At 43.3% G+C, this 219,319-nt stretch overlaps 6 protein-coding genes and 1 pseudogene across 11 annotated transcripts; 3 read left to right on the top strand and 4 right to left on the bottom strand.

Annotated features, from left to right (window-relative positions):
- The first annotated feature begins 3,804 nt into the window (after positions 1 to 3,804).
- On the top strand, positions 3,805 to 60,987 carry TRIM71 (tripartite motif containing 71). Its single transcript, XM_077304793.1, has 4 exons — positions 3,805 to 6,349; positions 44,477 to 44,644; positions 50,930 to 51,064; positions 52,272 to 60,987. Exons 1-4 carry the CDS (start codon positions 5,435 to 5,437, stop codon positions 53,721 to 53,723), a joined length of 2,670 nt encoding a protein of 889 aa, XP_077160908.1. The 5' UTR covers positions 3,805 to 5,434; the 3' UTR covers positions 53,724 to 60,987.
- On the bottom strand, positions 56,146 to 56,650 carry LOC143821148 (small ribosomal subunit protein eS12-like; annotated as a pseudogene).
- A 3,207-nt stretch (positions 60,988 to 64,194) lies between the features above and the next one.
- On the bottom strand, positions 64,195 to 94,219 carry CNOT10 (CCR4-NOT transcription complex subunit 10). Of its 4 annotated transcripts, none has more exons than XM_077302764.1 (19): positions 93,996 to 94,219; positions 93,035 to 93,129; positions 91,297 to 91,458; positions 89,547 to 89,697; positions 88,821 to 88,963; positions 88,365 to 88,451; positions 86,962 to 87,045; positions 85,789 to 85,906; positions 83,140 to 83,289; positions 80,155 to 80,357; positions 78,561 to 78,682; positions 77,661 to 77,837; positions 76,711 to 76,791; positions 70,415 to 70,528; positions 69,539 to 69,669; positions 69,001 to 69,036; positions 66,977 to 67,104; positions 65,630 to 65,705; positions 64,195 to 64,691 (listed from the first exon to the last, which is right to left on the bottom strand). In XM_077302764.1, exons 1-19 carry the CDS (start codon positions 94,015 to 94,017, stop codon positions 64,537 to 64,539), a joined length of 2,235 nt encoding a protein of 744 aa, XP_077158879.1. In that variant the 5' UTR covers positions 94,018 to 94,219; the 3' UTR covers positions 64,195 to 64,536. The 4 variants fall into 4 exon arrangements, with proteins under 4 accessions (XP_077158879.1, XP_077158880.1, XP_077158882.1 ...); XM_077302765.1 differs by having other exon boundaries at positions 76,711 to 76,788; XM_077302767.1 differs by having other exon boundaries at positions 83,152 to 83,289.
- Positions 94,220 to 109,516: 15,297 nt separating this feature from the next.
- DYNC1LI1 (dynein cytoplasmic 1 light intermediate chain 1) lies at positions 109,517 to 138,699 on the top strand. The gene is made up of 13 exons (XM_077304764.1): positions 109,517 to 109,893; positions 110,344 to 110,417; positions 120,021 to 120,137; positions 124,592 to 124,822; positions 127,871 to 128,040; positions 128,850 to 128,943; positions 129,945 to 130,080; positions 130,414 to 130,525; positions 133,204 to 133,263; positions 133,372 to 133,416; positions 135,101 to 135,221; positions 135,795 to 135,959; positions 138,067 to 138,699. Exons 1-13 carry the CDS (start codon positions 109,727 to 109,729, stop codon positions 138,177 to 138,179), a joined length of 1,605 nt encoding a protein of 534 aa, XP_077160879.1. The 5' UTR covers positions 109,517 to 109,726; the 3' UTR covers positions 138,180 to 138,699.
- Positions 138,700 to 142,142: 3,443 nt separating this feature from the next.
- Positions 142,143 to 160,489, top strand: CMTM6 (CKLF like MARVEL transmembrane domain containing 6). 2 transcript variants are annotated; one of them, XM_077304765.1, is made up of 5 exons: positions 142,143 to 142,188; positions 147,411 to 147,592; positions 157,938 to 158,114; positions 158,927 to 159,025; positions 160,025 to 160,489. In XM_077304765.1, the coding sequence occupies exons 1-5, from the start codon at positions 142,158 to 142,160 to the stop codon at positions 160,172 to 160,174; spliced, it is 639 nt and encodes a 212-aa protein (XP_077160880.1). In that variant the 5' UTR covers positions 142,143 to 142,157; the 3' UTR covers positions 160,175 to 160,489. The 2 variants fall into 2 exon arrangements, with proteins under 2 accessions (XP_077160880.1, XP_077160881.1); XM_077304766.1 differs by lacking the exon at positions 142,143 to 142,188 and adding an exon at positions 144,477 to 144,501.
- Positions 160,490 to 170,370: 9,881 nt separating this feature from the next.
- CMTM7 (CKLF like MARVEL transmembrane domain containing 7) lies at positions 170,371 to 182,587 on the bottom strand. The gene is made up of 5 exons (XM_077303287.1): positions 182,302 to 182,587; positions 176,411 to 176,584; positions 174,347 to 174,445; positions 173,185 to 173,266; positions 170,371 to 171,108 (listed from the first exon to the last, which is right to left on the bottom strand). Exons 1-5 carry the CDS (start codon positions 182,440 to 182,442, stop codon positions 171,095 to 171,097), a joined length of 510 nt encoding a protein of 169 aa, XP_077159402.1. The 5' UTR covers positions 182,443 to 182,587; the 3' UTR covers positions 170,371 to 171,094.
- A 3,306-nt stretch (positions 182,588 to 185,893) lies between these two features.
- On the bottom strand, positions 185,894 to 218,542 carry CMTM8 (CKLF like MARVEL transmembrane domain containing 8). Of its 2 annotated transcripts, none has more exons than XM_077303186.1 (4): positions 217,846 to 218,542; positions 191,867 to 192,040; positions 190,034 to 190,095; positions 185,894 to 188,414 (listed from the first exon to the last, which is right to left on the bottom strand). In XM_077303186.1, the coding sequence occupies exons 1-4, from the start codon at positions 218,074 to 218,076 to the stop codon at positions 188,396 to 188,398; spliced, it is 486 nt and encodes a 161-aa protein (XP_077159301.1). In that variant the 5' UTR covers positions 218,077 to 218,542; the 3' UTR covers positions 185,894 to 188,395. The 2 variants fall into 2 exon arrangements, with proteins under 2 accessions (XP_077159301.1, XP_077159300.1); XM_077303185.1 differs by having other exon boundaries at positions 190,034 to 190,150; positions 217,846 to 218,533.
- Positions 218,543 to 219,319: the final 777 nt, after the last annotated feature.

Raw genomic sequence — 219,319 nt, 5'->3', positions numbered from 1 at the left:
ATGAGTGTATGCATAGTTCATAGACATATGTGCACCTTGCTCTGACTTGACCTGCAGCCAGAATGCTCACATTGTAGAAGCTATAGACTGTATCATTAAAAATATTTGAAATATTTGAAATTATGTTGTTTTAGTGTTGTTGGTGCCCACGTTGCTTTGGCTGTTGTTTGAGAAGCAGGACTAAAGATAACAAAATTTATATCCGACTGACATCCCTGTTCAACAAATGAAGCAACTGACTCAAACCAGAATCACGTACTAAATGGAGTGTAGCACCAGGGTGTTTAAAATAACAAAATAATTTTATTGAAGAGAAACATCATTGTACAGAAAGAGAACAGAGATTGGCCCAAAATCACCCAGCTGGCTGCATGAGGAGGAGTGGGGAATCAAATCATTAGAAGCTGCCACTCTTAATCACTACACCAGGGGTGGCCAAGCTGTAGCTTTCAGAAGTCCACGGACTACCATTCCCATGAGCCCCTGCCAACATGCACTTACAAACAGAACTATTACTGATGCTCTCTAAGATCGTTGATACACTGAAGGTTTCATACTGGGCTGTAGGCTGGAGTCTTCGTTGTGGCAGGTTGCCCCACCTCTTCCTACACTCTCATGGGGGAGCATTTGGACCGGTGCACCTCATCCGCCCCCGATTTGTGCTCCTGCACGGGAGGTGGGGCAGTGAAGCTCCCAGTGTGCAAACGGTCTAAGACAATCATTTCCCTACCAAGGCTTTCCCAGAGCTCCCCAAGGGCTCCCTGTCCTTTCCCCTATATTCTAGATGCCTACTCCTGCCTCAAACCACCTTTCTTTCCCCCCCCCCCCCCCGCTTCTCCTAGGGTGTGACAGGGAGGTGTGGCCAACTGGCCACTTCCAGCCCTGTTTTCAGGGGATCCTCCATGGTCAAAAGAGGATGCTCTGGGATAACAGGGGGAGAGAGAGGATGGGGAGAGAAGGGAGAGACTGTATGAAAGAACCAATTTCCTCCTTTGGGTTAGGATATCTTCAGGAGAAAAAATGTAGTCAAGGTTAATTAAAAAAAATAAACATAGTACACAAACATCCAGGTTTCTATTGTCTGAGGAAGCACACGATAGCTCACGCCTCAAATAAATCTTTGCTGGCCTTAAAGGTGCCATTGGACTCAAATGTTATTATCCAATTTCCTAGTAATGTTTGAAGGGCAATAGATCTGATGATGTTGGAATGTTTAAAAACATACCCAAATTAGAGAATCCCTGCTAGTTACAAATCTGCTATCAGGGACAGATAGACAGGGCTGAGAGCTAATTCCTAATGCCAATTTGCTCCTGTGAATAAATATTTGTGGAACTGTAGGCACAGATCAGGACTGCTGAAGCCGTCTAGATAGCGGTTTGTGAGGTGGGATAAACAATCTGGAATTGGCAACCCAGCACAAAGCTAGCACACCTAAATCCATCTAACTCAATAAGATTTTAGCACTCCAAAAGCAGCCCTAATTTCAAAGTGATGTCTATGTTTACAGTGTAGACCCTGTTTCTTTAAAATGATGTTTCTATTACCAGCATGGGCAAGTTTTAGATCTTAATAAACAAAATATTATTTCCTTGATTTAACAAAGGAGGAAACGATTAACTTGTTAGTACCAAGCTGACATGGCAGGGCAAAGGATACATTTATAAGGACCTAGCCGTCAGCTAACACAACAATCAATGGGGCATGAACATAATCAGGTTTTTAATTCTTGTGCAACATTCTTCTTTCCTCCTTTGCAATCAAATGCCCAATTTGGTTCTTGTTGATGCAGCTGCTTTACAGTTTGTATGTTTAAGATGGCACTGGATGTCATATCTGTGGTTATTTAATACAGGAGCAACCCAGTAACTTGAACTCTGCTCTTTGTACAGGTTACAGGAACATCTCAAAGCGTGCTTTCAAAATAATAGTGAATGCTGATTTTGCACATGGCTTTATGCAGTCTACAAGGGCATGTTTAAATCTTGGGAATATGTTAATAAAAATTCAATTTTGTAATTTTATACAGAGGGTGGCAAAGCGGATAGGTCTGCAAACCCACCCTTTTTACATCAGTGCATTTTTGTGCCAAGAAGGAAGGAGCCATTTACACTTTGAACACCACGGGGGTTTTAGTATTTTCCCCTTGACTTAACTGTATGGAACAGCTGCATATCTTTAGTAAGATGGAGAACTCAGATCTCAGGTCTGAACACTCTGTATCCCCAATAAGCCCTAACAGTAAGCTATCTAAATCAGGGGTAGTCAACCTGTGGTGCTCCAGATGTCCATGGACTACAATTCCCATGAGACCCTGCCAGCAAATGCTGGCAGGGTCTCATGGGAATTGTAGTCCATGGACATCTGGAGCACCACAGGTTGATTATCCCTGAATGTTTTCAGCAGTAGGACGATCAGCAAGGGCAGACTACAGCAGGCAAGTCTTCTCCTCCTAAAATATTACTTACCAGACATCTGCAGTTGCCTTTCTGTTTCTTCACTTATCAAAATTGCAATATTTTTATGAAAAGATAAATTTTAATATTTGCGAACCGGCCTCCAACAAATTGTTTCTTCTCTTAAAAGTTATGTTGCTACTTTGTGTTCGGAAATCCTACCTCATCCTCAAATATTCTGAGGCTTTCCTAGTAGGATTGCAACATTTAGTTGATTAACTAAAAAAAATAGGGATGACAGAGATGCCCTTGATCCATCAGGCTGTAGATTTTAAAAAATTAAAAATGTGAGGGGCAGGTCAGGAGGCATTCCTCTCTGGGTCAGCCCCACCCGCCTGGCAAGGGGGATACCTCTTCAATGGGGATGCCTTGCTGCATGGATTGTCTTCAGACTGTATGGAAATCCATACCCGCTTGATCAATTAAAATGTATGCTTTGGGGAAACACAGCCCTAATTTGCAGAACAACAAGGCTTGCAGAAGCCTCCTGGAGTTGCCAGAGGGGAAGCACATGTTTGAAACACCATCTCATATTGAGTCGAGATTCAAATGAATAGCCGTGTTGGTCTGAAGTAGCACAATAAAATCAGAGTCCAGGAGCACCTTTAAGACCAACCAAGATTTATTCAAGGCGTGAGCTTTCGAGTGCAAGCACTCTTCCTCATGTAAGGAGCTCATAGTCTGAAGAAGAGTGCTTGCATTCAAAAGCTCACGCCCTGAATAAATCTTGGTTGGTCTTAAAGGTGCTACTGGACTCTGATTTTATCATATTGAATCTGTTATCCCTTTTGTATTGTTTCTTCCCTGCACGAACAATTGTATCTAGTTGCAACATATTGCAGCACAGCTCAGAACACATTTTGTGGAGGCAACACTGAAACATCTCCCCCACGCCCGCAGTTCAATTAAAAAAAACAAAATAATAAAAGAACCAGAAAGCTTTTAAAGAGCAACCCTCTATACAGGAACTGGGCGTGAGGTCCTTCTGCGTCCCTGGGCAGGGTGAGTTTTCGTTATCTCCGACAACATTACAATTAATCCTGGAGGAATTCAAGGGCACATGAATCTCACTTCTTAGAATTTAACCCTTCCAAAGCACTAATTATTTTTCACTTAAAAAAAAACCCAACGGGGGAAAAAAAATCAAGATTAGATGAATCGATACCCTCCTCCCCCTCTGCTTGATTGCTAAAAGCTTTAGTGCTCCAACCTACCGGGGCGAGGGAGCCGCAAGGGCAGCAGGAAGAGGGTTAATGTATCCTGTTTGCCTTTTAGACTCCCCCCCCCCTTCTTCCCCTTCCCCGCTCCCCTCCCGTCCCCACCCCCTCTGCGCTCAGGCGGAAGTGAGTCCGCTGCTCGGCAGATTAAAAGGATTCCGCGCGGCGGATCAGTTTCAAGAAGAGGCATCCACAAAAGAGGCGGCCGAGGAATGCCCACATATTGGAGCGCCACGGGGGGGGAAATGACGCTCGCCCAAAACCGACGCGAGGGGGAGAGTTAACGGGCTCCTTCCTAGCCAGCCGCATCCCGGGGAGAGCAACGCGGGCGAGAAGCCGCCCAGGCTCCAGCGCCATGGCCCCGGGGCACCCAAGCGCGGTTGGCTTTCTGGCCGGGGATCTCGGCGCTGCTGCTGCTGCTGCCGCTGCGTAATTCGAACCCAACGCCGGCTTGAAACAAACAAGCAAAATTGCGCGCGCCGGTGGCGTCTTGAAGATAGTGGGAGTATAAATCCGGGGTGTTTCCTCCCACTTTTCTCTTCCCCCCCTGCTTTTTTTTTTGGTTTAACAAAGATTATTGCAAAGGACATTTTTTTTTTAAAGAACAAGTTTGCAGAGCACCGGCCGGAGGCGACATGACAAAGGAAAGGCGATCCCGGTGACGGCCGGAGCTCGGCGAAGCGGCGAGAGGAGCCGGCTTGGGGGGGGGGGGGGAAGAGAGGAGAGGGGGCCGCTGGGAGAGCCTCGCGCGGCACTTCCAATTTGCGCGAGCGAATCTAATCCGCCTCCCATGAATAATTCAAGGCGGCCGGCGGGGACCTGCCGCGGCTGCTCTTCTCCCCGGCGGCTCCTCTCGCCGCCCTGAGCGCGGCTGCGCCCGCCCGAGAGCCACGCCAGACCCACCGACCGACCGACCGCGTGCGCGCCGCCCTGGGCGCTGCTGGGCAGCCTCGCCGAGGAAGAGCGGCCGGAGAATCCAGCGCCGGAGGCCGGGTGGGCCAGGAGACGCGCGGGAGCCCCCCGCTCCATTCAGACGCTCAGCCCCCCCCCCTTTCCCTCCCTCCCTGGGAGGCTCGCCGGTCCCTCGGCTCGTCTGCCTCTCCGCTTCCCGCTCCTCAGACATGCGGTGGAGGAGCCGGCGGGGGCGGATTGGTGCCGGAGGAACCTGCCTGGGCCACTTGCGCGGCTGCCGGAGCCTCTGGGACTGCCGCGGGAGACAGCGCTGAGCCCCCGGGCCCCGCTTCCCCCCGCCCCCTCGCTCGCGCCTTCGAGTTCCTTCCAGGAGCCGCACTTGGCCGTCCCTCCCCCGCCCCACTCCCGCCGCCGCCGCCGCCGCCGCCGCCGCCGCCGCCGCCGCCCGAGGAGAGCTGACTGGCCGCGCAAGAGGAGCGGCCGGCGCCCTTTTCTGCTCAGGGACGCCCGCCGCCGCCGAGGTGCTAAGCCGGGCACGGGCCGGCTCAGGTAGGGGGCGCTTTTGTGGGGGGCGGCCAATCGGGAGAGCGGCTCGGAGGGCGGAGCGGGCCGGCCGGCCAGGGGGCGCCAAGCGGCTCCCAGCGCCCCGCCTGGGCCACGCCACGCCGAGAGGCCCCCAGGAGCAGCAGCAGCTGCAGGCGGCGAGCCGCGCGCCTCCTTGATGCCACCCACCAGGCCTCGGCGCGCGGGTCGCCAGCGCCAGCCCATGCGGCCGCCCTGCTAGGTGGGAGCGCGCGCTGCGCCGCCGGCGCCCCTCCCCTCCGCTCCCCCTCCCTTCCCCCCTTCCCAATGGCTTCATTCCCCGAGTCGGATTTCCAGATCTGCCCGCTGTGCAAGGAGATGTGCGGCTCGCCGGCGCCCATCTCCTCCAACTCGTCCACCTCGTCGTCTTCCTCGCAGACGTCCAACTCGTCCGGAGGCGGCGGAGGAGGGGGCGGCGGCGGCGGGGGCTCGTCGTCGTCGTCTTCCTCCTCGTGCGCCCCGTCGAGGCGCCTGCACGTCCTGCCTTGCCTGCACGCCTTCTGCCGCCAGTGCCTGGAGGCGCAGCGCCACCCGGCCGCGGGGGACTCGCTCAAGCTGCGCTGCCCCATCTGCGACCAGAAGGTGGTGATCTCGGAGCCGTCGGGCATGGACGCGCTGCCCTCCTCCAACTTCCTCCTCAGCAACCTGCTCGACGTGGTCGTCGTGGCCGCCGCCGCCGAGGACCAGAAGAACAACGGGCGGCCCGGCGGGCCGGGAGGAGGCGGCGGCGGCAGCAACAGCAGCACCAACAACCGGCACCACAACCCGCGCCAGCAGCAAGCGCAGCAGCAGCAGCAACAGCATCGCTCCGCGGCCGGCGGCTCGTCGCCCGGGTCTGCCGCCGGCTCGGCGCCGTCGGGCGGCGGGGGAGGCGGCGGCGGCTCCTCGCTGCTGCTCCGGCGGCCGCACAGCCGGCAGGGCGAGCCCCGCTGCAGCTCGTGCGACGAAGGCAACGCCGTGAGCTCCCGCTGCCTCGACTGCCAGGAGCACCTGTGCGACAACTGCGTGCGCGCCCACCAGCGCGTCCGCCTCACCAAGGACCACTTCATCGAGCGCTTCGGCGCCGCTCCGCCCGCCTCCGTGGGGCCGGGCTCTGTCGGCCAGCCCTACTCCGCCGCGCCTTACAACATCCTCTCGGTTTTCCCGGACAGGGTCAACTACTGCCAGCAGCACGACGACGAGGTGAGCCCCCCTCCCGCTTGGGCCCGCCGGGCAGGGGCTGGGGGAGGAAGGAAGGAAACCAGCGCTGGCCAGTTCCTTAACACACCCCCTCCCCCCCCCGTGGATTTCGGGTTGGCCGGTAGTAAAGGGCAGGGGGCTCCGGTGGGATGTTGAGAGGCCCGGATCGGGACACGAGTTAGGAGGAGCCTCGGAGTGTCTGCAAATAGGTTCAGGGGCTAAGGCTAGGCTACAACTGGCCTCATTCGGGGGACACTTTCCAAGTGCTTTTGCAGCTGGATTTTCCTATGTGAAATAGGACAGTCTGCTTCTAAAGTTCATTGAACGGGGATTACCCAACGTGTGCAGAAGGAGCCCTGCATACCAAGCCTGTCTCAGGTCAATTTCTGACGGTCCGTTTAGGTGTGTGAAAATGGGAAACCTTTGCGGAGGGGTGCAAAAGAAGCAGTTAGTCTGGGAGTTCTCACAAGTGTCTTGTCAAGTTGTCTCCTGCACCACCTTTATTTGCTGATTTTGAGGAATGTAACCATCCTTCTAGATGGGTGGCTGATCTGATGAAGTGTGCAGCGTCTCCAAAGCTTAATACTCAGAGTTAAGTTTCCTTGGTCTTAAAGGTGCCACTGGACTTTGTTCTTAACCGTGCATGTGAGACTCACTTTGGATCTGTTACTTGCATTGCTGTTTCATGGATCTGAGGCAAGAGTCAGCTCATTTAAATGGCTCCTTCATCTTCCTTGAGTATCGTTTACCATCAGTAGTATGCAGTGAGGGAAAATCCCTGGTTTGTTAATTGTGCGTAACATTGAGCCCTAATTCTATAGATTATTAAAATTCTAAAGTAAGCCATAAATGTTTGGGGAGAGAGTTGTCCCTGTATCACTCTTTGCATCTATAATGTAACTTTAAGAGGATAATTAAATGGTAATCAGGAAGTTTAGTTGCATCTGATCTTCTAAAATGTTCACAAGGTTTTCACATGTATGCCCCATGACCCTGTGTTAGTATACGAGGGATGCTGGAGTATTGCTTTCAACCCTTCACATATATAGCTTATCTCCCACATACAGTCCTCATTTTGCCCTGGAGCTTTGTTGGTTCCATGTCTCCTGACATTGGATCACATCCTTTTTACAGAGCTGTCATGTTCTCTTCCTGCCCCTCATGCACACCCTGTTTACAGAGGTTACCATTCTCCCCCCAACATCTGGCAGTCCAGATTCCCTTTTAAAGAGTTTAACTCTTCAACTTTCTTCCTTTGCCGACTCATACAGATTGCTATTTCCCAGTTTCTTGCATGCTTAGTTCACATGGAGCTGTCCATGCTTAGAGTAAATCTCCTTTAATGCTCTGTACAGCAGTAGACCTTTGCATATGCTGTAGGGTCAGGTAGCATTATTGGAACTGTAAACTGGCAAACTTGGGGCTTCACTTGAGTGTACTTTGTTCCACTTAGTACTTTGAAAAGCAGGTCTTTGCTGTGGGGATGTAGTTCACAGAAAAAGTTTTGAGTAAGAAATTGACACACATGTCTTACCCCTTCCCTCTTTTCTGTGACTTCCTTTTGAGAAGTCTGGCAGCTTGGTTCTTTCAGCGATACAGAAGCCCTACCAGAGGGGTACAGGCAGATTCTTAAATTCCTTGAATTTACAGTGCAATCCTAAGAATTTCTTTGTGGGAATACGCTCATGGATTCAATAGGGTTCTATGTAGTCTTTTTCTGGATTGCACTGCACAATGGATTGCTCCTTCTCTCTGTTTACTGCTTTGCTTGCTGTTGGTTTTTGTAGTGGAAATGTTCAATCCCCCACCGTGGAAAGAGCATAAGATTACTGTTTCCCAGCTCATGAGACTTTGAAGAATCACAAGACTAGTTTTGACAAAGGAGTGTGACAAGTAATACAAGAGTTAAGATTCTAGGAGCTTTTATTGAGCCTGGGACATGGGACACGTGAGTTCTTCTGAGCAAACAGATTTCTTCTAGCCCGTGATGCCACACACACACACATACCTCCTATGAGTGGACAAAATCTTTAACTGCTTTTAAGGATTTTGGAAAAGAAACCTGTAAGTAGTATTAAATTTGTCTAGGAAGCCATGAGAATGAGGGCTCTTGTGGTGAGCTTCTGTAAGCTTGCCTGGTTTGATGTGGCATTAAAAAAAACCAACAAATTGTCAAATTGTTACAATATGGCAAAGACTGGATATTGTAATCTTTCTGGCAGATTTGGCAGGGAAGAAAATAAAATAGGGCCATGGGCCAGTGGTGCTGGTACAGCTGGAAACAGTGGTTGGAGAAAAGAAATGTGAAAACAAATAAGTCACTGATACCCTCCTGCCTATCCTGAAACAGGGGAGAGCTGTTCCAGATAGACTTTACGTTCAAATGCATTCTAAAAATATATATAGGAAGGGATAAGGTTATTGACATTCCTTTATCCTGATGGTGAAAAGCATTTGTGGATCTGAAAGTGAGGAAACTTGTTTTGGAAAGGGGGAGAATTTTTTGTCAGAGGATAAAACAGAGCAAAATCCAAACTTCTAGAAGTGATTATTTGAAGTAAGAGCTGGACAATGAATATCCTAGCATTTTAAATTCTGGGAATTTTAAATACGAGAAATGGAGAGCAGTGCTAGGAGTTGCTGGAGCAGCACGGATACCTTAATGAGCAAACAGCTTCTAAGGAAGGAAGGAACGGACTAGCCATCGGACAAATGTAAAGAAAATAATGTAGTGACTAACCATTACCTTACTGCTTTAAAACTGTAGCTTTGCACTGTAGGTTAATGAAACTGAATTGATGCCAATCGTAATCTATAAACAAAATGCTGCTGCACATTGGAACTTATATTTTCGTGCAAATATTTTTTCCTAATTTTAAAGGAATTCAGTTTGCGTAAATTAGTTTTTAACCGCTATATTTAACATTAGTCACACGGCTATTAGAAGACTGTTAAGAATTTTCAGAGAAATAATGCTTAGGTGCAACCGCATGGGATGAAATTCAACTTGCGCGCCAGCATTCCTTTTGGCAGTTTGCATAATGCCATAGTGGAATTTTCCATTTAGCCTCATTGTTACAGAGGAGAGCTTACTCCCTAGTTTTTTTAAAAAATAAGTTGGTTCTGACTACTTTTGAGATAAGATCATGTCTGAGAACTGAATGGGAAAAGGAGGCCCTTGAATATTACCATGTAAATAGACCGTTTAAATTTAAAAAGAGATTGTATTTTAGGAAGTCCTTGGCAGATCACCATGTAATAAAGCATTCAGACCAAGAAACTGGCAATGTTTTTAAGTTTTTTTTTTTGTATGCTTGTTGAGGAAGGCATAAAAGGATGCTTGCATGTGAAAAATAAAAGGAATATTTAAAAAGACATTTCAGGCATGGTTTGAGGAAATGCAAAAACAACCTCATTAGTACTTGGGTCTCCCACAGAGCTCTCTAGAATTTAACAAATGCTCCTGCCTATTTGTGAACACTTGAAGTACAATTGAAACTCTAAAGACAAAATTAAGAATGCAAAGGCATGGGGTTAGAATATTTCTCTTGATGGTGTCAATAAGCATCCATTTATCTAGTTACTTTCATTTACAATCATTAAGACTTGCCTTTCAAGAAACTATAAATTCTTTATTATGGCATCTTGGGTATGTCTACCTGTCTTACAACGACTACAGTTAAGTATTTAATACAGAGCTGAGACTACAAATGACAGAAGTCTTGTGTGATGGCTGAAAACTTTAAAATGGTCTCATCTTTTAGCTGTGTCATACTTTCAAGTGGCTAGCCGTGGTGGTCCGAAGCTGTAGAACAAATTTAGAGTCCAGTGGCACCTTTAAGACCAACCAAGTTGCTTAACTTGGTTAGTCTCAGAGGTGCTGCTGGACTTCAAATTTGTTCTGTGTTATACTTGTTTTACAAAACGGCATTGACAGCAAACATCCTGTCTGTACTCTGGAATCCTCAAATTATTGCAGGTTCAAAAAATGTCCTTTGTTCATTTGTCACTGAGGGCTGATGTACCTCCATTTAGCAAGTGTTTCAGAACATCACCAACCCCACTTCATCAACGATCTTTAAAAGAGGTTTTGTGTTACAGTGGGGAAGAAGAAGAAGAAATGTAGTTTGCCTTGTATCACATATTGAGGAGGGGAGAATAAGTGTGATGTTCTAGTTCTTCTTGTCATTCAAGGTTTTCAACTGAAAAAGATATATCTGTCCTGTCTATTGCTCACACAGCCTGGTGAAGACCAAGGCTCATAACTATCTTGTGCAGCGCACTGTGCAATAGGCAATTTTTTCATGTAGCTGCAGGCAATATTTTGGGGATAACTGCAGTGGCATAGAGAATAATTGACTTTTTCTGAATGGTAAGCCCTTTATGAAGATGGCTGCCACATAGTTCACCTCAAAATGGCCACCACTAATGAAGGTTTTCAGAAACCACAATAGTTGTATGTGTTAAACCTCAACTACTGTAAAAACATTCACTCAGAACAGCAATAAAAAGGGAGAGGTATTTTATGCCAGTTTTCATAGGATGATATCCGTTATCTTTTTCTGAGATCTGCTTCTAAGCATCAAGATATAAGTAATCAATGTGTCAGAAAGGAAATGGAAATACACTTGTTTCATTGTATCAAATAAACAACAGTATGGCAGGTCGATTTGAGTTGAGTTGAAAGTGATCAGGAAAATAATGTCCCGGCTACTTCCGCAATTTCGTGCTGTAATGTACTGGATTGTGTCACAAAATCCGGATGTAAAAAGAGCAGCACTGTCAAACATGATGGGTCAGACTGCGACCTAACTTAAACCTTTGAATTAATCTCCCACTGTTGAATGACTCTTCCATTTTAAAGAGATGCTTTAAGAGAAGCTTGAAGAATTCCAGATTCTTTTTCAGTCTGGCACCTATAACCATGATGCTGCTGTTTGAAGAACTAGAACCACTATGGAAAAGTATCTTTGTATTTCTCATGGCTTTTAAAATGAACATGTGCCTCTTTTTATCCTTTATGTCCTTTGTCAGTTTTTTGTGGGGGGTGGGGCGCTGCCACACTTTTAATCTCACGGGGTTTGTTCATATGTAAGTTTGGGTTTTGGTGCTTCTGTTTCTTAGCTGTTTTCTTGTAGGATGGGGAGATACCAAAAATATCCTTAAAGTTTGTAAGGATTAAGTATACGTATGTGTAAACTAGCTGTATCAATTGCCATAGGGAAGTTAAATGGGAAAACAGAGAGAGGGGTTGTGAGAGAAGGGAACATTTGTTTGCTTAAGTAATGTCTTCATGTAGTCCAGCTGTTTTTAGACTATGTGTGCTCATAGTAAAGGATTTAAAACCCTTCAAAAACTTTTCATCCAGATCTTAGGAAACTTTGTATCTTCGTAGAACAGTGTTTCTGGCTAAAATATCTGAGATGCTATTCACAATGATTTCTGTTCCTTCTCACCCATGCAATTTCCACTCCCTTCCCTGTCATGGAAATAAGAATTTTTTACACACTTCTTGTGAACACATTGGGTGATGGAGACACAGTCTTAAAGCATCTCCAAGCGTTAAACTGTGTGTGTGCTCCAGAGTCAAATTACATGAAGAATTGTGGGTAAAATGGGATGGGATTTGGATTTTGTATACACTTATAAAAATTAAGAGCAATAAAAAAATCCCTCCCCCCCTACAATTCCACCAGCGTATGTCCTGTAGTTCTAGTGCTACATTCTTAAATTTTGTTAAAAATTAATGCATGTGTATTGTAAAGATACTCGCCAGCAGTGTTGCCATTTGGTTCTTTTAAACAACTCACCAAAACCATGACACTGGGATAATAGGAACTGTTTACCTAAAAGACTTAAGTATCTCTGTGAGAATGTTTGAACAACAGACTGCATGGTGCCAGCTATCATAATAAGCTGCTCCAATGTCCGCCCCCCTCACCAAGCCTCAGCCAGCGAAAAAGTGACAGTTGGCTCTATATGCTCTAAAATTAGGAAAGTTAAACATTACTCTTGGCTCCAAATATTCTTGAACATAAAGACGAGAAGAAGAATTCAGATTAGCAGCTAAAGGGGCTTCTAGAGGCAGGATGACACTCAAGATAGTCTCTTGCTAATAAGAGGTTGAAGCCAGTTTTGACATTCAGATTATAAGGCCAGCATTTAAGCAAATTTGAACCCAGTTTAGTTTCCCCTGATCATTGCACTGTGGTTGGTCCTGCCAGTGAGTACCCCTCCCCACCCAGTTTTTTTTATTTATTTTTTTTGCTTGTTTGCCTGGGGTGGGTCTCCTGCTGTGAGCCCAAGTGACCTTCCTACTTTGAGTGCCATTAGACAAGCTACCTTTGTGTTTCCTTATGAAGGGCTAAAGCCATGTTAGTATGTGGGGGGAGGGGGGGCGATGACTCCAATGAACGAAGCAAGATAACTTCTTCAACAAAGAACCAGAAGAAAGCTTGAGGATATCTTTGGAATCTCTTATCTTCTTGGGCTTTCCCATCCATTTTGTTAGGGTTACTGTGCTTAAAAAAAAAAAAAATAGAGAGTTCACCTTGGGAGCAAAGGTGCCTGAAGGAATATTCAAATGATTTTGTCATGCATCAGGGTGGCTGGCGTCCTGAAGCCATTTTGGGTGTTACAGAGTCCTGGTTCTTAGAGATTTTGATTGCAGCAGGAGGAGAAAAGGGCAAATCACTGCATGATTGACCCTTGTCTTAAATTTACCAGTAAAGAGATGGCTGTGACAGTGCCGTAATTCTGAGATGAGAAAGGGAAATGGAGTATATGAAGGAGGGAATCTATTTGCATGGCTGTCTCTGTCCCATATAAGAACTAGCTTTGCTCACTGAAAAAGGCAGAACAAGTCTGAGATGGTTGCATAAGAAGCAATCAGTTCAAAATGTGTGTGAGTGTTTGGAGCAAAGGATCTGATCCTGCAGCTTGTTTCACTTCATCAAAGATGTTATTTCAGATGTGTCTTCAAGATGTTTCCTTTCCTATCTGGTTTATGCCTATTTTTGAGGAAAGTGTGTCTTTGGACTACCAATAGATACTTTTAGAAAGAATTAAAAAAATAATGGGGATTTGTGTTGTGGTCTTTTTTGTAAATGAGAAACAGACTGTGTGTGTGTGTGTTTCGAAACAATGAAAACACTCCTGTAGCTTTACTTCCTGGAATGTGTATATTCTTGCTCTGACAGAGCTGTGTGACCTTTTAAACTTATGAGTGGGCTGAATTGAGCATCTTGAAATGGCACCTCTTTTCACATGTGCTAACCACACTAAAACAAGTGTTGTGATGGTTTGGCTTGGATCTTGCCAACTGTATTTAAAAAAAAATTAATCATGGAATCTGGAGCATGTTTTAAGCAGATTAATAGCTACCTTAATGTTGCTTTTGTGCTCTGCCCCTTCAGGGCAAAAAGAAATCTGAACAATCTAACAATAAAGAGGATGTGTTTGGTTCTTGGGTTGTTGTTGTTTTTATTTGAAAGAATATTTTAGGAATTCAAACAATGAAAAATTGCACGTTGGTTCTGTTTGGTGTTTTGCATCTAAATGTCTGTTAACTGTGTATCAAATGAAAACCAGGAAGTTGCATTTCCTTAGGAACCAAAATAGTGGCAGTGATGAATACCAGTGGTTGTCAAATGCAGCCCATTATGTTGCTCCTGTGAATTTTGAAGCAAAGTTGGGGTGGAGGGGGGTATCTCTTTATAGTGAGGAAAGAAAAATTGATATTACCCACATGTACTTGTTTGTAACTCCAGTGAAACATTAGATTCTAATGTAAACTTGTCTAAATCTAAATTTGTACACCTTGGTTAGAGCTTATCTCTTTCCATCTCTAATGGCTTCTCATGTGATTTTAGTAGCTGCTCATTGGGAAACCCTATGAATTTTCCCTCTGGATGAGGAACTAGAAGCATCAGTGCTTTTAAAAGTTCAGAGCAAAGCATTGCAGAATGTAGTTATTTCTTTAAAAAAATATTCCTGCTGTAGCTGTACCTACTGAGCTAAAATGAAGCCAAGTTTTAGCAGTTGTGTGTTAGCAATTACAACCATACAACCCAGTAACATACAGCTATTCTAGTACCACAAAGGATTCTTGCTTTGTAGAAGCAGTTCAGGAAACACGTGGTATTTTGTGCCAGGTAACCTTTATAGACCTTGACATATTTGCTTGCTTTAGTCTAGGCGTATCAAAATACAGTTTAGTTCCACACTAATTTGCGGTGCAGTAGGATATAAGCGGCCAGTGCTCCATGACTTCCCCCTCTTCTGAAATCTAAAAGCAAGCAGGGCTTGCTTAGAATCTCCATGGCTTGTTGGGATGGGAAGATACTGTAGAGACAGGTGCGGTGATTTTACCTTCCTATTTAGAAGCCTGACTGTAGCAACGCAAGAGATGGGTACTTTGGAGGCAGTGTTTCCACTTGGGCTGCTGCTCATAAACTCGATGGTTAAAGAGAAAAACTGAGCTGTGCTGCACCATTTCCTAATTTGGATCCTTTTCTGCTCTACATCACGACTGCCGATTAACTTGAAGTTTCTCTGAGCATCAGCCTTATCTTGGAATGGTGATGAGTAATAGACATGGGCTTTGGTGTGTTGGCTAAAAGGCTTCCTGACCTCCACTTGAGCATGCTTCTGGCTCTCACTTCCTAAGCAAGGTTATTTACAAATGTATTACGTACGTTTGGAATTCGGCATATTCTCGCCTAGTTGTCTAGTGCAGGGGTAGTCAACCTGTGGTCTTCCAGATATCCATGGACTACAATTACCATGCTCTGATGGAGGATATTGTTGCATTTAGTGAATATTCCATGGGTTGGATGGAATAAAAGAAGCTTATTTGATTTAAGTGGAAACTTGAAGCCCTGACTCCTCTTATTCTTATTTTTCTTAAAGGCATCTAAACTAGAAACTCATCTCTTTCTAAGCTTCGGCAAGCAAATGGGAGACAATGAAGGTGTAATAAAATAGCCTGGAAAGCCCTTGAACGGGCTTCATGGAAAGAGATACCACCTTTCTTTTCAAGTGATCCTTGTATCTTCTCACACGTTCCTATGAAGCAGATGTTGATCTTGCTTACACTATACTTAAAAGACAGTTGTCCTTCTATAAATTTACTGGGTATAATCTCACCTCATCTTCCCTTTCTGTTGGTGTTGTTAAAGAAACAAATTGATATCCTAATGAGAATTATTGATTGCTCGTAGACTTGAGTTTTGCTGATATTCTTGGGTGATGACTCAGCAGCCTAGGAGTGTCACACTCTTTTGAATATGTAGTGTAAAAAAAATTAGTGCTAAACTCAGATACTGCTCAGCCAGTTTTTGAGTTTTAATTATTCTTTATACCAGTTTCTAGTTCGGAACAATAGCACCTTTAAGACCAACAAAGATTTATTCAAGGCATGAGCTTTCTAGTGCATGTACGACTGGTTTTAAGGTGCTATTGGACTCTGATTTTGTTCTACTTCAGACCAATACAGCTACCCATTTGAATTTAGTTTGGAACAGTTGTGTTTCCTTTTCATCATGCTGCCAGTGGAATTGAAACCAGCCTGGCCATGCATCTTGTGAAGCTGCTAAGAGAACTTAAAAAAAAGCATGCCTACAGGAGAGCATGAGAAGCACAGAATGATTGGAAGAACGAAGTTTATGGGTTCCCTACTACTGGGAGAGGCAGTTCTTTAAGTATATGGGTGTTAAAGGTCAACTAACACTATGAACTGAATTTGTAAGGACCTATTTGTATTGGAAACTAATGTAACAATGTCAGGATATTTATTTAAAACCTTTTTTATGCAGCTTTTTTGCCCAAGTAGGATTCCCAGGGCAGAGGACACCAAACATTGGACCATTTCAACATTAGAATTATTTATACAATAATGTAGTAAAAACATAGGTAAAGGTATCCCCTGTGCAAGCACCGGGTCATGTCTGACCCTTGGGGTGACGCCCTCTAGCGTTTTCATGGCAGACTCAATATGGGGTGGTTTGCCAGTGCCTTCCCCAGTCATTAACATTTACCCCCCAGCAAGCCGGGTACTCATTTTACCGACCTCGGAAGGACGGAAGGCTGAGTCAACCTTGAGGCGGCTGCTGGGATTGAACTCCCAGCCTCATGGGCAGAGCTTTCAGACCAAAAAACAGAGAGAAGTTAATGGGGGGGGGGGGTTCCGAATGGGACACACACAAAAGTCTTCACCTGCTGATGGAAGTCAATAGTAGAGGAAGACAGACAAATCTTCCCTGGGAGGGGAATTCTAAATTTTTGTTGCCATGACCAAGAAAAAGCCCTTTTTTGGGTTGTCACTTATCTAGCCTCAAATAGTGGAGCACCCCAGCAAGGGCCTTTAAGAAGACTGGATTGGATTAGGTTCATTTGGAAGAAACTTGTCTTTAAGGTATGCTGAATAAAGGGCTAAAGGGCCCAAAAACAAACTGGGAGCTAGTATAGGGTAACAAGAAATATTTTCTCTGCGACTTACTCCAGTCAATATTCTGGCCACAGCATTCTGTACAAACTGTAGCTGCTGGGTGATCTTTGCATAATCTTATGTATAAGAAGCAAGTTCTTCATGACTCTGTCCCCTCTTAACATCTAAAAGCAAGCAGTGCTGCTCAGTGCATGCATGACTGTGATATGAGCTTTCCCCACTTCTGGGAAGGGCTGCAGTTGGTATCCCAGCCAAAGCTGATGAAAGGTACCCGTGGCCACCACTGCCATCTTGTTTATTCAACAGGCAGCTGCTAAGAGAAATGAGAGGCCCTGGAGCACCTCCAAGCTATGAACTGGCCCCTTTATGGAGACTGCAACCCCCTCTAGAATATAAGATGACCATCTCCTTGGTTGTCCCCCCCCCCCATTATTCCAGTTTTATTGGGATTAGGTATCAACTAGGCATAATGTGTGAGTAGTGGCTCTCTCCAGATAGCACATGCACTTTCTCATTGTGTACCAGTTGAAGCTTCTGTATTGTCTTCAAGCGTAGGCCTGTGTAGAATTAGAGCAAACCAGCATTGCGGATACTGCAACAGTTTTGTTAGGTCTGAACATTTTCTCTTTTGCCAGCTTGTTTTTGTAATAAGAGGGCAGGATACAACAACCCACACTAAGTCTTAACTGCCCCTAGCAAATAAACATAAACCTTTTAAGGGTGGGCAACATAACACAAGACCATCAGCCTTCCCAGTCAGCATATGACAAACTCTTGTGTTCACCAGAAGGTCAAAAGATGTAAAGAAGTGGTGAGACTGACCTGGAGCCCTCATGGTGGTTATCTGCACAGAATTAATCTTTTCCTTTGATACCCTGTTCTCTTTCTTACACATTGGATTGATCACTATTGTTAGCATTCCTGCTTGCCTTTCTTTTGTAAGGAGACAGTTGCAAAGTTGATCTAGGAAGTCATGTTTTCTCCTCTGAATATTACTGCTCCGTGGCCCATTAGCCACCAACCCGTTAATATGTTTGATCTGTATCTCAAGATTCCTCTGTTAGTTTTCATACTGGATATTTCTCCAGTTGTCTGAATCCTTCAGTTTTCAGTATTTGGAAGATTTCCTGTTTACAGAAGCATGTACTGGTATTGTTTGGCAGTATTTGCAAAGGTAGCCCATATCAAAAGCAGAATGCCTTAGAGATGAAATTCAGTAGCAGAGGAAGTGTTTCATATGTGATGATTTTTCCTGTATGAAGTTCAGTCTCCAATGGAGACTGTGTGGCGGGGTAGTCAAACTGCGGCCCTCCAGATGTCCAATGCTGGCAGGGGCTCATGGGAATTGTAGTCCATGGACACCTGGAGGGCCGCAGTTTGACTACCCCTGGTGTGGAGTATCCTTGAAGGAGTTTTAAACACAATGTGTTCCAGCTTGATCTCTTTTGGGTTACGTTCAGAGAATGTGTTAATATATATTTCCTTAGGCTCTTTTGTATCTCCTCCTGTTGCACAAAATAGAGCAAATATCACAAGAATCCTCATTTAATGTCTCTGACTGTTGCTTTTGATTTGAAGAAGCACATTGTGAACCACAGGTGTACATAGGAGTGTTTAAGGTGCCACCAGACCTCTTTTCTACATTGACAGTGTTCTTTTATGTCTGTTTTTCTGTAGCTTAAAAATGAGACCCCAATGTACAATAGATGTAATCCTATAAATGTGTCATCTTTATGCATTTAGTGTTCTCAGCTATTTGATGCCTGGATACTTACTGTACACCTTTCAGGCCTTAGTTGAAAATAGAGCAAGGGAAAGGCCAGATTGCCACCAGAAAGATTGCATGGGCCACCTCTTGCAAAATCAAAGGTCAACACCACGCCTTAGTGGCAGCTGGGAAACTAATGATTTAATGCCGCTTTGACCTTTGACTTCCTAGTCTGTTTGAATCTGACCCAATGTTTTAATTTCCTAGTACTGCTGGGCTTTTGGCTTTTGTCTTTTTCCAGATGTAGCTTGCATTTTGAGGTTTGTTACTAAATTAAAGATACTCCCTCTCCTGCGTCATGTCAGTAAAACCTTTAAGCTTGAAAAGAGAATACACAGCTTAGATTTGATACTTTGATGGTCATTGATTCTTAAATTGGTTAATTACTAATGATAATAAATAATAACCTAATGTGATGCATTGAGTAAAGCTCATAAAAGGAGTAGTTGATTCATATAATACAACTATTTCTAGATAACCTGTCATAATCTACTTTTATAATTTAGTTTTCTTTTTTACCCAGTATGAAATTTGCAACCAAAATATCCCTACATCCCATTTGAAATACTCAGACTTTAAATCAATTTCTGTATTAAAAGGGGCTCTTCTAGTAAAGGAAATACAGAAATTTGTTTAATAGAGGACGGATTTTAAATCTAACATATGGCAGTTTGCATATGCAAATACACACACAGGAATTTTGACAATTTTGATTCTTATGAACTCTATATCTGAAATCATTTTTATACATTATCAGGAGCTTCACATTTTGCAATACTTATGCCACCAATCAGGTCCACCAATTTTAATATTATAATATATATGTGTGTGTGCTTATCTATTAATTTATTGGACCACTGATGAAGACCCTTTAAGGTCAAAATGCATTTGATCTACGGTCATATAATGTACCCATATAATGAGTACCCAGCTTGCTGGGGGGTAAACGGTCATGACTGGGGAAGGCACTGGCAAACCACCCCGTATTGAGTCTGCCATGAAAACGCTGGAGGGCGTCACCCCAAGGGTCAGACATGACTCGGTGCTTGCACAGGGGATACCTTTACCTTTACCTTTACCATATAATGTACAACCATTAAGATTGTATGTGCACTATTGCACAGATTTCTTGGTTTATGCAATATTGTTTCTTGCTCTGAGATGGAGGCAGGACTAAAATTTTTATATTTTAAGGCTGTTCTTAATCTCCTTAACTGTACACTAAATAATAAATATTTGTATTCTAATGTTAATATTTTTTTGTGTTCAACCTTCGGGTTCCTGACTTGTTTTCTCAGATTGGGTTTTTGTTAGCTTTTTGTTTAGCATCTTGTCAGTGTGTGGATTTAAACACGTGTACAGAGTAAAAGTATATATCTGCTTCAGAAGAGCTGACGGCAAAGGGTAGGCTGAAAAAATAATTATATTATCATTCTTTTCAACATAGCCTGTGCCTGAGCAGGGTAAATTCTCTTTCTTGACATTACATACTATAAAAGATATTTTTGTCTGGGAAGGAGTACTGAATTTAAACATGGATACTTTATTTAGGAGCCTCTTGTGGCGCAGAGTGGTAAGGCAGCAGACATGCAGTCTGAAAGCTCTGCCCACCAGGCTGGGAGTTCAATCCCAGCAGCTGGCTCAAGGTTGACTCAGCCTTCCATCCTTCCAAGGTCGGTAAAATGAGTACTCAGCTTGCTTGCAGGGGGGGTAAACAGTAATGACTGGGGAAGGCACTGGCAAACCACCCCGTATTGAGTCTGCCATGAAAACGCTGGAGGGCGTCACCCCAAGGGTCAGACATGACCCGGTGCTTGCACAGGGGATACCTTTACCTTACTTTATTTAGGCAGCTGCTATGCCACCTGTTCAGGTGACTCACATTTAAAACCATTACTATAAAGTTAGCAGCCTTTATAATCAAACCTACAAAATATCCACAAAGATCAATCAACATGCATAGCTGTTTGTCTGTTGCAGTAGACAGACGCACTCTTCCAGGGATTTAAGTGAGCAGCAGCTCACAAAGGATAATACTCTGCCACAAATTTTCTTAGTCTTTAAGATGCTCCTGAACTCTTGCTTTTCTAGTCTAGAATATCCATAAAGCAGGCTAAAAGCACAACTGAAGCACCTAAAAGAGAAAAACTCTTAGTATAAAAGCCCTGGGGGAAAATAATCTTCTGCCCCCGATGTCTAGAAGCCAGGTAAAGGGAAAGCAGTTCAAAGATATGGTGTCATTCTTGAAAATGTGCCATCTCTTGTTGCTACCCTCTCCTTTGCACTTGTGGGTGGGAGGTGTCCTTCAAGTACCCCTGCCCCAAGCCTTTTAGGCTTGGTCACTCTCCCAGTATTACACCACATACTTTGTCCCCAGAGAGGTCTAAATGGGACCACTTGACCAAATTATCTGACAGGCCATCTTTATCTCCAGATTTAGCAGTTTCTCCTTTGTTTTACCTTGTTATGTTGTGTTTGCTTTTAGAGAAGATTGCATCATTACTTTGGGTTGTTAGACATGGACAGACTTTGAAACAATGCTAGTAATCTTGCAGTTGAGTGGGGAAAAGATTTATTGCACAGTTTTCTTTACCTGCAGGTGTTCTATCCTCAAGAGTCTGACATCTTTTGCTTCTTGCTGAAGTTTGTGGGTGCATCTAATATTGAGGGGAAATTGAGTGAGAGAAGATAATCCCAACTTCCTTTCTGTATTTCATCTTCCTGTTCTGGTGTTTCAACATTTGCTTCCCAACTACACTCAGAGACTGAATCTATGCAGGCCAGGAGAAAAAATCCAAAAAGAAAACAAAAGTAGCAAGTAAAGGTGTAGAATGTAGGGTCTCTGGGGCAATTGCATGGTGAGGTATGCAACACCAAATTCCACAGCTTCTGGGTAGGTGAGTATGTCAGCCCTGATCAAAAAAAAGCTTTCATTATTTTATTGTATACAACTTTACCAACACAAATCTCTCAGCTAGGAGAGTTGTGACTCGCCTCACAACCCACTCCCTCCTGTCATGTTAGCATAACTGGTCCACTGTTAACTTTAGATTTGTAATGTACAGCAGTGGTCCCCAACCTGCGGGCCGCGGCCCGGTGCCGGGCCGCAAAGGCCATGACACCGGGCCGCGGCTCCCTCTCCCCGCCCCGCCCCCGCAGTAAAAAACTTCCCAGGCCGCAAGCTTGCGGCCCGGGAAGCTTCTTACTGCGGGAGGCGGGGAGAGGGAATCAGGGCCGTGCCGCGCCTGTGCGGGCCACGCCCGCTCGGCCCGATCCGCGGGCGCGGCCCGCGGGCGCGGCCCGATCCGTGGGCGCGGCCCGGGCGCGGCTCGCGGGCGCGGCTCGGGCACGGCCCGATCCGCGGGCATGGCCCGCACGGGCGCGGTCCGCGGGGGCGCGGCCCGATGCCCTGCCGGTCCCCAGCCTCGGAAAGGTTGGGGACCACTGATGTACAGTATTTTTTTTTAATCAGCTGGTCTTTTATACACACCGCTCCTTAATCCTGTACCAGAGATCGCATCAACTACAGATTAAGACCCCTTTTTAAAAAGTTCTTACAGAATAGAGTGCTTAGTAGGCTATATAGAATGAAGATAACAGAGTCACATATAACAAATGACTATTTAATTTGTAAGCTTGATCTAGACCAGGGGTATGACTACCCCTGATCTAGACTGCCTTTCCACTCTTGCTTGGTAGCTGACATAGTTCTGAAGTTGGGAGGTATGTTATACTTGTAATGGTTATAATGCTGATTCTTTCAGTATGTCAGATTTAAAGATCATTAACAACTTTCACAATTCACCTCATTGAGGAAGAACATCTAAACTCTGCCTGTAAAAAAATTGTACACTATATAAGTAGAGTTGTTTTTTTTTATACTGCATTTCATTACCCAAAGGAGTCTTAAAGTAGCTTATAATCACCTTCTCTTCCTCTCCCCGCAAAAGACATCGTGTAAGTTAGGTGGGGTTAAGAAAGCTCTAACAGAACTGCTCTAACAGGACTGTGACTAGCCGAAGGTCACCCAGCTGGCTGCATATGGAGGAGTGGGGGGTTAAACCCAGCTCTCCAGCTTAGAAGCTGCTGCTCTTAACCCAAACACCAAACTGACTTAATCCTGCTGGTTTCCTGCCTAATCCCTTCTCCCTTCAAAACCCAACAGTTTCGCTTGGAGCCTGTTGACAGTTAAACTTCCGTCGGTCTCCCCTCCTTTCAGCATCCCATTCAGGCTGTTTGAATCCAATTGGCCTTTGCTGATGGGGAAGAAAAGAGGGCAGGATCTTCTCTTGTCCCTCACAGTGAGGACCTCTCCAACAAATGAAAGAGAATTTTCCACGTAACTCAGGGATATTTTTCCGTCTGTTGTTTCTTTGAATAAATACGATATAGAATATCAAGAGATGCAGCTGCGCTGTTCCATGTAAAAAGCTGGACCTTTTTGGCAGTGATATGTGATATCACTGATATGCTTTCATATCACTATGCAATATGCTTTCAAGCCAATGTCTGGATCCAGTTCATTCTTTATCACCTTTTGACCTGGCAGCTAATTCTGTGAAGACCCTGTATTGAAATGTGAAGACTGAATGTGAATGCAGAAGTCAGGGGGAGGGGGGATTGACAAAGAGAAAAAAGTTGTTTCTTGCTCTGAGGTAGAAGCATCTTGACATGAGTGATTGCTATCTGTCCATCAAGGAAGCAGGACTAAAGTTCTTCTAGACTTCCTGTCTCCTGGTGGAGTCATTCACTTTCCTCAATTTGTTTCCTGTGTTAAGGAGATCAGACTTTTGGTGGAAAATGTTCAGCAAGGCCCCTACAACTCAGCATGAGGCAGCCAATACCTTTTCAGCCTTTTTATACCTACTTCTCATTTCTTGAATCTATACTTCAGTTCCTCCTAGTCCTAGAAGAAGCCTAGTCTTGTTCTTCCCTGTTGGAAGGAGGACATAGAGGACATAGGTGTAGCCTCCGATGGCTTGATTTCCAAGGAGGGTGGGGGGCCCTTTATCTCCCCAAAAGCAGAGAAAGGAATTACTTTCTGGCCCAGTCGAGCAGAGGATGGGCCGACAGCAGATGAACAAAGGCAGCCAAAGGAGCATACTGCACAATTTGACTGTGCCTCAGAACAGGGGGTAGTCAACCTGTGGTCCTCCAGATGTTCATGGACTACAATTCTCATGAGCCCCTGCCAGCAAACGCTGGCAGGGGCTCATGGGAATTGTGGACCATGGACATCTGGAGGATCACAGGTTGACTACCCCTGCCTCAGAGGATGCATAGCCACCAGTTAAGCTCAGCACTCATGGCTGTAGCAGAGCAGTCAGGGAGATGGAGCAACCCTTCGGATCGATGTAGAGGCTCTTCTTCTTCCTTCTAGTCCCTACTTTCTGAATGTCCCCCTAAGATAGCAAGCTGGCTTCGCCATGTGATGTTGGAGGAAGTTTGGTCCCTGCAAGAAGAATGTGCATCTTCTCCAAGAGGGAACTGGAATATAGAGGCCATTCTGGACATACTGTGCCTTTTCTCCTGTGCTGTGGCATTAGCAATAGTGGCATGTAGAAGCCTGTGGCTCAGAGCACAGCAAGCGGATTACCATTGCAAGGCAGTATCATGAGTGGGTTGGGTTCTGTGCACACAAGCTGTCCCATTGCTTCCTCAGGTGACTTGTTGATGCTCCCTCCCTAGTCCCAAGCATAGTTCCACAGTGTTCTCTTTCACTAGTCTTGAGAGATATCTTAGGTATCCTCTTTGAGTCTTTGGCCTCTTGCTCACTGGCAATGCTGACAGCAGTCACATCAGGTCCCCTTTAAGCTATTAATTTTTGCATTGCTGTCAAAATGAATTCCTGACCTACAGAGCAAGTTTATTAAACTACGGTTGGAAAAGTTCTGGATAAGATGATGCTTATTTAATCTGCCTCCATGATGGCACTGTAAATATGAGCAAAGTTGTGGTTCGGGAATGTATTGGGAAATGTGGTCCTGAAGATAATGCTGTTCTAGGCCATGAAGAACCATCATTTTCTATTGGATCTAGAAAAAAATACGCGGACAATACAGTAACAGTAGTCCATCTTCATGATTATTGTAGTAGCTAGATTGGCTGCTTGAAGACAAGACAACAAATTCTGTACTAAATGCACTTACAGGTCCTGCAATAAGCTGTGCTTCCATTAAAACATATGCTACACACACTACAGCTTGGTGTAGTGGTTAGGAATGTAGACTTCTAATCTGTCATGCCGAGTTCAATTCTGCATTCCCTCACATGCAGCCAGCTGGATGACCTTGGGCTCACCAGGGCACTGATAAAACTATTCTGACCAAGCAGTGATATCAGGGCTCTCTTAGCCTCACCCGCCTCACAGGGTGTCTGTTGTGGGGAGAGGAAAGGGAAGGTGATTGTAAGCCGCTTTGAGACTCCTTCGGGTAGAGAAAAGCAGCATATAAGAACCAATTCTCCTCCTCCTCCTCCTCCTCGCCAAAGGACCGAGAAGCGATAAAAGAACATCCTGTCAATAATGGGGAGTGTGGTGGTCTCTGAAACTTTGGTCTGAGTGGTTTAGACAAAGATGTAAAGTGACCTCAACGTATTGATGGCATCCTATTTTGAAGCCACAGATTACCTCCCCCAAATGGGAACAGTCCTATTTTGTTTGTTCCATTTCCCCAATTACTACCCTCTGAATATGGTTGCCAAGAAAAGATTTAGAGCACTCCATTAAACCTCCTCTTAATCCAACACTGCAATAATGTTGAGTGACTGACCGTGCTGAAGACTGCCAAGAAGTCTAACAGCAATAGAAGGATAGCATAGACCATATCCTTGTTTTAAAGGAGATTGTCCCTATCTAAAGCCAGAATGAATAGGGTCAAGGACAAATGTGCCATACATGGAAGCTTGAAGTTGCTCTGCTACTACTGTGGCAATTTGCATGTTTGATAGTGGTTTACAATCCAGAGTAAAGTTTTTTCAGTGAAGGTTGAATAATTGCCTCTTCTAATGACCTGTGCAAACCAACCCCCACAACCCATGGTTCGATGAAGTTAATATCAATGACCATGAATGGTTTCCTCACTTTTCACTGGTATGCTTTTCCTAGTTAAGTTGGGCAATTCCTGGGATAGCAGAAAGGGCCTTCACAACCCCAAGAATTTTGTCAGCATCCTTGGGCATGCTGTATCAGAGCTATCCATAAATGGACCAGATGGTGCTCAGATTCCTATGAAGTCATTTTTTTACACTACTGGTATCTAATTCAAAAAAGGCCTGAGAAACTTTATCAGGAAACATCTATATGCAAATGTCTCAGCTAGTAGCCAGTTCGTTTATTAGATGTTGCTTCTAAAAAATAGCCACCATGGGTTTGATAGTGCTTACACTAAGTTGGGCAGGGGAAGGCAGCAGAGTATAGCCTGATCTTGTTAGATCTCAAAAACTATGTAGGATCAATACTTGGATGGAAGACCACCAAAGAAGACTCTCAAGAGGCAGGCAATGGTAAACCACCTCTGCTTCTCAATTGCCTTGAAAGCTCCTTGGGATTTGATGCTGTGACTTGATGGTGCTTATGTAATGTAAATAATTGTTCCTTCTTCCCGATTTAAATAGGAGGCTTAATGGTCAGGCTTGTGATCTAATAACTTCCTTTATGACTTGAAATAATACTTTCTCTTATGTGGAAACAGTTTAAAGGAGATTCTGGCTTATCTTAAATTAAAACTTGCAGAAATATTTAGTTATTATTTGATTTATATACCGCTGCTCTCTAAGACTTGTGGCGGTTTACAATAAAATGATAAAACAATACCCATAAAATCCCCCATACAAAAGAGATGGCCCATCAGTGGAGTTGACTCCCCTTTAATTCCCCCCCTCCAGCTATAGCAGTGTTTGCAGCCAGAGCTTGGTACTGAGGGAGTGATTAATACAAGGGAGGCCCTATATTTCTCTGGCTGTGGCTGCTGTTACAGAGAATGAAGATCCATTCCGCATGACTTAAATATAAGAGAAGTCTTACCTTTGGCAAACGCTACAAATTCAAGGTTCTGCATGACGTCACACACAATCTGCAACTCTCCGGCAAAAATCACTTTGTTGTAGCGCTTTTCAGGAAATCGGGAAAAGTGGATTCAGCGAAAGACATGTGCATTCTCAATGTAGTGGTAGAAAGAAAGTCCCTCCCCCGCTCTTGCCTCCGAACTTGCGGAGAAGCAATCGCCATTCCCCCCCCCCCCTTAGACTGGGGAAAGCAACAAACAAGTGAGGCTTCTCAGGTGCTTCTGCGGAAGTGAAGCGAACTTCCGGAGAAGTGAGCACCCAAGAGTCAGCGCTTATGCCTCAGCAGCAGAAAGACCTGTGGTCCGAACAGCTCTTGTGGAGCTCCACATGAGCTCACATGGAGCGGTGCTGCCCGGCAGGCAAGGTGACAGGCGAGAAGGAGCCCTAGAGTGGGGCTGGGCAGTGGCGGCGAGTCCCTGAAGACAGCAGCAGCAGCCCCCAAGGAAGACGGGTGCCCCGCCCCACCCCCTTCGCAAGCCTCCCCAACTACTGGAGTGTCAATCGCCCTGCAGGTCTTTCCGATGCAACAATTGAACACAGATTTGTTGCAACGGGTGTGTTTGGTTTTTTAAAAAAACAGTTCTTAAAGGGAAAGGGGCTTTTTGGGAGCATGAACACAACAGCCCATTGGCTGTTCCGTTTGATTGATGGCCAGGGGCAGGAAGAAGCACAGAAAAAAATCGCTTCCTTTGTTGCAATTCTAGCGAGACCGGAAACCTGTGAGGAATGAATGAAATGCTACTGGGACTTCTATATTCCACTAAAAAAAAAAAGGTATGCAGAATTACGGAATTCCACTATTTAATATAGCGTTTCTGCATTCTGTGAACAATTGGCAACATTGGTCTTTGTGCGGAATGGCCCTAAATCTCTCCTGAAGTAAAATCATGCTGCTCATAATGTTCTGATTTCTTTGCTGTATTTTCTACTCTTAGTGCTATCCTAAGCAAAGTTGATGTCAGTGACCTTAGAAGACTTGTCATTCTGCTTGGAATGGCACTGAATGTCTGGCTTGATAGGAAGCCTCAATACATACTGTACATTCATTCATATCTGTTTCTTTGGTAATGTGGTAATACTGTGACAGTTTCTAGTTAGGGTTATGCTGGAGGGAGTGACTAGCCCATAGTTGTCCAGTGAGCTTCACAGCCTAAATCGGTATCAAACTTTGTTGTCTCTGCATCAAATCTAACCTTCTAAGCACTAGAGCATACATGTATATAAATAGTTCTTGTCTTTGCACAGTGAACATGGAGAATGTACAATATTATACGGAAGTGTATAGCTGAAAGGGCTACTTTTTTGCATAGTGTTGGGAAAAATTTTAAAAAATTAACTGCTACTCTTATTCATGGCTAGGCAATTGGGAGTGGGTACAATGCTCAAGGTTTTCCCCTCCCTACTTGTTGGCAGTGTTACATTGGGTATAGTGCCCAATGTAGCTATGTTTGTGAGAGGAAGGGAAATTTTGCACAGTAGATGGGAGGATGTAAGCATTATATTGCAGTGGGCAAAAAGGTTCAAGGAGCACAATGTAAAAATACTTGAAGTTGTTCAAAGCCTGCTCTAAAGGCTTTGAAGGTGTATTTCCTTTGATGTTGGACAACAAAGGGATCTCCACTCAAAAAGGGACAAAGAAATATTGTACTTTGTCCCCCTGCAAATTCTATAAAAGCAAGAAAAAAATTAAGCATTTTAATGGGAAAACATCAGGAATAATATAACCTTAAAAACACATTGCATACTTAAATTTTTATTAATTTAATTTATAGCTAATCTTTCCTGCTGAGAGTCATGGTGAATCACATATATAAAATGTAATTGGACAGCATAAGACATCAATAAACAATACAGTAAAAGCAGGTATAGAAAAGTTAGGCAAACAATGAAAAAAGACAAGATATATCACAGACAGTATTGAAAATTAAATGACTAAAAGCAGAAAATGAAGAAAGAGCAAGATATAATACATAAAATTAATATTGGAATAGACAACCTGTTCTTTTTGTAAAAAGCATCCACCCAAGCCATTCCTTTATATGGCAAAGCCCCCTTTATATGAAAGTGCCCCCTGAACAATTCTGTTTTATACATTCATCAGAGTGACAGAAATATGGGAAGCTTCCTGGCCACTTTGAACAGGCCAATCCACAATGAAATTACAATACAAAAAAAGAAAGGCTCACAATGAACAATCAACAGAAAAGAAAGGGAACCTTTCTAAGGCAATATGTTGGTAATATATACAACTAGCAGTAGAGCCCGCTGTCAAAAAAATACAGTGGGCCCTAGGGGAGGGTTTGCTTCCCCCCCCATGTAGCAAAACGCTCCCCAGGCCCCAGGGCTTGGGGAGCGTTTTAAAACCTCCATGCCCCCTTAAAACGCTCCCCAAGCCCCGGGGAAGGTGATCCGCAGCTCCTGGAGCCGCGGATCGCCTTCCCCGGGGCTTGGGGAGCGTTTTAAGGGGGCATGGAGGTTTTAAAACGCTCCCCAAGCCACGGCGCCGCGGAGCGGTTTAAAGATGAGTCAATACAATTTCTTTTACATCTTTTATATATATCAGAAGGAACAACCGTAACGGCTTCTAGATCAATTCCTTTTTCATCGCCTTCTTCAGTGGTTGAAACCTCCAAAAACAGGATTCCCCTCAGTACCCTAGAGAGCCTATGGCTGATTGATACTAAAATATTAACAACTAGTAGCTTAAGCCCGTTGTAGGCAGAAATACAACGGGCACTAGAACTCCCCTCCCCCCCATCCACCCACCCACCCGAGGCTCTCTGGAGCCTTCTGCCGGCGGGCGGAGCGGGCTCGCAGCGTCTACAACGCTGCGAGGCCGCTCCGCCGGCCGAGAGAAGGTTTCCCGGCCCACCCCCCAGCCGAGGCTCTCACCAGCCGCCCCGCCATTTTCCGAGCGAGTGAAGCAGGCAATGGGGAGCCGCGCTTTGCGCGGCTCCCCATTGTCTGCTTGGGGCGGGATTGACACTCGGAGGGGCCAATCGGGCGGGATTGACACTCGGCCCCTCCAAGTTTTTATCCCGGACCGGTCCCGCCCTAACTCCTCCCCACTACCCCTTACTCTTTTATTCAGTCCGTGGCGCCCGTGGCGCCACGGGCTGTGTACAGATGGTAATATAAGGAAAGGCGATAGGATTTTGCCACCTTTGATACTACAAACTGGTTTTAGAGGATTGGAGGTTTCAACTGCTGATGAAGCCAATGAAAATGGAATTGATCGAGAAGCTGTTATGGTTGTTCCTTCTGATATATAAAAGATGTAAAAGAAATTGTATTGACTCATTGTATATATTACAAACATATTGCCTTAGAAAGGTTCCCTTTCTTTTCTGTTGACAGGCCATCCCACAAGCTGAATGGATGGGTGGAGCATTAATTTACACTACTTAAATAATAATGTACATTCCTATTGATAACATTTCTTCCTATTAATAAAATTTCATGCCGATAAAGTAATAAAACAAGATGGGGCCACAGCTAGGACAACTGGCTTTCCCAGAAAAAATAGCTTTATAATAAGTACGTGAAATTATAACATGGCAAAGTTCATTCCTGTTTCAAAACCCGGCTTCCCAGAGAACTTGGACCTCTCTGGCAGGGCCGGAAGAGAGGGGTGGCAGCAGAAAGAAGCCAGGGCACAGTAGCCATGAGCACAAGACCCTACCCTATGCCTTATGCGGCAGAGTCTAACGTACAAAATGGGACTGTCCACCTAAAGTGTATAGGGAAATTAACATCACTCCTTCTTGTATCTTTTATATGGGTCAATTGACCAAATAAACACACTGACTGACACCTTCTTGAAAGTATTGGGGATGGGGTTTATTGGTGCCTGTTGACCACCACTGTCTGCAAATTCCCAGTCACTGCCTATGTGGTTTATAATGGCAAAAAGATTTTGGAATGAAAGCTTGGACTTCTGTGCTGCCATGTCTAGCACAGGATACCATGTTTGTGTGTGGACTTGGCAGAGTGTACACTGATGTTTGTTCCCTTGTGGCACATGGATATGTTGGTTGAAGAAATTACATGTTTAATGGGGGGGTGGGACACGAAAGGGTGGTCATGGTAGGTAAGTGTCCCATTCAAATCAGTAAGAGTTCTCTTGTTGGAGTTGATTGAGAATTGCTCCCATGACTCAATTCAAATGAGCTCAGACTTGATTTTTTGCTGGCCTCATATGCTTGTTGTCTTTGTGCAATGGGTGGGTCTTGCCTTCTGATCTTGGGTGCCTTAAAAAATTAAGGTGGTTTTCTTCATTTATATTGTTTTTCTCCCAGTGGGGATCCAAAGCAGTTTACCTGTCTCTCTCCTCTATTTTCCCTCACAACAGTACAGTGAGGTTGGTTAATCTAAGAGTGCGTGCTTGGCCCAGGGTCACTTGGTGAACTTACATAGCAGAGTGGGGGATTCAAAACTGGTTCTTCCAGATCCTAGTTCAACATGTTTGAGAAAGCTGGAATTCAGTTGGCTTCTAAGGCAGGAGTTCCCAACCTTTTCATGCTGAGGGCATCTTTGGAATTCTGATGAAGAGCGGTGGGCACAACCACAAAAATGGCAGCCACAGGAGGCAGAGCCTACCACCGAATGTCAGGGAGCAGAGTACTCATAACTCTAATAGTAACTCTTAAAAAACATTTCAGGCTTAAGCTGCCTTTAACAGGATTCCTTTTAAAATGCTGTGAAGATCCTTGTGTGATGAACACTGTTGCTGAAGCAACTGCTCAGCCAATCAGATCGCCACTGGTCCTATTGAACCAAACCTTCACCGGGCTTCACCCACTTTCTAGAATCACTTGGCAGATGCTAGGAAAGGGTGCCCCATGGGCATCACATGAGGAATCTTTGCTCCCTGCAAACCTAAAGCTTTCTATCAGATTTCAGATAGTATAAGTAAGTTTAGCATTTAATTCAGACCAGATTTTGCAAAGTAAAAAAAGAAACTATATAAATATAATCGTAAGACACAGTACACTTAAAACATGCCATTAAAATTATCTTCCTGAAGAACTACATGTTTTAATGGCAGTGGCATGAAACTTGGCAACCTGAGAGCTCTCATCACTTCATAACCTCATTGTCCAATCTGTAGCCATGCATCCTGGGAACCCTTTAACTACTGGGTCAATCAATTTGCCTTGGATAGCATCCTAAACTGAGCAATAGAAGAGTATGTGTTCTCTAGTTTCACTCTGGCCAATACCACAAAAACAGTATCTCTGTAAGAAGGGAGGAGTCTTGTAAAGACCCTCTAATAGGCATAGCTGAGCATCTAGCAAGGGCAAACAACTACTAAGGGAGACAAATAAGTGGCAGGGGCCAGTATAAAGCTAGATTTGAATGTTGGAGTTTTACACAAATATGATTGACGCTGAATGTCCTTTATTTGCTGCTTGATTGCATTTCCATTTCCAGATGCACCACAGGTTGTTGTTATACAGCAGGAGAGTTAAGGAGAAATACCCTGAGAAATTTAGATGGGTCCCTTTCAAGTTTAGTGATGTCTGAGATCAGAGCACCCAAAAATGCACCAGAAACTGGAGGCCACTCCCGGATAGGATAGTGTGAGTTGCGTCCTCTTGTTTCCAACTTCTACTCCAAGAAAGCCTGGATTTATATTTGGTATTATTTATTCTAATGGGTATAGATGGCAAGTTCAATTGATAAGACATTTTTACCCTGTGATTTTTTTCCATTTCAGACACATTAGTTACCAGTGACATATCTTTTTTCCTTCCCACTTTCATCTTCCAAAGATAAGGACTAGAATTTCACGTTTGGACATCAGTTCTGTAGAACACATTCTTCCACTAGGCCAGGGTAGCAGAGTAACTGAATGTAAAGAGATTACCTTTTACCAACAGCATTTACATGTTAAAGGAAGAAACATTTTATGCATGCATACCATGTGCAAGGTTAGATTACCACACAGTTTGGATTTCGTGCTGCAGTAACATTCTAAAAAATTAGGTTAAGTACATTCTGTTATAGAGGTTCAAAATAACTGCAGCTACCTTTGGAGCAAGGTGACTTCTAAAACATTACACTGTCATAATGTGTAGTACTATCAGGTTTGACAACCTCCACCTTACATATTGTAAAACAGGATACCTTACAATTGGCCAGGTATACAGGAGAAGAGTATCACTGCATATCAGTTATAATCAGTCCGTAAGGGAACTGAAGGATTACTACTCAAAAGGAGAGAGAATAAACTGAGAGCACAAGTTCTACCAGTGCAGTCACATCCTATGCTAAACAACATGAGAGATGGTGAAATCGTGAAATGTTACCAAAGAAATGCAACCTGTTTATTTTTTTCTCCCTTGCTATAATCATTATAGAAGTCTTGTGCAAAAATGAAATAAAATCTGCAGTGAGGCCATCGCTAAAATGAATCTTCATGTACTAATTGGGGAAGAAGCCACATGATAAAAAACGTAATAAATTCCAAGTAAGCTTTATTCTATCTCACTTGTTCTGGATATAAGATAAAATATTGGGACAAAATGGATATTTTCCCAGGTGGGGGGATTAGTTACTTCATTTTTACAACACTTTTCTCCCCAGTGGAGACTCAAGCAGGCTGATAGCCTTCTTTCCTCTGTTGTACCCTCTCAAGAAACCTGTGAGTTCAGTTAAGCTGACCATGTGCGTGACTGGCCCAAGGTCACCCAACCAACTTTCATGGCAGAGTGAAGATCTGAACCTGGCTCTCCCAGATCCTGGTCTGACTGTTAACAAACTCCATCAAGCATCATGATGGAGTCAGAACTAGCCACATATGTGCATGCCATGCCTTCTTACTAGATTACAGAGCTTCTCAAGAGCTTGCTTGCATGCAAACTGAGAAAAGGCGAAAAGAACTTAACTAGAGGAAGCTGATGTGGCCAGGGGATGAATTCTGTGGCAAAGCTTTTGCTTTCAATTCACACTTGTGTAGAAGAACCTCTTTAGCTGTGCTTCTACTTGTGAAGGAAGGGAAGGATTTGGTGGGTGAGCCCATATGTGACCCTTAGGTCTTTCCAGTGTCAAGATATTATCAACATTTGTTGCATAAAAATCTGCTGCTGTCCCTGATCTCTGCTGAGAGGCAAGTAGAACCTGCTAGGAAATGGGAAGCAACAAGCCTTTGTACTGAGGCTTGCTACAGGGCAACATGAGATGATGTATTGATGGAGCAATTAAAAATTCTCATTCATTTGAATGGTTAATGTTCTTGCTTAATTATTTTAAATGTTCCTAGATGTCTCAAGATACGTTTTTATTTTTGCTGTTCTTGTACATCTGCACCTTCTTAAAGGTGAATTCCTTTTTTGATACTCTTACTACTTACATCAGGGGTAGTCAAACTGCGGCCCTCCAGATGTCCGTGGACTGCAATTCCCAGGAGCCTCTGCCAGCGAATGCCGCAGTTTGACTACCCTTGACTTACATAGTTGAAATTGGCAGGTACTTCCCTTTCTCTTACTGGAAGATCGACTCCCCTGACTCAGTGCTGTTTGTAGGAGGACTGTTTAAACAAGCTAGTTCTTTTGCTCTTGGAAACTGAGTAATCCAGAGATTTCACAAGTGTGCCACAGAAATGCTGTATTACATCAGAGAAGGTGTTGCTTCACAATATTAGTTGTAGCAGTTCAGATGGAACATTCCATCTAAGTATGGTCTGTTTCTAACTAACTTGACTGTTGCAGTCCACAAGTACATGAGATCCTTTATGTCAGGGGTAGTCAACCTGTGGTCCTCCAGATGTCCATGGACTACAATTCCCATGAGCCCCTGCCAGCATTTGCTGGCAGGGGCTCATGGGAATTGTAGTCCATGGACATCTGGAGGACCACAGGTTGACTACCCCTGCTTTATGTGACTACAGTGCAGTGGTCTGGGCCAGAACACTTTCTGATACTTTTTCCATGGAAAAATTTCCACCTTACATATCTAAACACAGTCTAAGTTGTCAGGGCTGTTATGATGCGGATCAGTTATGCTAGATGGGCCAAATGCAGGATTTGACCCATGGACAAACCCCAGTGGTTGCACATGGTCCAGCCTTGAACATGGTATATTTGCCTTTTGTCACAGACATGATTTAAATTTTGCTAACACCAGTTAAACATTTAAATTTGTTTAATTTTGAACTGGAAATTTCTCCCAGAAGACTACATCAGTGCTATAAGTCACCCCCTTAGCATTAACAGCTATTCTGGGCAGCTTTGGGCTGGACACACACACAGCTGGGCGCACACACTCAGCTGAACCTACCTTTTAGGGCTATTGTGTAGATAAAATGGCGGAGGGGGGATGATGTGGGCAGATTTGGGTCTCCACTTGGGAGAATGGTGTGGGGGTTACTTGGTATTTTGTGATCTATTGGCAAAGTAGGTTTTTGACTATATAATTTCTTCAGATGAGACTGTGCAAACTGGCAGTTATCTCTTTTTAACTGTATAGGTTTGCCGAAATTGGAAGACAGTTTGAAATCTTTTTTGGCAGTTAAGATGCCTACCATTGTCACATGTTAATCAGCACAGGTCTTCTGGGGTTCCTAAGCTAAATACTAAACTTGGAATGGTCTGCTAAAAATTCACACGCTGGTGTCAGTTTTTAAAAAATTGAAGGGCCAATATGTTTTTTTCAAGTGATCTTAAAAACTGACCGTGATCTTGCTTTAATTTTCAGTCACTGTGAATACCTTTGACAACTTGCCTTCAGTATCACTGTATACTAGATACTTTTTGGATAGACACCTTGTGTTAGTAGACATTTCTTGTGTTCTAAATACCTGTGGCCTTAATCTAGTTCTTTGTGGTTGCCACAAACAACACAAAAGAGAAAATACATAAAATTCAGCAATAATAAAGTACTTCTTACTTCTCTCCCCCACCCAATGTGCAGCTTCAGGGTCATGTCTGCCAGTAATAATAAAACTCACTATTTCCCATTCTTGATCCTAGTACTTTGAGTAAGAAGTCAGGACTCTTTTTCTCTTGCATCCATACATGAATAATGAGCTAAAGAACGGCATGCAAGTTTGAAACTTCCCAGAGAATCTAAGCTGCCTTTGCACCACTGCTTTCACTGGAAGCTGGGACACTGAAAAATCCACATTCCATTGCTTTTGTTAGCAGAGCTTGGCATTTTGGGCTATCTGGAGAGGGGAGGCAGGTGGGTGGGGCGTGTAGGGAAGCTGCCTAATGGGGAGGGGGAGGGGGACTCTGGTACAGGAATTGTCCGGTTGGGTCAGAGTTTAACTTTAGCATCCATTCATCAGATGTTGGTTGATTGCTATGGAATCTCAAGGGACATTTAACTGAAACCTCTGCCCATCCCCCACAACACTCTGAAAAGCAGATGGAGGGGGGGGGAGCGTGACGCCCAGGAATTCTTAGTGCTGTAAAATGTTTGTGTTTGTGTGTGTGTTTTTACAGTGCACTGTAAAGGCCCTTTCCTAGAACAATCAGGTTTATGACCTTGCTCTGGTAGCCCTTAGCCTGCTGTGGCTATAAAAGATAAATAGCCTTGCTAAGTGAGATGCCTCACTGGCTTCTGGAAATGAAGCCGGTTCCTGTTGTTCTCTTCCGCATCCTTCAGACTGTATACTACTGATTCAGGAAACACTTCCTGTTTTCAAGGAAATTATCCATTAGCTTTCAATTAATGTCTTTTTCTGTAATGCAAATTGCTGCGAGGCATGTTTGCTTCCTCCTCCGTATATCTTTTCTGCTGTTCAGCTTCTCTTCTGAAGAAATCATACTGTATCGATTCTTCTGGAGAGGATTTAAAAAGAGAATGAAACCTCATCACAGTGGGTTACAAGTGTTGTCTTCTATCATATCTGCACGTGTAACTGCCTTTTTTTCTGTGAAATATCTCTTGGGGACGATTAGGTACTAGGTTGATTTAACTTGAAGCTCCTGAACAAAAATAACACTAGCTTTAAAGATGCCCATTTGAAAGCCTTTGTTCTCTCTTGTATTTCCTAACTTGAAAAACAGTATTAAAGAGGAAGTTGACTATATATGTGATGTATTAACCAGTTGCCTGTATATTTGTAATCTATGAAACTTCATTAATGAGATGAGACTCCCTGATAGTCCATGACAAATCTGCAAACTGTTGAGGAAGGCCTGGAGTAGTCAGAGATTTGTTTTTTTTAACAGGGGGTGTATGGTGGGGGCACGACACGGTGGTCTTCAGCGGTCAGATAGCTGAGACTCCATAAACCTCAGTTCTTTTGCGTGCAACCTCTATCTTTATATTCTCTTGCTCAAAATGTTCTGCTGCAGTTCCTAAACAATTTCCTCGTTTTGTAGCCGAAACAAAGCACTAAATGTGGAGGTTTATTTAACTGCAGCACAGTACTGCAACATTTTAGATGGGTGGCATTGGTAGAACTGATGCAGTGTCATCAGTTGATGTTTTTATAACAGTAATTTTGGAAAGCAGGGTTAATTTATGCCGTGTATTTAATGGATTGCCCGGTAAAGGCTAACCTGCTCATTACTTGGGAATAGTGAACTCTCCGGTTGGAAAAGCAACTATGTTGAGTTCATTGGCCAAAGAAGTGTAGTTCTATTTTTCTGGCAGCAGTCCCCCTCAGCTCCTAAAACTCCATTCTCAAAGGCTACCCTCTTATACCCATTTGGTTCAGAGTTTTCTAAATATTGGTAATCTGGTTTCTTGAGATCCTGTTGCCAAGTTTTTTGCCCCAGGGTGAACACAGGGCATGAGCACTATTGCTTAAGATAACTCGTTTTGTTAAGTGGTTGGGGTTTATTATTATTATTATTATTATTATTATTATTATTATTATTATTATTATTATTATTATTATTTAATTTTTAATTTTAATAAGTGCTGTCAAGACACAGCCAATTTATGTTGTTCATGAGGTTTGAAGACCAGAAATGGGTATCAGTGGTTTGTCATTGCTTTCTTCTGACTGAGCAGTAATATCACAGGGTGTCTGTTGTGGGGAGAGGAAAGAGAAGGAGACTGTAAGCTGCTTTGAGACTCCTTCTGGTAGAGAAAAGTGGTAGAGAAGTGGTAGACTCCTTCTGGTAGAGAAAAGAACCAACTCTTCTCCTTCACTGTACAGGAGCCCTAGTCTTTCTTTGTGGTCTCCCATCCAAATACTGATCTTGGCCAATCCTACTTAGCTTTGGAACTTTGAATGAGCTGGGCTGTTTAGGCTCCTACAATTGGTGGGGCAGAGAGCCAGTAAACAAGAGCTGCATTTCATATTGTCCTCTGCCTACCTTGAATGTTCCAAGTGGCATTCAGTTGGAAATAGCTTTTTTAGAAGCAGCCTGTTCATAACTTACTTCAAGCATGTCTCCCTTTAGGAACCCCTTTTTCTAAAATGCAGTTTTACCATCTGCCTAGCAGCTTCCTTTTAGCAACTGGCTAGCTTGTACTACCCCCATGCTTGTGGGAAAGGGCGACTGAAAGAAAGTGGTGTACAATCTTTGGAGTGTGTGCAATAGTTCTTGAAAGAACAAGGGATGGTGGTACAAATCCACCAGTGCTCGGCTCAATCCCTGTAAGGCAAGGGGGAGAAGAGATTTGAAATATGGCAAAAAGGAAGGGGAGAAAAATCCCTTCACCAACAGTCCCCCCTCCCCAACTGCTTCTCCTTCTTCTTCCTGGTAAGGGTCAACAATTCCCCACTGTGAGGAATTAGGCTTGGGGATAAGTGGCCTTGGGAAGGCCGGAAAGCATGGATGAAGAAAGGGTTCAACCCTAACCATCCACCTTTCTTTAAGCCTTTTAAACTGGTTTGGTGGGGTTAGGGGGTGACTTGATCCATAATGCATGAGCTTTTTTATTGGTCTATTATAGGATTATTGAATTATGAAAGCAGGAGGGGCACTACTGTGCTGCTACTACGTAATTAACGAGTGTTTCAGAATTAAGACAGGGGAACCCAACTTGCTTTGGCTGTCTCAAGGTCAAATTAAAGACACAGTTTGGCTGTGTCCCTGTGCCTGACAGCTACTTTTATGCCTGTGGACCACCCAGCTTGGATCAGTGATGCTTGGTAAGGGACAGAAGGAGCTCCTGTCTTTTGCTTGATTGTCCCACTCCCTTTCTAAGCAATGCAGGGAAAGCAGTTTTTATATTGAAACCATGTGGTGGTAAAAGGACCACCCTCTTTGTGTGGTCCTGATCCAAATATCACTTTAATATTACTTTAAAAGATACTACTAGAGTGTTCTGTTTCAGTATTGCAAATGTCTCAACTGTTAGGATTTCTAGTTTTCAATGAGAAAAACCAATCCTGCGTTTGCAAACTTTGTAATGTCTGAGGATGGCAGGAGTTGAAGAGCTGGTGTTTTTTTATACTGCGCTTTTCACTTTCCAAAGTGGCTTACAAATATCTTTCCCTTCCTCTCCTCACAACAGATGCCCTGTGAAATAGGTAGGGCTGAGAGAGCCCTAACAGAACTGCTTTGTGAGAACAGTCCTAAGAGAATCCAGTTCTCCAGATTAAAGTCCACCACACTTTGCCAGCCTGGTTTCAACAGTTTGTCCAGCTACTATGGTAGCAATAAATGCAACATGTTTTCACCAGGAAAGCAAGGCCAAATGCTAATGTTCAAGTGGGGAAATGAAAATTAGTGAATGAAAAATTGAAAAGCCCTGTTAAATCAATTTTTTATTTTCCTACCACACTGTTGGCATTTGGTCTTGACTTATTTTTATCTTTGTGATTGGGGAAGTCCTCTTGTTTTCCTCTTCACACCATATCTTCCTCGGTCTCAGTGTACGGGCTAAGCAGTGTGCACACACCGTTGGGTACCGTGCTCTAAGGCCAGGGCTTCCTGGAAGGAAGCTGTACTTCTCTTGGTTGACTCAAGCAGAGATCAGCTGGACGGGTGCATTGGCTGTTCACTGGCAGAATATGCACCATCCAGGCTCAGAAAAGCTGTAGGTAAACTGCCCAGGGATCTGTTCCACTAGTGGATCTTTCTCCTAGAAAACTGAGCCATCCGTGATGCAAAAGGCTCATAGTTGAAGAGGCTTCTGGGGAAAATGCTGCTGATAGTAGCGTGGATCTGTGGGATGGATAGGTAGGGATGTGCACACACACACACACACAATTGTACCATTCTGGATTCTGACAGAATCATTTCGGCCGAATCTAATTTGCACAAATACCCCTTCACCTTTTCGGGAGTTTTTTGTGCACATGTTTTCCCCCCTTCCCAGACAGCGAAGAGTGAGAAAGTGGGGGATGGGAGGAGATTCATTTAACCAGACCATTTGAATGCAGGGAATAATTGGTTCAGCTCAAATGAGCTGAAAAAGTACCTGAATCAGCATAGATTTTCAGATTGTATTGATTCAGATTTCTAGAGGGAAGGCCACTTGTAGGGTTTTGCACTTGGAACCCATCTACCGTTTTGTAGGCCTTCATGGGACTCTACCCCCACACTCCTTGCCCACTGTAGAACATTGTCAATTACAGTTTTTTTTCTGGTAATTGATCAACAATGTGGGTTGATGAATATTTGGCTATAGGCCCCAAAATAATTTGTACTCCTTGTGTGACTAGTTAGCCCTGGTTAATAGACAGTGATCACCAGCCTGGCTCTTTAGGGGGGGGGGATGTACTTTGTGGGGTATAGTTAAGTGGTCCTTCAGGCACACTGGGCCTGGACTGCAAGTGGCCTTAAAGGTTAATACCAATACCTTAAACCGGAGCTGGAATTCAACTGGGAGCTAGTGCAGTTGTCTCAAGGCCATTTGAATATGAGCCCTACACAGTGTCCTCATTCATGAGCAGTGTTCCCCAACGTTTTTATCACTGGGGACCAGTCAACACTTGACAATTTTAGTGAGGCCTGGGGGGTAGTCTTTTGCCGAGGGACATCACCGCTGTCTGAGCCCCTGCTCCACTTGCTTTCCCGCCGGCACCCCTGACTTCCCGCCACGCCGAGGGGGAGCCCCAACCACTGGAGATAACTGAGGCAGACCACTGCCCCTGAGGCAGTAGCCGGGAGGAGGATGAGGAGGAGCCGTGGTCCAGTACCAACTGATCTACAGACCGGTCCCGGTCCCTGGACCGGGGGTTGGGGACCACTGTTCATGAGGACTTTAGCCACTGCATTCTGGACTAGTTGCAACTTCCAGATCAAATTCAAGGGAAGGTCCATGCAGAGCGAGTTACAGAAATCTAACCTGGAGGTGACCGTCACATGGATCACTGTGGCCAGGAGTTCCGGGCTCAGGTGGGGTGCTGTAGCTTCCCCTAACAAAGATGGAAAAATGCCAGTCAAGCAACCTTCATGACCTATGCCTCCATTGAAAGGGAGATGTCAGAGATCATACCAAACTTCCTAGCATACTGTGCAGTAGTCAGTTGCATACCATCTAGGCAGGGCAATTGTTCTTCCTCACCTGGCCCTTTCCCACTCAGCCACAGAACCTCCATTTTGGAGGGGTGGAGTTTCAGGTGACTTTGTCTGAGCCAGCAGACCTAGTTCAGGATGTTCTCATTCCTTTCTTCCATTGTCAGTCTGGAGTTGATGGCTGTTTTTCAAATGTGTAGCATTATTTACTGATGGGTTAAGCTTCCCACAAAGAAAGACCCTGGGCTTCCATTGCAAATATCATGGGATGTGTTCCTCACCTGGGCCAGGATATTCCCAGGCCTCTCAGTTGTTGGCCCTGGAACTTCCACAATCATCCTGGACCTTGAGGCCAGTTATGAGTCTCTTAGCTTTATTCCCTGATGAGTTTTGTCTGCCATAAAAGGACAGACGGGTTGGTTCTTTTATTATTACAGAAGATTCATAGCACCAGGAAGCAAAGAGATTAGTTTTGATATTTGGTTTGGATCAGGGTCATATGCAGGGGTGCTGGGTGGGATATTTGTCCAGAGTCCCATCCATAGTGGCTCTCGCCAGCCCTGCTTGGACTATGAAATGGATAAACAGAAAGAAATTTCCAAGCTGGCAATGGCATCGCCAGCTTGGAAATTTCTTTCTATTCATCTTCGGCTGACGGGTCATCTCTGCTTGGACTATGAAATGGGGCAGTTTTCCCTCTGGATGACCGAAAATACCCTTTTGCAAAACATCTGAATAGCTGTTGTTTGAACTATACCTCTCTCTTCTGTGAGCAACATAGAATAGATGGGTTTGGTTCAAGAAAGAACTCCTCCAGATGGTGTTAGTACCACTCTTGGATGTCCCATTGCTGAGTTATAGTAATTGAGTTACAGGAATTGATAGCTCTGACAGCTGTATTGTTTCCAAGAGGTAAGAAAGATGAACTAGAAATTGTAAAAATGCAACAAGATCCGCATATTGCATGTAATGAAGATCCATTCCAACACTATAGTTTGGGACACTTCTGGAAATTTGGGTGTGAAGCTTGGGTAGGGCAGAATCTGGGGAGAGGAGGGGCCTCTGTGGGGTCTAATGACAGAGCCTCCAAAATAGCCACTTCCTCCAGGAGAGGTTATTTCCTCTGTGGTCTGGAGAGGTTAGAATTTCATGGACTTTCCAGGTACCACCTGGAGGTTGGCAACCATAAGTGTAGGATATTTAGTTAATGTGTGAATAGGTGGTGTCTCAGATATAAGGATGAATAAATTGTACACATTGTGCCCAGTACTACTAGCTTTGAAATGCTGGCCCCCCTAGCTCCATGCAATAAAAATAAGTGGGGGGGAGGGATGATACTTGATCCCGTTTCTGCTTTATTTGCATGGAAAGGAGGAGGAACAAATGCAAAGGACAAAGTGATTCTTTCTCCTGGAAGTTTGAGGGAAGTCATTAATAGATGGGACTTATATCAGTTTATCTCTTGTCAATCCCCCATCACCACCACATACTGACCTATGTACCTCTGTGGTGGGTAATAAATCCAAATAAATAAATAGTTCTTGGGCACATGAGATGTGTATTTATCATCAGTGTGGGAATGATCTCATAGCTTGGTTCAGATGAATCCTCCAAGCCATGCCGCATATTTGAAGGGGTTGCAGGCCCTTGCTCTCCCTTTTCTCTTTTGTACCAACTGTAGAGAATTTACCCAATTTTCACAAACCATGGAGAATTCATCCCATTCCCTTCCCTCCTACTGTCCTTGTCCCAAATGACTTCTGTAGGAAGTCAATATCTTGACTTCCTACAGGATTTGCAGGATTTCAATATCTTGGTCTCTTGACACATTACCACTTTTCTGAGCTGAGAGGGAAGAAAAGAACTGAATAAGTCTATGAAGACTCTCCGGCAGTCTTTGAGTCTGACTCGAAAAACCAGTTTGGCACTCAAGATCTTTCTTTTGAAGGGAAAAAAATAATTTTAAAAATTCCTTACAATTTTTGTTTTAAAACTTTTTGGAATGTTGAGTGAAATGTTGAAAATCTCTTGCAATTGCATATAGCAATGGACTGGAGGCTTTCTTTAACAATCTGCTAATTGTTTTTGATTACTTCTTCCTCTCCTTTTGTGGCCTGAGTGACTGACGGACTCCTACACTGTGCCTTGTATTCTTGCAGAAAGTAGCATCTGGATCTGCATGACAGGGCTGCTCTCTGACCTCTTGACCTAGCTTTGCTTCTGGCATTAACTGTTTCAGGGGGTTAATAGCAGGTTTAGCTGGAAACGGAACCCTAGCTCGTATTGACGCCATTTTCTCTTCAGATGGCCCCTTTGATGAGGGAGGGCTGATACTTTTAACAAACAGGAGAATTGTGATATTCCTGTGACTTAGTGACTGGCCTACATGCCTGAGGTTTTTGCTTGAGTACTTCATAATTATTAAAATGACTGGTAAAAATGTTTCTTTTGACGATTACTTTTTACATTCTGGTATAAATGCAACTGGTTGATGTCCCTGCCCCCCCCCCCAAAAAAAAAGAAAAAAAAGAAAAAAGAAGAGTTAACAATGTTTTCTTCCTGGTGGTTAAGGAAAGTGTGGACTTCACTTGTAAATTTCAGTGCAGTAGAAATGAATGAATTTATTGAATTATATTCACTCACACAAATCTACTCTTGTCTGGTAATACACTTGAGCAAGTGGAGATTCTTTGAAGGAAATACTTCTGCTTTGGCTTCATGTCAAAAGAAGCATTGTCTTAAAATTGAGACTGGCATTTTCTCCTCAGCCCCATACCTTGAGATGGTTGGCTGTTAACTCGCATTGATTTGAATTCTTCTAGTGATTTTACAGCAGTTGATTATAAAATAGTTGGGCATGAAATCTGAATAGAATTCTTAAAACGTAGCCTTCTAAATTTTGAGTACAGTGTGTAGTAAGGTTTTTGGTAAATGTTAGTTTCTAATTGTTTTTATGGGGTATTGTTATTGCTTTTACTTATAAGCCACCTTGGGTTGACTTTGACGGGAGAGGCGGGATATAAATAAGTAAATAAAATAAAGCTGTTTCGACTGAGCTGTAATATCAGGCCGCTGTCAGTCTCACCTCCCTCACAGGGTGTCTGTTGTGGGGAGAGGAAAGGGAAGGCGATTGTAAGCCGCTTTAAGACTCCTTTGGGTAGAGAAAAGCGGCATATAAGAACCAACTCTTCTTTTGTTGGAAGAGCTGATACATAAAAGGTGTGTTTGCCTTTGAAATGCATTCTATTAATATTTGTGGATTAAAAGAAGAATTTGTGACCTCTGGGTATCCAGTGATCCCCTGCTTCCAAGCCTATCTACCTCAGAAGATAATCATAGGCTTTTACTGATAGTTCCCAAAAAGATTTTACATGTGGAAACTGTAAAAGTATTATACAGAGCTGGGGATATTTTTAATGCTTGTCACGGAATCCATTGCAGTTATTTAAATACTATTTGACCTTCCCTCTTGTTTAAAGGTGCTGCATTTCTACTGTGACACTTGTTCTGTCCCCATCTGTCGGGAATGCACCATGGGACGGCATGTGGGTCACAGCTTTATCTACCTCCAAGATGCCCTGCAAGATTCCAGAACGCTTACCATTCAGCTACTCGCAGATGCTCAACAAGGGCGCCAGGCCATTCAGGTAAGCATGCAATTAGCCTGTGGGTCCTGTACATACTATGGCTGTTGTAGATTATCAGCTGTAGCTACTGCCTAAATTTCCTGCCACAGTTGGTGGGATTGTGCAACAACTGCTCCCTGTTCCCAGCTACAGTAGCAGTATAGGTCAGGGGTAGTCAACCTGTGGTCCTCCAGATGTCCATGGACTACAGTTCCCATGAGTCCCTGCCAGTGGTTGCTGGCAGGGGCTCATGGGAATTGTAGTCCATGGACATCTGGAGGACCACAGGTTGACTACCCCTGGTATAGGTGACCTGGAATTTATGGGATGAAGAAACAGAAAGGAGAGGTAAGGAGATACTTTGGAAAGCTTGGAGGCTATTTAAAACTACAGTGCCGGAAGCTCAGCTACAATGTATGCCACAGGTTAGGAAAGGTACAAATAGGTCTTTAGAAAAGGCCGGAATGGTCAACTAACAAGGTCATGAAAACAGTAAAAGGTAAGATGGATTCTTTTAAGTGATGAAAGGCTTGTCTGACTGAGGTAAATAAACGGCTTTGGCAAATTAAATGCAAGTCGGTAATCTGAGTGACGTAAGGGAACTATGAGGGGCATATTGCAAAACACTTAGACCAGCACTAAACATTTATTTAAATACATTAGAAGCAGAGAACCAGTCAGGGAGGCAGTGAGGGCCCTTGGATGAAGAAGAGGTAAAAGGATTACTTAAAGATAGTAGAGGAATGGCAGAGAAGTGGAATGCATTTTGTGCCTCTGTCTTTACTGTGCAGGGAAAGAGGTGCTTGCCCACTCTAGACCCAACGATTCCAGGAGGGGTCTTGAAGGCCCCGATTTGGGTTGAGAGATGAGAGGGGAGGTCCTATGACTGATGGACAAATTAAAAACTTGACACATCACCAGGCCCAGCTGGCATACACCCAAGAGTTCTGAAAGGACTCAAATGTGAACTTGTGGATCTCTTGACAAAAATATGCAATCTGTCACTAAAATCTGCCTCCTTTCCTGAGAACTGGAAAGTTGCTAGTGCAATCCTTGTCTTTTAAAAACGCTCCAGAGGAGAGCCAGGAAATTACAGGCCAATTAGTCCAACGTCAGTACCAGGTAGGTTGGTGGAATCTGTAATTAAAGATAGGATTAGAAGGCACACTAATGAACCATTGAGGAAGAACCAGCATGGATTCTGTAAGGGTAGAACTTGTCTCACTAACCTTTTAGTGTTCTTCGAGGGGTGAACAAGCGTGGACAAAGGTGATCCAGAAAATGCTGTTTACCTAGACTTCTAGAAAGCTTCTGATAAAATTCCTCATCCAGGGCTCCTAAGTAAACTCAGAAATCATGGGATAAGAGGACAAGTCCTCTTCTGGATTAAAGGCTGGTTAATTAGCAGGAAACAAAGTATAATGGGGCAGTTTTTGCACTGGAAGGTGGGAAGCAGTAGGGTACTGGGGACTTGTTCATTAATGATTTGGTGTTGGGAGTAAGCAGTGAAGTGGGGACCTGTCGAGGCTAGGCGAGTAGACATCAATGTGGCAAATGAGGTTCTATGTGGGCAAGTGAAAATTAATGCACATGGAAACAAAAAATCCTAACTATAAATATAGGTACGAAGGAGAGATTATTTTTATGCCCTGCTTTTCACTACCCAAAGGAGTCCCAAAACGGCTTACAAATTCCCTTCCTCTTCCCACAACAGACACCCTGTGAGGTAGATGGGGCAGAGAGAGTTCTAACAGAACTGCTCTGTGAGAACAGCTCAAAGAAAACTGTGACTAGTCCAAGGTCACCAAACTGGCCGCCTGTGGAGGAGTGGAGAATCTAAACTGGTTATCTGGATTAGAGGCTGCTGCTCTTTAACTACTACACCATGTTGGCTTTAACCACTGTACAATATTGATGGAACCTGAGCTGGCTTTAACTACTACACAACAACAATGGGGTCTGAACTGGCAGTAACTGACCAGGAAAGAGATCTTGGAGTAGTGGTAAATAACTCATTGAAGATGTTTGCTCAGTGTGTGGACCACAATTTAAAAAGGCAAATGCTATGCTAGAGATTATTAGGAAGGAGATTGAAAAATCAGCGAGCATCATAATACCCTTGTAGAAATCTATGGTGCAGCCTCATTTGGAATGCTGTATACAGTTCTGGTCACTGCACCTTCAAGAAGATATTGTGGCAAAGGAAAACTTGACAATCATTGGACACCTACCATGAAGGGCCTTTCTCTAAGGACTGGACATCTTAGATGGGTGATTCCCACCATTCACTTACGGGCAAGAACAACTTTTTGTGGGTGTAACCCTTTCCTCAGTTCCAGTAACTCTGCAGTCTGTAACTTCAAGAAAACTACAACTATAATATCTATAGGAAAAATCAACAATGTAATGATATACTACGTAATTCAAATTGGAATGAAGAATTGAGACAGAAGTATGCCAATCATGATGATGATGGTGGTGATGATGATGATGATGTGGGAGGGTCAAGAAGTCCTCCTGTCTTCAGAGGAGAAGGATGTTTCATGGTAAGTGTTCAGTGGTCATTCTCCCTCTGAGGCAGAGGACATCTTGAATGGGACATCCCATAACAGTACCCTATAATAACAGGTGAGTTATGGTTCAGGTTCTTCCCTTCAGGAGATCAGCCAGTTTGCTGTTATTTCTGGCTAAAAGGATCTCTGAACTAGTACAACATAATCACAAATCTTTGAAGTATGTGATGAAGGAATAAAGAATTTTTCAGTGGACCGCATCCATCCATCCAAATTCATAATTTTCTGTGGGCAGATGCCATTTAACTAGTGGAATAGATCTATCTTACAATGAAAGAGAGCTTTATAGAGATTTTATATTATTATTATTATATCAGCTGTGGCACTCTGATTTTTCTGTCAGGCTGTAATTTGATGTGGTCATTTGCTATTGAGCTTGAAAGGCATTTCCTTTCAGGATTATGAACATTGTCCTATTGACAGCTTGAAACACTATATATATCAAAGAATTCTGAAACTGAAATAAATTTCTCTTTTCCCTTCTGTCTCCTTCTGAATAGCTCCACCTGCTGGCACAAGAGTTTATTTTAAATATCAAATGTAGATCAGGAAACTAAGCCAGCGAATCATCCAGGACCAACTAGTGCCCATTAAAGAAAAGAAACAACATATGGGGCAGGAGATCTTTCCCCTAATTACAGATCTGTATTCTCAGAGAATACATTTTTCAGGTGGTACAGGTTTATTCCAACATCACTTGAAAGAGTAGTCCTAAAATGTATATAAAGCAAGCCAGATTTCACTAATTGTACACAAAATTATGTAGGGATTTAAATATCATTAGTTTCTAAAACAAAAGCCATATAATGAGTTTGAATCAACTTAGCTACATGGAGTAAACATCAGTTACTCTTTCAATTTCCTGTTATAGGAAACTCCTAGAGTTAGATCCAGGCAATTCTGCCTGCGGTTAAACAAAAGTGAGGAGGAGAGTCGGGTAGAAGGAACTACACATATTGGACACTGAAGGCCAGGGTGTAAGTTTCTCAAGATGAGCCCTACTTTCTTGCACACTTTTAAAATACTAGTCTCCTTAGATGAACAGGAAGATTCCTGGCCATGAAGCAATTAAAAATATACCCCGCTATTGCCTTCCCTTCCTCTCCCCAGAGCTCACACACTGTGAGGTAGGTAGAGAGCTGTGAGAGAAACTACTCTGTGAGAACAGCTCTAACAGGACTCTGACTAGCCCAAGGTCACCCAGCTGGCTGCATGTGGAGGAGTGGGGAATTGAATCTGACTCACCAGATTAGAAGCTGCCGCTCTTAACCACCACACCAAGCTGACTCCACTCCTCCACATGCAGCCTGTGGCAGCCCTCCTGAGGTAGTTGTTAAAGTGTTGGGGGGGGGGAGTGGGTTTTGTGCTTATTTTATGGGATGGACATGTACACAGCTATGCTTCATGCCACTTCTGGGATTTCTCAAAGCCTGAAGAATGTTTTGGGTTTTTAATGGTAAAAAATTGAGGAAGGCTGTCCTAGACTGACACTCCTATCATCCAGTGCTGGTTTTCTGTTGGCCCTGGACAAGTGGTGGGCTGCATTAATAGTTCCTTAATTCCACTCTGTATGAAAATGATTGGAAAATACAGTTTGGTGTAGTGGTTAGGAGTGCAGACTAATGTGGCGAGCCGGGTTCGATTCTGAGCTCCCCCACATGCAGCCAGCTGGGTGACCTTGGGCTTGACAGGGTACTGTTAAGCTGTTCTGACCGAGTAGTGATATCAGAGCTCTCTCAGCCTCATCCACCTCACAGGGTGTCTGCTGGGGGGAGAGGAAGGGGAAGTCAATTGTAAGCTGCTTTGAGCCTCCTTCGGGTAGAGAAAAGTGGCATATAAGAACCAACTCTTCTTCTACATGTTAATTCTGTGGGGAGATAAGTGTTCAAAATAGACTTATGGGAAGTGACCTGTATCTTGTCTTGTTACATACCATTAAGTGGAATGCAAGTTTTGGCTTATATCTAATCTTTAACTACATTTCAGTTGATGACCATGAGCTAACAAGGGCAAACTGCGTGTCTAACCCTAAAACACAAAAAAGTTTGTTTCTAATGATACCTTTGAGACACAACGTAGAAGATTAAAAAAAGGAAACTGTCGAAAGAGATTGGCTGTGGATGAATGGGTCACTAATCTTTCCCGATTTGTATAAACTTTTAATAACTGTCACCTGGTGTCAGTTCAGACTCCCAGAATCACAGTGATCCTCAGCATGGTGCCTTGTGGGTGCCCACTAAGACCTTTCCTGACACCCTCTTGTTTTGTACCCCAAAACCAGGGGTAGTCAAACTACGGCCCTTCAGATGTCATTGGACTACAATTCCCATGAGCCTCTGCCAGCAGATGCTGGCAGGGACTCATGGGAATTGTAGTCCGGTGACATCTGGAGGGCCACAGTTTGACTACCCCTGCCCAAAACAAAGAGCTTGTCCTAGCTATTCTCTACCTCATTGGAACAGGAAGAGTGGTTCAGAAGATCCCAGGAAGAATCCCCTTTGGGTCTGGAGAGAGTGCAGAAAAGACTATGGCATCAAATCAAGAAGCTTGGCTTGTAGTTCTGTAATAACTATCATCTCATTAGAAAGCCTCTTGTGGCGCAGGTGGTTTTCTTGGTCTGCCAAGAAAACACTAGAGGGCGTCACCCCAAGGGTCAGACATGACTCGGTGCTTGCACAGGGGGATACCTTTACCTTTATCGTTTCTGTTTCACCTGCCTTTTTAAAGCAAGTCTTCATGGAAGCTGCATGTGTAGGTGGCAAGGGGAGACTTACACTCATCTCCCTGCAATAGTCAGCATGCCTGTAAAGGCTGCATGTACAATCTGGAAGAGAGGCTGGCTGCTGCAGAGCAAGCCAAAAGTACCTGCCTCCTACCCAGCACAGGCAACCAAAAACAGGGCCAAACCAGGTGACGTGAAGTAGACCTATGATGAAGGACACGAGATTTCTCCATGTAAGAGATTGATGAGGGTCACATTCCAGAGATCTCCCAACTTCTCAGAATTGCTCAACAGCTACACAGTTCTTAATGATATAAATGCCCTCTCTCTTGTTTGCGTGTGCTCTGTTCTTTACAAAATTGGAGCATGCAGGTGAAGCGGGTATCTCTTTCTATGTGTTGCTCCTGTGTTTGAAATATTCTTTCTACCTGGTTCTGACATTAGAAGTCAACAGCTGTGCGTGAAAAATGCTGAGATCAACCAAACGCAGCAATGTCTAGTCAGGAGAGATTGTAGAGTTTAGCTTCCCTCGCCTGCATGTTTGGGTCAGTCTAAAATTATGTTTGCTTCCCCCACACCTCCAACATTCCACCTGAGGATCCTGGGAGAAAAAGGATATTCATTTTTTAAATTTATTTATACTCACACTGCAGCGTTATTGCACCTCCCTATGGCTGCTCCGCAACTGAGAATTTGAAATGTCTGTACAATCACCTGTACTATTTTTTTATCTGGTTGCAATTGCAATTGGGCAGGGAAATTCCCTTTGATGCAGGGCACAGTCCCTGAGACGTTTATCCCCATTTATTTGGGAAAAGAGGAAGTTACTGGCAGAAAAGTGTTTTCCCATGGGAACGAAAACTGACGATATAATAAAGAACTTGAGCATGTAGAATAAACATAGAGTCTTCCTGCGCTGCAGTTTTGGAATAACTGGTTGCATGAGGAATGACCTGTGCGCTGATTTTTAACGACTTTGATGAAGCAATCTTCTCTTCCTTCCCCTTGCAGCTGAGTATTGAGCAAGCTCAAGCAGTAGCAGAGCAAGTTGAGATGAAGGCAAAGATGGTACAATCTGAAGTAAAGGCTGTGACCTCTAGGCACAAGAAGGCCCTGGAAGAAAGGGAGTGTGAGCTGCTGTGGAAGGTAATGTTTAATTACTGTGTGATGTTTACTTGCTGCTCCACATATAGGCTTATCCCTTTGCCTGATCTGGCAGGCAATCTCCTGCTTCCACCAGAAGCAAGAATGAAGGTTGGGAAGCAAGGTCTTGATGCCACTTCCAATTTGGCCCAGAAGTAATGTCAGGTCACTCTAGGAATTTTCAAAATCTTATCATTTTTACCACAGAGACTGGGGAATTAGATGCCATGACATCACATCCGGCTGCAACCAAACTGATGCTGCAACTTCTCTTTGCACCACTCTTCAGTCACTGAAGCAAAGAGACTGGTTGGCAGTCTTAACCAAATATTAATGGCTGTATGATAGGGGAGCAGCTTATTTGACCTACAGGCTAAAGCTATCTATCCACTGTACTATCTTGTCATGGTGAACATGTTGCCCATATGAGCATAATACAAATAAGGAAATTTCCATTGAGTAGCAATGTCTCCGTCTGAGTTTTTAAGTCTAAGTTTAAGTTTAAGTTTTTAAATAGATTGTTCACAGAGCTGTGAACGGTTGAATAAAATAAGAGTTTAGATACGATAAGTTTTTACATCAGTGAGGTGAGGAAAAATAGTTCCATTCTTTAAAATATTTCAGTTTAAGAACTTCGGTTACAGAAAAATTAAAAGCTCACGGCCAGCAATCTGTTTCTTCCCTAGCTTGGAACAAAAGAGGTCTTCTGTCAATTGAGTTGCATTGGTCAAGGCAGAACAAGGTTTGAGGCCCTTTAAGATCAACAAAGTGTTATTCAAGGTATAAGCTTTTGTGTGATTGCTCACTTCTTCAGATACCAGCTGTGCATGCACAGGAAAGCTGGGTCTTAAAGGACTCAAACCTTGTTCTGCTGCTTCAGGCCAACGTAGTTACTGGGGTTGGCCGCTTCGGTGCCCGAAGCGTCTGGTCTCTCCCGGCACAGCAAGCACCGCGGTGAGGGGAGGCGTGGGCGTCAGCATGTGTAGTCCCACCGGTGTGCTGACGTCAGCACCCCCCCCCCCCCCGCGGCACGGTGCTTGCTGCGCCAGGAGAGACCGGCTGCTTTGGGCACCAAAGCGCCCAATCCTAATGGCTACACACCTGAATCTATTGGTCAAGGCCAGCCTCATCTGACCTAGCAGCAAAATAACACTTCTATTGCATTTTAGTCCGTAGCTTATGAACACGTGTGTTTTAATCTTCATTTTAGGTGGAAAAAATCCGCCAAGTGAAAGCCAAGTCTCTCTACCTTCAGGTTGAAAAGCTACGTCAGAACTTGAACAAGTTAGACAACACCATCAGTGCAGTTCAGCAGGTCCTAGAGGAAGGCCGAAACATGGATATCCTCTTGGCTCGCGACCGTATGCTCGCTCAGGTACAGGAGCTGAAGAACATCCGAGGCTTCCTGCAGCCTCAGGAGGATGACAGGGTCATGTTCACTCCTCCGGATCAGGCACTGTACATGGCCATCAAATCTATGGGGTTTGTCAGCAGTGGGGCTTTCGCTCCTCTGACCAAAGCCACAGGGGAAGGTCTCAAACGTGCACTGCAAGGCAAAGTGGCCTCTTTCACAGTGATCGGTTATGACCATGATGGGGAACCTCGGCTTTCCGGGGGAGACATGCTCTCGATCGTGGTAATGGGGCCGGATGGAAATCTTTTTGGAGCAGACATTTGCGACCAGCAGAATGGAACCTATCTTGTCAACTACAGGCCTCAGCTGGAAGGGGAACACCTGATATCTGTCATGATGTGCAACCAGCATATAGAAAACAGCCCGTTCAAAGTCATGGTCAAATCTGGGCGCAGTTACGTTGGCATTGGACTGCCAGGGCTTTGCTTCGGTAGCGAGGGGGACAGTGACGGCAAGCTGTGCCGTCCCTGGGGCGTTAGTGTAGACAAAGAAGGCTATATCATTGTTGCCGATCGCAGCAACAACCGCATCCAGGTCTTTAAGCCTTGCGGTGCTTTCCACCACAAGTTTGGCACCTTGGGATCGAGGCCTGGCCAGTTTGATCGGCCAGCTGGCGTTGCCTGTGACTCCTCCCGGAGGATCGTTGTTGCAGACAAAGACAATCATCGCATCCAGATCTTCACTTTTGATGGCCAGTTCATTCTGAAGTTTGGGGAGAAAGGAACCAAGAACGGTCAGTTTAATTACCCGTGGGACGTGGCGGTAAACTCAGAAGGCAAAATCCTGGTGTCTGACACGAGGAATCATCGGATCCAGTTGTTTGGCCCTGAGGGAGTGTTTCTGAATAAATACGGTTTTGAAGGAGCGCTCTGGAAGCACTTTGATTCCCCGAGGGGCGTAACGTTCAATCACGAAGGCCATCTGGTAGTGACAGATTTCAACAATCACCGTCTCCTGGTCATCCACCCAGACTGCCAGTCAGCCCGCTTCCTTGGCTCCGAAGGTACAAGCAACGGCCAGTTTCTGCGACCGCAGGGTGTGGCCGTCGATCAGGAAGGCCGTATCATTGTGGCAGATTCCAGGAATCACCGTGTGCAGATATTTGAGCCGAATGGTAGCTTCTTATGCAAATTTGGCACTCAGGGAAGTGGCTTTGGTCAGATGGACCGTCCTTCAGGTATTGCAGTCACCCCAGATGGCATGGTTGTTGTGGTTGACTTTGGAAACAATCGAATTCTCATCTTCTGATCTGTTTATCTGTACTAGGAAGAAACTGTCTCAGGGAAAAAAAAAGAATCCTTTTAAGAGAACGCAGAATTACAACGCTAGTTCAAACCTACCTCATCTTTAATTTTTTTATAGATGAATGTACTTCCCCTTTTTTATCTGCAGGGAGTGAGCCTGTGATGTTAAGCTTTCTTATCTACCTCATTATCTTTGTGTTCTTTACCTCCACAATATACACAGTACAGTTATAAAACTACCCTTTTTCCCTGGATGGGGCATCATGCACAAACATGTTCTCTGTGCACATTTAGGTGGTTTGTGTAGTAAATTCTGTAGATTCTGCCAGAAGAGCCATGCGCTCATCGTTAAAAAGAAGAAAGTAGCTTTAGATACTTTTAACTTCGTGTTTTGATGATACTGTGTGGGGGGGGGTGAGGGAGGGTGAAGGGTTGTGTTTTTAGATGCTGCTGCAGCAGAGAACTCTTTCCTTGTTCTCCTTTTTTTATACCTCAGTGCGTTTGACTTACTGTTCAACATAGTGTCTCATTTCTGGAAGATGTCGATTTCTCTTGTTTGCAGAAGTGGAATGGGATTCACCAGGAAAAGCTTAGGGTCGTCTTTATTTTGTTTTTGGGTTTTTTTTTTTTAATTTTAGTGTTTTGTTATTTTGCATGTATATTTTTTGAACAAATGCAGTAACTCCACAACACAAACAAACCTGATAAGAAAATGCACAAATGTTTTAATATGCTTAACTTCTTAGTTTCGTGGTTGGGGGCCCCCTAATCGAAAGGGTCGTGTGGTCAGTGTTGCTCGTGCATGAAGGCCCTTGAGATTCCCGTTTTTTTGGGAAGCAGACCCTTTCCTCTATGCTAGACAAACTGCTCCCAAAACTTGAGAAATTGAGAAGTGACCTGATGCAGCGTGGGGGGCTGCTGCTGATATGATGGGCAGGAGAGGAAAGCCCAGAAGGACTCTGATGCACAAATGCAAGCCCAGGCTCGCATCAAAAGGAGCTCTTTGGACTGCAGCACTGCTGTTGTTGATTGTCAAGACTGAATTTTTGTTTTAGAGCTTCTTTTTCTTCCCCCAAAGCCCTTAAAAAAATTTTCCCTTTCTCCTCCCCTTCCTTGCCATGTATGTATATCTAGTGAACAAGGCTAACTGTTGTATTTGCAATGCATGTTGAGAGGCAATGAGCCAAACAGTTGGGCTTAATGTTCCATTTCTTCTGAAGAAGCAAAATTGTTTTTGAGCCTTGCATTTAAGAATTAACTTCTTTTTTTTAAATGTAGCTTTATCAACAGAAGTGTGTAATCTTTCAGAGACAAGTAACAGGAAGCACAAATTTGGAAATTCAGGGTGTGTTTCACAAGTCCCAGATGAAGGAAAATGGATTGTATTGGCTCATCTAATGGAGTTGGCTTCCTGCTTCTGTCAGTCTTTCTCCTCTCCCCTTCCTCTTTGAATGGAACATCTGTCTAGAACCTTCATATTTCCAGAGCACCCTTGTGGCTTTCTCTGGTCGACTGGAGGTTATGGGTGGAACGAAAGCCACCAAAACTCTACCTCATTTGCTCTAGCACCAAAGAATGTCTCGTAAAATGAGGGTGCAAGCTTCTTGAAACCAAAACAAGTGAGTGTCTTTTTTAAAAGTCAGCCACAGCATTTAGCACTGAAGAAATAAAGTGTTGTTACACTTCTGCAAGAAGCTCCATATTTTATACCAAAATATAGGAATGTGATTCCTTTCGAGTCTTTGATCTCTCCGATAGACATCCTGCCATCTTGCTTCCTTGCATACTTGCTTGGGAGTAAGTCCCCTTGAACTCTGTAAGAACTTACTCCTGAGTAGGTGTGTGATAGATTGCAACTTGTGGTGCTGGGATCCAACACAAGCTTACTTTGAGAAGAGATTCACATGTGCTGCACTGCCTTCTCTCGATCCTTACTGGAAGTCCAACAGAGTAGCAATCAGCTTTCATCCTTGGTGTTGTCTTCTGTTTCCGCTTCCATTAAGTGGATGTTTTGAAGCTTTAAATGTGAAGTCTGAAATGCCCGCTTAACTAATTTGGTTGGAGCTAGTATAATCAGGATTTGTTCCAGTTGCACTTTTCACATTTTCTTACAGAGTTAATTTATAGTAATTAAGAAACTTGAGTTCTGTCATGTAGTTGTCCTCTAGCCAGTAGAGAGCAGAGAACTTGCAACCCAATGAATTCATAGGACATAAGGAGGAGCAGACAGGTGAGATTCTGAATGTTCTTTAAGCTTTTCAGTTTTAAATCAACTTACTCAAGACTGTTTTTGTCCAGCCAACTCCTCTTCACATACAGATATTTCCAGGTTCTTGTAGAGTCAGTATGGCAGAACTTATTTTTCAAATAAAAAACCCTCAGACCTAATTTACATTAGACAATTTTTTTTCCAGGCTCAAAGTATTTTATTTGCACTTGAAGTACTCTTTGGCCTGAGATCCTTTGCCATAGTCTTCTACAACCACACAACTGCAGCCCACAACTTTACAGGATTTTTTTTTACCAACCCACTCACCCAGTTTCTTGTTGTCATCAACCTTTATTAAATTGATCTGGTGTTCGGCACAAAGTACTTCAGGAAGCTTGACATATACATGGGTTCATCACAGTGTGACACAAGAACACAAAGGTGGGCTTGGTATTTGTCTAAGGCTTTGGCACCATCACAAATTCCACAGGCTAAACCAGAGGTAGTCAAATTGCGGCCCTCCAGATGTCCATGGACTAGAATTCCCATGAGCCCCTGCCAGCATTTGGGCTTCATGAGAATTGTAGTCTATGGACATCTGGAGGGCCACAGTTTGACTACCCCTGGGCTAAACCATCATGGAGAAGTGCAGTCTTAAGCACCTCTTGAAGGGCGGTGTTAACATTCATTGCACCTCCAGCAGCAATGCCTTTTTGGGTCATGGTTGGTGGTGATTCTGCTGCCCAAGGTTGCTAACAGCCTCCACGAGCCAACCCTGGGAAAAAGTTCATCAGACAACATTTTGGTGTAGCCTCTAATAAATGATGCACACCTGAAAGTAGAGTCCTCCAACTCATTTTTCGCCCCTTATGCATGGTTACTCTTGGTGGTAGGCTGGATATAGATAAACATATTTCAACATCATGAGGCTGTTCATGTTCAAAGTAGCTTCTCTGATCGAAGAAAAAAGGGTGGGTCATACAGTAAGATTCTCTTGAGGTGATCCTGTAGTCACAACTTGACATTCTTCGTTACAAAGAATATATTTTATGAGCCTGCTCCATTCTACTCAAAAGGGAAGGTTTTGTCCTGTGCCAGATACCACAATGCTTGCTGGAAGTAGATTGAGTTTGGGAAAGGGGCAGGGTCCTATAGACTCCATGCAGTTCCTGTGTACCACTGGAGACAAGAGTATTCCATTCCTCCTTGATGCTTAGTAGGCGATCCTCTTGTAACATTGGAAGGCACGCTAGGTTCTCCAAGTTGGAGCATTTTGCTTGTGACTTGGTAAGGAGAAATAAGGTCCGATTTTCATTTCTAACTACCAAAGATGGTTAAAAAGCTTTAATTTTAGAGTTGATAGGCCCTCTTGTGGGTATTGTAAGGCAGATGCTTGGCTGCCTCTTCTATTGATGTCACCCTTCTCATTTTCTGACAGGCTTGTCTAAAAACAAATTATTTCTAGTATGTTGTTGTTGAATAAAAAATCCCCTTTGTGCCATTCCAGCCTTTCGTGTAGTGGGAAGCCACTGGTGGTGGAATTCTCTGGAGTTCCACGACTTTCTTCCTGTATTTGCTATACAAGCTTGGAGAAGCCAGAAATCTCCGTACTTGTTTGGAAGGAATGTGGGGCTTGTTTTTTTTTTTCTTCCATAGCTATGCTGTTAACCTCTATCTGCTGTTTTTTGGCATAAAGCAAAAACCAAAAAGATAACTTGATACATATTTTCAGCTTTCGTATCATAAGGTTTTAAATGCTGCTGTTTGGCTATCCGGAATGACTCCTGTACAGTTATAGCTATGAGTTGTGCAAAAAAATGCTTGATCCCATTTGTGGTCTTTATGTGGCTTCTGATTAGAGATTTTTTTTAATGAAACTATGAATCTAAGCTGTGTGATAATGCAGGGGAAATGTAATGCCAACACATTATTTCCCTTAGAGGCTTGGTTTTCATTGGATCTAGGAGTCATGTTCAGGATTCAAGTCTTCAAGTTTGCATGTTTGAGAGGCTTCAGTGGGTTACTGAACAAAATCAAACCTACCAAAAGTATGTCAGCAGAGGTCTGTAGACGAGCTGCTAACTTCTGCTTATTTTTCTTAAGCCGTCTAATATAGTCTTCTAAGCTAGTAAACCCGATTTAGGAAAAAGGTGAGGTCACTCTACCATTTTCTAAACCTGGGGGAGACTGATGGTTGTGCACTAAACACTTGCAAAGAAATCTGAGCTGTGTCATAAACTGTTTCTTTTTTGCTCTGCCCCAAATGTTCTCCATCAAAGTCACATTGTTTTTTCAGTTGTATAAACCCAGTCTTGTTGCTACCAAATCCCACCCCCTCCCCTTATATATATTGCTGAAGGCCCAAGAGGATGCTAAATAGCAGCACCTTCATGTTATAAACCTGGAGTATAACTTCTTTTGGGGGAAACCTTCAAGGATTTATTGTGGCGGGGACCTGAAATATCCTTTAAATAATCTTGAAATGAATTGGATTTGAGAAGAAGGAAGGCACTTCCTTCGTGGCGTTCTGCTGGAATTGGGTGAGATTGGTGCTGTCTCTTTTAGTTAGTTAAGCCAAAATTAATTTATTGAAGAGAGGTTTCTGCTTGATTTAGCCATATCTGATTTCTTTTGAAGATCAGAAGATTTCCTGTGTTGAGTTCTGGTTTAAATTAAAAAGTGCCAAAGCATTTTGTGTTTCGTTTTTTTTTAAAGTGAGTATATCCAAATAGTGCCAAAAGGTAATAGGGTATTTCTTAAAATTAAAAATAAGTTTAGACACACAGAATTTGGAGCTGTGTTTAAAAGTAAAAGTAAAAACACTGGTCCTTGCGTTAGACAAACACTGTTTCTGATCCTAGAGTCCTTGAAAAACCAGCAGAACACAGTTTGCTGTGGTACAGGATGTTTGAACAAAGTCTATGTAAAGTTCTACCTCACTTTGGAGAAGAAGCAAAACATCTACCTCAAATTTAGCATGGAAGTAATAGAAGAAAGCGGTTTTGCAACATGAGGAGAAAAGGGATTGACTATAAGTAGCAAAATATGGTGTGTCTGTCCCCAGTAGATACACAACTTAAATATATTTAAACTTAATGACTTTACATGTGGCTGCCTTTCTTTAGAAATACTTGGCTGGCCATACTAAAAGTGTAAATAAGAATTTTTTTTTTGGAAATCTCAGGCAAATCTACTGATAATTCTTCATGAACCTGATGTTCTATGAGAATGATACCATTTTCATATCTTTCGGTATTATTGGCTGACATGGTGAAACATATTCTTCATTAGCTGCAGTGTTCTTAGGACCACAGGTCTCTTCTCTTCAAGAGAAAAGTAATAGATTTTGTTCTCAAAAGAGTTTTTAAGAATTGGGTGGGGGCAGAGAGGGACCCAGCATGCTTCGGGTCCAAACTCTCCTTTCCTGGTGAGACTTCATCGCAGGATACAATATTCTCCCCCCTTTTTTAAAAAGACGGAAGGGATTTGGAACGAGTTATTTTCTGTTGGTTGGGGCACAACTGGCAGTATGAGAATGTTTCTCTCAAGGCTGCTTAAATGGGGCTATTTAAGGGATTTCCTTCCATCTATTGCTTCCCGTTTGCAGTATAGCTCAAAAAGAAGCACACAGTTGCAGTCCTGGGGGGAGAGGAGAATCCTAATCCTTCCGGTGTTCCTCAGTCTCACTTTTCAAGCCGTGAGTTGGAGAAAACAGGTACAGAAACCTGCTAGCGATGATCATGTGTTGAGTTTGGCAGGCATTGCCGGTGGTGGATGTACCTTTCTTGTGTATATATAAAGCGATCTTACGGGTTAACAAGCCAAAGATTGGCTGTCATTGATGGGGAGGGGGAGGGCTCCTTCCATCATTGTTAAACTTTAAACAGTACATTGTCCTTCAGGAAGATTTTGTTTTTTAAAAAAAGCTTTGTGTACCTGTAAGGTCTTAGACCTCTTCCATGATTGTATCAATTTACAAACTCAGGTTGCCTTTTTATTTTGTTTGTGAAGCTCCTTTTGTCAGGGCTTTGGTAACTGAATGTTAACTGTACGTAGTAGAGTAGATGGCTTTCTGTAAGCCGGCAAACTAGTAAATTTCTTGGTAGCTTTCTAGAATACTTCTCAGTCGATGTAGCCTTCTTTCCCAGGGAGAGATCTTGTTTTTAGTCCCTTCCCCTTAAGCCAGATTTTTTAACAATAGTCAACGTCACGTGTGCTTCATCACCCAGACTGTTAGAGGTGACTTTTCTTAACTGTAAATGATACTCCTTGTGCTGTGCCTCACCTGTTGTATATCTGCATAGGGTGATTTTGTACTTATTAAAGTACCAGTGGTTCAACATGCCTTTTTAAAAAAAAGCATTCCCTGTTTCTTTTTTCTGTGCCTCAACACTAATTGCATGGTCTAAGACCAAAAGGGAAACATGTCCAAAAATCAGCATGGAAAAAAATTAACTCTTGCAGACAACCACACACATACAGAGAGAGAGAATTGGTTGTTCTATCCAAATTATTTGAGCAAGGTTTTTGTTGTTGTTGCTGCATTTTGAAAGTACTTCAACATACCACTTCAGGATTCTTCCTGAAAGGGCTCCTCTCGAACCGGTCGTGTTCTTACCATTCCCTCCTTGAGTCTGGCACTCGGCTTTTTTGGGGTGTGTGGTGTCCATTAGGGAGCAGAGTTTAAGTCTTGCAAGAAAAGCAATATTCTGATCCGTATAGTTGAGAGAGAACCAAATTTCCCCGCTTCAATTTGAAGCCTCTTTTTTAAAAGCTGTTGTTCTGAACTCTTTAATTGTTGCAGGTGGCAGAGTAAAGCAGGACAGGTGAGGCACAAGCTGTGTTCAAAGAGGCTTAAAATGTTAGTTTTGTGTGTTCAATGGAGGCTTCTGAATGTATCTTTGTGGTCCATGGGGAAAGGCTGAAGGAGGTAGCAAGGAGACGATGTATCAGCTACTGGCAGCCTTAAAACAAAGTCATTGTCTCTCTGGACTTTAAAATGTTTCTATGCAGTTCATTTTTTATTTTTGTTTAATCAAATAAATGTGAGTTTCACTTCCCCTGTGGCCTGTGTCTTCTCTGTAAATGGCAGTTCCTTTCTTAGCAGATATAGCACAAGCACGGTCCGTCCCCCCCTGCCCTCCAAGGTGTGTGCTTCACTTTCCTCTTGGGGTGGCTATGAGGCTAGATGCAGAAACGGACACCAACCAATGACTGGGTGACAAGCATGAAACACCTATGTGGCTGGCTTATACAGAATCAGATCATGGGTACATCAAGGCCAGCACTGTCTGCTCAGGCAGGCAGTACCTGTATCCTTTATAGCTGGAGATGCTGGGGGCTGAACCTGGAACCTTCCACATGCAGAGCTGGTGCTCTTCAAGTCCCAACCTCCCCCCATGTGAGTGTTCAGGAGAATGTGCTGCATGGCAGGATGTGCAGCAGGGAACGGAGTTGTAGGACTAGGGAAGCTCGCTGTTCAAGATTGGAAGCTGAGGCTATGAACTCTAGCAAAGTTGGGATGGGACTGCAGCCTCGTCAGGAGATTGGTGCCATGCCAGACAAAGCGAGCAATACATTCACACACCAGTCAAGCAGAAGGGTGTCATCCACCAGGGCTGGGAGCCTGCACTTTCCCTCCACTTGGACAGCATGGTCATCCAAGGCTCAAGCACTTGGTTCATTCTAAGACCCTAAGGAAGCAAAGTATAAAGCCAGAGATTTTCAGCCGGAGTTCCAAGAAACGCTGGGATCACAGGAGAACTCCCCAGGGGCTAACACATCCTTTCCCAGAAGTTTGGGTGGCCACTGGCATCACTGGAGCACACTTCCCGTTGCTCTACAGGCAATGGTAAATGAATGGAATAGTAAATGATCAAGTGGTTGGCTGGCTCCTGCATCTTACTTCCTACTTCTCTGAGGGGACATGCCACCACTCCTGGGGTTCCTTGGAGCCTGAAAAATATCTCAGGGGTTCCTTCATGATCAAAAGGCTGCTCTGAGCTATCTAGATGTGTGTGAGAACTACAGCACATCTGGCTTGAGTGTCCTAGTGAGAGTGGTGGTGACCATTACACCTGAAAGAAGCGGAATCTGCTCTAGGCCTTCCTGGATTGCTTCCTTGGCAAACTGTCCTCATCCTAAAGGGGCGTGAATTGGAATGAGTCTGAGCCTTCCGCTGGAACGTGGAAAGTAGTGCCGAATGTGTCTTTTTGGAAATTCAGTCTTTGGAACAGAGAAAGCAATGCTGTTGCTCCGAGGTAATGTTGGCCATGGTTTGGATTTGAGGACTGAACAGCTTTAATTTCTTCAAACGTGTGCTCGTAGGAAGTGCTGGTGGTGGCCCATAGGCAGATGACCTGTCCTGGAAGCCTGAGAAACTGCTTTGCCCTTCCGGGTTCATAACCATTTTACAGGCAACCCTTATTAATTCTGATGCATCTTGACAAATTTACAGCCTTTTAATTTAAAGCTACATAACAAGCTGCTTACAAAAAGGAGACTTCGCCTTTTGCTGTTAAAGTGGTGACATTAACATTTTAGAGCTGAAGGTCACAGCTTCCAGGTGTAAAAACACATCGGTTTTAAGTACAGCACTACAAGCCAGATTTTTATGCTTATACTTTCAGAGTACTGTAAGGACATCTCTAGGAATGGTGTCCTCACAAGCCTCCAAAAGCTAATGAGCTTTCAAATCACAACTTTAATAGATTAGTAAACTTTAATTGAGAGGTGGTTGAGGTGCCAGCAATCTCATATAAGTACCCCCCAATTTAGAATGCTGACACTAAGCTGGATGCTATGTACCCCCATAGAATGAAGTTAATGCTAACGCGTAGAGTGTTTTGCTGAAGGTAGTACTGCTTACTAAAGACTGCACCTCATTGCTCTACACTCTGAATATCAAAGTTATACTTGCATTTGGTATACCAATATGGGCAGCCGTGTTTGGCTGGCGCAGTAGAAAAGAGCAGTTCTGCAGATGTGACATATTGGTTCATACCCTGCTATGAACTTTTTTAGTCTTTAAGGACTGGACTCTTATTCTTTCCTACTGTTTGTTTGATTGCTATGCTTTTGCTGTTTTCATTCCAGAAATATCTAGGTGAATTAATTTACAGAAGAGTTATGCCCAATACATCTGTACAGCTGCAAATGAAGAGCTGGTTTTTTAATACCTTGCTTTTCACTACTCAAAGGAGTCAAAAATGGTTTACAAACACCTTTCCCCACAACAGACACCCTGTGAGGTAAGTGGGGCTGAGGGAGCTATAAGAGAACAGCTCTAAGAGAACTAACTAATCAAGGTCACTCAGCTGACTGCATGTGGAGGAGTGGGGAATCCAACCGCTAGTTCTCCAGATTCTGCTGCTGTTAACTACACCAGGGGTAGTCAACCTGTGGTCTTCCAGATGTTCATAGACTACAATTCCTATCAACCCCTGCCAGCAAATGCTGGCAGGGGATCATGGGAATTGTAGTCTATGAACATCTGGAGGACCACAAGTTTGACTACCCCTGAACTACACCATGTTGGCTCTCAATGGAGAACTTGAGCAAGTTAATTATTCACCACCTGCTTCCATCTGGTAAATGAATTCTTCACCACATGTTCATAACAACTTCCTCAAGAATTCTGAATAGCTATGCAAACTATTGTCTAAAGAAAGAGGGCATGGCCTCTGAAGAATGCTATTGCCAAGTGAAAGCAGCTTTCCCCTTGTATCAATCAATATGTCAAGTTCTCAACATAGGCCCCTATGCAGATACATAAACCAGAGAGAAGATGCCATGAAGAGCCCAGGATTGCAAGGAAAAAAATCTGAAATCGCCAATGAAAGAGCTGAACATTACTTGGAGGACAGAAGATGGCTGAGATGTGTGAAGGAGATAAAGTATGGAAAGGTGAGTTTGCCGGGAGAAAGTCAAGGAGAAGTAGTGTGGGGAGGGGTATACAGGGGAACTGTGGTCCTGCCTACAAGCCCTTGTAGTCTCAGCAGCTGGGACCGAAGGGGGAAGGAAAGATAAAAGCAGGAAAAGGCTATGGGAGATTAGAAAAAAACAGCAGTATGTCTGAACTGTTAAGCTAAGAACCATTACTAAAATAAACAATAAAATGGTTATACCGATGATACAACATCCTGTTATGAAGATACAAAGGGGCTGTTTCCAGGAACAAATACATTAACTCTTCCAAAAAACATCCACTTATGAGGTTTCAGTCCCACTAAAATAATGGGAATAGAGTTAAGAGGACTCTCCAGCCTTCTTTTAAACCAATTTTATTTTAATTAAAAATTCAAACAAGCACACTTCAGTATGTGCAGGTACCAGAACAGTAGCTTCTTTATTACAAAATTCCAAATAGGGTTGTGTGCTCTGGCGCACTTTGGCTATCTGTGAAGCCCGAAGCGGCCAGCTCTGCAGCATGGAGGGGGAGGGGCAGCGGCGCGCCACTTGGCACCAGCTGGCGCACTGCCGGCACTCCTCTCCTCTCCTCCGTGCCATGGTGCTGGCCGCTTCAGGCTTCAGTGATCGCCGAGGCGCACTGGAGCGCACAACCCTAATTCCAAATGGTCCTTCAGATAGCCAGTTGTGCAGTAGAGCTTCACTTCCTCTGAACAGCAGCAAATGCCGGCATTTGAATGGGCTGAACCAGGTGGGCAGGCTGAAATACAGGCTTCTTTCGCAGCTCAGACAGCATCTTCACGGAAGGGAGCAGCTGGTTCCTTTTGATGATCTGTAGTGCCAACTGAGTATTGCCTACAAAACAAGTTTAGTTTGATATTTTGTGCCTCATCAGCTGTGGTGACATTAGTACTGTACAGGAAGCTTTGCAGCAGGGTGAACCATGATTCAATCCCCCCCTCCCCCTTTCACTGCTTAAGTGAAGAGAGTAAAAGACATGCAACATGCAGATCAAAGTCCACGACTGCAAACCCCTCTCCTGAGTGAGCCATCTATGTGCTTAACCACTGACGTCTGGGATGGGGATATTTCCACAAGTCAGCAAATGTTTTGTACCATTTCAGGCTAGACACTTTTGTACAAAATGGAAAGGTTTCAGAATTTAAGCAAGATGCAAACTTGGGATGGCTGAACTCCCCGCCAGTAACATCCACTCAAAGCGCACCAGATTCGACAAAGAGATGGGAAAACGGGAAGGACCAAGGACCAGCTTCTAGAAATAATCCTAGACAGCTAAGCCCAATGGCCAAAACTCTACAGCTTGCCTAATAAAAACCTTTGATGACCAGCCCCGCTCCCCACAATCAGAAGTCCCCTCCGGAGAAGGCCGGATGAAGAACCGCCTACCCCCAAACTCTCTTCCCACATGCCCCTGCTTGACCTCAAATCCTCTGACATACCTAACACTCCCCATGCTGCCTGCTAGATTTCCCAGCCCTTTCACTGCATCAACTGATTTCGATCTAGTCTAGGATGCCTGTGCTGCTGCTTGAAAGGGAATGGAGAGGGGCTGGTGGTGAGGCCTTGCAGTATCACCCCTTTGTCCTAGGCACTGGCTGCCCAGCCCTTACATCTTGGCTCATTCACATACTGGGGGCCTCAATGAGCCTGACAACTCTGCTTTAACAGGAAGTTCTGTCAAGGACTAGCTATGCACCAATATGATATGCATAGTCGGTGCTTGGCGCACTGTGAAGAGGATGTGGGGTTGTGCTTCTGCCAATGTTACTTACCGTTCTGAAGTTCAAGGTATACAGCCAGTAAGATAGCCTCTGGTGGTATTTCCTTAGGATGAATCAGCGAGGCTGCCTGGATACCAACAGGAAGGAAGGAAGAGGAGCTAAGTGCATTTAATGTACAATTCAAGAAAGGAAAAATGCATACCAGTTGGCAGGAGACCACCACATAAAATTTAGCAGTTTGCCAGTCCAGGGTGGGATTGTCAATGCACATTCAACACAAAACTGAATATCACTCTCATTTCCTCTACTATATGCCCTCTTGCCTGAAGTTTTGATATTTTATTTTGGCACAGCTCTTCTGCAGTTTATAGTGTGAATGCTGCTTCCACCTCAAATGCTAGAGAGAATGGTTCTATTGGCTGGTATAGTGTGCAAACCCATTAAAGTGAATGCCAGTATGTATGTCCCAACAGTACAACAGCTTTTAGAAGAAAGGAAAAATGAAACCTCAGGTAAGTCTCTGAAAGGCTGTCACTTAGAGGAGAGCAGGGAGCAGTTCCTGCTGGCAGCAGAGGAGAGGACTCACAGTAATGGGTTTAAATTACTGGTGGAATGGCACCAGATGAATATTAGGGATTTGTTTTACAGGAAGTAGTTCAGCTGTGGAATCACCAGCTTAGGAAGGTGAGCTGCCCCTCACTGGCAGTCTTTAAGCAGCGGCTGGATGCTTTAGATTTATTCTGCATTGAGCCGGGGGGGGGGGGGGTTGATAGATGACTTCCCTGGCCCTTTGGAACAGCCCCATTCATAGCATCTCAAATGTAAAGTGTCTATCCAGAGATGAAAGAACAGAGACTGTGAAATGAGGCAAGATGCGGGTCCCAATTCTGGAGAAGTTGAAAAGAAAAGGGAGCCTAGATCAAAGCCAGGATCTAGATCAAGTAGATCAAGTAAGAAAGGGAGCTGAGGTTTTGTTCAGATTTTGCTGGAGCTGCATCTTCAGAAGAGAATCAAGTTTGTAGAACAGAACTAGAGAGATCTTGAATGTCAACTCTTTAAGGGTGACAAGAATGGGCTACATTAACTAGAGCTAGTTTGGTGTAGTGGTTAGGAGTGTGGACTTCTAATCTGGCATGCCGGGTTTGATTCTGCACTTCCCCACATGCAGCCAGCTGGGTGACCCTGGGCTCATTGCAACACTAATGAAACTGTTCTCACCAAGCAGTGATATCAGGGCTCTCTCAGCCACACCCGCCTCACAGGGTGTCTGTTGTTGGGAGAGGAAAGGGAAGGCGACTGTAAGCCGCTTTGAGCCTCCTTCGGGTAGAGAAAAGCGGCATATAAGAACCAACTCTTCTTCTTCTAGCTTCCCTAGCAAATTTGCCACAGAATTCTTACCTGGTGCAGACACTTGCGAGCTTTGTCGTACTCGCTTCTTAAGCAGTACGCACTTCCGAGGTTGAACAGCATCATGGTGCGTGCAGAAGTGACTGAACTGGGGTAACACTGGGGGGTTTGCTTGCCAGCTGGGGAAAAAGAAAATATACAATTAATGGTTTGTTAAAACAAATAATCAAACGCTAAAGATCAACCAGCATCTAGACTAAGCCCAGGAAAATCCTTAACCTTTTGGTTCTTAAATCAATCCATTTTGGGCAGGCTTCCATTCCCCCAACACACACACATATTCTTTTGTTTTAAACCCAAAAAGATGCCAGGATGTACCAAGAATTACTTGGTGCTTTACACGGTAGTCAGGTATACAAGCACTTCCAAACATTTACAGAAGGAACAAGCTGGAAGGCCTGAATGGCTGCAGCTCCCTAGTGCAAGCCTGTAAGGTCCTTTTTAATCTGCCTCCTTTTCCTCGGTCATCAGACTGCCATCACTAAAGCAAACCATTTGTTGCGATGTCCAAACTATAGTTTTTCCCTCTTTCTTCTAAGAGAACAAACTAAAATTCAGAGTTAACAACAAAACCAAGGATTTCTGTCTTCTGCCCCTCCCTACACTTGTACATGTAAGGATGAACCTTATGTGTTGGTTCCAGCAGACATGAAGGGAATACAAATACATCCTTCAAGCTACATGGGCTTTATATCTCAAGAGATGCTCTAAGCGATATTTGAAATGTCACATGTACCCCTGCAAATTTACGATTACTTTTTAAAGTTTAAACTTCATTCATTCCAGGAAGTTCACATCGGCTTTTAGACAAAATAGTATAAATGTGGTTGATATATACAAGACGGAAAAACATCCAACACTTTAGGAAGAGGTAGATGTTTTCAATTAAGTATTTAATATCAGGTTCAGATGAAAACAGCAACATTGTCACTGCATATAGGAATTAGTTGTGGCTTGGAATTAGTAGCAGTAGTTTGGATTTTTAGTGCAGCCAAGATATATTTGGCAACTGCCTGAGAGATGTGATTTTCATTTCCAGATGGGGGATTAAGTGGTAGTCCTCCGAGCAGTGGGGAAAGATTACAAGAAGAGGAGTCATCAGAGAAGCTCTTGAACTGCCATAGAATTTGCATTAGATGAAGAAGCGTGTCAGGGTTTCAGGCACCTTGAGACCCTGTGCACAAATCCTTTAAACACATGGCATGTTTAAAAAGTTTTCCCAAAATATCAGCAATTGGCAACACATTAAACAAGCCAGGGAGAGGAGGCAGTGATAAGAGGGAACAATAAGAAAACAGAATTATTTCCAGCACATGGTCTTGAAGGGGATCAAGTAGAGCAAATCTGTTTGGCACCTGATAGATGGCGGCTCCAGTCTAATAATTCAAGCTGTTTTTAAATCAGAGTACAAGCTCTATCGAAGCCAAGAGAACTTTTCCAGCTTTACATATTTAGACACCCTCCCCGCTGAGATTGAGATACAACCCCCAGGGTTGTTTAACCTGCCCAATTGCAGCTACTCTGGGAGTACATCAGGGATGTGGGTCCACGCCACACATTTTTAACCTTTATCTGTATGAACTTCCATAGAAACTTATTGCAGTTGAACTACAGGACCCTAAAAGGGCAAGTCATCCAGTCCCTATTCTTTATGCTGCTGCAATGGGCATGAGGCAAATTCTAAAAATCCTTTTCACTTCACTGTGTCACTAATTTTGCCACACAAGTCACCTTAAACCTTTCTCACAATATTGAACAGTTGAATGACACAGACACTCAAAGACACGCAAATCAGCCACTGCTAGAATTGTTGATTCTATGAAATGAGCTTCTTAAGGGCAGCTACATTGATGGATCATGGTCTCATACAGAGGGCATCTGAACCTGCCTTGCATTTTGAGCAGTTTATTCCTAGGTGACCTTGGGGTCCCCTTTTCTATTTTTCATCCTATCCCTCCCCCCCCCACACACACACACACACTCAGATGCTAGCTGGCCAACAGCAGGATACTTACAGGATTCCATGGCTTCATTTTCACCCTTGTCAGATCCTGCAGGAAGAACCAGCCCAGAAAACACCATGAGCATAACTTGACAAGCAATAATGAGCAGTTTCATCTGTTGAAGCAAGGGGATTTTTACCACCACCTTGGTAGCATTTTAACCATCCAGTTTTTTAAAGCGAACATAAGCTAAATAAGCCAATGGAATTTTAATTGCAAATGCAGCCAGTGGATGTCATTTATATCAAACGTTGGTACTGCAGTTATGACTTAATCCAAATGTTTGAAAGCCTAGATTTTGACTTATGTAAAACTGAATGACAGCGTATTACAACCTAACTAGAAATTCCAGTCTTTAGACATTAATACTTGCAAACACCATAGTAATAAATAATGACAAACTATCCTAGGCTACTTTGTTTCCACAAAACGTACAGATCACAGGAAAGGTGGAAGAAAGGGTTCTATGTCCTTTATAGCAATGCATTAAAATGTAGAACAGTGACAAGAGAAGGCACAACCGGTTCTAATCAAGCATGGACTCATTAACCTTGATCCTGTTCATTTGAAGAGATCCCCAGGGACACATCTGTGACATTCTCCGGGTTCAAGTGAGTAATAGCATCAGAGATTCGGTCTAGAGAGATGAGAGCCTCTGCGGCATACAAATGGCCAAGGAACCTACAACGGCAAGAGCCCCATGGTTACAAGGGTCAATTTGGCAACAAGTCACATCAAAGAAGCTACTGCAGAGAACACTTCTCTGCAGGGCTGCCACATTGCACCGGGGGGGGGGGGGGAGCAACACAAAGCAGCAGTTTCCTTGCTTAAACAGGGAGGTTATTAATTTAACATTCCTCACCGTGGCCTCACCATAGAGCAATCTGTGCCTGCAGAATCAAGGGCGTAGACAGAAGCTGCAATGCTGAGATCATTTCACCAAATATAATGCTACGCATCACTCTGAGCCTCCTTCAAAGCCCAATACAAGTATGAAGTCATTCTTCAATTTCCCCATCAGCAAGCCTAGGTACTGCTTTACTGTTAAAGAGGGGGAGGGGGAGAACAGAGGCGGCTTCCTCCTTCCCAGAGGGGTCCTCCTGGTACTGCTTAAGCTCTCATTTTGATCTAGGTTTTGATCTCTTCCTTTGCAGTTACGATAAGGAATGACTGGGAAATTAAAATGACAGTGGTCAGCATGGTGCTGACTTTAGGCTGTCGCTTCCTTTTCTATGCTGCTCTTTACATTTTTACTGCTCTATGCTTTTTATCTTTATAACCCACCTCATGAACTTTTTAAAGTTAGGACATAAATCTCGCACACACGCAACTGATGGCTTAGCTGGCGTTGCATCTGCCTGCATTACACGCCGAAAGGCAGTGTGCTGGGAACACGGTCAACAGTAAGGGGGCATCAAAGGCTTACTTAAGAGACCCGGACAGTTTTGGCTGCTCGAGAAGTTTCTCTGCATGATTCAAGGCCATGAGGTTGTCTCCTAGAGCCAGAGCCACATAAGCGCTGCAAGCAAGTATAGAACACCTGGAGAGGAAGAGAAAAGAGCAAAAAGGTGGGGATTTCGGCAAGTGTCACAAGCCACAGGCACTTCCATGCATGGATATAAAGAAAACCCATGCCAGAAAATGAAACCAGGCTGGGGAGGGAGGGAGGGAGAGGGCAGGAACTATGTACTGTATTATTTCTTTTTGCTATATCGTTTATGCCTGTCAAAGATGAACAAATCAACTTTTCATCATTCCTATTTTTAGAATTTATATTCACTCTTCTAACAGGGAAGCTCACAAACTCCACAGCTAAAATGGATATACTTCAGTGCAGGGGTAGTCAACCTGTGGTCCTCCAGATGTCAATGAACTACAATTCCCATGAGCCCCTGCCAGCAAATGCTGGCAGGAGCTCATGGGAATTGTAGTCCATGGACATCTGGAGGACCACAGGTTGACTACCCCTGCTTTAGTGCACACAGCAAATAATCCAGCAACAGAAAACATTACGACCCGACAAAGAGAGCAACAAAGATCTAAACAGGATCAGTCTGAGAAAGCCTGATGGAAGAGCGGCATTTTACGAGCCTGAAAGACTGGCCGGAAAGGAGGCTACTCCAGAGGGAAGGAGTCGGTCACCCAAATGGCCTGTGTGCAGTAATGATCCACTTGCCAGAAAGGGGGCACCAGTAGAAGTCTGCTGGCAAGGTGATAGTTTATTTCAGGTGAGGCAGACCTTCAAAGCCTTTCGGTATCTTAAAAACTTGGAAGGTGAGAATCAACACCTTGAGCTGAATTCAAAGCAGCTCTTTCCTCACCTTCCCCTTCAATCATCAACTTCCTGAACACCCACGAAATGGTGCTAGCAGGGATCACAGGACCCTGCTGAGCAAATGGACACACAGTCTGTGGCTGTAGTCAGGAGGGGAAGGGGCGAAACTGCCCCTCCTCCCTCTTCAAGTCAGCAGGACGTCCAAAGAGTACAGCCCGGGGAAAGTTGTTTCAGGCATTAATTGTAGCTTCAAGCCCCCTTCCTGGGCAAGCCTACCTAACCAACTTAACAACCCAGTTGCCAAGGTTACAGAGTCAAAGGTCAGCACAGCCAGGTCATCAGGAGGGAGAAGAATGCAAGAAACAGTTTTGCACACAGCAGCTCAGAAAGAAGGTTCTCTCCTTAATTCAAACTGTCTGTGAAACGGGTAATATTGTATGCAGTATTATGAAAGAAATAGGGGTGTGTTAAGTCAGGCTTCCACAACCAGGGGTCCCTGAAACCCTGGGGTTTTTTGATGGCCCTGGAAGTGTTTCCTGAATGGGTGAGAGTGAATTAATTTAAATATATTTTTAGGTTTTAACTTCTTAGTTATCTTTACTGATATGGGTGCTACTAAACGCAGAAGAGAGGCAGGGGGACATTCTCCCCCAGCTTCAAAACAGCTAATATATTTTTATATTTGCTAAACTTTTATCTGGTGATAGGGCCATCTATGGTCACGTTGACTCATCTCCCATTCCTAAATTGGCCAATGATGGACCTGGAGGGTTGTGGGAAAGGGGGGGGGAGCCCAGGTGGGCGTGTCCACAGCCATGCTTCCGAACCATACTTTGCACAATTGCACCACTTCTGGGGTTTCTCAAAGCCTGAGGAATGTTTTGTGGGTTTCTCAATGGTAAAAAAAAGGTTGAGGAGGACTGCATTAAGCCAAGGGCACTTTGTCTGTATTACTGCTTGAATCTGAAGAGCAAGACAGAGGATCTAGACATTGGCAAAGCGTTGTTTTATGAGTGCATGCAGCAAGACCTCTGCAAAATGCTCTCTGGACACTGGTAGCAAAGGGCCCTTAAAAAAAAAAAAAGCAGGGGGGGGAGAGAGCAGAAGTTGGTCTTAAGCATCTTGCCCTGAAACCTGAGCCACACATTCCACAGCTTCAAACAAAAGGCCAGGATCAGGATGTCAGTATTAGGTCAGGATTTTACAGCTTGTAATTCTGGTGCCGCCCACTGCCTCCCCCAGCACGCCACACTCTGGGAAGTCTCCCACTTCACAAGGCAGACTGCCTCCGCTTTGGGGCATGAAGCTTCGACTGACTTCCTGCGAGAGCAGATTTAACCGCTTTTGCGTGGAGGAGGAAGGCTGAGGGGATCCTCTTGGACAGACCTGGTGCTGGGGGAGCCGCAGGAGACGAACATTAAACTGTGTAGCCAGTAGGTGGGCTATTACTGCCCCAGCCTTCTGGCAACTGTCAAGCCCACTCTTTGGTTCAGCAGTAAGCCATGTTAATTCATGGCAGGGCCTGGGGTTCCTTTCTTCCTCTCCTCCCAGGAGGCGCACGCTTTAATAATTATACACGAGCAGGATAAGAAACCCTCTCCACAGCTCCCTCCCCATTTCCTCTGTGCCATGCCCAGATGTCACATCAAATCTCAGCATAATCAAAAGCTTGGCAAGGAATGCCCGGCTGTCCCCCAAGCCCCCAAAATATATGATTTCCACCCACCCCCACCCCCGTCAATGGCTGCCACTGCAGAGAGAAACAGGGCATTATTTCATGTGAAGGAATTCAGACTGCTGCTTTCTTGCCTACACAAGGAAAATGCTGCTTATCAAAATGCACTGAGGCTCGTCAACTTGGGACTGATACAAAAACCATCAGGCTCATGCTAGTTTGCTTATGAGCTGCTGCACTTGTAAGCAAAATTATTTTCCAAGGGTTTTACGTTTGCAGAGCCAGAGTACCACTCACTATACCAATAAGTAGAAGAAACTGAAAAGGCAAGTCTGGAAAGTGTACAGTGTGTTCACTTAAATGTTGGTTCTTAGTAGATGCAGAATCTTCACTGGACAATACAGGCCTTGGGTATGTTATCAGGAAGACAACCATGCTGACTACTGCTTTATCAAGTGGTTAGATATTTCCATTTCAGAAAACACATGGACAATGAAAAAAATCAGTAATCTGAACACCAAAGTAGCTTTTTTTCCCCCTGTCCACAATAACGGTGGCAATTGTCAGATCTGCCCAGCCCAGCAATCAAAAATGTCTGGTTGGTTCTGGCCGTTCATTCTGGCTAGCAAAAAGCTCTCAGCGAAAGTGGATTGTCTATCACAAAAAGATTGGGATGTATTTAGTCTGTTGATATTCCCCAAACATGAACTTACCGCCTCAGTCCTCAACAACTGAATTTCCAGATCCTCTAATCTATGAGTGACCTGTAGCAATATTGACGTCTCATCATGTTCAATCAGAAGAGATAAATCTTGTACCATTATTGCTATTTTCTGTTGGACTGAGGCTAACCAGTTGAACACGAAGGGATCTTCCAATAAATTAGAAAGCAGACTCCCCTGGCAGGTCTTAAAGTACAACCCAAGCCAGTACTTGAAGGTTACTTCCATTTGGATTGGGCGCTTCGGCTGCGGAAGCAGCTGTTCATGCCCAAAGCAGCCAGAGTTGCGGCAGGGGGGTGGGGAGGGGCGGAGCGGGCTTGCCAATTGGCGCACACAGGTGCAGACCTGCCGTGGCATTGGCTGCTTCGGGCACAAACAGCTGCTTCGGCGGCCAAAGTGCCCAACCCTACTTTCATGCTCTTGCTGCAATCAAGTGCTGGCCAAGTTGTCCAACCTGGGTTGTATTGGCTACATAGTTAGGCACTCTGAGCAGTGATCACATGAAAGAAGCTTGTCATTTTTCTAGATCTTCAATATACTGCCTCAGTCCACACAGGGACCCCATAGAGGAGAGGACAAACTTTGTCCCCCTACCCACATCCTCACAGACTGACTTTAATGATTACAAAGATCTTTAGTTACCATGAGCTTCTTTGCGCCCTCAAAATGCCTTTGCATAGGAATAAACTTGCCTTTTGTTTTTTAAGCTAGCGTTCGGAATCAGCTGACCTGTTGTGTGATGACTGGACCACAAGATCTGTCAGCGCAAAGATCATTTACTGGCCCCCAGCTATTCAGCTAGAGCAGCCTTTCCCAACATTCTTCAGGCTTTGAGAAAAACTAGAAGTGGTGTGATCGTGCAGTATATGGTCGGGAAACCTAGCAGTGTACACACCCAACCTGGGATCCCTCCCCTTCCCACCCCCTCCAGGGCCATCATTGGCCACTGGTGGGGTCAACATGACCATATATGGTCATATCACCCAATAAATGTTTAACCAATGTTTATATATATATAATAATTAACTCCCACACATTCTGGAAACCCTTCCAGGGCTATCAAGAAACCCAGGTTTGAGAAAGCCTGAACTGGAGGATCAATTAAGCTTACACCACATGGAAAGCTAACCAAACTTAATCACTGACAACTATTCATAAATATACTACTTAAGCCAAATCACAACTCCAAGCTAACTGGAACTCCCCCTGCCACCACAGACTACAATGAAGCTCTAGATATAGTAATATGAAATTTAAAAGCAAGATTTTCACAAGGCTTTGAAAATAAACTGAGATTTTCCTCAGAAATACTTTCCATCCACAATTAGAAGCAACACCAATGGCGACAAAAATATGCCCCCTTGCTATTTTACTGGTATGGAACCTATGAGGAATCTCTTCTGTCCAAAGGATTTTCATCAGCAAACGTTACTTCTTGCCTCTCCACCGCCCTAGCTGGAGATGATTCCTAAAATATTGCTCCGAGGGAAGTCCCCTCCACCCCCAATAAAAGAACAAGGAGAGAATCAACTAAAATCTACCTTCATTGGCAGAAATTTTCCACAGGATTCAACCCACTAGGTTTAAGAGAGTATATTAAAACTTATTTCCTTTAATGTTACATGTATCACCCCCCACCATCTATATGCAACATTTAAGGAAATCAGTTCTAATATAACTAAAGGAGTGTATATCTGCACATACCTAGCCTACCTGTTCCTGCTGGTACCCAGAGTTGACCTCAAACTTCTCATGTCTGTTTGTTAACTCTTGTATTTGTATGCTTATTTATTGCAAATTACAGATCTTGATTACTGCATTAATCCAGTCTCAATTATTATCACCCATCCTTATGCATCATCATTCCAATCAGCCTTTTCTGGCAATTAAACCCCGCTTTTCTTTCTACCTATAGATAATGCTTGAGGACCATCAACTTCTATGGAAATGTTCAGTCTCCGGAAAGTATAGGATGGAGTCCACTGATCGAGTTGATCAGTGGGGAAGAGAATGAAGATTGCAACATTAACCTCCTTCCAGGATTTTGAAGCACTGGTGCTCTAGCTATTCTGCCAGAAAGCCTTACTGCCCACTAAACCAACAATACATTTTTGGACCAGCATTCCATTTACAGCCACCAACAAGCTGCAACTAAACACAAACCTGCTTTGCCCAGATACTGTCCACTGGCATACAAGGGTGGATAATCTAGTTCCAAGGCCTTAACGTAACGCTGGTGTGCAATGCGAAGTAATGCCATGCATAACTTGAAACTTCATTTCTCTCTAGTTTTTAACAAATGAACACTGAAGAATTAAGAACTATTTTCTATATTGCTTCAATTTTCGATAATCAAGGATTCAAAAAAATAATAATAACGGATAGTAAAAATAGGTTTTAACCACTTGGAGTGAGACTTACAGGAGCTAAACTAATGTTTTTCTTCCATCATGCTGATTCCTACTCTAAAGAGTACAATAATTCTGGTTGTAATGACAAGATTTTCTTGACAAGCTGTCAGGTTTCATCAATAGAGAACAACAGATGACTGAGAAAGATTATATCCCTTTTACAGCAAGGGACACAACGCCATAAATGCAAGCTAGTTCTCACAGCCTTTGAATTTCACATCCACTTTAAACCAAAACCTTCCATTTATGGAATTACAGTCATGTGCAATGACTAAAATTCCAGTCAAAGAGGAACACACAGCCTGTTCCTTAAACAGAGGACTACAAAAGCAGCCTCCCGCACACAGATTGCATTGTGATACACCCAGGTCTATATTAGCATCCAAGGGCAAACATGTCCTATTACGGAGGGGGTAAATTAGGATGCCTATTTCTCCACCTCAAATCAAACAGAAGCACATACTGATGCAGCCATTTCCACACATAAATATGGACTTGTGTCAGAAAAATACATTATGCCTGTCACCCCTTAGGGATGAAAGAATCCTATTATGTTATAGGAAAGCTTCACATGTGCAGAAATAATTATAAACCAAGGCAAAAAGAACACCACGTTTTAATTCTGGATTTGGAGCCTACCTTAAATTTTCCAGCTCCTGTTTCCTGAGTGGAGAGGATGGTGGCGCAGGGACAAATTTGTCTCCTTCATGGTTCTTACTGCTGAAATGAAAACAAGACAGCAGGAACAGTGATGTCCCAAGTTGGGCAGGAGGGGTATCAGCAATGAGATATTAACTTCTACTAAAACAAGGAACAGCCATGTGTTTAGCATGCTGAAAAGGAGAATGGAAAAGGAAACAGATAAATATTTAGGACTATACAAAAGTGGGGGATACCATAAAAAGCAGTACTAAAGTCGCCTGCTGTTGCATAGTTAAATAAAAACAGCTTCTTCAGTAGGTTATAGAAAGAGTCATTTGGTAGGCTACATTTCTTAGCAATGTCTTTTATCCGATTTGCCATTACAAAAAAACAAAACTAGAACCACTTTTATTCTGAAATGGACAAACAGGAATTGTTTCGAATAGGGCAAGTTCTTAATTCTAGAATGTCATGAAAATCAGAGGAACAGCCAAATCAGTTTTGTGGACTCCAATTTGGTCAAGAAACTACCACCCCCCAGGGAGCATTTCATGAACTCCTTTGTCATTTTGGGCTTTGGGTTGCTCATTTTGTCTCCCAACCTACATAGATTTAGCAGTATCTTCATTCCATGTAATGTATGGGTGGGTGTCAAAAGCAAAATTTTAAACTAAGTTGCTACCAACAGGGAAAATTTAACAACCACAACAGAACAAAGAATCTCTGTCTGTCATACAGCAGGACTGTGTTCAGACACATAACATAATGATGAGTACATCTCTCAAGGGTAAAATTCAGCATCTTCCTTCAATAGCTCTTCTGCTTACTAACAGTTTCTTTCTACTATCTCAACTTTCTCCATTCTTAAGCTATATGAGCATTGCTATGACCAAAGTCACCATGGGCAAAAGAGGCTGGTAAAGCAAAGGCCTCCTTGTTGCTCTTACCTGCATGTTTCACTGTTCTCATTGTTCTCATTGTTCCCTCCCAACTGGTTACCAACTTTAGATCCATTTTCCTGCTTCGGCTCCTGTTGATCTTCAGGAAGCAGCAGCAAGGCATTTCTCAAACAAATTGCTGCAAACTCCATGCTGGCTACTGGTATAGCTGAAGATTGACCGTCACTTTAAAAGAGAAAAAAAGCTTACTGTGTACTGTACTAAGAGTATAGAAAGTTTTTAGAACTGGAAGCAAAAAACAGCAGCTTATTTATTAGAAATATCTTACTATTTGAAGTTGTACTTGCACAAGAAATGTACAAAGGCAAATTAATAGAGAAACCTCAGAAGATGCTGATGCATACTGAGTCCTGTCAGACTGCCAAGCAATGGCAGCATCAATCAAACATATGTGCCAAGTTGCGCAAAGGCATGGCACATTAACAGAGCTATCAAAATGAGGACCCTTAAGTTCTGCAAGCAAAATAGTATCATTAGATCTTGAGAGCCCAATTCTTTACAAAAAATTGGGACAATTTTTGAGGGGCAATCCCCTCCCCCAACACATTACTTAAGTGATGATTCAGTGGGATCCTAAATTCAAGTTCCCTTCCAACTCCAAAGCAAAAAAGAATTCTCAAGCGGACAAAATTTGAAATACCGTAAACATATAAAAAAGGCCCTCTTGCCAGGCATATTAGATTTCTTTTCTTATTGCCTCCTCCATTTGGAAAAACCATTATATATCAAAGCATGTGTATTAACATGATCAGTGCTAAATCAACGGTTGGTCAGCAGGGTATAAAAATAACTTGCTTTAATACGGTAGATAAGGGCTTTTTCTATCCAGCCATAATCCCTTCCCCCTTCTGAAGAACAGCAACAAAAATTCTACCAAGTAGTACTTACTTATAAACAATGTTCTGTACCGACTGGGATGCTAAGACTATTTTACGGTGATATCCTTGGCCAACAATAGACTGTACAATGCCCTTTTTGCTTGGGAGGCCTTTTGTCTCTTGTTCCGAACTCTAGAAGAAAAAAATATATCAAGAGTCATGCTTACTGCATAAAGACTGGGATTTTCAATGCCTGTTCACATATATTCCTTCCATTATATACTGTAGAACTCTTTGGGGGAGAGACCTTACTTTGGATGCAATAGATCCTTCCAATATGTTAATATTCAACAGCCGAAGAGTAAGTCATTTTCTCAGACACAAAAATTCTGGGTTCAAACGCAGGCGTTCACTGCGTGCAGACAATTCATTGCTGACAGTGATCTCCTATGCAATTCACAACATGGTCAAAGATGGAACAGACCATGCCCTTAAGCAACCTGAAACCACACTTCTTTGCCATTTCTGCACTCACAGGGATACCTACAAATGGAGATGGGCACATTATACACACTTCATACACTTTTCCTTTCTCCCCTAGTTAATCCTGAGAGCCAGCTTGGTATAATGGTTAGGAGTGCGGACTTCTAATCTGGCAAGCTGGATTTGATTCCCTGCTCCTCTCCCACATGCAACCTGCTGGGTGATCCTGGGCTCGCCACAGCACTGATAAAGCTGTTCTGACCGAACAGGAATATCAGGGCTCTTTCAGCCTCACCCACCTCACAGGGTGTCTGTTGTGGGGAGAGGAAAGGGAAGGCGACTGTAAGCCGCTATGAGAGTCCTTCAGGTAGAGAAAAACAGTTCTTGTATAAGAACCAACTCTTGTCTCTCTCTCTCTTCAACCCCAGGTGCTTGCTTTCGCGGACACAGCACAATTGGCCCAAACATTCCCAATGAGTTTCAGGGCCAAGAGGTAAACCAAATGTTTAGTATTAGCCTGAAACATTAAATACACTCCTCAGATCTCAAAGAACCCTATTTGCAAGAAAGAAAGAAATGCTTAATATCCGATCTATACCCTATGAATCTGCCATCCTATCAGGCTCTTACAGGAAAACCAGATGGTGCCCATTTTGTTACTAACCCTGCTGCTCTGTGTTACCTTAATTGACCTGGGTACACTAAGCCAAAATAAAAATTCTACACATTAAGCAACTATTCAGTTGGTCACACTAGACTACAAACACAGACTCTTTGCCTGAGTAGTACAAATGTTACTCCTGAATTGTTTATCTGCCCACTTTTGGCTACAGCCTCAACTCCCATCAGGCATTAACACAGGGATGTTCCAATCATTACATACAGAGCCTGTATGAAAAGCAGTAGAAACCTCAAGTCACAGGTTGCTTCATAGGCCATGCTGGGGATGGGGAGTGTTAAAGGATACGTAAATCGCCTAATGTTTACCAGCCATTCACACTTTTCATTCCACTTTACCCTTTTAATAATCACTCAGTGGATTTTAAAACATTTTTCCGCAGTAAGAAACAACATAGCCGGCTGTCTACATGAGCAGCAAATGGACGTAGGATTGTAGGACCCAACCTGTGCAACCCCTTCCTTTCCCCTAGCACTGCACTCATTACTCCCTCGTGCCTTACTCCTTTATTGGCAGCTATGCAGCATTCTGCTATTCTCAGCCAGAGGCGAGGATTCGAGTGATAAACTTGCACGGCTTCGATCAGGCATTCGAAAGCAGCTAGCGGCCTCCCAATGTGTAACAGCTGAATGCCACAGTTGTACAGCAGCTCATAGCGTTTGTTGGTCAGTAAGGTGCACATGGGCCGCCCAGAAAATTTTTTGCCTGTGAAAGAGGATCAGATATCAACTTCAATAGAAAGATGAACAAGGGCAGATTAAATGGACAGATTAAATTAACTAGTATCCAAAGCCAAACCACTTTGGAGATCAGACACACTTTTAACAACTGTCAACATTAAGTGCTTTACACCAAGGGTAGTCAACCTGTGGTCCTCCAGATGTCCATAGACTACAATTGGCGGGGGCTCATGGGAATTGTATTCCATGGACATCTGGAGGACCACAGGTTGACTATCCCTGCTTTACACTGTTTGGCAATACAGCCATCCCAAGAAGATATGGTTCATTCATTTCCAGGACAAGAATTAGTATGGATGGTCACATATTTTAGGTAGGCTTTTGTTAACTGACAATTTCCCTTCCCTCTTCCATCATAATAGCAACTCTTAATGCATTCAGCAACTCTTAATCAAATATGAATGTAGTAATTAGGACTGCTGGAAAAGGTAATTTGGACAAAGCCCCAAGCTCCTGGGGAACTGCTGAAGCCTCTGGATGCAATTTCAAAGTATTTCTCTGCTCTACTGTAGTGCATGTGTCTGCTGCTGCTGACAGAATCTCCCATGGGAGGGGGTAAGGAGGGTGACACCTCCTTACCCTTCTTGTCAGGAAGGAGGAATTGATCCTGCATCAGTCTTCACTGATTTTGAGGTAGACACACCTTTGCCTTACATAAGCATTTAAATGGGGAGAATGTCAGATGTAATATACTAAAAGGTAAAGGTAAAGGTATCCCCTGTGCAAGCACCGGGTCATGTCTGACCCTTGGGGTGACGCCCTCTAGTGTTTTCTTGGCAGACTCAATACGGGGTGGTTTGCCAGTGCCTTCCCCAGTCATTACCGTTTACCCCCCAGCAAGCTGGGCACTCATTTTACCGACCTCGGAAGGATCGAAGGCTGAGTCAACCTTGAGCCGGCTGCTGGGATCGAACTCCCAGCCTCATGGGAGACAACATTTCTGCTGCCTTACCACTCTGTGCCACAAGACGCTCTACTTTTATAATATACTAAAACGCTACTTAAAAACAAACAAACTCATTTCTATATTTATTTAAAATAAATGTGAGCAAAGAGTGTTCAAGCAACTCTCCTCCTTTTAATGGTGCACAGGTTTGAGGCAGATGTGGCTTTTTCAAGTATTCTCCAGGGGAGATGTTTCTATTCACATGTGAAATGGAGAAATAATGGGAAATTGCAGCAGCCACATCTAGGAGAAGAAAAATTCTGTCAGGATAGAATCTTAGAAAAAGTCCATGGTTCCTCTTTTTAGATATGGAATACTGGTGAACATAAGAGCCCTGTTCAATTAGACCAATGGTCCATCTAGTCCAGCATCTTATCTCACACAGTGGCCATCCAATTCTTCTGGAGGGCCAACAACAGGGCATAGAGGCCAAGGTCCTCCCCTTAAGTGGCCTCCTGGTTCTAGGATTCAGCAGTTTAGTGTCTCTGAATGAGGAGGTTCACCAGTCGCCATGGTTAGTAGTAACTGATAGATTTGTGAAGGATCAGTGTATCTAATCTCCCTTTAAAGCTGTTCATTAATGTGGCTATTTCTATAATCTCTGGTAGTAAATCTTACATTTTAATCACTCTTTAAACCACTTTTATGAATAATTTCTTATTAAGATGAGCTGGCTGTAGAAAAATGTACTAACTTGCAGATTCTAATTTATCTTTGAGACGGATGGAAGCAGGGATTAATTTATTTACATTAATTCACACACATTAACATGATTTGCTCTTTGTATGGGGTATACATTAAAACCATAATATCATATGCACTATATATTTGTTTCTATTTCAAATTACAGTTTAAGATTGCTATTAAGGGTTGACTGTCTGTCCAAGTAAGATACTTCTGTGCAGTGACTGGACTTTGGCATCAACATGTATATGGAGCATATATCTGTCACTTATACAACAAGCACACAAATTATTACTACTACTACTACTACTACTACTACGACACCCTCCCCGAAGGCTCAGGGCAGTCTACATGAAACGGGAACAATACAATTAACTCAGTTTATAGTTATGTAACAACAACAAGATAATGATAGTAATAAACATGTAGAACAGCAGAATACTAGAAACGTTTATTAACTCATACTGAGGCCCAGTGGTTTGGGCAGATCTGTAATGATTGTTGTAGGGAGGCTTGGGGGGGGGGGCAGTGGGAAGCAATGGTTCGGATCAACCTCAACCAAATGCCTGGTGGAAGAGCTCCTTTTTGCAGGCCCTGCAGAACTGAACTGTTCCAAGTTCTGTCAGAGGTCATACTCCTCTTTCTTTCTTCTCCTAGAATTGCAGCTCCAATAACAGATGGGGAAGGAAGGGCGATTCGCCCCTTTTCTCCTCACTCCTACCTGTGTGCCTTTTTGTGCACACATTTCCTGCAAGTTCAGGAATCACTTTCCTGGTTTATTTATGTGTTTAAAACACTTGAGGGAGGGTATGTATGGAAAATCCAACCTTCCTATCTGAATGAAATGAAAGCAATGCATAATCAATTCCTTTCAAATATTGAGACTCTACTCGGCATACAAACATTTCAGACAAACTACTCTTCAGTTAGACTGGGAGGGGGGTGGGAGATGCAACTGAGAATCCACTGCATGTTAGAAGTACATCACAATTAATCAGGGGGCCTGGCTTTGACAGGGAGGTGGAAGCAATTTCTCACTTTTCATTCATTCATTCTTGCAGCCCATAAATCCAGTCACTGGCCCAGATGGCAAGTTTTTTTCATTGCCCGACTATACCTGGGTCTGTACCTCCTGTTCCAAGCTGCATACAGGCATTATCGTTTTCCTGTAAGGCCTTTTTAAAGTAGAAAATTCCTAAGTTGTGTTTCCCCATGGCAAAATGGATGCAACCAAGATTATTCCAGAACATGCACCGTAAACATTCACCTAAAAAGAGTTAAAAGGAAAAAAGGTTTTGGGATAGGGTTTATCACTGATAGGTATTTGACTAGCCATTTCCAGAGTGTGCAATAGGTAAGCATTATCACAAACTTGTCATCCATAACTCTGAAATTAGATAGCTAACTTTCATCACTCATTTTAATATGACTAATTAGTACTTGATTGTTAGTCTCAGGAGTTATTTCCGTGTTTGCTATTTCTTCCTTTTGCTTTATCAGATATATCAAAAGACTTCTGAAAAATCATGAATACAGATATGGAGAGAGAGAGAGAGAGAGAGAGAATCTGGAGCAACAAAGAAAGGAATCCAACGGTATCTAGAGTGCATATTGTCATCTACCAGAGTCATCTAATCTTTAGTTACCAAGCTTTAGTGTGGAATAATCCTCCTTCTTTCAGATTTCTCTTTCAAAACACTAAGTCAAGAACTTGTGGGCAAAATTTGGAGCTTTGAGAAAAAGCAGGTACCATCATGAACTAACTGCTATGGGAGTTGGGATCAATCATAAAACAGCTCCAACTGGGGAACCATTACAAATTGCTAAGAAGCTCTAAGCTGAGCATCACCCTATGAAGGATGAACACTATTTCACTCACAAAGTGTCTTCCTTAAGTTCTTTAACTAAATTAGTGATAAATGTTTGCAGATTATATCCTGCATCGTGCTTTTAAAAAGCACAGTATTTTGCCTCCTTTAAACACATTAATCTAAAGTCTTCCTAGGTGCATCATGCATTTGCAATGTGATGACAGATGGTTTTTGTAAGAAAAAAAATTATTACATGACACCGTCTGCCCAGCATTGTATAAACTAAATGCAAGTTAATCCTGTTACATGCTGTGAAAAAGATTAACTAGCTTCAGTTGTAGGGAGTGCATTACCAATATAAATTGTGTATGTAAGAAGATCATTAACTATAGAGGCAGAACAGCAGCTGCCAGTCAAACTAAAAAACAGGACTTGGTATTTTAACTAAACCTTCCCAGGACAGAAACACAGAAAATATGAAAATTCAGTGAAACAAGACACCATCCCTTCTCAATAAGTAATTGGAGCCAATCCCTAACACAATTAAATTCACTGAGAACTTTTATGTTGGCAAGGTTATGTGTTCTATCTTCAGCATTACTAACTGGGAGATATAATATTCCTTATTTGGACAGAATCAATCCCTGTGGGCAAACTGTATGGAATCTAGTGGGTAGCCATGTTGGTCTGAAGTATTGAATCTGTATTACATGCTTTATTGCATTGCCTGCTTTATGAGGACATTCAGGTAAAATTTTTATCTTCATTTTTAACAGAAAAACTAGATCTTCTGACCAGATTAAAGTATTGTTTTTAATGAATAGTCAGAATCCTAGCTTGATTGAGAAGGCAGCAATATGTTTACAATTTGCCATAAGGTTGTGAGAGCTGAAACTGCAAACGTAATATTTGTCCACCTTGAATCTCCATAAACTGCATATAATATTTGTACTAAATGTACTGTTATAATATGTCAATAAATGGGATGTTGTAAAATTAAATTCTCTGTAGTTAGCCAAAATTTAACATTTGTACAACATGTAAAAATATAAGCTGTTCTCATCAGAAAGCAGTGCTACAAGGGGGCACATTTCAGAACAGGCTTTCAATAGTCTTAAATTTACTAGTACAATGCATAGAGATCTTGGTTTTCAAACAGTATTCAGAATTAAGAAGAAAATGGAAAGAAACTTGCAACTATAAAGAGGATTGGGTGTAATGGTTTTAAAACGTAATTTAGTCATATATGATACGATATGATAACATTTATTGTATATAGCCAAAGGCCATTACAAAGTACAATTAAAACAATATGATACAAATACAAATAAAATAATTATTTCTCCAATATTGCGTACATAAAATTGTAAACATGGGCTACTGAGTTACAATAAGAGGGGGGAAATAGTGTATCAAGGTGGAGACTCCTGTAAAAATGCTTTGGCTCAGATTTTCCTGGCAGCCAGAGTGAAAAGTGCCACCCTATATGAAATATAGGGGTTGGCATCTGATAACAGATAGGTGACTTTGTCAAAATCAGAAATAGGGTATGAGTTTGATAATAACTTGGCACGGAATTTGCCCCTGGGTTCACAGAGTACAGGGGACAAGCCAAAACATAGTGGGGCAGGTCCTCTACGGATGGATTTCCACATATACATAGGTGTTGGGTTGTGGGTATTTGGAGATATTGCCCAGAGAGCATGGCTGGTGGCATCACTTCAAACCGCAAAGATCTTAGGGCCATTCTAAGATTGCGTGTTGTTATGTTTACTAAATATGATGCTCTAGAGTGGTCTTTAAAAAAAATTAGTCATATAGGTTTTGAATTGTTACCCACCTTGCACAGGCAGAAAGGCGAGACACAGATTTTGTACATAAAACATTTCATACTGATGCAAGGAAAATAAAAACATTGCACGGAGTTCTGTTTGTAAGCATGAAATTTATTTTACCTGTCTTCATAAATCCTGGATGTTCAGCAATGTTTGAGCTGTTCAACAGCTTTACTGCCTTCCGATAATTGCCTCGTAAATACTCGAAGTTGCTTTTCAGAAACAGAGAAGGGGCAGACTGGGAAGGGAACAAAATCCAATCACTGATATTTTGAAGGAAGGAGCTGGAAGCATAGTTTATTGCTTCAGTTACTAAATGGGAGACGCAGGGGACTGCCTATGACATGACACCACATCTGTCAACCAGAAAGCCACCAGAGAGTACATTCCATCTTGGAAGGAGTTTTCACTGTAGTCCGAAGGACAACTGATACAAACAGAGGGTGATAAAATGAACAGACTAGCTACGCAGGCATCAAAGGAGAAAAACTCTACCAAGGCAGCAAGAATTCAAAAACACACAAAAGCAGCTGGAAAATAATACAGAATGTGGACCAGGAGCAGTACCCAGGGTCCTAAAGGATGCAAGCTCATAAGGGACTTTGCAAAACTGCTCATATAGCACTATCAGACCTCTATGGAGTACTAAGACTAATTTTAAGTGTGACATTTTGGTGGCAAAACAATCTATTGATTGAAATTGATGATGATTTTCTCCTAAGCCTGCTATCACATGCCAACATTCTGTTTCCTGGAAAGAGTCAGTAGTTAGAAGCCCCTACCTTCCATCTCTCACCTGGATCGAGTGCCAACTGAAAGCTGTCTTCCTCTTACATACCTGCTGTCAATAATGGTTCCAGCAGGTGAGCACCCTTCCCTTTATATGTGTACAGTGAAACCTCATGGAAAACCCCTTCTACTTTTCAACTGATTTCAACAGATTTTAATCTCTGTAAGCAGTTTCAAAAGCTTTTTCTTTTTGAGGGGGTGGGTGAAAAGGTTTAAGTTATAACAAATCAGTCAAGCTACCATGAAGCAGGTTAAGTTATAACAAATCAGTCAAGCTACCTGGAAGCATCAAGAACAATAGCAGGCTAAATGAGTAAGAAGAGCAGCACAACAATCCAGAGTGACGGACATAAAGCAATGGCCCATTTTGAACAGATAGCCCTGCCTAAATTAATTATAGCCTCAACGCAAAGCTCTGTCTTTTTAAATGCTATAATGGATCAGTTATAGGTTTGCATTGCTCAATAATTCCCTTTTCCAATGTTGACCGTTTAGGGTACTTACATTACCAGCAGTATTCATAACTGACTTGATCTCTCTCTTGCATGCTTTCAGAGATTTCATCTGAATATAGGCTCGTACCTTGTACTGTTGAAAATGGAAAAGCAGTCTTAATCATACTGTATTAAAGGCATCCTTGCTACTTTTAAATCATGTTGCTTTGGATACCATACTTGGAAAATAATATATTGAAATTTTGCTTAATTGGCGAGGTTTAATTCAACAGTGTTTCAGCTCTTCTGAACCAGTCATTTAACAACTGTTCAAAACCTTTAAATGAAAGACTCCAAGAAACATATTATAAGCAATGTCAGTAATTAAAATCATACTGTGTGTGTGCAAGGGGGGAGGGCACATGTGTACAAAAATGCTGTCAAGTTGAAGTGACTTACAGTGTCCCTGTAGAGCAGGGGTAGTCAAACTGCGGCCCTCCAGATGTCCATGGACTACAATTCCATGTAGTCCATGGGCATCTGGAGGGTCGCAGTTTGACTATCCCTGCTGTAGAGTTTTCAAAGCAAGTGACATTCAGACTAGGGTTGGGCGCTTCAGCATCCGATACGGCCATTCGCGCCCGAAGCAGCCAGCACCGCAACACTGGCTGCTTCGGGCGTGAACGGCCACTTCGGACATCGAAGTGCCCAACCCTAATTCAGAGGTTGTTCACCATTGCCGCCTTCTTCATGGCAACTTGGGAATTTCTTGGTGGTTTCCCATCCAAATACTAACTAGGGCTGATCCTGCTTCGTTCCTGAGATCTGATTAGACCAGGCTAGTCTGGGCCATCCAGGTCACTGCTAAAATGTCACTTGCACTTTCTAAAAGGCCTCACTGGAAGAGGCTGTTCAGGGCAACTGGCTGGTCACTGTCTGTAACAGGATGCTGGACTATGTGACTATATGAACTCCAGGTCTGATCCTACAGGGCCCTTCTTAAGATCATGTGAGTACCCACTTCAAGCATTGTGACATAATCATTTCTTACTAGTTTCTTACCAATCTGAGGAGTCTAAAGAAGTACAAAGGATGACATTTACAAAGTGTACAAGTAAAATACTCAAGTTAAACATGCAAGCTGACAGCATTTCATCCATGTTGTAACTTTTATATATAGTATGATGATGAGAAGCCCTGAGGCAAATGGGACCATACACAGAGATGGGTGAATAGAAGCTGCAATAACAGCGGCTAGGAAAAGTATGGCCAGGCATCAGTGGCAACTGAAAGGTCAACCTAGTCCAAACGCACTAAATCTACAGCAAGAATTGTGAAGATAAATGATTCATGTTTGTGAACTGGTCTCAGGGCAATTAAAAAAATGCAAAATAGCAAGCAGCATCTTTCAAAATTACACCCATGTTTAAGTAGAACATATTTAGGAGTGAAACAGCCCAGATCGGGTCCTACCTGATGTATTTTAGATTTAGCAGCCTCTGTTAGGGTTCCACTTTCAGCTTTGTGATTGGAAGCTTCTTTACCAGTGTTATTACCTGTCTGATCACAAATTGAAAGGTGAAACAACTGTCAGTTTGCAAAGCCAACTAATTCATATTACAGAAGAATACCCCATAACTCTTGAAAGTGTAACCTTTATAGTGTTACTGAAGTGTTACTGAAGAAAATGAATAAATTTCCCATGTCACTTACAGCTTCTTGGTTAATATTCCAAAGCCAAATTATTCATTTATGCCCCAGATGACTCAAGGTGGTTTACAGAACGAAGACGCACCATGTACAAGAATAAAACCACCCAACAAAATGAAGATGACATCAATTCCATCATAATTTCAACCAGGAGTCTAACATTAAGCATTACAAGGACTTTTAAATTATGACTTATATACTGCCTTCTGCCAGACCCACCTCGTTTTTCCCATTTTTGTTATTGCCTCCTTGTGAAATCATTTTTTCCAGTACAGCAAGCAGATGCAAGGCTTTCTCAGCTTGCCAAGTCAGCAGGTACAAGTCAACAAGCAGGAAACACACTGCCTGAGCAAACTTTTCTTCTACACACAAAAAAAGACATGAATACACAATAAAACCATTCCAAAAGGGTTATAGAATTCTACCACAAAGCAAACTTTTGACAAACCCAAAACAGCAATTACAGATTATGAAAAGTACTCAGTCCAATGAAATACCACTTGTACAACTGCTTAAAATTATACATTAAATCCTGCACATTTCTGATCTCTTTATGGATACAGGAGTGTGTAAATGCAAAGCGGTTGCTTACTCATTTGCATATTTGCTTCTGTGATTGAGCCATTTTATTTACATCTTTACAGCTAAGCAGATGGTTCTATATCTGTTATTATACAGCTTCTCATTTAGGAACTGGCCAAGCCTGCAAGCTGCTGGATTTTACCATTAGAACATTAAAACAGCTAAAGTTTAACAGCTAAATTAAGATATATTAAGTGCTTCTTGTGGCATTAATACATTTAACAAATCTAATTACGATCAGCAGGAATAACTGAATCACTATGTTGCTTGCCAGCTATTAAAGTTAAATTAAAGTATTCAGTCTGCTCAGTCATTGAGGAAAAAAACCTCATACCAGGAACCTCTCTCTTTCTGCCAACGTACCAAAAGGCTCTATGAACTGGTAAAGTTTCTCTCCAACAATTATAGCTTCAGTGTATTGCCGAAGATGATACAAAATAACAGCCTGGTTGTAGTAGAGCATGCTATTTTCAACATCATCTAAGCCATCCATTTCCTCAACGGCTGAGTGAACCTGCAAGTACAACACAGCTCCATTGGATCCAATCTGCTAGCGTTGATAACAACTGAAAACAACTCTTGGCTAGTGATCTAAACTGGCATACATAAATATTCATTACTAAGGTCTGATAAAGGATTTCATAATGTACCAATACACAAAGACAATTTACTAGACAAAGGATTCATATTAATATAAAGTTAAACACATAAAAATAACATCTTTAGATTTAAAGAGATCATCCCAATGCGCAACTAGTTTGCTGATGTCCCTTCTTGGGAAGTGAGACATGATACACAACAGCCTCCTATACACACATACAGAGGTGACAAGTGTCCTGCCAGTAAGTCAAGTGACAAGCTTTGCTGCCCCTGGATCACCAACAAATGAAGTGGAAGCATCACTTAGGGACCACCAATTGTGACTTCCTACACATCTCTTAGGTCACAAAATAATTCAGTAATACATTTCATAACATGGCAAGATGTCTGAGCACAAACAACTACTCCTGTAAAGGTGCTCTTCTCTTATTTCAAGTGGGCTAATTCTCCATTTGTCACATGTAGAGACTTTTAATAAAATGAATAAACAAGACTCTACAGAAATGATAAAATGTTACTAACACAAAGTGTGACTGGAAGTGTGCACAGGTCTGCATCCTTCAATAATTTCATATTCCTATCACATTTAATTTTATCAAGCCCATCTATGAGGCAAAACAGAATGAAGAATAAGTCACATGCAACAGAAAGTCATTGTTTTTGTTTCTGCAGGGCATATAGAGCTGTCTCAACTCACTTAGCCACCCCTGAATTGGTGGCATATACTCACCATTGTTGCCCAGCTCCCATGATGGCCCAACCTTGGGGCCAAGAAAGAGGTGTGAGAGGGACCTTGCTCATGTACCACCGCTCACCTTCAAGGCAAACTGCAGAGGACCTCTCCAGCCAATCCAGCATGGGCAAGAATATAAGCAGAGGAACACACTCCTTCCTCAGTTATGCTGCTGGGCCTCAGAAAATCTTTGCAGCCCACTGGAGGTGGACAGCAGCAGTAAAGGAAGAGCCTAGCATTACCTCCCCATTTGTGCCATTCCAGCTCCAAGGGGCTACGGAGAGTCTCTCACATAGCACCCCAAGTGGCTGCTTTGATAAACAGACGACTGAGAATTAAGCCATCTTCCCCACTACCATCTACCACCCCCACAGAGACTCACAGCTTGCTTACAAAGATTTTTGCATAAAAAATTCAAAGAATAACAGACGTCCCTATAAAGTCTAGCTGACCAACAACATTTTTGTTCGTTTTGGAAAAACTGTTACCTCTGAGAAGTCTCTCTATAGAATAGGACCTGTTGTGCCATTGCACGGTTGCATTGTTGTACTGTTATATTATTGTTATACTGTTTACTATACTGTTATACAGTTACAACCACTGTTATTATTGTATGATTATTAATGAAGACTGTTTCATGTATTGTTTATAAGTTTAATGTAAACCACCCTGAGCCTCCAGGGAGGGCGGTATAGAAATACAATACAATACAATACATAAATAAAAGAGTGCATCTGAAGAAAGAAAAATACCAACACAAGGCAAAGTTTTATAATATACCTGGTTTTTCAGCTGGTTTAGTGTCTGTTTCAAGTTATCTGTTGTTGTCTGATTACTTTTACAGAACTCTGCAACTGCCATGTTCAAAACTATTTTGTAATCATCTTTGTTTATTTCTTGCAGGCAGCTAAGGTGCTGCAGGCATGCCTCATAATTTCCAGCCTGTAAATAACACAATCAAAAACATAAGATTTGAGACAAAATACTTTATTAAACCTAGAATTTCAAAACACTTGCAACTAATTTGGGCAAAGTGGATTTGCTCATATTTTCCCCCCTTCCTAAAATGGTAAGCAAGTTCTTCTAAGCAGTCAGCCTGAACGATATTGAAGTTACAAAAAAGAACTGCTATCTTAGAAAGCTCAATAGATCTGAACTTCTCATGTTAGATTTCACGAGTGGTGGTGGCGGTGACTTCTGTACAGATTTGAGAGACATTCATAGTGACATTTTTTTGTCAAAAGCAGTTTTACATTCTTATAGTGAAGTCTCTTTACAGGTTAGTTTAACTGAACTCAAGATGGAAATGTGTATACGAGAATGACTTATATTGGCAAGAATAAGCATTTCTTCAGTTCTCTTACCTGTAATATGGGGACACTATAGTGAACTAACTCACAATACTGCATGAGATGAAATCATTACAAGAAGACATTTTTTGGGCAATCACTAGAGAATTAGCATAGTTTAAAGCTAGAAGCATTATTCCACTTTTATACAGACCGCATACTTCCCTGCCATAAAAGGAAGCTCAATAAGCCTCAGGGGGAAAAATCCATAGTAAGTACACATCAGTAACATAGTAGACAGTAATAAACATTAACATAAGTACAGTAAATGATTATTGGCCCTTTGAACTGTGGCCAGAAATAAGTCAGAAGCAAGCACCAAGTCTCACTTGTTTCATTACTACTCCCAATAGGTTACATTCTCCATTGACTGTGTCTCACGAGAAGGCTCATGTAATGCCTGCTGCAACAGCAAGTTCTGAGATTATAAAAATTAGTGCAATTGGGTCCTTATCCTCTAGAAAGGGGCACAGTCAGTAAATAAGAGAGCTCATAAACATCACAACTGAGCTTCCATAAGCAAAGACACAAGAGTGCCTCAACAATGAATCTCTTAAGTCAATGATGTCAAGTGCATTGTGAAGTAACTGATCATTCCATTTGCCCTATTTAGGCCACCATATTGTGTTCTTGCAACCTTACCTAAGATGTTTAGTTTAGAGCAGTGGTTCTCAACCTGGGGAATTGGGCCCCCTTTGGGGGTCGAACGACCCTTTCACAGGGGTCGTGGCAGGGCAAGCAGCTTGGCTGTGGGGGGTGCTGCCACTGTTGCTGCTCCTCCTGCAGGTGCCCACGCTCGGCCGCCAGCACTCCAGCAGTGCCTCCAGCACTGCACAGTCTTTGAGAGTGCAGCTCGGCAGGACAAGAGGCAGAACTGAACTGAGAAACCCAGGAAAAAACCAATTTATATACAACCATGAACAATGGATCTTCACGCCATTGGTCGGTTTAATTTCTGTGAAAGAACACTTGCATAATTTTATGGTTGGGAGTCACCACAACATGAGGAACTATATCAAAGGGTCACGGCATTAGGAAGGTTGAGAACCATTGGTTTAGAGGGAGTGCAGAAGTTCTAAATCTTATGGCAAAACATGCCAGCATGGATATAATGGTTCTATTATGCTAATTTTTAAAATAATTATTTACTACCTCAAAAATCACCTTACCATAAAAGCTTGCAGTGCACTATTTGATAGCTCCTTCTCTTGGTCAGTGATCCCAGAAGCAGAACCTGTACCTTCATGTTTCTCTGCTCCCTGATCTACAAGAGGAGTGTTAAAAACAACAGTTATTTCCAACCATGTTTTCAAGCCATTCAAAGAAAAAATGTTGCTCATGTTGCATTCTTCTTAACCATCCATGTCAAATACAGCAATTCTATGGTTTGGGAGTTTCTTTTTTATGGCATTACAGACTACAACAACAACAACAAGCCTTTAATAGCATATAACATTACAGACTAAAGGCAGAATGAATAATTCAGGAAGCAATTTAAGTGAGAAGGGGGAGATTTACTTCATACAGTAGGGAGCACATGAGACAATTAGGTCTCACTCTAAATCATACTGTGTACCAATACCTAATGGGCACAGAATGATTCTGCTTTAGTTGCTACATGCACATGATTAAAACAGCAGCAGCCTGGTTAAAGGTACACAAGTTCAACATTTAGTGCCACCAGCGTCAGAACCGAATGCCACACTTACAAATAAGCTTTTAAACATTTAAATAGACGGCAGGGGAGAAGAGAAGCCAAAAAGTCTGCCCTCTTGACTATCACCTTTCATTCAAAAGATTTCCACCCCGCCTTCCCACTAGCTGAGCTTCAAGGTAACTCCTTAAAAATAAATAAAAGTACGAACACCACCAGCACCAGTTGCAAACGTCTAGATTCCCGCTCAAAAATGCCCTGAGAATCCCCAGGCAATCCTTTGCTGGGACGCGCGCCGTCTTTTCCAAAGCCACGCGGAGGAACAAGCGCTTCCGTCCAATGGGAGGGAAAAGAAATTGAAAGGCGCTTAACACGCGTATCGTTCCGCCGCTACCTCAAAGAATCCCCCTCCCCACTCCTCTCGTCCCGCGGGGAGAGAGAAGACAGGGAGACGGAGAAGCCTGTGGGGGGCTCACCGCCTCCTTTGTCGGCTGCCATTTGCGCCACGGGACCCGGCGGAAGCGCGCACGCGGAATAAGGATGCCCTCCAGGGAGCCCGGCGCCCGGCCTCCGTCGCCTCAACAACGGCCCTGCCTCAGAAACGCCGCAGCGGGTCTTGCGGGGAGCGGCTAATTTTCACCCCACGGCTTCTGACAGCGACCACGTTTGCTTCCGGGTTCAAAAGGAAGGGAAACCTCTGTCTTTCTCTCCCCGGAAGGCCTTCCCCTTTCGCGTCACGCTAGGCCGAGTAGTGGGCGGAGCGAGGCTCGTTTATCAAAGCTGAGGGGCGGAGCCACGGCGGGAGAAGAAGATGCCGAGGCGCCTGACGGATGACGCTAGGGTGGCTCTCCTGATGTCCATGGACTACAATTCCCATGTTCCTCTGCTCCCAGGGGGAAATATATATAGAGAGATGAATTGTGCTTTCTTTGATGGGATCTGGGGAGAAATGTTCAGGGGATCCCAAGGGAAGTCTTGGAAAATATCTGATTGCTTAACTTGCAAAAGTATTTGCTGGTATTCTGAAGGTGGCTGATAAGATATTCTATAGTGGGTCAGGGATTAATGAAAAGAATGTGAATGTTTCTCAGTGGCTGCGGGGGGTCCTCTTAACAGGCAATGGTCTCAGGTGGCAGCTGGAATTTTGAAGACCGGGAGAGGTGTGACTTTCCTGGTTGAAGCATCTGTGAGGTACCATGGGAATTTGTCTCCGTTTGTGTTCTTTTTTTCATACTGGTATATAGAATACAGCAGCACCATAACTGCACTCCTAAGCAAAGTTCCACCCATCTGAGTCCATTAACTCTGCTTAAGCCTTAAGCGGAGCTAATGGACTCAGATGGGTAGAACTTTGTTTAGGAGTGCCTTAAGGCTGTACTGTTAGTCTCCAGAACCAGTTTAAAAACATGGCAGTGCTTTCTCTGGAAAGTATTATCTTCCCCCTGGAAAGGTAAGGACAAGTACCAATATCTTATTAAACAAGATCTTGCCACTAGGTGGTGGTATGTGGCAATTTAGTATCTAATGTAACAAAACATTTTCCATTTATTTGTTTATTAGATTTTTATACTGCTTTCCCATAGGGCTCAGGGTGGTTTACATAAAATGTTTCAGGGAGCTCATTCTACCAGATGGGGGCCAGGACAGAGAAGGCTCTGGCCCTTGTTGAGGTTCTTCTCAAATAGATGCCTGATTAATGAAATGGATCTAAATGTAAGCCTTACTTGCAGCCAATGAAATAAATGTATCTAACTCTGCAACCTAAAAAAAAACTTTAACTTTTTAAGTCTTTCAAATCTGAAGCTGGGGTAGGCTGTTTATTTTCCCCCCTTAAAAAAAATACTATTCACAATATAGGCTGAGATTTTTTAAAATAACAGTCATGCCACTTGGCGTGATAGCATTGGAAACATATAAAAGTTGCCATTCTGAAAGATAGGAGAAGCCTTGTTTCCTGATTTATTTTACCCTAAGGGCAAAACACAACCTCTGTATAATTAAGTGTTTGACATATTTTTAATAACAAGTCCAAACATCATATAGATGTTGAGAAAGCAATAAAACTTTTACTTCTTTGATGACTTCCTTAGTCTGCCTGTTGTGTTAGGTTAGGGTTTCTACCAGGCCCAGACTGGCCATTTAATTTACAGGGAAAGTTCCTAAAAACTTGGGAGCAGAACCTGAGGAGGGCATAATCTGGGGAAGAGAGAGAGTATAGCAGGTATATGACTCCACAGAGTCCAACTCTCCAAAGCTGCATCCTAAACAAAATTAATCCAAAATTAAGTGGAGGAAATAATCCGTGGCTTTGCTGCTGAGGAAATCTCTCTGAAACAAGGATTGACTGGAACCTTGTTCCAGCATCAGGTTTCAGCATTGCTTAAAGGAGACATCCTTGTCCATGGATTATTTCCTTTGCTATTTTCTCCAGAGGAACTGTAGTCTGGAGATCAGCTGTAATTCTGAGAAAAGATCAGGCCCCACCTGGGGGATGGCAACCCTAATGGGCAGCTAGGAACAAGCCCAGCCAAGTCCCATTCACATCACAAGACTCCTTAGCGTGGACCATCTGACAGCATCAAGGATCAGTGTGAAGTTAGCAGTTGCTGCCTCATGTACCACCACAGGAGGACACAGTGGCTGAACCAACACACCCTGTCTGAGCTGAGTGGCTTTCAGAGAGTTGATTTGCACCGCCACAAGAGCCTTCAGCTTGTCTTACCATAGGGCTGTTGTAACTTCATGTTCTGCCATGGAGTTTATCACGTGCCCCTAGGCAGTTCTTTTTGCTCAAGTGGCCAAGTGGTTACTTGGACTGTTGTGATGAGGAAAGGATGCTAATATACCTCCAGAGCTCAGCTTCCTCCCAGCACCTGGCATTGTGGGAGAAGGTGGTGAGTGTGGCTTGCACCTTTTCTTATCTCCTGGCCTGTACCACCAATGGCTGGCAGCTTCTTGCTTGGGGTGGCAGGATAACATCAGCTGGCCTTGATGAGTCTTTCCTACCAGAGCCCAGTCAAAAAAAGGTGAACATTTGGTTTGTTGTGTATATGGCAATTAAATCGGTCCCCTGTGAATTATGCTATTATTTAAATTTGCCCAGAATTCAGTGTAGACAATCACTTTTTTATTATTATTATTATTTTGGGCAACACTGGGCAAATGCAACCCATGAGCCTACTAATATGTCAAACAATAATTCTTTATTTGCTCTAGTGATGGGAAACAATACTATGTGCTTAATTCTCCTCTAGGTTTGCCAGTCTCATGGGGCTTGGAGCTCTGCTAGAATTACAACTGATTTTCAGACGAAAGGGATTAGTTGCCATGGAGAAAATGAAGCTGCAGGGATAGCCCAACTATGGTTCTCCCTACACTCATACTAAATTGTAGTCCATGGACATCTGGAGAGCTACAGTACGGCCGCCCCTGCTCTATGGTCTCAGACCTCTGTGGAGCTCCTTCCCCTGGCCAGGCTTCACCTCCAAATCTACAGACACTTCCCAACCCAGAGTTAGCAACCCTATTCTCCCCATTAAAATCAATATAACATCAAAACTCTTGGCTAGGTTGTGCCTGATATGCCCATGTTAGTATAAATATTTTAGAACCTCTCAGTTACTTCTCCACTTGTTTGGTAGCTGGCCTGGGGTGCCAAAAGCCCTGGGACAAGCTCTGTTTACAGCTTCTTTCCATTTAATAACCAACCCCTTAAACTGGTCTTATAGAGTTAAGGAGCACTTGGTTTTATGCCAAGATTCAACCATAGAATCTCTTCTGAATGTCGTTTCACAATGCCAACCTAAGCAGGGTTCCTTTTCTATATCTTTCAAAGTCAGAGGCCTTAGACTGGCGTCATGCTGCTTAGAACAGCACTGCCCATCATGGAAGGCCACCAAACATGTGTATTTCCCCTTACTTCCAGTAACCATAGCAAATCCAAACACTTCTGAGATGGAAAACAAGATTTTTCAGCACAGGGCATTCAGGCAAACTAAATCCTTCTCATTTTTAAAATATTAATGCCTGAACACCAGGACATAGATATAAGTAGGCTAAATGTGGTTAAAGCATGATAGAAGCTGGGCTTAAATTAACAAGCAATGTAAGTGATAAATAGAGGCCTGCTGTAGCTGATAAGGCAGTCCTCAAACAAAAAGTCCTAAGCACGTTGTTATTCTCCGTTGCAGAAAGCGAGATCTTTGCTCTACCAGATTTACCTGAGTGACTGCGCATTTACATGAATATTACCCTGATCTTTTACTGCCTCCTCGCCTTGACCCTCGGTGCTTGTAAGAGATAATCACAGAAAGGCATTTAACGAGTCCTTTTCCTTGTCTTAAGTCTGTCATCACAATAAAAAAACATGATGGAGAAAAGGAAGACAAAAGCGTCTGGCTTGACAGGTTCCCAGAGCCAGAAATATAGCCCTGCAGAACTGTGCTTGAACCTTCATTTATAACTGAGCTGTTTGGCAGCTTCGGTTGTCTGCTTTTAGGAGGTTGTTTGTACTCTGTGGCCATTGACAGCTTGAATTATGCCTTTTTGAGGGACTGGGATTTTGCCCTCTCATTACGGAAGAAGAGGAGAACTGTATTGAAATGGTAGGTTCAAATGAGTAGCCGTGTTGGTCTGAAGTAGCATAATAAAATCAGAGTCCAGTAGCACCTTTAAGACCAACAAAGATTTATTCAAGGCGTGAGCTTTCGAGTGCAAGCACTCTGTCGGACTAAGAACCGACTGTGACACAGTTTACTAATGTAACTGGATTAACTTTTGCTTATATATTCCTACTGTTATGATGGTCAGTTTTTAGTCCGACAAAGAGTGCTTGCACTCGAAAGCTTACGCCTTGAATAAATCTTTGTTGGTCTTAAAGGTGCTACTGGACTCTGATTTTATTGTATTGAAATGGATGTAAGTGATGATGTAAATGTGTAGGATCCCGGCCTGGCTATAAGAAGAAATGCCTCTGTTTCCCCCCCTTTGTTCAGTTGGTGTCCCGCAATCTCTTGCAAGAGCGTAAAGCACAAAGCTGCTTTCAGACAATATTGCTGTGCTGCCGGCTTGACTTCACAGGCCTTGCTTCAGTTAATTTGCTTTGTGAGGTGGTCAGATGTTTATGTCTTCCTTCCCCTCCTTTCTGTAATACACTGGAAGTAACAAATGTGGAATTTTGCCTTCTATTATATCCCATATACAGGCATGTAAATACATGCAATAAGACCCAGCAGAGTTAATTACCGGTTTATAATTGCTTTATATTTATTTAATTTAAATTTTGTACTGAAGACTTAATTTGCCTGACAGCGCGTAAAGCCAAAATATCAGATTAAGCATTTGTAAACACACATTTGCAAGGAATGTGATTGTGGAATATTTATTCATTTGAGGAGATTTCTGTGCCATCTCATCAGCGTCCTGCTCGAGACCACTTAAAACAAGACATTGCCAATATAAAAACAAGCCGTTAAAATAAATCTAGGCGTGTAATCAGCATTAAAGCATCCATCAAATAGACCTCAGATCAGAGCAGACCATTTAAAAAGCTGAAAATTAAGCCCCTAATGAATGAGGCAGAACACAGCCAAATAAGGCTTGGGTGTTAGGTGCGTGCATGTCGAATTCATGCAACTCTGCCCGCAAATCCACCTTCTTCAGTAGTTTGGCCAGATTTTACCTGCTTGGAAAACTGAGAGGAAGAGGAAAGCTGTGTTGGAGAAACTGTGACATTTTATCTGTAAGAAAGCCCCTACCTGCCCCCTTCCTTTAGAAAAAAACAACTTAAACTGTGCAATCATAAGAGTTACTCCCTTCTAAAACCAGTTGATTTCCGAGGGTGTCATACTGCTTTGGCTTACACTGATAATCAGCAGGCCATTGATGAAGGTGCTCCCAGTGAAAACAGCCTTGTGAGAAAAGATAAGGAAGTGAAGGCGGGATGAAGTTTAGAAATACAGGCAGGAGATGGGGGGCACTCTTGAGCAGGGCCAGGAAGGTGCCACAACACAGTGGGAGATCGGGGAGCACAAAGTAATCAAGCAAACCTCAAAAGGGGGCAAGAACTACAGGTCACGAACTAGGGGTTCATGAGACAAGGTAGGAAGAAATAGAACATGGAAGAGAGACACAGTCAGAGAAGGAAAGTAGAGGTAGACGGTCATCCATCCAATCCAGTCAACTACATATAGCCCATCTTTATGACTGTCTTCCATACCTTTCCACAACCTGGTCAACATTTAATCCATATTATTTATTTACATTATATATCCTGCAGTTTTCTTAAGTGAAACATATCAGGCAATTTGCAGACAGTGACTATAAAGGATCACAAAAAAAACAATACCACAATAAAACAATCAATTAACTGATTGTGATGGCCCTTGGCTAACATTCCAATCCTGGAATAGCCAGAAAGCACTTTACCACCAATCTTTAGCACAAAGCTTTCACGCTAGGCTTCTTCAGCTGATCCTATTGAGCTCAACTGGATCGACAGAGAAACTATTAAAATTTATAATGTACATTTTTCATGTAAAAGTGTAGAAATAAAGGCTCTCATTCAGTGACTGCAAACTTCTCTTGGTTTAATTCCACCATGATTAGCTATTAAGCTATGAATACCTGCAAATCCTTTAATGGATTAACTGTATCTGCCTGATAAGCTTTCAGAAGTTGTTAAAAATAACTAGTGGCTGATTCTACTGACACACTTTCAAAATCAGCCTGCTCTGCATTTTTTTTTAATTGTGTGTTTTTTTTAATCTTTTGGACCATTACATGGCATCTCCTTCACATTCTCTGGAACAGGCTAGAAAAACAAACCCAATTCAAACAATTTGCCTTTTAACTTTTCCATCCACCAGGCAGCACAAGAAACGAGTGTGTGACTAAGAAACCTTCCATGTATGTTCCTAATGCAGATACATTTCTGAGTCCACAAACATTTCTGAGTCCACGAACTCTCCACACTGTGATTCTCTCATCTGAGTTATGACATGTGATTAATTAGCTGCAAATACAGCTGGAAATATAATAAATACCTATTTGGTGTCAAGGATAAGCAAAAAAAGGGATCTAATTATGTATACATTTTTAAAATAGAAAACAATACCCAAAGCATTCTGCCTAGTCAAAATTCTGTTTCTTTAGTTTGATTTTTCCCTATAGAATAATTGTCTTCTCTTTCATAGAGAGATGAGTTGAGAAATGTGACCTTTGAGCTCAGAGTTGTAAACTTTCTTGTCCTGTGAAGATTGGTTCCTGCCTTAACAGGGGGAACATAGGGACAGGAATCCCCAAACGGGAGAAAAGAACTGAGTCACTTTCATAGAGGGTATGCTGTTACTCTGGCAGAGAATCCAAAAAGGGGGTGGGGAAGTGAACCACAATCTAGAATTAGCTACAGCAAAGGCACAACAAATACAGGCTTCCAAAGATGAGTACCAAACAGGTTGGGATATGGAATAACTATGGAATAAAAGGTGCTCATTTTTCAAGGACGGGGATAACAGAACTAATTTTGAAAGGTGAAGTAACAATGAGAAAAAGGAGCGGACTAAAGTAGGGAAACAGTTTTTAACAGTTCTTAAAATGGATGGGTAATGCCTGCTCCAAGAATATGTTGTGTCTTTTGGTGCAGTTTTATTGCAATTTGCTGACCATAAACATGCAAACCCTAATTGACAGGAACAATCAGAAGCAAAGAAAATCTAATATTTCCACCTTATTCAGCATTTTTGCAGATTCTTCAGTCACTTCCTCCTTTATAGTCAACCTACTGTTTGTTGAGTAATCCCCTCTACATGCTGTTTGTCCCTTTACACTACAGCGTTCTGAAGCAGACGTCAGGTTTCTCGGCCTCTGACTTCAGTGATGTCCAAGTCACTTGCTTGGTCCTTAGCATGCTTAGAATAAGGGAGGGCAAGGACCAAGAGGTATGTGAATGTGCCTATTTGTGGAAAGCCATGGCATCACTAAATGTTGTTGTGTTACCATTTGGACTTGGTATGCAAATGTATAATGTTGTAAGAAATTACCTGACAATCAGTCATCATATAGGACATATCATATATTCTAATAGCCCATTGTGGCCTAATATATATAGATATTTAAATCTGGCATAAATCGGGTACTTCTGCAAACCTGGGAGACACCCCCAGGTTTGCAGAAAAATCTGAAATAATTTCAAAATTACGTTGGGATGGTTTATATCCCCCCTAAAAACAAAATTGTCCTCTTTGTATGCCTGACAGAGTCACTGTTCGTGGTGGTGGTTGGGAAATACAGCGGGTCTGGCAGTGTTCTTGTTGGGGGTGATGGCAGAGACCTCTGGTGGACCCAGCAGCAGTGCCGATGATGGTGGGGAAATAGGAAGCTACGGCAGGCACAGTGTTAGCAAAGGGGAGAAGAAATTTAAAAGGGAAGATCCCCTCCCATTGGGTGTAGTAGTGGTTAAGCGCGGGAGCCTCTAATCTGGAGAACTAGGTTCGATTCCCCACATGCAGCCAGCTGGGTGACCTTGGGCCAGCATTGTTCTCTCAGCCTCACAGAGTGACTGTTGTGGTGAGAGGAAGAGTAGGTGATTATAAGCCACTTTGAGAGTCCTTCAAGTAGTAAAAAGCAGGGATTAAAAATGCTCTTCTCATCATAATTCCGCATTTATAGTAATCTAATAGCCTGTTCTTGATTTGCATCTTCGTGTGGGAATAACTAAATATTGATAGTACATGGTTTTTAAGTGGCCAGTGGATACTGCATACAAATCTGGTAACATAATTCCGTTATTTGCATAGGAATACACATAATTAGAAATCTCTTTATTGGATATATATTCCCTTAAGGAAGTGGAAGCTACTCTGCTGGTAATGATTGGTTTTGAAATGAGGTTATGTGATAGGAAAATTCTGCCTGTGGTGGGCTGATTCGTGAGGGTCATCATTTGATGTCACAGTCAGTGAATAGTAAACACCTAACTGTTTATATGAGGACATTATGACTTAATAGAAAGCCACACACACAAATACAGCCCCACATAATGTTTATAATATGTTTTATTCAAAATGGGGTTCTCCTTTATTCATCCCCTAAGTAAGATTCTTAAACTTTTGTGATGTCTACATGAGCCTTTGTTTGGTGTCAGTAAAGAAGCTTTACTCAGATTCTATGATTAAATAGGAGGAAAAATGAAAGGCCCTAGAATGAATCAACTCATTAAGATGAATTCTACTAGGGTGAAGGTCAGACGGCTTGTGCGGAGAAGGGTGGTCCTATAAACACAATACATCAAATCAAAGAGACTGAAGATTGGTAGTTGTGAGGATATATTGGGACAAAGTTGTCAGTAATTGTTTAACCTAAACTGACTTTAAAAGAATAGTGGTTATTCTACAGGATGATTAAGTTAATTAGTCTCTTGTCCAATTCCCATCTATACTACTACATGGTATTTGTAAATGCAGGTTCCACAATTCTCAGCCCAGACATCTTGTGTGGTCATTAATGATGTTTTCCTTCTCTTTCACTAGCAGAAAAACTGATTAGATTCAACCCAATATAGTCAATAGCATGGCTATTATCTATTGCATCCATACAAGAAGAAATTAAACATGAACTCATGGATCTTAATTTCAGCAGTTGTGTCCACAGTTATGTTTGTAGTGTGAATCTGGAAGTGTGAGGTGCTTCAAGGGAGAGGGGAGACTTCCCTGTACCTAAGTGGAACCCTCACAGTACCTGTCTCATGGTGAGTCTGTCAGCAATATCAGCAGGAGATAAGTGCAAAGCTGGAACATTAGCAAGTAAGGACCGCAGATAGTGCATCTGATCTTTGAATTAAAAAATGTGTGTACATGCTCTAAATAGGCTTAATGTCTTTGTGGTACAAGAAGATTCACCCTTAGTACCTACTGCTGCAAATGGGACTCTATCTACCATTGCGAGATGTGTTCGTGTCCCTTCGGTTTGATTCACATTAAAGCTGCTAGAAATCAGACTTATTTGGACTGTATTTTCCCCATCACTAAATGACTACAGCCACTCACCACATACATAGCTGAAGCATCTGGGATAATGGCTACCCTGCAGATTTGAGCTCAGCAGCTTTCATTTTATAAAATAAACATGATCAAAATCAGGACTGGGCATCTTCTGAAGAGCTCTCTGCTCTACTTTTCTAGCTTCAGTTTCTATTTATCCTATTTTTATCCTGCTGTTCCTTCAAGACACTCAGAGCAGTAGTTCCCTCTACCTTGAGTACTTTATCTTCAGAACAGCCCTGGGAATAGGTTAGGAAAATCCAGTGAATTTCATGACTTGTTACATCCCAGGCCTTTTGCACCCAAGGCTCACAATTTGTTTCTGAATGTGGAAGTAAAACTACAGTGCTAATTGGCATTAGTAATCAGTCTTAGGGGGGTTGAGCACATGTTTTGCAGGGATCTCAGAGGCATTTGACTTACAGCTGGTTGAGCTAGAAAAAAATGGATTAGACAGACCAAGTCTTTCACTGCATCTCTGTAGAATTATGTGGAGGAATACAGCAGCACAAGAAGCCAAATCAAGAGTCCTGAATGTTATAGGTTGGGATGGGGTTGCTGAAAATGGGGTTAGAGACCTCTAGTTTTTTCCCCCTTCTCATTCCCCCTTCCCAATTCTGTTGGGAGAACGAATAACTATTCTAATGATCTTGTGGCATATATATACTAAGTACAGGAAAATTAATAAACTGTGTATACTTACTCTCCTTCAATATTGCTTTCCCTACCTCCTCAGCAGTAATAGATATACAGAACATTCTGAGTAGTATGCATATTTTTGTATCTGTCAGAAGAATGCTACAGAGATTGCTTTCAAGAATGACCCCCTGCTAATCCCTGAGAGTTTGAGTTGGTTCTCAAAATTGGCATTAGATAGCCCAGGGAAGCCTAGGCAGTGCCAACTCTGGCTAGTATTTGGATGAGAGACCTCCAAGGATTTAGGTGGTAGTTTCTCCAACAAACACTATGGGTCATGATGCAGAGGTAGGCAATGACAAGCCACCTTCTAATGACCCTTGTCTGGCTGCCAGACAAATCCCTGAATCTCCTGGATACACTACACACACGCCATATACAATAAATAAATCTGCAAATGACCAAGCATTTCTCCTTTTAGTGAGAATGTTTTGTATGTACTGAAAGCTGAAGCATTCATGGCAATCTGTGATTATTTCAAGGCAGTGACCATCTGAGCAATGGTATGACAGCACATATAAATAGCTGGGAAGGCTCAGAAATGTTCACAGGCCCTGGAAAAATTTCCACTGCAAGAGGGCAAAGCAACAAGACTAATAGGAGGGGGGGGGCACGAGAAAATGGGTTGTGCCTTCAGCAAAATGAATGAAATCTGGCAGATCTGTCAGCAGCAATACATTTTCAGGAAGGACTAATGGTTTGTAAAGATACTGAGGAGTCAAGAAACAGCATTACTCTGCGCTTCTTCTCTTTCCTATCGAGACTCACTGTTCATTATTATCACATGTTCTTTCCTAACATTTCTGTCAACTTATTTCAGGCAAGAATGCATTTTTAGATCCCCATTCCCCACATACACTTCGCTTTCCTGTATGATTTGTTTGTTTATATTTAATGTTGCTTCTTGCAGTAACCCTTTCAAATACATTTTTAATTTTTTCAAGGGCAGCATGGATAGAGGTTTAACTCATGCAATGCAAATAAGGCTTGTTAAAATTCACAAAAATTGTAGACTTTGTATATCTCAGGGTGACCAAGGGAAGCGTTCTGAGATTAAACAGGAAGGTCACTATGATTCAATTAAGGAATCATAATGATTTACTTTCTTTTTAGCTTGCCTAATTTTTGAGGGCTCATGGTAGGGAACAGTTTGAAAACAACATACATAGTAAACATACTAATCTATGTGCAAATCATGGCACTTGTTGTGCCACATGGTCAAGGTTAAGAGCAGCAGCCCCTCATCTGGACAATCAGGTTTGATTTCCTACTCCTCCACATGCAGCCAGTTGGGTAAGCCTGGACTAGTCATAGTTCTCTTAGGGCTGTCCTTGCAGAACAGTTCTCTTAGAGTTCTTTCAGCCCTACTCACATCACAGGGTATCTTCTGTGAGGAGAATAAGAGAAAGGTGTTTATAAGCTGCTTTGGGAGTAAAAAGTAGGTTATTAGAAACCAGCTCTTATTTTTTTTTCTTGCAGCTCAAGCCTTGCTTCTTTCTGCCTTTATAACACATTTGACAGCCATACTGGCCAGCAAACTGAATGCTGAATTGGCCTTCCCACAGCCCCCAGGCAGACTTTCTGCTTTTTTGCATTTTAAAGTACAAGATGTGCTTTAATACATTCATAATGCAACCCTATGCAGAGTTACTTGCATCTAAATCAGTTGGATTGCACTGTTGCAGTGTATCCCCTTCATTCTAAATAGGGGAGTCAATTTATAAAACATTTAAAATGGCTTCAGGGAGCAGTGGGGGTTTGTAGTAGACTAGCCAATCTTGTACAGCTGGCTTCATCTGTCAACACAAAGAAACAATGCCCCTAGCACAATCAGGGAGAGATGATTATATCTCCAACTAAAATATAGTGAATGTATTTCCACAGTGGAATCAGTGCTCAAGTTATCTATATATGTAGATAGATACTTAATTTTAATATATATATTCCAGGTTAGACACAAAAGAACTTGCACACGCCCAGCCATAAGCTTCCTGAATTAATAAGGTTTTACACTGCTTTCAGAAGAGATTAAGATCTACTATGCACATGACAGTTTTGTAGCCCTGATATCACTTCAATATCGGAAAAGCATAATACACTGTTGCATGGTATTTTTCAGTGTGTACATGTCATTTTGTTAAAAAAGATACAAAATGTATATTTGTTAGATGAGATTTTGTGCATGCATGTCCCTCTACTTAAGTGGTAACTTTGAAGGGGGGAAAAACTTGCAGGGAGCAGGCTTTAGTGAACAGGTTTTGGGGCTTGCTATAGGGCGTTCCAAACCTAAAGGCAGTGAAGGCTCTCTTTTCAAGATACTGTGGTTTATCACTGAGGACTGAACTAGCCCAATGAGAACAACTGTTTGCTTCCACTTTCTGGTAACTTATGCTAGGGGAAGGACCAGTGGGGGTTTATCCATGTAGCACATGCTATGAACAGCACATTTCCAGGAACACTGCATGGATCCACCCCATGGATGAGTTTGGCCAGGTGCCATACCCAGAGCTATGAGTCACTAGTCGTGACCCTACACAGCTGTGACTCATGGCTTGGCCCACTTGGCCCACCAGCTGCCCCTTGGCACGCCCACTAACTTCCTGTCTGCACTGGCTGTGCAACACAAGTAACATTAGCCAGCTGCCTGGAAGCAGTGACGAAATGGCTCAAGCAGAGTCGTTTGAAGCTCAATCCTTCAAATACAGGGGTCCTATGGCTGCGCAGAAAGGGAACATATGAGGAAGCACATCTGCCCTCCCTGGATTGTGTGCAGCTATCAGTGTCTCACTCTGCCAGGAACCTGGGTTTGATCCTGGATGCTTTCCTCTCAATGGAAGTTCAGGTTACGAGAGTAGTGCAGCTGGCATTCTACCACCTTTGTCAAGCCAAACTACTAGCGTCCTACTTGGCCCTGGAACACCTAGCCACAATGACCCATGCAATGGTCACCTCTAGACTGAGCTTCTGCAACTCACTCTACGCTAGCCTGCCCTTAACCTTGATCCAGAAACTACAGCTGGTCCAAAATGTAGCGGCCAGGGTCCTCAGAGCAACACCATGGAGGTCCCACATCCAGCCCACCCTCCAACAACTGTAATGGCTATCAGTCAAATTCTGGATCAGGCTAAAGGTTGTGGTAATCACCTTCAAGGCCATACACTGTCAGGGACCGCCTTTCTTCCTACACCCCTCAAAGAGCTTTGTGCTCTGCCACCTCCAACTGGCTAGTGATTCCTGGCCCAAAAGGAGCCCTCCTGACCTCAACCAGGGCCAGAGCCTTCTCTGTCCTGGCCACCTGGTGGAATGAGCTCCCGGAAGAGAACGAAAACAGTTCCACAGGGCCTACAAAATGGAGCTCTTCCGCCAGGCATTTGGTTGAGGCAAACCAGAACCAGCAATACCCACTGGGCCCCTGAATCTCCCTTCCAAGGAACTGGGAACCATGGACCTGTTTGTTATCCTGTTAGTTACTCTCTGTTATTATTACCATTGCTGTATCTCAATTTGACATACAGTTCGATGTATTGTTCTTTTATGTTCTGTGTGAACTGCCCTCAGCCTCAGGGGAGGGCGGTCTACAAATGTAATAATAAACAAAAATAAACAAAGAATAAACAATGCCAGTTGTACTCTGCTAGGCCCCCGCCAATCTGAAAACAATCTGGAAAAAAATCCTTACATTTGGCTTGGGAAGGGCAATGATTTGTTATGGCAATAGACATCTGGACCTGTGGCATGGGCAATGATAGATGGTACCTCTAATATAATCTCAAGTCATTTTACAACTTGCCAACTGCTCCATTTGGAATGTTCTGACACTTTGAAACTTATTTTCCATCAGTACTACTGCTTGCCCCTTGTGTTATGCAAAGCACACTCTTACTTCAGTTAAAACAAAGCCATCCTAATCAAAATATGGCCATGGCCAGCAATAGTAGCCCCACTTCTATTATAAGGGAACAGCTGTTTTTGCTGGATATGAACATTAGTGATGTGGCACAAGAAGACAGCTACACCTCCACTTTAAAGGTCCGGAAAATACCAGAGGCAATAGCAATTACAAGTGACCCATAAAAAGAGGTCAAGGATAGGCTGCTCATATGCCTGAAGATCAGCATCTGCCTCAAGACAAATGATTACCATACTGTAGGACATTTCTGGAAAGGTTTCCTTTCAACAATAGGTCACAAAAGGCAGAACTTGTTTGTTTTAGATCAGTAGTTCTCAACCTTCCTAATGCTGCGACCCTTTAATACAGTTCCTCATGTTGTAACCCCCAACCATAAAATTATGCAAGGGTTCTTTCACAGAAATTAAACAAAAACTGACCAATGGCGTGAAGATGCATTGTTTGTGATTGTATATAAATTGTTTTGTTCCCCAGGGTTTCTCCAGGGTTCTGCCTCTTGTCCCACCATGCCGATCTCGCTGTTTTCCGCTGCTCCAGACAGACGAATGTTCTATCTCAATCTGCCTCGCAAGGCTGTTGTGTGGATGCCCCAAGCTGCTTGCCCTGCTGCCACCCCTGTGAAAGGGTTGTTCAATCCCCAAAGGGGTCACGACCCCACTGTTTTAGAAGCTGACTTCTAGGATTCCACCAACTATTTTCATACTGGTTTATGGGAAGGCATCCAGGAGAGGATATCTGGGGTGGCGGCAGGATGACAGTCCACCCAACCTAGCTGGCAGTGCCCTAGTTCTAAAATGGATACCATGTCAGTGGTGGCACAGCTGCTATTAGAGGGGCAGTTTCTGCCTTTAGTACTTTTAAAATGTCTCGCCTTCTTCTTAGGAGCACAGAGCACATCCCGGTTCGCTTTCCTCATTTTATCCTCACAACCACCCTGCGAAGTAGGTGGAAGAAGTTCCAGGGCAGGGTGACGATTTGAAACCGGTGCCCATCCCGCACGTGCTGGATAATGCGCTTTCCGTGCACAGTGATTCTCCAACGTGCGCACAACGGGCCCGGGGCCCCCACAGGGCTGAGTCGCATAGTCCGACCACTGCTCTGCACAGCCGCTGCACAACTTGCGCTCTCTCTCTGTCTTGCCGGGCAGCGAATCGGCTAATAACGCAATACAGGCGGAGGCTGCCTCAGAGAGAGCCAATTCCGGCTTCTCCCGCCGGCAACAAAGCCGCCCGAAGGCCGGGCAGAGGCGGCGGCGCCAGCGTGTGTGTTTGTGACCGAGGCGCCAACCGACCCTTCCCTCTTTGTTTTCGTCACCCACCGACCCCCAGCAGGGAGGGGCCGGGGCGGGCGGGCGGCGCAGCGACCACAAGCGGGCAGGGGGCTCTCGGCGAGCGTGACCGGCGGGCCCCTCCTCCGCCCTCCAGGGCCCACATCCGGGTCCCAGGCAACGCGGCCGGTTTCCTCTCCCGTCGCGCCACAGCGGCGCTGTGCCGGGCTGGGGAGGGGCGGGGAGGGGAGCGGAGCCCGAGGCGTGGAGCGCGCCCGCCCGCGCGCACAGGCGAAGATGGCGGCGGTGGTGGGAGGGAGAGCCGGCTCCTTCGGGTCCTCTCCGTCGCCGGGGCTGGGCTCGGGCTACGGGGGGGCCACCTTCAACGCGACCAACAGCAGCAGCAGCGGCGGGTCCGACCAGCGAGCCGGCGGCGGCGACGACGACGACGGGCAGAACCTCTGGTGTGGGAGCCCCGCTCTTCCCCCCCTCCCCCCTCCATCTCCGTGGGTGCTGAGAGGGAGACCGTTACTCCCCCCGAGCCCCGCCCTCGCTGCGGGCCAGGTGCGCTCCTCGCGCCCGCCTCACCTGCCGCCGGCCCCTTTGGAGGTCCAGGGGGAACCGCACCGAACGCCAGCCGCCCCTCGTTCCGGGCCGCTTCCTCCCCCTGCAGGGAGGACATTTCATCTTTTGTCTCACCTCCCCAAAACCCATCCCCGGCCATGCTCATCAGCACCTTTTGGGGGTGGCGTTGCAGAAGGCCCGGGGTTCCTTCCCTGGCCGGTCAGATCAACAATACTACCCTGGCCTCCTGGATCCTCCTAAATTATTCCGTCAGGTGGATTGACAGGTGTCTCCCTTGCTACAGACCTGGCCTTCTTCACTGGCCTCTCTTTTTTCGTTTTCTTTGGCAGGTCCTGCATCCTCAGTGAGGTGTCCACTCGCTCCCGATCTAAATTGCCTTCGGGGAAAAATGTCTTGTTGTTGGGTAAGTGGACGATGGGTCTCAGCTTGCCATCTCTCTTTTACTTATTCATTAGAGGGCTGAGCCTCTTGGCTCTGTTGTTGAGCATAGACAGAGGGAGTGTGTGGAATGCCATGTTGTATTTTGTACGTTGTACAGAAGGGAGGGGTAATGGATCATTGCAGTGGTTCATTGAGTGCTTCCTTTCCCCGCTCCTGCAGGGATCTGATTGGGAGCCAGCAGGTTCTCCCGTGCTGAATGAAAAATGCAGTGTTGGTGCTTTGTTAAAATTCACCTTTTATTCTCCCAACACAAACATGAGGCTGGCAGCCTAGGAGGATGAGCTTGTGTCCTCATGCATAAGAGCTGTTGAGAGAGCATTGCTGTCACAAATGTGTAGCAGCACCAATGTGCTAGCTTTCATAATGCTTTGCTGCCCCCCATCTATTGTATTCTGATTGTTACTCTATAGAAGAGATGCTGTTATATGAATGTCGTGAGATGACACCTGAATTTCAGTCTGCTGTGATGTATCTGCCTGAGCAGACCCCCCCCCCCCGTCTGATGAACAGCAGGTGCAGTCTGAATCTCCTCTGGAATGGTATTTATTGAGAAGTGCATTGGAGAAAATATGCTGATTTTTCCAGGAATATTCCTAACAACATGTGGATATTGTTGGGAGTAGAGCCCCAGCAGGCCTGTCTCATGACTTTCTCACTTTAGGTGTTTTCTTGCAAGTTAATATGCTAGCAGTTAGGCACAGTAGTGGCTGATTCAAGCAGCTTCTGACCCAGGTGAATTTTTTCTTTCGATGGGAGTGGCCTTGGGTTTTGCCACTTTGGAATTATTGTGTTAGGATTTTCCTATCACATATTATTGCTGTCTGCCATATCAGGTAGCAGGCTGCTTTCACTTCCTGGAGATCTGTTGATGAGTAAGTGCCCCAGACTGCTGCTTGACACAGCAGTCTGAGCCACATTATTACTTACTATATGCTGTTTAGTGTGCAGGAGATGCAGGTAAGTCAAGTGAAGCATGGCAACTTGCAGGGGGAATTAGTATCTCCATGTAATGAGGGGGGATCTGAGAGAGAGTTGGGACAGACAATGTTTTAACAGGAAATTATTCACTCAATTGAGGTAGGCGCCCATGATTCTGTAAAATGCAAATAATTATTAAAGAAGGAAAGGATCAGAGAATTAGTAGCCATTTATAAAGTTACAAACATACAGTGCTTGAGCTCTACTACAAGTAAATTGGGAGAGATTTTTGGCAGAGTGATGAATTTTCCATAAAAAAAAAAATTATAAATTGTCTTGGTGGGTTTCATTAGTACTTTGACTTCAGTAGTCCTGCCTAGATGTTTCTGGGATGGCATGATGGGAGCTTCTTTAGCATCTTGGCGGGAACTATATTCTTGGCTGTCATGATTCATAACCAATAATAGATCTAACCTCTTGGCCTGGACTTTTTTTTTAAGCTATCTGTGTTATCCTTCCATCATTCTGTGGCAATGAATTCCATATCTCAACTGTGTGGGAGCCAGTCAGTTTCACTGTGCTGCTTGTTCTAAGCAAGATAATTTCTACTTACTTACATCTTCATCTTCACTGGATATATTTATTTTGCTGTTCTTATAGCATCCTTGTTGCTTTTTCTGTATACCACTCCTTGGCTGTCTGTAGTCTATAGCGTGACTGGGTGGATTAAAAATACAGTGTGAGAGTAGCATGAAGATCTAACAAACTCTGATCTTGCCTGTTGAAAGGCTGGTGCAGTCAAAGCATTCTATCTCCATAATAATTGGTAATAGTTTGATAACAGGTCATAGCACTGCCTTCCCTGACATCTTTATGAAAGGGGACAAGGATTTGAAAGCTATCTAAGAATTGTTCTCTTGCTTTGCATTGGTGCCATTCATACTTAGTTGGATTTAAGGGAAAATGAGTGAATTATATCTCAGAGAGGAGAGGCCAAGGGAGGTGAATGGAATCCCACAGTCCATTGCCAGTTCTTGGCTATGACATAGAACATTTCATATGCTGCAATGATGAGCTATTCTGCTTCTTGTTGCTCAGTATCTTGCCCTGACTGAGGTTACAGTTCCATTTCTGGCCCCGGAATACCTGGCCACAGTAATCCATGCGATGGTCACCTCCAGGCTAGATTTCTGTAACTCTACACTGGCCTACCCTTAGTTTTGACCAGGAAGTTACAACTAGTGCAAAATATGGCAGTTGTGGTCCTCACTAGGACATCTTGGAGGGCCCATATTCAGCCAGTGCTGAAGCAGCTGCATTGGCTGCCGATGGTATTCCAGATCAAGTTCAAGGTTTTGGTTATGACCTTTAAGTCACTTTGAGATCTGGGTCCAACATATCTGAGGGACCTCTTGTCTCCCTGTGCCCCCCACAGGGCTCTTTGCCCTGTCAATACTGATAGACTGGTGATCCCCAGCCCATGTGAAGTGTGCCTGGCCTCAACAAGGGACATGGCCTTTTTGGTCCTACCCCCTGCCTGGTGGAATGAGTTCCCAGAAGACCCAAGGATCCTGTGGGAACTATCACAGTTCCACAGGGCTTGTAAGGCAGAGCTCTTCTACCAGGGCCTTTTTTCAAGACTAGAGCTGGAAGATCTTGGGCCCCCATCCCCTCCTTCTTCTGATGTTTGTTTAATCAGACACTGGACATCTTCTTCCCCCTTGTTGTATCAGCCTGTGAGGGAGGAGATGGGGGATCCAAAGTCTGCCACTAGAGGGAGAGTTCTGTAATTGTATTTCTGCTGCTATCTGTTGGATGTTATTGTAAATTGGGGTTTTTATGGTTTTATGTTTTTTAACTATAACCCGCTGCAAGCCAGCCATGGCCAGGAACGGCGCGAAACAAACAAATGAACAAACAAATCCTGTAAGTGTAAGGCTCATCTGCAATTAACCTTTTGGGAGTAAAAAGAACTATCTTGGCAGCTTCATTTGTCTTATATTACCTGGCAATTCTGAGGTTTTTTTCAGTGAGTATAGCTCAGTAATGCCAATAGGTACTTCTTCTGCTGCTTTCATTTAATATATTTGTCTTTATTTTATATGTTCCTTTGACTTCTTTCTGTGTGTTTGTTTCATTTAAATGTCTTAAGAAAAAAATTGTTCGTTCTGAATTAATTTGCTGCATAGTCCACTCCTGCTAGCCCCTTTAGAGACACTGTTAATAGTAGCCTGTGAAGTTGATTTTCCAGGAACCTAAGCATATCTGAAGTATAGAACTCCCAGTGTACATGTGCTCCAGAGTCTTCAAAGCAGCTACATGAACTTTGCAATGTGTGAATCAGCCCTGACTGGATAAAAAGCCATTTAGAAATATATATAACTCAGGTTTATAGATTTTTAAAAATCTGTGTTCAAGACTGAATGATGTAATGCAATGGTTCCTGAAACATATACCACTTCTGAAGATACTTTAAAAGTACATGCACAGAAAGGTAAAAAATGGCTGAGTAGTTAATTTTTTACTGTCTGAAAAGAGAAACAAGTCTGAAATATCGAACAATGAAGCTTTGCCAGGTTTATGTCTATTGTTTTCCCCTCTGCTCATCTTATTGGAGGCTTTTAATGAAGTCACATAAGATTGCAAAGAAACTTGTACCACGGGAAGGCAATTGTATCAATTAAACTTGATAGTGGCATTCCAGTGTGCTATGTTGCCTCAAAGTGATGTAACATGTGCAGTTGTGCAGACTGTATAACCCCATCTAAGGTTGTTTATTTATTGTAAATAACATTGTTTTATTGTAAATAACACTAATGGCAATATGCCTTTTTAAAACTGGCTCTTTGGTTCTCTGGATGTTCTTTATACACATACATACACACAGTTTACACAATTATTTAGATAGTCCTCTCTTTTTTTTCTTGATAGGTTTTCTACTGAGTTTGAGGTGACAACTCTGCTGACAGCTTGGCTTAATTGTAATTGAGGAATCTGAAAAAGAATTTTCAATACTGTTTTGATTAATTTTGTCTCATGTTGCTTCAGCATAATCACATGCAAACCTCTGCGCCATTAAGTACTTGGACTACTTAACATGTGTTTACTATTGCTGGGTTCTGTGGACAACAGATATTTTTCTTCCTTGTCAGAGGCATTAATATTTCTCCTAGTGGGCTGTATTTAGAAGGACGAGGTGGAGGATCTTATATGCCGCTTTTCTCTATCAGAAGGAATCTCAACGCGGCTTACAATCACCTTCCCTTTCCTCTCCCCGCAACAGTCACTCTGCGAGGGAGGTGAGGCTGAGAGAGTCCTGATATTACTGCTGGGTCAGAACAGTTTTATCAGTGCTGTGGCTAGCCCAAAGTTATGCAGCTGGCTGCTTGTGGAGGAAGAGCAGGGAGTCAAACCAAGATTGCCAGATTAGAAGTCGGCACTCTTAACCACTACACCAAGCTGGTAAATACTGTTAAATACAGTATTTAACCTGATCCCCAGGCTGGTTTACAATAATTGGAAAGAGAAGACAATTTAGTGTCTTAAAAATACTTTTTAATTTGGAAGTTAAACGTAGAATAAGCCTTATCAAGGTATGGGGGGGGGGAAGCGATAAAAAAACAAACATAATTTTAAAATACTTGTAGAATCATAGAGTTGGAAAGGACCTTGAGTCCAACCCCCCGTATATTGCAGGAACTCACAACAACCTGCCTACAGTGACCCCAATTCCATGTCCAAGTGATCCCTCCCACCAAAATCTCCAGCATCCAGCTTGGCCTGGAGGAAATTCACGTACCATCCCACAGTGGCAATCGGTACTTCCCTGGGTATGCAAGGAAGGGCCACAAGAAACAAACATCCCTTCCAGAGAGCCAGCTTGGTGTAGTGGTTAGGAGTGCATACTTCTAATCTGGTGAGCCGGATTTGAATCTGCATTTCCCCACATGTAACCAGCTGGCTGACCTTGGACTCGCCACAGCACTGAGAAAACTGCTCTGACCGAGCAGTGATATCAGCACTCTCAGCCTCACCCACCTCACAGGGTGTCTGTTGTGGGGAGAAGAATGGGAAGGAGATTGTAAGCTGCTTTGAGACTCCTTTGGGTAGAGAAAAGCAGCATATAAGAACTTCTTCTTCCTCTTCCTCCTCCCCCTCCCCCTGCCTACCCACGCATAGTCTGCCTAAGTACTTAATGCACCTCAGAAACAGAATCTTAGCCCTACCTCTCTCATAGTGAAAGCCTGTGGGTAGCCAAGTTGGTCCGAAGCAACAGAACGAATTTTGAGTATCTGAGAAAGTGTGCATGCACATGAAAGCTCATACCTTGGTCTGTTGGTCTTAAAGGTGCCACTTGACTCAAAATGAAATCCTGTTAGGGGTAATTTTTCAATTCAATCTTAGTCCTCTTTCTCCCTCCCCTTTGTTTGGATTAAAACTCAAGTCTGTGGAAGTTCAGTGAGTTATCTGAGAAGGGTTTCATTCATTCCTAAATGGGGTGGAGGGCACTCCTACAATTATTTCTTTTGAACATGGGGAGTGAAGAAATAGGGAGAGTAATTCTGAGCTGATCCAGAAGTATATTCTTTGATTTCTCATGGTATTCTGTGTGTACCATGCAGCTCTGATGCACAAAAGCTAGTGGAATATATTTTGTCAGTCTGTAAAGTACTGCTTGACTCCTGTTTTGTTCTGCTACTTCAGACTCATATCTGGAACTATCGAGGATGAGTGGCTGTGTGTTGGTGGAAAGAATGCTGCTGTGTTTTTTTGGGAAATATTATTTGGGAAATTTTTTGGTCACATTTAGTAGGCTGTATTTTAAACAGAGGCTGGATAGCCAACTGACGAACAGGCTGATTCTGTGAAGGTTCAAGGGGGGGTAGCAGGTTACAGTGGATGAGTGAATGGGTTGTGAGTGTCCTGTATAGTCAGAGGGTTGGACTAGATGACCTAGGAGATGCCTTCCCATTCTTATAATAACATGTTACTCTTCTTGTGTAGTAGGGCACAGTCATATTATACCCTGTTCTATGATGATTAGATTTATCATCTGTCCCATCCTACATTGGGAGAGGCTAAGCCTAAGTCTTCTCTATGGCACACAGTGTCTTTTATCAGCTTCAGCTGGTAATACAAACTATCACTGTTTCTTGAAATGTATGCTCTGGTAATAGTGATCTCTGCTGTGATTACGTCCAGTTTATATTACTGCAGTACACTTTATGTGGGGCCTTGAAGCCAGTCCAAAAACTTCAGTGAGTTTAAAATAGGACACCTTCATTTATTTTGGGGCAAGAGACAACAATTGTATCAGCACTGTGCTGGGAGTTGTGTACATGCTGCCTGTCCATAACCAGGTGAAATTCAAACTGCTTGTACTTTAAGACCTTAATGTTTTGGGAGGAAGGTAGCTGAAGAACTGCTTCATCCCATACAATTCAGCCTGCCAGCTAAGGTCTTAGTCTGAAGTATTACTATTCATGTATCCTGCCCCTCACAAAGTCTTTTGGCTGGGAGACAATATTATTATTATTATTATTATTATCATAAAATTCTTACATTCTTACACGCAGATTTCTAGAGTTGTCTAGCATTCCAGCACCACTACTGGGCCTTCCCTAACCTTTTGGAGGAATCTGCTGAAAAAGAATAAAACAGGATACGTGACCTAATCCTCACAGGAAAACTACACACTGGGTATTTCCCTGCAGACTGTGAGGCTATAGTTTTGTTTTTGAGAGGATAACCGTGTTAAAATCAGTGGGACATTTCTTAGTAGTCTGATCTAGAAAGCATGTCCTGTTTTCTTCATAACTGGACTTAATGGATATGTACATTTATTTGATCAACTGCTCATATTAATTTTTATGGGCTATGATTTCCTTAAATATTTTGTCTTCTAGAGCTAGTTCTTGGAAATTAAAAATGAATTTTTCTGTTTGGAATCAAGCTCAGACTTTTATGCTCTTACAGTGTCTGTTAACCGTATGTCTAAGATACTGTCAGTGACAGTAATTAGTACATCTTAATCTTCTGTTCTTGTTTTTGATTGCTTTTAATCTGTTTTGCCTCCAAGGTGGGTTGACTGTAAATAACAAATTGAATCTCCAAGAAAGAACGCTGAAATCTGTTCCTGGATTAAATCAAGTTTCTTAGTATTTAATTATTATGTTACTAAGAACTTGAACAAGCAGGTTTGCTAGTAGGTTGGCAGAACACTTAAAACACTTCTTTGTGACTAAATAGAGATTTTATATTTCCTGAGAGAATAATGGGTTATAGCAGCCTTTCTCAACCTTTTTACCATTGAGAAACTCTTGAAACATTCTTCAGGCTTTGAGAAACCTTAGAAATGATGTCATTAGGCCACACTTTCCTGTCATGCCTCAACCAGGGCCAGAGCTTTCTCTGTCCTGGCCTCCACCTGGTAGAATGAGCTCCTGCTCTGGACTTGTTTGCATTGATATACTCTGTTACCTTTGTTATAGTTTAATGTTTCATGCACTGTTTTCTACGTTTTGTGTAAAATGCCCTGAGCCTCATGGGAGGGCGGTATATAAATACAATAAATAAAATAAAAGATATGTATACTGCTCAATAGTAACTGATATTGGTCCTCACCGCCTTTGCATTAAAGCACAAAGGTTAATGTCAGTAAATAGCTCTTATTTGTTTCTTCATGATAGTAAATTGGCTATGTTCAATCTAGATGAATATTTGGGTCTACTTTATATTGAGCCAGGAGCAATGTTTCTTGAGTCTTCCCAAAGGAGTGTGGACTAATTGATTTGTCTTCTGTTGTTGTAGCACATTGTTGTTGTAGCACATTGTTGTAGCACATTGTAATGTATAAAGTTGCTCTTGGGTACAAAAATACATTGGACAATAGCTTGTGAGGATCATTTCAGCTTTATTGGTTTCTAAACTTTGAGGTTTGCTGGATTCCACTTTAGTTTTGTGTATTTCATAATCTTTAAAAGACAGCTCAAGAAATGGCTAAAATGTTTATGATAAATAGGAACATATGTTCAATGGAAAATTGTAATATAGCTGAGTCTACAATAGAATTCTTGTTGATGAGTCAGTTTTTAAAAATAGATGTGTAGAGAACCTTTCGGTTCAAAAGAGTGAAGCATACAAAATAGAGAAATTGAGCATTTAAGCCAGTAACATTGTAGAGTAAAATATGCTAATAATATATCATGGTCTTAATATTTGAAAAGGTTATATGTATTGAACTGGAACACTCTTAATTCTTGTCCTTCTTGTAGCACATAATTAATCCAAGTGATGCTAAGGGCTTTTTTTCTGCATTTGCTCTTAGACTGCTTGGCAAAGCAGCCCCCAAAGCTGGGGTTAACTTTAAGGACTCCAAAACAGAAGAGTAAAAACAAAAACTTAAAAAACAATAAAGGAGCCTGGCAAAGCCTAAACAAATAATTGATTATCTCTAGCAGAAGAAGGGGAAGGTTGGTCTCTGCCCCCATCCCCAGTCAAGGGAAATGGAGAAATAAGACTGCTGCAGTCCACAAAATAATAGGGAAAAGAAGGGAGAATCAATGTGCTGCCACCATCCACCTTAGAGGTTTAACCACACAGGTTGAACATGGATACAATTTAATCCAGTGTCAAAAACCTAGAAAGTGAGCTATGTGGGGAGTCCTTAGGAAAGTTGGGTACCCAAAGGTTGGATGCGACAATTATTTTGAGAAATAGATTAAACAATATATATGTATTTGTAGAGTCCAAGGTGGTTAGGGCTCATGACAGATAGCAAGAGATTCTGAGGGTAAGGGGAAAATACCTGACTGACCCAAGGTTATAGGTGTTGAAAGGTAGGGAAAATATCCAATTTCTCAGGAAAATGAGATGTATAAATGAAACTGCCTTAAACAGAGTTAGAACCCTGGGTCTCAGGGCCTGGTTTCTCACAACACCTGTTACCTGAACTCTTTAACTAGAGATGTCAGGGACTGAAATTTGGACTTTCTACACTGAACTATGACCCCCCCTCTCCCACATAAAAAGAAAACCTAACTGGGTGAATAACATGGAGAGATCTGATCAATTATAGCAAATGTATTGTGAAGCATGTTATTCATGTTTAAACAATGAACATATCTTTGAAAATATGTTATAAAATAATATTATATAATATATATATGCTATACATTAGAATCAGCTTTGTCAAATTCTATCAATATGTTTTCCATAAAATTATACATTTTAGTCAGCAGAGCTTTGTCTTTAAAAACATTTTACTATTTCCAAAAATGAAAATATTTGATAGGGGTTTTCCCTGCAAGAAATCCCCAAATTTCCAGTTTTTCTGTTGAGAAAAAAATGTGAAGCTATATCCTATTTGCTTCTTCATTCTTTAAAAAATGGAGTCTCTGCACAAGGTGCTGAACTAAAAAGCCAGTCTCGTATTTATGTTGCTGATGATCCAGTAGTAGATCCAGTAGTAGATGCATTCTACAACATCTGTAGGCTTTGATGTGCAACACTGGTGCTATGAGAGCAAATTCAGTTTTTCAGATATTCTAAGTTCAGAATAACTCACAAAAAGAATAATATTTCTGTTTGAAAATGATACCATGTAGGCAATATTACTAACAAAGTTCAATTTTTAAAATAATTTCAGGGGAAGATGGAGCAGGCAAAACTAGTTTAATAGGAAAACTTCAAGGAATTGAAGAATATAAGAAAGGAAGAGGAATGGAATATTTATACTTAAGTGTACATGATGAAGACCGAGATGGTAAGTACCCTTTGATAGCTGATCAATATTGTTATTGTGTGCATTTTAGCCAAATTTAAGAGGATGTTTTTACTAGTCTAAGTTACAGATGCCATTAGGTAACAATTTTTTTACAACTTCCTTTCACTCCTTGTCCTTTCTCTAGCATTGCCACAAAGAAAACATTTCTTCAGACACATGTTCTTGGCCTAGGAGATCTCACTTCTGGTCATAAGCAGTCACAAACCAGAGTATCACTAGAGTGAAATAGAGTGTCTGTGATACAAAGGATAAATTGCAGTGTACAATAATTTTGTTTTTAATTTTGTATTAAAGCTTTTTTTTTAGTAAGAACAATGATAAAACATAAGATGCTACAAAGAAAACAGATAAGAAATACAAAGATGCTTCCAATTTTCTTCATGGCAGTTCCAAACTTTACACTGACTTTAAAGTTACGAGCATGAAAAAACTTTATTTTCTTTCTAATAATTATTTTCTTAATCTTTAAATCCACAAATTGTCATTTCATTTTGTTCTGTTTTGTGCAAAAAGTCTGCCAAGGATTTCCACTCAGCCATAAACAGAACTATTGTTTTTTCTCTAATCAAGGAAATAAGCTCAGCCATCTCTGCAAATTCCATAATTTTTACCAACCTCTGCTCTTTTACGGGTAATGTCACATCTTTCCAATTTTGCACATATAATAGTCTCGCAGCCAAAGTCATGTTATAGAAACAAAGTTCCATGACATCTTCTAGCTGCCTGTCCATTAGTCCCAAAAGAAAAGCCTCTGGTTTCAATTGTACATGAATCTTTAAAATCTTCTGGATCAATGAATGTGTATCTCAAAAAAACTGGCTTTATTACACATCCACCATAAATGGAAAAATGTCCCATTTCCAGCAAATGTTCAAAATACTTTTGTACATTCTATCTGGTGTTATATACCAAATCATTTTATAAAAATTCTCTTTAAAACTAGAACTCAACATAAATTGCAGACCCATTGGCCACAAGGTACAAGAATTGTAAATGAGCTTCTCTGTGAATCCCACATACTTTCCCAAGAACTGAAGTCTACTCAGTCTACTTGTTTATTAGGAGCTCTCTTACTGGAGTTCACCTGGAAGAGACCTAAGGATTAGCTATAGGGTAGATGTTGCTTGAGCCCTAGACAAATCAGTCTACTTCTGTGCATAACGTACTGCAGATATTGTGGTTATTGTTGAAACTTTTTCTCAGTGAGTGCAACAGTGCTTGATACTCTGCCAGTATCAAGATTGTATTCCAGACACCTTGCTGCTTTGCTCAGCAGCTGTTAAGCAGAACCAAGGAAAATAATATCCATAGTTTGTTGATAAAAGGAATGCTATTAGTTCCATCTTTTAAACTGCGATGACTTATTGCATAATGACTCTTTTATTTTAAAAGCATGTCTGGGATGCTGCTAAAATGCAACTTCCAGTCTGTCATAGTCATTCTATCACCTCCCAGAGGGTTCTGTGTTGTTTTTATCTGGTGTTTATTTAGAAGAAAATAGCTGGGTTTTAATATCCTGCTTTTCACTACCTGACGAAGTCTCAGAGTGACTTACAATTACCTTCCCTTCCTCTTCACACAACAGACATCCTGTGAGGTAGTCTTAACAGGACTTAACTAGCTCAATTCATTTAAAATTTGTATTAGCTTTGTTCCCTACAGAGCTCAAGGCAGCTTACAGCAGAGATAAAATGCTTAAAATAAAATACATTGAAAACATAAAAATCAAACTTTAAAATCACTTTTAGGATTGCTAATAAATTTAAACCAAATGCAATCCTGAATAACATCTTCAACTGTCTTCTAAAGCTTGAAAGTCAGGAGAGAGGTTGTTCTGGCAGTAGCACAAAAGATGAAATCACTTTTAACTTAGACTCTGAAATATTCATGTCCATCTTCCTTCCTCGCTTTTTTGGAGCTAATCTTATTTGAGTAATATTTGATAAACTATAGCAACTTATTTTAGCAAAAATCCTTCCTGTTCTCTTTGCACCAGTAGCTACTCAAAGATTGATCCCTTAATGGTCCTTGAGTGTTCAGAAGTGCCTCCAAAGTGCATCATGTTTTTGAAAATATTGATACAATGGTGGTTTTTGATGGTTTTCTGTTATCCATAGATTGATTGCATGAAATTATTCTTCCATCAAAATAGCAGTTCTTCTGACAGTTTATTTTTTCCAGTATGCTTTTGAGTCTATGCCAGCTGAATTTATTTATTCTATTATTGTAATAGGCCAACAGGGAAAGTTTTATTTTTTCATACAATACTCTTTTCCAAGTGGACACATTCAGTCTTTATGCCCAGCATATTTTATGCTCAAATGCCGTAGGGTGGCAAGACCCAAGACCTGTTCCAAAAGCAAGATACATCATTGCCGAATCTAATAAAAAACTGACTGGCCTTGTGTGCCTGATGAAAATGTATTGATGTAGTATGTGTTGGGGAGGAATATTGCTACACAGCAAACTACCCAGGCATACCAGAAAATATGGCTTTACATTATAAAGTAATAGAAACCAACCAACCTCAGTTAGTGCCATAAGCTCAAAAATGAAGTGCTGAGGTCAGCTGTGTCAATTCTATGCTAGACAGAGTTGGGAAATCAACCTGCAGAAGCCTCTGAGAGCTTAGACCAGTGGTTCTCAACCTGGGGGTGGGAACCCCTTTGGGGGTCGAATGACCTGTTCACAGGGGTTGCAGCAGGGCAAGCAGCTTGCCTGGGGGGGGACACCATCCACACAACAGCCTTGCGGGGTAGATTGAGATAGAGCATTCATCTGTCTGGAGCAGCGGAAAAGAGCAAGATTGGTATGGTGGGACAAGAGGCAGAACTGAACTGAGAAACCCCAGGGGGGAAAAATAATTGATATACAGTCATGAACAATGGGTCTTCACACCAATTGTCAGTTTCAGTTTAATTTTAGTGAAAGAACGCTTGCATAATTTTATAGTTGGGGGTCATATGAGGAACTGTATTAAAGGGTCATGGCATTAGGAAGGTTGAGAACCACTGGCTGCTGGTGGTGGGAATTTGTGAGGTGTGGGATGAAATTTCCCACCAGTTCTCCTCTCCTACATTGCCTTATGTTCCACCAGCCACTTGTCTTAGTATTTCTAAATATTTTTTCAAGCAACTTGATTACCATTTTAAATAGTGGTTTTCAAGTTCTAATTTAAATCAAATCAGACGAGTGGATTCTCCAGTACTATTTTGGCATCTGTTATTGTGTGGTTCTAAAAATTGATGAATATTTTTTCAGAATCCCTATATGTTTTCTATATTTTTTAGCTCCGTTGAGAAAATGTAAGATGATAATACGTTCAGAGCAGTTTGCCAAACATAAACTTATTTCGGGGAAATATTTCTAGGAAATGCCTGTTTGTTTCACAGAAGCAACCACAAACAATACAGGAACAGCACCGCTCCCTCCCGACACACCCCTGTTTCTGAGTTGCTTGTGGCCATCCCTGCAAACTGTACTTCTCTGTCTTTTCCATTGTGGAAGGTGTCCCCCTGCTCTCATTTTTCCTTTGCCTACTGAGCTGTGCTCTAATATTATGGTGTACTTCATTAGTGAAAGGGGGGAAAGCCCTTTAAAAGTCTGAGAGAGGAGCTGAAGCTTAGCCCCCCCCCCCCCCCCGGTGGTGGCTATAAGGCAATATCCAGATAGAAGATCCATCTGAAGCCACCTCATAGCTTCCTCTTTGGAGAAAAAGGGATTTCGGTTTTTTTCTGCAATAAAGGTGGGGGGAGCAAGAGCCGCATAAGCTGTGCACCAGTTGGTCTCAACACTGATCAGATTCTCCCATTTAGTATCAGAGCTTTCAATTGTTCAAGTAGGAGAAAATCCCTATGTAGAAGCAGCTTTATCTTGCCATATATTTAATACTTTCTGTAGGTGTTCTTAAGGCCATATTTTCTTCTGTTACAACCGGTAGAGGAGGGACCCGTCAGAGCGAGGTCAGTCTGATTTTGATTAGAATCTCTGTCTATTGTAAGAATAGTTAGTTAGTATCACTCTAAGGCAGGGGTAGTCAACCTGTGGTCCTCCAGATGTTCATGGACTACAATTCCGATGAGCCCCTGCCAGCTTTTCCTGGCAGGGGCTCATCGGAATTGTAGTCCATGAACATCTGGAGGACCACAGGTTGACTACCCCTGCTCTAAGGAACTATTTGTAAGGCATCTATGTTTGTAAATAATTGACTCTAATGTGTTCTGTATTATGTTAGTAACATGTCACATATTAGCTGTGATAATAAACTGTGATTAAAAAAAAACTGTAACACACCAAAAAAAATCACGTGAGCTTTGAATAAATCTTTGTTGGTCTTAAAGGTGCTACTGGACTCTGATTTTATTGTGCTTCTTCAGACCAACACAGCTACTCATTTGAATGTAACACACCCTTTTCTTTCTTTTTTCTTGCAGATCAAACAAGGTGTAATGTTTGGATTTTGGATGGTGACCTGTATCATAAAGGTCTCCTTAAATTTGCCATGGAAGCCAGCTCACTCAAGGACACTCTAGTTATGCTGGTAGTGGACATGTCTAAGCCATGGACTGCTTTGGACTCTTTACAGAAATGGGCAAGTGTTGTAAGAGAGCATATTGACAAATTAAAAATTCCTCCTGAAGAAATGAAAGAAATGGAACAAAAGAGTGAGTATTTAAATAGTGCAGAAACTTGATTGCTAGGCTGGGGGTTCCTGAATTCCTCTTTGTGTAAAGGCCCTCTTTTGTCATGACCAGGGTTTTCTTAGGCATCACCGCTATTATGAATACCCAGCATTAAAGGAAGTGTCATAAGAACACATCTTTCCCAGACATCTGTTTGGTTATGCTTGCATTTGCCAAGCTTTGAGAAAGCTTTTAAAAGACATTCTGAAGCCCATTTAGATTTTCATCATAATGTAGCCATGTACAGTAAATAGCTGTATACATTGTGTGTATGTGAAGTGCCATTAAGGCACTCAACTTATAACAACCCTATGAAAGAATGTCCTCCAGAACATTCTAACAGCTTTGCTCACGTCTTGTCTGCGGGCTGGGGCTTCCTTGACTGAGTCAATCCATCTCATGCTGGGTCTTCCATCTTTTCCTGCTACCATCAGTTTTTCCTAGCATTTTTGTCTCCTCTCCTGACTCTTGTCTTCTCATAATGTGACCAAAGTACAGTAGCTTCAAGTTTAGTCATTTTAGCTTCCTAAAGACAGTTCAGGCTTGATTTAATCTAGAACCCTGGTGGTCCATGGTATCTATAAAGCTCTCCTCCAGCACTACATTTCAAATGAATCAACTGTCTTCATTTCACAGCCTTCACACCCATAGATAGTAATGGGGAATACTACAGCATAAATTAACCAGCTCTTGGTTGTCAGTGACACACCCTAACACTTAAGAGTCTCTTCTAGCTCCTTAATGGCTTACCCCCCTGTCTCAATCACCTTCTGATTTCTTGGTTGCAAGCCTCTCTTTTGGTTGATAGAAATAGAAAATCTTTTAACAATTTCAGTTTATCCATCATCAACCTTAAAGTTGTGCAGTGTGTAACACGTCCCTTTCTAAGTCAGAAGCATCTAAAATGGTAACTGCAAAGATTGCTGAAAGTAGTTCAGCGTATACACAGATCTTGGAGATCTTCTGTACTGATTGTCAAGTCAGACTTGTTTCCATTACTGATTCTAAAAGGAACTGAGAACTGTGTGCTTGTGCACAACATTCTCTCACCCTTGTTGTTACCCTTTTTGGCAGATTAATATTAAACTTTGCACCTAATGTATAGAGAAAAGTATTGCTCCTGCTTTTCTTCATTAGTTTCATAGTCCTCAAATATAGGCAGAATCTGGAGAAATGCCCTGTGATGCTATGCAGTCAAGAGTGGTGAATAATGAGACAAGCTGAAATGTATGAAGCAATCTGTATGCTGGTGGGAGGGAGGAGTTGAAGGAAGAGGATGTTACGAATCATTGGCAGCCCCCAGCTTCTGTTGAGTGTGTCAGCATTCTTTTCTAGTAATTGGGTGAGGGCAGAGGGCTAACATCTTTAGATATTCAACTGTCTAATTGGCAGAGCATGGAATTGATTCCAAAGGAGCATTATTTCCAGTGATTTCTTACAGGCTTTAGCTAGTGATGACAGCAAGCCTTAATAATCAGCTGTAGGACAGGACCTGTTTTCCAACAGAATGTTTTATCCCCTGTTTTTTAATGAGGGAAGATCCAGTTCTTCTTCCTCTTTAGACTTTGATGCACCCTGGATCTAATTTGAATAATCTTAGCTATGCTAATACTTAGTTTTGCTTGCTGAATGCACTAGAGTCCAGTTTGTTACCCTTTCTACTTCTCCTGATGGATGAATCGGTACTGTTTGCCAGGATAATCTAGGCCACTTCTGTGTGAAGCTGCACCGAGAGGAGGTGGGCAGGGATAGCATCTGCACATCCCTTTGCTGCTTGCTGCTCTCCCTGCCCTTTGTGATCCGTTGTGTATCCCCCCATCACAAATGAGTCATGCTGAAAACAGCAGTGGTCAGTTGGAAGGGGGGGAAAGCCACTTATTAAAAGAGAGAGGGAAGGCAGAGGTCAGCTCTGGCATTTTGAAGCTTTGCCCCTCCCCAGAGTAGCTGCAGAAAGAACATCCATAGTCATCCTACAGTTTGCTCTTCAAGCTGGATCAAAGGTGGGGTTTTCTGCAGAGGAGTAGGTGTTGAGCTAGGGAATCTCATTTCCTCCCATCCTTGATACCCCAATGACATCTCTAATTACTACAGCTTCATTTTTATTTGTTGAAACTTTTTGTAATTTGAACACACACCCACACACCACATGAACTTGACTTTAGTTTTTATTCCGAAAGCCCGGCATTTGAAACAAATCTCTGCTAGAGTCCTTTGTTGCCCCCCCCCTTTTGTGAGTTAGGGAATCCAAATTTCCCATAATCCTTTCCTGCCCTCCTATTCCAAATCACCCCCTCTGCAGGACACTTTAAGGAACAAACAGGACTCTGGGTTTTAATATGCATTTGTGCATGATGCTTAGTCATTCCTGTGTAGGTTTTTACTGTATTCTGTGTGCATGTGTTTTGGACATTAAAATGTCCTCATGTTCTGGAGAATTAGTTTTTAAAGCCTCAGAATAAAACTTTAAAACCTAACTCAAAAGAAAATCCTTTCATTGTAATGATGGGGACTTTCAGTTAACAGGTAGTAGTTAAATTGCCTACTGATTTCACCAGGCAGAGTTTTCTGTTTGAGAAGCAGTAGCCAAATACATACCCAGGAAAATAATTTTTTTCTGAAAGATTCTCCTGTTGTCTTCTACTTTTATTTATACCTGCCAGCTAAAACATGATCTGCTGTAACAAGCAGACAGAGACCAGAAGACACTATCAAAGGGGTACAAAGAAGGCTGTGGGGAGAGTCATGGGACTTGCCTAAACTAAGGCAACATTGGATCGAGGCTGTACTAGGAAAGAATTGTTTGAGCTGACTTGTCATTTTTTAAAATTTTCTCTGTTAAGTTATTCATGCCATGTTGTCTGTTGTTTTGACCCCCTAAGTACTAAATACTTTATTTAGGAAAAATCTGTTGATGTGAAACTAGCAAAGTTGTATGATAATTTGATATTAATACAAAGTACTTTAAGAATAAACTGACATGGTAAAGAGGTATGATGATCCCATTTTTCTGTCATCCCCTCCCCCCAACAGTGGTAAGAGACTTTCAAGAATACACAGAACCTGGAGAAGACTTCCCAGCTTCTCCGCAGAGGAGAAATACTTCACTACAAGAAGATAAAGATGACAGTGTCATTTTACCACTGGGTGCTGATACGCTAACATGTAACTTGGGCATTCCTGTAGTAGTAGTTTGTACAAAGGTACATTTCAAATTATTTTCGTATATCCTTAAAGAATAAGGTTAATTAAATTAAATTACCAAATTCTGTGTATTAAAAAGTATTTTCCATATTTTGTTGTCTTCTCCATATCTTGGTGATAAATATCCTAAATAAAAATTTGCCTTAGAGTTTGCTAGAGCCTGTTACAGCTTAGACATAGTGCCTTCTGCTTTGTACCCCCCATATTTCTTAGTTTTACAATGATTATATTGTAAAAACTTAACACTGGTCAGAATCCAAATGGCTACATGACTAGTTCTGTCTGTTCAAGGAGTGCTGTCTGTTGAATATCACTGCACTCAAAGGGTTTGTGTGTCTCTGTGTGTGTGTGGGGGGGGTCATGCTGTTCAGAGGGGAAGGAGAAATACTACTGAACCTGCCCATGTTCTTGGACATTCCTATATAAACTCTTTGAACCCTGCCTGTTAAAATACATTTTATGGAAGGAAAATTTGGTCTGGGTTTGTGTATTTTTAGACTGGTCCAAGCACTTATTTAGATTAGAATTACTAAGCCTGGAGGCAGTTTATGTTTAAAAGAAGATGGCAGTGATGGAGATAAGTTTTACAGTCTACCTGGTTTACCTGGTTCTGATGGAAGGCACCCAATGCCCACTGGAGGAGAGTAGGTTATTATTTAGGAGATATTCAGCAGCATCATTCTTTCCTGAGAGAACAACCATATATTCTATATAAAACACTGCCTACTGTTTTCAGAGAATAAGAGTTTCTACAATTGCTATTATGATAGGCTGTGAAAATACAATACTTTATCTCTTTACTTTGCAGTGTGATGCCATTAGTCTTTTGGAAAAAGAACACGATTACAAAGATGAGCACTTTGACTTCATTCAGTCACATATCCGACGGTTTTGTTTACAGTGTATCCTTTAAAATGTGTAAATGTATATTTAGCATTGGACCTGGATTCAGACAATCTGCATATCCTCATAACTGGCTGGTTAGCTTTTACGTTATCATTGTTTGCCCTGAGGATTTTATGCGATACCTGGATAATGATGTGAGGCAAAACAAACAAGAGAAAAAAAGCTTCAGAGTAATAAATTAAAAGTTGTATGCTTATGCATTGGGCTACAAATAATTAAGTTAAGTGTGCACAAGAGCTTGGGCATGTTCAGTGGGGTATAACTTCTTTTTTTGGAATAGCAGGTTCCTGTGCCTTATCACAGACTCTCTTTGACATTACCCACCATTTTAGAAAACAGCTTGGCATGTGGCATAAAGACCTGCTGTTTGAAATACACAACTGAAAAGGAACATGCATTTTTTCACTGTAATTGTTATGTTCAAACTTAGTTTGACAATGTACATATAAGACTATTCAGTCATTAGGAGTATTGTATGAGCAGTAGTAGTTCTTCCAGGGAATTCAAGATGGGCTGTATGAGATACATAGTCATATGTGCATACCATTTGGAACTGGGGGATCAACCAATTTTTCAGAAGGTTTGAGGGCTGATGCTTTACACCTGGTAGCTTAATTGCATGTGGAAAAACATTAATCTCACATAGGCTGAACTTTCTGTTTCACCATGGGCATACATGGAAATGTGCATACTTTCCCTTTACGTGTGAACTGTAATTTGTAATATCAGAAATTGCTGTTTATAAAATGAAATTGCTATGCTATTTGAGACATTTGAACTAATTTGCTTTCCAGAACAAAGTTGAGGTCAAAGTTTGGCAGCTGGCACCTGTGTGATAAGGAAAGGGTAAAATGGGTATAATTGCAAATGTAAGAGTAATAATTTCCATATTTGGGAGAGAGTTGCATGTTACAAAAATATTTAAAAACATTGTTAGGTTCTGACTGTCAGTGCTAAGTGAATGAACATTTTGCATTTTCCTTGACAAATAATTCAGATGGTGCGGCACTTATTTACACTTCAGTAAAGGAAAATAAGAATATTGATTTAGTGTATAAATATATTGTCCAGAAATTATATGGATTTCTTTTCAACATACCCGCTATTGTTGTGGAAAAAGATGCAGTATTTATGTTAGTCTTCTTTATAAATATTTTACGTTATAAATATGTCCCAAATTCTTCCATTTGTTTCCTTGTATCTTAACTGTTCCCATGAGTACAGTAGTAATTACTATTTAAACACATTGTGAGCACTTCACTGCACCTAACTTACAACATGACTTTTAGCAATTTTACTTTGATGGGTCGATGACCTGATCATTTAAAAATGTAAAAAACTATTCCTGCCTTAAACAGTGGAGGGCTTTTTGTGCAAGGTGAGACTGAGTAGAAAGAGAATCGTATCTTGAACAAAGAGAAACTGAAGACGAATGAGGATGAATGATTCTGTATATTTGCCTTCAGTCCTACAGGATGGGACAATGAAAAGAAGATAGGAATATTACATGAGAACTTTCAGACTTTAAAAGCAGGAGACAGTTTTGAAGATATCATAACCAAGCCACCTGTTAGAAAGGTAACTTAGCTTTTACTGTTTGCTTAGAAGAAAATTTTCATGGTAACCACTAGTTCTAGCAGGCTGCCTTCTTTGCAAGTATAACGAATTCAGTGGAACTACAGCAGATCATCCTGTACTTGTGCTGGCATACCTGTAGAGGCTTGGGGGTGGGGGTGGAGGAAAGGCATCATTAAGTATATTTGGAAGGAAGTTCTATGGGGTTGCCATAAGGTGGCTGCAACTTGATGGTGCTTCATACCACCATGTCAGCAATGACCTAGAACCCTAATACGTCAATTCCCTTTAATACATAAGTATAGCAAAATAATCATAACATAAAACATATCAGCAATCCGAAGATAAAAGGCTAAACACATTTTGACACATATGGATGAGGGATTAGAGGGGATACTTATTAAATTTGCAGACGACACTAAACTAGGGGGGGTAGCAAACACAACCAAAGACAGAAACAGAATACAGGATGATCTTGATAGGCTCGAGAAGTGGGCTAAACTGAATAAAATGAAGTTCAATAGGGACAAATGTAAAGTTCTGCATTTAGGTAGGAAAAACCAAATACACCAATATAGGATGGGAGAGACTTGTCTTGGCAGTAGCATGTGCGAAAAGAATTTAGGAATCTTAGTAGACCATACATTGAATATGAGTCAGGAGTGTGACTCAGTGGCTAAAAAGGCAAATGGGATTTGGGGCTGTATCAAATAGAGTATCGTATCCAGATCACAGGAGGTGATGGTACCGCTGTACTCTGCTCTGGTTCAGCCTCACTTGGAGTACTGTGTTCAGTTTTCGGCACCCCAGTTGTAGAGGGATGTTGATAAACTGGAGCGTGTCCAGAGGAGGACAACAAAGATGGTGAGGGGTTTAGAGACCAAGACGTATGAAAAAAGGTTGGGGGAGCTTGGACTGTTTAGCCTGGAGAGGGGATCTGATAACAATATTCAAGTATTTAAAAGAAGAAGAAGAAGAATATAGAAGATGAGGCAGAGTTCTTCTCTCTTGCCCCGGAGGGACGGACCAGAACCAATGGAATGAAATTAATTTTTAAAAAATTCCGTCTAAACATCAGGAAGAAGTTCCTGACAGAGCGGTTTCTCAGTGGAATAGGCTTCCTTGGGAGGTGGTGGGTTCTCCATCTTTGGAAATTTTTAAACAGAGGCTAGATAGCCATCTGACGGAGAAGCTGATTCTGTGAAGCCATCTGACGGAGAAGCTGATTCTGTGAAGGCTCAAGGGGGTGGCAGGTTACAATAGATGAGTGATTGGGATGTGAGTGTCCTGCATAGTGCAGGGGGCTGGACTACATGACCTATGAGGTACCTTCCAACTCTATGATTCTATGTCTTTATCAGTGGTCAACTGTAACAATTATTTTGAAAATGTACAGCTGAATGATACCAGTTTTGCCTCTCTCGTTGATCCAAACAAGTGTGTTACGTGGAAAAAGTAACTACCATATTGCCAATGTAGCACCATAGCTTGGAGTTCTAAGAGCTCACTGACTATTGCACCATTGCCCTTCAGAGGACTATTATTACTTTCGTATCAGGAACAGCTCCTGTTGCTAGGTGCATGGCTGTTGGGTAGTGACAATGGATCAGGTAGCGGGATTCCATGGATGGACTTACCTTAAGGAATCTCAGTGCTGGCACAAAACTATAGACACTGAATTCAAAGGAATTTGCTAGCACCAAGCAGCCACTTTCAAACAAGCTGTACCTCCCTCGTGTCCAACTAGGAAACCTTCAGCTTTCCTTTGGGATAGTCTACCCAATCACTAGGAATTGCCTTTTAGGAAGAATCAAAGAAATTGTTGAAATGTCTGCTGGTGCTGACAAGGAGATAGATACGTGAGGGTTGGCATATGGGACAAACACAGGAATTGTATTTTATAGCTAACAAAAGCATGTTTATGTTTTACTTGTTTTATATGTATTCATAGGGCCACAGTAACTCAGAAGTGACTTCAGCACTTAATACCCACTTAATGCTTGTTTGTTCATTTGTTTGTTCGTCTCTCTCTCTCTCTCTCTCTCTCTCTCTCTCTCTCTCTCTCTCTCTCTCTCTCTCTCTCTCTCTCTCTCTCTCTCTCTCTCGACCTTCCCTATGGCTCTGGGTGGTTTACATAAAACATTATTTTATCTGACCAGGTTGATAAAATAACATATAAAACTGCTCTTTTTGCTTTGGCTACAAGGAAAATAAGGGCCAACATTATCACCGTTAAGGCAGGCTCTTAATACTCTTGCACTCTGTAGTCATGTATGCTGTTTCAGTTCTTTGGTCTTTAATGTTATATTTTTATACAGTTCTTTTTAGTCTATTTTACTGTTTAGAAATTTGTATTTTATATTTTGTAAAGGCCTATGGCTATATACAAATAAATGTATCACTTATCACTCATAAACAACATTTCAACAAACAATAACATTGACAATCCTTAGGGAGGTTCAACCTCTCAGTGTGAGGGGGGGGGCTGTAGATATTTTGAGTCAGTCCGCCTCATGAGTATATCATATAACATATGTAATTCATAATGATTATGCCAGTGTTAAGCAGCATCACTGCCATCTAATATAATGTTTTGATTATATTAAAAGCTGAAGAATTTGGCTTTGTTAAAAAAAAGTGTTGGACTTTAATTTTAAATGCTTTTGTATTACTTACTGCAGTTTGTACACGAGAAAGAAATAGTAGCAGAAGATGACCAAGTATTTCTTATGAAGCAGCAGGTAATGATCATTTCTGTATTCCATTAAAATGGTCCAATTAGATCTTTGGAATATACTGTTAAATTCATGTCAAAATTCTTAGCTTGTGTATTTTGTTTTGTTTTGCAGTCTTTGTTAGCAAAACAACCACCTACTGCAGCTGGAAGACCAGTGGTTAGTAATAAATATTAAACCTTTAGTCTTGTATTAATGGATCAAAATTGGTTTTGAGAGACTTGAAGGCAGGTCTGGGGTTGCTTTTTTTGTAATGGCCATGATCTGTATTATGATAATGCTGTATATTTACAAATAGAAATAGGTAAGAACCTGGAAAACCCTGTTTGAGCCAAAGCCCTCCACCTGAACTGAGCTGGTCTGGCAAGTTCAGTTTCCCCTTTCCACAGCCAAGAGAAAGGGGAGGGATCACCTGGGATGGGAGGGGTGTGTGTGAAACTGACAGGCTTAATGGCTCACGGCCATTAAAGTTTTGTCAAGAGGGTCAAGTTACAACAAATAAAATAAAATAAATATATAGTGTGCACATATTAAATTAAAAATACTAGGTGTCTGAATATCAGACAGTACAATTTACAAGTATTTCAAGTGGAACCAGATGCATTTCTGTCTTTACAGCCTTCTTCAGTACTCAAAAATACATTCGATATACAGAACACATTCTGAAAGTTGTTATATATTTTTCACAACCAGGTGTTATTCCCTGAAATTTAAAAGGGAGGGGGAATTATTATAGTTGAAATTAACATTATTATACTAAAATGTGATTAAATTTAACCATTAATAAGATTAAAATTTAGATAAAGAATAAGGCCATGGATTCCTCCTCATGATGCCTATACAGACAACTTGTATCTAAAAAATAAATTGTATATCAGCCAATTATTCATAAGATGCTAAATAACATCACAGTCTGCTTCATAAACAAACCTGGTATAGAATTTCCAATAGCCCTGGATGTGTGTAACATCAACCAGTAGAATGAATCGAAAGCCACCTTTGTCAAGCTGTGGGCAGCTATATGGTCGAACAAATAGATGGTGCAATACCTCTCTTCTATTGAATAATCCTCCTACACAAAGTGACCCGCCCCACTGTTAGGTTTAAATAGTTCGCAGTGATTTCACTGGTTGGTTTTGTTTCCCCCACTTGAAAGCAGGTAGCAGTGAAATTCAACAGTGAAGTAGTTCATAGCCATGTCCACCAAACAGTGGGGTGAGTCCACCCATCAGTTGTAAGGTTTAAATGGCTGTGAGCCATTTTACTGCACTGTTTCACTCCCCCCTTTTCGAAGCCAGAAGAAGCAAAAACGACTTCTGAAATGGTTCACAGCCATGTAAATCTAACAGCTCAGCTTTGAACTGAGCCATTCAGCACTTAGATTTAAATGACCCCAAACAACAGAACCATACTGGAAAAAAGCCATGTAAATATTTGGAGGCTCTGAAGTGGCCCAAGCTTGTGCCAAATTTTGGCTTGTGAGCCAGTTTGTGCCCATCCCTATTTACAAATTCTAAAAATGAAAATAAAACACTATCTTTTCTCTAGTTAATTGATGAGATTATCGCCATTTTTGTTGGGAAGGGGGAAAGTAGTATGGAGCTAATTGACAAACAGGTCCTAAAAAGAGTAAGTTTAGAAGTGGGACCTGCTTTAAAAGTTTGAGATTTACTGCTCTGACTGTGTTTCTTGCCAGTAATATTGACTTTAAACAAAAGATAGATCTTTTCATTTCAAGACTTCTTACCATGAGTATATCATGTAACTTTTAAGTATGACTTTTTTCTGTTTGAGAGGAATAACATTCAACTTCAGCACTTTATTGTTTTCAAATTCTGCCCAGGATACCTCACCAAGAGTTCCTGGAGGGTCCCCAAGGACACCAAACAGATCAGTAACCTCCAACGTCACCAGTGTTACACCCATCCCTGCGGGATCAAAAAAAATTGATCCTAGCATGAAAGGTAAAACATTATGGGCACACGGCACCTGATATTCAGCGGAAAATGTAGTTCTTACAGCGCCTACTCTAATATGTTATTTCTGGGTGGTACGTAACTGGTTAACTGCCTACATTTCAGACTAAGAGAGCAATCCTAAGGAGGTCGTATTCAGTTCTCTTCAATGGGGCTTACTTCCAGAAAAGTGTTTTAAGATTGCACTGTAAGAGAAGCAGTTGCTTAAGTTTCAGTCAGATGAGAACTGCCATAACTTTGACATAATGAAACAGAATTTGTTTCCCAGTTTGTGAATTAGATGAAATGCAATGATTGTAATTTATGAGAATGTCCCTATATATGGAGAGAAAACACTTGATCTATTAATTAAGCATCAATATGCCATCTGCCCAGGGGCGGCAGAGTCATTCTGATTCTAAAGTCCTGGATTTATCCTTATACTGTAGTTTGTGGTGTGCTTGTACATTCCACCAGTAATAGAGAAAATCACTTAGATATAATTGGCTTAAATGGGTTTTTTTTAAATGAATGCATGTTATTAACACATTTGGAAAAACACATCTGTTTACTACTTTTTAGCTGGAGCTACAAGTGAAGGAGTCCTGGCAAACTTCTTCAACAGTTTGCTGAGTAAGAAAACTGGCTCCCCGGGGGGACCAGGCGGTGGTGTTGGTAGTCCTGGAGGAGTAGGGGGTACTGGAGGTGGTGGTGGCAGCAACTTGCCACCATCAGCAAAAAAGTCAGGTAAGAGCACTTTAATTGACACTAAACAGAAAAAGCAGGGATATTGTATAATTGCCAATGGTTTTGTTTGAGCAAGTCCTCTTACATTACTGAATATAAGATAGCAAAAATGTTTAGCTACTATTTAGCTATTGTAGTCTCTGTTGTTCTGATGTCACACTTGTTAATTCTCAGCACTTGGATGAGCTTCAGGGCTCCAGTCCACAGATTATTTAGTTTGTTGGATGACATGCTGCTTTGTGTATTTCACATTGCTGTGCATGGAGTTGTCTCCATACCAGTAAAGAGGATTGGTGCTTTCACTCTTTGAGAGTATTAGGTTTTGGAATGGGAAAGGTGAGAATTGGATTTGGTTCCACCTTTTTTACAAGCATTTGATGGGTGCTGTTCAAGCAACTGGGGATATATATGTGTAAGAGCCTGATCCAACATGAACTGCTAAGTAATACTCCTGTGGAGTTTCTGACCACCACACACACACACACACACACAGTGTTCCTATGGCACACAGGGATTGCTGGATCAGGATACAGTCTGAGGTAAACTGCACTGTGTTTAAAATATCTGACAGCAAAAGTCTACAGTCAACTGGAATTGCTGTTTCAAGATAAAGCCTAATATTTATTTATTTTACATTTTTTATACCACCCTTCCTAGGGGCTCATGGTGGTTTACAGCAAAGCAGTGAGGTAAATAACGTTACATATAAAACCTAATCAAATCACAGCATACTCAAATTTAAATTATTAAAATTATTAATTATTAAATTGGATTAAAATTTGGTAACATTCTCCTTCGGGAATGGGAGCCACTACCTTTCTCAGCAGTGGTGGAGGGTATAAAGGGCTTGATCAGAGTGCATGATGGTAGTCGACAGTATTAGATGCATGCTTATATGCATTCGACGTGAATGTGTAGGCAGGCCATGTTCATTGATGTATTTATAGGCCTCAGCCATAGACCCGGCAGAACAACTCTGTCTTGCAGGCCCTGCAAAACTGTTCTAGGTCTTACAGGGTCCTGATCTCACTTTGGAAGAGTATTCTACTAGGCTGGAGCCAGGACCAAAAAGGTCCTGGCACTGGTTGAGGCTAACTTTTACTTCCCTGGGGCTGGGGATCCTTAGCAGATGTTTTGCGCTGGATCGCAGGCTCCTCTTAGGGGCACAGGGAAGTATCTGCACTGTATCTAAAGTATCTGACTGTAGAACCTCTGAGCAGTGACCTCATCTCTTCTTCGCCCCCACTTAGACATTTCACAGCGTTTGAGTCCAGTATGTTCAAATGTATACAATTTCATATCACTTGGGGCCATTGTCAGATCCAAAGGGAAGGAATGTTTCTTCCATTAGCTTTCTCCCTCATAACGAATGAGAGAGGCTCAGAATGGGAAACTCAGAAGCACTGGAGCCGGAATCCACACTCTTGTTGGGATGATGTTGCAGTCTTGGCTGGGAGAGTGAAGGGATGAAACAGTGTGTCCCTCCATCGCAGCACATACACGGCTTTGGGAAGTGTCCAAGTCTGGGTGAAGTTGTGGCAGTGATGAGAACAAGGCACAGCAGAAGCAGAGAGCAGCAATCATGAAATACTGCCTGGCTTCTAACACCCTCCCTCTTTAAACCATGCTGTATATGTACCTGGCATTTAATGTGTTGGTGTTTCTCTCTTTATCTCTCAGAGCAATCCTGAGCAGGTCTGCCTGAATTCCGCTTGGGTGTGTTCAGTGAGGCTTGTTGTTGCTTGCTTCAGAAACTGCCATTTTGAATGTGACCTTTTTATGTTGTATCTTCTGGAACAGGGGTAATCAACCTGTGGTCCTCCAGATGTCCATGGACTATAATTCCCATGAGCCCCTGCCAGCAAACGCTGGCAGGGGCTCATGGAAATTGTAGTGCATGGACATCTGGAGGACCACAGATTGACTACCCCTGTTCTGGAGAACACAAGTGAATAGATTGTATTTAATAGTGAATCTTAAATATATAATGTGTAGTCTCCTATTTATCATTTAAACACATTGTATTTATCTGAAGGGGTTAACCTGAAAATGCACAGATCATAGAAAAGTTTTGCTATTTTTTCTCCTCTGTGTTCTTTTTATGTAGGCCAGAAGCCTGTCTTAACAGATGTACAAGCTGAACTGGACAGAATGTCGCGAAAACCAGATCTGGCCTCTCCAGCATCACCTACATCCCCTACAGAAGGTGAAGCATCTTGAAGACACCAAATATAGCCATGTATTCGGGTTTTTTTGGATAATTTAAACTTGCCTCTGCCTCTTCCTTCAGTGACTGGGACTAGGGAGCTGAAACACTTTCAGAGAAGGACAAGCAGCTGATGTCTTTTGTGTTGCCCAACTTTGTAAAAGGGAACTGTACAAATGGAAAATTATATCACACAATGTAAGACTGCTGTTCACAGTATAATGTGGCATACTGGAGTATCGAATGCCTGGATTTTGTTTAAAAGTCACTGTAATTCTGTACATTGAAACTGTCCACTTAATCATTTGTAATGCAAAAAGCTGCTTGAAGAGTTGGAAAGCTGATATGCAACACAGGCGGGCACTTAATTTATATCGATCTCCCAACCTTTTTAGTTTGATGCCATTACACAAATTAACCTCAAGGGGGAGGATTTGCTAGTTTTGTTGGAAAGCAATCAATCAATTGTTGTTCTTTTGTGCACCATCAATAAACTAACTCAAAATAAACCTTAACACCTCCTTTGGAATATGACTGCAACCTATCATGAACTTATTTGAGATTTAAACTGCGTCTTATTATTTGGACAAAATCACAAGAACAGTTGGCTACCCACCTGAGGGTCTCCCAGTTGAGCCTCAGCATTTTTTAAACATATGAGCTTAGATTGAATCAATGTGGGAAATGAAAAAGGTGTTTGGAAAATTAGAAAGGGGAGCATTCCTTAAAAGAACTTTCTGGGGGGAAACTGCAGAGGATTATATGCCTTTTCTTAAATTTGGTTATATGAAGGAAGCAGCAAAATCTGATAGCAGAGTCTGCAGGACAATGGTCTTAAGATAAGTTTCTTTATATATGAACCATTCTTATTCATCTTCTTCTGTTTATTGGGTAGATACAGCATCTATTATTTGTTCATGGCATAGTAGCTCTAAACAGATTTTCAATGGATTTTCTTAAAATATATAATATTTTGCCTCAGATACAAGACAGCATTGGTTTCATTCATGCCTTTGGGATAAGTTTCTTCTGGACCAGTTCTGGAAAACAGTAATAACTATATTTTGGCTCATTATGCCTTTTCAACATATATGTATGTGAAGAATTGTACATTCATTTAAGCTAATTCTATTTGTATTCAGCGCAGTGAGTTATGCAGGACCCCATGCCTTTTATGATGAGCCATTTTGAACAGGAAGACACTGGTGTTTCTCTTGCATGAGTACTTTTAACTGAGTTTTGTATATAAAGGTTATGGGATTTGGTTTCTTTTTTTATACAACGGTATATAAATAGGCCAGGGTTGCTGTTTTAGGGAACTTCACGAGTCTTTTATGTTACTAAGTGAAAATGCTTTTTCCCCTTTTTGACCAACAAACTTGTGCTTGTTTCAAAAGCAGCTTGGCATATGGGACATGGATCTTTGATTCTGAAAAATGTATAGAGATGCTATGTATAGAGTGCCACCAGGTAGCAGCTACCATAGGGCTATCTAGTAGGGTTTTCAAGGCCTACTAATGGTTTGCCACTGTCTGCATAGGCTTAGCAACCCTAGATTCTCTGTTGATCTTCCGTCCATGTACTAACCAGGGCTTAACCCTGTTAGGCTTCCAAGATCTGACAAGTAGGTGTGAGCATCAACTAGCTCATAAACTAAAGTTTGTGACAAACTTTGACTTGTTTATGAAGTGGCATTCGTAGCAGGTCAACCAGCATGAACTTTCAAGCTGTACTTGGAGGTTAGTGCCATTGGTAAATGGGTACATTTCCAGAGGGTCTCAGCTCAATCAAAATGTTTGTCAAACTTCAAATAAACGGGGGGGGGGGCTGAATTCTTCAGCCTTGGAAACTGGTCACTTTCAACCTAGTCATTTTAATTTCAGAAGCCCTCCCCCTCTTTGCCAGGGTTCCTGTGTTCCTTTCAGTTTCCTTGCACAGAGCTTGCAAAATCCCTTTCCCTACTGCTTGTATTTGTTTTGACTCTGGGCTTTGAGAGCAGTCCTTTTCAGCAATCAATGCCAGTGGCACTGGGTTCTGCTGGGCATTCTACACATTGTAACTGCACAGATTCTGGTTTGATGTGGATCCTCCTTTTGCTTGGATTTATTGGTTCTGCTGGGCTTGAATACACCCCCCCCCCAACTTGTAGTGTGATTCTGTGTTTCACATCAGTCCTGTTGCGCTGGTATTACCACAAGGGCACTGGTGGTTCTGCTGGACTTGCAAAAATGCCCAAACCTTCAGTTTCTACTGCAGAGTTTCTTGAGGACTTGATTCTGTTCTGCTTGATTTCTATTGCCATTGCTTTTCTGCTGATGTTCTTCTATAGTTTCCAATGGAGGATGGGGGCACCTATTTGGGGAGCTATAACTCAGACCATGCAAATCCAATCCTTGCTAAATTTGGAGTGCTGGTAGAGGAGAGTCAGTCAGAGATCACAAACAAGATTAGTATCTCTAATATGCTATGGGGACGTTTTACTGCTTCATAAACCACATCGATTCATTTAGGCCCTAAAACTTTGTGACAGTTCATGGCTTACAAACTGAACATTCCATGAACCAAATCACATTTTCCCAATTCATGTCCATCCCTACTGACAGGCTAGCCTGAGCTACTGAGGTCAGTGCAAGGTAGTGCTGTAGTATACTTGAAATATTGCTTTAAAAGCTGTAACTACAGGTTAAGACTTCTCTGTAGTACAGAATAGCTGTGTCCTCAGATTCAAAAATTAATGGTCTGCTTCCAGGACTTTTTGTGTTTCTTTGTTGTGGTTTGCATTTCAGGTAGCCTTTTAGAAATAATTGATCAATGCTCAATTCTCCAGGGAAAAAATCAACTCAAATGCTACTTTTGGGGAGATTTTTATAACTGCATGATAGAGAAGCTGAAATAATGTTTTAACCTATATTCACAACCTTAAAAATCTTACTTTCCCAAGCACATGCACAACCTGACTGGGAGCAACTTTAAGGTAGATCCGATAGATTTTTAAAAATTAATCGCATGACATAAATTGTACCTTTGAACAGATTGCTACTTTGTATACACAGAGTGAACATTTTGATGTGCATTTAAGATGTGTATGAGTTTATTCTACGGATATGGTAAGTAATACGTATCTACTATCTTAATTCCAGTAATTTAACAAACTGGTGTTTAAAACCATGTATTTGTGTATTCATTGTGAGGGGTTTTGGTATCTCATCTCTGTATTCTGATAGAAGACATTCTATCAATATACAAGGTCCAAATCTATTTCCATCATGTTCATTACACACTGTTGAGCTCTGTCTTCCATGAGAGCCAGCTTGATGTAATGTAATGATGTAATGTTTAAGAGCAGTGGCCTCTAATCTGGAGAACCAGGTTTGATTCCCCACTCCACCACAAGCTGGGTGACCTTGGGCTAGTCACAGTTCTCACAGAGCAGTTCTGTCAGAGCTCTCTCCACCCCACCTACCTCACAGGGTGTCTATTGTAGGGAGAGGAAGGGAAAGATGTTTGTAAGCCGCTTTGGGACTCCTTTGAGCAGTGAAAAGCGAGGTACAAAAATAAAACTTCTCTCTTCTAAAAACAAAAACAGGAAGATCATTTTCTCTTTACTGGTGTGAAGCTTGAGCAAACTGAATGAGCACTTTAAAAATATGAAGACATTTTATAGTAAAACGGTTGTTTGATTTCCAATTATGATGTACAGCCAATACCATAAAAGCATCTGTGAGAGATCAGGATAGAAGACGCAACATTCGTAAAATGGGTAGAAATTTAAAAATAAAACACATGAAAGTTTAGTGATGTCATGTGTATTCAACTTAACACTAGCCCCACAGGCAGCCCAACAGAAAAACAGTCTAGGTTACAGAATGTGTTCTTTCTCCCTTGCAGGAAAAGGGAGCGTTGTGGAGCCCCCACTAAGAAAGCTGTTCTCCATGCCTTCACTCAGATATTGCAAATGGTTGCTGTTTACTAGATCAGAATCAGACATCACTATGGGATATCAGGACATGAGCATCCTTTCAGGTAGGTCAGGCCCTAGTTGTTTGGTGTGCCAAAGTAGAGGCTGATATTTTGGAGTGTTGATAGTTGCTGTGCCTGCACGACAGAAGAAAACTGAGGGTTCTCATGCTTCATGGGAGAAAAATGAGGCATTTCATGTTCTTACTGTGTGCCAAGCACAAATCTTGTGCGCTGGGCATGAAATGCTGTTGGCCTCATCTTACATATGAGTGGCATCAGGAAAATTAAAACACACAGACCCTTTACAATTAACTAAATTGGAACATTAAAATATCTAGAGAGTAATATTTGGTGTAGTGGTTAGGAGTGCGGACTTCTAATCTGGCATGCCGGGTTTGATTCTGCACTTCCCCACATGCAGCCAGCTGGGTGACCTTGGGCTTGGCGCGGCACTGATAAAACTGTTCTGACCGAGCAGTGATATCAGGGCTCTCTCAGCCTCACCCACCTCACAGGGTGTCTGTTATGGGGAGAGGAAAGGGAAGGCGACTGTAAGCCACTTTAAGCCTTCTTCAGGTAGAGAAAAGGGGCATATAAGAACCAACTCTTCTATCTCTTCTTCTTCTATTTCTTGGTTGTTTTTCTGGCTGGTATTTCCACATAAATATGTCCAACGCTCAATTGTAACTGTAAAAACCAACAACTTGTGACTGTTGATCATTCAGTTGTGTAAATCTGTAACTGCATAGCAAGAAAATGTTGCTGTGAAGTTATATAAATCAGTTTTATTCACTGAAAAACACCACATGTAAATGTTATATAGTGACTGTGATTGACAAAACATTGGCTCTTGAAATGAGCACTCCCTTGAAGAAATCTTTACTCCAGAACCTGCAAAGAAACAAGGTATCTGAGTATCCAAAGAGTTCCTTCACCACTGAATAATCTTACTTGTCCTAAGTACACCTCGGAGCTGGAGGGGGGAGGGGGGCTTCCAGGCTAGAAGATGTGGGTTCCCAGGCATCTCAGCTTTGGCTTTCAGAACTTAGTAACTAGAGAGGGGTCCTCTTTACTAGACTATGAAAATCTTCAGAGTAATACCTATAATGTGAATAAGAATATATAGTTGAGGTTCTCAAAGTGAAATCCTGCATCAAGAAAATTCATGTTGTTGTTAGGTGCAAAGTTGTGTCCGACCCATCGTGAACCCTTGGACAATGATCCTCCAGGCCTTCCTGTCCTCGCCTATTCCCCAGAGTCCATTTAAGTTCGTACCGACTGCTTCAGTGACTCCATCCAGCCACCTCATTTTCTGTCGTTCCCCTCTTCTTTTGCCCTCAATCGCTCCCAGCATTAGGCTCATATCCTATACTTATTCTTGAATTTATTGTCTGCATCAGCCAGCACATGGGTGGGGGGAAATTGCTGTCTTAGTTTAAATTTGGTGTGAAATTTCTTGGCCTACATGCCTCCTGCATGTAGCTTCCCAATCTATTTTTTCTTATTTTTACCAGTTAATGCTTCTGTTTCAAGAGCTCGTCACCCTGAGTACAACATAAGAAACCCCATTTTACAGTTTCTAATCCTGAGCAGCACAGCCTAGTTTAAGAGGCATTTCAATACATTTTTTTTGCGGGGGGGGGGGGGGGAACAAACCCACACACTGTTCTCTGCTGTAGAGACAACTTGATCAAGTAGCACTTTTCTAGAAGGCCTATGGTTGAGGCCAGGGTGGCCCAGAATTACATCGGATCTCTCCCTTCCCTTGTCCATCTCAGCCCCAGTACAGGCTCCTCTATCCAATACCCCCCCAAAAGCTGGACATTACCTGCAGGATAATGGCGATCCAAATGAAATGCCGGAATTTTAATTTTTCATCATTTTTTGTATTTTAATATATTTTATTGAGAGTTGATTTTAATTGCCAAGTAATGTCGTGAGCTGCCCAAAGCCACTTTTTGAGAGGGCGCAGTCAAGAAATCTAATTATAAATAACTTAATTAATAAATAATACACAAGTATTAATGGTAGCTTTTTGTTGACACTCTTTCCTAAAGACATTTCATTTCATCAGTTGATGAAACCCCCAAACGAACTTGAAGCTTACTTGTGAGTTTGCTCACACATACAGAAATACAGCTTTATTGCTTCTCCTGTTTTGATTTACCACCCACCTGTGATCATGAGGCATAAGTGATTGCTCTGACACACAACTGGCAAGATTCAAAATAATTTAACGATGACTAGATAATTGCTGACAGCTGGGAGCTGAGTTGACAGAGAGAGTGAGAGAGCATCCCTTGGCTTACCCACAGCAGTGAAATTTCCAAGTTGTCATAAATGAGAGCCTTTCAAAGAACTTCACAATGTTTGAAGGTCAGGAGAAGAGGGAGGGAGCTTGCCTAAGTGCCAGTGTGAAGAAGCATACTGAGATTAAGGGATTGATGGCATCTCAGGGGGATATGGCTGGATGAGATATGGTGATGCAGAAAGGTGAAGTCAAGGAGATAGGACTTAATTCAGGGCCTAAGGACAAGCAGAGCTGTGCATCACTGGTAGGAAAGAACAGCTACTGCTAGTTTGAAGAGACTGGGGCGGGGCGGGGCATTAAGCTAACAAATTTAGATTCTAAGACTTGCCAGGCCTGCCTTAATGTTAAGAGTGGTATAAAATGAGAGAATTCATGAATGGCAGACTGTCACCAGTGAGTGGTAGGAGCAGGGAGCAATCAAAGGCAAGAAGCACGTACAGGAGAACTTCATTTTTATATTGACTGGAATGAACCATGTCATTCTTTGAATGCAGGCTTTTGGCATAGGTTCAGTATTCTGTAGCTGCTTCCTACTACATTAACTGCCATATTATTCCAATGTAGCCTTTAGGAGTATGACAAAAACAGTAATTAATGTTCTTGAAGGGAGGAAAAAAATATGTTTCAGGTTGTACCAGGGGGAAAAAATCCTGGAGCATTGCTTTAGAAGTATTATAATTTGGGGGTGGGTAAGGAAGGTTAAGATAAGTACGTTGCATTTAAAAAGCAATCCATTATTATAGGCCTATAGAAGTTTAACAGAGATAACTTTTTAAAATAATTGCAGACTTGTTTGGACATGTTTTCCAGTTTGTACGGCTTGTTTTTACTTGGGAGATAAACCCTGAAGCATCTGAATAGCTGGCTAGGAACTGGCAATTTGGTGCAATTCTAATCAGAGCAACACCCTTCTAAGTACACCTATTTCAGTGAACGTAGAAGGGTATAACTCTACTTAGCATGGCATTGCTAAAAACTACTGTGGAGGTTTCAGTCTTGTACACCCTGGGCTCCTCTCCATGCTTCTTGTCTTGATGTTTGATCCAGAAAGCCAAGATCCAGACAGCCAAACTGTGGCCCTCCAGGTATCCATGGATGCTGGCAGCGGCTCATGGTAATTGTAGTCCATAGACGACTGGAGAACCAGAGTTTGGCTACCCCTGATTTAGCTAAACAACACCCAGTGCCAGGGGCAGTTTTTCTGGCAGCACAGAGAGATGCAACAAGTGAGAAAGCAGGAGAAACCTGTTCTGCAAGCTCGATAGCGGATTTTTTTGGATATACCTGTTATATTTAAAGATGAATCACTGCCCAACTTTTCCAGAATTTCATGGATCATTAATGATATATAAAGCTTGTTGCAGTATAATGCATACATTGTTTATCTCCCTTCCTGTAGCCTATGCAGTGGGTTACTTAACTTCCTAATGTATAATTCTAGGCATACTTCCAGGCAAATGAGTTGCCCTAAAATTAACAGGAGTGTTTCAGAGCAGGCTGCAAGGGAGTGCTCAATCCAGCAGCAACCAACAGAGGTGCCAGGCAAATCCAAATGGTAATGGTGCAGCTTAGAATCCTTGCTCCAATAGTGTAATTTGCATTAAAAGTGAAAAGTGATTTGAAAGCTGCCTTCTACCTGTTAACAGAGAGAGCACACCGGTGACAATTTGCCAAATTTCAGCTTAATATCAGTGCACATATCTGTACTGTCATCTGTACTGTTCCAGAAAAGTCCAAGAAGGCATACAGTACCTATGTCATGAGGGGATTTTTTTTCTGTTAAACAAGTCACTAGACTCCTGCTTGTTTGCACAATTATTTTAGAAGAAGAGTTGGTTCTTATATGCCGCTTTTCTCTACCCGAAGGACTCTCAAAGCGGCTTACAGTCACCTTCCCTTTCCTCTCCCCACAACAGACACCCTGTGAGGTGGGTGAGGCTGAGAGAGCCCTGATATTACTGCTTGGTCAGAACACCTTTATCAGTGCTGTGGTGAGCCCAAGGTCACCCAGCTGGCTTCATGTGGGGGAGTGCAGAATCGAACCCGGCTCGCCAGATTAGAAGTCTGCACTCCTAACCACTGCACCAAACTGGCTCTTATTTATTTATACCCCTTTTCTCCCTGGTGGGAATTCAAAGTGGCTCAGACATTCTCCCCTCATCTATTTTACCCTAACAGCCTACCGGAATTACTACCAGAAAATAGTAATTAATAAAAAAAATTAAAACAAATTGCAAAAGTTACACACCCAGTGTGTTTGGTAAATCCTGTGCTTTGGTAATCTTTACGGTATATCCCTTGCTAGGCTCCATTCCTAGGGCTGTTTCCATGTTGTCGTTTTAAAGCCAGGTGTGCTGTCTGTCAAGTTCTACTTGGATTCCCCCCCCCCCAAAAAAAAAAACGATTTGCTTTAGCTATCTCTTGCTTTGTCTACTGCCACCAGCACATCATTCCAACCACTAAAGTTGCTTCTAGGTTAGGAGGTTCTAAAATGGTTCTTTCCCTCATCCCCATTGTCCATAGCTGTAACTGGCAGGTAAAACCTATCCTGGGCCGGACTCAAAAGTACATTTACCTAAGTGGCACTGTAACCCTGACAGCATCAAGCCCCTTGCGTTTGGGTGCCAGTGTCGCCCCCCATTCTGCATATGCAGGAGAGTGCCCTTTCCGCGTGCTTTTGTGGCTGGATTTCCCTGTGCAGTTCAGGTTCATGTTCTTCTACAGTGCACCAAAAGTGCATTCGCCAAGGCGTGCATAATGGTCCAGAGAGTGAATGCAGAAATGCAATGCCGCTGGTTTCCTCGGGGCCAATAGGACGCTCCCCACCGGCCCACCTCGTGGCTCGCGCGCTAGTTGGGGAGGCCTTCCGTGGCTCCTCCCGCAGGAGGATTTCGTGCGGGGCGCGGGGCAACTCCGCCTCTCCGGGCGAGCCGAGGCGGGGCCGCTTCTCCTTCGCTCTTTCGTTTCGTCGCAGAGTTTCCCGCGGCTGCCTCGGCGCCCCGGAGCCCTTCTTCGCCGGCCATGGAGAACGGCGGCTCCGTCTACGAACCCACGACCAGCCCCGCCGAGCGGCCGCCCTCCAAGGCACTCCGCTCCTGCGGCTGCACCGCCGCGCGCCTGGACGGCAAACGCCTCCCGCTCAAGGCTCTGCAACTGGTAAGCGGGGGAGGGGGAGGGAGCGGGGGTCGCTCGCTGATGGCGCCTGGGCCGGCCCCGCCGCCCCTCCGCCGCCGCCCTTCTCTGCCCCGGGAGTCGCCCGCCAGCGGGGTCCAGCGGCGCCAGGAAGCCCAGAGCCGCAGCCCGGCCCGCCTGCTTTTCTGCACTTGGCAAGGACGGGGCCAGCGAGGGACTCCGGCGTGCCTTGCCCGGGCAGCCCCGTCGACGAAGAGGAAGGAAGCGAGCAGGCGGAGGAGGCAAAACGAGCCTGCTTCGGCGCCCCGGGCGGGCACAGCCAACTCGGCGGGCCTCCCTCGGTACACAGATCCAGCGTGCCCGGCAGGTGCGGCCGCGGGAGAGGTGCCCGGCCCCCGCCTTAGGCCGGCTCTCCCGGACAAGGGCTGCCATCCCGCGGCTGCTGGGCTGGCGGAAGCGCAGGTGTGCCTGGTGGCGGTCGTTTTGCGCGGGAGTGCGCAGCCGGCTCTGGCGAGGCTTATCTTGGGGCGTCGGCCGGCACAAGGCTTTAAACGACCGAGAGGGAGGAGGAATTTAAATTCGCGTTTCGAAAGCCGTGTCAGTGACTGAAAGCCGGGGCTTTACCTGAAGCGCTCGGCTTTCTCTCTCTCTCTGTCTCTGGGTTGGAGCTCTGTCGGCCGGGTGTTATGCTTGGCAATGAAAGCGAAAGAGTTCTGCTGGGACTGGGCAAACTTTTTGAATGCGCCCACTTGCAGCACCAGCCTCCCCCACACTTTGGAGAAGGCACTTTGAAGGTGCTTTGGCAGCCAGATTGTCCTGAGTGAAACAGGAAAGTCAACTTCTAAAGCGCATTGAAATTGCACACTTGCGGAATAATCAGAAACCTCTATTGTGATTTCAGTGTTGGCCTGTGCAAATAGGGTCTGTTCTGAAGGAGGAATAGTGAAGCCTCACCTGTGAACCGAGGAAATTTGGGTCTCTTGGAGCCGTGCTTGATGCTCTTTGAGATCTGCCTTCGGTAAAGTGATTTTGAAATTCCTTATGAAGATACGCCTTGCCATCTTAGCAGCTATGCAGTTATTTCTCACGTACAAGGAATTCACAGTATACTCACCTTGATTTAGTAGCAGTGCAGGTTTTCCTGAATGAAAAAAAACCAGTAAATGTGATGCTTTCATTGAGTCTGCTGTTTGTTGAAAACTCTGAATGTCTTCTCTCTTTATGGTTTTCAGGCTTGGCCTGAAGTGAAATTCTTTCATCCAAAACAAACAGAATTCCTCATTAGGAAATCCTAGGCCTACTTGCCATCAGGTGGGGTGGAAGGGTCACATTTGATTGGCATTATTCTCACTTGGTACACAGAGAACATGGTTTTCATACAAGAGTACACTAGCATCAATTTACTACACCACGAAACCATGTGCTGCTTTGTAGGGTATAACTAAAGGCATTTGCTGGCAGGGGCTCATGGGAATTGTAGTCCATGAACACCTGGAGGACCACAGGTTGACCACCCCTGCTCTAAAACACAGCATAAACGGAAAGCTAATCCCCACCCACTGTTTCTACATCCACTTTGGTTTTAATTGTTCTCTAGGCAGGGTGGGGATTCCTGCTTCAGCGCTTTTGTTTAATGCATCCTCCTGTACCTAAAAAAGGCAGCTCAAACCTTTAGTAATCCAGGCATCTGCCATCTGCGTTAGGGCTTGTTTGCACAATTGCTGGAGCTGTGATGGTAGATGTTTACATTTGGCTTTTAACATCCTTGTTACAAGGCAGGGAGTTTGCAGGCTGGGTTCATCTTAAGGCAAGGTGGGTGGCTTTTCCCACCCAGCTGGGTTTGTGGGTTTGTGCTGCAGAGGCTTCAGGGGCTCTTGCAAACAGCCTCACTGTTTACGTGTCAACAGAACAGGGTTAACAGCTTCACCACTTGCTAACGTGTAGCCATTGGCTTTCTATGTTTCCTCCCCCTCCCCTTTCCTTGCTTAAAAAAATTATCCATGCCCCAGCAAATAAAACCCTGCCCTTGAAGCTTGTCCCCAAATCTTCCTTGTGCTTTGTCTCTTTTGCAGCAAACCTACTTAATCCTGCTTCAGATGTCACCATGTTTCAATTTTCTTCCCACCAGGTTAGGAAGACCTGGACAGCCCCGGATTGTGGAAGATATGCAGGGTGGGCCCTGGCTGGTATTTCGAAGGGAATACCACGGTTGAGATACAGACGCGGGCAACAGCCAACCACCAACGTGTCTTGTTCTAGAGCAGCTGTGACATTATGGCAGAAAAAGAGAAGGCAAAGTTAGTAAATAGGCATGTGGCGAAGTTCTGAGATCTTCAGCCCTAAGACTGGCCTATGGCTCAGGAGCTATCTGTTCCACTCTATATTTCTGGTGAGGCCTTGGAGGAGGAGCGTGTCTCATGGCTTAAGTGCCGCACTTAGCACCACTCAGGGTGGCTGTCCCACCCCTGAGTGCCTCCTCCTCCAACTGGCTTGCTTGTCTGTCCAGCGGCTAGCCAATCGCCTTCTGTCCCCCACCCTGACCAGCCCCTGCTCCTTCCACTTCCCTCCAATGCTTGGAGGCTGCAGATTCCTGCCACGTGAGAGCTGCCCCTGCCGGTGAATTTCATAACAGCTGCCTGCAGCTTTTCCAGGTCCTGGAGAGAGGGGGAGTCTGTCTGCAGAGTTCTTCCATTACACCCCCCTAATCTAGCGCCTGTTGTATCCTCTGAATGGTAATCCTCAGTACTGATGTAGAGGACTGCAGGGATTCTGCATCTGGGGCAGCGGTATGTGTGATTCAACATGTCCTGTGACACCCCTCTTGCAATCTCTCCTGACTTAATGAGATTTACTTGCAACCACCACCCCAGCCCACTGCCTCCAGCTTGCAAGCTCTTTTACTCCCCCTCCCTTCCCCTAAATTGCTTGCAAATTGACTTTTTGTAATTTCTACTGAGTGTGACAAACAAAATTCCAGTTTGGGGTCTTCAGCTGAGGGAATTCCCCATTTGCTTTGACAAGCAGGTTTGTCCAGCAGAATGTCATGGTTCACAAGTAGCCCAAACACATCCCTGAAGGAAAAGGTTATGTTTTCAGTGTTGCTCTGGAACAATAACTCTTTATGATACAGTAAGAGTACAGTAGAAAGGAAAAAACTCAGGAATTCTCCCTTTTCAGTTGAGTTTTCAGCAAGATGAGTGTCAACCCTCTAGGGTGCTGTTTGCCATCTGCATATACTTGCCCACATCTGAGAATCTACCAGGTGCCTGGTCCGCTTGGTACCTAGAAGTCCGATGTCAGTGCTTAAGATTTTGCAGTGATTATTTCGCTCTGTGCAGGGCTGGTAAGCTAAATGTGCATATGGATTTCCAAAACACATTGCTGGTGAGGAGAGTAAAATATTTTTCTACATTTTCCATAAGCCAGCTTTATTTACATGTAAGCAGAATGATTCTAACTTGGATGGCCCAGGCCAGCCTGATCTTGTCAGATCTTGGAAGCTAAGCAGGGTCAGCCCTGGTCAGTATTTGGATGGGAGACCACCAAGAAAGTTCAGGGTTGCTATACAGAGGCAGAATGTCTCATGCCCTGAAAACCTTATGGGATCACCAGAAGCTTGACAGCAAAACCACCACCACCAAAAACAGTATAGAAATTGCCTATGATCTATTATGTGAAGCTTGGCAGGCTGAAACACGCTAAAACAATCTCAGATTTATCATTTCCCACCTTCCTAATTTCTGGTTAAAGTATTGGTCACCACGCTGCTGCAGTGTTCCGTATTTGTTGTTGTTATTATTTAAATTTATTATCCGCCACTGTCGGCAGAGATGGCTCATGGCGGGTTGCAATATAAAATGAATAAATACAATCCCCTTAAAACACAGTCATTTATAAAATCCATGTGATCCATGCGACGGTCACCTCTAGACTGGACTTTTGTAACTCGCTCTACGCAGGCCTGCCCTTAGCCCTGACCCGGAAACTACAACTAGTTCAAAATGCAGCAGCCAGGATCCTCACGGCAACACCGTGGAGGTCCCATATCCGGCCTATTCTCCATCAGCTGCAATGGTTACCAGTTGAATTCCGGATCAGACTAAAGGTTCTGGTAATTACCTTCAAGGCCATACGCGGTCAGGGCCCAGTGTACCTGAGGGACCGCCTCCCCGCCTATGCCCCCAAAAGAGCTCTACGCTCTACTGCCTCCAATCAGCTAAGGATCCCTGGCCCTAAAGAAGTCCGTCTGGTCTCGACCAGGGCCAGAGCATTCTCTGTTCTGGCCCCTACCTGGTGGAACGAGCTCCCAGAGGAGATCAGGGCCCTGACGGAGCTTAAACAGTTCCGCAGGGCCTGCAAAAAGGAGCTCCTCCAGCAGGCATTTGGCCGAGACCAGATGTAATCTACAGCGACCAAGGTCCCCTGCTCCCCCCCGCTCCCCCTCAGAATTCAATCAATAAGCCACCCCCCTCAGAATCCCATCAACAAGCCCTGGACCTGTTTGTGTTATGATTGTTTATTGTTATACTGTGTTGTGTTTGGTTGCAATTGTTGGTTATTGGTGTACATGTTCTACAGACTGTTTTATGTATGGTTCTCTGTTATAATGTAAACCACCCTGAGCCTCCGGGGAGGGCGGTATAAAAGTATGATAAATAAATAAATAAATAAATAAATAAATAAATAAATATAAATAAAATATAATATGACAAAAACAGGACAGCAAACCAACCCACCTACCCCCATTGTAACATTGCTATCCCACTGAATATTCCTGGTGGAAATGTCCAAATACCACCCTCATTATTAGTAAGTGCAACGTGAAGGCTTGCAAGTCATTGTGAAAGTGGAAAAGAAACCTTTGGAAAATCCCCCCCCCCCTTTCAAAATCTTCCCCTCCAGGATTCTCTTAGACTTTCAGATTTAAGCAGATTTTCTACACTTACCCACCACACACCTCTTTTCCTTCCACTGGTACTCAGCTCTGTCAACATTCTTGTCTTTTCTGGGGCATGTTTAGGCCTCATCAGGCTGTTTTTAAAGGTTCTCCTCCCTCAGTTTTTGCCTGATTGACAAAGACAAAATTTAATACCACTGAGTACACAAGAGAGCCTTGCTGTTGTGTTGTGAGTTGCCCAGTCTTATTGCATTCATCATCTACAGAGGGGCTGGCCCATTTATTGTTAGGTACAGTTATCACCATGGTATTTGGTAGAACTTCCATGATAGAAGAGTTGGATTTTTGTACCCTACTTTTTTACCCATTACTTACAATCACCTTCCCTTCCTCCCCCCCCCAACAGACACCCTGTGGGGTAGGTGGGGCTGGGAGAGCTCTGAGAGAACTGTGACTGGCTGAAGGGCACCAAACTGGTTGGAGGGATGGGGAATCAAACCCAGTGCTCCAGATTAGAGGTTGCCACTGCGCCACACTGTATACAGCAGGGGTAGTCAAACTGCGGCCCTCCAGATGTCCGTGGACTACAATTCCCAGGAGCCCCTGCAAGCATTCGCTGGCAGGGGCTCCTGGGAATTGTAGTCCACGGACATCTGGAGGGCCGCAGTTTGACTACCCCTGCTGTATACAAAGATGCTTGTATACAGACAACGGCAATATGCCAAATTAGTTTTGTTACCATCTCTGTGACGATCAGGAGTCTCACCTCTTCATTATTTGCCCTTAAGTTATGTAAACAGCCCACATGTCATCAGAGGTGACTTTCTGAGATTAGAGTATGGTGGGGGTTTTTTCTTCGTATGAGAGTGTACAATGTTATCATGTGGCCAGTCATTGTTGGAAGAGAAAGTACTTTGTAGTACTTCCTTTTTCATCACTTTTGGGTGGCTGGAAAGTACACCATTACAGTAAGTTAGCGTACTAGAATCAAAACAGTTTAAATAAACACAGTCTGATCCTGCCAGAGGTATGGCCAAGAAAAGTGTTCATAGCCATTTTCTTAGTGCTAGAAGGGAAATGAACAATATGTAGAAGCTCTGGATATTAATTGTATATTCACATGCAGTTTGTGTCCTCTGAATTTCTCATTACTGAACTTGCACTTGTTCTGGTGTTTCACCATTCCTTGTTTTGTCGTTGTTGTTCTTTTAATGCTGTTTGAACTGGCATCTAATAGTGTCCCTCTGTCTGGCGGATGGATCCTGTGTTAACATGAATTGCTGAGTTAATTCCAGAGGCAGCCTCTAATCTGCAGAGCTGGGTTTGATTCCCCACTCCATCACATGCAGTCAGCTGGGTAACCTTGAGCTTGTAACAGTTCTCTCAGAGCTCTCTCAGCCTAACTTACCTCACAGGATATCTGTTGTGGGGAGAGGAAAGGTAGGTGATTATAAGCTACTTTGAAACTCCTTCAGTTAGTAAAAAGCAGGGTACCAAAAATCCACGGATCTTCTCTTCTTTTATTAATTACAGTAGTCTTATTTACAATTCACAGTTAATGAACAATCTATATATATGCGTTGAGTAATTCTCATGCTCTGTTCAATGCATGTTATAGTTGAATGTGCAATTTAAGCACCACATTTAAGTCCTGGTTTCAACTGCAAAGTGAAACATGTTGGGTGTTCCTTACAAAGAGATGTATGCTGGATGTACATATGTTCTCTGTGATGTGTGAACAGGGCTAGTCTGTTTAATCGCCGACTTCCCAAACAGCTGCTAGTACATGAATATAAACTAGGGCCAGAAATTAGGTATGTTAGGTTAGCATGTAAGAAGGGAGAAAACAACTTACGGGATCTCAGTCAGAATGCGTTAAATTGTCTTGCTAAGGAAAGCAGTGATGCCTGAGAAACCAGACAGGTTCCTTTTAGGAGGAGAAGCAAAGCTGAATGGGGAATGGATCCACTTGTGAATTTATGCAGCTTCTTTGCTCTTTCTTCCACCCAGTCCTTGAATGGCCTTAGGTCTGAAATTTATCCTGATAAATGCAAGTGATTATGCATCTTTTCCCAGAACAGGACTGCTAATGAGCCAAGCATCTATCTTTGACCCAGAAACCATCCTGCCGCACTGTTTCATTGCAATAACTGCTGTGTTGTGCATGTATGCAGGCATAAGGATAACAAGCCTGCAAAGAGATGCATTTTGTGTGTTAGTCTTTCTATTCAAAGAAGCAATGAAGTAGGGATACTTTACTGGGACAACAAGAGTCCAGTAGCACCTTTAAGACCAACAAAGATTTATTCAAGGTCTGAGCTTTCGAGTGCAAGGTGCTACTGGACTCTGCTTTTATTGTGTTACTTCAGGCCAACACTGCTACTCATTTGACTCTTTACTTGGCCGAGGTACCAAAGGAGAGAGGCTCACTTTCGTGCATGGTGCTCTCGCCGGGTGCCAGTAAGAAATATACAAAAAGAAGCCCATCTAAACACTATAACAGAAAAGACATACTAATGTTTGTCTTCTGTGACAGGAGCATGTGTTTTATGGGCCCTTGTTTGCCATTTTATATGTTCCACAGATAGGGGGTTTCTTTGCGGGGGGTGGGGAGGTGTTCTTTGTTTCACTTACATATACTGGAAACGGGCTAAAATGAAAGAACAGATTTTCCAGTAAGTGAGAAGACCTGGGTGGCAGAAAGAAAAAACCCAAATCCTTTTGTTGCAATATGAAAATTATAAAAGAAGGCCTCTGGTGCCTTTTTTAATGTTGGTAGTTTAAAAAAAAAGGTTTTGCTTCCGTAAGAAACGTGATTCCATGGTTAAGAGGGATTAATAGCAATGTTGCCTTTTTATCTGGCAGTGGTCCAGTGTTGGTTAACAAAGTACTTTCTGTGTCCCACCTTGGTTTTGGGTGTGGCTGATAACATCTGTGAGTCGTGAGCTCATGCTTGCTTGGATCAAGGATATGAGCATGGAAGGATGCAAAATGCAGCCAGACTCCTGGCTAGCCATCTGTGCACTCCACTAGGTTGCTTCAGCTCTCAGTTGGCAGGGAGGCATGGGGAGTGCTGTTTGTTCAAAGGCTGAGAGGCCATCTTTTCAGCAGCCTGCTCCCAAGGCAGCTGACAGTAGCCCAGTATTCTTGCCAATCTGGCTGCTCTAATTGCACAACCAATTAATTATCTGCTGACGTGAGGAAGCCTGTCCACTTGGACAATGGCCTTTTCATTGTCACCAATTTTAAGTCTTTTGTCATCTCAGCACGCAAGAGATGAGAGGCTTCTGTTCTAAGAAGATGATGATGATGACCTGTTGCTACTGAGCATTTCCTAGGAGGGCTCTGACGGATCTCTCTGGGTTCTGCAGGGCCTGCTAGACGGAGCTCTTCCTCCAGGCATTTGGTTGAGGCCACAGCAGGGACCGGGGATATTAGATCTTGGGTTCCCCCTGCCCTCTGGCAATCTGCCCCCGCCCAGGCTAACATCGCCAGAGTAATCTATTGGAGTAGCAACAATGACTGTGAGCAGTAGAGTTGAGATCCTGCAAGCCTGTTAGGTTGTTCATTATGCCGCCATTGATTGATTGATTGTATTGGCAGTAATGGGTTTGATATGTTTTATCTTCCACTGTGAACCACCACGAGCTGGCAGGGTCAAGAGTGGCGGTATATAGGAATGAATGCATGCATGCATACATGCATGCCCTGGTTTTTTGGATCTGCAGTAGCGTCAGGCATTCTGTCTCTAGTAAATGCAGGACAAGCTCATTTTGGTGCCAGTTTGAAGGGCTCGAGGCATATATCATATTCCAGTTTGCACACCGCATTGAAACCTGTGAGATCTGACGCACACTGGAGCTTCCACAGCCTGTGCATCCCTTTCATGGTAATAATACAAAGCTGGTGGCCGTCCCGTATTCGTATGCTAGTATTTGATCTAGTCACAGCCAGCAGGGTTGTTTGGAAGCAGGCGGGTCATGAAAAATCTCAATGGTTGGTCCCTTTTGTTGTTATGCAGCGACAGACAGGCCCTAACACAGGAAGAAAGAATACAAAAACTGAAAGTAAAGCAAAGGATGAACTTAAGTGGAAAATCTTTGAGGAGCTGGCTTTTGAGAGAAGATGGGGGTGGGGGATACTGAAAATCTGATGCAGCTCAGCAATAGCAGCAGCACATGTGTGGAGATACATCTGTGTAAATCTGTGCTGAGTAAGGGCTCCTTTTCTCAGAGTTCTCCCAAGTCCTGGACCTTGCATGCTCAACCAGAGAAAGAGGGAGTGGACCCTGAGGAACAGCCTGCTAGGGATCTGCTGAGGAAGCAGGAGATCAGTGGGCCTTATGTACTAACCATTTTTTTTTTTTTTGCTTTAGACCCAGGAATGAATTTGTAGGCACCTTCCTCTAACGAAGCAGTGATGTCCATTTGGGAAGGGTATTGCTTGTGGCTTGAATCTCCTGCAGCAGGACATGCCTTGCGTAATTTGTCAGGAAGTAACAGTTACTGTATCTAGTTTTCTCCTCTTGTTTTTGCAGTTTTTTTGAGGGGCCGTGTTACTACATCCTTGTTTATCCCCTTATTGCACTGGTTCTCAACCTAAGGGTCCCGACCTCATTTGTGGTCATGTGGCCCCTTCTGTGCAGTTTCCAGGTTGTTTGCTGCCGCGGCGGCGGGCAACAGCCACAAGCGGTGGTGACAGGCAGCGGCAGGTAGTGGTGGCGGGTGGCAGGCAACAGCGGCAGCCAGCGGCAGGGGGCTGGAGGCAGCAGAGCAATTGCAATGGCCACCTCCACACTGTCCTGACTGTTGTGTGCCTGTGTGAATGCGCACGCACACGTATGTGTATGCCGCCACCGCAGTTGGGGTCAGAGCGGTTGAGAACCGCTGCCTTATTACCTCCCAATGGCTATGCTGTGTCCTTTTCAGGATCCCATGAAAAGGGGAAAACAATGGGTTGCATTCTTAATGTTTCCCTTCCATCAATTCTTTCTCCAGTGTAGGAAAGTCTTTTTATGATGGAGACCGGTTTGGCAGGCGGGCAATGTAGGAGCCACCGTAATGCAGAAGAGTTCTGGGGCCCTCGTTTGAGGACTACAGCTTCTTAACTGTCACTTTGGGAAGGTGGTGTCTTTCAAGTCAAGAAAATATGGTTAAGACACTGGGTGTATGCATTCAGAAGACGCCAACTTCAAATCCTGCTTCGGGCTTGAGGTTTCTTGATGGATCTGGATACATTCTGATCTCCTAGCCAAAGTTATGCGTCTGAGAAATGGAAATTTCTAAGACCGTAATGAGATTGGAGAAGATGAGGATTGTACTGCAAACCAGATACCTGGACATGTTTATATGAATACAGACTACCTTATAAAAATACCTTCCATGAATGCGCTTATATATATACATTTTTTTTTTGCAGGGATATCGTCATTCAGCCTGCTGTTAAACTGACTTTCTTTTTCTTCCTCCGCAGGGGCTGTCTTTCCTGGCCTTTGTGCTTGAAGAAGTCTTAGAGGTTTGCACCAGCTGTGGTGGACTTTACTTCTTTGAGTTTGTCAGCTGTTGTGCCTTCCTCTTGTGTATCCCAGTCCTTGCCATGTACTGCACATCACTCTACGAGAGAGTAGGGAAGGACCAAGTCAGGCAGTTGGTAAGGAGAGGTTCTTCGTACATGTCTTACGGCTGCTGTTTGGATGGCAGGTCCCGTTCTGTTCTTGTCTGTGTCCACTCAAGACCATTCCTCATGGGAACTGCAGGGTGATTAATGCAAAATATGCTTTTGGCAACTTTAAAAACATTTCATGCTCAAGTATGAAAGAAATGTTAGTTTGGGGGCCATAGAACCTGCCAGCAGACAAGGAGAAATGTTTTATTTTTCAAGACTTCTTTTCATGGGCAGGGAGTGTTTTTTTGTAGTTGGACATCCTAGTTCCTAATCGTTAACAGTATAAAGAGTTATAGTGTGTAGACCAGTGATAGACCAGGCAGCAAGGAGGTGATGATTGAGTTTCATGGCTTAGTATGCCTCTGCAGGAGGGGCTCCTAATCTACTTAGGCTTGGGTGGGCCTAGAGAAGTCTTTTGGTAAGCACCCAAGCCAACAGTATAAATGGCTAAGTTTTAGATGCCCAGTTAAGACTTTGATTTTGGAAGGGCATTTGGTAGGATCAGTAATTGAGCAACTTATCTGTTTTGTGACTTGTTCTATAATGTTGTTAACTTCACTTTGTGACAGCCAAGAGGGTTTACTTTGAAAGCCACTGTGGCAAAGAACTTATTGTGACAGCATATGATCGGAGAAAACTAAATTTCAAACGCTGCTGAAGTCTTTGTTTTCAGCTTCACTTTCTCCATTCGTAAGATGAGTTCACCAACAAAAAAGAAGTTCTTCCGCCAGAAATAACGAGAGATTTTTAAAATGACATTTCTAATGCTAACTGTACATTATTTTTATTATTTGAAGGATTTCTGGATCGTTACAATAATGGGGGCCTTGTTCTTATTAGCTTCAATTGTGTTTTCTGCAACCAGTGACAGGACATCAGTTGAAATTGCTGCCATTGTAAGTACATGGCCTCACTGTGTATACTTGGCAGTTCCAAAAACATCTGTGCAATGCCCTCTCAAACAGGACCACTTTGTCTCATCATTAGAGCCAGCAGTCTCCTATTCTCCTCAAGCAGACCATTCCGCCATGACTGAAATAGCTCAGACTTTGGCAGGGAATGATGTCTCACTTCCGTGAGCTAGTAGAATAAGCTGAAGCCAATGCCCAGTGAAGGATGTTAAGCTGGTACCTGATTCGCTTAAGTGATATGACTTAGGCACCTGCAATTCATTTCAGATATTCCAAAAGGTACCCGAAACATGTTTTGGACACTTTTCAGACTAGTCCAGTCTGAATCGACCTTCTTCTGTAGTTAAATTGCCTGAATCAGACTGGCTGAATCACGGAACTGATTTGCGTTCAATTCAGCCATGCGGAGATCAGGCCATGTAAATTTTAAAGGGGCAAAAACATTCCTTTTCTGTCTATTATGTGATCTGGGGAGATGGGGATTTGAGGCTTGGGAGTCTTAAGAGAAGCATGCACATGAGTTGAGAAATGCAGTTGCTCAATGAGCTGGAGCACATAAGATTCTTGGTGCAGTTGGAGCTGTTGTCAACAGGCAAGCAAAATGCATCACTGCAGCAAGTGTTTCTGGAATCCAGTCCTAGCAATCTGTGCAAAAAAGATGCTTTGATTAAAGAGCCAGTGTTTTCCAGCACAAGGTGGCATTTGCACAACATGCCAATGGCATGCTGCTTATTTTTGGCAGCTGGTGGTGCCTGGGGTAATGTGGAACAAAGTCAGAGATACCAGCTGGGGATGGCTTTGGCTGCAGGCCTTGCTGGACTCCCCCCCCCCCCATTCCCTATATTACAATGTTTATTGGCAGCAACCCCAAAGCCTCTAACTGCTCATAAGCACTGGCCATGGGTTAATGGGAAGCTCAACCTTAACAGTCAGTCCTTTGTGTGCTTTTTAATGACTAGATTACTCCCCTCTTTTGCTTAACAGGTGTTTGGATACTTTGCCAGCATAGCGTTTATTGTGGATGCTTTCATGATGTTCCGTGAGGATCTTCATCCTAAAAAAGAAATACAGCAAGAGAACACAAGCAGGCCACTGAATCCAGCAGAAAATCAGCCACTGAATAATCAGCTCTAACGTGCTGTTTTATTGTCCTGGATCCTGAGTGAAGCTGAAATAGTTCTGCCCTTGTACGCTGTGTCCAGATCGTTAAGATATCATTTCAGTTTTGCATCTCACCGTCCCAATCTTCATGGAGTTGTCAGATGATTTTTACGGAACACTGTTCCTTAAAAACAGTGTTCATAATTGCACCCGTTGAACTTTGTCCAGGTACACAGTTTAGAAATGTGATGCGGTATGATGGGGTGGGGTACGTATTTTGAGATATGATTATGAAAGAGCTCCTGACGATAATGTAGAGCGGGGGGAGGCAAACTGCGGCCCTCCAGATGTCCATGGACTACCATTCCCAGGAGCCCCTGCCAGCAGGGGCTCCTGGGAATTGTAGTCCATGGACATCTGGAGGGCCGCAGTTTGACTACCCCTGATGTAGAGAATAGGTGCACGGGTAGGGGAAAAGATAAATGAGTGCAATTCCAGAATAACAACAACAACAGAATCCAATAATGAGGAAAGGATGGGATAGTGACTAAAATGGGGGTTCATTATAGGGCATCTCTGTAGTCTAGGCAAGCCGTGGGAAAGTTTAAACCTTTTTTGTACACTTTCATATAGGAAAAACTAGGAAGTAGAGTGACATAACCAGAGATGGATTCAGTGTACCACAACTCAAACTGTGGTAGCTAATTCACTTGGCCATCTTTATCAGCCACTTCTCCTTATTACAATCATTAACGAAATTTTTTGTTGACATCGATTTTGAGCAATAAGAACTTTTATATCTGGGTAGAAGTGGCTTATGAAATCAGTGGTTTATGAAATCTTGTTTCCCTTTTATAAAATAACAAATTATGTACATCTTACCATTGCATGCATGCTTTTTGATTAAGAGAAGTAGATTCAAATGAAATACAAGTAAGTGATTTTCTGTTTGTGAAATATCTGTAAAAAGTAGAAATCTATTTGAAAAGTGCAGCATTCCGGGAAAGCTATAAAGTTTTAGGATCTGAAAATAAAATAATGGGACTGCAGAGAACAGATTACAAAACCATAATTCTCTTTTAGTGGGGCTTGGATTTTGGTTCTCAGTCAAAAGTTTTAGAAGATGATACAAAGTACAGAAGGGAGATGCTATTAACATTAGAAAGACCTGTTGAGAGTATATATAAAGGTGTTCCTAATTCATCTCAGATCTTAATTACAAAATACTGGGTTTGAAATTCATGTAATATCTTTTTGTTTGTGTACTTAGATGTGCCATTTCCTAAGTTTGTGGCTGAGATGTTAAGGGTTGCAGACAATGAGATTGTGCTAAACATTCAGAACAGGAGTGTGGATTTACTAGCCAATGATAATGTAAACTTCTTAGCTCAGTGGTGGGTCAGAAAGCAAGTGGTGGAACAGAAGCAGCTGAGCCCAACGTATGCATTGATGCCCCAGGGCCAGAAGGCCAAACTCCATATTGAGAGTTGCTAAAAAGGACCAGTGTGGGTATCTCAGGGTGTATTTTGCAGATGGGGAAGAAAACATGCAAATGGCAGCTAGGAGGGCAAAGCAGCGTTCCTCCATCTTGTGTGATTCCTCTCTAATGCAAGAGGCTTAGATGCAGCTTTCCATCCATTTGCCAGGACAGTTCTGTGCACTTTGCAAAGGACAGAGACAAATTAAAAATGGTGGTAATGTCTCTCTTAGAAAGGGAAACTGATATGATTTGTAGCATGCTGGATAGATCAGGAAGCTTTTCTCGCAACTTGCTACCGTCTAAGGGAGCCTGCAATTATCACGCGTAAATTGTGGGTAGCGCTAGAATGGTATAGGGGATCTGGGACAGCCACTCTGCCATGGAAGCCTCCTGGGTGAAGTTGTGGCCATCACCATCTCTCAGCCTCACTTTCCTTGCAGGGCTGTTGGGAGGATAAAGCAGAGGCGAGGGGGGAGAACCGCAACCCCCTCTTGATGCCTCACTCCCATTGGAATAAAACTAGCCCTCTGGTTGGAGGGGGGAGGGGATTAGATATGCTGAACAAGAGGTCACCTTCCCCCCCCTCCATATTGTATTGTTGTAAAGGATGTTTCTATGGTGTTTTTATTGTTTTAAACTGTGTGATAATTAAACTGTGTAATAATTAAACAGTACCCAGAGGTAGGGGTAAAAAGGTCCTAATAAAATATTGCCCTTAATTCATTGTAATTGTTCTTGAGCATGCAATTTTAGTTCTTTGCCTGAAGCTTCTGTTTTCAGAGTCCATAGAGGTAGCAATGCTAAAGCTTCACAGATATAACAGAGAGGTCTATGTCTCTTTAATCAAGCTTATTCTGGCATAAGCTTTCATTGGCCATCCAATGTATAATGAAGCATCACCTTGGCTGTCTGCCTCCAGTGTTTCAGACAGAAGAACGCTGGAGGAAGGAGCAAGGAAAGTCCAAGATGTGTCCCAAAGGCTCAGCAGCACAAGGAACTCTGGTGCACGTCTCATTGCTGAGCTGAGCTCTGGTGAAAATGAAAGCTAATTTAAAAAGCTGATGATACAACTGGAGCAGACATGGCCCACCCAATTGGTGTTGAATTGGCCATGTGAAGTTGAGTAGTGCTTGTAAACACCTGGAAAGGGACAGTTGTTTCCTTTTGTGAGCTACACTCTCTGATAAAGTGAGGTTTGACTCATGAAAGCTGATGCCCTGGCAAATGCTGTCAGTCTTTAAGGTGCTACTGGACTGGAATTTTGCTTTGCCGAAAAGGACTAGCGCTGCTAACCTCTCACTGAAGTTGCGCATGCCCACATACGTTATGGTTCCCATGCTTAAAAAAACATCAGTGCTTTCAGCATTTCAGAAATTGGGAGGTTTTCATACTACCATGGAGTGACTAAAATTCAAGAAAAAAAGATGACTTAAATTAAAATAAATGTATTATTTAGATCCTTTGTACATGAAATGTGTACTGCCTGGTTACTAAATCATTCTCATTTTAAAGTTAGTTGAGCCTTCATACAGTCTGTAAAAGTGGTGCTCTTAAATATTTTTTTAAAAAAATAATGTCCAGTCACCTGTTTTTAGAGTAGAATGCTCATGACCTCAACTTGGGCTTCTTTTTAAACCTGCAATGGTTGCCGGTTTTTCTTGCTTGGTGCTTCATCTTTCCAGTGCCCCTTTTTAATTTTAGTCAGCCCTTCTTTTACAGCTGTGAATGCAGAAATGTAACTAATCTCTCAATCTGAAGCAGTGTCTCAGTGACCTATCCTTTCCTTAAAAGCTCTGGCCCTGGTCGAGGCCAGGCAGACTTCCCAGGAGCTGGGCCCAACCAGCACGTTGGTACCCACAGAACGTAAGGCGCTGCGGGAGACATAGGACAACAGGTCCTTCAGGTATGTGGGTCCCAGACCGCAAAGGGCCTTAAAAGGTCAAAATCAAAACTTTGAACCTGATCCGGGCTGCATCCGGCTACCAATGCAGCTGCCTCAGCCCTGGCTGGATATGGGCCCCCCAAGGTTTTCCTGTGAGGACCCTGGCAGCCACATTTTGCACCAGCTGCAATTTCCAGGTTAGAGACAAGGAGGAAGCCTCCCAGACAAGAATAGCCACACACCCCCACGGATCTGAGATTGGTGCAGGCCTGAGAACCCAGGTGAGGCTAGTTCTTTCAGGGCCACTGTTTCAAAAATGCACACAAATGTGTGCATTTACAGTTTAGGGGTGTGTGTGCGTGTAATATGATCTGAGGAGAAGTTAATCACTTCCAAGTGCCTAGGCAGAGAAGGTGTTAAAAATTAGATGCAAGTTGCCTTTTTCTTCGTTGGAGCTGTCATTTTGCTATAAATAATTAACATGGTATGTGTGCGTAGGTGAACGAGTGAAAGGTTTAGTGAGCTATTTATTGGCCAGGCTATCAGCATAGGTTTTAATTCTTGGTTTAATCTATAAAACATCTATTTTTCTCAAAAGGATACCCCTCTCAGATGTATATCTTTGCTAGTTTCTTGCTTGTCTAATTCAACTTGTGACAGATTCAAAAACAATAACCTATGGAAATTCCACTGACAATGATGAAGGTGGCGGGGCTTGTTTCGAAGTAAGCATGTATTGCCAGATGGCTTGCAGAGCCAAGAAGAGGGGTTGGATTCAGCAGTAAATTTCCACTAAAGGGAAGTGGCATGATTCTTGCAGATTAACCCCTGAAGACTCCTGGGATCTTTGTATCCCCTAGGATTCACTGTGTTCCAGAGAAAAAAATTCATAGTGTGTTTGTTTGTTTGTTTGTGTGTGTGTGAGAGAGAGAGAGAGGAGGGGGGGGAGGTGTTCCATTCTATTGACAAGAATTTTGGGCCCAACTGAGGGCCTTTCAAAATTTGGCATCTGCAGCCCTCAGATAAATGTGATGAGTAATTGTCTTGTAAATTCTATCCACACGGCAGAATAGTTTGAATAACATCCAGATTTCAAAAGGGAGGAGACAGCTTGAGGGTTTTTAATAGGCAGAGGTTTTTTTGAAGTGTATGCTTTGTACTTTAAAAAAAATTAATAATTTTCAGCTCTTATAAAAGGAATGTGCCTTTTGAGATCTTTGGAAACATGAAACTTCAGCTATCCCAATCCCACCATAAACTGTTTATTGTGTGTCAGTTTAATGACAGCTGATGTCCACATTGTACACTCTGGCCTGGCTTTTTTAGCATGAATTTTCATTGTATCTTTGGATTTACTTAACCTTTTTGTAATAACATTTTTAATAAAAGAAAACACTTTGCGGTATTTTTCTCTTCAACTCATTGTTAATCTGGTAGCAAAAAGTCATTTGTGCTTGAGGCAGTAGCAGATAGAAATGGCAACATCTCTTGTTTGGGGGCAGGATTGAACGAGCAGTAATATCAGGGCTCTCTCAGCCTCACCTCCCTCACAGGGTGTCTGTTGTGGGGAGAGGAAAGGGAAGGTGAATGTAAGCCACTTTGAAACTCCTTCAGGAAGAGAAATATATTGCTCTTGCAGTTCCTCAAAAATACAATAGGATTGTTTCTGAAGGTTGACAGGTTATATCTCTGGTTATTATATATCTAAATAAATGTGGATCAGTTCTCAAACAATTCTGCTTTGAAAAACTGTCAGGCATACAAAATACAGATTCATCATCAATCTTCTGAGCAGTCCCACATGGGAACTGTGCATGAGCACGCCTGCTATTGGAGAATTTGTTTTACAGCTAAATGGCTCCAGGGGGGTGCTGCATGCTGGAGCCAGAAGCAAGTTGCTGCCCAAGGACCACAGGTTCCCACGCAGCTATGCACCCATCCTCTGTTTCTCTTTTGCCGCCGAAAGAGAAGGTTGGCTTTTTGAAGTCTCCAATTTTCACATTGGTGAGGAATTGCTTCCTTGGTTCACTAGGGTTGTTCTGGCTTCTGAGTTTTTATGGACGACTCAGAATGCCCCTTTTTAAAAAAATGTACCCATGTTGGGACAAAGATGACTCAAACCAGCAAACTTGACCTATGTCTGTTTTATTTAAGTGAAGGCTCAATGTCTCCAAGAGTCTCTTGTGGCACAGGGTGGTAAGGCAGCCAACATGCTGTCTGAAGCTCTGACCATGAGATTGGGAGTTCAATCCCAGCAGCGGGCTCAAGGTTGACTCAGCCTTCCATCCTTCCGAGGTCAGTAAAATGAGTACCCAGCTTGCTGGGGGGTAAATGGTAATAACTGGGGAAGGGAATGGCAAACCACCCTGTATTGAGTCTGCCATGAAAACGCTAGAGGGCGTCACCCCAAGGGTCAGACATGACCCAGTGCTTGCCTTTATCTTTACAATGTCCCTACATGTATAGCCTCCCAATACTTAACGACTCATCTCTGATGATGGAAGAAAATGCAGCCTAAAGGGTGTCAGGCTTATTCATCCACTCCCACAGACAGGGGCAAAAGTTGGATGCTTTGGGGCAGAAACGATATTCTTCTGTGTTGTTTCCAGATTGCCAACTACAAGACCACCATGGCAACCTACCAGCTTTTCTCATGTGAGAGGCTCTTGCTGTTCCTTGAGCTTTTTCCTTTTCATTTGGCCAAGGTGCCCAGGGTATTTTTAAAGCGTTTAGCCCCCCACAGTGATTGCCTACTTTTGTATTCAAAATTGCCATATATTCCCTTTCTGGGATGACTGGCTGTTGGTGGTGGACTGAGGAATTGAGAGTCGGGATGCTGCATGGAACATGTGGTCCCATGAAGGGAACAGGCTTCTGCTCTAGTGCAATCTGTGGTCCTCCAGATGTTCATGGAGTACAATTCCCATGAGCCCCTGCCAGCATTTGCAAATGCTGGCAGGGGCTCATGGGAATTGTAGTCCATGAACATCTGGAGGACCCACAGGCTGACTACCCCTGCTCTAGTGCACAACACTCCCTGGAGGCTTTTAGCTGTAAAAACCTCTCCAACCTTTCCATGCTCACGTGCAATGCTTGTGTGTGCTTGCAGAAAAGATACTTGATGAACGATAGTGACAAGTGTGTGCAACTTATTTTTTTCTTCCATAGTTAGACACATTCCAGCAAAACATTGCTTGCGGTGCGTCTGTTTCTATTTGAATCCTACAGCAGTGAGTTGCTTCCTGTTTCTCTTGATTTCTGTGAAATATGTATGCCACATTGTGGTTGCTCTTGTGTGATGTCAGAGCTGCTGTAAAGGACGGCTTCACTTCTAGAAATGTGTTGTGGGTGGGGTATAAAGACACTCCTGTTTCTGACACTCATGTCCCCAGTGCTCCACAACTAAATTAATATGTGAAACAGGAGCTCTCTGGGAAGATGCATCTGGGCCTGAATAATCTCATTGCCCACTCCTCCCTGGGATTTTATTTATCACAGACCTTCTACCAGGAGATCAAAGCAGGGCACATAATTCTTCCCTCCTTTTGCCCTCATAGCAATGCCATGGCTAGGCCAAGGTCACCTAGTAAGCTTCATGACCATGCTGGGATTTGGATCTGGGGCTTCCAGAAACTTGACTAAGGCTATGACAATCTCTTATGAGTGGCAAGAGCAATGCTGGCATTGCACACCATGTGATGCAGAAGAGAGCGGTGTGCAACTTCTCAATCCCCCGAAGACTCTTGGTACCCAGAATTAAGTGACTGGCTTGACCCAGTGCCTTCACTATAGCCCTCTATAAACACTGATCTGATTGTATTTCTGCAGAAGAAAACATTTACTTTAGAGGCTGACTCTTGTTTTCCTAGATGTGTAATACCCAAAAGACTCCTTGCTAAGCAGCATTCCACAAGGCAGAGGGGGAGGATACCTGTCACCATTAATATAATAATTAGGGACAGTATTTTTTCTTCTGGCTCAGCCCCCCCACCCACCCACCTTTTAGGTTATTAGTAAGTATTGGTATACAGCTCTACTATATCTTCCCATACTATAATTGCCTATAGTATGGATTTCCAGTGAAAACGATTTACTCAGATAATCAGTTAACAAAAAGGTGACTCTGTGAGGGAGGATGGATCACTGGTCTGGTTCAGCAGGGCTCTTGTGTTTTAAACAGATCATGATCTCCAGTGTGGCACCCAGAGGTGCCACTGAGCCTACTGGAGCTTCTTCTGAAAGGTGGGTGGGGCATTTTCCTTGCAGGCCCTGCACAGAAAAACTCCTCCCACTTCACCTCACTGCCAATCAACTGGAAAGCAGGGCCAGTTAGCTGCCGACCAGGTGATGAAGCCGTCCACCACCCTCTCACAGTTCCAGAACTGCCTGCAGGCCAAACAAGGTTCAGAAACCCAGGGTGAAATGTTCATCTTAGCCAGAACCAAAAGTATTGCCCTGTGACTACCAAAAACAGGAACCCTGGAATATATACGATTAGGAACGATAATAAATTGCAGAAAACAGCATGTAAGCTTTTAGTTTCTCCAGAATTCTTCACCAGGCTGGATTTAAAAAAAAAATAAACAGTTATAGAAAACTCAAAAGTGTGTGTACTGTTTCTGGTTGGTCCTAATAAGATATTCCATGGTTCCTGTTTCGCTCATGTAGCAGTCTGCAGCTTTGTGGTCTTGCTCTTGGAACCAAAGAGCATCAAACCAAATGAGCATTAGCTAGAAGATGAAAAGCAAAGAGAACCTTAAAAACAAGATGCAGCTTAACCTGCTAATCAGCTGTCCCATTAACTGGGTCTAGCTATTTTGCCATTGTCGCTGTTAGAGCAAAAAGAAAACACCCTGAATACGCAGTGAATCAGGAACCACACGTGGCTCTTCTGAACATCAGTCCCAATTGTAGCCCTCTCAGTGTTTCAGGGAACTGGGCAAGGTCATTGTATAACAGCTCGTGAAACAACCATCACCAGATCACATCCCATGAAAGTCCAAACCATTTTAGGGGGGAAAGCTTATTAAGCCTTTAAAGTGTATTTCATCAGAACAACATGCCAGCTTTTTGTTACAGCAGATGCAGTCTACCCTCATGCTCCAAGCGGCCTTTCATGAGAGGAAGCCCAATCCCTTTTAATATTGCCATTATACACGAGCTATTGTTGATCTGCCCTTCAGTTTTGATTTAAGGACTACACAATCTGAGCCATTATCTTTAAGCGCACATTTTATTGGCATCTGCATCTTCCTCCTTTCCCCTTGGGCACATGGCCATGCAGTCTTATGCCTTAATTGTAGGTCTAGTTTCAGGCTCTGTGCAGAATAAGAGGCCAGCTGGTGGTAGAATAATCCTCAAGTGTAGATCTGCCCAGACATTTGCCATTTCTCGAGACTACCCACTTAGGATATTTAACAGCCTCCTTTTGTTTTTTTGAGTTTACATGCTGCACTTGTGGGAATGGGACTTCAGAATATTTCCCTAACAAGGGATACTGTAATATCTGGTGCTACATGTATGCCTGGTATTTACTGCAAGGGTATTCTATGGCCAACTCAGATTCTGTTTTACCATATTCTGGCTCTCTGTGATATTTTTCCAGAGATGTATAGGAAGATCCTAGTTTTGTGCACATTGCTCCCCTCCTCTTTTATGCCAGGTGTTAAAACCGTAGCCCCTTCAGAGGAGGAGAGATAGTGGAAGAGAAGGCTCCCTTTCATGCTTGGCTTCTCCCAAATGAATTAAGCAATGAGTGCATACCAACTGCACTAGGAAACAAAGTAGTTAACTAGTAATTATATTGGCACTGTTCAGGCTAGTGTATTAAAAGTACACAGCACTGTGCAGTGGGGGGAAATCTTTGGGAAGTAACAGAGAGAAATCACGCTTTCCAGGAACAAATTAATTGTGTTTTGAGCCCTGACAACAAAGGACTTCCCTGAAAAAGAACCTACTTCCAGAAGAGTGACTGTTTTTGACACCACTGCCAAATGACTCATTGGCAAAGCAGAAGCAGATTGGCTGGATGAACTACTCTCCATAGTGGTCCAAGCAGTTATCCCAGAAATCTCAGAGAGCACAACCATGAAAAGGACATGTAACCATCCAAGATTAATGCCTAACAGAGTCGCAAAACCTCTGATCGACAGTTTGAACAGAATTCTGTTGAGCAAGTTAGTTAAAGAATGACAGTTGGGAATTGACAGCTGAAGAAGCGACAGTTAAGCATCTACTGTAGTCTGGGAAGGAGGCTAAAAGAGTGAATAGATCAAGGAGAATCATAATTCAAGCCAAAAAAGGGAAACAGCTTTTAGAAAAGAGAAGTGATCGCTGCCCAGTTAAGAAGGAAAACAGCTTTAAGAGAAGAGGAATGATCCTTGGTTTGTATATAAAGAAGGATTTTAGGAACTTGGCTGTATGTTCATGCCTTCTAAATCTTAAATAACGAAACTCAGAAACCTATGCTTGAGTGTTTAAGCAGAAACTGAAAAGAAAGCCTCTCTCCTCAAAGTTTTAAAGACCATTTTGAATAGCAGAAATTCCACCTGACCATTTTACTTCCAATAAAACATTTTATTTTATTTTGAAATTTCAAAAGCCTCTTGTGTGTCATTTCAAAAGAAGAATATAAAAAGGTGATTTCACCAGTACTCAAAATTAATATATAAGAGTGTGTGTGTAATAAAGCAACTGGGTGGGACAGCCACAGTAAAAAAAAGAGAGAAGAAAATAGATAAAGGGCTGATCAGCAAGAAAAAAGACAGAAGGGAAAATTTGGCATGTGAGAGAAAGAAGAGAGGCAGATCACCAAGGGATGTTATAGGCTTGGCAAAAGAAGGGTATACATGCAATGAGGCCAGTGTATCAGGAAATAAAAATTCAAGTGGTTTTAATTCAGTCAAATACTTAAATTAGGACTACAAAGCAAACTCTGGTTCATTCACAGTAAGACACTCAAGCTGCAATTAATTAAACTCCTCTTCTGGCAAAAAGCACCAAAAGCCAGGAAAAAGGCCAAGGCAACAGATAGGCTCACTAGACAGCCATTGATAAGTTTACAGTTGCTGATTCAGAGTAGATCTGTAGCATTTGCCAGCCATAACTGGAGGCTGGAAGAAACAACACACTTTCCATCTTGAAAGTTTATGCAAGCTCTCATTCAACGGAGCTTCCCGGGTGGTTTGAATACTGTTGATGCAAAAATAGAAGAGTATACACATAGCAATGACAGTGGCAGATAATCTAGACAATGCAACCTTGCACATTGTCATTTTGGAATCAAAGAGTGTGTGTGTGCATAGGCACATACACAAGTAAAGCAACTCCATACTTGTGGGCCTGAGGATCCTTGGCAGATTATTCACAAACTGTGCAACAGCTGTTAGGAAAAGGCCACAGACGGCCTCTTTGGACCCACTTGTAGGCTGAGAACCTGAGCAGAGTTTCAAAAGACAGAATTCTGTGAGCCATCCCCTTGATGTTTGGGAGGCTTAAAGACCATCGGTGCACTGATCCATTTGGCACACATATTAGCCATCTCTTGAGCTTCAGGAAAACTCCCCTCCTTGGACTGGCAGGGACAGCACCCTCACACAGCGGCATCTTTTAAAAGACAAAAAAAGGAGGCACCTGATTTGCATCATCAACATGACATTAGCAGGAAAGTTCTGTAAATGGTTCATGGGCAATTGAATCTTCTGTATCACTCAGATGGCTGGACATGGGCTGATAGACCAACCAAAATTGAACTAGAGAGTCTTCCCATCAGATAAGTGCAATTCTAACTATATAATGTTGCAACTCCAACATTTATCACAATTTCTGTTGCAAATACTAAAACCTAAACATGATAAAAAATCTAAAGGATGTGGTGAAAAAAGTTGAGACATAAAATGCTTCACAGAAGATTCTCAGCCCAAGCTGTTAAAGATCACCTGTAGAAGTGTCACGTTGACTAGAATCTGGATATGATTGTTAGAAGCATATTTAAAATATGTTTGTCTTTCCTGCAATCTTGAAGATTGCCAATGAGCAAACGTATTATGTTTTTGTAAAGCTTCTTGCATATATTTAAGGACATAAATACATAACCATATGTTGACGGTAGTATAAGCAAAATCAGATGCCATATTTTGGTGGCAGTACAGGCAGTCAGGTGTCAGCATACACTGACCTTTTCTGCATCAGAATTCGCCTCAACCCACCGTTCGTCCGGTGGAAGGGCAAATTCCTAATTCCACATGATGTCAACACCAAGCCCTGCAGCAAAGTGGATAATACCATGCTCCCTTTTTTACCTTGGGTGCTGACGGGGCCTATACTGGGCCTGGGCTGTTGGGAAGGGAAGAGTTGGGCCGTCCTGGCCCAGCTCCTTCCCACCCATGGCTGTGACTATGGTATGCTGGGACAAAAAATGCCCCAGGCAACTCCACTGTGCTGTGCAGCATGGAGGAACCACCTGGGGTGTTTTATTGTTTGAAAAATGCGGTATTGCATTCCTATGCAATAACATGTTCTTCAAATAAACAAAAAAAATAGGCCCCTGCTGCCCTGATGTTTAGTGGAACCTCACTGCCTTAGGTGCCTCATATGGAGGCACAAATCCGGGGTGGACCAGGGGCAATGGGGAAAATGCTTCCCCATCTGGACCCAGGAAGATCTGCCCCAGCTGAAACACCTGGTGGCAGCTTGGTGCACCACCACCAGTGTAGAATAGATAACTGAAAGGAATCAGTGTATCCATCTGTCACAGAGCCAACATCTTATACACAATATCTCTCAAGCACCTGCTTTGTGTATGAATCTCTTGCAGCAGAGATAAATTTGCAAGAACATGCCATCTGCAATTCAACAGGAAATAACAGACCACTGTATCTAGTTTTCTCCTCATCTGCTGTAATAGTAAGGTGACGTCTGCGTACGTATCCCACATATATTTTTCAGGCCAGAGCTGCATCATTCATTCTAACTTGCTATTTTTAATTTTTTCCCCTAACAAGGACTGTTTTTAGGGTACTTTTTGTTGCAATTTTTCACTTCCCCTACCCTGTCTGCCCCTTATTCTTTTCTGTCTTGGGTCCTGGCTTGCTCATGATCCCATGGGCTGAAAGGGGGAGGGGGCATACTGGGATGCATCCTTATGCATCCCTGAAGCAGCCTGGGTAATTTTTCCAATCAAGCAGGCATCCACTGGCAAGGTTAATATACTTCCCTCTTGTTTTATATAGCATTCTAGTATTGTATAATATCTACAGTCTCTTTTAGCCAAGAGAATATTTCTCATTGCCCAGATTATTGTTGGGTTTGACATGGTGGTATGTCATCCAAAGGGCCCTGCCAGCATCTTCCAATCAGCTTCACCAAGGGCAGAAGCACTTCCTCGATAACTGACCTTCAATGCAGAATCTATTGGCTGAGTTTGCAGGAGAATTAGCACCAATGTTCAATGAAGCTGGTTGAAAGTCAAACCATTTCTGCACACATGGCATTCCCCACATGCACCTGACGAATTCCAAACCTTGATGGCTCACGATCAACATGTTATGGGGTCTGGATAATGATGCCATTAATCTGACTTCCAACTGGCCATTCTGTGTTTAGCTAAATTCAAGTTCTATGGGGACAGCATATGTAGTGTACAGTGCTAAACTGGTGCAACGTAGTTGACTAGACACTTACCTGTTGACTGAGTCACACATGAAACTTTGTATGACAGCCATATACTTAAGATGCACAGGAATGTGGCTAAAAAGCCAAATGTCTGTTAAAAAAAAGCAACACATTCAGGATAATGTACCTGCTTTAGATAATCTTCTATAAAATCCAACTGGTTTTCTAGTGTAAGCTTTTTTCCACAGCATCTCTTAAGCAAATATTTAAAAGTTATCTATCCAAGCTTCCTTTCAGGCCATCAAATTGATCCATGCTGGGCCTTTGGATTGCTCATTCTGCTGTTACAGTCTATTGATGTAATTTTTAATTATTACGGAAAAAAGGAAGGGTGATCAATGGTCCAAAACTCTTAAAATACATGGGACAGCAGCATATTACAGCTCACTTGGGTGGACTCTGACCATAATGGCAGAGTCTACTTTGAAAATGAGCTGATAGTTTTCCTGGACTGTAAGAAAAAGGAGGGACCATGGCTACAACCAGTAGTTAACATGTTCCTTACAGACCTTTTGGCTTGAGTCCTTTAGGAGGTATTTATTCTCCAACATTCTCCAACTTCCCTTTTCAGCCATGCTCTTGTCCACTTGTATCACAATGACTTAATCATTGGAAAAGGAGCTGGGGAAGGGCAAAGGACTGTGGTTTTATACCGAAGGGAAATTATTCACTGCAAAACAGTCCCATGAACACCTTTTCACAAAGAAAGAGATTTTGAGATTGGTGTGTGACATATCTGGGATAATGAAGCTGCCAGATTTAACTTCTGGTAAAACAAAATAGCAGAGGCCTTTGGAGAAAAGTAACAGCGAAAGATGCAAAGAAATAAATGGCTCCACAGCTGGAGGATCAAGACAACCACAGGATAAGGCATGGTTCAAAATTTTGTGTCTTGACCAGCAATGCCCTTAAACAAACACCCCCTTGTGCCTTTGAAGGAACAAACCATGAACCAAGTCAAAGTTCTGCACAATATCCTGCACAAACATACACAACAACAGGAGATGAGGCCCACTTATTGGATTCCACTTTCTTCTTGCAAGTGTATCCGTAACAAATTATATGGAAAATATTACATGCGACCTTAGACCACGTTCCATCAGACAAACACACAAAAGAAATCCGGGCAGTAGATTCTTTATGCTGTTCAAGAGTTGTTAAACAGACTCACCGCTCCAGCTACAAGACCTCCGAAGTTGTAGCTTTTTGCTGCTGCCACAAAACAGGCAATGAGAAGTAGGGTGGTACCTATTAGGTAATGGAGAAACTCCTAGAAAAAAAGAATAAAAGCACAGTCCAGTTTTGAAGAAAACCTTATCAAAGGAACATTCCATTATGATGCATCTCATGCAGCTCAGTGCTGGCCAGTGAATTCTTATGGTTTAAAAGTATTCCGAAAAAGAAACCTTGCACCTGCAAGTACACCATCCATTCTTTCTGTCCTTGATTGTATCTCCCGAAATGAAAGGCAGAGAGAGAGATCTGCTGTTTGGCTGAAACTAACAGGACTGTTATGCACATTTTCTAAGCAGTGGAGCCATTTCAGGGGGGATCATCTCAGGTTTCAGATTCCTGTGTTGTTCATGCTGATCCCCTGCAAGCCAGAATAGCTACCAATGGTTGGATTATCCACTTCGTATGGCTGGCTCTACATGGTGAGAGCAAAGATGGCCATGGAAGATGAACATGTCTTTTTCTAGTATCTCTTCTGCACTCCCTATTGAACAGTATTAGGAGCCCACCTGGTTGCTCTGGAAGATAACATCCAGGAATCCCCTAATTAATTTATCTCCGGTTCCAGGGTGGAGAAAGGAACGAATGCCCAGAACAAGGAACAGGAATAAATGGATGGGATAGCAACACATGGACAGGGCCAAGAGGTAAAAGGCTTTCAGAAGCAAAGAGGAAACTCCATGGCAGGAGTCCTCAGTCCTGATGAGTTCTGTGGGCAATTTCGCAGTCTTGAGAACACCACAATGGTACTTGACATTAAAGCCCCTAAAAGAGCCTTTCTCAACTTTGTTAACATTGAAAATCCCCTGAAACATTCTTTGGGCTTCAAGGAATCCCAGAAGTGGTGTGATTGTGCAAAATATGGTTGGGAAGCAGAGCTGTGAACATGCCCACCTGGGGTCCCTCTCCTTCCCACCCCTGCCGAGTACATTACTGGCCATATTGGGAGGGGTGGGTCAACATGGCCATATATGGTCATATTACCCGATAAATGTTTAACAAATTTTAAAATGACATAAAAATGAATGAATTCCCACCCATTTGGGAAACCCTTCTGGTGCTGTCAAGAAATCCTGGTTGAGAAGGCCTGTTCTAAGACAACCTGATGTCGAAGGAAATGGCATTGTTGCAAAAATCCTCAAGTCATAGAAGAAACTGGAACAAAGCACATGTGGGGTATGGCCGACAAACATTAGACTATTTATTTTTATTAATAGCACCTGAAAGACTAACAAAGGTATTCTGGCATAAGCCAAACCATCAGTAGAAAGACCTCTGGAAACTCTGAGGCCGGGAGGTGGTCCCGGGGATTAAGATCGGGCTCCCCCCTCCCCTTAGGGTCGGGGCCAGTACTAGACTGGCCTGACTCCATAGGTCCTCTATGACATCATCCCAATTTTCCATCGGCCGTCTTTGGTCCACCCACCGGGCTCATGTGGGATATAAATTTTAATTGTGTATCGGCATACATTGTTTTGAGTTTTAGAATGTTATTTTAATGGGGGTATTATTGTTATTGTATGGATTGTATGTTGAAATTGTAAACTACCGTGAGCCAGCTTTCGGAGCGGCAGTTATACAAACCCAAAAATAAGTGAATAAATGAATGAATGAATGAATGAATGAATGAATGAATGAATGAATGAATGAATGAATAAATGCTTTAATGCCATAATTATCTATTGAGTCCTTATAAGTATTTGTTGTTTTGCTGAGAAACTAACTACCGTCCTTGCCCCAAACCAAATTAATATATAAAGTAATTGTTCCATTTTGGGTAATAATATTGCTTTTCTTCCAAATGCACTAACAGCAGCTTCTATTCAGACAGGGCTACTGTGTGATTGAGTATTGTATACTTTGGGGCTTTTCATACTGACATGACACTCCTATTGTCACATTTCATGGCTTTTTTATTTGCAACAGATTATTTTTGTGGTGCTCTGTTGTGAGTAGCTATGTTGTTAAAACATAATTACTTCTGTTACAAGTAGGAGCTTACCGCAAGCGGCCAGTTGATGCAAGTCAGCAATCGGTAAACTCGGAAAAGGTAAACAAGGTAGAAGACGAGAATCATAACAAAATCACACATGGTGACAATTTCGAAGTAACTGAACGCACTGTAATCTGTCCATATTGAGTTCCTTATGCAGATGAACGCAGTCAGCAGCAGTAACTGGAAGGAAAGAACCACAGACAGCAAACACAAGTGTAATAAAACTTTAAAAAAAAAAGTTTTATATAAAGTGGGATTGTTGACCCTCCCAGGAAGGAAATTACAGAGCTGCTCAGTGTGACCTCCACCAGGAGGGGCAAAAGGAAATAATTCCCCTCTCTTTTTTTTTGAAAAGAAGAGCTGTTTGTTTGTTCCCTGCCTTTTACTACCTGAAGGAGTCTCAAAGCGGTTTGCAACCACCCTCTCTTCCTCTCCCCACAACAGACATCCTGTCCTGAGGTGGGTGAAGCAGAGAGGAGTCTGAGAGAACTCCTCTGCAAGAACAGCTCTAACAAAATTGTGACTAGCTCAAAGACACCCAGCTGGCTGCACGTGGAAGAGTGGGAAATTAAGCCCGGCTCTCCAAATTAGAAAACCATTATATCAGGGGTAGTCAACCTGTGGTCCACCAGATGTTCATGGACTACAATTCCCATGAGCCCCTGCCAGTGTTTGCAGGGCAGGGGTTCATGGGAATTGTAGTCCATGAACATCTGGAGGACCACAGGCTGACTACCCCTGCACTACACCACGCTGGCAAACGTCACTGGCCTTAGGTCTTCAGAACTGTGCAGCTGGATACAGGCAACTATTTCATAGGTCAAGTAACAACAACTTCGCCTTGTATAAAATATGGGGGGTGGGGGGTGCTTGATTCAAATAATTGTTATTTAAAAATAGACACTAAGAATCACAGTCATGACATCCCTAATCACAGACAGACCGACCTTACTCCTGGCCAGTGGCAATCTATAAAGTGAACTATGGAGCACACATCCTAAGGCCATGGGTGAGATTCATGTGCCAAAGATTTTTAGGTGTGCATCAGCAGAGGCAGAAGTGAATTCGGGGTGGGGGGGGTGTTGGTACTGTCACTATGCAACAAGCAAATTGCAGTCCTTAGTTATACACTGTCAAGTGAAACCATCATTTAACCATTTTCCCCTGTTGCTTTATGACCAACTGACTTCCGTTTCCACCCAAAAAGCCATGGTGTATATCCGGGACTGCCAACCTCCAGGTGGTAGCTGGAGTTTTTCTGGCCTTACAGCCAATCTCCAGGTGACAGAGATCAGTTCACCTGAAGATAATGGCCACTGTGGAAGGTGGGCTCTATGGCATTGCACCTCTGGCTCCATTCCCAAAATATCCATGTTACCCAGCCTGCAGCTAGTAACCCTATATATACCCCTGAGAAGAGGTTCATAAGAATTTTCTAGGATCCTCAAACTGAGGGCATGCCACAGACTGTTCAGCTCAAGAGCCCTGAAAACAATTTGTGGCTTGGCCTTTTGAATCTCTGACAGTCACAGTGAATAATAAACATTGTGGATTTGTCCTGTTGATTATTGTATTGTTAATTGTTGTATTTTAATGGGGTTTTAGGGGATAGTTTTAACTTATTTTATCTTGTAATCTGCCACAAGCTGGCTTTGCTGAGAGTTGCGGGCAATAAATCCAAATAGTAGTAGTAGTAGTAGTAGTAGTAGTAGTAGCAGTAGTAGTAGTAGCAGCAGCAGCAGCAGCAGCAGCAGCAGCAACAGCATTAGCAGCAGCAGTATTAGTAGTAGTGGAAGCTATGTGCTAGGAGGCGCTCATGGTCTTTGGTTCAAGGTGTGTGCATTCTAGGCTGAGGAAGTGTTTTACCCTGGGTCAGTTCATTCATTGTACCGAGTTTTGAAGCAACGGGATTAAAGAACCACGTATAAGATGGTTCAAACTTGCCTTGTCATGATTGTTTTCCCACTGCCTGGACTTTTTGCCCTCTTATTACAGACGGCTAAGCAGCCACGATGTTACTTCTAAGACACACATATAAAACGTGGCAAAGATTTTTGAAACAAGAAACATACACACACACACACGCCCAAGACACTGTCCAAAAACATGAAGGATTTGTTCGTGCCTTCCAAAAAGCTACACTCTTTTACTCATTTATTTTTGTTTTGTTTGAAAGCCGGGAATGATTTGTTTGGATAGTTTCCCAAAGGAAAAAATGTCAGGGCTCAGAGCCCCAAAATAGAATGATGTAAGTTATGTGGAGCAGATATAATTATCTGAGACAACAGAGCCAATTTTGTATAATGGGATTTTTCTTTCACAGCATAGTTAAGTGAAAAGATAAGCAACGGTAGAGTTTTCCTTAGTCAAAGGAGATAACAAAAAGGACTTTCCATTTTAAGAGCTTCAGGAATGACAGATGGGAGTTATTGCTTCTGCATTTACAGTTCTACGAAGCAGTACGTTGTACATTAGCCTAGCTGACTTCTCTCAAAACATTTGTGCACGGAGGGCAGGGCTCTTCCCTTTCCTAACTGCACTTCAGGCAGGAGATCATCTGTGTTTATGAAACTCTTAATGCCTTCCTTAAAATGATAGGTGGAGAAAATCATTACAACCTTTTAAAATTCAGATCAGATGGCTCCTGCAAACTAATAATTCACCAGTCAAATTATGTTGCCACAGAGAGTTTCTTTTTCTTTTGCCACAAAGCTTGTTCCTTCTGCATGCAAGTATGGAGAACGTAGAGGACCCCTGCATGGGTGGAATCATAAGCCTGCCCTGGTCTAGTCATATCATTCACAGTAAGTCAAGCTGCCCCTAGGCGGAGGGGCCTAGGCAGCCGGAAGGTTTACCATGAAGCACAGGCAGGTTTCCACTTGCTGTGAATGGTCTGGCACACTGTAACATGCTCAGTGTGACGGTGAAATGCCTGGCATGGGGAAGAGGAAGGGGAGAGAAATGACAGGGACTATTAAACTGAGCCTCTTGGTTTCTGCTTGGCAGGAGAAGAATCGGAGCCTCTGTTTGCTATCAGTTAACAAAGCGCTGACCTGAATGACAAATTGCAGGTACATACGCGCAACGAATAAAGAAAGCGCAGAAAGCAGGCCACACTCTATTGAACTGGCAGATGGTCAAATCAAGTTAGCAGCTTTTGAACACAGGTCTCCATGTTGATTCATGCACAAACACAAGGGAAGCAGAGCAGGATTCTGATTAGGAAAACAAGCCAAGGATAAAAGGGTAAGCACCTCTCACAGTACTTCAATCATATTTCTACATCCACAGGCAAAACGTTTTAAAAGATTTATTTGCTGAAAGGCCACTGGGAAATTTTGCGGCTGCTCACCAGTAAAAAAAAAAAAAAACTCAGGTCAGTATGATACTGATTCAATAAACAGTTCCAGGACACAGATGACTGTCCCAAATCTATAAAAAAAAAGCTTCAATGTTCATTTTAGTGAGTATCGGCTCTGAATCCACCCTCTCTTAAGTCTACAGGGTTCTAGATTGTGAAGTGTTTTTTTAAAAGGAAAATTTAAATGATTTTTCCAGGACAAAAATTGTCAGAAAGGATTTTCTTACACAGCAAAAATCAACGTGTTGGAAGAAACCACAGTTGGAAAGAAATCTGGAAAACTTGTCTTTCCCAGAGAAAGCTGAATTCGAGCCTTCATCAACCGACAGAGCTACATGAATTTGCAAGGTGAGAGATTCGGTAAAAGAGGAAACAAGCGGGTCACGATGTCTTCAAGCAGACCAGGGTATTAAATCTCTCAACATCTGGGTTACTATGTGCAACAGTTGCTTTAGTTTGTTCTTTGTTATTCTTTTACAAGTTAGAGCTCACTGGCGGTACTCCCCCCCCCTTCCCAACCTGCTTCTATACAGGAAACACACTTCTGAAACTTCCTGTTTCCACCCAGACGATTCCCATCACGACAGCAGTGGGGGGGGGGGTTGTTTTTGGCTACTGAACTTATAATTAGGTTAAATATCAGAACCGACAGGGTTTTCCCCTCTTCTTTTCATTAATTTGCAAAGCCATTTTGTTTTGCATCCTTTATGCAGAAACCGATCTTGCCACAGGTGGCCTGCTTTGGCTGCTTTCATGATTTGTGCCCAATCTAAAAATTATGTGCTCCCCCTTTTGATGTTAAAATGAAATTAATCTCTCACCTTACATGTGAGTGGGTCACACACAAACAACAACTGCTTTGTGTATAAACAGACATAGCTGTGGGAACAAACACAGCTGATCTAATAACATCTACTTTGGCCCTGATTAATTTTAAAGGTACACTTTAAAAAAAATGAAAATGCAACAGTCTGATGTCTGAAAAGGCCAAGGGAGACAGCTCTCCTCTCCTTTTTCTTTTACAAACTTGTCCAAGAGCCAACAAATCACTTTCTAGTGTCCCATTACTGCTAAAGGCTTAAGAAGAAGAGAGCCGCTGATAGCAACTTCCTGACCAGAATGTTTTCACAGTTCCTTGTTGCAGGCGCCATAAAAGAAAAAAAAATTAAATTCTGTTTGCTCCCCTTGGCATAAATCAGTAATTATGGCCATCCTCTCACCATGTCTGCCATCTCCTCATGAGCTGCTTTGCCATAGCGAGCAGGAGAGGAAGAAGAAAGGGAAAGAGAGATTATAGTTGAGGAGCCTGCACTCTTCTCTGCATGTGAGCATGTCCATATCACGATGCTCCTAAGACAGCTGCCGATGGAGTTTCAGGTAGCACAACTTTGGGGCAGAAAGCAGGACAAGTTGGATTGGTTCAAATGAAAGCATCCACACAAGTTTCCACATGACTGCTTCCTCTGCCTGCCCCCCCCACACACACACACTAGGGTAGGGGTAGTCAACCTGTGGCCCTCCAGATGTTCATGGACTACAATTCCCATGAGCCCCTGCCAGCAAATGCTGGCAGGGGCTCATGGGAAATGTAGTCCATGGGCATTGGGTGGACCACAGGTTGATACTCCTGCACTAGAGGACCTGGGGGGCATTTAAAAAAAGGTAATTGCTGCTTCATCCTGGTAGTTGTATTTTCAAGCAGTGCAGTGTGTGTGTGTGTGTGTGGGGGGGTACTTTGGCCATGTGGAACTTTGCAGGGCACAATCTGGTGTTTTCAAGTCAGATTCCAGGCGGGTAGCCACCTTAGTTTGCTGCGTCCAAAACAATCCAAAGTTTCCTGGTCCTTTGAAGGCTAACTGTTCCCAGAGGCTTCTGCCATAATAAACGCATTTGTGTTTAACATGCACGGAGATGTGTGTCAAACTGTCACCTACCTACACTCAAGGTGGCCTTGCCTCTCAAAAATGGAAGCCAGTGTCCTGTTGCAGGCTACATGTTATATCTAGACCTAGGTTGAGCCTTTACTTGCCCTGTGATACATGGGAGGCATCACACACTCGGTATCTGTCCTTCAGGAAGTAGTTCAAAGTATAAAGTGAGATAAGCCGCCCGGGGGCTGCCCTGAGCTCTTTGGTGGAAGGATGGGATATAAGCAAGAGAAATTCTAACACAAAAGCTTCCATGGAAGAAAGTCAAAAGATACAAAGCAGACCCGAACCTTAGCCAGAGCAAAAAGAGCTAATTTCGAGACAGGGGAGTCCGGGGGCCAGGGCTGGTCCCGGGTTTTAGTTCACTTTCTTCAGAAGAGTTCCAAACCGGCTTGGGGTGGACGGGGATAAGGGGAAAGCACCCTGCAGACGCCCAGGGACAAGGCAGAGGCACTCTGCACATGCCCAGAGCCACCCTCACCCTTTCAAGTGAATGGCGGAAATATTCTGCAGTGATGGCTTTTCTGGAAGGCGCCTGCCACAGGTGGGCCCCCACTTGCCCCCCTGCATTTCCCGCGCCGTTTCTGAGCGGCCAGGCCGGCCCTTACCATCTGGGCCACCTTCAGGATGGCCGCGCAGGAGCTCGCGTAGGCTCGGTCCAGGCGGCCGGAGTCCGGAGCGGAGGGAGCGGTCGAGGCGGCCGCGCTGCTGACGTCGGTGCGGATCACCCGCGACGCCCCGCGAGACATGTCGCCGCCAGGAGGGCGCCCGCCGGCCCCGGCCCCTGCCCGCCCGCCTGCCTGCCTCCCTCGCTCCCCCTTCCCCAGCGCCGCCGCGGCCGCAGCTGCTTCGGGCTCCGGGGGCGGGACAGGGCGGGGCCGCCACAGCTGGAAGGAGGGGAAAGGCCCGGCCCGGCGGCCCAATGGGGAGCAGATGGGGCGGGGGCCGAGGGAGGGCAAAGCAGGACCCCGCGCGAGAGGCCGGCCAGAGCCCGCTGGGCTGGAGGCGGCGTGGCCCCGGGGCTTGTTGGGCGCAGCCCGCCCTTCCTCCGCCGCACGGGGGCCATTCTGCCCTCCCCTCCGCTAGCCTGCGCAACTTTGCCGAGTCGCCTCTTCCCGGGACCTTCCGCCGAGGCTGCACGGAAAACCCCCGCCCGGGTTCGAACCCGTGGAAGGGACTGCCCTCCCGCGCAAGGGCCCGTGCCGCCGCAGCCGCCGCTCCTGGACTCGGAAGTCAGTCTCGCAAGTGCGGGTGCTGCCCTGCGCGAAGAACAGCCTCCTTGCGCTGGGAAACGGTGTCGCTCGGCCGTCGCGGTCCAGCCTGTCGATTTGCCTTTCGCCGAGGCGCGACGTCACGGTGCCATCCTAAGCAGGGCAACTCTTGGGGGTTGCGCTGGGATACGGGCACAAGCCTGCGCGTGCCCACTCCCCCTTACCCGGACATCTGCGGGGCTCCTGCGCGTCCTGCAAATGACTTAGGGGGCCGCTGTTTGGTTAGCAAAGCCCGATGCCTGTGGCGGGGCGCGCAGTGACAGGGAAAGCTCTGCCTGTTGAGCTTTCAAAGGCACACGCGTTTGGCTAAAAGGACACCGCAACCCCACTCATCTGAGGTTGCTTTCAAAACTCAGCCACTCTCGCTATTCAGTAAATGCATGGCTTGATTTGCACTTCTCTCTTTCTCTCTGGATGAGGCCTAGAAGCCAGGGAATGACGCTAAAAGGAATGCCAAGAATGCCAATGGGGGTGGGGACTTCCCGCATTTCCCAAGGTTTCCAATGGGCATTCTTGCCATTCCTTTTAGTACACCCCACCAGGGATGCACCTGGTTACTATGGGACTGTGCTGGTATAAAGTTAAGATGTTCTCCAACCTGCAGAGCACCTCAGACCTCCCTGTCAATGCTGTGACAAACCTCACAGCCCAGAGGACTGGGAGTAGGACTGGAGAACAAGGGCTGATGGGATGACTGACAGCTGGCTTGGATGGGGGGGGGGGCAGAGACAGGAGGCCCTGACAGGGAAGGACTAGAATGGCTCAAAGGGAAGCAGACTGGCTTGTGATGCCCAGACCCCCAGCAATGGGCAGAAGGGTGCAAAACCTCCCATGTGGAGGACCTCCTTCCGTTATGTCTTGACATGCAAATCTCATATAACCAGGACTGCAGTGCTGGCAGGGGCTCATGGTAATTGTAGTCCATGGACATCTGGAGAGCCACCATTTGACCACCCCTGCTTTCTGGCCTTACTGCTCTGTCAGTGAAGCCAGTGGAGGATTCCGAATGCTTCCTGATGCCGTTTCTGTCTGGAAGAATGCTCCCCTGGGCATGGGATGCTGGGTTCTAGCCCTCCCTCCCTCCTCATTTTGCTATTGATCAGTTTGTTGGTGACCAAAACATTTGACCTTATTTTCCACCTTTGCCTCCAAGTGAACAAGAGAAAGCCCCAGACTGCTCTTTCCATGGGCAACACGGTGCCCGCTGACACATTTCCCACTGACCAATCTTCTGGGGCTTGCCAAGTGTTTTTAGAAAGCAGCCAGGGCTGGTCAGGCCAGTTACCCTTTGGAGATTTGATTGGGTGTGCAGTTTTTACAAAAACGTTGCTTAGGTTGCAGCTGTCACCATGTATAACTGAAGATCCCAGGTGAAAGTCAAGTTGGGAATCCTGTCCTGCATCATTGCTTGTTCCTAGTGATCTACTGGTGGGATGACCAGATGGCTTCTGTAGATGTGAAAGTGGGTCATCTCAAGTTTATCCCACTGTCTCTGTTGCCCTTGCCTTGCAAAAGGGTCGGTCCCCACCTGGGGCAACATTGCCACATTGAGACAGGAGTTCATGCCTGGAAGACATCATGTGTGTGTGTCCGTCCCGGAGAGGAGCTCTTAAGTCATGAAATGCATCATTCTGTCTTTACTTGAGTGACCATCTGTCAAATGTTAAGTGTTTACAGGCGAAGATTAAAGCCTGTAGCTGGAGCCTATGAGATGTACCACCGTCCTTCATATAGTTGTTCCTTCCATGCTGTCTAGCCCTGCCCTGAATAGCCCAGCCAGGCCAAAGCCCATTAGACCCCAGAAGCTAAGGAGGGCTGACCCTGGCTGATATTTGGATGGGAGACCTCCAAGCATTTGGGTGGTAGTTCTTCCAAGGAACGCTAGGAGTCACAATGCAGAGCCAAGAATTGGCAAACAGCCACTGGATGGGACATCCCTTGCTTGGCTGCCAGATGATCCTCAGATATCCTGGTTACACCACACACACCATACAATAACTAAATGTGTGGTTGAGTCATGGAGCATGGTGATGCCAGCACCAAAAAAGCATTGGCTTTTTCCACACATGTGTAACTGGAAGGATATCACTAATGTGCTACCAATGATTGGCAGATGGATTCTAGTGCTGTGCTCCCTAGAGGAATACAATTTCTGTGTGGGGGGGGGGTTCTGCTAGAAGAGCACATTTAGTATTCTGAGGCTATGTCAGCAAGACACCCATGTCACAAGACCTTACAATTGGGCCGCTAGAGATCTTGCTGTGCTAACAGGTATAGATTTATGGTACACAGAGCGAGATTCAAGTCCAGTAGCAACATAAACGCTAACTCGTTCTGTCAAAGGGAGCGTGGACTCTGTAAAAGCTTATATCAGGGGTAGTCAAACTGCAGCCCTCCAGATGTCCATGGAATACAATTCCAATGAGCCCCTGCCAGCAAACGCTGGCAGGGGCTCATGGGGATTGTAGTCCATGGACATCTGGAGGGCCACAGGTTGACTACCCCTGGCTTATACCTTGAAGACCTTGTTGATCTTTTAAGGTGCTTCTACTGTATACCAATGCAGCTACCCACCTAAAGCTACCTTCTGGTATACTTTGTGTAATTGTTTTGCGTGGGCCCTTTTCAATTCAGTGTATGATCACAGAATCATAGAGTTGGAAGGAGCCATACAGGCCATCTAGTCCAACCCCCTGCTCAATGCAGGATCAGCCCAAAGCATCCTAAAGCATGCTTTCCACAGGGATGGTACTCCTAGAACTGTGATACGTACCCTTTGGATGCGTGTCTTGATAACCAGTTTCCTTTTCCCTCCAGCCCCTTGGAACTTCTGGATGTGTACGGGCACTCTATACTTCAAGGAGTCACAGTAAATCCACATTTATGGAAACCACATCACTGATTACCAAGCCAAATAAGAACAGAATAATGCATTCAGAATTTATTTTTTAATTTTCATGTACAGAGAACAGCTTACAGAAAACACAAATCCAGTTCTCCACCAAGTGTCCAGCGGACATTACCACGCTCTTTGCCGTGACAAGGCAAGCCCTATCCTGTCAGATCTCAGAAGCTAAGCAGGGCCAAACCAAGGATTTGGATGGAGTTCCTCCAAGGAACACTAGAAGTCGTGACGCAGAGGCAGGGAATGGCGAACCACCTCTGAACATCCCTTGCCTGGCTGCCACGCCATCCTCAGATCTCCAGGCTACATTACACATGCCTTACAATAAATAAATACCCCAACATTTAAGGTGGAAATCACTTTTTAGAAGTTAGGCTTGCTAGTCTTAACAAATGTAGATCATAAAATGGACACATCTGGTTATACACATCAACCAAGGGCTGGTATCTTGCCTAGAAGTTCCCTGGACACTAGAGGGGTGATTTTTACCTATTGTTCACCCCTGTGGGAGGCTTCAGATTCCCCCAAAGTTATTCCTTGCGGGGAGGGGAGAAAGCAAAAACGGCCCTATTCTTCAACCCATGGAAATTCTAGGGGGGGATTCAAGTTGCTGCTTTTTTGTTTTTTCAACTCCTAGTTCATGTGGCCAGTACTCTTAAGTGAGCCAGTTGTTGGTGTGTCACATTTACATGTTTTTTAATTTAAAAGACATAACACATCACCATATCATAACTATTACGTTTTCAACTTTGACTTCTCATTTAAACTGAGATTTCCCACTGCATCAGCTGAAGCAGCTTGGATTTTGGCAGAACTGGGAAGGTCATTTGGATGTAGTAGAGGCTCAATCCTATCTGTTAACTTAAGCACTACAGCGGGCATCCTGGTCAGCTGACCAATTACAACTGGTTAGTTGGCTGTCTATTGTACTGATCGCAGCTGAACAGTCTATGAATCCAAGAATACTTCTGTGTAGACCGCAGTTTACCTTTAAAGGTTAAATCTCACTGTTGTCTTTTTCCTAAGGGAAAAGCCCTGCAGCTTTTGGGGGCAAGCCTAGCAAAGCAGAATCAACTAATTTGTGTTTGATATTGGTCTGTTTGCCATTCTAACAGTCAAAGCTTTAATACTTGATTGGTATTTGACAACATTTGAAAATCTTTCACCAGTCAACCACCCAGAGTCCTATGATACAGTTGAATGCTCCGAAAAGAACCTCACCAAGGTTTTGTAGGGGCTAGATCCAGCTTAAATTTTTCATCAGCAGAATACCTTTTCCTGGCTCTTCTTTCCCACTGCAGGCCTTTAGTTTCCACAAACTGATGTTCCTGGGGAACGGGGTTTGCAGTGAGAAGAGGGCATGGGTGAAAATTACCAATTTACTCTGGATCCAGCCCTAAATCTTTAACACTGTGTTCATTGGTTCTAAAGTAGGAACATTTTCCTGAATACAGAAAGTATTCTAGTACATATAAAAATATTATAAATTATTCCTGCCTGTATCTCACGGTTTCTGAGACTGTAGCACTTAATATAGAAGTTTTAACAATTACATGTATAAAATAAGAAAAAAAACACACGCTGGATTGACAGTCCAGTTACAACAGAATACATACTGCTTAAGGAAACAAGTGTCCGTCACGCATAGTATAAAATCTTCCGCACATAATACTTCCTCATACAAAGGAGAGGGTTGCTTCCCTGCTACAAAACAGCTTTTAAAAAATACAGCCCTGTTTCAGTTATGCTTATAAAAAACACAGTCCATGAAATGCAAGCTGAAATCATATCACAGCCAAACTAACATGCATGTTACAAACATGTTGTTGGCTCCATCCTTCAGAATATATGGCTACCTTATGCACCCCTGCAGAGAAAAGGAACTGTTTGCCATGACATTCAAATCAGCCATACTGCGGTTGTAGCAAGCCATGGGTAGGAGTCAACCAACTTTTTCTGCTGGTGAAAAACAAAGTGTCTTTTTAAAACTACCCAAAATGGGAATTCTGAGACTCCTAGGACTTCCATGTGCAAAAGCCAAGTGGGATGGGGGTGTAGAATGGGGAGGGCTAAAGTGAGTGAAAAAGCTGTTTGGATTTAACCCCATGGTTTGCTTCCTAACTAGAATTAGAACTCTGCTTCAGATTGTGATAGGATTGTCATTTAGAGGCAAACTCTGGTTAGTTTGCTGATTTGGACGTTATAGCAAGTTAAGATTGTTGTGAACCAAGTAGAGGACGAAGGCATTAGTATGCCCAATGGAGAGAGAAGAGGAAACCCACAGTATGTTCCTATTGGCCCAATCCTGGTTTGAATGAAGGCATTGGGGTTCACTTCTGAATGTGCAGCATTACTCTACACAGACGCTGTTTTAAAAACAACACAAACCTCAGTGACACAGTATAGATCTCCTTGACACACAGTACATCTACCGATTCTTCTTTTTATTTCGAGAGAACATCTATTGCAAGGTCCGTGATCTCCAAGATATAAAACTAAAATAGGTATTCCCAGCGTAGCAGAATGTTACAGCGAAGGCAAAGAACTGTACGGAGGGAAAACAAACCCCAAAACTGTTAGAAAGCATCAAGAATCATTTAACAGGATTCTTTGTATTCAACAAGTGTAAGTCATACTGAGATACTACATTCAACAACTCCATGAAATATTTCTGCATGCTATATTTACGCAAACATTGCATTCCTAAATCATGACAACTGACACTACTCTTGTCCAATGGAATGCTCCCCTTCCATTATCTGAATTCTGCTGACAAATTATTATTATTATTAATTAAATTTATTACTCGCCTCTCCCCAAGGGCTTGAGGTGAGTTACAATGCTAAAAACCACAATAAAAACCCCTATACACAATAAAACACAGTACAAAGATGTGGCGGTAAAAACAACAGCTAACTACAGCCCACCCCAAAGAAACCGTTCTAGAGGGGATGGAGATAGAGGGCGCTCTATCTAAGAGCCAGCTTGGCATAGTGGTTAGGAGCACCGACTTCTGATTTGTCAAGCCAGGTTTGATTCCACGCTCCTCCACATGAAGCCAGCTGGGTGACCTTGGGCTCACCACAGCACTGATAAAACTGTTCTGACTAAGCAGTGATATCAGGGCTCTCTCAGCCTCACCCACCTCACAGGGTGTCTGTTGTGGGGAGAGGAAAGGGAAGGTGAACATAAGCCCCTTTGAGACTCCTTCGAGTAGAGAAAAGCGGCATATAAGAACCAACTCTTCTTCTTAGGCAAGTGGGGGAAAGTAAGTAGTAGACATTTCCTCCCCAATGGGGACACAAAGCATTATTCCCTTTCCCATGAACTTTATCTTCACTACTGCCCTTTGAAGCACATAAGACTGAAAGAGTAAGGTGACCAGAATGTCCCACTTTTGGACGGACATCTGGGGGCACCTGGCAAATTGTAATGTTGAAATTATACATATACATATACATATATATTACAATACTATTTTTGCGTTCTATGCATTCTATGAAAATTTTTGTTGCTCCATATAACCAAATTTTAATCAAGAACCCCCTCCCCCCCAGTCAGTGGTGTCCGCCTTTCCAATGTTAAAATCTGGTCACCTTATGAAAGAGAGTGACTGGCACAAACTGGTCCACTAATTTTCCAGTGCACACTGAGTATCTGAAACAGGGTCTCCCAGATCCATACCTGATACTCTGCCATGCTGTTTGTCATGGGCATTACACAGGAATTAGATGTGAACTGAAGATCTACATACTTGTGTAGAAAAATGCAGCTCTGTCAAGTTCACCACTGTCACCACATGAACTGGCTGCATGCATCAAGACCGATGACGGAATTCCACTGATGCTTATTATTACATTCTTTGTGTGGTTGACTCATGTTACATCGCCCTCTTTGTGTAGCTATTCCTAATAATGTTACTTTATGTTCCAGATCATATTTTTATATTAACAGGCATACAGAAAACCTGTGCACCCTCTCACCCACATGCCGTGGCCTGTATCTCACCAATCCCCATCACCAAAGTCAGAAGCCCTCCTCCAGCCTGCCTCTAACTTAAGTGGCTCTTCTGCTGGAGGAAAAGGGCTCCTTAGGCTGGAAAAATTATTCAGACTTTGCAGGACAGAGAGTTAGGATGCAGGTGACTGTTAAAGGTTAACTTACCGATGAAGCTGCCCAACTGTTGTAGTTGTGACTGTCCAAATCTTTGGTGACCGCAGAAGATTCTACAATGGCAGCAATGAGGTACAAAATAAAGGCACTCCCATTAAAACACAGACCCTAAACATGGGCAAAGAAAAACAGGATAGGTAGTTTTATACATATCATTTCATAGGCACCTCTTATAAGTGGAAGTCATGTGGACAGTACAATATGAGGACCTCCTGCTATGTCCACAGTCTGCCATAATGGGCATGCTTCTCTTGGCAGAAAACCCATTGTATGCTTTTCACATTTAACTTTACCCTCGGATCTGGCCCCAACAACAGCTGGTGGTTTGCTTCACATTATGTTGAACCACTGATTGGCTCCACCATGTTCCAATTTAATGTCTTCTTCCTTGCCGTGAAAGGCAGACTTGCTGTGGGAAGGGACCGTGGCTCAGTGGTAGAGTGTCTGCTTGCCAGGCAGAAGGTCCCAAGTTCAATCCCTGACATCTCCAGTTTAAAAGATCAAGTAGAAGGTGATGTGAAAGACCTGTGCTTGAGACCCTGGAAAGATGTTGTCGGTCTCAGTAGACAATACTGACCCTCATGGACTGATGGTCTGATTCAGTATATAAGGCTGTTTGTTTGTCAGGTTCTGAATAATGCCTGGACAGATTCTCAAAGAACATTGCCCACTTCCTCAGGAGTAGCTTCATTGCGAGAAAATGGCTCTAGCAGCAGTCTGCAGTTATGACCCTTCCTTGAGCTGGTCAGCAAAATGGTGTCTTCCCACCGGTGGATCTATTAAACATTAGACAGCGCAGCCATTGCCTCGCAGGTTGGGCTGGATGGTCTTTTACAAGTAATTCTTATGCTGCTGTTACACTACGTACTTCACACACTCATAACAAGAAGCACATGAGACAACGAAAGGCATTGCTTTTTTTTTCCTCATGAAAAGGAGCGGGATAATCTCAACACAGTAAAAGTGCATTCTTGAAAACTGAAGGCATTAAAGTCACTTATTGAGGTTGGATCCTGCAGGTCATGGCAGAGAGCCAGCTTGGTGTAATAGTTAGGGGTAGGGAGTTCTAATCTGGTGATCTGGGTTCAATTCTGCGCTCCCCCACAAGCAACCAGCTGGGTGAGCTTCGGCCCGCCACAGCACTGAGAAAGCTGGTCTGACCGAGCAGTAATATCAAGGCTCTCTCAGCCTCACCTCCCTCACAGGGTGTCTGTTCTGGGGAGAGGAAAGGGAAGGCGATTGTAAGCCGCTTTTGAGAATTCTTCAGATAGAGAAAAGAGGCATATAAGAATGAGCTCTTCTTCTTTCTTTAAAGTACAGACTCCTCCTCATCAGGCCAAGAGGCCAAAGACTTAGAGGAGGATGCAGATGAGCGCTAAGCATTGCCACAGGAGGAGGCAGTTGAGACACCTCCGATGTGCAGGAAGAGCCCTAAAACTCTGTGCTATCTTGGATCTTTTAAGGAAATGGCTGGGATGCAAAGTAGGGAGGATTACTTGACCTTGTGATCCCATGATAATGCCCCCTCTATTGAGATGAATGAGGAAACAATTGACAAAAGAGAGCTTGGTGAGAGGACTGGATTTGCCTCCATTATGACGACGATATACTAGTTTAATTGCAGCAAATAAGAACAGCTCCGTCTGCTGTCAGCTGAGCCAGAACCCTGCGATTCATATTGGCTATGTTTTCTATATGAACAAAGCCCTTGTTGATGAAGTGCCTGTCTTCATAATACGAAGATGTGAAAGATAACACAACACAGACACACATCAGAGCAATCAAAACAAATCACTAACACAAATGGAAAGTAGGGATACGCACCACGGTGGTCCAAGGCACTTGTGGAATCCTGGTGTAGGTCATTGTCATGTAGACGATTAAAAAGAAGAGGGTCAGGACCCAATAAAATACAGCCACAAACATCACCCAGCCAAAGACAGGATACAGGAAATATTCTGTTCCGGCAATCAGGGTCCATACCAGCAAGCCTAGCACCTGCAGAAATAAATGAAGAAACAGTTATTCAGACTAAAAGCAGCAGACGTACAAACCCAACACATGTCAAGTGTCTTCAGGGTTTTTTTCTTCAAATTATATCATGGTAGGACCAGAGCCGTCATTCTTGCTCCCATGGAAGATGCCACCAATCCTAGCAGCCATTCTCCTGTGATGCTGCCTTATATGGAATCAGACCATTTGTCCATCAAGGTCAGTACAAGAGCAGTTGGCTCTCCAGGGTGAATACTTCTATATCACTGACTTTCTGGTCCATTTAACTGGAAAAATGCCAGGGCTTGAACCTGGGACCTTTTGCATACAAAGCAGACACCCTACCAATGAGCTACTGCGCCCCTTTCCCAGGCAAGGATATTGAGGCAGAAAATTACTGCAGTTAAATATATGCAAACAACAGGGCTGGAATGATTGGGAGGCACTTGCCAGAGGCCTGTTTCAGTGGCCTACTCCTGTATGGACTGCAGTCCTAACCTCCAAGTTACTATTTTGATTTGTGCTATCTAAGCTTTGGCCACCTCATGAGAAGGAAGGACTCCCTGGAGAAGAGCCTAATGCTGGGAGCGATTGAGGGCAAAAGAAGAAGGGGACGACAGAGAATGAGGTAGCTGGATGGAGTCACTGAAGCAGTCGGTGCGAACTTAAATGGACTCCGGGGAATGGTAGAGGACAGGAAGGCCTGGAGGATCATTGTCCATGGGGTCAAGATGGGTCGGACACGACTTTGCACCTAACAACAACATCTAAGCCCATGGCATTCCATATTTGTGATCCATTTAAGATGTCCAGTATTTAAGTGACCCACAATGCACTCTTAAGCAGAGTTACACTAACTATCAAAATGTGGAGGAATCAGTTTTGGTTTCAGCACATTCACGATTTCATCCCATCTAGTATAGGTCTAGTAGGTGGTATTTCTATGAGTTTGTAAAAATGTCAAAGTACTTGGTTCTGGTATTGCTTAGGTACTATTCCCTGCTAAAGCTACTGATCAGTAACAGGCAGGAAGGATTCTTCAGCTGATTTACTAGGAATGGACAATAACTTACAAAGCAAACAGTCTTGGAAGCTACAAATATCCACACTCAGTGTGGATCCTAAGGTTTAACTATCTACATTTTTTTTCAAAAAGCTAACCCTTGCAAAATATGTAGCTTTATATGTAAGAATACTCTAAATACTCCTCTGGTGTCTCCTATCTGTAACATCAGCCCTGGGTATCTGGCAGATGTGGGGTAGGCTGTGGGTCTAGGGGTTGAAGTTTTAATGTTTCCTATGTTTCATTTGTTGTTAGCTGCCACGAGACGGCTCAGTCAATCAATCCGATATACATTGTCTTTTCTTAGCTCTGAGTGGCTCTCTATAAGAAAAGAAATAATGTTCCAAACATCCATTCTGTTTCCTCTTCCATTTTGTGTGCCACACACACACATACGGCGTTTTATATTTTATATAATCATAAAATTCCATCATTGCAAGCATGTGTGATTATTTGCTTAAATTGGTCACTAGCAATCAACACAAATATTAATCTTTTTTAAAATCTATGAGTTGATATTTTTACAGGTGCAGAATATACAAATTAGCCTCTTTGGCCACTAGAGGTCACCATGGCTCCACCAGAAACATTCCCTCCTCTGCAGCAGAGCAGGTTTCAAATTGCATTGGATGCAGCTTGCCTATAGTTGAAGACTTAGTCAGACCTATATTAAAAAAAAAAAAAAAAACGCCCCAGTTCCATCATCTAACATTTCAAGATGCACATATTCCACGTGGATCACATCTCTTAGCTACTCATTCACAACGGCAAGGAAACACTGTGCAGCACTCACTGTAATCACGACAAGGGTATCTACTGTGAAAGACCACCTTTCCTTTGTTCCAGGTACAAATATATGGTTATCTTGTGATGCGATTAGCAAAAACACTGTTTGCAAACAGGAAGCTAGGCTAAACAAAGGACCCTCCCTTCTTCTCTGTCCTCTCTCTGGCATAGCCTCGCCTCCACATTGTTCTTATTTTATCTTCTCTATGACAATTTTGCCATGGTACATGTGCATGCATGATAATCTTCATTATTTATTACTTAAGATAACCTTGGGCTATTACCATAATCACTTGCTGAAGTTCTTTTCATAGGATTACTACTCTGTACCACTTTCAATACTTTCCTTCCATCAACAATTTAAATCCATTTTTTAATTTTAAAAAATCTTTTCTGCAGTATGTCCATTTGGTTCACTTTCCAAGCAGGTTCTATAAAGTTCAGCTTGTGCCGTCTCACCCCCATCACTGTGAAAGACCTACCCCCCCCCCTCCGCCCCCAAGCTCAGTTAATGCTTTCCTGGGTACCTTGTGTACTTCGAAGCACATTTGTATTTATTTTCCCCACCGCTTTGAGATACAATGGATTAAACAGTGTCTTGATATTTTCGGCTGCTTCGGGGAAACTGAATGCTGTATTTTATTGAGCCTGGCAGACTTCAAAAAAAATTTTTTTATTAGAGTTTAAAAGGTCAGAACAGCGTTTGGCTTATACCAAATCTATGGAGGCAAAACAAAATGGTGTATTTCAAGAGCGCTTCAATGTCTCTTGGACTTTGATGAAATAATCACAGGCCAGCCCAGCTAAGAAAACTCATCAGACCCTAGTTACATTGGGAACACGCACTAGAACAATCTATTCATTATTAGTCATCTTTCTCATGCCATTTTATATGCTGCAAATGCTGACTACCATGATTACGTAAGGCTGCCTCACAATATTATTGTCCCTCTTTGTTACAAGCAATAGGTTCTTAGGGGGCTTCCAGAAACAGTGCAGCTTCTTGCTATGGTAGTCAAGAAATCAAATTGAATTTATTTAATACAGCACTGCGGCTGCTGCACAGCTAGTCAAGAAACAATAGCCAGTGTGGTACAGCAGTTAAGATTATTGGAATAGGATCAGTGAAATCCAGGTACAAATCCCTACTCTGTCATGAAAGCTCACTGGGGGACTTTGGCACATTCACATGCTCTTACCCTACTCTACCTCACACGGTTATTGTGAGGATAAAAATGAAAGATACTTTGAGTCCACGCTGGGGAAATAGGTGGGGTATAAATTATGGAAGGAAGTAAATACTCATGCTTGCTGGTTTTACCAGCAAGGAGGAAATGGGTCGGTCTACAGGGAAGCATCATTTGGAATACCGTGCACAGGTCTTGTCACAATACCTTCAAAGGACACTGCAGAGCAGGAAAAAGTATAGAGGAGGGGAATCAAGGTAATCAGGGGGTTGGAACACCTGTCCTTGGAAAGGCTGAAGAGTCTCAGTTTAAAAAGGAGATGACTAAGGGGGAACATGGCAGTTTTATAATACTGTGCACAGGGCAGAGACAGTGGACAAAATGAGTTTTTTCTCCCAAAATATTAGAGCATCCACTAAAATTGATGGGCAGTATATTCACAATGGACAAAAGGAAAAGATGCACTTCTGGGTAGCAGTGTGTGAGAATGAGATCTTGGGGTATTTGTGGACTGTAAGCAGACAGTAAAGGCAAACGCAGTCTCTGTATCAACACAGGTATCACATCAAATTCACAAGATGTCCTAGTCCTGCTGGATACATTGGTCAGACCCCACCTGGATTACTGTGTGCAGTTTTGGAGGCCTCACTTCAAGAAGGACTTGGACAAAATTGAGACGGTTCAGAGGAGAGCGACGAGAATGATCCAGGGCCTGGGGACCAAGCCCTATGAGGAAAGGCTGAGAAATTTGGAAATGTTTGGCTTGGAGAAGAGGAGGTTGAGTGGGGGCATGATTGCTCTCTTGAAGTATCTGAAAGGTTGTCACTTGGAGGAGGGCAGGTAAAGGTTCCTGTTTGGCAGCAGAGAATAGGACCTGCAGTTATGGGTTTAAACTACCAGAAGAACGGTACTGGCTAGATATTATCAGGAAAAATGTTTTTCACTGTCAGAGTAGTTCAGCAGTGGAATCAGCTACCTAAGGAGGAGGTGAGTTCCCCTTCACTGGCAGTGCTCAAGCAGTGGCTGGACAGATACTTATCAAGGATGCTTTAAGCTGAACCTGCACTGAGCAAGGGGTTGGACTAGACAGCCTTTATAGCCCCTTCCAGCTCTATGATTCTATGAAATACTTCTTTACAGGAAATTGATTAAAATGTGAGGTTCTCTAGCCGAGGATAAAGTGACTGCTGCAGGCACAGCTTTAAAATCAGATCCGGAGGACTCATTGGGGAAAGGTCTATCAATGGCTACCAGCCATGATGGCTAAAGGAAATCTCCATGTTCAGAGGCAGTCAGCCCCAGAGTAATGAATATCAGTGTCAGGAAGGGGAAGGTCTTGGCCTCTATGACCTGTTGTTGGCCCTCTACATTAGTCACTGGTTGTATGAGACAGGAGACTTCTCTGATCCAGCTGGCCTCTTCGTCCATTCTTGTGTTGCTAGAAAACAGAGCAGGTATTTGAAAGGACACAACTGCCGTGTGAACCATAAATAAATATGAGAACACAGTATTTGGTAGACAGCACCTTTGGGAATCTGAAAGAAAGGGATCAAATGCAAAAACTCAGAGGAGTCCTGCGGGGGAAGGAAGGAAGCGTCTCATGCCACTGTCATTCAAGGGCTCGGCAAGCTGAAGGAGCCCAAACTCCTGGGAAGCTCAAAATCCCATTTCCTTTTCTTAACTTCCCATTATTTATCTTCTCTTTCATGCCCAGACTTTGCCATGTGGGTCTCCAATTCTGCAGGGTTCTTTTAGAGCAGGCCCTACAGTTCCCCCGTCCCTTTTGACTTGGAAGTCAGGAGGTCATCTTTTACAAACGCTTTAAAGGGAAAATATGAGGTGGCTGAAACAGGAGGCAGCGTTGATTCTAAAAGGCTCCCTTTCCTCTGGCATTTGAATTAATCTCTTCCTCCAGCCAGACAGACCATATTTATTCTTAATCTATTGGCCTACAGAACGCCTAATGGAAATTTACGCTTGACCTTCCACACAGGAATTGTTCCAACGCTTTTTTGTTGTTGTTTATTTAATGGCCCCCAAATTACGTTCTGCATCTGTTAAACTATCCTGTACATTGACGGTAAGGTATTTCAAGTGCTACGGACATTTCTCAAAAGGCAATGTAGGGATTCTTACTAATGACCTGCTTTGATTGTACTCACGGCAGTAAATAACAGGCAGCACTTAATGAAAGCAAGAGGGAGCCACAGCGGGGTCTATGGCAGGGGTAGTCACACTGCGGCCCTCCAGATGTCCATGGACTACCATTCCCATGAGCCCCTGCCAGCAAATGCTGGCATTTGCTGGCAGGGGCTCATGGGAATGGTAGTCCATGGACATCTGGAGGGCCACAGTTTGACTACCCCTAGTCTATGGTGTCCTGGTTACAGTTTTAGGCAAGGACTGGGGAGATGCAGGTTCAAATTCTCCCTTCTGCTAAGAAGCTTGTTACTGACCTTGGCCACTCTTTGTCTTTCTCTTCCATGCTAAAGAGTGTTGTAATGAAAATAAAATGTGGGTAGGAGAACAATGTAGGCTTCCTTAATTTTTTTCAGTAGGAGAGGAAAGCATGGGATAAACATGTGGTTTAAATATACAAAGGGTGTGTGTGGGTGGGTCTCATTCACACAATGTGTCTTGTATGTGACAAGTTCAAGGTCCGAGCCCAGCAGCACCTTAAAGACCAACAAGATTTCCAGTCACAGGTCCTTTCATCAGATAGAAGCAGGAATGGAGGTCCTCAGGCTTTTGCCTCCAAGTCAAAAGTTGAGAGGGGGTTTGCAAATAAAGGAATCAAAGACACAAAGGTATAAGGCAAAATGCAATAAGCTCAACTTGCTTAGAGACTGAAAATTAGCATCTGTGATATAATAAGAACCCTACGTCCCTATTCAGCCCTGGGAGATCGGGGGTTCATAGTTCTAAAGTTGTGAATGAACCCAAATTCAGCCAAGCTGATTACATTGCAAGCGCATGAAGTGCAAATGACTTCATCCCAAAGCACATAAAACATAGTCTTGTCTATGGGAATTAAACCACCCAGAGCTGTATTGAAGGGTGGTATATAAATAAATAAATAAATAATAAATTAACACGCATCCTTATGAACAAAATTTACAAAGGCCTCTGCTCGCTGAAAACAAATTTCTGAAGAAAGATTATTCAAGAATTGAAAAGCCAGTGCCAGTGTGGTGTGGTACAGTGGTAATTTTGGACATTTAATATGTTACAAAGAAACAAAATGTAGTATGTAATAAAACTATACTAAATGAAATCTAAAGTGTGGACTTGCTATGTAACATTTCACAGATTATTCCTTCTGGAAAAAAAAACAGGATGAATGTTCATTTCTTCAACCCCAAGCCAATTTCTTCAACCCCAAGCCATGTGTACAACAGTTTGTGTACTTGCAGGTGTAGCTGGCTCTTCCCCCTTCCTCCTTGCACTGAAGGCAATTGAAGGAAGGTACTTTAAGAACAATTCCAGTTACTCATGACGTTTGTATATGCAAGGGCACAGCTTAACTAGGATTAAGTTTTCCTTCCGCAAGCCAGGACTCTTAAATCAAACTTGGTCTTGACTTAGGATCCTGATTTGTATTTGTATATCACAGTCAGCATTAGTCTGAAACCACCAACCCTTCATCGTGCTTCATACAAGGAGGGAAGGGAAGGGAAGGGAAGGGAACCAGACACACACACAAAATTGGCATAAATTGGATTTGGGGATCCCGGATTTACAGCTCCATCTCCAGACTACCAGAGATCAGTTCACTGGAGAGAAATAGATCATTTGGAGCATGGCCCCTTGTCATTGTACCCCACTGAGGCCCCTGCGTTCCCCGGGCTCCATCCCCAAAATCTCCAGGGGTTTCCCAACCTGTATCTGGCAACTCTACCCTCCATTCCCCCCTCCCACACACACTGGGGTCTAGGGAGGACCCCACAACCCTAGCTGGATTTGTGCCTTTTTTAAACTGACCTGTGGTTAAAGCAAATGCCTGAAGGCAGCAGTATAATTCAGCAGCTTTACACTTTTCAAACAATGCAAACCTTTTAGCAAACCATTCCCAAAAGGGCAATTACGGCGGACCGTGTCATTCTTTCAAAATGGTATATTCCATAATTTATTTCCAACAAAGTCTTCTCTATTCAACCTGCACTACACCTGAACAGCACTTAAAGGAATTCTTGACAGCAAACGTTTAACGACTTCTGACCAAGGCTCTATTTACACAGCCTGGATTGTTTAAACAGTTCCTAGCTGCTGCAGAAGAACAATGCAGAATGCATCTGCTTCATTAATAGCACCCATCGTCTTTGTTGTTTTTAAATCTCCATCTTCCTGTTAGACCACATAAAAGCTCCTATATATAGCCAGCACCAGTATTGTTCTGCGAAACCTGTTTTCTAACACAGGAAAATATTTACAAATGCTTACTTTAAAAAAGAAACATTTTAAATCACTGCTATTCTAATAAAGCTTAATATTCACAACAAAAAATGAAAACAACTTACACATGCCAGCTAAACACCAAGAACATTTAAAATATATGCCTTCTGTGAAACCATTCATAGTTTTATCATAATACCTGAGCCTTCTCTTGTATATGATATGATATGAAACAAAAGGATACCTAGACGTGTAAATCTGGACAGTTTGCAGCACAAGAAGACTCAAAATAAGCATCTCTTGTAGCCATGATCCAGCCTTGTCAAGAACAAAGCCGAAGCACAACCGTCTCCAAATTGTCAGGAGGAGAACAGCAATCAAGGCCCACGAATCTGACGCATATTTGACTTGGCTGGACCGGCCTCAAGAGATCACCTGGGCTGCCTTCTTGAAATAGTATCCATTCATATAAGCAAATACAGCAGGAAATGTCAACAATCAATCCATGGGGGTTTCTACAAATGTTGATAGTGGAAATGGCTGTCACTTCACATCTGACCTATGGTGGCCCGTGGGGTTCACAAGACAAGAGATGGTCAGAGGCGGTTTGCTACTGTTCACCTCCATGTCACAACACTGGCGTCCTTTTGAGGTCTCCCTCCCGAATGCTAGCCAGGGCCAACCCTGCTTAGCTTCCAAGATCTGACAAGATCAGGCTAGCCTGGGCTACCCAGGTCAGGGCATCAAATGGAAGTTACAATACAGAGAACCCGGTCCCTGCATGCAAAAGGTCTTCCTCCTAATGTCAAAAGAAAGTGACTGCACTGAACTTGCCTGCCAATAATCCCTTTGTGCAACTCTGTATCAGTGCAGGACTCTGGATCATGGACTCCCAGTGTAAGACTGAGCCACAGACAGGAGTACCAACCTTCAAGATGTGCCTGGAGATCTCCCGGAATTACAAATGATCTCCAAACTACAGGGATCAGTTCCCCAGGAGAACATGGCTACTTTGGAGGGTGGAGTATGACCGTTTATGCACTGGGAACTTCACTGCCCCAGCTCCTGTGCATGAGCACAAATCAGGGGGGGGGGAATGAGGTGCACCAGGCCAAATGCTCCCCCGTGTGGGTGCAGGAAGACCTGCCATGACGAAAACTCCAGCCTGCAGCCCAGCATGAAACCTCCAGTGCGTAAACGGTCTATATGCAGCATTACAACCTGCTAAGGGTCCTTACCTCCTCAGGCTCTCCCCCAAATCTCCAAGGATTTCCGAACCTAGAGCAGGCAACCCTAGCCATGGAGTATGAAAAACTATGGCTATACCTTCTCCTCCCATGTTCCATCCCTCCTGCAAGCTCAAATGCAAGTGAAGCAGGCAAGTTGCTAATGACAATAACAGCCTGAGCCAACTTCAGCTCTAACAAGGCAAAACACCATACATTAATAATGTGTTTATGTTGTAATGCTTTGTAAGCACTCCAGCAGGCCTTTGTGCAAGGGAGGATTAAAGCACTGCAACTTTCCAGTGCCAAGTTAGGAAGTTCATCTAGCAGGAAAGGAAAACAAATGAGAGCCTTTAAAATCAATGCTATTGACTACCAGGGCTACAAACCTAATTTGGGCACTTAAAAGCCACTCTGTCAAGACTGATATTGTTAGGCATAGTCCATGATGCTGCCCCGAGACCAGCCTCCGTGCTTTTCCCGAAGTTTTGTTATCCTTATTCCACTTCAGCAGCAGAAGCAAGGATCTTAGCCTGGAGGCAGTATGCCCAGGACACCCACTTCATATGGAGATCTGGCTCTAAGGCAGAGCATTCTCAGTTTTCTTTCACTCACTGTCACCCCAGTTGTGGTTGCTCCGATTTTCCCACTGCTTGATGCACTGCACAGCCTCATAGCAATTGTGGGGGTGGGGATCTGCCTGGTTTCCTGGATACTACAAAAACACACCCACGTACGCCCCCTTTTCTCCTTATAATCCACTTACACCTTTCCAAGAATGCCTTTACTTTTATTTGTTGGGTTTTTTTAACCTGACTTATCCCTCACTTTTCTCGCCAGTGGGGTCCAATGGCTTACCTCATTTTCCTTTCTCCATTTTATGTCTGAGGATGATGAACTTTAGATAGTTAGTCATGTTAGATGACAGGCCTTGGACTAGTGGAGACAAAGTACAGCAAGGGAAGTTTTATCTAAATCTGAGGAAGAACTTCCTGACCGTGAGGTATGTTTGACACTGGAACAGTCTCCTTCATGAGGAGGAAGATTCTTCATCACTGAAGGTTTTTAAGTATTGACCGGATACCTGCTCAGGAAAGATATTATAGCTATGGTTCCTGTATTGGCAGGGGGTTGGACTAGAGGCCCATGGTGGTCCCTTCCAACTCTTGGATGAAATAAACAAATAAAAAGTTTATATGCAGGAAACTTTGGTTGGCATTTGAAGGTCCTGATGATGATGTTATCCGTTCAGTCGTGTCCGACCCTTGGCGAGTCTATAGGAAAGTTTTCGCTATATGTTTCTGTCAATGACTGATTCTTGAAGGTACTACTGGAGTCCATTCCTCTCCCCAACTATAAAATACAATGAACAGGAGAACTGGGGTATAGAAGTCTCATGGACTTCATGAAAAGGGCACAAATGCTCTTTCAGTCACTGTCATGACGTCCTAAGGTAACCATCCATCCAGGACACTCCAATCAGTTTCTCTTTGGCATTTCCTCCTTCCCTACAGGTGATAATAGCATGCCTCACCCCTTATGGATGTTACCTAGTTCTGCTTATCAGCATCTCACACCCCACCTTGCTTGATGACATCTGACGTTATGTTTATCCTACTCTACCCATCTCTCTGCAGCTGGAAGGGCTCCTGACCCACTGGAATGCCTTTGACTGGTTGTTGTTTTAATTGGCCTCTCTTTGTAACTTCCTCCCAGCTCCACCTTTCTGTTGCCTGTAATTTTGATGAGCATCTCTCTTATGAGGTACGGTCCATGCATCTGAGGAAGTACACTCAAGAAAGCTCCTGCTTACTTTTTAAGGTGCCACCAGACTGTTTTGTCCCCCCCCCCCCTCTGGAATTAGTTTATCTCCTGCCCAGCAGGGAATCTGAAGGCATTGGGAACATGTGCATCATCCCTGCGGATTTGTTCCCATCAGATGTGGCCCAGTTTTTGCCTGGAGGTTTGCCTAAGGGTACAAGGTGAACTCTCAGACATTGATTTGGGGTTATTGTTTTTCTGTAGCCAGATATACTTGTAAGTATTAGCAATTAAACTGATAATACTTACAAATATATCGGGCTACCAAAAAAAAATTACTGATATCCCATGCATTACCCATTTCGGTTATCTGACAGCTTTCCTTGCCACAGCACTACATTTTGCAGACAGTAATTTTATCTAGACCGAATCCAAAGGAAATCTGGAGGCTGTATATAATTAGGTCCTCAATCACAAAAATTCAAAATATACGTTTATTTTTCACAATTCTTAATCATTAGGCAACCATAATGGGGTCCTAGGGATTGAATTGCCCGTTTTCCTGGGCTTGCTTCACTGATTGCTCCACTCCGACTTGAGACAGTTTTTTCAGAAGCAAAATTAGAGAGTATCGTCTAGGCTTACGCTCTTGTGTAATGGAGTAGTTCTCTGACATGCCCCTAATTATATTCAGCCTCCAGATTTCCTTTGGATTCAGTCTAGTTATTATTGGAGGAATCGACGGTTCAGCTTCACTGACTGTAATTTTATGGCTGATTTTTTTAAACTGTACAAATAATCCTCCATAACAATCTCTGGATATTTATCTGTTTGGGTGATTCTGCACATAGTTATTCTAGATTAACACCAATTAAATAATTCGGCTTATGCACTGTACACAGGATAACCATGTGCACCCTAACCTGTTCGCATTGTTATATTTTGCACCTGTGTTACAGTTTAATGTTAATATTATTACAGTCGTATAAAAGTTGTTATGTAAACTAAGTTCCATGTACCATTTCTATGTTTTATGTAAACTGCCCTGAGCCTCAGGGGAGGGCGGTATATAAATATAAATAAATAAACAATACTTTCAAAGAAAACCAACCTTGTCACATCTGTCCGTCCTGTCTCCCCCCCCCCCCCATTTAGGGACAATACATCTTAAGGGAATGAAATCTCCATCCAGTTAGCTGCTTTCCCTGAAATCAGTGGGCTTTAAACATGCTTGGTTTTCACTGTGCTTCAAGAAATTATCTGTGTGTGATTTATTCTGCATTTTTCATTATTTTGTTTAATGTATTCAGTTTATTCTTCTCCTGGAATGAGGCAAAAAGCTATGCAAACATTCTGAAGCCTGGCCCTATTATTATACCTTTTTTAGCAGCTCTCCTGGCTTCAGCTGTTGAAATGAAAGTTAACTTACAGTCACATAAATTCTGAGACAATTGCTTTTTTCCTCACAATCTTGTAAAGGAAATGAAAACACCAATATGCAACTCACTTGACGGATTCAGCTTCAACTATCACTTGGGTGGGATGACACGAGCTTCAATCGGTCCTAATAATGACATTTCCAAAGTACACCCATCACCTTTTAAGAGATTACCGTTCTCTGCAAATATTTGCCCCCAAAGCCCTGCTCTGTTGGGAGAAAAGACAACCGGTTTAAGCACAGTATGTCTGGTCACGTCTGAGGATGACCAGATTCTGAGAAAGAATCTCCAAAACACTCGTTAAGGGCTTTGAATGCTACTTTAAATTCATGGAATCGTAGAATAATAGAGTTGGAAGGGACCTCATGGGTCATCTAGTCCAACCCCCTGCACTGTGCAGGACACTCACAAATTGACTGACTGGACAATTATAGTAGATAGGGAACCAGTGAATTTGTGCTGTAATACATATCTGATTTTAACAATTGGGGAAAGAATCTCGATATCCCTTGATCTGTCTTATGTTAATCTGTTACGGCAATCTATTTAGGGAAACAGAAACGTTGAAGATTATTGTTTATACACAAATAAAAAAAGACTGAGTAATTGGAATAGAATTAATTGAGGCTATGTATTTCACAGGTGCTTAATGGAATACAACTTAAAATACAGCTGCGATATATGCAAATTAAGAAACAATATTTTTGCAGATATTCATTTAGATCTTATCATACTTTGTGGCTACAAAGAATGCCCAAACATATCCTTGAGAATATTCTGGAAAAGAAGAAAAAATGTGTGGGACTCCTATCATGCATTCTGGACAGTTCTAATTGAAAAAATAGCAGCACTGGGCTAGACACCTAAGCTAAAGTTTTTCCATGTAAGCAAGGATCTACAGCAGGGGTAGTCAAAGTGCGGCCCTCCAGATGTCCATGGACTACAATTCCCATGAGCCCCTGCCAGCGAATGCTCCCTGATCTACCCTGATCTACAGTCTTATCAGTGATTCCTCATTCTCACATTGGGTGGAAGGCCTCTCTTTATTCAATTAAAGCCTCTTCCAACTCATCAGCAACTTTAGATCATCCAAGGAGGAGCCAAACCCTGGAAGAAGCCTTTGTACCGAGCTCTTATGCTAAGTCCAACTCCAGTATCTATTCAAGCAAAACATTTGTGCTACATGAACATACAAATAATATCAGGGTGTAATTCTGTTTCAGATGGCATTGCTGGGGCCACAAGGCTGCTACTTGGTTGTAAGCATCAGCATCAAATATTGTAAGCATCAGCATCAGTGGCCCATGAGAGGCAGGAAGTGTATAGGTGAATTGTGATTATCTAGGATTCAAACATAACCAAGGAAAGTACAGAGTTCATTCCCAATATCAGATTCAAGTGGGTAGCCATGCTGGTTTGAAGTAGCACAACAAAAATTTAATCCAATAGCACCTTTAAAACCCACAAAGATTTATTCAAGGCGTGCATGCACTCGAAAGCTCACACCTTGAATAAATCTTTGTTGGTCTTAAAGGTGCCACTGGACTCCATTCGCAATAGCAGTAATTGATTATCACTGCTAATTAATACTTACAGCAGCCAAGGAGCCATTGTTAAATCCTCGTGAGAGACAATCAAACCACAGTTAAATTAACCACAATTAAATCCTCATGAGAGTCTATCAAATTGTGTAAGGTGTACTTCAACACTTTCATGCTAGAATCTCCTTTGGATATATGTCAACAGTGTCCTAGAAGACCATGGGTTTCTGAATATTGCCTTTTTTGGGTCCCATTTGTTCCCACTTATTCTTTTGCGTACACACTGACTTGTTTGTTCAATGCAAATAGCAGAATGGCAGTGCTCACACATGATGATGTATATCACATAGGAGGATGAGCAAGCGGATGAACCCAAGATGGAATGGCTGATGATCCTGTAACAGTGTCGCCTGAATGGGGACAGAGCTAACATCTTGGCTTGTTCCAGAGTATGGTGCCTGGTCGTGTCTACTAGCCCTTTGTCTGCTCACTGTTTCCCAGAAGCTGGCTACAAGAAATAGCATCCTGGAGCACTTACCCAATTAGCTGCTGATGCCTACTTGAAAACAGATGGATCCGGCAATAAAGGAGACATGCTGCTCCCTGTATTATCTTCCTACTAACAGAATTTCCCCATACCTTGCAAGTATTGGCTAATAATCTGGAGCGGGGCAGAGAAACATTTAATATGTCACATCAAGCATGACTTCATTATTTTATTAGGGAGAACCAGGTCAGTACTGACAACGCATACTACATAATGCCTAGTGGGGCCCTGAATTCTTTAGCATGCTAGCAAACATGCTTAAAATGGTGAGTGCAGGGGGAATAATGCAGAACTGCTGTGCTGTTTTTGCGCATATAGTCCAGAAAGATTTATTATTTATTTCCCCTTCATTGCAAGGATGTGGGACATAACCAGTTCTAGAGTTTTATTTTTCTGCTGAAAATTTCTAAGGCTCCATCCCTATCCATGGTTCCTCTATATATTTGTGAAACAGCCTAGGGGGTGGAATGTGTGCGGCTGTCCAAGTTGGAATAGGGCCAATCAGGGTACAGACACCAAAGCTGGCTGTCTGCACTCTAATTGGCCCTGCCCCTGCAGCTCCTGCCCTCCATCCCTGGACTCTAGCCTCTTTGCTCTCAGATGCGCCTCAGTGCCTGGAGCCAGCAGGAGGTAAGGGAAGAGGGCCCTCAGCAAAGGGTCGTGGTGGAGGGCCTGCTAATGAGGGCCTCTTGGCCTGCTAAGCAGGGCCTGCTAACGAGCTGGCCAGTCCCCGCCCACCCCACTGCACGCTGCGGCCCAAAGCCACCTTAAGCTGCCTGGCTGGGGGCCATGGGAGGGGACCCTTTCAAGGCCCGTTCTTAGGAACGGGCTTTGAAGCTAGTGGTTTCATAAAACGAACAAACAATGAACGAATGCCAACTGTCCACAGATTAGGCTACCATGTCAGCTCAAAGTTACAATTAATGGTTTTCAGGTGCCGATCCTCAAGGAGGGTATAAGCGAACACACACGTGACTACCTGATCTGTAAAGAGGAGCCAAATGAAAAATCATGATGCATTTCCTTGCTTAGCTGTGGATGTCAAATCAAAAGCAAAGCAAAAAATCCATCACAGAAAGACTGCCTGAAGATGAAAATTTCTCCTGCACATTATGTATGCACCAAGCTGTGTTCTTTCCAACCCCCGAAAGTTCTTCGATCAATCTAAAAGCGTGAACTGTTTATCATCTCCTTGTCAATCCCTTCCTTGTTTTCTTTGTGCTCAGGGCACATTCCATGGTTTCCCTTTCATGATTTCTGAATCCCTCAACTCCAGCCCTCACCCCCCCCCTTAAATCCCCATACAAATAAAATCAATCACAGTGAAGTATCTTTTCTCAAGAAAGGTGCCCAGGAAACTGTAGGTTTTACAGGAAGCAGAGTTTAAAAGAACTCTCTGTCTGTGTGCATGTATCACACACAGCACACACATAATCTAAACATGGAAGATTGAGATGAGTGTGAAATTCATATAAACAGAAATTACCTCTAATTCACGAAAGACTATGCAAGAATAAAAATGAAAAAATACAGTTAACATTCGTAGAGCAATTCTTGTGTATATAATTTTTTTAACTTATTTAGTGTATCAGATCTTAAAAATAAGTAACATACGCAGCCAAAAGACCAGTATTACTAATGCTATAGTCCCAGATGTGCTTGGGTAGGAAGATCTCCAGTTGAATTCGAGACATTTGGTTTCGGTGTGAACTTCCCAATGCAGTCAGTTCCTCTAGCACCCATGACAGATATTAACTGACATCATGCTTATAGTTTCGTGACCTTTAAAGGTGGGGATACACCATGACCCCAATCCAAAGGTATGCATACCCCAAGCAGCCATGTGCAAACCTGTCAATCAGTTAGCAATTTTGTGGCTCAACTGCCTGGCAGAGCGAGGGTCTAGGGATTACAAGTAGACCCCTGCTTCTTCCCTATAGCTAATGAGTGGGAGGTTTTTAGTGGGGTGACTTTTGCACAGAAAAGAGCTGGGATTTTATAAACATCACTAGGCAAATGGATACTGACATAATTGATGCCCTTTGTGGGTATGACCCGCCTATTTAATTGTGTTCCCCATCAACTGATTTGGCTTAGTTAATGTATGACTGGAAACATTCCCAAACTGACGGAGAAGATTCATGAAATGCCAGAGGTGATATGCTGGCATCTTTGAGGATTTAAAGATAACATAATCACACATATATTTTGTGATTTCACCACTGCTGTTTGCAGCCTACGCACAGTGAAATGTTTATCTGGCCTGATCATAATGGCTAGATTCTGTACGCATGTAGTGACCAAGGAGAAGGCAAAGGACATCTTGCCTTGCACCTTAATGAAGTTTCATTGGTTTAGGAACACAACAGTTCTTTGCAATTTGGGCTGCAGGTGTATCACAAAACACTGAAGGTCACATTAAGAATTTCTGCTCTGTACCAGAATAAACACCTCTTTTAGAAAAGGCTGCTCTGATCAATCATACACTCTTGCCACACCAACAATGTCTAAAACAGACTTTCTCAACCAGGGTTTCATGAAGCCCTGACAACCCTGGAAGGGTTTCTCGAATAGGTGGGAGTTAGTTAAGTTTGTATATCTATTTGTGTATATATTTTTACATTTGTTAAACATTTATTTGGTGACATGACCTATACATGGCCCCAGGGAAGCTCGCTTGGCCTCAACCTGGGCCAGAGCTTTCTCCATCCTGGCCCCCACCTGGTGGAACGAGCTCCCAGAAGAGATCAGGGCCCTGATGGAAGAGTTCCACAGGGCCTCCAAAAGGGAGTTCCTCCACCAGGCATGTGGTTGAGGTCGACCTGAACCACCCCTTCCCAGGGGCCCTCCTCCTGGGCCTCCCTCCTATGGCACCCACCATAATTCTGCCCCACCCACTGGGCTATCAGTAGGAATGTTTTCCGTATTTTTCTATTGTTCCATGTTGCTTGTTGTTTCACTTCATTCATTATTGTTAATCTAAGTTATCTGTACTGTTTCTGTTTTATGTGAACCGCCCTGAGCCTTTGGGGAGGACGGTATATAAATAAAATAAATAAAATAAATAAAATAAATAAAATAAATAAAATAAATAAAATAAATAAAATAAATAAAATAAATAAAATAAATAAAATAAATAAAATAAATAAAATAAATAAAATAAATATGTCACATTGACCTGCCCTCCCTCCCAAAGTAACCAATGATGACGGTGGGAAGGGGAGGAGCCCCAGGTAGGCATGTCCACAGCTATGCTTCCCAGCCATATTCTGCATGATTGCACCACTTCTGGGGGTTCTTGAAGCCTGAAGAATGTTTCAGGGGGTTCTCAATGGTAAAAGAGTTGAGAAAGGCTGGCCCAAAACTATCATGATTGCTATACCACCAATGCTTTAACAGGTCTACTTGAACAGTGGTCTACCTGTACTCCAGTCCTTGGAGCGACCTTAGGCCAGGCTGAGACAGACTGGCCCATTTCATACGAGTGTTGTGAGAGAGAAATGCAAAACAGTGAGCCACGTACTTTGCACTTTCTCCATGAAAGAAGAGTGATGGAAAAACACAACCAGTCAATCATGACTTGTTTGATGGAAAAGTTGAGCTACTGGGTCTTCTGTGCCCAGTGATTCTGCTTTCATACAGAGGACATTCCAAAATACTTCTCCCATCATTCCTGAAGTTTCCCTCCGACCAAAACCAGGAGTAGCAGAGTCTTCAAAGACTTCCATGAAAATATCACCATGTACCAACTTTTCTTCAAAAGGAAAAATAAGATCTTTTCCTTTTTTTTTAAAGGCTTTACTGGAGCAGCTGGCTCAAGGTTGACTCAGCCTTACATCCTTCCGAGGTCGGTAAAATGAGTACCCAGCTTGCTGGGGGGTAAACGGTAATGACTAGGGAAGGCACTGGCAAACCACCCCGTATTGAGTCTGGCAAGATAACGCTAGAGGGCGTCACCTCAAGAGTCAGACATGACTCAGTGCTTACACAGGGGATACCTTTACCTTTTTACTGGATACAGAGAAACACAATAAAATCAGAGTCCAGTAGCACCTTTAAGACCAACAAAGATTTATTCAAGGTGTGAGCTTTCAAGTGCTTGCACTCGAAAGCTCATGCCTTGAATAAATCTTTGTTTGGTCTTAAAGGTGCTACTGGACTCTGATTTTACCATGCTACTTCAGACCAAGCACGGCTACCCATTTGAATGAATACAGAGATCCAGCGATGGGAAACATTTCACCTGTACAGTCCTGCCTTTTGTGCAACTGCCAAAAATTCACAGCCTTTACAGAGGAAAAATATGCAAAAACCCTGTGTATTAGTAAGCCATCCATTTCTCTTTCCTTTGACCACCCTAAAGAATCATCTTCAAGCATTTGGCACTGGAAACAAAACAGCAAAACCACAATGTAATATTGGGTAAGAATTTTGTCAGGCTCCGTTAGGTTTTTCTGGAATAACAACACAGCTGAAAAGCAGGACTTCCCTTGCCTTTAGATGCCTGGCTTACTAATAATATACAGTCTCTTCAAGCATATCCTATCGGAAGCCCTCTCCTATTGAGGAAAGTAAACACTTGGATGACGCCATCCTTAGCAACTCGGACATTTGGCAAAGCGATCTGTGACAGCTTGAAAGCGTACCACAGCACAATATTGCAGCAAAGTCAAAACAGGAATTATCAAGAATTGTTACCTGTATAAACAGGCAGAAATCAATAATTGAAGCTATTCCAGGCTCAGAGACGCTACTAATGGGAAAAGTTTTACCTGTACATTTCCAGCTTTCATGTGGCTGATGCCAAGTGAAAAACCATTCACCAGCTTTACGTATTAGTGAACTATAATGGGGGGGATGTTTAGTGGACCCCTTCAAATGGATATGTGCCGCTTTTTGAGCACCGTACTGCCATCTACTAAAAAAAAGGCAACATTAACATAGCCACCCCCCACCCCTGTGAAACCAGGGAAGTCCTTATTTCCTGAACTGCAACTACTTTTCAAAGCAATATATGCAGTTGAATTATTTGGACCCATTCCACTAACAGCAGCATTTCCCCCCAGCACAGGTAGCCTGCCCCTGATGCTGGAGGTTCGTCTTCCAATGGAAGTTTCTCTTTCAGCAGAGAAAGTCCTGTTGTGATGAAAGCGCTACTTTGAGTAGAACAGCTCTAACAGGTTACAAACACTATTCTGAGAGAACCCAGGCAGAACTACTCTGCGAGAACAGCTCTAAGAGAATGGTGACTAGCCCAAGGTCACCCAGCTGGCTGCACGTGGAGGAGTTTCCCTCCAATCCTATTTCAACATTTATATTATTGATTTATTTATTATTTATATTTTATTTCCTGCCGCTATCAGAAAAGCCGTCTCGCGGCTGTTTACAACCGTAAGAACACAGAAATTCCCATATAAAAGTTTAAAAAAACCCAAATAACCAATAACTAATAACCCAGTGGCAAACAAACACCCCACTGCCACCCCTCCCACTCCAGCCCCCCTCCAGCCAGCACCTCAGGGGAGAGTCTAGGGGTGCCTGCCATACCAGATGGAAATGTGTGTGCATACCCAGAATCAAATTGTGTTGGTCTTAAAGGTGCCCACTGAAGTCAAAAGCTTTGTTCTAGTGCTTCAGACCAATACAGCTAACACCTGAAGCTGACTCTCAGTAAAGGAGCAAGGAGGAAGAACACAGAAAACACAAAATCAGATGTATTCAGATTCTGGCTCCCTTTATCAGGCTGGAGGATTGATTAGAATACCAAAGGATTCCTTCCACTGGACTTGGGAAAGAAGAGGAGAATTGAGGTGAGCTCAGCAAAGTGTTCCTTAATTGATGGAAAGTGACAAGGAGGGAACTCCCATGTCCTGGAAACATTTCCAAGTTAGGAAATGCAGGGGAGTCTTGTAGCAGGAAGAAGGAAGACGTATTGGAATAAAGAATATACTCAACCTCTGAAGATGCTAATAGGTGGCTCAGATCTTTGCTAGAAGAAATGCTAGCACAATAGCAACGTCTTGTGCCAAAAGGCCATCAAAATCCCAGGGCCGGGGCTAAAGCTGCTATTGTTTGGCAATTAATGTAAACAAGGTGGGTGTGACTCCCATCTTGGCTTATTCTCCGCCAGATCTAGGCCTTTCTTGGGAGTAAACCCCATGGACTTAAATAGGATTTACTTCTCAGTAGAATGTCTCTTGCCTTGAAAATCCCACCGGGCACCATAAATCAGCTGTGATGGCAAAACAAACAAGTCTCCTAAAGGTTGTTGCCTAAATATTTATTTATGTAGATCTCAGAATATTCTCCGTATTTGGCAAACACAACCCTATGGGTACTGCAAAGACTTGAAAACGATTAGCTCTGTGTAATTTACAATGTGATGACATGCAGGCAAATACTCAGTTTGGAAATTAACAACAGGAAGACTTTGACCCCTTGCTGACTACAGTCTTTGCTTCAAACGGACTGGACTGGACGGCCCTTTGTGGTCTCTTCCAGTTCTGTGCGATTCTGATACTTAACACTTCACCCTTTATAACAAAATTCTTCTCTTCCTTCTGAAACTATCCCCAAATTTCTTTCATGATCCTACACATCATTCCCTAACTTGTCTGGAAGCAACAGGAAAAGTAAATTAAGTCCCCTGTTTATCTCTACTGAAAAAGCACAGTAGGTGTACACTGTCAAAGCATCCAGGTATGAACAATCAAAATGCCCTAACCTGGACTACCCAAGCTAGCCTGATCTCCTCAGTTAGCTAAGGAGCTAAGCAGGGTTGGTCCTGGTTAGTATTAAAAAGGTAAAGGTATCCCCTGTGCAAGCACCGGGTCATGTCTGACCCTTGGGGTGATGCCCTTCCAGTGTTTTCATGGCAGACTCAATACGGGGTGGTTTGCCAGTGCCTTCCCCAGTCATTACCGTTTACCCCCCAGCAAGCTGGGTACTCAGTTTACCGACCTCGGAAGGATAGAAGGCTGAGTCAACCTTGAGCCAGCTGCTGGGACTGAACTCCCAGCCTCATGGGAAGAGCTTCAGACTGCATGTCTGCTGCCTTACCACTCTGCGCCACAAGAGACTCAATGTGGTTAGTATTAGAGAGCACCAAAAAGTCCAGGGTTGTGGCACAAACACCGGAAATGGCCAACCGCCTCACAAGGCAGTTCAAAGTGTGCAACTTGATGGCACTTTCCCCCATTGTCACAATTGAAACAAATGGCCATTACATCACCATCAAAACCACAAATCAAGCAGAACAATACACATAAGGTGGAGCCAAACAATTTCATACAGAAGTGGAACAAAATGTTTTAGCTCACCTAATCATTAACCACTTAGCATTTTATTTGTATTGGAAAGCAAAACAAAAGTACCCTGAGTAATTATTTGGAGCAGATATATTCTAGAGATCACCTGGATCACAGGGAAAGTATGTCTGTCTTTTGACATGAATACCAACTAGTGGACCATTAGTTGCAAATTTTAAAGTCACTGAATTTTTAAAAAAACTTATTTACTGAAATGTCAGACATGTATATTAAAAACAAACAAATCTCCCCCCTCCTTTTCTGGCGTATATATTGATTGATCTTGATGGAGTTATACTCCTCTGCTTCTGATGAAGTGAGCTTTGACTCACCAAGGTTTATGCGCAAATAAATGTGTTGTTCTTTAAGGTGCCATTGGATTGCTGTTGTATTCGCTTGAGCTTACTCCTGAATGTGTAAATAACTGGGTCCTGGGATGCTGGGCAGGTTTATTAGCATTTTAAATGACTAAATAAATAAAACTGGTTCAACAAAGGCTCAGGAAATGCAAGCATTCCTGATACAGGTGTATCTCAGTGAATGGATCTTTATACTGACCTGGAATTACAAAGATGATAAAGGTTTTTCTCTAGATACACTTTGTGAGAAGACATACATTCAGCATGTGGTAGAACATACATGATCGTCCTTAAAAACAAATGCCTTGGAATTTATCAAATGTGAGCCAAAGCCACATTCCCCAACACTTTAAACCCTCCATTGTTTTTCACCCTCCATTGTCCTTATTGCAAAAAATGGGATTTTGAGCAGCCATTGCTCCTCTTAACTGGCTGCTTTGACAGACTAAAACCGGGCCAACGTTCAACATTCACTGCAGCTATCTGAAATGACACCCTACTTCAGCCTTTCAAAACAATTATTGGCATATGAAATAAAACCACACAGGATTAGGGTTTGTCTTACAGACCTGGTGTAAGGATAAATTAGATCAGCATGCATCGGAAATTCTTGTGGTGAACAATTAAAGACTACTAAAATGATGATAATGAGGTTTAATTGATTTGATGTAATCAAAACTTCAATTGAGCATCCGATTAGGTCTGCTATTTAATTGATGGGGCTCACAAATGCCCCACTTTTGGAGCATGGGTAACTGAGTACTCTTCGCACAGATTTGGTGATGAAGGTGCTTAAAGATGGTGTTTCCTCTCCGTTTCAATCCAAAACTAGTACACAGCCTTCTACAGGGGGAGAAATTATAGTGGCTGTCATCAAAATAGATTCAAATGGATAGCCATGTTGGTCTGAAGTAGCACAATAAAACCAGAGTCCAGTAGCACCTTTAAGACCGACAAAGATTTATTCAAGGTGTGAGCTTTCGAGTGCAAGCACTCGAAAGCTCACACCTTGAATAAATCTTCGTCTGTCATCAAAATAGTTAGAGACTTGGGTTGCTTAAGCCAGTAATGCTTAGTTGGAGTCAGCATGCATGCCTCTTTGATACCAGACGTGCCGCAGTACTGATGCGCCTGCAACGCACTGAAGACATTTCCAGCGCAAGACTAAGAATGCCCTCCTGGAGTAAACCCTACAGAATAGGCCTATTTAGAATTCCTCTCTTGGTGTGCAACAATTTGTGCTAGTTACCTTACACAGCTAAAAGGAACTACCCTGTTTTTTCCAGAACCCTTAAAAAGGCACTTTCAATGTGTAAATAAATAAGTGTGAAGTAATCAGTAAATAGATAAGGCAATTCATCTTGAAATTTAATCTTTAAAGATCCGTAATCCGTTTACAACCTCAAATGCAGAGATTCAAGTGGGTAGCCGTGTTAGTCTAAAGTAGCACAATAAAATCAGAGTCCAGTAGCAGCTTTAAGACCAACAAAGATTTATTTCGAGTGCAAGCATTCTTCGTCAGAAGAGTGCCATTGGACTCTGATTTTATTGAACCTCAAATGCAGTGATAGAAAGGCGCTACATTGCACATACTGTGTATTACAACCCACTTTCTATTAAAACCAATAAAATCCCATAGGCTTTATTTCAATCACTCTGCAAATCATTATTAGTTTATTAGCCTGACCTAGGAAACTGTTCTGCGGCCCTTCAGCCCAACAAGACCTTTTCCCCTCCTCCCCTCCTTTTGTTACACTGAATTCACATGCAACATGTGTATGCTAGGAAGCTACAACCAGGTGTGACTTCTTCGTGCATGAGAGAAACATGTTGGCAGCCGTCCCATGGCATGCCCTTCACACAGATTTCACCCTTGGATGCAAACTCAAATGGAATCAGAGTCCAGTAGCACACACACACACACACATATATAATATTATATACAGTGGGTTTTTATATTATATTATATTGTATTATATTATATCATTATCATATACAGTGGCTTATATATTCCCACTGTCATGATGATCAGTTCATAGACTGATGAAGAGTGCTTGCACTCGAAAGCTCACACCTTGAATAAATCTTTGTTGGTCTTAAAGGGGCCACTGGACTCTGATTTTGTTCTGCTTTGCTACTTCAGATCAACACGGCTACCCACTTAAATCAAATGGAATTATTCTAGCAGCAGCGAGAAAGGATGTGTGCCCACCATTTGTGTGGCAGCACAGCTGAAATAACTATTTACACTGTCCCATGGGTCTGCACAGCTCACTCCCACAACAATCCCGTCAGATGGGCTAAGCCGGGGGGAGAACAGGGACTCTCACCGCATTTTACTCCACAGCCTTATGGATGACTCCGATGTCTCCCTCTTCTTTCTTCTTTCCTCCCAGCGGTCCCAGAGCAGACATTCTGGGAGTGGATTCCTGGGCCTGATAACTGCATTCCAGAGCAGCTTTCTCCCTCTTTGCCACCAAAGGCGTAAGGAAATGAGATTCTCGCCACAGTTCCACAGATGTTTATCGAAGATAGCAGTATGACGTGACCATGCCGAGGCACACTCTGCTTCGGTTACTCAGGGTTCACTTGACACCTGCACTCAGGTAGTACCACCAGGGACCCATTGTTCATACCAGGCCAGCAACTACTTTAGCCCTTTGGCGGAGGACAAGCCCCAGGTCCTTCCCAAAGGCTTGCATTCCAGCGGCTTGAAAACAGGAGCCCAGGGGTCAGTCTCCAGAGCACATTCTTTGTGTCAAATCTCTGTGGCCCAAGACGTCTTGAATGGATTCACAACAAATTGGGGGAGACTAAGCTCAGCAGCAGGCAAACCCGGAACAAATCCCAGGATGAGAAAAGGAGAAAGAAACCTTCTTCTGAAGGGGCGGGAGAGGCTATCTAGGGCTGAAACAGGGTCAAGAAACTGGATCACACCTGTGTGACCCAAATGCACACAGGAGAACATTCAGAGATAGCCTTCCGCTTTATCGATGGTGCAATCTTCGATGCACTTTCTTCCTATATTTTCCCCTTGACTCAGGGCTGCTCCATAACAGAGTTACCACACACCTTTGTTGATACTTATTCGTGTTGCCACCCAGGGGGAAAGGATCCTCCTGGCTCGTCACACGGGGCATTTCCCTACAAATGTTGCACACTCCTATTTGATGATGCAGGGCCTGCATTTCTTGACACATATGAGGCAATATGAAGGAAAGAAGTGACACTGGGCGCATACCGACGGTCCTTCCTTTACTACATCTAAAGTGACCCGCACCATGCATTTGCCAAAATGACCTTATTATTTCAATTCAGATGTGTAGCCGTGTTCATCTGAAGCAACAGATCAAAGTTGGAGTCCAGAAGCCCCTTTGCAATCAACCACGTTTAATTCTGGATATAAGCTTTTGTGCGTGCACACAAAAACCTATACCCAGAATTAAACTTTGTTCATGGCAAAAGGGCCCCTGGATTCAAACTTTATACTATTATTTATTTAGCTATTTACTGTTTTTCTCCTCAATGGAGAGCCAAAATGGTTTCCAATGCTGTTCCCCCTTCCTCTACTTTATCCTCACAACAACAACCTTGCGAGGTAGATTTGGCTAAGAGGGCAAAGGGCCCAAAGTCACCCAAGTGAGCTTCCATGCCAGAGCAGGGATTCAAACTGGGGTCTCCCAGCAACACCTTTAAACAGGACCCTCTTGTAATCACTACAAGTGGCACAAAAACTCCAGTTTGGAAAGAAGCACATGAAAGTCTCATTGGCTTATATGCCCCTCCCCTGCCCTCCCCTCCCCCGCGAATGCCCTAGCATTAGTTCAACGTGGGACAGTTTAGGATCTTTTCCTTTTCAGTGAAAAATCATATCACAGCAGGAGTCCGGCCTTGAAAAAAAGCATCAGAGGTCTGGCCTAGACAAGGCAGACGGTCTAATGCTGCAGTCACAGCTTCCGCTATAGACCACGCAAAAGGCGTGACATAAATCAATAGAATAAAAGGGGTAGGAAGAACCAGTGTTAAGAAAAGAATCCCAGGGCGCTGCTCTGCCCTCCGCCCCCATCCACCACGGGGAGGCGCTTGCCCCGATGGCTCGAGCCCCCCTCTTCCCGGTCCGGAGCGCACGCCGGGAGGAGTTGGGCTCGTCTTGCGGGCGCCCGCGGTGCTCAACCCGCCTCCCCTTCCCGAGGGCGCACTTACGATCTCCAGCACCATGAGGATCCCGGGCACAGTCCTCAGGAAGTCGCGGTCGTAGGCGAGGGCGCTGGAGGCGGGCGAGAAGTGGCCCGTGAAGGAGCTGCCCCCGCCGCCGCTGTTGTTGCTGCTGCTGCTGGTGGTGGTGGTGACGGTGTGCGGGCGCTGCAGCTGGAGCTGGGCCGGCGGCAGGGGCTGCTGCTGCAGCTGCAGGTGGTGGGGCGCGCGGGGGTCCATCTTCTGCCCGGGGGCCACCGCCGCGCGCGTCCCCGTCCGCCCGTCAGCGCTCCCGCAGTCCGGAGACGCGTGCTCGCCGCGGCTGGCTTAGGCTGGCGGGAGGCACGTTGCGCGCGGGGCGGCCCCGGAGCGGCCAGCGGCGAGGAGACGGCGAGGCAGAGGCGGCTTGGCGTGTGGCGCCGCCCGCGAGGAGCCTCGGCCGCTGGGCTCCGGGGGGCAGAGCTAAGGCCGGAGGGGGCGGAGGGCGGGAGGAAGGCGGGCCGCCGCCACCACCACCCCCTCGCATGGCATTGTTGTTGTTTCCAGGGCGCGGGGAAGGCAGGCGGCCGGAGTGGCCCGCGGGGTCGCCCCCTTTTCGGAAGGGCTTGAGAGCGCAGGGCTCTGCAGGGTCACCCACCACCGCTCCAGGTGCGCGCACACGGCGCAGGCCTTGGCAGGGTTTTCGTACACAAAAGTGTAGCCCGGCAGGACACGTGCAAAGCTCCTGGCTTAGGTCACGTGCTTGCAAGATGCTGGCTGGGTGGGTGTGTTTGTGGAGGGGCGTGTTAATTTCAGTCCAGCTGTTGCCTTCTTTCCAGGCCAGGATAAGGGACTGGTTCCACTGGGAGATTAAAATGGTACATGCGCTGCCAGCTTCCGGGTGAGCCTACACTTATCCTTGTCACTGCTGTGGCCCGGGCCCAGGGGATGCAGCTTCTGTGGTGCTGTCAGTGGCTCAGAGACTGCCTGGCTTGCTCCTGGCTTCCAGGGGGCCTCTGGGAAAGCTGCTCATCAGTCACTTCCCCAAGAAATTCAAGAGCTGATAGGCCCTTGGAGGGGCTTCCTTCTCCTCTACAGCATGGTGTAGTGCTTAAGAGAGATAAGAACAGGGTCTCCTCCAAATCTAGGCAACTGGGTGACCATGAGCTAGGGGTCGCTGTTCTCTCACAGCTCTCTCAGCCTCCTCCACCTCACAGGGTGTCTGTTGTGGGGAGAGGAAGGGAAGGTGATTGTAAACTGCTTTGGGACTCCTTTGGGTAGAGAAAAGCAGAGTAAAAACAAAACAGCTCTCTCATGCCAGCCACACATCAGCATTGCAAGGCTCTTTTGCAGAGCCTGAGGTTGAATATGCACTCGCCTTCACCATTTCCGCAGTTACTAAAAAAATTGTGGCAGTGCTCATAAATCTCCGTAGAATTTAATTACTTTCACACTAAAAGCTCACAGTTCAGGCACAGCTCCAAATGCACTCCCTGTTTGCAGT

This window comes from Paroedura picta, chromosome 11 (genome assembly GCF_049243985.1).
Source record: "Paroedura picta isolate Pp20150507F chromosome 11, Ppicta_v3.0, whole genome shotgun sequence".
Classification (NCBI taxonomy): domain Eukaryota; kingdom Metazoa; phylum Chordata; class Lepidosauria; order Squamata; family Gekkonidae; genus Paroedura; species Paroedura picta.
Note: the sequence above shows the minus strand (reverse complement) of the source record. Positions and strands in the feature narration are given on the sequence as shown.

Coding starts and splice junctions, on each gene's coding strand:
- CMTM8 (XM_077303185.1), bottom strand. CDS start 218,076: ATGGACCCCCGCGCGCCCCACCACCTGCAGCTGCAGCAGCAGCCCCTG. Junction 192,041..217,845: donor TCCTCATGGTGCTGGAGATC/GTAAGTGCGCCC, acceptor TTATTTCTGCAG/GTGCTAGGCTTGCTGGTATG. Junction 188,415..190,033: donor ACAGTTGGGCAGCTTCATCG/GTAAGTTAACCT, acceptor CCCTCCGTACAG/TTCTTTGCCTTCGCTGTAAC.
- CNOT10 (XM_077302764.1), bottom strand. CDS start 94,017: ATGGCAGCCGACAAAGGAGGCG. Junction 83,290..85,788: donor TCCAGGATTTATGAAGACAG/GTAAAATAAATT, acceptor AACTCTTTTTAG/GTGAATGTTTACGGTGCATG. Junction 77,838..78,560: donor GTACAGAACATTGTTTATAA/GTAAGTACTACT, acceptor TCTCTTTTAAAG/TGACGGTCAATCTTCAGCTA.
- CMTM7 (XM_077303287.1), bottom strand. CDS start 182,442: ATGTCTCGCGGGGCGTCGCGGGTGATCCGCACCGACGTCAGCAGCGCG. Junction 176,585..182,301: donor TCCTGAAGGTGGCCCAGATG/GTAAGGGCCGGC, acceptor CTTTCCTTCCAG/TTACTGCTGCTGACTGCGTT. Junction 173,267..174,346: donor GAGGTCTTGTAGCTGGAGCG/GTGAGTCTGTTT, acceptor TTTTTTTAACAG/ACATTTGGCTTTTTAGCCAC.
- TRIM71 (XM_077304793.1), top strand. CDS start 5,435: ATGGCTTCATTCCCCGAGTCGGATTTCCAGATCTGCCCGCTGTGCAAG. Junction 44,645..50,929: donor AAGGGCGCCAGGCCATTCAG/GTAAGCATGCAA, acceptor TTCCCCTTGCAG/CTGAGTATTGAGCAAGCTCA. Junction 51,065..52,271: donor AGTGTGAGCTGCTGTGGAAG/GTAATGTTTAAT, acceptor TCTTCATTTTAG/GTGGAAAAAATCCGCCAAGT.
- CMTM6 (XM_077304765.1), top strand. CDS start 142,158: ATGGGATATCAGGACATGAGCATCCTTTCAG. Junction 142,189..147,410: donor GGACATGAGCATCCTTTCAG/GTAGGTCAGGCC, acceptor GTTTCGTCGCAG/AGTTTCCCGCGGCTGCCTCG. Junction 159,026..160,024: donor CAGTTGAAATTGCTGCCATT/GTAAGTACATGG, acceptor TTTGCTTAACAG/GTGTTTGGATACTTTGCCAG.
- DYNC1LI1 (XM_077304764.1), top strand. CDS start 109,727: ATGGCGGCGGTGGTGGGAGGGAGAGCCGGCTCCTTCGGGTCCTCTCCG. Junction 130,081..130,413: donor GAAAAAGATGCAGTATTTAT/GTTAGTCTTCTT, acceptor ATTTGCCTTCAG/TCCTACAGGATGGGACAATG. Junction 135,960..138,066: donor ACCATCAGCAAAAAAGTCAG/GTAAGAGCACTT, acceptor CTTTTTATGTAG/GCCAGAAGCCTGTCTTAACA.